At 44.3% G+C, this 243,953-nt stretch overlaps 2 protein-coding genes across 2 annotated transcripts; both read left to right on the forward strand.

Annotated features, from left to right (window-relative positions):
* Positions 1 to 19,783: 19,783 nt before the first annotated feature.
* SRRM4 (serine/arginine repetitive matrix 4) lies at positions 19,784 to 173,402 on the forward strand. The gene is made up of 13 exons (XM_033956018.1): positions 19,784 to 19,911; positions 108,803 to 108,937; positions 112,951 to 113,043; positions 115,252 to 115,323; positions 117,110 to 117,136; positions 143,909 to 143,959; positions 146,137 to 146,229; positions 147,033 to 147,189; positions 161,824 to 162,095; positions 162,781 to 162,999; positions 166,554 to 166,664; positions 169,537 to 169,680; positions 172,553 to 173,402. The coding sequence occupies exons 1-13, from the start codon at positions 19,784 to 19,786 to the stop codon at positions 172,791 to 172,793; spliced, it is 1,743 nt and encodes a 580-aa protein (XP_033811909.1). The 3' UTR covers positions 172,794 to 173,402.
* Positions 173,403 to 194,804: 21,402 nt separating this feature from the next.
* HSPB8 (heat shock protein family B (small) member 8) lies at positions 194,805 to 233,103 on the forward strand. The gene is made up of 3 exons (XM_033953558.1): positions 194,805 to 195,977; positions 212,097 to 212,160; positions 232,667 to 233,103. The coding sequence occupies exons 1-3, from the start codon at positions 195,593 to 195,595 to the stop codon at positions 232,821 to 232,823; spliced, it is 606 nt and encodes a 201-aa protein (XP_033809449.1). The 5' UTR covers positions 194,805 to 195,592; the 3' UTR covers positions 232,824 to 233,103.
* The last annotated feature ends 10,850 nt before the right edge of the window (positions 233,104 to 243,953 follow it).

Consider the following 243,953-nt stretch of genomic DNA (forward strand, 5'->3'; position numbering starts at 1 on the left):
ACATTGCAGTCTCAGAGCCCTGTGAGGGTAGAAAGCACTGGATACGTCTCTCAGCTAATGATGGGAGTGGGTAGGGTGGGATTCACTTACCTCATAGATACAGTTTCTGTCTTCCAAAATTTCATTGTGGTGAAAAAAGAGAAACCAGGGATGCACCCCACTGCGCCCCCTGATCTCACCCAAGTGCCCACTGTATCCTCTTCAGGGAGTGCGAGACTCTCCATCCCAAATCCACAAGCACTGTGAGGTTTGCTATTCCAATTATTGTTTTGGCCAAATTCATGGGGGGTGGGGGCAAAGGGGAAATGACAAATCTTCCTTTTTGTCCAAGCGTTTATTAACGGCATGGGCTTCAGGGCTGGGCTTTGTCTTTCATTTTGGTCTACACCTTCTTCACGTTAGGTGTGATTTTTAACAAATGGGACATCACATTTAATTAAATAGTACATGCAAAAAGTTAACAACTATAACCCAATGAAGATATTGCAAACAACAAGCACAATTCTGTTGCTTTATTAGCAGATTAATGCAATGCATAACTTTGGAGTTTGTTGTGTCCTAGGTTACTTGATAGTACTGTGAGGCTGCTGCAACAGATCGCAACTGCCACTAGGGGCAGGAAGGAGCACCTGCCTATACTGCCCTGACTGACTGGGGACTGGAAGAGTGAGGGGGGATTTAATTTCTTGGTAGGGGAGGAGGAGTCAGGAGACGGGATCAGAAGGAGGGCAGCTGCTTTAAGAGGTCTATGACAATTCATCATGGACGATTTAGCCCAGCCGTTTCATCACTGAATTGGCCATGATGAATCAGCAGCACCTGACCTCTTGTGTGTGGGGGGGGGGCTATGCCCCCCACACCCTCCCAAAGTAAAAGTGCCCCTTACACCCCCCTAAAATAAGAGCACATCCCACATCCCCCACTCTCCCAGGGAAGGATCACCCCCTGCACGTGACATACAGGAGGCCCCACCTTCAAAAAGATATAAAAAGGATGGAGTCGCTTCAGAGGAAGGTCTTCATCATAAGGCGTATCGGACAGACTTAAAGATCTCAATCTGTAGACTTTGGAGGGGAGATATGATAGAGACGTTTAAATACCTACGTGGCATAAATGCGCATGAGTCGAGTCTCTTTCATATGAAAGGAAGCTCCGGAATGAGACGGCATAGGATGAAGTTAAGAGGTGACGGGCTCAGGAGTAACCTAAGGAAATACTTTTTTACAGAAAGGGAGGAAGTGGTGGAGACAGAGACTGTGTCTGAATTCAAAAGGGCCTGGGAAAGAGATCATGGTTACTGCGAATGGGCCATTTGGCCTTTATCTGCCGTCGTGTTTCTAAGTTAATTTAATCATGCATTTGTAATGGACAGACTAGATGGACCGTCATTTACTATGTTACTATAAAACCTTCTGATGAGGGGATTGACATGGGAGCCTGGCTGGACTTGTCCTGCTGCTGTGGAGAGTGTAACAGTGCTACCAACCCCCCCAGGTCTTCATCATTTGTTTTCCACGAGCACAAAACCCTAAAAGTGCTGATATAGAAAGCGACGGACAGCCGGCCTTTCTGCAACCATTTATCAGAAGGAAGAAAATAATAGGCTTTAGCAGCAGTGATTAGACTTAAAGGCGGCGATCAACTTCCTAACCTTTTTGCAGAGGTGTTCCCAGGGGGCCTGGAAGTAGCACATGGTTCCCATGGAAACAACGCCAGGCTTCGCCGAACGCCTGCACTTCCGGCTAATCATAGCATTTTGTCCTGACTTTTAAATGCTGTCGCCATAAATCCTGCTCGGACAAATAGGTTTTAAAGGTGATCGGGAACCATATTTCTCTCATGGAGGCCTAGTGCGCTCCAGCAACTAAAGGCAGTGAACTTTGTTAGCCATCGGCACGTTCCCTGTTTAGCTGACGTCTCTGTTATGTCGTATCGAGGTAGAAGATGATATTTTCCTTCTTAAAGGATCCTCGGCCACAAGAGGACACCCGCTGAAAATAAAGGGCGGGAAGTTTCATGGCGACACCAGGAAATACTTCTTCACCGAAAGAGTGGTTGACAGCTGGAATAAGCTCCCAGTGCAGGTGATCGAGGCCAACAGCGTGCCGGATTTTAAGAACAGATGGGATGCTCATGTCGGATCTCTACGAGGGAAAGGTCATCAGAGAGCGATTAAATAGGGGGGTGGGTCAATGGTGTGGGCAGACTCGATGGGCCTTGGCCTTTTTCTGCCGTCACTTTCTATGTTTCTATTAACCCCTAGTCCTGCTGCATTTTGCTGTCAACACCCAGAAATCCTTCTAATGTTTCTGAGTCTTGGGCAGATTGTCCGCTCTCTGGTGAAACTCTAGGAGTTCCTGAGCTCCCTCCTTCCCGGAGCACTAAAGGCTTCTGAATGTGTTTTAAGAAGGCAAAACCTTTCCGCCATTCCCTCCCATAGGGAAAGTGGATGGGAGTTACTTACTTTGTACTTGGGGCAACAGGAGCAAAGGGAGCCGCAGAGGGTTTGCCCCCACTCTATGGAATTCCCTCCCATCAGACCCCCGCCTCGAAACCGCTCTTGAAAAGTTCAAGTCCAAACTCAAAACCTTCCTTTTTAAAGACACCGACGACATCTGATTTCTTCCATTTCAATTCCAGTTATACTAAATTAAAACGCTTCTTTTGAAGCCAACCCCACCCTACCCTCTTGTTTCAATCCCCTCCAATCCCTCGGGGGTACTTTTCACTTCCCAATTCCTGCCTTTCCATGATTGGTTCCAGTAAGTCAGATTGTATGGGTTCTCCCTTCTAAATTTCTTTTTATTTTTTTAAATAACATTGATAATTATTAACCCTTTAGGTATCTATTTGATAAACGATATATCAAAGACTAAATAAACTTGGAAACTCGAAGCCCGATATTGTAGCTGCTCTAGCTCAGTGCTTTAAAGCAGCGCTTTTGTTGTGCAAAGGTCATAAGAACATAAGAATTGCCGCTGCTGGGTCAGACCAGTGGTCCATCTCCCGTGGCGGCCCTTAGGTCAAAGACCAGTGCCCTAATTGAGTCTAGCCTTACCTGCGTACGTTCTGGTTCAGCAGGAACTTGTCTAACTTTGTCTTTTTATTTTATTTTTCATTATTCTTTATTCGTTTTTGACATCAAATACATAGTGCAAACATATGAACAATCAAGTAATATAACATACTGCACTCTATTCCAACAAATAATATAAAGCTGTTTAACCCCCCCCCCCCAACTTAACTCTCCCCCCACCCCACCTGGATGTGTATAACAATCTTTCATGAATCAAAGGGAAATAAAGTTAATAATAATATTAATAAGTCACATTCATAAACTTACAATAATTTGTTAACGGGCCCAAATTTCCTTGAATTTGCTCTGGTGTCCCCTCTGCAAAGAATTAATATTTTCAAACTTATAAATCTGGCCTAATGATTCCCACCGGAAACTATCATTTAAGTTATCCCAGCTTTTCCAATTTTTCAACTTGATGTATTTGATCTGTTCTATGTATTACTGCCATGCCGGTATTTCCTGCATTATATTGTAAATGTTTTCTGTCTTTAAGTCCATTATTCAAATGTGTATTTTATCTGTATCCCATGTATTAGCTCACCTTGTTGTGAACTGCCAGCACTTACCATGTGCTTCCCTACTTATGAAATACACGTGAACACCTCGTTATTGTGCAAAATACACAATTCACTTCAAGTTGCATTATTCCTGGGAAAATAAAACCGGCTCAGAGGAGGTGTTCTTTTTCCTTCCAAGGCCCATCGGGTTCAGCTGAGCCCTCCTGAAACGGCCATTTTAAGCCCTGAGCCCTGGATCACCAGTAGGCCTGGGGCCTTGGGGGAGGGCGTCTGGGTCTTTCCTAGCTGGTTTGCAGCAATAGTGTGTCTTTAGGGGCTGGGGAAGGGAGAGGAGGGAGCTGCTGCTTTTTTATTTCCTGTGCAATAGCCTCTTTAAGATATGCTTCCCGGGAGGTCACAGGTTAGCAGCAGAACGATGCGGCATGAGAGGTTTATTGCCATTTGCATTATGCTATATTGAAAGAGTCACTAAGCTGCCATGTCAGATACCTCAGATTAGTGACTCCCTCAGTAAATCAAGACACAGGAAAAGACCCCCCCACCCCCAAATCACGAAACAGCACCAGTCCTTGCATTGGGCCAGTTTCATCTTTTGACCAAAACGCACCCCAGTCAAAATGGCCTCCTTAATACAGGGTGTCCCAAAAGTCACTACACACTTTGTTTTCTGTTTCGTTCCAGGTATCATTCAGAGAGACTTGAGGTCATCAGCAAAAGAATAAGGTCCGTAACCCGTCGCAGCTTCAGGAAAGAAGACGCTCAGGGAAGAGATGCTGCACAACGTTGGAGAGGCGAAGGTGGCTGAAAGTTATCAAAAACGGAGGCACTCACGTGGAGGATGGGTCAGTAGGGTGGGCAGACTTGATGGGCTATAGCCCTTTTCTGCCGTCATCTTCTATGTTTCTATGAACGTGATGGCAAACCTAGCAAGGAAAACTACAGCGACTCTTTTGCCGATGCTATGAACATGAATGAACTCAGTTTCTTCTGTCATTTTTAAAGACTTTATTAAAAGTGTGTAGTGACTTTTGGCACTTTTTTTTCACCATTTCGGACCCATCCTTTGGGGCTAGTGATTTAGAAAGAGAAAAGTTACACAATCCCAGTTGCTGCCAGTCTCATCTTGCAGAGCGAGAGAGGAGCATTACGAAGTTAGACAAAGATCAGCAATCCCTCTTCAGATAACCGTCTCTTCTCCTTCTCCTGACACCATTTCATTTGTTTCAGGGGGTTTTCACGACTCTCCTTGAGCAAGAGAACTGCTTATCTTCTGCCTGTGAAGAAATGAAAGAAAGATATTTTTGTTCTGCTTGCTTGAGGCACCTATCGACAGCCACAGCTTAATCAAGAGAGTGGTTTCAGGGAGAATTTGCTCCCCCTCCTGGATCATCTCTCAATGCCCATCAGCATTCCCAGTGGTCGTCTAGAGCAGGGGTGTCAAAGTCCCTCCTCGAGGGCCAGAATCCAGTCGGGTTTTCTGGATTTCCCCAATGAATATGCATTGAAAGCAGTGCATGCAAATAGATCTCATGCAGATTCATTGGGGAAATCCTGAAAACCCGACTGGATTCTGGCCCTCGAGGACCGACTTTGACACCTGTGGTCTAGAGCAGTTAAGAAATTTAGCAGAGGAAAATACACCAAGAAAAAAAACACCTTGGTTTTTTTTTGGTGTGTGGGGCGAGAGATGTCAAGCTAAAAAGAAAAAAACTTATCAGAAGCAGCCCTAATTTTTAGTTAAGTAAAACTGACACAGTCCTTTTCCCATTTTTCTGATCAGACACAAAGACCCTTTGGAAAACTCTGGATTCATTAAGTAATCTGTACAGCTGGGTCACTACTACTGCCACTAATTTCTATAGGGCTACGATAGTGTTCTTCAACCTTTTTACACCTATGGACCAGCGGAAATAAAATAATTATTTCGTGGACCGGCAAACTAATAAGACTGAAATTTTTTAAAACCCCATCTCCGCCTTGTCCCCGCGAGCTCGGTCCCGTTAACCATCTGATCCCATCCGCACAAGCCTCAAATAGTTATGATTTTATATTGAACATATTTTATTAAAGTATAAAAAAAACCAATATTCTGTACAATTGTCATTTTATAAATATAAATAATACAGGGCAAGGATCAAGAAAACCCCCGTCTCCCCTCCCCTTCACATATATCCCCTCTACTATCAAGAAAACTGAATAAGCCAAATTATTACAGAATGCTACACAAATATCATGCTAACAGAATACCACAGTCACAAATGGCAGGAATGGTGCTAGGGGAGTGGAACTAGGGCAACTGCCTTCTGGTCAGAGAGAGCCCTAAGCCAGCTGGAAGCTAAAGAAGCACTGCCTGGGCTTTGCACTCCCCAGTTATGTCTAACATCAGCTCTAGCAGGATACATATTATAAATCTGATATATTCTAATCACAAGATAGAAATAAAATTATTTGTTTCTACCTTTTGTCGTCTCTGGTTTCTGCTTTCATCGTCTTTTCACTCTTCCATCCAGCATCTGCCCCTTCCATCCACTGTTTGCCCTCTCCCCCTCCCATATGGTATCTGCGTTATTTCTATGCCCCTCTCTCCTACACCAGATCTAGCATCTTTGTCCCTCTTTCCTTATTTCTCATCTGACCCCCCTTCCCAGCATCAATCTCTCTCTACTTTGTCATTCCTCTGTCTCTCCCCTTTCCCTCATCTGATCTCTCCATTCCATCCTGACTCCTTCCCCTCCTCTAATCTCCCTGCCAGCTGTTTCCTTCCAATGTTCCTCCTCCCTTGTCCAGCAGTACCTTCTCCCTTTCTTCCTCCCCTTATCCAACAGTAACTCTCTTCCCTTCCCCTTCTCCCCTGTCAGCAGTATCCCCTTCCCCTCCCTTGTCCAGGAGTACCCCTTCTCCCTTTCCTCCTCCCCTTATCCAACAGTAACTCTCTTCCCTTCTCCCCTGTCCAGTAGTACCCCCTTCCCCTCCCTTGTCCAGGAGTACCCCTTCTCCCTTCCCTCCTTCCCTCTCCAGCAAATGTTTCCTCTATGTAGGCTAGCGGCAGCTCTGTGTGCTTTTAACTTTGGCACACAGCTGCCCCTAAGCAGTATTTTAGCCACAGTTTCATGAGGCAGCCTCGGGGCCTTTGGTAGGCCGGCCCGCTTCGATGATGCGATGTGGGCCGGCCTACCAAAGGCCCCGAGGCTGCCTCATGAAATCGCGCTAAAATACTGCTTAGGAGCAGTTGTGTGCCGAAGTTAAAAGCACACAGAGCTGCTGCTGCTTGTCTGGGGGTGCAGAGACAAAGGCTGGAGCAGGAGACATACGCGGCAGGAGTCGGTGGTGGAAGGCAGGAGTGCCGGCATAGTGACAGCAACAGGAAGTTGCATGTCAGCTGACGCTGGCACCTTTTGCTGCGGCAGGGATCCGAATCCTTCACAGACCGGCAAGATTTTTTTGCGGACCGCCACCAGTCCGTGGACCGGCGGTTGAAGAACTGTGCGCTACGAAACATACACATCGTTGTACCCAAAACACATATGAGACAGTCCCTGCTCAATAGAGCTTACAATCTATTCAAGACTGACTCATAGGACAAATAAGGGATTAGGGAATGATTATAACAGACATGGGTCCTGAACAGGCTATTAATGGGTTGAGTCTAAAGCTTTTATCCTAAGAACATAAGAATAGCCTTACTGGGTCAGACCAATGGTCCATCAAGTACCTGGCCAAAACCCAAGGAGTAGCAATATTCCATACAGAATCCCAAAGAGTAGCAAGATTCCAGAATTCAAAAGAGTGACAAGATTCTAGAACCCCAAAGAATAGCAAAATTCCGGAACCCCAAATAGTGGCAACATTCCATGTGGAATCCCTAAGGAAAAGCAACATTCCATGCTACTGATCTAGGGCAAGCAGTGGCTTCCCCCATGTCTTTCTCAATAACAGACTATGGACTTTTCCTCCAGGAACATGTGCAAACCTTCCTTAAAACCAGCTAGAACTGAATATGGCCAGAGACAGAGCTTCATATAGTCATAGTCTGTATATTAAGTCCGTATAAATATTGTGCCATAGACTACTGAGCAGAGACAGAGCTTGACACACTGACTCAGGAAGTCTGTTCCAGGCACATGGCGCAAGATGAAAGGAATAGAGTGACCTACTGTATTTGATGAATAGATTTCCCTGGGGGGAGATATTGAGGAACTGCAGAATGAATCCACTTACAGTATAAGTCAGTAAGAGGAATTTGAACAGAATATAGAAATGGACATCGAGTCAATGAAGTGATTTGAGGAGAGGGATATTATGAACAGAGCGACATGAGAGGGTCCTGAGAAAATTAAAGAGTCATGAGATAGGAGGCAATGTTCAATTGTATCGGACAGAAAACAAAGAGTCGGGTTAAATACTGCATGCAATGCTGGTCACCACATCTCAAAAAAGATATAGCGGAATTAGAAAAGTTACAGAGAAGGGCACTGAAAATAGAAAAGGGATGGGACAACTTCCTTATGAGGAAAGGCTAAAGTTGCTAAGAGCTTGAAGAAGAGATGACTCAGGGGTGATATGATAGAAACATAGAAAATGACGGCAGAAAAGGGCAACAGCCCACTCTAATGACCCACCCCCCTAACTTCTTCCCCTAAGAGATCCCACATGCTTATCCCATTTTTTCTTAAAATCTGGCACGCTGCTGGCCTCAATTGCCTGCAGTGGAAGATCATTCCAATGATCAACCACCCCTTTGGTAAAGAAATACTTCCTGGTGTCGCCATTAAATTTCCCACCCCTGATTTTCAGCAGATGCCCTCTTGTGGTCGTGGGTCCTTTAAGAAAAAAGATATCATGTTCCACCTCGATATGGCCCGTGATATATTTGAACGTCTCAATCATGTCTCCTGTCTCTCTACGTTCCTCGAGTGAGTATAGCTACTCAGCCTTTCCTCATACGGGAGATCCTTGAGTCTTGAGACCATCCTGGTGGCCATTCGCTGAACCGATTCAGCTCTCAGCACATCTTTTTGGTAATGTGGCCTCCAGAATTGTACACAGTATTCCATATGAGGTCTCACCATGGATCTGTACAACAGCATTATGATTTCTGGCTTCCGGCTGACGAAACTTCTACGGATACAACCCATCATTTGTCTAGCCTTGGATGAAGCTTTCTCCACTTGATTGGCAGTTTTCATGTCTTCACTAATGATCACTCCTAAGTCTCGTTCTGCTGCAGTCCTAGTTAAGGTCTCCCCATTTAGGGTGTAAGTTCTGCACGGATTTCTGCTGCCAAGGTGCATGACCTTACACTTTTTGGTACTGAAGCTTAGTTGCCAAGTTGAGGACCAATGTTCCAGTAAGAGTAGGTTCCGCGTCATACTGTCGGGCAATGTGCTTTTGCCTACTATGTTGCATAGTTTGGCGTCATCGGCGAATAATGTTATTTTACCTTGAAGCCCCTGAGTCAGGTCCCTAACGAATATGTTAAATAGGATCAGGCCCAAGACCGAGCCCTGCGGCACTCCACTGATCACCTCTGACGTTTCGGAGAGGGTACCGTTATCCACCACCCTCTGAAGTCGACCGCTTAGCCAGTCTTTGACCCATGCAGTTAATGTTTCTCCTAATCCCATCAAACTTATCTTGCTCAATAACCTGCGGTATGGGACGCTATCAAAAGCTTTACTGAAGTCCAAGTACACGACGCCCAGGGACTCTCCCATATCCAGGTCTATAAAATACTGAGTGGAATAGAAAGGATAGATGTGAGTTGTTTGTTTACTGTTTCCAAAACTACTAGGTCTAGGGGGCATGCGATGAAACTACTAAGTAGTAGACTTAAAACAAACTGGAGAAAACTCTGGAATCATTGCCGGAGAATGTGGTAAAATCAGTTAGCTTAGCAGGGTTTAAAAAACGGTTTGGATCATTTCCTATAAGAAAAGTCCATAGGCCATTATTGAGATGGCTTGGGGAAAATTCCTAGGATAAGCAACATAAAATATGTTTTACTATTTGGGATCTAGCTAGTTACTTGGCACCTGAGTTTGATGGACCTTTGGTCTGTGCCAGTATGGCAATTCGTAAGTTCTTAGAGAATAGAACAAAGGATCTATCATGATGCCTTTCTATCACTCCATGTTCCAACTGCATTTTGAGTATTGTGTACAGTTCTGGTTGCCAAATCTCGAGAAAGGATATTGCCAAATTAGAAAGCAACTGAAATACTTTCAGGGATATGAAATTTATAGACTCAAAGCCAGAAAAAGCTATCAATATACACCAAAAAAACTGGCCTTGTGTTTGTTTTAGAGTTTTCTTCAGCTGCATGTCACCACAGCAAATTGTACCAGCATGAAAGTAATGGAACCTGTTTAGAGAATCAGCAATCGGGTCCCCTGAAGCAGGGTATCGAAATGGGGCCGCGTTGGGACCCTCCTAAACCTGCTTATAAGTTAAGTAAACCTGTTAGAACTTGCCATAAGTGCAGTGACAATTGCAAGTTTTAAACCAGTACCTTATGTGGACATTCTTTGAAGTATTTTGAAGTGGTTTTTCATATAACACCTTTGGAGGAGTGATTAAACATTTTTCATAAGAGGACTATGACTGGAAGGTAAACTCTTTCCCTAAGGGAGGCCTCAAAACCTTCCCTTCAGAGTTTCAAATCTCTGAGCTTTCTTATAATTTTGTTTCAATCACCCTTCACTGGTGTATTATTCACAAGGCCGGTGTAAATTAGAAAGCAAGGCAACCCAAATGGTTAGGAGACGGAATTCCTCTCATGTAAGGAAAAGGATCTTCAGCTTGAAAAAGAGACCGCTGAGGGTAGATATGATAAAGATGACAAAATCTTGAATGGAGTGGATTGCTTACTCTTTCAAAATGTACTAGGGAACACTCCAGGAAGTTATATGCTGGCACATTTGAAATAAGTAGGAGACAGTTGGAGTTAGATTCTGGAAGCCATGACCAGAGGATGTGGCGATAGCTGGGTGTAGAAAAGGTTTGGACAGATGCCTGGAGAAAACCTGTTACTAAGGTAGACCAGGAGGTAAGTGGCATGGAATCCTGCTGGATTGGCTACTGTTGGAAGCAGATGGACCTTTGGTCTGACCCAGTAGGGGCAAATCTAGGAATCCCTCTCGCTCGCTAATGTGAAAAATTCCATAAATCTTTTCAGTGGATGAAATCTCCTGCTTTCTTTCGCTTCTGCACAATGGGGCAAACTCACAGCAACATTACCATTTCTTGCAAAAATCTATTTGGCTTCAGCATAATTCTCTCCCCTGTTGAATGACACCTGAAATCGCACACTCGATCATCTTCAGTGCTTTGTACTGCTCAGATATTACACAGCACATCTCTGCTAGAAACTATTTCTTTAGAAACATTCTTTAATGCTTTTAACACTTTGCAAAATATTTCTCCCATCTGTCAACAGGAAGTCTGCAAGCAAGGCATCTCTAAACTGCTTTGGTGGTATGGAAATAAAGCACAGCGCAATATGGAGTCTTTCTTTCATCAGGGAAGCAAACACGGGCACACTCCCTATTTCCCCCCCCCCCCCCTTCTCACCAGACAAGGATCGCTTTTGGCTTCTTTTCAAGAACTTTTGCTTCTGGCTGTCCTCAGGGAGCCATCAGACGGTGCCTCTCTCCTTACTCCTTCCCATCTACTTACGGGCAAAGTGTGGTGCAGTGGTTAAAGCTACAGCCTCAGCACCCTGAGGTTGTGGGTTCAAACCTAGCTCTGCTCCTTGTGATCCTGGGCAAGTCACTTAATTCCCCCATTTTCCCAGGTACATTAGATAGATTGTGAGATAGGGAAAATGCTTGAGTACCTGAATAAGTCCATGTAAACCGTTCACAGCTACCCTGGGAGAAAATTGAATAAGTGAAAAGTTTTTTGCTTCTGATAACCAGAGCTGGTATTGTGACATCATAATGCCTCCTTCCACCAATAAGAGCCAACCTCATCAGTGATGTCACAATGGCTGGGTTGTCCTAGACTTGGCTCACTTTTACTACACTTTGATTTCTAGAGTGGTGCAGTGGTTAAAGCTACAGGTTCAAACCCACGCTGCTCCTTGTGACCCTGGGTAAATCGTTTAATCCCTCCATTGTTTCCAGGTACATTAGAGAGATTGTGAGACAGGGAAAAATGCTTGAGTACCTGAATAAATCCATGTAAATCATTCTGATTTCTCCTGGGAGAACAGTATAGAAAAAAAAATTATGGTCTCAACCTTTCCTCATCTAACTGCCATCAAGACCTCCTTCCTTACTGTTTATCAGCTTCTTCTGTCCAGTTACCTCCCCCCCCCCCCCCTGAATATTGGACCAATCAAGCTTAAAAGTAAGCTTACAACATCTGGAGGGTATTCCATAAAGGTTCACCTTGTAGCCACCAGGCAGGATTCAACAGTGCCCCTAGTGGCCACAGCAAAAAACGATCCAGGCACTGAAAGACTATATAACCCCTCCCCCCTCCCAAATTCCAACTGCAATGGTTCTCATAATAGCTTTAATAGTTAGAATGTGCCAATTCCCCAAAACAGAAAGAATTTCAGGGGAAAATCCTGTGTAGTGCTCAGGATTTCTCCACACAGTTCACTCAACTCCAAAACTATACTTTTTCACTCAAACAGTTCCTTGCAAGTCACAGGGAAGTCCAGCTCCTTAGTTGTAGCAGTCCAAGCATTTAAACAGCCCAAACACGAAAGCCTCCAGCTAACACAGCACTGGTGGGGCTAGGAGAATTGCCTCAAGTTTGCAATCTCATCTTCCTACAAGCTTGGGCTGAGGACAAGACACAGCAATCAACGAAAAGGCAAAACAAAGAGATATTCTCAGCAAAATCAGCAGAAGCAAAAAAAAAAGCAACAACACCTCACAGCCCTGCAATCAGTACTGCTTGGCAGCCAAATCCACATCCATCCATCCATTCTGGTTCTTGGAACAGCTCCTGTGGAATCAATGTTTCCTTGACCTCCATCTGTTCCTCTTGGGCTGGAGTTGAACCTGCCTCCTCTACTTCCATCGGGCCTGGCTTAGGCTAAGAGGCTTCTTCCTCTTCCCTGTCTTAGTCCAGAGGTAGGCAATTCCGGTCCTCGAGAGCCACAGGCAGCTCAGGTTTTTGGGATATCCACAATGAATATGTATGAGATGGATATGCATGCAACTGCCTCCTTGAGATGCAAATCTATCTCATGCATATTGATTGTGGATATCCTGAAAACCTGACCTGCCTGTGGCTCTTGAGGACCAGAATTGCCTACCCCTGCCCTAGTCAAATCGGAGGCTTTTCATGGGGAGCCATGCCCTACCCTGGCTGAGCCTGCTCTCACCTGGGTCTCTCTCTGGCTCCCCCTGGTGGACACTAGGGAAATAGCATTGCTCCCTAGTCTCAGGAATAGGTTTAAAACCTGTTTCTTTTGCTCTGCTGTGTGGAGGGTAGTGACTGGGTAGGGTTTCCCTCTCCCCCCATTCTGAGTCTGTGACATCATCAAGCTGGTCTGACTGGTAAAGGGAGCTGGCCTTAGAAATCCCCCTTTTGGGCTTCTTATCCCCCTTTCTCCTAGATTTAACAGGGACCATGGCAGGCCCAGAGCCTGACTGGTCATAACTTATATTTAGGTAGCTAGATGGTGCCTTTTTGGAGGAATCGTCCTGTAACCAGGTATACTCACATACTATACAATAACACAACCTAAAATTTCTTATATTCCACTAATACCATCCAAGTTCTAAGCGGATAAGAAAACTCAAACAAGGTTGTCCTCCTTGGAGTTTACTAGTGATAGTAATGAGAATACATCCAGTCACAAACAGAGATCTTATAGCAATTGGTAATTCATTCCATAATTTAATCCATGAAGGAATTAAAGAGTTCTTGGATTTGATAGCTTTAAATTATGGAAAGGAAAAGAGCTTATTAAATAATGAGTATATTTCAGAGACCAGACAGTGCAACATCATGAATGATCTTAAAAGCAATGTTTCGTCTCTCCTATAGCAACAAACATCTCAGGTGGAATAGAAAGCCATTTAATACAGTTTCCATGTCAAAAAATGTGTTTTCAAAGCTTTATGAAACCCTGTGTCTAGAGAGAGGAGATATTCTGGAATTTATGAAGAAAATACACACAAAACTGAGAATTATGAGCCCTGTCCAGTCAGGTTGCTGCTATTTCATGAACTGCTTCTCCACCAGAGCGCCCCTCTCCAGGATACGTCTCGTTCATATCAGAGGGAGGAAGTGTGGTATCTCATACGAGCCCACTTTCTGAAAGTGTAGGACCTTTGACACTCCCAATGGGAGGTGTCCTTCACACCCCTCTCAAACCTTTCATTTCTCTCACTTCCATCCACTCAAATCGAACCTCCTCACACTCCATTATCCCCAGTTATTTCTTCTCAATCTCTGATTCGCTTTCACCAACAATCTTATTTATTTCTCCCCAGGAAGCTCAAAATGGTTTACATTAATTTATTCAGGTACTCAAGCATTTTCCCCTGACACTCCAGATGGGCTCACAATCTATCCAATGTACCTGGGGCGATGGGGGGATTAAGTGACTTGCCCAGGGTCACATGGAGCAGAGCTGGGTTTGAACCCACAACCTCAGGGTGCTGAGGCTGTAGCTTTAACCACTGAACCACACTCTTCCCATTCTCTTTCAGTGGCCCTCGTACTGTGATGTCATAATGCTTCATTCCACCAATGCCTAAGAGCCAACCTTATCGGTGATGTCACAATGGTTTGGTTTCCCTATACTTGTGCCCATTTGCAAGATGCATTTGCCTCATTGAAGTGAAAAATATGGAATAAGTTGTAAGTTTCGTTTCTTTATACTGTTCTCCCAGAGGAGTTCAGAATGGTTTTACATGAATTTATTCAGGTACTGAAACATTTTTCCCTGTCTGTCCTGGTGGGCTCACAATCTATCCAAAATACCTGGGGCAATGGGGGGGGGGGGGTAAGTGACTTGCCCAGGGTCACAAGGAGCAGCGTGGGTTTGAACCCCACAGTGCTGAGGCTGTAACTTTAACCACGGCACCATTCTAGAAATCAAAATGTAGCAAAAGTGAGCCAAGTCTAGGACAATCAAGCCATTGTGACATCACTGATGAAGTTGCCTTTTATTGGTGGAATGAAGCATTATGATGTCACAATAGCAGCTCTGCCTATCAGAGGCTGAAACTTTTCATACTATTCAATTTTCTATACTGTCCTCCCAGGGGAGGTCAGAACGGTTTACATGGATTTATTCAGGTACTCAAGCGTTTTTCCCTATCTCACAACCTATCTAATGTACCTGGGGCAATGGGGGGGGGGGGAGGGATTAAGTGACTTGCCCAAGGTCACAAGGAGCAACATAGGTTTGAACCCACAACCTCAGGGTGTTGAGCTTTAACCACTACACCACACCCTCCCTCTGGCTCTGAATTTGGTATCTTCCTCCATTGTCCCTTTTGGTTCTCTCAAATCATAACTGCTTCCCTCCTCTCTCGCCTTCTCTATTTCTCAAAACCTTCATTCTTCCCAATCACCATCTCTAACTCTCATAGATCTCTTCCACCCCATCTGATCTCTGGCACTGCTCTGCTTATCACTGCCCCCTGTTGCCTGTAACCAGCACTTCTGGTTGTCATTCTCTCTCTTATATCACCACCTTTGGCTTTCTTTTACAAGACCATCCTGCTCCAGCTCGCTCTTGCACCCCTCCCAAATCTCGTCCTTCTCTTCCCACAGATTTATTTATTTATTCAGCCCGTCCTCCCAAAGGAGCCCAGAATGGGTCACAAGAGTCCATTCACAGTATAAGCAGAAGAAACCTTGCTGGGAAATACAGACTTGGTGGGCACAGGGATTTAAATTTCAGCTTTTACAGTATAGTCATAACATACAGACTTGAAAATACAGTCTTAGTGGACATAGGGTGTTTTAAAATGCAGCATTTTCCATACAGATTTTGGTGAGAATCCATTTGGTGTTTTTGACATCCATCAGTCAGTGTGCAGACATAAGTTAAGGAGCTGGGTTTGTACAGAGGAAGGTTTTCACGGCCTTCCAGAAGTTCCATAAACTTTTTAATGATCTGATAGATGGGGGGATGAAATGGGAATTTGAGCATTTTCCAGGCTGTTTCAGACTTGAGGGAGCGGCCAGGTGGTAGGACCGGCCATTTTCCTGCTTGGGATCTCAGTTGAGGACATAAATGTATAGTTATGATGCTTGGTGGCTTGGTGTCATCTTGTGGAATGTCTTGAAGGCTCGAATCAGGGCTTTAAAGGCGCATCGTTTTCAGATAGGCTACCAGTGCATGGATCTTAGTGCAGGGGTGACGTGGTCACGGAAGCCCAGGTTTTTCAGGAGTTGGATAGTTCCGTGAACTCCCTATCTAGACTTTCACGCATTACCTCAAAGATCCCAAGTTTACATGGCTAATTTATGGAATGAAACCACATTCCCCTCCCCATCTCATGCTCCCTCAGCAGTTTTCAACCCCCTCCTCAGCATTCACCTCAATAGTCCCAAACACTCACTTCCGCTAATACTTGCTTCCTACTCCCAAAACACTCATGGTTCAAATCCTGATTCTCCCCCTGTGACTTTGGGCAGATTAAGCGGAGCCCCGTTTTGTGTAGGTCACTGAGTTTGGAACTGAGACATACTCATTTCCTCCTGGTCCCCTGTTGTTACCAAAGGCTCTGCCAGACATGAAGGGTTTAAAAAAAAAAACAAAAAAACTTACGAGGGGCTGCTGAAAAGTTCTCAGTCCAACCAATAAAGTTGGGATGGTCTCCATCGAGGGCTATACACTTAGGCCTAGAGTCTAAATAGAACACGTTAAAAAATGATAGGCTACAATCGCAGCTGTTCTGGTAGCGTTTTAAAAAAAGCAAGTCATTCTCCCAAAAATGCTCATATAAATGAGGTTGGCAGAGAGTAGTGAAGACTCGCTAAATTTGCATGTGCAGAATAAATGCAAAGAGAAAAAAACAAAAACCAAACAGCAGGAGAGATGTTCAGTCTCTCCCGCTGCCAATCAACAAACACCTCCAGCAGCGGGAGAGATGCCCATTTTCTCCCGCTGCCACACAACATCCCCTGCCTCCAACCCCTTTCCCCCGTACCTTGAATAAGATGGCTGACCAGAGGGATGCCTCCTCCCTCCAGCCAGCTGGCCCACCTCTTCAAAATGGTCCTGGGGAGGAACCTGAGGCCCTGACTGGCCCGGATGCTCCCTAGGAGGGGCCTTAAACAACCTGGATCAATCAGGTCCATGTTTCAACAACCCTGTCTTCCTCAGGGGTCCCTAAAAGTCCTAATGTCCTGTCCTGATATTTTTTCAATTGCGCAGAGTTTTCTACTTGGCCCAGTCCAGTCCCAACCTTGACCACCTTAGGTTTTAGGATTTGATCCATGTTTTTGCGTTAGGACTTTCAGGGACCGTGTAGGGTCCTTAGTCCCCATTCTTTTGGGTCCTTGACATTTCATTATGTTGATTAATTGACTGTATTTTTAATAAAGACCTACATCTTGGACATCGTTGTCTCCACAGTGTTTTTGTTTTTGCATTGAAACACAAACATTTATGTTATGATATGACATGCTTTTTGTATCTGCCCCAACCCCGAGGAAGATATCTGCTGCTCACACTGACCAGGGTGTGCTGTGAGGTCTGCAGTTTGTCTTTATATACCTTGGGTCCTCAAACCTGATTGGCTGGGGCTTGAAGTGAGTGAGGCAGGAAAGTCCATTGGTCAACAAATTTAAATTTGGCAGGAAAATCAGTTGGTTTCTTTTCCTGTAGGGTGAAGAATTCTCTGGTGAGTTTAAGGATGTTCTTTCTGAAAAGCTGGGTTATATATGCTTTTAGGCTTCCGTGGCTGGTGTCAAGATTGTTGCCGTTATCCGGGTCTTGCCGCATCAGGGTAGGTAGAACCTGTGTAGGTACAGCTGACATTTCAGCCATCATGCTGCGACTTTCTTCAGAGTATGCTGTGAGGTCTCTTTATATATAGTGGGCTCTATGGGAAAATAAACCAACTGATTGTCCCACCAAATTTCAAATTGGTGACCAATAGACTTTCCTGTCTTACTCACCTCAAGCCCCAGCCAATCAGGTTTGAGGAGCCCACTACATGAGATGTTGAATATTTTTGGGAGGGGTAGGGAGGGGAATGGGAGATATGACCATCTGGGGGAAATGCTGAACTATGGGGGGGGGGGGGGTTAGAGCCTTGATCCATCCTGGGAAAGGGAGGGTCACATGACTCAAAGCCCAGCTAAGGCAGCCATGTGGCTCTAGTCGGGTCTGCTGGGGTGAGTGAGGTTCTGAAGGAAGCAGAGAGGAGCTGTGATAATCGAACTTGGCAAACAGCTGGTGGCTCAACTCGGAACCTCTGACTACAGGATTCTGGAGGGAACTAGAAACAGGATGGTAAATGGGATTCTTTCGAAGCACAAGGGAAAGATGAAGGAATCCCAGGTAGTGGAAAATGAAGACTCCTATATGTCAGGATCAACATAACTATTTATATAGTCATTGAGGCCAACTAAAGACTGAATTGGCCCATTGGGTCTGCCCAGTGCAGGAGTCGGAGTTGTAATTAAGCACTAAGACTCTTTGCTACTGCCTTAATTGATTGATTGATTTTAAACATTTACATTCCGCCTATCCTGCAATTCTATGCGGATTCCAAAAAAACACCCCAAATAAGTAAAGACCCCCAGATTACAACCTTACAAATAGCAAAGACACCTAAGGTGCATAATTGAAGGTGCTCAATACAACAGCAGTTGATCACTTGTCACCTCCGTAAGGGAGAGGCTTTTGTTTGTCCTTCCAATTTTTTATTTTGCTTCTTGATGTCCCTCCCTGTTCAGTGAAAATTACTTGTTGAGCTGGGTTTGTTTCTCTGCTCACTATGTCCTTCCTTTTCAGTCCTTCCCAGGACAGGGAGAGGCAGCTAGAATGACAAGTGGCCTAGGCCAAACGTAACCCCCCACCCTCCAATGCCACACCTCCCAGAATAACTTGGATAAATAAGCAGTTTAAAAATGTACTCCTTCCTTGTTTGACTTTATGTGGCTTCCAGGTCCTTTTGCTTTGGCCGCAGCTGCTCTCAGGCAATGTTTCTCAACTGGGTCCTGGAGTCCCCCCTTGCCAGTCAGGTTTTCAGGATATCCACAATGAATATGCATAAGCTTGATTTGCATATGCTGCCTCCATTAAATGCACATTCATTGTGGATGTCCTGAAATCCTGACTGGCAATGGGGACTCCAGGACTGCTCTATGGCGCCCCTAGGCGGCTGCCTAGTCATTGGTCAGGGAATGAGGTTCTGGAAGTCAGGCATCCCCCGTTTCTCACAAGCCAGGGTTTGAAATAACTGGATGATACTTTTCCCTTTCATTAGTCACATTCTCGTGCTGGCCACTAGACGAGAAAGACCATTTGGACAGCTCGGGTGGGGGAGGGGTGCGATGTCCTGCGCCATTCCTGAAACTGAAAGCCTGTCTCCCGTGATCTCTCTGCCTGAAGACTGTCACTGATGAGTGCCTGAAACATGCCAGAGGCGCCCTTAATTGTAGGCAGAGCCCGAGCGTGCCTTGAAAGCGCAGTCGAGTTGCTTTTTTAGCAGATGTAAACATGCTCTTTGTTAGCAGCGCAGGTGGCAAATTGTTCTTTTAAGAGCTTGGGCCCATCTTAGTAATAACTTGCGTGGCTGGGATGACCACCCCCCTCCCCCCCGGCAGGGCTTGGGGGAGCAAGAAGTCAATAGGGTCAAGGAAAGGACTGGCTCAAAGAGAGCAAAGAATGTGCAGAAGCAACTGTAAAGGTGTGTCCTAACTGTCCCCCCCCCCCCCCCCCAGTAATTTCTCCCGGGCCTCTGGCACATCTCTCCTGCTCGGAGAGACCTGCAGCTAGTTGTCATGCAGACAGATGGAGGCAGGGCTGAGGATAAGACGCTGCCTTTTGTCAAAGTCAGGGGAGGGAAGTTCCCCCATTTGCAGCTGCCCCCGACTCTCACGTCACGGGGTGATCGAGACAAAAGCAGAGAGAGAAGCCCAGACACCAACGCACACGTTGCCCTCCTTGGCTGCGCTCGGATTACTCGCCTTCAGCACCTGGACAGCTCCCGCGCCCCATCGACGGGGGACCGAGTGGGCGGTCAGCACCATGGCCAGCGTCCAAGGCGAAAAGCAGCTGTTCGAGAAGTTCTGGCGAGGGACCTTCAAGGCGGTGGCCACCCCCCGAGCCCAGAGCGCTATAGTGGCCAGCATCACGTCTCGCAAGGCGCTGCCCAGGTAAGAGGGCAACAAAGACAGGCTAGTGCCCCCCCCCCCAGCCTTTCAGGATCAAGCGGGGAAGCCGCAGTATTTGACTTGAGCTCCCTTCCCGACTCACGCATTAGCTAGCTGCTTTGGGGTGAATGACAGATGAGAGTAAGGAACTTTGTGCCAATCTCGGTTTCACTACCTCTCGCCACTTCTGGAAGTCCCTTACCGCCCCTTCCCTTCTGCCTTTTTTATTTTTCCCAGCCTTAACCTAATAAAAGATGGAAGATGAAAAGCCTCTGCCCAGTCGCACCTGCCTCTCCCTGCAGTTCTGTTTGGGGTGGTACCTGCGTGTCCTTTGATGCTTTTGTCTGTGGGTTTCAGTTCTCCAGATGTGATCAGATTTTCTGCTTTGCTGGGATAAATGTGGTGGCTGGGGGGAGATTTAGAAGCAGAATGGTGGAAGGAGGGTCCCAGCACATATTTCTTGCCTTTCCAGTTTCTTGGTGTCATTAGACCATGTTGGAGCTTTCTGCTTCCCACTTTCAGCAAACCAGTGGCTTGAAGAGTTGGGGGACTTTCCAGACTCCTTCCGCTGGGCAGCTTTGCTTTCTGTCTAGGGAGAAAACTAGAGGCGCTGAATTATAGTTTAACCAAAACTGAGCTCCAAAGAAAAAGGGGATGGAACGGCAGATGGCTGACCCTGTTGAATTCCGCCGTTGCTCCTTTTCAAAGTTCCATTCATGAAATATGAAGTGATGCCACCATCAGCTTTATGCCTAATTAAATGAGGCTTTGGCTTTGAATTGTACAGTTCCTGAACATTACCTAAGGAGGGTCATTTCCAGAATCTTCTTCAGATAATCAGGAGCCGTGCGTGCACAATTCGGTTCTCTTTTTTGGAGTCCGGTTTCTGCATTCTTCCATTTCATCCCTTCCCATCCCTTCCATTTCTGTACAGGGAATTAGTTTATTCTGTTACTGAAAGTTCATCGTATCCCTATTCCTATGAAATGTAGGAGGGAGACATTGTTTCAGATTATTGATTGAACCTTATCCAAGCCATTCTCTTCTTGGTTGGGCTGAGAACTTTTCAGCACCCCCCCCCCCCTCCTCATCCAATTTCTGGACTCTGACACTGAGTTTGCTGAAAGCAGGGCTCATCATGGGATTGACCCAAGGTGAAACACTGTTTCAGTGCACATGGATGTGCCTTAACAATCAGACCACATCTGATCAATTTTATAATTAGAATAATTTGCTTGCCTGCTTTGTTAGCGCTGATTGACAATGGATGGTGAAGCCAAGGCACTGTTTATCACAGGTAGATCAATTTACTGCTTGAAAGGAGCAATTCTGTGACTCAAATTATAAAGGTGATTCTGAGCTGGAAGTGATACAGCAGAGAGGTACATAGGGCATAAGACAGGCAATGAAATTTGTGGCTTAATGCTAATACAACTGTTCACTTGAATTCTTGCCAGCCATTAGTACTGTTTTTTAACTGGAAGGCTGATGGGACCATCCTGCATATGGCCATGTGTTCCCTCAGTTAGGACAGATGTTAAGGGCAGGGATCTTGACTGAATAATTTCTGCAGGCTTCAAAAACATTGCTTACAGCTTTATCAGGGGGGGGGGGGGCGGGCGGGATACAACAGCAGGCTGAGAACTGGAGAGCCAAGGCTTAAATTCCACAGTGGTCCTTTGTTATAATGCCTTTGGAATTATAATGCTCTATGGTACGGCTGTAGCTTGAATCCTGTGTGCAATTCTGGTCGCCATATCTCAAAAAATATCTAGCAGAATTAGGAAAGGTACAAAAAAGGGATGGGACAACTTCCCTATGAGGAGAGGCTAAAGCATCTAGGGCTCTTCAGCTTGGAGAAGAGACGGCTCAGGGATGATATGATAGAGCTCTATAAAATATTGAGTGGAGTGGAAAAGGTAGATGTGAATCACTCGTTCACTCCAAAAATAGTAGGACTAGGAGGCATACGATGAAGTTACTAAGTATCAGGTTTAAAACAAACTGGAGAAAATATTTCTTCACACAATGTGTAATTAAATTCTAGAATCTGTTGCTGGAGAATATGGTGAAATCAGTTAGCTTAGCGGGGTTTAAAAAAAGGTTTGGATTCTTTCCTAAAAGAGAAGTCCGTAGGCCATTATTGAGATGACTTGGGGAAATCCACTGCTTAGTCCTAGCATAAAATCTGTTTTACTATTTCGGTCTGTCCCAATATGGCAATTTTTACGTTCTTGTGTTCTTATGGGTCAGCCACCTAAGCCTCCCATTGTCTTAGGAATGGCCAGGATAGCAGCAGCCCATTTAAATCCATAAACAGAAATGGTCATACTTATGGCACCTCCCATAAGCCATTCACAGCTTGGTGGATGTACACAGGACATGTGTGTGTGCGTGTATGTGGGGGAGGGGGGGGGTGGAACAGAGCATCATTAAGAAGTTTATGGCAGTATTAAACTATAACCCATTCCATCTTGTTCACCAAACAGGACCCCCACCTAGAGTGATCACAATTGATAATCTCAAGCTACCAAAACAATGAGGACAAATAAAAAAAAAAAAAAAAAAGAAGTTAGTCTGCAAAGACAGAGACATAGCTAGTGGAAAAAGGAGGGATTAATGCAGTACCACTAAAGCGGTCATTATGTCCTTTGTAGTGACCCTACTGGGAGCAAGCGTGGCTCAGCAGGTCAAGCTCTACCATTTCATTTTGTTCCCAAGATTAAAATGTTTTGAAAGAATCCTGCGTAATTGTCTAATCTGGACTCTGCAGGAGAGACTAAACTCGCATAGGCTGGGGGGAGGGGTTTTCTATGCTGGTGATGGGAATGGCAAGCATCAAGTGTACCTGTGTGAAGACTCTGAGGCTTTTCTCTCCCCATATTTTGTTGCTTCAAATGTTGATCCTCACTTGGAATTTTTAAACTCGTTTCTTGAATTTTAGTTGTAAGTGGGGATACTTCTGAGCATGTATTGTTTTGATTATTAAGGTTTTCCATTCCCAGACTGATATTATTAAGTGTTCACTTAAATACATCTGGCTTAGATGAACAGAGAAACATTACAAGACACTCAAACATAGAAACATGACGGCAAATAAAGGCCAAATGGCCCATCCAGTCTGCCCATCCACAGTAACCATCATCTCTTTATACGCATAGCCCAGGCCCTCTTGAATTCAGACACAGTCTCTGTCTCCACCACCTCTTCCGGGAGACTGTTCCACGCATCTACCACCCTTTCCGTAAAAAGTGTTTCCTTAGATTACTCTGGAGCCTCTCACCTCTTAACTTCATCCGAAACCTTATTATTGCAGAGTTTCCTTTCAAATGAGAGACTCGACTCATGCCCATTTACATTAGGTAGGTATTTAAACGTCTCTATCATATCTCCCCTCTCCTGCCTTTTCTCCAAAATATACAGATACAGATACAAGAAAGGAAGATGTTTTAACCTGGGGATAGGGTGTGTCAGTATAGGAGGATAAAAACACACAACATTTCCCCAAGCTTTTAACTTGGCTCTTTGGTTTGGGCTGGTGCCGATCCTTTTGATATTTCTTTTGCCTGTCCTGGGGATTAATCTGCTCTTCCCTCCTTTTGCACTCTGCACTTGTTGTCTCTGGTTATTTTGGTTTTGGTCCTTTGTGATATATTCATTTTTATTTTGTTTTATGTCGATTGTTTTGTAATTGATCTGTTTTACTACGATTTAACATTTCTAAAGCAACAATAGACATACGGAGACATTTATGATACAGTCCCTGCTCAGAAGAGCTTACAATCAAATTATTAAAGATGTATTTCTCTGTGCAGGCATTCCATTAAGGGGGATAGCGCAAGGTTTGGAGAGGCTTCAGGGTAAAGGAAAGAGCTGTGGGCGTTTAGTGTATTGATGATTGTATTTCTATGATTTTATGTGATCGTATTTTTATTGTAAACTGCCTAGGTGGGAAGCGGGTAATAAATATTTGAAATACATAAAATAAATCCACCAGGACAAGTAGGGACTTAGGATGAGGGGGTTATGACTTAAATGCATTCTCGAAGAGGTGGGCTTTTACTCTGGATTGAAGAGTTCCAGGTACTGACTCAGGCAGTTTGTTCCAGGTGTAAGGTGCAGCAAGAGTCAGAGGGCGCAGCCTGGAGCTGGCAGCAGAGGAGAAGGGTACAGATACGAGAGATTTGCCCGATGAACGGAGTTCCAGGGAGGAGATATTGAGTGAATGCACTCACAGGTCAATAAGAGGAGGGAGCCAGGGGTGATGTGATGGTTCAACTGAAAGCCTGGGCTACAAGTCTTGCAAATAAAATAAAGGGAAAGAAAGCAAAACCACTGAAGGAATTCAAGCACCGAGGATCCCTAGTTGGGAAAGCAAAGACTGCCCTACGAAACTGCGCAGTCTAGCTGGCTTCATATCAGCTGCTGCAAAGCTCTGGGTTTCCACGAGAGTGTTGAGTAATTAAACTCCACTTTCTAATGCCGGATAGCTTACGCATCATTTTAAGCACTGAATATTTGTACTGCTCCAGTCAATCCCACTGCTGGGAATTAAGAGCAGACAGCTGGCGCTATTTCTGCTGCCCTGGCAGAGCTCCAAGAGGGAGGGAGGTTAAGGGCTCTGCCGTCATTGTTTTGAGTACAGCTGCTCAGAGCGTTGCGGCTTTAAGCTTGAGACCGTGCTATAGAGGTGAACTGGGAAGCCCAGACCACTTGGCTGATTCTGGACTCCTTTAGATCAGGTTGAGAAGCGCTGGTGGACTAGCCTGAGAAATAATGCACAAACTACCAAGATCCAAACTCTGATCAATGAGAACCCCATTGCAACACTCCAAGGGAAGTTCATGTAGGGACCCACACAGATCTGAAAGCAGCCTCTTTGTTTAACTCTTGGATCAGGAATGGCCCTGTGGGTGACCCCTATCCTCACTCCATTCCCTCCTCTCACCTCTCTCCTACTTCCTTTCTTAGTTATCTTACCAAATAAAGAGCAGACACATTATTTAAAGAAAATTAGACTGCAGCTTGTTAATTACCCCCAAAACACAACAGAACCATCCAATGGGGGCATATTAGGAACAAATCTCTCATTTGAGCATAGAATTCAGTCAACATAAACCCTTATTTGCCAGTGCCTTGCCCTGTCAGCTAGTGCATGCAAAAGGCATGGACCTCCATGCCCCCTTTTGGGTCACCTGACCCATCCACCACCTGCTCATCACATGATAAGCTAGCCCCCCTGTAGCTTGGGTACCCACCAGAGGCCAATTGGGAACCTATTAGCCTCCCTCCAGAGAAAAAGCTTTGGCCTAGCGCACCTGCAAAAACCAGAACTCATTCCAAGAACTTCCGAAAATCATTGAAGGACATATATAAGCTGACATCTGGAAGTGTACATGATCTCTGGAAAAAAGAGCCACAATAAGAAGGGTCAACTCATAGCCACCCCCCCCCTCCATAATGTCCACACTCTTTTTCTGCTAGTGTTTTAGTTCCGCCCCTTATCCTGAAGTTCCATGCTGTATATTTGGAATGCTTTCCTTTTCCAAAGCAGATAAAGATTCACAGGTACAGATGAGTCTGTTCCAAGCCGCAGTCTGAATATTGGACCTAAGAGGAGACACAGGCTCCATTCTATTGGGACTTGATGGTGCTGTTCACTGCAAGGCTGTGTTTCTGCCAAACGTTGTCTAATAGTCCACATTTTCAATTCTTCTGACATCACAGGAGTTCTGTAATAGATTATTTCATCCTTGAGACAGACGTGAGTGTTGCTGTAGAAGGAAATCTGGTTGTGCACTGATGTCAAAATTGATTTCTTTGAAGAAAAGGAAATACTGAATGTGAGAGAAGAGCAGCGTGACAAAGGGTTGGTTCTTGCTTCCATGCTCCGAAGAAGTTCAGAAGGGATGTGTCAGAAATAACTAAGATTTGTGTGAGATACTTTGCCGAGGTCTGTCAGCACTGAGACGTGTATCTTGCTCTTTCCCTTCCTCAAAGAGAAATAGAGGAAGTGCAAGTACTTAATAGGAGCAATGTAGCAAGCCAGATATCAAATGGGATGTCCAGGGATTCCACTAAGATGGCCAAGATATGCATCTAGGCATGGGGGGAGCCACTGCTTGCCCTGAATCGGTAGCATGGAATGTTGTTGCTCTTTGGGTTTTGGCCAGGTACTAGGGACCTGGATTGGCCACCGTGAGAACGGGCTACTGGGCTGACCCAGTAAGGCTAATCTTATCCTCTTACATGTACCAAGTAAGGACGATCAAGCCATTGTAACATCACTGATGAGGTTGGCTCTGAGGCACTGTGGAATGAGGCATTATGACATCACAATCTCAGCTCTGGAATGTTGCTCTCATTGGAGTTCCGGAATCTTGCTATTCTTTGAGTTGCTGGAATGTTGCTAGTCCTTGGGTTTACCTGAATTGGCCACTGTGAGAAAGGGGCTACTGGGCTTGATGAACCTTTGGTCGGATACAAGTAAGGCTATTCTTATGTTCGTACATTTTCAGCAGTCCCGTTGACTCGGGTTCAAGTCCTAGCGACTTGATGAGTTAAAAATCCAAAAAGTTGCCAAGTGCTAGTTCAACGAGATCCTCCAGCGTCATCCCCATAGTAGTTGTCAATGTGTCCAGCCACCTAGTTGCAGATCGCCCTCTTCACCTAGTTCCCTCGATCTTCCCGCTGCTGAAAATTCATGGCTAATTTACATGTATACTTCTGTGCCAAATCAAACAACTTTATTCCTCCAGATTAATTAATATGTGAAATTGGATCCCTATACAAATGATATGCCAGCCACTCTCCATTTATCGGCCAACACTTATTTTTCACAAAAATCTTCTCATTACAAAAACGTATCTTAAAGGTCTTTTGATAGAGACAGTGGGGAGTGTGTGGCGCAGTGGTTAAAGCTACAGCCTCAGCACCCTTTCTCCCCACTTCCATCATCTGTCCCCTTCTCTCAATCTCTCCATCCACCACAGGCCCATCTTTCTCCCTTCCTCACCTCTCCGATTTTGGCAACAAGATCTGCAGTCCCCCCCCCCCCCCCACCGCGATGACACTTAAGATCGTCAACGGGCCTCCTTCTACCCCTGGCATCAACAGAACTTCAAATCGGCAACGCGGTGCTCAGTCAAAAGCGGAAACAGGAAGCTGAGTCTGGGGGAAGCTTTTGACGTGAGCACTAGAGAATGACACGGGGAAAAAAATCTGTCCCCGTCACTGCACTGTCCCCTTCACCGCCCCATCAGCGCAATCCCATTCACCACCCTGTCAACGTCCCCGCAGCATCCATACAAGCCTCAGTACTGCAATATTTAGCTTATTCCTTCCTTATAAATCAAAGTTCTGGCTGCTGAACTGGAGAAAGAGATGTTCAGCTGGCAGGGTTTTGTTTATAAATTTTTATCAACACTTTATCAACACTTAGACAAATATGCAACCTATCCTTAAAAACTGGAGAGATTCTGGAAGACTGGAAAATAGCAAATGTCACGCCCATCTTCAAGAAAGGCTCAAGGGGAGACCCAGGAAACTACAGGCCGATGAGCTTGACCTCGGTCCCGGGAAAGATGATGGAAGTGCTGATTAAAGACTGCATCTGGGAACACATTGAAAACACTGGGCAGCTAAAGCCGAGCCAGCATGGCTTCTGCAAGGGCAGATCATGCCTCACGAACTTATTATACTTCTTTGAGGGGGTAACCAACCAGGTGGATAGAGGGGAATCCATAGACATCATTTACCTTGACTTCCAAAAAGCCTTCGACAAGGTGCCACACGAAAGACTACTAAGGAAGCTATGGAACCATGGGGTGCAAGGGGAGGTCCACTGATGGATCAAAAACTGGCTGGCGGACAGGAAACAGAGGGTTGGAGTAAAGGGACATTACTCAGACTGGCAATGGGTCACGAGCGGAGTTCCACAGGGGTCGGTGCTGGGACCGCTCCTATTCAATATATTCATTAACGACCTGGAGGCAGGAACAAAATGTGAGGTTATTAAATTTGCGGATGACACCAAATTATACAGCAGGATTGAAAGCAAGGAGGACTGCAAAAATCTCCAAAAGGATCTGACAGCGCTGGAAGAGTGGGCCAAAAAGTGTCAAATGAGCTTCAACATAGGGAAATGCAAGGTCATGCATGTAGGGAAAAAGAACCCGATGTTCACTTACAAAATGGGGGGATCACCGCTAGGGGTGAGTAACCTTGAAAGAGACCTGGGAGTGATGGTAGACACATCATTGAAGGCGTCGGCGCAGTGCGCCACAGCATCAAGGAAGGCAAACAGAATGTTGGGCATCATTAAGAAGGGTATCACGACCAGGACGAAGGAAGTCATCCTGCCACTGTATCGTGCAATGGTGCGCCCGCACCTGGAGTACTGTGTCCAGCATTGGTCGCCGTACCTCAAGAAGGACATGGCGGTACTTGAGAGAGTCCAGAGAAGAGCAACTAAGCTAATAAAGGGTATGGAAGACCTCTCATATACTGACAGACTGAAGAAGCTGGGGCTTTTCTCCCTGGAAAAGCGGAGACTTAGAGGAGACATGATAGAAACCTTCAAGATCATGAAGGGCATAGAAAGAGTAGACAGGGACAGATTTTTCAAATTACGGGGAACCACAAGTACAAGGGGGCACTCAGAGAAATTGAAAGGGGAAAGGTTTAGAACAAACGCCAGGAAGTTCTTTTTCACTCAGAGGGTGGTGGATACATGGAACACGCTACCGGAGGATGTGATAAGCAGAAGCACGCTACAGAGCTTCAAACAGGGTCTGGACAGGTACCTGGAGGACAAAGGGATTGAGGGGTACAGATAGGAGTAGAGGTAGGTAATAGTTAGAGGATTAGAGGCAGTTACAAAATTAGTCAGGGACACTGTTCAGGCAATAATGCCTGATGGGCCGCCGCGGGAGCGGACCGCTGGGCAGGATGGACCTCTGGTCTGCCTCAGCGGAGGCAACTTCTTATGTTCTTATGTTCTTACTACTTTATCCTGAAGGAAAAAAAAAAAAAAGAAATAGAATTTTTCTACCTTTGTTGCCTGGTTTCTGCTTTCCTCATGTTCTCATTCAGTTCCTTCCATCCACTGTCTCTTTTCTCTCTGCGTCTTCCATTGGCTCTGTTACTGTGCCTCTCCCTTTCTCCCCACTTCCAAATTGGTCTGGCACCCATCTTCTTCCCTCCGCTCTCCCCATAGTCTGGCATCTGTCTTCTTCCCTGCCAGCATCTTCTCCCCACTCTCTCTTCTCCATTTCCCTTCAGCGTCTTCTCCCCACTCTCTCTTCCCCATTTCCCTTCAGCGTCTTCTACCCACTCTTTCTTCCTCATTTCCTATCAGTGTCCTTCTCCCCCATCTTCCCCATGTACTGTCAACGTCCGTCTCCCCCCTCTGTCTTCCCCATGTCCTTTCAGCGTCCTTCTCCCCTCGTCTTCCCCATGTCCTTTCAGCGTCCTTCCCCCCCGTCTTCCCCATGTGCTTTCAGCGTCCTTCTCCCTCCTCTGTTTTACCCATTTCTCTTAAGCGTTTTTTCCTCTCCACTCCACCTTTCCTCCCTTTCTCCCTCCCTGCCCCTTACCTTCGTGGCGTTTTCCCCGCTCGACCGACCGACAACAGGCCCGGTCCGACAAACCTCCCTGCCCTGTGGCCGCGAGTCTAAATTATGTTCTTACAGCAGCCGAGCGTTGTAGTTGCATATGGCTGCCGTAAAGGTCGTCTCTGATGCAATTTCCAGTTGCGTCAGAGATGACCTTTACAGCAGCCACACGCAGCTTCAATACTCCAGCTGCTGTAAGAAGGTAATTTAGACTCGTGACCACAGGGCAGGGAGGTTTGTCGGACCGGGCCTGTTTCGGTCGGTCGGTCTGTCGGGCGGGGGGGGGGGGGGGGAGAAAACGCCACGAAAGTAAGGGGCAGGGAGGGAGAAAGGGAGCTGTTTCAACACCATTCACCGCTAAATTTTCTGGACCTGGCCAGCTGTGCACCCCCCCTAAGGCTGCACCCTCCCCCGCCCCCCCCCTTGGTATGCCACTGATCTCTTCCTCTCTCTATGAGATCCCACGTGACTATCCCACGCTTTCTTGAATTCAGACCCTGTCTCTGTCTCCATCCTCTCCAGGAGACTGTTCCACAAGCTACCACCCTTTCTGTGAAATAGTATTTCCTTAGATTACTCCTGAGTCTATCACCTCTTAACTTCATCCTATGCCCTCTCATTCCAGAGCTTGCTTATTTGTAGCCCGCCTATCTACAGATCTAGGCGAGGAACAATGTAAACAGAGAAAATCAGCAAAAAACAAAATGCACTAGCAATACACATTAAAAAATATTATAAAACATCTGAACATCTTTAAACAATCCTAAAATACATCTTCAAAAAAACGGTTCAAAGTTGGTAGGAACCACAGCCTAACACTAAAAGATAGAATCCCCATACGCCTTCACAACTGGTGCCAAAAGCACATGCAAATAATACAATTTTTACCTCTTTTCCAAATTGACATATCATGGTCAATTGATGCATAAAACTGACAGGGCCCCGAACCGACAACATGGAATTCCTATTGCCAGCAAGTTTCACAGTTCCTAAGGACGGCAACTCACGGGCAGGAGAGTACCATCGAAAGAGTGAGCAAACAGCAATTGCTTTGAAGCACCTTGAACATCTACCTGCATCTCAATAGGCAGCCAATGAAGCTCGTGTAATATCAGGGTGATAGGGTCAAATTTAGACACATGAGCAATAAGGCGAGCAGCAACATTCTGTACCTTCTGCAAGGCATGCAAAACACATTTAGACAACCCTACATTACATTACATTGGTGATTTTTATTCCGTCATTACCTTGCGGTTCAAGGTGGATTACACTAGAGGTTATCTGGACATTTCCAGGAGAGTTACAAAGTAGAGCAGGCTACTTTGGGGGGAGATCTGGACATTGTTTCAGGGTCATTACAAGATAGATCATTTAGTTAGAAGGTTGTGGGATCTGGGGGAGATTGAAACAGCATTTTTGGATTACTGCAACTCACACTGGCTCCCAATACAAGCAAGAATTTAGTGTTAGTTTGTCTTGATGGATTTTTTGAATAGTAGGGTTTTTATTTGTCTTCTGAAAGTTTTGTAGTCTGGTGTCGTGATCAGTAGATTGGAGAGTAGATGGTCTAGTTCCGCTGCCTGCATGGCCAATAGTGATGCCTCTTATTGGGGGGGGTGGGGTGATTGAATGGTGTCTGGGTTCTCCTTTGTCTGGTTGTAGTAGTTGGATAAGGCGGTTGTTCGAGTCGGCTGGGCTTCTCCATTCATGGCTTTGAATAGTAGACAGTAAAATTTGAATAGAATTCTTGCTTGTATTGGGAGCCAGTGTGAGTCGAGGTAAGCGGCAGTGAGTTTCAGTAATCCAACAATGCTGTTATCAATAACGTAACAACTGTATGAAAGTTGTCATCTGATAAAGAATCATGCAGCCTCCTCAGTAGCCACAACTTGAAAAACACACCCTTGATGTGGGCCTTAAAAGACAAGGATGAATCGAGCAAAACAACAGCCTCCCCTACTAAACAAATTTCAGAGGGACATGACGCCAAGTTCTTCCCACGGGTCAAAAATAACACTTCGGTTTTTGCAGGTTTTCCAGTAAAAGTAATTGACACACAGACAGTTTCCAGGTTAGATTTCTTATAGTTACAGTGTACGATTTTACAATATAAGTTTCCTTATATGACACGTACCGGGTTTTGGTACCAATATACATTTCTTTGTAGTCCATGGGTCAAGGGTAGTGGAGTTAGGGGAAGAGGTCGGTTTATTGCTTTCCTAAAGTTGAGGAATCCTTCAAAGGATCTCATCTGTGGGGGCAGTCGATTCCAGTGGCTCGGTATGAAGTGGGAGTAGCAACGTAGTTTGGCGATTTGCAGTCAAAGGGCATGAGGCGTTTTTCATCCTGTGAGCGGAGGGACCGGTTCAGCACGTACGGAGGAAGCTTAGCCATCACGTAGCCCGGTGCCATGTCATGCAGGGATTTGAACGTTAGCATCAGGCCCTTGAAAACACAGCGTTTGGCTATAGGCAGCCAGTGAGCCGACACTAGAGCCTGGGAGACAGTGTCATGGGTACGAAATGGAAGAGCAGATATTCATCAGAGACCCGTGCAGGTTTCACACAGCTCCCCTATGTAGCTTCACACTGGTAGAGGTAAAGCTTGAAAACAGCATGGATGGCTGAAAAGCAATTATGAAGAATCACACTTTAAAAAAAACAGAAGGTGGACTTATAATGAACCCTTGTTCTTATATTTTAAAAGCTAAATTTAGTGAATAATAAATTGGAACAAAAAGAAAGAAGACAATTAAAAAAGATGTAGAAAGGAATGAAATCGACAAGCAATAGATAAATTCATAGTTGAAGCAGGCTAAATAATGTGTTTGCTATACCTGAGCGTGGTGGCTGTATTGACGATTTTGCATATGAATAGTTTGGAAGATCACTTGCAAGAAATCAAATCAATACAGTAAAATGAAATACCGAGGGAGGATGAAGACAAAACATTGAGTGGAGAGAACATGAGAGGGGGAGGAGAGAAAGAGAAAGAAAGAAAGACAGACAGAGGGGGGAAGGGACAGAAAAACAGTGAGTAGAGTGACTAGCAGACGGAGGAGGAGAGAAAGAGATAGAATCAGACAGAGGGGAAAGGAGAGAAAGATTGGGAATTGGAGAGAGATGGAGGAGGAGAAGATCTTCCCTCAAATCTAGTTGGCTAATAATGCTGGCCACAACCTCCAATAAATTGTCTAAACCCTTTTTAAATCCAGCTCTGCTAATTGCCTTCACCACATTCTTTGGCAACAAATTCCACCATTTCATTTTGAATTTTTGAATTCCGCAAAAAATAAATATTTTGGCTGATGGATTTTCCTCAGTTCCATGGAGTGTCTGTCTCTATTCCCTCTTTATCCACTCATGAAACATACCCCCCTCTCAGCCACCTCTTTTCCAAACTGGAGAGCTGAAACCTCTGTAGGTTTCCTCATAGGGGACCTGTTCCACCCCCTTGATCAGTTTACTGTGTTTTATTTCAAGATGGGGAAAGCTGTGTACAATTTTGAAAGGGTGGTGGCACCGTGTATCTAAACAGTGTTATAATATTTTCGGATTTGTTCTCTAGTCCTTTCTGAATAATTCCTGACTTTCTAATTGTCACATGTTTATTCACACTTTTAAAGTAGTCAAGCAAATTGGTGAGGCAAGATCTCCCTCAGCTGAACCCATGCTGACTCCATCTCATTAAATCATGTTTGTCTACGTGTTCCACAATTTCAATTTTTATAATTGTTTCCACCATTTTGCCCAGCACTGAAGTCAGGCTTACCAGTCTGTAATTTCCTGGATCTCCCCTGGAACCCTTTTTAAAAATCGGCGTAACATTGGCCTCCCTTCAATCTTCAGGTACTACAGATGATTTTAGTGACAAGTTATAGATCACTAACAGCAGGTCAGCAATTTCATGTCCGAGTTCTTTTAGTACCCTGGCATGTATACCATCTGGTCCAGTTGATTTATCACTTTTTAACTTCTCAATTTGGCTTAGTACATCTTCCAGATTCACCAAGATTTCTTCCAGTTCCTCCACAACATCAACCTTGAAAACCATTTCCAGTTCTGATAGATCTCTAACATCTTCTACCGTAAAGACCAAAGCAAAGAATTAATTCAGTCTCTCCACTATGATCCTGAGTGCCTCTTTTGCTCCTTGACCATTCAGCGGTCCCACAGATTCCTTCACAGGTTTTCTGCTTCTGGTGTACCTACAAAAAAATCATTATGAGCTTTTGTCTCTTTGGCAAGTTTCTCTTCATATTCTTTCTAGCTTTCTTTATCAATGCTTTGCTTCTAACTTGCCGGTGCTCATGTCTCTTCTTATTTTCTTCATTTGGATCTTTTTTCCATTCTTTAAAGGGTGTTTTTTTGGCTCTAATAGCCTCTTTTACTTCACCTTTTAACCACGCCAGCTTTTGTTTCCACCTTTGCTGATTTATGGAATACATCTGGTCTGGGCTTCCACAATGGTATTTTTAAATAACATCCACGCCTGGTTTGCAGTCCTAACCTTTGCAATTGATCCTTTTAGCTTCTTTTTAACCATTTCCCTCATTTTAGCATAGTCACCCTTTCGAAAATTAAATGCCTCTATAGTAAATGAGTATCCATTAAAGAACAGCATTGAGTGCGCATCCCCAGTATTCTATCAATTTTTTAAATTATGTTTTAGTCAAATACAGAATGCTAAATACTAAAACTACCCATCCCCCATAGGACATGACCTTCCAGTTGAGACCCAACTAGATACATGCATTTACAATTGACAAAAATGGTGCCCACACTTTTTGCATCTTAAGTGTAGTAACATCAGCATACTTTCCACCGAACGAGGTTCCACAAAGCATTTATTTAGTGGGATTTATTAACTGCCTTTTTCATGAAGAGATTCACCCAAAGCAGTTTACAATGCAGATCATTTGCTAATTGATGTAAACCGCCTAGAACTCACTGGGTATGGCGGTATATAAGAATAAAGAATAATAATAATAATAATAATAATAATAATACAATACACTCTCGGTCCTGGCAGGCTCATAATCTAACTGCAATTGCCTGGAGTCACAAGGGGCAGGCTGGAATTGAACTCAGAATCTCAGGGTGCCGAGGCAACAGTGTTAACTACTAGGGCCACTCCTCCACTCGAGCCAGAGAGCACTGATTCAGCACACAAAAACTCCCACAAAACTTCCCAGGTGGCCATTAATCCTCTTCCAGCCATTCCAGTTTCAATGGGGCCCTGATGTTTCGCTACACGGTTTTTTTCAATTCTGGGAAGCACAAATTGGATTTTAAGCTTCTTGTCCTGGGTCCTTATCAACCTTTAAGCCTGAGTGCTAAAACCTCTCAACAGGATCTAAACCAGGAGGCAGAGTCTTCAGGCAAAAATGTTAACTGGAGCTGAACTATTTTACATACAGTAATAAAGCCGTTATAGCTAGTTTCAAACAACAGATACTTTTTGCACATTCAGATTTCTTTATTCTTGTCCACCAGTTCTGTCCTCTTTGACGGGTCTGTCAGCATTAGAGTCTTGTTTTCTGGATGTCACATGCAATGTGGTTTGGACAGACCAGCAGTGAGAAGTGCTGTGTTATCTTTTCACTCAGAAATAAGAACATAAGAATAGCCTTATTGGGTCAGACCAATGATCCATCAAGCCCAGTTTCCTGTTTGCACAGTGCCCAATCTGGGTCACAAGTACCTGGCAGAAACCCAAAGAGTAGCAACATTTTATGCTACCAACCCAGGGAAAGCAAAGGCTTCCCCCATGTCTGTCTCAATAGCAGACTATGGACTTTTCCTCCAGGAAATTGTCTAAGAACATAAGAATAGCCTTATTGGGACAGACCAATGTCCATCAAGCCCAGTAGCCCATTCTCATGGTGACCAATCCAGGTCCCTAGTACCTGGCCAAAACCCAAGGAGTAGCAATATTCTATGCTACCAATCCAGGGCAAGCAGTGGCTTCCCCCATGTCTTTCTCAATAACAGACTATGTCCAAACCTTTCTTAAAACCAGCTACGCTATCCGCTCTTACCACAACATCTGGATTCAAAATGCCGCTGCTAAGCTTATCTTCGCAAAAAGCATATTCGACCACGTCTCATTACTTTTGTCCAAGCTCCACTGGCTCCCGATAATCTCCAGAGTCCACTTCAAATGTGCCTGCCTTACTTTCAAGATCCTACACGGCATTCTCCCCCCTTTTATTCCTCTTTCTTGGAATTCCTCTAACCCCAATTCCACCAGATCTACCCAAAAACTGAAACTTTCCTTTCCCTCTCGAAAAGGCGTTTCCCTTGTAGGAAAACTAGGTTCCTCCCTCCCTTTCAGAATCACTGAGCTCTGGAACAACCTTACCTCCCCTCTTAGGAATCTGAGCTCCCTCCAAATCTTCCATAAACATCTGAAAACCTGGTTATTTTCAAAAATGTAACTCTTCCTCTCTCTGGTTACTCTGTCCTAAATTTTCTCTTCATTTTGTCTTTTCCTTTCACTGGAGTTCCTTTCTACCCTAACCCTTGTTAACCGTGTCGAGCTTTGCGAATTTAGAGATGATGCGGTATACAAACCCAAGGTTTAGTTTAGTTTAGTTTAGTAACGCGATCCAGAATTTAACTATTCTCTGAGTGAAAAAAAATTTGCTCCTATTAGTTTTAAAAATATTTCCCTGTAACTTCATCGAGTGTCCCCTAGCCTTTGTAATTTTTGACAGAGTGAAAATTCGATCCACTTGTACCCGTTCTACTCCACTCAGAATTTTGTAGACTTCAATTATATCTCCCCTCAGCCGTCTTTTTTCCAAGCTGAAGATCTCTAACTGTTTTAGTCTTTTCTCATACTAGAGGAGTTCCATCCCCTTTACCATCTTGGTCACTCTTCTTTGAACCTTTTCTAGCGCCGCTATATCTTTCTTGAGATAAGGAGACCAGAATTGAACACAATACTCCAGATGAGGTCGCACCATGGAGCGATACAGGGACATTATAACATTCTTAGTCTTGTTAACCATCCCTTTTTTTAATAATTTCTAGCATCCTGTTTGCTCTTTTGGCCGCCACCACACATTGGACAGAAGGTTTCATAGTATTGTCTATGATGACACCCAGATCCTTTTCTTGTGCGCTAACCCCCAAGGTGGACCCTAGCATCTGATAACACTGATTTTGGTGGTTCTTCCCAAAGTGCATCACTTTGCATTTGTCCACATTAAATTTCATCTGCCACTTGGATGCCCAGTCTTCCAATTTCCTAAGGTCCGCCTGCAATTTTCCACAATCTGCATGCGTTTTAACAACTTTGAACAGTTTAGTGTCATCTGCAAATTTAATCACCTCACTCGTCGTTCCAATTTCCAGATCATTTATAAACAAGTTAAAGAGCACCGGTCCAAATTGGTTAGTTAGATGGCGGTAGGATGCCAACCGCTGTTTAACTTTGGAACGCCATTTCTAGAATCTGGGCCTGAGTGTCTTTTAGATGGTTCCCAACCCACCATAGGAAATGGCTCACTATCCCTTGACTCTTATGAGGGGAAAAAGAAGTTCAAAACTTATACTGTGGTTGGATAATGTGGGGCTGAACGCCACGAACCTTGCTAATGTTGAGAGGAAGATTAGAGATATCGTTTTTCATAACGTTTATGAGAGACACCTGTTCCTGTAACTGGAGACAGTTTTCTTCAGGAGGTCCCTCGTAGATATTCATAAGAAGAATGAGAGGTAGAGTGTGAGCCCACCAGGACAGATAAGGAAAAATGCTTCACGGCCTGAATGTAAACCATTTAGGCTATAAGTAGTCTATAAATACTTAAATAAAGAAGATAAATTTTAGAACAGAAAAGGTTCATTGGTAGGAAAAAAAACCACTCTCTTGCACTGAAAATGCTCACGACAGATGGTTTGGTCACAATCACTTCACCACAATTGAACTTGGGGGGGTTAGTTTCTACCTTTAATCCTCCAGCCCACTGCTAAACTGTGAGGTTTACAATTATCCTTCCCAGAATGGGCTGGATTAAAGCTTTAAGAGGCAGAGATAATAGCTGGTTCTTGTGCAGGAGGCTTCCCCGATCCCTTCAAGAGGGCAGGAATGATTCTGCACATGAAAAGTTGTTCCTTCTGAGCTGGAGATGGGAAAAGGGGGTTGCATGAGGCTTCATATATCCCAGGGATGCCCCTCTGCCCCGCCCTGCTTCGCCCCGACTACATTGTAAGTGATCTCTGGGTTTATCTGGAAGCAGCACCCAGTGCACATCACTTCAAAACAGAGGCAGCCGCCTTTAAGAATTAAACCAACATTTTCAATTCCTGAGTGAAGCTGACAGTGGCTCCCCCCCCCCACCCCACTAATCTTATTGGCCTTATAAATGACTAACTTCCTCCTTTAACTCCCTTTCTAAAGGAGAAGAGCTAAAATTCAAAGAACAGACCGAAGGCCCATCAAGCCCAGTATCCTGTTCCCAACCCAGGTCCCAAGTACCTGGCAAGATCCCAAGATTTTATCCCAAGTCCATCTTAATAATTGCTCATGATAATGTGACTAAATGGATCAAGAGGAAGAGCAGAAGGGGTGGGATGATTGCACTGATGCTAGCAACCGCGTCTCTTCTCTACAGCTTAGCAGGTGCCCTTCATCCTCTTCCCTCTGCCTGGAAATAAACAGATCATGTGTCTGGTCCTCTGTAACCGGACATAATTCACCCTGATCCTAAAGTCCGCTGCAGAAGTGGACTGCTGGTCACGATGGACCATTGGTCTGACCCAGCAGTGGCAATTCTTATGTTCTTCCCTTTCAAAACAAGTGTGAAATCTAATTGCTAGACCATGAGCTCCCAAAGCCAGCCCAGGTATCTTTCCAGCTGGCTATGATCAGATACATTAGAGGCAAGAAAAGAGGACTTAAGAAAGATCCAAGTTTTCTAACATCTAATGGGGCCTCAGCTTCACAGACCATCGAGCCCCCTCCTACCTTCAGTGTTTTTCATAAGTTACTGGTATCTTCTAGGACTCTGCCCTGACCTAAGGAAAGAGGAGTCAGTTCCCAAAAGTTAGTCACGAAAGGTATTCTTAGTCCAATTGAGTATTTTTGGGGGGTGGGGCCATTAAGAAAAATTAGCAGGCAGGTCCTTACCTCCACTCATTTTGTAGGCAGTAAGGGCCAGATTCTGCAAACAGGGCCATAATCAGCGTAGCTAGGGAGTTTGAAACCCAGGGCGGTAGTGACTAGCATCACCGCCCCGTGCACCCTCTTCCATTGCCTGCTGCTTGTGGGCCCTCCCCCCCATACCACTTGAGCGCTCCTGCGTAGCTTTTGAAATGTTCTCTGGGGTGAGCAGCATCTTCCACCTGCTGCTTGCACTGGCCTAAGCTCTCTTCTGATGTCATGTCCTGGTCCCTGGACCCGGAAGTGATGTCAGAAGGGAGCCGAGACCGGCCTGAGCAGCAGATGGAAGATCAAGTTTTCTTTAAAATTTGATTCAAGACTCTCATTAAAAACTAGAGTGAAACAAGTGGAAAAAGGGAGGAACTACAATTTTCTAGGACAGGAGACACTGAAAGAGTGAACAAAAGGAGGGTTCAATAAAATCGAAGTTAAGAAAATGCACGTCCTTGAAGAGAAAACTTTTCAGAGAACCTTTAAATCGGTCTAATATAGTCTCCTCCCTGAGGGAGATAGGTAGGGGGGGGGGGGGCTGTAACAGAAAATCACAGTGCGTCTTGTATTGATGACCTTCAAAGAGGGAATGGAAAGAAGGTGTTGCTCGTTTAATCTAAGAGCCCTCAAAGAACAGTTTATCAAGAAAAACGGGTAATTGTGATGATCTAATTTTGGCAAATATTTTAAGAGGTAACAACATAAGAACATAAGATTTGTCACTGCTGGGTCAGACCAGTGGTCCATCTTGCCCAGCAGTCCTCTCCCGCGGCGGCCCTTAGGTCAAAGATCAATGCCATAACTGAGATCAGCCCTACCTGCGTACGTTCCGGTTCAGCAGGAACTTGTCTAACTTTGTCTTGAATCCCTGGAGGGTGTTTTCTCCTATAACAGCCTCCAGAAGAGCGTTCCAGTTTTCCACCACTCTGGGTGAAGAAGACCTTCCTTACGTTTGTACGGAATCTATCCCCTTTTAACTGTAGAGAGTGCCCTCTCGTTCTCCCTACGTTGGAGAGGGTGAACAACTTGTCTTTATCAACTAAATCTATTCCCTTCAGTATCTTGAGTGTTTCAATCATGTCCCCTCTCAGTCTCCTCTTTTCAAGGGAGAAGAGGCCCAGTTTCTCTAATCTCTTGCTGTACGGCAACTCCTCCAGCCCCTTAACCATTTTAGTTGCTCTTCTCTGGACCCTTTCGAGTAGTACTGTGTCCTTCTTCATGTACGGTAACCAGTGCTGAATGCAGTATTCCAGGTGAGGGCGTATCATGGCCCGGTACAGCGGCATGATAACCTTCTCCGATCTATTTGTGATCCCCTTCTTAATCATTCCTAGCAGATAGGAAGATCCGCTCCCCCTCTCTCCCCACCCACTTTCTGCACCACTGGGTACTTTAAAAAATGGCTCCTGTCTTGCGTCAATCACGTAATGGTCATAGACATGCGCAGTGGATAACCATGCCTGCATTGATGCTAGGTGTCACCCCTAAATACGATCAAGGCGCCTGGTTTCGTAGGTGCATCCCTGCATCTACTTCTTTTTCAATAAGAATTTAATTGGTTTCTAAATTACTGCGCCAATTAAACCAATTAAATCAATGAAGTTAGGCAGTGGTACAGCACCTATTACCATCTAACTGACAGCACCTTTTTGAGGATCCAGGCCTAAAGGTTTATGCACTAATCCTGTGTTAATCAGTTAGCGCCTGGTAATGTGGCTGCGTTTTCTGATTTTGCTATCACAGACACCCTCCACCCCCATCCCCGCCACCGCCCCCGGTCATAGTCTGTCCAAGAAAAATTCAGGAATATTCTTTATCGGGTGATTTGCATTTCCATAAGACACTTCAGTACACCCCACAGCAACCACTTTCAAGCTGCAGTAGGCGTATGCTAGCACTTACCATAGCTCATTACGAGGACTCCTTTGTAAATTACTCAAAACTTGCTCAATTAGTAAACATTTGTCTCAGTTTTCTAAACTACACATTTTATTGTTTATATTCTTGCTGTGAACTGACCAGACGTACTGGTAAGGATGGAGTATTGTAACATAGTAAATATGGCAGATAAAACCCCGATTGGTCCAACCAATCTGCCCAACTATACACACTTTATAAATTAATGATTTAAATTGTCCATTTTTTAGATATTTCTGGGCTCGAAACCTAGAGCTCTGCCCGGAAGTGTGCTTTGGTTCCATCTACTGAAGTCTTCGGCAAAGCTCAGTTAACCATCACAGCCACCAAAGCACTGTCCAGCCCATCCTCAACCAAACCATACCATAGACCGTGCAAGTCTGGCCCCAGTTCTTCAAGATATAAAATTATAAAAGAGATGTTTACTGTACCATAAAACATACTTTACTCTTTGGCCAAATACAAATAATGAAAGGGGATGGGTCTTGATATACTTTCTTATTCTCTAGATTTTTCAGTAATTCAATTCCATGAAGATTGCTCGGTTGTAAGTAGATGTAATCTTTTGTAAACCGCATAGATCTACAAGGTTATGCAGTCTAGAAGTCGATTTTTATGTTATGTTAAACTGTCTTTCCGTGGTTACACAGGGCTCCTTTTACAAAGACGCGTTAGAGGTTTCTACCGTGGGGTGGTGAGATAAATGCTCCAACACTTATAGAATTCATAGGAGCCTTGGAGCATTTACCTCGCTGGCCCTTAGTAGAAACCTCTACTGCGTCTTTGTACAAGGAATCCACCGTGGTTTACGGGTTATATACAGGAAACTTACTTTGTACCTGGAGCAGTGGAGGGTTAGGTGACTTGTTCAGTGTCAAGATATTGAAGGGAATTGACTTAGTAGAGAAAGAGAGATTGTTCAACGTCTCCAAGGTGAAGAGAACGAGAGGGCACTCGCTGAAGTTAGAAGGGAAAAGATTCCATACAAACGTAAGGAACTTCTTCTTCCCAGAGAGTGGTGGAGGCCTGGAACGATCTCCCGGAGGCTGTTATAGGAGAAATAACTTTTCAGGGATTCAAGACAAGGTTGGATAAGTTCCTACTGGAACAGAACATACGCAAGTAAGGCTAGACTCAAATAGGGCACTGGTCTTTGACCTAAGGGCTGCCACATGAGCGGACTGCTAGGTACGATGGACCAGTGGTCTGACCCAGCAGCGACAAATCTTATGTTCTTATGAAGGGGAATTGAACCCAGCTCCACAGATCATTGCACTAACTCCACTCCAACTATGAATACCGAATACAAATAATGAGCTTTAAAATAATCAAAGAAGCAATGTGAACTCAGAGATCACATGTTTATTTCAGTTGAATCCCAGATTATTTCTATTCGAATTTAAATCACTCTTCAGGGCCAAATCCAATTTCCCTACAGCCCTAATTCTTTTTATTATTATTATGAAATACAGATATAATTTTCGTACAGCTCCTGACAGACCACCACTGCCTAGCCCAGATCAGTGAAATGGCAACAACAGAGCAGATGAAGGCCGAGAAGGGACTGACCCATAAGCCTCCGATGGGATCCTCAGGCTGAAGCTTTGTGTTGCAGCCTGGGAGCTGGGGCCTGACCTGCTAGGGGATTATCTCCAGGCCTCAGGGTGTAATTCAAACAGAATTTCCTTTATGGGCTCAGCTGATTTCAGGAGAGGAGAAGGAAGGCAATCTGGAGGCTCTCTCTCTGCCTACCATCTGCTGCTACTCAGAAAATGAATCTCTAATAAGCGGCTGACCTCAGTCAAAGTGGGAAAGAAAGAGAAATACACTTCTCCATGCAATTAACAATGAGGCTTTTGTCTACCTTTAGTCCCCAGACTCCAGCTGGGCAGCAGCAGGAAGCACTACGGAGGGAGGGGGCAGAGGAGCATGGGGGGATGGGCAGAGGGCCTATAATTACTGCACCTGCCACGGGGGGGGAACGCTGACATCCACTAACCAGAGGAAGCAAAATGGGTCTTTCCCCGTGTAAATCAGGCACATCTTTCTCTGCCAAACTAATCATTTCGCGTGTCAGTATTTTTATAATCCGAGCAAACATTATTGGTAGAATTATATTTGCACAATGTGGATCATTAATTCAGCTTCTTTCTAGTGCCGGAGATCAAATTACAGAGCCAAGATTCAATTATTTATTTCTTGTTCTTATAAAACCGCCTTACCCAAGCGGACGGCAAAGCGGTGAAAAGGAATGTAAACCGACCCGCAGTTGGCACAAAGCCCTGTGAACGAATCACTGAAGCAATGCCCAGCAGGGAGGAGAGCATCGGTTTCACTCTGGCGCAGTGTGGCCGGTTTTACGTATCGGAAATGAGCCCATGTCAGGTCCTCCACTTTGCCACTACCCAGTTGGCTGCTGTTAAGACCAACCGAGGGTAACCAAACCAGAAAAAGGGGGACAGATTGAGACATCCGGGTTTCACTTCTATTGAAAACAATTCCTCCTCCTTTTTCTGGAGCCATTTGGTAACCCTATATCAACCCGATTACGCACCAGTCCATGGCGTCCCAAACCCGTTCCACAGTCAGATGGATTTTTAGGGCATCCACAATGAATATGCATGAACTGAATTTGCATACACTACAGCCTCAGCATATGCAAATGGATATAATGTATGTTCACTGTGGATGTGCAGTAAGCAGCTGGATCATACATTTCATTTTTGGCATCTTCCTTCCTAAAACACTCCTTGACACCTACCACTGTGGTGTAGCTTCAGCATCCTGAGATTGTGGGTTCAAACCCATGCTGCTTCCTGTGACCTTGGGCAAGTCACTTAATCCCCCCATTGCCCCAGGTACATTAGATAGATTGTGAGATAGGGAAAAATACTTGAGTACCTGAATAAATCCAAAATAGTGTGAAAAGTTTCAGCCTCTGATAACCAGAGTTGATACTGTGATGTCACAATGCCGCATTCCACCAATAAGAACCAACCTCATCAGTGATGTCACAATGGCTTGATTGTGCTATACTTGGCTCACTTTACTACACTTTGATTTCTAGAGTGGTGCAGTGGTTAAAGCTACAGCCTCAGCAGCCTGAGGTTGTGGGTTCAAACCCTGGGCAAGCCACTTAATCCCCCCCTTGCCCCAGGTACATTAGATAGATTGTGAGCCCTCCCAGACAGACAGGGAAAATGCTTGAGAGAAAGGTATAGAAAACGGAATAAATAAATCTTATGGCCTGGTGATGTCTCCTGTGAAAGAAAGATTGCTGAATCCTGACATTTGTAGTTCCTGCTGTTTCTGTTTGGCATCAGCACTACAGGTACCAGAATGCATCAGAAGAGGGTGTCAGTGAACTAGGATTTGCTGGGAAATGAATTTCTTGTATACTTTTGTTCAGTTTAGCAGGCGGAAAAAGGGACACCTGAAATCGATTTAACATCTATAAATCTAGAAATGAATAGGTGTAAAGTCGATTTCTGCATGTAGGAAAAAGTGAAATAAAAAGTTCAAATAAAAGCTTCAAACTCTCAAAACAGGTCCAGCAGTTGACGTCCCAGATGCTCTCCATGAGGTTCTCATTAATGGAAAGGAAGAAGAAATATTGTGGGTGGCCCCAAGGTCTCTTCTGCCATTGCTTCTACTGTGTTATGGATTCCGTTTTCTCTACCGTTCTCCCACTCGATCTAATGTACATAAGAACCTAAGAATAGCCTCACTGGGTCAGACCAATGGTCCATCTGGCCCAATATCCCTTTTTCACCGAGGCCAATCCAAGTCACAAGGACCTGGCAAAAACCCAAATAGTAGCACTGGTTCAGGGCAAGCAGTGGCTTCCCCCGTGTCTTTCTCAATAACAGACTATGGACTTTTCCTCCAGGAACTTGTCCAAACCTCCATCTATCCACTCTTACCACATCCTCTGGCAATGCGTTCCAGAACTTAACTATTCTCCGAGTGAAAAAAAATTTCCTCCTATTGGTTTTAAAAGTACTTCCCTGTAACATCATCGAGTGTCCCCTGCTTTTTATGATTTTTTATGGAGTGAAAAATCAATCCACTTGTACCCGTTCTACTCCCCTCAGCCGTCTCTTTTCCAAGCTGAAGAGCCCGAACCGTTTTAGTCTTTCCTCCTACGAGAGGAGTTCCAGCCCCTTTACCATCTTGGTCGCTCTTCTTTGAACCTTTTCTAGTGCCACTATATCTTTCTCGAGATAAGGAGACCAGAATTGAACGCAATACGCCAGATGAAGTCGCACCACGGAGCGATACAGGGGCATTCTGACATTCTTAGTCTTGTTTTCTAATAAGTCCTAGTATCTTGTTTAATTTCTCAACTGCTGCTACACGTTGGTTTCAGTGTATTGTCTACGATGACACCCAGAACCTTTTCTTGGACCCTAGCATCTGGCAACTGTGATTCAGGTTATTCTTCCCAATGTGCATGACTTTGCATTTAGCCATATTAAATTTCATCTGTCACTTGGACGCCCAGGCTTCCAATTTCCTAAGATTCGCCTGCAATTTCTCACAATCTGCATGTGTTTTAAAAACTTTGAACAGTTTAGTGTCATCTGCAAATTTAATCACCTCACTTGGTTTGGTTTGGCTTATTTATTTATATCCCGCTTGTAGTTCCTGGGGGGGAATATATGATTTACCCACAGTCACAAGGAGCCGTGTGGGTTGGAACCTGCAACCCCAGGGTACAGAGGCTGTATCTTTAACAACACACCCTCTCCTGTGTTACTATTTCCCTCTTATAATGCTGAGCTGGCAGAAAGGAGATGACCATATAGAGAGGTAAGATTACAACGATGCTTCATTAAATGCAGGGGTCATGGGTTCTTCAAATCTGATTATGCTGAGAGATAAACACGCACAGTCTCGACAAACATGTTTCCATTATTACATTCACATGGTGAATCAGACCTAATTATAGCTCTCACTATGTAATTACTGCTCTAGATTTTGAGAATTATCCTGAAATCAGCAAAGAAATCCCTTTCTGCTTGCCAGTAAATGTTGATAAAAGTGTGCAGGGGCAGAATAACGGTTAGAGCAGCAGATTCAAATCCCACCACCCCTCAGGTAAATCCTTTCATCCCACGTTACATGGATGGTCAGTGGGTTTGACCAGGATATAAAATCCAGGCGCCTTCATCCCAAAGTCATAGCAAGAGAGAAAAATAAAGGCACATAAAGACCAGATTCGGTGATTTTTTGGGCCGCTGGGGAATGTCTGTCCCTTTCACCTCCATCCTATGGCTCCTCTGTCCAGAGCCTCCTGTGTGTTTATGCCACTGAGGAATTGAAACATCTTTATCATGGAAGTTGTCTAGCTCAGTGGTTCCCAACCCTGTTTTAGAGGACCCCCAGGCCAATCGGGTTTTCAGGATAGCCCTAATGAATATGCATGAGAGAGATTTGCATATAATGGAAGTGACATGCATGCAAATCTGCTCCATGCATATTCATTAGGGCTGGCCTGGGGGTCCTCTAGGACAGGTCTAGCTGACCAGTAACCCGATAAGATTAGGATGCCCTTGTTGCTCTCTTAACTTTATCTGGTCACTTTCCTAATTAGCAGACTGAGGCCAGAATTCTCAAAAACCCACGTTAAAAAGCGACGGTCTGCTAATGCAGCCGTTATGACCCAAGACATTTTCAAACAATCGCACATGCAAATGAAGTTGGCGGACAGCAGCGAAGATTCACTGGTGATAGTAATGGACACATGTTCAGAAAAAACGCTGTCAAGGAAAAAAACAAACCCATAACACAACAACAGAGGGAGAGAGGCCCTAAAATCCCCACCGCAACCCGACTGCTCCCCCCTCCGCAGCAGAAGAGATTCCCACTCTCCCCTGCTTTCAAGTGACCCCCTCTCCCTTACCTCAAAATAGATGAACCAGAGGGACGTGGACACCCTCCTCCCAGCTGCCTGAGGGGCCTGAGGCTGATTGGCCCAAGTTGTTTAAGGCCCCTCTTGTGGGAGTCCCTATTTTTATTTATTCAATTTTCTCTACCTTCTCCCAAGGGAGGTCAGAATGGTTTGCATGGATTTATTCAGTTGCTCAAGTATTTTTCCCTGTCTGTCCCGGTGGGCTCACAATCTGGGATGCATCGGGAAGGGGCCTAAGGTTCTGATTGGCCCGACGCCCCATAGGAGGGGCCTTAGGAATCCGGGCCAATCAGAGCCTTAGGCCCCTTCCCGGTGCATCCGGGGAGAGGCCTGAGGCTCTGATTGGCTCAGGTTGTAGTAGGAGGGGCCTTAAACCACTTGGGCCCGATGAATGCCCTGAAGGGATTATAACCTAAAAAAGATGACATGTACATTGTGTTCACAAGAGTCTGTCAGTGTTATGAGCGTCTGTGTGTGAAAGGACAAGCATCATTCTTTGACGTGATTGGTCCTTGAAAACTAACGGCCAGTGATTTTTTTAATTTTTGATACAGTGGTTATCCTAACTTGAGCAACAAAGCAATCAAGGCTTTGCTACCATTTGGATCTTCTTATCTTTGCGAACTTGGATTTTTAGCTGTGACAGATGGTGGATGATGAAATGCATGTTTGCTGGTCAACTATCGAGCCACATTTTGAGTTAATATGCAGACAAAAACAAGCACATCCATCACATTGATTAGCAATTCTATTCTATCTAGCAGTACTTTAGTTTCACGGTTGTTACAATTACCCATTCCTAGCTTAAAGAACTTTGACTTTGAAATTACATTTTCTCTTGGTTTTGCTATTTTATAATTTTGGTTATGTGCCACGAGAAGCATTTGCTCCGTTTGGTATGCCAGAGCTAAAATAGTTTGAGAAACACTGTTCTATACCGTTCTCCCAGAGGAGCTCAGAACGGTTTACATGAATTTATTCGGGTACTCAAGCATTTATCCCTTTAAAAGTTGTAGTTGAGGACAGAGCTTGCAGGGATGGGACAGGGATGGAGATAAATCCTGCAGGGACAAATTTGTCCCCGTGTCATTCTCTACAGGTGCAATGTGTAGAGGCAAATTCTTTTTAATCAAGTTACTTGAGCCCGGTTGGGCTATTCCTCTGCCTTGTTGTTTCTTGGAACCTACGGTAATAATCTCTCTCCGCACATGGTTCCTGACTAGTTGCTCTCTCCTGTAGTGTCACAGCTTGTTCCCTGGTAGTGTCATCACAGCATAGTGTGTGTTTATCGGCTTGCCAAATTGTCGACTGAGAACACTGGCACCAACTGAGAGAAAAATTTACAAAGTAGGGGCAGGAGATACAGGTAATGCTCTACACAAAACCCCGATAAGCCATACCTTGAATGTATGAGAAGCAGTACACCCTACTCACATATGGCTTGCTAAAGTTTAACTGAGAGAAGAACAGAAGAATAGCCTTACTGGGTCAAACCAAAGGTCCATCAAGCCCTGTAGCCCATTCCAGGTCACTAGTACCTGGCTAAAACATTCCATATAAAATCCCAAAGAATAGCAAGATTCCGGAATCCCCAGAGTTGCAACATTCCATGCGACCAATCCAGGGCAAGCAGACTATGAACTTTTCCTCCAGGAATTTGGCCAAACCTTTCTCAAAACCAGCTATGCTATCTGCTTTTACCACAACTTCTGGCAACGCTTTCTAGAGCTTAACTATTCTCTGAGTGAAAAACCTGCAAAGGGTGGGGAGACAGGCACATCTGCCCAGTCACTCTTTGCTTTGCTTATTGCCTCACGGAAAGTATCTGCAAAAAAAACCACCTTTTTGTGCATGTATATTTTTAGCAAATATATATTTTAAAATCTTTAAAATTCTGAGGAGCATATCCGTGCGCTGATCTAACCTCATCCCACTAGCACATCTCTTCGGTGCAAAAGGCAAGGCTAAGGTTCCTAAGGCAGAGCCCCTCACTCACCCCTGTAGATAAGGAAATCCATACAGCTGGACTTTGTTCGATGTATTATTTCCAGGCTCTTTGTGCTCAGCAAGTACAGGAAGCATCTGTCAGTGGAACAGTGATGGCTTCGTGTTCTCATGGTGACTCTGTGGTGATGGCTGTTGATGGTGTAAGTGCCTCTGTTTACCATCTCTGAGACAGAAGGGATGAGTGCAGGCTTTCGTCTCGTCACTGTTGCTCTCAGCCGAGTGACGTTTATGTAATTTATTTTGCTTCTAGGCTACTTCAAGCAGCGGATCAATTAGGTTTTGGGAGGATAAGTCTCGCCAAGAAGTGCCTGGAAAAAAAGCCCCAGTGAGCCCGGTGTGACATACTGCCTCAGTGCACAGACAGGGAAAACACATGGGAGGGTGACACTGACCTCCGAAAAGAAGAAAGAGGAAAGGCAGCAGGTGGAGGTGGTCAGCCTGGAAAAGTAACGTAATGGTTAGTGCAGAAGGCTGAAAACCAGGGGACTTGGATTCAATTGACTCTGCAGAAAGGAAACGTGACTTCTATACATTCAAAGCGGTTTACATAGATACATATACAGGTGCTTATTTTGTAACCAGGATTAAATGACTTGCCCAGGGTCATAAGGAGTAGCGCTGGGATTCAATCCCGCAACCTCAGGTTGATGAGGCAGCAGGTGTAGCACTAGGCCACATCTCACCTTGCTTAACCCTCCAATGACCCAGGAAGAAAAACTTAGATTATGAGTTTGCTAGAGACAAAGAAGGTACTTGAATATAAGAACATAAGAAGGAGCTAGCTAAAATAAAGGTAGACAAAGCAATGGGGCCGGATGTACATCCGAGGGTATTGAAGGAACAGGGAAGTTCTGGTAGCTCCGTTGACTGACCTTTTCAACGAGTCTCTAGAGTCAGGAGTGGTACTGGAGGACTGGAGAAGGGCAGATGTGGTCCCTCTCCACAAAAGTGGAAGTAAGGAAGAAGTGGGAAATTACAGGCCGGTAAGTCTGACTTCTGTGATAAGCAAATTAATGGAAACACTTTTAAAACAGAGAATGGTCAAGTTTCTGGAATCCTGTGACTTACAGGACCGGAGGCAACATGGATTCACTAGAGGTAGGTCTTGTCAGACAAAACTGATCAATTTCTTTGACTGGGTGACCAGCGAATTGGATAGAGCAGTGGTTCCCAACCCTGTCCTGGAGGAACACCAGGCCAATTGGGTTTTCAGGCTAGCCCTAATGAATATGCATGAAGCAAATTTGCATGCCTATCACTTCCATCATATGCAAATCTCTCTCATGCATATTCATTAGGGCTAGCCTGAAAACCCGATTGGCCTGGTGTTCCTCCAGGACAGGGTTGGGAATCACTGGGATAGAGGATTTAGATTTTAGCAAAGCCTTTGACACTGTTCCAAACAGATGTCTAATAAATAAACTGAGTGCCCTTGGGATGGGTCCCAAAGTGATGGGTTGGGTCAGGAACTGGTTGAGTGGAAGGTGACAGAGGGTACTAAATTCAAAAGGGAGAGAGAAAGAGATAATGGTTACTATGGATGGGCAGACTGGATGGGCCATTTGGCCTTTATCTGCCATTATGTTTCTATAAGAATAGCCTAACTAAATACATAAATAGATGAAGAAAAAAGCAATGGTTGGAGTCCCTCACGCTTGGAGAGATGGCGTTGACGGATGAAATGCAACTCTGTCGAGTGGTGATACTAATTCCTCCAGGGCAGCATATGATGAATTTTTCACAATATAAAGTGGTGCCATAAACTTTAACTTATGAATTATATTTGTACTCATTGCTAACCTTTTTAGCATTTTTTTCTTCATTTATTTCCGCCTGAATTCTCATTTTTTCTTTATGTATTTAGTTATGTTCTCAGTTTATTAAGAGACTTTAACAAATTTTATCCAGCATGAAGTTTTTAACTTAGAGCACCTGCACTTTAAGGACCTCATACACTGTGACGATTTGGGGAGTTTATTGATGATATTCATGATTTTTTCTATATTATTTTCCATTTTGTCTTCTCCCTTGATGGTAATGCTAAAAAGGCATTTATTCTATATTCACACTGGCTATAGTGGTTATATTGAAAAGGACTAAATGATGTAAGGGGCAATTCTTATTTAGACTTATGTCTGCTGCTGGTCACCTATGAGCCCATAATCCCTCGTTTACTTTCGAAGGGCTCATACTGATGTCCATTATTTAATAGATTGGTTTCTCTTAGCCATTTCCTATTTAGATAAATATTTGTGGACCACCCTCTGTTCTTGATCACCTCTCTGCACCTTGTCGGCATTGAGTTAACCAGTTGATGAGGTGATCATGGGTGATAACGCAGTTCCAGGCTTTAACGAGTGACTCAATCAACTCACATGGATATTGGATGTCTCTTGGAAATCTCCCAGAAAGCCTTGTGCCATAAGTTCTAGATCAGATTTAGATCCAGAGATTAGGCAGGCTAGTTGGTGACTCAATGTTGTTCTGCTGCTTCCAGTTGATCACCTGTTTGGAGCGATGGCAAGGTGAGTTGTCGTCTTGGAACAGGAACAGGAACTGGCACCATGCACTTTTGCAGTATTGTGATATACTTGGTTGACGATTCCATCGATGATGTGCAGACGTCTGATGCCACTGGCAGCCATGCAGCCCCAGACCATGACCTTCAAAGGATGCTTCACAGTCAGGTTGAGGCACTCAGGAAACCTCACATAGGTATGGGCTTGGTTACCAAACAGGCAGAAGGTGCTTTCATCGCTGAAATGCACACTTGATTTGATTGCTCCTTTGAATGTCAGACATCAATGGCTTGTTGCATGCTTTGCAGCCCTGTAGACCAAACTGCAGGCACTGGTGACAAACTGTTGATGAGATGATACTTGCATGACACTCGTCTGACCACTGATGCAGTAACTGAGGTGTGGTCAACTTGTGAATGATTAATGAAATGTGTCAAAGTCTAGTCTTGGTGTGATGTTGATGCACATGGATGACCGGCTTGAGGCTTGTCTGCCACTGAACCCGTCACTTTCTTTTTTGGTATAATCTTATTGCCATGCTGTGACTGTAGCTGACTATGCTGGTGATCCAGTGGCATGAAAATTCTTCCTCACTCATCACTGACACATAAACACACTCCTCCAATGTCAGGTTCCGATTCTTGTTCGTGCTTGATGCAGAAAGTGTATGAAACCCAAAACGCTTGTGCTTTTTATAGCTGCCCTGTTACCTGGACATCTGGACTGTGATTGGTTGATGAAAGCAGCCTCCTGATTGTTAAGAAATAATGCGTGCTGATTGGACAGTCTCAATCCAGTTTTAAAGCATGATCTGTAAAAGTTATAGTCCCCGGGTAAAGAACGGGTTCCATGTTTTAAACCATTCTTAAACTGAATTTGTATGTAACTCGGATCCTTGTACAGTAAACAGACTATAAAAACATTAAACATTAAAGAAACAGCCCTCAAAATAAAGTACTGTAATTTAAATAGAAAGAAAAGATAGAAGGTTTACACTTACTTTTGCCCTTCATCCGTCCCACTCTTCCCTCTCCACCACCGCCACATCCAACATTTCTCCCTGTCATCTCTCTCTTCCCCATGCATCTGTACCTTACGCCTCTCCTATCACCAATATTTCTCCCTTTCTATTCCCTCCCCACCTCAGCATCTTTCCCTCATTCCCTCCATTCTTCCATCCTATATCCCAAGTTCGTGCTCCTTTCCCTCCCTCCCTCCAGTCTGTGTCCCAAGTTCATGCTCCCTCCCTCCTTTCTTTCTTCTTTCCATTCTTTGCCCGAAGTTTGTGCTCCCTACTTTCCTTCTGTGTCCCAACGTGACCCTGCTTCTCCCTTTCTATGCCAGTGTGTCCCCTCTTCCTCCCTTCCTGTCCCAATATGACCCTCCAACTCCCTTCTGTGTCCCAACACACCCCTGGTCATCCTTCCCTCTGTACTGTGTCCCAAATTCCTGCCTCCTGCTGGTGTTTACCTCCTCTGGCTGGCTCCTCCCAGCCGCACTTCTCTTTGCAAAGCCGCAGGGGTGTCAAAGTCCCTCCTCGAGGGCTGCAATCCAGTCGGGTTTTCAGGATTTCCCCATTGAATATGCATGAGATCTATTTGCACGCACTGTTTTCATTGTATGTTAATAGATCTCATGCAGATTCATTGGGGAAATCCTGAAAACCTGACTGGATTGCGGCCCTCGAGGACCGACTTTGACACCTTTGCTCTAACATCAGAAGGAAGGCTTCCAGATTCTCTGTGTTCAGGAGCTACTAAGTAGCACAGCCTCCTCAAATCAGCCCATAGCTGGCCCAAGCCAATACAAACAGAGCTCTCTTATAGAGAATGACAATTCTCCCTCCATTCCTGTAAGCTCCCCCCGCCCCCACCATTTCCCTAAAGCAGAATGTAGACTCAAGCTCCTCCCATTTATCCATGTCTCTCAAACACTCTTAATCAGCCTCCCAGCATCCTCTATCTCGCATATGGTGCTCATATCGCCTGAAATTTATCCAATCTATTCTGCCGAATGCCAGTACGGTTCAACAGCAAATAAATATAATTTAGTTGTCTGATTAGTTAACTTTTTAAAGGTTGTCAATAAAGAAAAACATGAAAAATGCTAAGTAACAAGGGTCTAGAGTAGACATTGGAATATGGCTCACCGTTGCTTCTCAAAAACATATGATCTGAACTTTATTCTTCAGAATTTGACCCTCCTTTCATGCAAAATCAGATAAAATGTCTCAACGCTTCCATATCAAATTTCCAAGTTTCCAAATTTCTCAAAAATTGATATGTCACCTCACTGAGAATTCCTCTGAGTGGTCGACACTAATAAAACATAAAATCCAGGAAAAAGAACTACAATTATTAATAAGAAAGGAGAAATAAAGCCGAGGAAAAGGAAGGGAAACATAGAAGCATGATGGCAGGCAAAGGCCAAATGGCTCATCCACAGCATCCTCTATCTCCTCCTCTCCCTATTGGCTAAGGCTCTTAACATTTGCATCTCCTCTTCCTATAGGCTAAGGCTCTATACACCTGCATTGTGAGGTCATAGAACTTTAGTAACATAGAAACATGATGACAGGCAAAGGCCAAATGGCCCATCCACAGCATCCATTATCTCCTCCTCTCCCTATTGGTTAAGGCTCTTAACATTTGCATCTCCTCTTCCTATAGGCTAAGGCTCTTTACACCTGCATTGTGAGGTCATAGAGCTTTATGGTTATAGAAACATAGTAACTTGATGGCAGATAAAGGCCAAATGGCCCATCTGCAGTAACCATTATCTCTTCCTCTCTCTGAGAGATCCCACATGTCTATCCCAGGCTTTCTTGAATTCAGACACAGACTTTATCTCCACCACCTCTTCCGGGAGACTGTTCCACACATCTACCACCCTTTCTGCTACTCTGTCTTTAGCACTGCTCTTTTCTTGGGTGATTGTAGCTGCCTCCTTTCTCCCTTCACTCCTTGTTACAAGCTCTGTGGCTTTCAAAAGCTTCCTCTGTTCTGTCATCTCCCAGAATTTTAAACCTCTGGTTCTGTTGCAAGCTCTTCTTTAAGCGATCATCAACCTCCAATGCGTCTTTCGTAATTCTTTCAAACACCAGATACTATAGGAATCTTTTAAAAAGTAGCAGTTAGCAGATTCTCTCCTCTGTTCTGTCCATATTTGTCTCATTCCTGGGTTCCCTCATTTTTGTCTACAGAGATTTTATTTCATATGTTCTTACACTTTTTGAATAAACGTGTACGAGCCCCAGCAGGTTTTAAGAATTGTCTTTCCAAAGTCGTACGTTGTATGTTTCAATGCGCTTCTGAACAGCGGGGTTTCTGGTTTCATTCAGACTTAAAATAAAAGCTGTGACTAAGAGGAGCTTGATTTCTTTAAACACTCCCAGGAATGCAATTAGACCAATCAAGAAGGATTATAATCATTTTCTTAAACTGAAATAGAAATAGTATAGGCAGCTAGGTCTTGCTTGGTCTGAAAGCAGTGCTAGTAAAGTAGTAGATTTAAAAATAAACCAGAGAAAATATTTCTTCATACAACATGTAATTAAACTCTGGAATTCATTGTTGGGTAATGTGGTGAAATCAGTTAGCTTAGCAGGGTTTAAAAAAGGTTTGGATCATTTCTTAAAAGAGAAGTCCATAGGCAATTATTGAGATGGTTTGAGGAAATCCATTGCTTATTCCTAGGATAAGCAGCATAAAATCTGCTTTATTACTTGGGACCTGGGTTGGCCACTGTTAGAAACAGGATACTGGGCTTGATGGACCTTCAGTCTGTCCCAGTATGGCAGCTCTTATGTTCTTATGAACTTCAGAATCTAAAACAATCAGACTTAAGTGTTGTAAACGCAGGGATAATCCTTGATCTGTTTTATGAGCCACCTACATTAAGGAAGACTATTAAAGAGTGACACATTTCGACTGTTCAGAACCACAGCCATTCCACGTCCTGCTTGCCTTCTTGCATCTAAGCCCAAGACTGGGATTACTCTAAATTCATCACACGTTAAATCTTAAATCCAGATGTCCCTTGATAAAGCAGCTCAAACGGAGATGTCCGGGATCTCCTGATGTACACACACGGAGAAACAGACATTGAAGTATCACTTGGGGCTGGTTTCTAGAAATGGTCCAAGATCGGTGTTAAGTGCGATTCTAGAAAGTTCACCCACCCTTTAGAGACTCATGTTTAGCAGTAAAAGTCATCTACAAGGCCAAAAAATTTGACCGCATAACTCCTCTTCTGATAAAAGCCCATTGGCTTCCCATCCATCACTGTATCATCATAAAACTCTATTATTGACTTTTAAAACGAGAAACACTGGACAGCCAGAATTCATTCATACATTTTTGATACTCTATGCTACATCACGTTTTCTTCGTTCCTCGGAGCAAAATTTATTTGCAATCCCAATCTTGAACCCTATTAACACTAGAAGAAACACTATCTTTTCAGTAGTTGCCCCAACCCTCTGCAATTCGGCACCAAATGCTCTAAGAGAGATAACCTGTCTTGAGAAATTTAAATCTTTTCTTCAGACATTTCTTTTCAAGTGTAAATGTCCTTCTTGAAAGAAGAAGTTATTGAGGGATATAGATAGGGAAGATATAGGATGAAGAAGGGTACAGTTAGAAGGATATAGATAAGGTGAAAAAAAAAAAAAAAGGATTGAAGGGATAGAGGGGTACATACAGAAGACTACTACGCAGGTCCTAGACCTGATGGGCCGCTGCGCGAGCAGACTGCTGGGCACGACGGACCTCTGGTCTGACCCAGCAGAGGCACTGCTTATGTTCTTATAAGTCCACTGACTTGTTTTTAATCCCGCTCTTTTGTTTATACCTTTATATCTTACTTTCCAGTTCTCCCCTTTTTTCCACTCGTACCGTTTGCCTAATCTTGTAGGTTTATTTTGTTAAAGTTATGTATAATTGTATTATCTGTTTTTACCCTATTTTAAAATGTAGAACTTAGGCTGCTGAAACGTTGGAACAAGACACACAGCCTTTCCGAATAGCCCTGAGATGCCCCTGCCTGTTCCATGGCCATGGCAGCTAGATGCCAACTAACATGAATAGTTGCTTGTTAATAGCTCATTAGCCAATTAAGATGGGTTCACGCCAGAGTACAATGTGTCCATTTTAGAACCGGGTCAAAACGGGCTCATAAAGATACGTTTTCTGTGGCAGAACGTAAGGGTTTCTTTCCATTGATTTCCCTCCAAAAGTCCTATGCATGCGTTGAGGTAAAGTGCATTATTCCTGAGCTGTAACACATTCCAGTATCCCGTTTGGGAAGGAGGGGCACCAGCTACTTGGGGGGGGGGGGTCTTGTGCCCCCAGTTGTCCTGGGTAGCCCTTGTGAACTGATTCTGAGGAAAGGGAGATTTGAGCACGTCAGTGGCGGCCTGCGATGTGCCGTGCTCTTTGTAAGGTTCTGGAGGTGATAAAACGGTACCAGCACCAGCCACAATTCCCTTTGCAGAGACATCGGCAGGTCCAGCACTGTGGAAAAGGCTCCTGGGACATGGCGTCAAAAACGAATTATCCCGACGGATGTAGGCTTCATCGACTCCGATAACTGTCGCTTAACACCTCATAATTGGCATTAATTGACAGGCACCTAATTGGGCAGGTGGGATTCTCTAGAAGTTAGACGTCTTCTCCAAAGCGCCTACCTATAAGTGGGCATTTCTTAGAGCAGGTGACTGTTGTGGGCTTAACTTAGGTGTATGCATTTAGGCCTCGGCATAAATACGGTACGCCAAAACGTTACGACGCCTAGCGATACCATAACAGCGTTCAAGCAGCGCAAAGTGCACCTTTTATCGAATCACACTTAGCTCCGTACCAGTCGATACCAATTTCTTAGGCGACCTATAGAGAACCGGACCCTACGTGCATATATAATAATAATAACAGTTTATATACCGCAGCTCCATGAAGTTCTTTGCGGTTCACAATGATTAAAGAGGTCACAGGTCGAGTGGAGTTCAGAGTTCAGAGTTAGAGATCATTTGTTGAGGGCTAAGATTGTATAGGTCAATTACCTAAGTACTTCCTCAAGAACAGATGTGTTTTTAGGCGCTTCCTGAATTCCCTATAAGTAGTAGGCACTAGGAACGAGCAGTTGTTCCAAGTCTTTACCCCATAATGCTGCTTGATGGTGGCTTCCCTCTTGATAACGATGGTTTTTTCAGGGCTTTCAACCTTAAGACGAACTTTTCTAAGAACAGCTCTTTGAGGATTCATGTTTTGGTTTCAAAGTTTTAATTTACACATTTGTTCGTAAATGACTTTTTAATGCATCTGTTTTTGTAACCCTCTTAGTTTTAGGTGGAGTGCAAATTTTAAAAACCAATCCATCCAGCTTTGATCCTTTTGTACATAGACATGCCCCTCCCTTTCTAAAATGGGGAATGAACTTCATCTATTCACAACCCACTCTGGACCTGCCCAAAATGCATCCAGACCAGGATCCCTTGCCCGATGCCCATTTTTCAAGTTTAGACCTGTATATCCCAACTTTGTAAAAGCAGGATTTAGATGTTTGTTCAATATAAATGTCCAAGTGATGGTTTTTGCGCATCTAATGAGCAGCATTTCTAAACAAGGTTATCCACTTCACAACACAGGAAAAAAAAATGAAATGAAGGGGAGTCTTGTCATTTTAGGGTTAAAACCACATTAAACTGAGGTTCTGGGTAAAGAATGGCATGGGGACAAATTTTTCCCAGTCCCTGCGGGAACTCATTTTCCCATCTTTTGCTGCCCCATTCCTGCAAGTTTCATCCTCATCTGCACAAGTTTCAAACACTTTAAAATCATAAAAGCATTTGAGGCTTGTGTGATTAAGACAGAGTGTACAGGACAGTGACAGTGACAAAACTCACGAGGACGGGATGGGGACACATTTGTCCCCGTGCCATTGAGCTCCTCTAGGAAAATAGTATAGAAAATTGAATAAATAAACAAATATGATGTGGAGCCATGAAACTTACAACTTATTCCACATTTCTCATTTCAATGTGGCAAAAGCATAAGAACCTAAGAATTGCCGCTGCTGGGTCAGACCAGAGGTCCATCGTGCCCAGCAGTCCGCTCACGTGGTGGCCACCAGGTCAAAGACCAGTGCTCTAAATGAGTCCAGCCTCACCTGCGTACGTTCCAGTTTAGCAGGAACTGGTCCAACTTTGTCTTGAATCCCTGAAGGGTGTTTTCCCCTATTTGAATCCCTGGAGGGTGTTTTCCCCTATGACAGACTCCGGAAGAGCGTTTCAGTTTTCCACCACTCTCTGGTTGAAGAAGAACTTCCTTACGTTTGTACGGAATCTATCCCCTTTCAACTTTAGAGAGTGCCCTCTCGTTCTCTTCACTTTGGAGAGGGTAAACAACCTGTCTTTATCTGCTAAGTCTATTCCCTTCATTATCTTGAGTGTTTCAATCATGTCCCCTCTCAGTCTTCTCTTTTTAAGGGAGAAGAGGCCCAGTTTCTCCAATCTCTCACTGTACGGCAACTCTTCCAGCCTCTTAACCATTTTAATTGCTCTTCTCTGGACCCTTTCGAGTAGTACTGTGTCCTTCTTCATGTATGCTGACCAGTGCTGGACGCAGTACTCCAGGTGAGGGCACACCATGGCCTGGTACAGCGGCATGATGACCTTCTCTAATCTGTTCGTGATCCCCTTCTTTATCATTCCTAGCATTCTGTTCGCCCTTTTCGCCGCCACCGTACAAATATAGGGCACAAGTATAGGGAAACCAAGCCATTGTGACATCACCAAGGAGGTTGGCTCTTAGGCATTGGTGGAATGAGGCATTATGACATCACAATATGAGGGGCTGCTGAAAGGCTCTCATCCCAACCAATAAGAGAACAGGGAGAGTGTGGTGCAGTGGTTAAAGTTACAGCCTCAACACCCTGAGGTTGTGGGTTGAAACCCGGCTCTGCTCCTTGTGACCCTGGGCAAGTCACTTAATCCCCCCATTGCTCTAGGTACATTAGAGAGATTGTCAGCCCAACTGGACAGACAGGGAAAATGCTTGAGTATCTAAATAAATTAATGTAAACCATTCTGACCTCCCTTGGGAGAAATATTGCATTTCCCATACCATTTCAAATGGCCATGTCTCCCTGTGGGAACATGAGCAAGCAGCAGGCTCAGAGTTCTCATAAAGGCAGGCAGGGTAAATCCAGAAATGGGTAATTTATTTACTTGATGAGTGTAGAAAAGGGAGCAAAAACCCACCAAGGACCATCTAAGTCTGGGACAATCAAGTTGAGCACCTGGCATGGACCATGTTTCAGTGGCTACCACCTGTGTCAGGGGTAGGGTTGCCACATTTGTTGTACCAAAAAAGGGACACATGGCCCCGCCTGGTTCCGTCCTCAGCCCCGCCCCCTAAACCTACCTTGTCTCCTCTTCCCCGAGCTCAGGGCCACGTCTGGAGGCAAAGCGATGACATCATCACACTGCATTTGCGCATGCTTGGAGGCCCTTCAGACGCGACCCCCAAACTCCAGGCCTTCCTAAACTGGGACAAAGTGCCGGGTTTTGGAAATCTGTAAGGACACCTAGACAGTCCTCTAAAATGTGGACATGTTCGGGGTTTTCCCAGACGTCTGGTGACCCTACTCAGGGCCCATCCAGGATGAAACAATATGGAAAGCTCGATTTGATTGTCCCAAACTTGGTGGTTTTCTGCTCTTATTTGGATTCCTAATAACATGGAGCTGTCAACTCTAACATCCAGGCAGGCACAGTCTGGCCCCCACCAGAAATTGGTTGACTTGTGGCAGGAACCTTTGCAGCTGATCCCCCCCCCCCCCCCCCCGGCCCCTTCTCTTCTCATCTGAGCTCCTCGACTATTTGGAACAGGAAGATATGAAAAGAAGAGCGATTCTGAAAAGCTTCTCCCTTGATTAGTTCTAATTATGTGAAAAATATAATTAGCAATCTCAGACACCTACTGACAAAAAAAAACACAATACACACGACCTTCGGTGTCCTTCATTAACTTGTGCACACTCTTTTTTCATAACATCACATTATTCAGAGAGTGGCAGGAAATAAATCAGATCTAAAACAAGAAGCAAAAGAGATCCTGATATTCAAAGACACCAAATAAGTGCTGGTCGGAGGGATATTCAGTGGCGCTAACCAACCAAACTCCCTCTGAACACTTTGACACGGTCCAGGTGCAGCTTGGGCATCCAATTGGCAGTGATAGACAGGCTGTTAACCACTAGAGAATGACACGGAGGCAAATTATTCCCCGTCCCCGCAGGAACTCATCTTCTCATCCCATCCCAGCAAGATCTTTTCCTGTCCGTGCCCCATTCCTGCAAGCTCCGTCCTCAGCCGCACAAGCCTCAAACCCTTTAAAATCCTAAGTAGCAACATTCTAGAGCTGAGACTGTGATGTCATAATGCCTCATTCCACCAATGCCTAAGCTCCGTCCTCATCTGCACAAGCCTCAAACATTTTAAAATCCTAAGTAGCAACATTCTAGAGCTCAGATTGTGATGTCATAATGCCTCATTCCACCAATGCCTAAGCTCCGTCCTCATCTGCCCAAGCCTCAAATGCTTTAAAATCATAAGTGGCAACATTGTAGAGCTCAGATTGTGATGTCATAATGCCTCATTCCACCAATGCCTAAGCTCCGTCCTCGTCTGCACAAGCCTCAAATACTTTCAAATCACATGAAGCAACATTCTAGAGCTCAGATTGTGATGTCATAATGCCTCATTCCACCAATGCCTAAGCTCCGTCCTCATCTGCACAAGCCTCAAACACTTTCAGATCTTAAGTAGCAACATTCAAGAGCTCAGATTGTGATGTCATAATGCCTCATTCAACCAATGCCTAAGCTCCGTCCTCGTCTGCACAAGCCTCAAACACTTTAAAATCCTAAGTAGCAACATTCTAGAGCTGAGACTGTGATGTCATAATGCCTCATTCCACCAATGCCTAAGCTCCGTCCTCGTCTGCACAAGCCTCAAACATTTTAAAATCCTAAGTAGCAACATTGTAGAGCTCACATTGTGATGTCATAATGCCTCATTCCATCAATGCCTAAGCGAGCTTGAGCCAGGACCTAACAGAGAGAGGAAAAGTCTTTTTTGTTTACACCACAGCGCTCTTGTGGGGTTGGAGAGGTGTAACCTTATGCAATGTTATATTGTAACAGAGTGAATATTAAACTGTAACCTGGGAATATAAAAATAGATAAAATGTGAAGAAATGATCGGCCCCGGGTGTCACATAGCCTAGGCACACCACTGACTAGGTAGCTTCATGTTTTCAGGGATGGCCTGAGCCAATCCTCCTCTCGGTCATTTCCATCGATTTGATTTCTTCTACAAATGACAGCTACGCGGGGGTGAACTCAGAAGCAGTGCAGCCTGTCCTTTGTGACCTGAGCAGATGCTAACTGCCCCTTGAACAATGTCTCTGCAGCTTTTTCTTACCCATGGGGGCTGAAATCCATGCCTTGTTTGTCTGTCAATTGTCCGTGCTGTCTGCCTGTACGCCTTGGCGACTTTTTCACTGGGGCTCAGCAGTGTTTGCTGGAATAGCTCATCAGTTGTGCCAGGGATTTTCCAGCTGACCACCTGCAGATATTTCTTCAGGGCAACTGTAGAGATGATGAGAGACTTCACTTGGTTTGCAGCATGGCTGACTGGCTCAATTAGTTTAAAAAACGCATTCTTCGAAAGACTCGCTTTAGCTGTGTCTCCGATCCAGGGTTTCTCATGAGTCTTTAGGTAGCACTGAGAGTTTTTTAAGTGGCAGGTATAATAGATGACCTTGGTTGACCTTGGTTGAAATGCCAACATGTATTTATAAAGTTCTTGAACAAGTCTGCAATGAATAGTCCCCTCGTAAATATAGTACATGACAGCAGAAAAGACCATCTGGCCCATCCACTGGGCCCCATGCCATGGACATATGCCAGTTGCCAGCCATAGATGTCTCCATTAGCTCTTCTTCTTCTATATTCTGCCATCTTGGGCAGAGAGAATCCAAATCCTCCACTTCATTTCATCCAGAGCCCACTTCCTATCTTTAGCCACAAATCTCTGTCTTCATCTGCTAGCTAAGTGAGCACCTGTGTCTGCAGGTCGATCCTCTTTATTAGATCACTTAAACTGCCACGTGGATGCCGCTGTAACTGCGCAGGAAATTCACTCTACCTGGTCTCATGCCCATGAACCATCAATCAGGATACATTCAACGCTGTATACGATAGATTCAACGGTCAAAATATTGGGAGTTGTTCTTGATCAGCAACTAACCATGAAAAATCAGATAGATGCTGTGGTGCGAAAGGGAAGTTGCGTACTCTAAGACCGTAGTTTGAGTTTTCAAACTTCTGGTTCAATCTTTGTTGCTGAGTCTCCTCGATTATTACAACATTATCGATCTAACAAGCACTACGAAAAACATAGCTAGACTTAGATTGATTCAGAATACAGAGGTTAGAAATATGCTAAACTGGAACGGACGCAGGTAAAGCTAGTCTCAGTTAGGGCACTAGTCTGTGACCTAAGGGCCACCGCATGAGCGGACTGCTGGACACGATGGACCACTGGTCTGACTCAGCAGCGGCAATTCTTAGGTTCTTATGACACTATTCTATTGGCTTCCTGTGGAGGCTCGAGTCATGTTTAAATTGGGTTGTCTGTCTTCCAAAGTTGCTTTTGGCACTTTTCTGCTTTACATAAGAACCTAAGAATTGCCGCTGCTGGGTCAGACCAGTGGTCCATCGTGTCCAGCAATCCGCTCACGTGGTGGCCACCAGGTCAAAGACCAGTGCTCTAAATGAGTCCAGCTTCACCTGCGTACGTTCTGGTTCAGCAGGAACTTGTCTAATTTTGTCTTGAATCCCTGAAGGGTGTTTTCCCCTATGACAGACTCCGGAAGACTGTTCCAGTTTTCCACCACTCTCTGGGTGAAGAAGAACTTCCTGACGTTTGTACGGAATCTATCCCCTTTTAACTTTAGAGAGTGCCTTCTCGTTCTCTCTACCTTGGAGAGGTTGAACAACCTGTCTTTTATTTACTTTGTCTTGAATCCCTGGAGGGTGTTTTCCCCTATGACAGACTCCGGAAGATTGTTCCAGTTTTCCACCACTCTCTGGGTGAAGAAGAACTTCCTGACGTTTGTACGGAATCTATCCCCTTTTAACTTTAGAGAGTGCCTTCTCGTTCTCTCTACCTTGGAGAGGTTGAACAACCTGTCTTTTATTTACTTTGTCTTGAATCCCTGGAGGGTGTTTTCCCCTATGACAGACTCCGGAAGAGTGTTCCAGTTTTCCACCACTCTCTGGGTGAAGAAGAACTTCCTGACGTTTGTACGGAATCTATCCCCTTTTAACTTTAGAGAGTGCCTTCTCGTTCTCTCTACCTTGGAGAGGTTGAACAACCTGTCTTTTATTTACTTTGTCTTGAATCCCTGGAGGGTGTTTCCCCTATGACAGACTCCGGAAGAGTGTTCCAGTTTTCCACCACTCTCTGGGTGAAGAAGAACTTCCTGACGTTTGTACGGAATCTATCCCCTTTTAACTTTAGAGAGTGCCTTCTCGTTCTCTCTACCTTGGAGAGGTTGAACAACCTGTCTTTTATCTACTTTGTCTTGAATCCCTGGAGGGTGTTTTCCCCTTTAACAGACTCTGGAAGAGCGTTCCAGTTTTCCACCACTCTCTGGGTGAAGAAGAACTTCCTTACGTTTGTACGGAATCTATCCCCTTTTAACTTTAGAGAGTGCCCTCTCGTTCTCCCTACCTTGGAGAGGGTGAACCAACCTGTCTTTAACTACTTTGTCTTGAATCCCTGGAGGGTGTTTCCCCCTATGACAGACTCCGGAAGAGCGTTCCAGTTTTCCACCACTCTCTGGGTGAAGAAGAACTTCCTTACGTTTGTACGGAATCTATCCCCTTTTAACTTTAGAGAGTGCCCTCTCGTTCTCCCTACCTTGGAGAGGGTGAACCAACCTGTCTTTAACTACTTTGTCTTGAATCCCTGGAGGGTGTTTCCCCCTATAACAGCCTCCGGAAGAGCGTTCCAGTTTTCCATCACTCTCTGGGTGAAGAAGAACTTCCTTACGTTTGTACGGAATCTATCCCCTTTTAACTTTAGAGAGTGCCCTCTCGTTCTCCCTACCTTGGAGAGGGTGAACCAACCTGTCTTTAACTACTTTGTCTTGAATCCCTGGAGGGTGTTTCCCCCTATGACAGACTCCGGAAGAGCGTTCCAGTTTTCCACCACTCTCTGGGTGAAGAAGAACTTCCTTACGTTTGTACGGAATCTATCCCCTTTTAACTTTAGAGAGTGCCCTCTCATTCTCCCTACCTTGGAGAGGGTGAACCAACCTGTCTTTAACTACTTTGTCTTGAATCCCTGGAGGGTGTTTCCCCCTATGACAGACTCCGGAAGAGCGTTCCAGTTTTCCACCACTCTCTGGGTGAAGAAGAACTTCCTTATGTTTGTACGGAATCTATCCCCTTTCAACTTTAGAGAGTGCCCTCTCGTTCTTCTTCTAGCATCCTACAAGAATAGTAGAAGATCTCATGCCCTTTTCATTTTTCCATCTGTTCAGGGTTGTAAAAGCAAGACATTTCATGATCATACACTTGCATCCCAAGCTGCTTCTCACAATAAAGAACTTCGAACACTGCAGCTTACATCTTCCTCTTATCAACATTTTAGAATGCAGTTGAAACCCAATCTTTTTTCAAAATATCTGACCGATTAGCGTTGTTCTGCTTTCTTTTGTAATTTTCATTAATAATCTTTTGTAAACAGCGTCGAATTAATGGTTATGCGGTTTAGAAGCAAGATGTGATGTGATGTCTCAGCTCCATCCATCGCTAATGTACTGGGCTGAGGCCCTGGGGGATGGGGTTCAATTCCCACTGCAGCTCCTTGTGACTCTGGGCAAGTTACTTAACCCAGGTTCAAAATAAGTTGTTAGGTGCCTTCGACTTATGTTTGAGTCTTCGTGACTTCATGAATTACAGATTGGTTTTGTGCTAGGCCAGAAAGTCCTCTATGTTACAAGTCCATAAGCCATGAGATGTGTTGGGGAAATCCACTGCTTATTTCAAGGAGAAGCATCATAAAATCTGTTTTACTCCATGGGATCTAGCTAGGTACTTAGGACCTGGGTTGACCACTGTTGGAAACAGGATATTGGGCTTGATGGACCTTCGCTCTGTCCCAGTACGCAACTCTTATGTTCTTATGTGAGCCAAGTATAGGACAATTGAGTCATTGTGACATCACTGGTAAGGTTGGCTCTTAGGCATTGGTGGAATTATGACATCACAATCTCAGCTCTGGAATGTTGCTACTCTTTGGGTTTCTGTCTGGTACTTGGGACCTGGATTGACCACTGTGGCTTGATGGACCTTTGGTCTATCCCAATATAAACATAGAAACATAGAAGATAACGGCAGATAAGGGCCATAGCCCATCAGGTCTGCCCACTCTACTGACCCACCCCCCAGTCTACTATCCTAGGGATCCCACTCCTGGTGACAGGTTCCCTTGACTTAACCCTCTAAGGGATCCCACATGGGCATCTCATTTGCTCTTAAATTCTTGCACGCTGTTTGCCTCGATCACCTGCAGCGGGAGCTCGTTCCAAGGATCAACCACTCTCTTAGCTTCCAAATTACGTACCATTCTTCAACTCTCACTAGGTCCTTCCTCATGTTTTCTACACCATCAGGGGTGTCTACTGTATTGAAGATTTTGATATCATTCACAAAGAGGCAAATCTTACCAGAGAGCCCTGCAGAAATATCGCTTAGAAATGTTAAAAAAAAACTAGCCCAAGAACTGAACCTTGAGTCTCACCACTGGTAACATCCCTTTGCTCAGCGTGAGCTCCATTTACCACAACCCTCTGTTGCCTTCCACTCAACCAGTTCTTCACCCAGTCAGTCATTTTAGGGCCTATACCAAGGGCACTCAGTTTAATGCTTTTCTTTGTGGAACCATGTCAGAAGCTTTTCTAAAATCTAAGTACACCACATCTAGCACTCTCTCTCTCTCTCTATCCAATTCTCTGGTCACCCAGTTAAGAAGATTAATCAGATTTGTCTAACAAGACCTGTCTCTAAAGAAGCCATTCTGCCTTGGGGCCTGTAATGCATTCAAATCCAGAAACTTCACTAATCTCTGTTTTAGAAGTAACTGCATCCAACCTTCTCCAGTCCTTTGGGACCACTCCAAACTCTAAAGAAGTATTGAAAGGGTCAACTAGCGGAGCTGCCAGAATTTCCCTAAGTTCCTTCAATGTCCATCCAGCTATCCCATAAAACCAATGAGCCTCCATACATCCAAGGTATAAATGCGCAGGAGGTGAGTTTCTTTCCATTGAAAGGAAGCTCTGGAATGAGGGGGCATAGGATGAAGGCGAGAGGGAACAGACTCGGAAGTAACCCGAGGAAATACTTAAGAACATAAGAAGTTGCCTCCACTGGGTCAGACCAGAGGTCCATCGCGCCCAGCGGTCTGCTCCCACGGCGGCCCATCAGGTCCATGACCTGTGAAGTAGTTCCTGACCATTTTTATAACCTGCCTCTACTTCTATCTGTACCCTTCAATCCCCTTAACCTTTAGGAACCTATCCAAACCTTCTTCATGGTAAGAGTGGCGAATTCGTGGCATAACCTCCTGGTTTTGCTGGTGGAAACAAGGACCATATCTGAATTCAAGAAAGGTTGGGACAAGTATGTTGGATCTCTAAGGATTAATGGAAGCTAATAAAGGTTGATGATATGGATGAGTGGATTGGATAGGCCATGTGGTCTTAATATACCATCATTTGCTATACTTCTATGTATTAATATCTGACTTTGCACCTGGAAAGGGGACAAAGTGGCCGGTTTAGCTCGCTCAATTTCATTATTCACTTATACATTTCACTAACAAATCTCACAGGAAAGCTGATATCTTTAGTAAGGGAAAAATTGACCACAGTTGTAAGACTAGGCAGCAGATAAGCTTCTTAACCTCCGAAAAATGGGTCCCTCTCTATTTGCAGTCCCTTAAAAATGAATGGTACATAACTGCATTGCAATGTCACTGTTACTCATTTGGCCTACACCAGGGGTGAGGAACAAGTACCGCAGGCCAGTCGGGTTTTCAGGATTTCCCTAATGAATATGCATGAGATCTATTTAAATGCACTGCCTCCGACTGGATTGTGGCCCTTGTTCCAATCCCCACCCCTGACCTACACATTGCCAAGGCTAATATGGCTGAATACAACATTTTGCTTACACCATGAAATAAATGTGTTATTGAGAGCGTTTAATAAGTGCTGTGTAAAGCCTGCCACTTGTGCCTTTTGCAATCATCATTTCCTTTACTGTTTATTAACATTACAGATTAAATCAGACAGGAAGCCTCTCCCGTGGCTTGCCTGCATATGTGAATATCAGGTTAAGCGAACGACTTTCTGCTTATATTATTACAGAAATCCTTTGTCACAGGTTGTTATATCGCTTATGCGATCTGCATTACAGTCAAATTATTTTGACTTTGTCACCGAACAATTTAATCGTGTGTGCAGAAGAGCAAGAAGAATCATTTAAGCTCCTAATTGCGGCAAGATTTAAGCTGGTAAACGTGAAAACAATTGCATTATAGGTAATGTCAGGTTAGATGGCAGATGGTTTCATTATTTGTGAGAACCTGCAAAGAACATCACCACGTAAAAATGAGAAAGCTAAAACCATGACTTGCACGGCAGACATTGGGGCTGGAAGGAGAGGTTGAGAGAAGCCCCAGACAGAGGTACGATGACCGTCTCAAACATAGAATTAGGAAAATGTGAACATAAGACATCAGGGACATTACCTAGAAAAGAAAATAAAACTTGACGTGGAAAATAATAATACAATTAAGTGGAATCGAATCATTGTAAAACGTGAGCGCGATCCGGGAAAACGACATGCTCACTTTCACAGGGCCCCCAACTCTTTGGAATGCTCGACCCGATGTCATCAGAACTCCATGAAAATTTATGCCTATATTCTATTCCTGTGGTCCTTAGACCTGTCTTGGAGGACTCTCCCCCCCCCAGCCATCCGGGTTTTCAAGATATCCCTAATCAAAATGCATGAGCGAGATTTGCCCATAAAGTAGACAGTAGGTATACAAATTTCTCTCATGCACTTTCATTAGGGATATCTTGAAAAAAATCTCGACTGGCTGGGGGTACCCCAGGATAGATTTAAGAACCACTGGTGTCAATTTTTACACTGCCTTTGTTAGAGAAGAGAGAGGAAGATGCTGTGCCGTGACCAATGAGAGTTTTCATCAATGGATGGGTTTCGGTATAGTGGGGAATGACGAGCCACGGATTGGGCAATGCTCTTATCTAAAGGAGAAAAAACAGTGTGACAAGGCAGTGGCTGCTGCCAGAAGGATTCTGGGCTGTATAAAGAGAGGCGTAGTCAGTAGAAGGAAGAAGGTGTTGATGCCCCTGTACAGGTCATTGGTGAGGCCCCACTTGGAGTATTGTGTTCAGTTTTGGAGACCGTATCTGGCGAAAGACGTAAGAAGACTTGAGGCGGTCCAGAGGAGGGCGACGAAAATGATAGGAGGCTTGCGCCAGAAGACGTATGAGGAGAGACTGGAAGCCCTGAATATGTATACCCTAGAGGAAAGGAGAGACAGGGGAGATATGATTCAGACGTTCAAATACTTAAAGGGTATTAACGTAGAACAAAATCTTTTCCAGAGAAAGGAAAATGGTAAAACCAGAGGACATAATTTGAGGTTGAGGGGTGGTAGATTCAGGGGCAATGTTAGGAAATTCTACTTTACGGAGAGGGTGGTGGATGCCTGGAATGCGCTCCCGAGAGAGGTGGTGGAGAGTAAAACTGTGACTGAGTTCAAAGAAGCGTGGGATGAACACAGAAGATTTAGAATCAGAAAATAATATTAAAGATTGAACTAGGCCAGTTACTGGGCAGACTTGTACGGTCTGCGTCTGTGCATGGCCGTTTGGAGGAGGATGGGCAGGGGAGGGCTTCAATGGCTGGGAGGGTGTAGATGGGCTGGAGTAAGTCTTAACAGAGATTTCGGCAGTTGGAACCCAAGCACAGTACCGGGAAAAGCTTTGGATTCTCGCCCAGAAATAGCTAAGAAGAAAAAAAAAAAAAAAATTTAAATTGAATCAGGTTGGGCAGACTGGATGGACCATTCGGGTCTTTATCTGCCGTCATCTACTATGTTACTATGTTACTATGTATCAGCTGCAGGGTTGACTTATTTATGTATTTTTTTTATTTCATTCATTCTCTAGATCAGAACGGATTACAGGTTGACCTACATAATCTACAATTTGTCATGGTTAACATACAATATAGAGTCAGTGAGTTATGATTTGTCATGCTTATGTTACAAAGAGTTTGTCCTAGTAGGCAAGTGATTAGGTGAAGAGAGATGTTTCTATTGCTTTCCTAAAGTTCAGGAGCCCTTCGATAGATCTTATCTGGGGGGGGGGGAGGGGGGTTGGGTTGTTGGTTCCAGTAGTTTGGTAAGAAATGTAAGATCATGATCTTTGGCGTTTGCGTTTGGAGGCATGTTTCTTCTTGGGAGCGAAGTGGTCTGTTCGGTACGTACGGGGGAAGTCTGGTTGCCATGTAGGTTGTTGCCATATGGTGCAGATATTTGTAAGCTAATATTGAACCCTTACATTTGAGTATATGACCAAGATTTGGAAGGGCAAAGCTGCTCAAGGCATGTTTTCTCCAGCAATTCCTTCAAGTTTCAAGTGTTATTTTGATTTGATAAATCGCTTATTCAAATTACTAAGCGAGTTACAGAAGAATAAAATAAATATACATTTAGACATACTATTTAAAATTAACAATAATAGATTGGACCGACAAGTTTACAAACTGATTGGTACACAAGGAGTGGAGGGGTAAAGTTACAATTCAATGCTTTAGAATGAAAACAGAGCCATGGAAAAAACATAGGGAGGGAATTAATATAAACCTGGAAGGTAACTACTTTAGCATTTAAGGATAATTTAAAGATTAGAGATTAAAAGCATCTTTAAAAAGGAAGCTTTTTAAATTATTTTTAAAATGGCTGAGATCCTTTTCCTCTTGGGGCAAAGTATTCCAAAGTTGGGGGGGGGGGGGCTTCACCGAAAACATGTCATGTCTTCTAGTTCCGATGACTTTCAAAGAAGGAACTGCTAAGAGCTTTTGGACAGTAGATCGAAGGGAACGGGGTGTATTATAAGGAATAAGCATTCTATTGATGAATTGTGGTTCATTGGAAGACAAAGTTGTAAACAGTAAGAGTGATTTATTGGAAGCCAGTGTGAATTGATCAGAAAAGGGGTAACATGGTCATATTTTTTTCCATTATGTGTTTTGTATTATTTGAAGACGCTTTTTTTCCTTTTGTGTAATGTTTATTAATAATGAATTACAATAATCAAGTTTAGCAATGACTAGGGAGTGGATTAAAATGTTTATTGATTTTGGCTCGAGAAATTTAGAGATTGAGCGAATCATGCATAATCTATAGAAACAAAATTTGACGGTATTACTTATGTGTTCATGATAGGAGAGCTTATCATCAATGACGACACCTAGTATTCTTAATGAAGTTACTAAATCCAGATGAATGTTATTTAGAGTAAAAGGGATACTCAAACTTATTTCCTTATTTCCTTTTGTTTTTTGTATATTTAGAGCTAGCGTGTTGGTACTAAGCCAGTCTTTAATTGTCTCAAGTTTTTTGTTGATCTCAATTATTTCTTCTGTATTCTCTGGATTTAGGAGATGTAAAAGTTGAATGTCATCAGCATATGTATATGTGGTAAAACCAATCGATTGACATATGCTTAATAGGGGTGATAAAAAAATATTAAACAATAGTGGGGAAAGAATGGATCCTTGGGGAATGCCATAAGTGAGTGTATAGGCCTTTGATGTCGTGTTATTGAAACTGACTATGGATGAACGATTGGAAAGAAATGAGGTGAACCATTCTAGTATTTGATCACAGACACCTATAGATTTTAGTCTATCAAGAAGTAAAGCATGATCGATTGTATCAAATGCTGCTGATAGATCTAAAGAAAAGAAGTTGACGGATTTATGGTGATTAAGATGATAATGTAGGTTTGTAATCAATCCAATCAATGAATTCTCTGTATTATGGTTTTTCCTGAATCCTGTCTGGTTTGGGTGTAATACATTGGTTGATTCGACAAAGTCTGATAGCCGATCAAATACTAATCTTTCTGTTAGTTTAGCTAAGAATGGAATATTAGCAATGGGGCAATAGTTTGAGGCATCATTAAGACTGGATTTGTGATCCTTTAGTATTGGAAAAATTGTTGCAGCTTTCCATGGCAGTGGTACTGAACCTGTGTTGAGACTTTTTAAAATGAGAGAGTGTAGAAAAGGGCCAAAACAAGAACATTTTTAAAAAGAACATAAGAACATAAGAAGCGCCATCTCCGGATCAGACCTTCGGTCCATCAAGTCCGGTGATCCGTACACGCGGAGGCCCTGCCAGGTATACACCTGGCTTACCCTATAGCCAACCATATCTCTATATGCCTCTCTCAAGGAGATATGCATCTAGTTTGCTTTTGAAGCCTAGGACTGTCGATTCCGCAATAATCTCCCCTGGGAGAGTATTCCAGATGTCAACCACTCTCTGAGTGAAGCAGAACTTCCTGACATTAGTCCTGAACCTGTCCCCCCTTAGCTTCATTACATGTCCTCTAGTCCGTGTCAAATTGGACAGTGTAAATAATCTTCTCTGCTCTATTTTGTCAATTCCTTTCAGTATTTTGAAGGTCTCGATCATATCCCCACGCAGTCTCCTTTTCTCAAGGGAGAACAATCCCAGTGTTTTAAGTCGATCCTCATATTCCAGTTTCTCCATACCCTTCACCAGTTTAGTCGCTCGTCTCTGCACCCTCTCCAGCAGTTTTATATCCTTCTTTAGGTAGGGAGACCAATGTTGGACGCAGTATTCCAAGTGGGGTCTGACCATTGCCCTATAAAGCGGCATTATAACTTTCTCCGATCTACTCGAGATTCCTTTCTTTATCATGCCCAACATTCTATTTGCCTTATTTGCAAAGATGTATGGAGGGATAATCTCTGAGCGGGAACTTTTTATATTAACATTTCCCCTCTCTCCTAGCGGTGTACATGCCAAATATTTTCACTGCATTTGCTTCCCAGTGTCAATTATGGGATTTTTCATTTCATTCAGGTTTTTAAAACATTCTATGTTTGTTTTTAGGGGCAACATTGTCAGCAGTGTCCATAATCGATACAAGTGTGCATTACTGATAACTAATGCGCACTATTCGAACACCAGGGTATGCTATTGATGACTGAGGCCAAAAACAACACTTCAGATTTGTAGGTGGTTTGGGGTTAAAAATGAACAAGAAATGACATGTTGTTTTAAGAAAATGCAACTCCCTACTCTCTCCCATCCTCCAAAGGCAGCTCTCAAGCCCCTCTGCCTTTGGACAATATTTATTGCATTTGATACAATATTGCTTCAGTAATAGCAATAATCTAAATACCCCAAAATTTAGACATAACATGGAACAGCCATACAGTCAGATATAGAAAACCAAAGGACACAACGCCAATTCTTACTTAACACGAATTCATAGTCAAACCCAAGATATCAAGACCCCGTAAAAGTCTCTTCCTCAATCGAGAGTTCCTTAGTGCGGGAGGAGAATTAAAAAAGGCAGATTCATGTGTGGAGTCTGAGATCTCGATGACAGGCCTGGATTACGTCGTATAGTACAGGAAATCAGCAGCTTAAATCAATAGTGGGTCAACCATATTTCGGCTTCAGTTTAAGATCTGGCCCAGAAACCAACCTCAAATCTGGGTTCAGGTTTCAGCTGAAAATATCAGTGCATTTTCCACGAAAATGGAAACTCCTCCCCACCACCACCTTGATCGTTCTCCACTCCTCCTCCTGGGTGCTCAACCACCCATGGGCCCTACTTTAAGAAACCCTGGTAGCAGTGGCTTGCGGTGAGGGCTGAATCCCCAGATCTACAGCCCTGCATTTTTGGCTTTTGGGTTACTTTTTGATTGGTGCAATTTCATTGGTTGGGCAGGCAGCCTGCTCAGCCAGTCACCTGCATCAAACAAAGAAACAAAAAAGGCAGGGCTCTTGGGCTGGGGATTCTCCAAACCCCCCAAAGGCCCTGGACAGTACTGATCTGAATTTGATTGGCTGAGCAGCATCTGCCTGTTGCCTGTTCAACCAATAAAATTCAGAGCAGTGCCCTCAGGGCCTTTAGGGGGTGGGGTGGATCCCCTGAAGATCCTGACTGCTTGCCACTGCCTGGTGGTCTAGTGGCCGCTTCAAGGGTAGGAACGAACCCCTCTCATTCCTGCCCGATGCCACTCTTCCTTCAGAATAAGTCCCAGGACTGCCACGAGAGATTCTCACAGTATTTGAAACCAGCAAAAGCAGGAGCAACTGGAGATTGTTTCTGGTTATGCTAGTTGCAATCTCAATATGGCTCCTGACTCTATAAACACACCCACCCCAGCAGCCCTGCAAAACTGCCTCTGGATGTCCAGAAGCCATTTTGAAGGAAGAGCCAGCACCTGGGCAAGTAGGGGCTGTTTCTGCACCCTTTACCCACCAACGACATGGTAGGCCTAGGAAGGGGCTTCTGCCAGGGGGTGGGTTTTCTGTCTGGGGGGCTAGCATGGACGTCTGCTGCCAAAGATTGGGTTTGAGAGGGGGGCCTGCCTGGGAGATGGGTCCTGAAGGAGGCACTTTTTGGCCAGGTGAAAGGTGGGGCCAGTTTTGTTTTTGTCTTCAGTTTTGGCCACAACCACACAGCCAATTTCAGTCCCAGATTCCATTTCAGTAGCAACTAAAGATCCGAGTTTACTTCCCTGCGAAAGGCATGTGCGCTTGGCAGTAGTGATAAAGTCCTTGAGAGGTGACCATCCAGGATGTTCATGGAAGAAAAGCCACAGCTGAGATGTCAACACCCCAGACAGTAAAGCCCTTTGAGAAGGACTCAGTAAGAGAAATGTCCTCTGCAGAGGGGGAGGGACTTCCTTCGTAGTCCTAACTCGCACTTGATCTTGGGGGAAGCGTCGAAAGAGCCAAGGTCACTTTGGCTTTCGTTATCAGTCACAAGTCACAATAGGCTCTGTTGCCCTGGTAAATCTCCATCAGCACAAGCCACGCATTGCGGGCTGAGATAAGTCTCTTTTTTTCCTGCTTTGTTCATCCACTCCCTCACTTGCATTGTCCTCCTGTGATGAACAGCTCAGAGAAATCAGCAGTGAAATTAGAAAAGGGAGCATTGGAAGAAGCATTTCAAAGCTCTGTTACCCCCTTTGCAGTGCCATGTTATGAGCCCTCCGATGCCAATTATAGCACCCTGATGCCTGGCAAGAAGGTGCTAGTTAGCTGTAGCGGTCATAACAAAAAGAGCATAAGCCTCACCGTACTGGGACAGACCGAAAGCCCATCAAGCTCAGGACCCTGTTTCCAACAGTAACCAATCCAGGTCACAAGTCCCTGGCAAGATCCCAAGGGGTAAAACACATTTTATGCTGCTTATCCCAAATCCATCTTTAATAATAATAATAACTTTATCTTTCTATACCGCCAATACCCAAAAAGTTCTAGGCAGTTCACAGAGTAAGGACGGGACATTCCAGTGATCATACAAAGCAATCAGAAAGGCAATACAATATTTTTTTTTATTTTATTAGGATTTTATATACCGCCTATCAAAGTTTTCTAAGTGGTTTTACAATCAGGTACTCAAGCATTATTCCCTCTCTGTCCCGGTGGGCTCACAATCTATCTAACGTACCTGGGGCCATGGAGGATTAAGTGACTTGCCCAAGGTCACAAGGAACAGCGTGGGGTTTGAACCCATAACCCCAGGGTGCTGAGGCTGTAGATCCAACCACTGCGCCACACACTCCTCAATAATGAAAAAAATACAGTATGAAACTATAACATAGTCATTAATCAAAAGCAATTTTTTTGAACAAATCGGTCTTAACCGATTTTCTAAAAGTGCAATAAGAGGCAGATTGTTGAATCAGATCATCTAGCCAGAGTTGAACTTTACCTGCTTGATAAGCGAAAGATCGATCAAAATACTTTTTGTAACGGCTATTTTTAGGATTAGGAAAAGTGAATAGACCAGAACGTCGAAAAGGTCAAGTCGAACAGTAGAGTTCAAAATGAGAGAAGAGATATAACGGATCTAATCCAAATAACATCTTATAGCGAAGACAAGCGAATTTAAAAAGTACTCTGGCTTCCATTGACAACCAGTGCAGCTGACGGTAGTAAGGGCTGACAATTAAACGGGCCACTGTATTTTGGATTAACCTTAATCTTCCTATAACGGTTTTATAGGCTCCCAGATAGATTATATTGCAACAGTCAAGAATGGATAAGATTAGTAATAACTTTTAGGAAATTAGCCAAACCTTTTTAAAACTCTGCTAAGCTAACTGCTTTTACTACATTCTCCAACAATGAATTACAGAGTTTAATTAAACATTGAGTGAAGAAATATTTTCTCCAGTTTGCTTTAAATTTACTATTTAGTCCTAGTATTTTTGGAAAGTGTAAACAAGCGATTCACATCTACTCAGTATTTTATAGACTTGTATCATACGTCCCTTGAGCCAACTTTTCTCCAGGCTGAAGAGCCCTAGTTGCTTTAGCCTTTCCTTGTAGGGAAGTCATCCCATCTCTTTGATCATTTCCATTGTCCTTCTCTAATTCAGCTCTATTATGTTTGAGATGTAGTAACCAGAATTGCAAATACCGTAGTATTTGAGGTGTGACCGTACAGTAAAGCAATACAAGGGCATTATAACATTTTCATCTTTGTTTTCCATTCCTTTCCTGATCCTTCCTAAAAGTCTATTTGCTTTCTTAGCCGTTGCCGCACACTGAGCTGAGGGTTTCAACGGATCCTTTTCCTGGGCAGTGACTCTAATTTAATCTGATCTTCCATTTGTGCATCGCTCAAGGCAACAGATCAAGGAGGAAGGGGGAAAGTAGTAGCGGAGGGGGCATGGAGAAGATAAGTTAGGGAACACAGAAGAAGGGGGAGTAATACAGAAACGAAGACTGGTAATGGTCAAAGAGGTGGGTCTTCAGGTTTTTTCTGAATGTGGTGTAGTTTGTCTCTTTCCAGCATCACATCAGATTCCTCTTTCCCACATGCATCACTTTGCACTTGGCTCACATTAAACGTCATGACCTGCCCAGTCTTCCAGTCTCAGAAGGTCCTCTTGCAATTTTTCACAATCCTCTTGTGATTTAACAACTTTTTGTCTTCAGCAAATTTAATTATCTCACTAGTTATTCCCATCCCTAGATCATTGATAAATAGGTTAAAATGCAGCGGTCCCAGCACAGACCCCCTGGGGAACCCCACTCGTTACCCTTCTCCATTGAGAATATTGACCTGTTCTTAATCCGTAATAGGAGATTACCTCCTATCGTACGACTTTCTAATTTCCCCAGAAGTCTTTCATGAGGTACTTTGTCAAATGCCTTTTGAAACTCCAGCTATACAATATCGGTGTGTGGCGCAGTGGTTAAAGCTACAGCCTCAGCATCCTGAGGTTGTGGGTTCAAACCCACACTGCTCCTTGTGACCCTGGGCAAGTCACTTAATCCCCCCCTTGCCCCAGGTACATAAGATAGATTGTGAGATAGGGAAAAATGCTTGAGTACCTGAATAAATTCATGTAAACCGTTCTGAACTCCTCTGAGAAAATGGAATAAATAAATTGGCTTATCTTTATCCACATGTTTATTCACCCCTTTAAAGAAACATAGTAGATTAGTGAGGCGAAATTTCCCCTGTGTCATTAATCCATGCTTATGTATATGTTCTGTCATTTTGTTCTTTATAATAATAATAGTTTATTTTTGTATTCCGCCACACCATCAGTTCTTGGCGGTTTACACAGTAAATGACAAAGTATTTAAGATACAAAGCCAGATAACAGTGTCTTATAAAAGGAAATAACACAATTCAATAAAAGATACTAACTGACAAAGTACAACCCTAACGCATTCAAACAAAGTATACTAAAATAGATAAGCTTCTGTAAACCTTATTCCATAAAAATAATAAAAATCCATTGATATCTATTAAGTATTGGACTGTTTAAATAGGTCTTAAAATCTTTCCGAAATTGCTGATAAGTGAGGGCTGGAGTAATAAGAGCATTCAAATATGTATTCATTATTCCTGCTTGAAACGCCAGAGTCTTATCTAAATATTTCTTAAAACGGCACGCTTTCGCTGAAGGAAAATAAAACCAGCCAGTTCTACGTATATTTTTTTTACATATATAAAATCTAAAATGAGCAACAAGATAAGATGGGGCCAACCCAAATAAGACTTTGTAGCCAATACATCCAAATTTAAACCACACTCTAGCCTCAAACGGCAACCAGTGGAGCCTTTGATAATATGAGCTGATATGATCATGTTTTTTTAGATTAAAAATCAAACGAATTGCTGCATTTTGAATTAATCTTAATCTACTCGTTGTTTTTTTATGAGCACCCAACATTACAGTCATCCAGCACCGACTCAAGGTCAAACTCACGGTCTATAATTTCCTGTTGGTGTTACGTTGGTCATCCTCCAGTCTTCTAGTACCATGATGGATTTTAAAGATAAATTACAAATCACTAACAATAGCTCTGAAAGCTCATTTTTAATTCTATCAGTACTCTGGGATGTACACCATCAGGTCCAGGCGATTTTCTATTCTTCAGTTTGTTAAATTGTCCCATTACATCTTCCAGATTTTCAGAGATTTGTTTACGTTTCTCTGATTCATCATCCTTAAATGCCATTTCTTCCACATCTTCCTCAGTGAAGAATGAAGCAAATAATTCATTTAGAGGGGCATTTGTGATATGACATCCAGATCCAAGTTTGGATGTTTTGCAGAACATGCACAAAAATCCAGTAGCAAACATGACCAAAATGAACTGTATATTTCCCAGCTGTAGCCTTTGTTTTTGAACTTTCTTGCAGTTAGTTATTTTTTCCTATCCAGTCTGCAATTACAGAATTTTAAACCGAAAGTTTTGCATGCATGAAAGATTTGGATCCTATTGATGTGTAAAGTTTTTTTTCAGACCCATGATGATTCAGACCGCTTAGGGCACAGTATAATCCCGGTGGTCTGTATAGGAGGTCTGCTTTTCTCCACATTTTTTGTACTTATTATTTACAATTGATTCTGCAAGAACAAGTTAACAGTTTGTACAACTGTTTGCCCTGATTTTTTTGTTTGGTTGATCCAGATAAAAGAGGACAGATTGAGACATCTGGGTTTTACTTCCTCCTTTTTCTGGTAACCCTAGCACTGGTGCATTTCAGGTACCTTAGACCAGTGGTTCCCAACCCTGTCCTGGAGGAACACCAGGCCAATTGGGTTTTCAGGCTAGCCCTAATGAATATGCATGAAGCAAATTTGCATGCCTATCACTTCCATCATATGCAAATCTCTCTCATGCATATTCATTAGGGCTAGCCTGAAAACCCAATTGGCCTGGTGTTCCTCCAGGACAGGGTTGGGAATCACTGCCTTAGACGGACAGTGACTGTATGGCTCGTTCTTGTCTTGTTCTGTCTAGGATCTGCTGTAATGGATCACAAGATAATAAGGTGTATCACTAGCAGGCAAAGTATTTATTCCAGGAGCTAGTTCCTATGCCAAGAAGAATATTTTGCTGAAAAGAACAAGTGACAACTTAGTAACACATTCCATTATGAGCTGACGATTATTTAATAAAGTGGATTCCATCACTGATAATGACTGGAACAGACACATTAAGTGTGTGCAAACACTGTTTTAGCAGCCGCTGTGCTTCTTCTACCATTCCTAGCAGCTTGTCTCGGCATCAGCTGCTCGGCATTTCTTGCTCACCAGGCCATAAAGAAAATAGCTGTTATCTGCACTTGAATTGAATTCGGGACCAGATGACGCCCGACTGCTAGGCGCCGATCAGTGGGATTGTTAATGATCCGCTAGATGTCGTGTATAGATTCATTTCTAGTGGCTCCTAAGCTCTCTCGGGCATTGCCATTTAGTCCAGGCCTACCAGCGCCAAGCCAAACCACTCCCAAAATCCATCCCAAATCCGCCCTAACCCCGTCTACCTGCTGGTAGACACCTACCAGCTAATTAATTTTTTAAATCATTTTTGATTGTTTTTTAATGGCACTTTCAATTAAGCCAATTAAGAAACTGATCTCGGTGCCTAACGTCAGGTCCTAAGTGCCCACGTGTCCATTGCGTCTGATGCGCCCACAGCCACTAGAATCTTTAGTACAAGCTCACGCCACCCTGGTTGTATAACTCTGTAGCCAATTCATTCGATAGTTAGTAAAACCAGAAGTGGAAACCTGATCCAAGGGAATAAAAAACTGGCAGGGAGATGCTCAAAAAATCCACAGTATATGGAAGCCTACCGTGAATCCAGCGCATAAAAATCAGCGAAGTATGCTCCAAGTAATGTACTGGGTGGGGGCAGGGGAGGGGGCGGGTGGTTGACCGCCCCAGGCACTGTCTTGGTTGGGATACCCTCCCTTCCCCGCCCCTCCCAGTACCAATTTAAAATCTTTGCCAGCACAAGCAGCTACTTCTAGCCTGCTGCTCGCACTGACCTGGCTCCCTCTGAAATCACTTCCGGGTCACGGGGCCAGGAAGTGACATCAGAAGGAAAGCCAAGCGTGAACAGCAGGCTGGAGAAGCTGCTTGTGCTCATTCTGGCAAAAATTTTAAGAGGTATTAGGGTGGGGGCAGAGAGGAGGGCATGGGGGTTGGCAGGGTGGTAGAGAGGAAGATGCGGGGGGCGTCACTACCCCAGGCACCTCCTATCTTCGCTACATCACTGGGTGGGGGCCTAAGTACCAAAATAAAGAGTTTTTCTTTATATGGTACTTAGAACCCACCCAGTGCATCCCAGGAAGCATCAGGCAGGGGCGGGCACCGCCACGAGGCAACAGGGAGAAGGTTTCCTACTTAAGGTATGTGGTAGGGGGTAGAGTGGGATTCTGTTAGACCAACAGGGCCAGTGGTAACTAGAAGGTTGGAGTCAGGCTAAGCCCAGCCCACCATGGCCAGGGTTCAGGATGGGTTGGCTCAGGCGGGTGGATCCACTGGTCCACTAGACAGTTCTTTTTTGTGTGGGGCCTAGAGGGGTCCACTGAACCATTAGCCATGGCATGGAAAGCCCATTTAGGACAGGGCGGTCAGGTTTGTCATTAGACACTCCTTCTATAAAGCAAACCTTCTAATGCTGCCCCAGACTAGGGTTACCATATGGCTCCAAATAAAGGAAGACGGATTGAGTCATCCGGGTTTTACTTCCATTGCTTTCAATCCGTCCTCCTTTTTCTGGAGTCATACGGTAACCCTACCCCAGACCTAGCATTCTTTTTGCCAGCGCTAAAACCACCTGGCAGCTTCTTTTTTTTAAGTGATACTATGTGGTACTAAATGACTGTCTTTAGATGCATTTAAATGTGGTCTGTGGTCTGCGCTGTACACTTTAGTGCGGGCATTGGGTTTTGGGTATCAGTTCAGTCCTCTGTTACATTTAGGCTCTAATTTGCTACGCCTGGGGTGACCAGAGGTTTCATGCAGGAATGGAGACTGGCTGCATTTTCCTTAGTTTCTTTTTTTTTTTTTTTCAGTTCAAAAAGTTTTATTGATTTTATAAAAGATGAAATACAAAGCCAACAATATGCGTGCTCCAACAAGGAGCACATTATAACAATGTCATTAACAAATGTGAAGTGCATCCACAGTGGAATAATAGTCATAGATGATTGAATGCATCAGAAATAAAATAGAAGTTGAGAAGACATTAGTTCAGGAAAAGGAAATAAGACATAATAGGTGCAAGTTCTAACAATGTACCAGAGTAATCAGTTTAAATGATCCAAGCATAAAATAAAGAAATTGACATAAACAATATTAAATGAAACATGGTAAAACCAGAGAGGTGCCTGAAATGAAATGACTAAGGGTGAGGCAAGATACAAATTATACTCATGAGTGCAGTAGTCAACAAACAGCTATATTCCTGTACCATAGGGCTTTTTGGACTCCTACGAAATCAGCCAAAATAAACCGGTCATACGATGGTTGTTGCTGGACCTGTAAATCATCTGATGGCTCCTTACTTCATGTGCTCTACTCCTGTACATATGTCTCATCTTTCTGGTCGAATGTATGGTCTACAATTGCCCGTATCTTGCAAATTACCGATGCGTTTTCCTTTGACTTATTGTTTAATGGCTCTTCGATACTCTCTTCCCCTTTATCCATTACTCATGAACGGTTGTTAATTATACTTTTATTCACTGCTCTCTCCACTATTCTCCACAATTGGAAAGATTCCACTAAATTACATGTCAATCAATGGTGGAACTCAATTTGTCTCCTCGTGAAACATGAATGTCATTTTGCTGAACACAATAATTCCATGTCCTCTTATGCAAAAATTTGGTCCCCCTTGCTTGAATATTCCTTAGTTTCTAATATTGTAGGATTACTGTAAGGAGAATGGAAAGGATTAAAGATGGGGGAGGGGAAAGGGAGCATGAAAGTTTTGAAAATGGAGAGCAGGGGAAAGAGGATGATTTTCAGGTGGTAACAGTCCCTTTTCCCCCTGCTCTCCATTTTCAAACCTTTTATGCTCCCTTTCCGCTCTCCTTACAGTAATCCTACAATATTACAAACTAAGGAAACTGCAGCCAGTCTCCATTCCTGCAGAGACGATCAAGATATTGAAGGGAATTGACTTAGTAGAGAAAGAGAGACTGTTCACCCTCTCCAAGGTAGAGAGAACGAGAGGGCACTCGCTGAAGTTAGAAGGGAAAAGATTCCGTACAAACGTATGGAAGTTCTTCTTTACCCAGAGAGTGGTGGAGGTCTGGAACGCTCTCCCGGAGGCTGTTATAGGGGAAAGCACCCTTCAGGGATTCAAGACAAGGTTGGATAAGTTCCTACTGGAACAGAACATACGCAAGTAAGGCTAGACTCAAATAGGGCACTGGTCTTTGACCTAACGGCCGCCTTGTGACCCAGCAGAGGCAATTCTTATGTTCTTGGAGCTGATGACAGCGATGGGATTATAGCACAGATTAAGGCTCCTCCTCCCCCCCCCCCTAAATGAACTGATCTTAGCTTTCAGCCTTCACAATATATTAAAGAGCCCTTCTAACGTTCATTTCCAGTCGTGACATGGCCCAGAATGAGTTACAGCCTTTTACGAAATAATCTTGACGAGCAGAGCTGCTGTTTCCCTCGCTTTCAATGCTCCAGACACTAATCTGTTGCTATCCCCTTGCAAACCTTGAGCAAATTAATGTATCCGTTGTTAACACTTAGACAAAGCTTCCATGGGAGATGGGGGGGGGGGGGGGCTCAAGAAAAACCACAAATCTAAAATACCACCTCTGAAGGCCTCACTAGGCTGGGCCAAGGTGAGTTAAGAACATAAGAATTGCCTTAGTGCAGTGGTTCTCAACTCTACCCAGCCAGTCGGGTTTTTGAGATATCCCTAATGAATATGCATGAGGGAGATTTCCATACCTGTCACTTCCATTATATGCACATCTCTCTCATGCATATTCATTAGGGATATCTTGAAAACCCGATTGGCTGGGGGGGGAGGAGGGGGGGGAAGTAGGGGGGGAGTCCCCAGGACAGGATTGAGAACCACCGCCGTAGTATCCTCTTTCCAGCAGTGGCTAACCCAGGTCCCAAGTACCAGGCAGAAACCCAAAGAGTAGCAACATTTTAGAATTGAATTCAAATGCGCTAGAATAATTTTTAAAATTACACACGGTATTTTTACACCGTTAGTTGGTATTTCACTTAATTCCCTACGATCTACAGGATCAAGATGATCTCAAATACTGAAACTCTCATTTCCTTCTGTCAGAGGTGTTAAGGTCATAGGATATATTTCCCGTTCTTTTACATACATTTTTGCGACTCTTTGGAATCCACTCTCTTCATCTATTTAGGAAATCCCTGAAAACTCTTCTCTTTCAGCAGGCCTTAGATGAGCCATAATTAATCTAAATTAGTATTAGGAGTGCCGATAATCTTGGACTCCTTGTCTGTCCTGTTGTTCCTTGCTTTATAACAATAATGTAAACTGAGTTGAGCCCCAGTATCTGGTGATGATTCGGATTGGATTCCAGAGGTGAGATTGCAATGTCATAATGCCTCATTCCACCAATGCCTAAGAGCCAACCTCACCAGTGATGTCACAATGGCTCAATTGCCCTATAATTGGTTCACATAAGAATCTAAGAGTTGTCGTACTGGAACAGACCAAGGGTCCATCAAGCCCTGTATCCTGTTTCCAGAAGTGGCCAACCCACTAGGTCCTAAGTACCTAGCTAGATCCCAAGGAGTAAAACTGATTTTATGCTGCTTATCCTTATATTTAGGTCTCTAAATTTATAGCTAAGGCATTAGAGGGTTAAGTGATTTGCTCAACACTACAAGGAATTACAGTGGGATTTGAACCCTGGCTTTCCTGGTTCATATGTTACTTGGTGAGATGTTCAGTTTTGCTCCTAACCTCCTCTTCTGGCTCAGCCTAGGAGTTTGATAAGACCCACTCTGAGAGCCACTTTACTGGTGCAGCCCTGTCTCCCTTCCTTTGAAGACGGTTGTATCCAGCAAGGGAACTGCTCTCATTTGTACCTAGGCACTCTCTTGGCTTGTCGTGGATGTTTTCTTTCTTTCTGGTTATGCAACTCCCACCCTAAGGGGCTGCTAATGTACGTGATATCAACTCGCACTAATCTGCTAGCTCCATTTCCCATAGTTAGATTGTGAGCCCGCCGGGACAAATAGGGAACTTTTCCAAGATAGGTTGGGTATATCAAAAGCCAAGAAGCACAAAAAACATAAATATTTCCAGTTCCTTAACCAACACTACTTCTACTTATCATTTCGACTTACCTTTTTGAACAAGCCTTCGCCTACTTGGGAAAAGTAATGGAGAGCACCTTCGTTTTTGCGATGTTGATCTTTGAATCTTTTGTATGGATGTAGAATTCTATCCTATTTTTAATGGCGTTCAATTTCCATTTTTTATTGATGCATTTTATTATAAACCGCTTTGAATTGTGCTGCAACTAAGTGTATCAAGCTTAATAAACGATAAATGATACTAGGCATATGCAGCATTGTATACCAAATATAGAAGAGGCAGTCCCTGTTCAGAAGAGCTTACAATCTAGTTATGACAGACAAAAAGGGAATGATAAGACAAATGTGGGTGATTAGCAACTGGGTTAAGTAACACGGAAGCAGAACCAGGAGGGGGATGTGCTCCTCTGTTGCTCCGACTGCTCCCCTATATGAAAATTTATAGGATCGATATAAAGAACCCATGGAGGACAGTCCTACTACTAAGAAGTGCCTACTGTCCTTTGTAGAATGCTAACATAGAAAGGTAAAAATATGCTCATAGATATTTATAAGACATACGAATAGCCTTACTGGGTCAGACAAATGGTCCATCATGCCCAGTAGCCAACCCAGGTCACTAGCACCTGGCCAAAACCCAAGGAGTAGCAATATTCCACAAAGAATCTCAAAGAGTAACAAGATTCCGGAATCCCAGAGTAACAAGATTCTAGAATCCCAAAGAGTAATAACATTCCATGCTACCAATCCAGGGCAAGCAGTGGCTTCCCCCATGTCTTTTTCAATAACAGACTATTGACTTTTCCTCCAGGAACTTGTCCAAACCTTTCTTAAAACCACATACTTGCCATAGATGTCTAGAATTTCCTTGCAGAACTGCCCAGATTCCACCTATGTGTGGGCCCAACTTCACACTGTATACCATCGCATTGTAGCACCATGTTATAGATTGCGCAGATGGATTGTGGACATTTAGGGGGAAATTCTATATGTGGTGTCTAAAAATCCGAGATAATGACGTCGTTAATGAGCTTTAATCAAGGTTAATTGGATGGTAAGGCATGGATTAGGCTTTGGTAGGCATCTCTAAGAGAATCGCACCTTCATTGTAGACGCATCCAGTGTAGGCGTGGTGAACCCTGGCCTACATTAAGTTTCAACTTTATTATTTCTTGATATCCCACAAATCACAGAGTAACTCAGTGGCTTACAATAAAATTAACATCATTATGAAATCACCTTTGCGTGTAATATAATGACTTCATGAAATGACCCCCTCAGACGGGATAAAAACAGGACTGGCTCAGGCTGTGGAGCTCCCTGTTTATCTTCGGTTCCGTTGAAAAGGATCTCCTCCCCTTCTTTTCCATCTGTCCTTGCGCTTCTGCATTCAGACTCACTTTGTATGGAAGGGATGAATGGAGCATGGATAATGAAACAGGAGGGGGGGGGGGCTCTCAAGACCAGTACAAAGTACTTTGGATAATTTGCCAGCTGCCTGCTTCAGTGCTGCATGCATTCACTTGCAAGAAGGAGATTATTCTGTGCATTGTGCCAGAGTCATTCTTTGAGTCAAACTCTGAATCACTTTAGCAGGCTGAAGATCTGTGACACAGAGTCTTCTCCATCAGGGCAGGTCAGGGTAGAACTGCTGAGCACTGCGCTTACACAGGGAGGGCAGCTGCCGGTGCGGCTCAGAGTCACTGGGAGTAACAGGGATGGTGGACTGAAAACCCAGTCAAAACTTAAACATGTCTATCGTGCAAGAATAATTGAAGGTTTTACTAGACATCCTGGATGAAACTTAAATGTTGGGAGTTACACTTCTCCCTTTGTATTCGTTGTTTCAGCAATCACGACTTCGATTATTCGTGATTTTTAGCATGCTGGCTCCTCCCCCCCCCCCCAAATTACATCATCCATGAGTATGGCACCTTTTAGAGGTGATGGGACAAAAGTGCGCTGGACAAAGCCGCGCTGACATTTCGGCCCAGACAGTTGTGTACAAGACTCCAGCGCACCGCTGTAAAAGTTAATTTTAAAGAGCTCCAACGGGGGGTGTAGGGGGAACCCCCCCCCCCCACTTTACTTAATAGTGTTCGCGCTGCCATTGAGGGGGGTGTAGGGGGTGCAACCCCCCATTATACAGAAAACTTAACTTTTTCCTAAAAAATCAGGAAAAAGTTACATTTCCTCTATAATGGGGGGTTCCAACTCCCCCAACCCCCCCCCCCAACGGCAGCGCAAACACTATTAAGTAAACTCTTTAAAATATCGGCACAGCTTTGTCCCGCGCACGAATGACTATGAACCCTTTTAGAATAGCATAAGAGGCGAAGCACACATATTTGCATTTGATTATGTCTGCCAGTGACTTGCCATGGAGACTGGTGGGGGGCCCGGACTGGAGCGCCGCCCAGCCATTGGCCGAGACTGTCACATGAGCGCTGCTGGAATGCTAATGAGAATTTGGGTCTGTGGCACGAGGGGGACCCAGAGGTAAGAGCTGTGGCTCGGTGGGATGTGAGGGGTTGGAGTTGGAGTTGGCGGTGGGCTTCTCGTTCTCCCCTGCTCTGTAGATTTTTGTATTGTTTTGTTGATTTGTGGTTGCATGGTACAGAATCTGTCAATTGTCATTCCTAGAAGTTTTAGAGTGGGTTGTAAGGGGTATGTGATTGAGTTTACTACTAGATTTGTTATGGTTGATGTTTTATTATTTTCAAGGAGAATGAATTTTGTCTTGTCTGGGTTGAGTGTCAGTTTGTGGTTATTCATCCATGTTGCAACTGCTTCAAGTGTCCTGTGTAGTGTGTCTGTCATGGAAGACGTTGGTTGGTCAAAAGGAATGAGAATGGTGATGTCATCTGCATAGCTATAGGAGGTTAAGCCTAATTTGTCCAGGCAGGGATGTAATGTAGAGATTGAAGAGTTCAAGTTCAAGTTTATTATTTGATGAATCGCCTATATAAAACATTCTAAGCGATGAACAAATTTAAAAACAACTTATGAGGTAACAGACAATATTAAAACAATTTTAAAACAACAATTTTAGACAACAGATGTTATTAACACACAAATAAAAAGTCAAATTACTTATAAATTTTCTTAGGGCATGTGGTTAGTGACAGACATAAGTAAGAGGGAAAAAAGTTACAATTTTATCAATCAGAAAAACACAAAAGAGGTAAAAACACAAGGATGGGGGAGATAAAAAATAAAAAAGTTGGGTATAGTGGAGATCCTTGGGGAAAGCCGAAGGGGTTGGACCATGGTTCTGATTTTTCTTTGTTCAACTTTACTCTGTAAGTTCTGGATTGTAGGAATCCTTGAAACCATGTGTGTACCTTGTCTGTGATTCCTATTGTATCTAGTATTTGTAGTAGGATGTTGTGGTCCACCAGGTCAAATGCTGCGGTGAGATCCAATTGTATAATCAGCATTTTTCTACCTATGCTGAGGTGTTGTCTAGCTGTGTCCAGGAGGGAACCTAGTAGTGTCTCTGTGCTGTAGTTGGTTCTGAAACCCGATTGTGTAGGGTGGAGTATGTTGTGGTCTTCTATGTAGTTGGTGAGGAGTTTGGCTACCAGGCCTTCCATTAGTTTGACATAAAGTGGTATAGAGGCTATGGGTCTTTAGTTAGATGGTTGATCTGTTGCTCATTTAGGAAAGAGACTCGGGAGTTCTGATTGACAAGTCGTTGAAGCCGTCTGCACAATGCACTGCGGCGGCAAAAAGGGCAAACAGAATACTAGGAATGATTAAGAAGGGGATCACAAACAGATCATAGAGGGTTATCATGCCGCTGTACTGGGCCATGGTGCACCCTCACCTGGAGTACTGCGTCCAGCACTGGTCGCTGTACACAAAGAAGGACACGGTACTACTTGAAAGGGTCCAGAGAAGAGGGGCTGGAGAAGTTGCCGTACTGCGAGAGGTTAGAGAAACTGGGCCTCTTCTCCCTTGTCAAGAGGAGACTGAGGGGACATGATCGAAACCTTCAAGATAATGAAGGGAATAGACTTAGTAGAGAGAACGAGAGGGCACTCTCTAAAGTTAAAAGGGGATAGATTCTGTGCAAACGTAAGGAAGTTCTTCTTCACCCAGAGAGTGTTGGAAAACTGGAACCCTCTTCCGGAGGCTGTTATAGGGGAAAAAACTCTCCAGGGATTCAACACAAAGTTGGACAAATTCCTGCTAAACTGGAATGTATGCAGGTGAGGCTGGACTCATTTAAAACACTGGTCTTTGATCTGGGGGCCGCCACATGAGTGGACTGCTGGGCAGGATGGACCACTGGTCTGACCCAGCAGTGGCAATTCTTATGTTCTGGGTGTTTGTGACTTGGATGAAATTTTGCTTGAAAATGTGGTATAAGATAGACGTCAGGGTAACCCAATGGAATGGATGTCCAGATAGATGATTTTGGGGGGAAAAAATTGTAGACCTATTTTTCGAAAATGGTCATTTACCCACTGCCGACTTTGAGTGTCTAACACCAGACGCCCAAATCGGACTGAGACGTATGTTTTGATTATGACCCTCTAAGCCATTCAGAGGTTCAACGTCTACTTCACTGTTCAATTGGAAAGCGTGACCCCAGCACAGCTCCACCAATGCATCTCAGTCTTTAAAAATAGCTCTTGTTAATACTGTGTTGGATAGAAAAGAGCCTCTGAGGCCTCACCCTCGCTCTGGCGTTCCTGGCTGGGCCTGTAGCTCTGAGGCTCGTTTTGGATAAAAGGATTGTTTAACTTAGGTGAAGCCTATTCTCTCGAGTGTCTAAGTTATTCTGTCAGGGTAGGTTTTTGATGTGGTTTATTTAGCTGACATAAGTTATCTTGTGTGTTGTACAAGATCATGCTTCTCTAACCATAAAGTTCTATGACCTCACAATGCAAGCGTTAAGAGCCTCAGCTTATAGGAAGAGGAGATGCAAATGTTAAGAGCCTTAGCCAATAGGGAGAGGAGGAGATAGTGGATGCTGTGGATGGGCCATTTGGCCTTTGCCTGCCATCATGTTTCTATGTTACTAAAGTTCTATGACCTCACAATGCAGGTGTAAAGAGCCTTAGCCTATAGGAAGAGGAGATGCAAATGTTAAGAGCCTTAGCCAATAGGGAGAGGAGGAGATAGTGGATGCTGTGGATGGGCCATTTGGCCTTTGCCTGCCATCATGTTTCTATGTTACTAAAGTTCTATGACCTCACAATGCAGGTGTAAAGAGCCTTAGCCTATAGGAAGAGGAGATGCAAATGTTAAGAGCCTTAGCCAATAGGGAGAGGAGGAGATAGTGGATGCTGTGGATGGGCCATTTGGCCTTTGCCTGCCATCATGTTTCTATGTTACTAAAGTTCTATGACCTCACAATGCAGGTGTAAAGAGCCTTAGCCTATAGAAAGAGGAGATGCAAATGTTAAGAGCCTTAGCCAATAGGGAGAGGAGGAGACAGTGGATGCTGTGGATGGGCCATTTGGCCTTTATCTGCCTTCATGTTTCTATTTAATTTATAGAATCCTGAGAGCAGATAGACACATAATTGCTAATTACTACTGCTACGATTTATCATTTCTATAGTGCTATTAGACATACACAGCACTGTATGTTAAACATGCTATTTAGCACCAATTAACAGCAATTATAGGCAGTGATTGGTTGTCAATGACAATTAGCTGCTAATTATTAAATTATGTGCATAACAGACTCTATTCTGTAGAGTCTTGCATTGCGTATTTCGCCTTTCTGTGGTGCCACCTCAGTCTTCATATTTGTTCTCTGCAGGTACTTTCTCTGCCCCTAGGGGGCTCACACTCACAGTTTTGAACCTGCCTTGCACACATGACTTTGTGCACATAAAAGAATTTGCACTTTTGGGACATCATCATGGTGCCTAAGTTTAGGTGAACGCAGGGTGATATCAGGGAGGATTCTAGTTTTGTATATAGCGATCAAAAAGAGTTATTATCAAATAATAATTGTAAGTGACATTTCAACATGTGCTCAGAGAATTTGTAGCCTTGCCAAGGGCCAAAGCCCCTATAGCAAGACCCACCACCCAATCCTAGCATTTGTGATGAAGTATTAGAAAATGACTCTTCACAATATTAATCTTCAGGGGTTTGTGAGGGTCCCGACGCAGACCACGTTTCATTGTCTTTTTTGAGGATAGCATGAAATTATTATATACTGATGGTCTAACTTTAGGTTATCTCCCCCATGCTCTTCCCCGTGATCTCCGTTCATCAGGCAGGCCCTTCTTATCTCTTCCCTTCTTTTCCACGGCCAATTCCAGATTCTGCAGCACCGTCTGCCTGGAAATACGTCGTGCTCCATCCCTGGCAGTGTTCAAATCCAAGCTAAAAGCCCAGTTTTTTGAATCTGTTTTCAACTCTTAAATCCCACTCACTGCTGTCAGATACCTCCCCAACCCTGAAATGTCCTGTCTAAATTAGATTGTAAGCTCTTCTGAGCAGGGACTGTCTATTGTATGTTAAAATGTACAGCACTGTGTACGCCTTTCAGTGCTATAGAAATAATAAATAGTAGTGGTAGTAGGTCACCTTTTGAGAATTACCCCCCCCCCCCCTCAGTAAGTCCAATTGTTCCTATCCACTAAGATGCCATCATTCCTTTTCCCCATCCCCCTTCCCATTGCTTTCACTATATCTCACCTTCAGTGTGCAGAGCCTCTCCCATTACCCATCTTGTGCTCCCTCTGCCCTCCCCCCCTCCCACCTCCTAATGCCCAAAGGAGCAATCAATGTAGCTTGATGGAAGGAAAGAAATCCCTGCATAGCCGCTTTATGGCCCATCGGTGTAACCTGGACGGGATTTGACCCTAGTCATTCTTTGGGGACCTTTTCCACTACTCCAAAATGCTGCCTGTTTTAGGAGAAGGATGAGTTTAACTTCTCCGTGTAAGCTTGTTGCCCTCTTTCCCGCACAGCTGTGCTCAGGATGTCATGAACCATCTCAGGAAGGTGCTTTAAACCTCTTCTGAGTCTGTGTAATCAAGGAGAAAGGTCTGACTGATTTGCTATTATAATTTTCCATAACAAACCGCAGGGATCCAGCTTGATTAATAAGTGCTGTTTTACCCAGGTGAAGGGAAACTTTCATCTCTTAAGTCTGGCTGGAAATTGCCTTGTCTCCCACATAAACTGAAAGATTTATTCTTAGCAAATGCAATCAAGTGTGCGGTTGTGGGTTTTTTTTTTAAGCATTTGGCATTTTGATTGAAAGAGTCTGTGTCATTTTCTCTAGTGCAGCTCCAGATCATTGAACAACTGAGAGACGCTTTGCAGGGCTCCCTTCTGTTGCTGGCTTGTGACAGAGCCCGCTGTTGGTTCTAATCCCAGCTCCGCTGCCTTTTCCCTGCAGCTCAGCCATTGCAGACATCCCACACTCTGGAGGAATTAAATGATATAAACATGGAATTTCTATCCATATTATTAGCGCTAGTGGAACATCATTTTTATACACTTCTTTCACAGCTGGTATACAATGTTTCAAGAACAGGATTTGAATGATTACAAAATTATTCTTTTAGACCAGGGCTGCCCAACTCCGGTCCTGGAGATCTACTGGCAGGCCAGGTTTTCAGGAGATCTACAATGAATATGCATGAGAGAGATTTGCCTGTACTGCCTTCTTGGGATGCAAATCTCTCTCTTATGCAAATTCATTGTGGATATCCTGAAAACCTGGCCTGCCAGTAGATCTCCAGGACCGGACTTGGACAGCCCTGTTTTAGACAGTACCGGTAAATCTATCCTTTTGTCGGTTCTAGCTAGCAATATGTCACCTGGTCAGACCAAGCTGGTCCTGGTTTGAACGCACTGCGTTTCTGGACATGCCTTGCTGCTGTTCTGAGATCAACCTGGACTTCAGCTTCACAGAGGAGGGTTGGTACAATCCAGGCAGGGTTTGCATGTCAACTAGACACTTCTAGAAGAGGGTCTCGGTGCACATTCATATCTGCTGCAGCTCTCCTTTGCTGAGTTCATGAACCCAACCCACATCAGTCTTCCCACGCCTACAACTAATCATTTCTATAAAAACATGACGGCAGATAAAGAGATCCCATCTGCCTGTTGAATGTTATCTTGAACTTAGACACAGTCTCTGTGTCCACCACCTCTTCTGGGAGACTGTTCCACGCATCTACCACCCTTTCTGCAAAAAAGTATTTCCTTAGATTACTCCGGAGCCTCTCATCTTTTAACTTCATCCTATGCCCTCTCATTGCAGAGTTTCCTTTCAAATGAAAGAGACTCAACTCATGCGCATTGAAGCCACATAGGTATTAAAATGTCTCTATCCAAAGTATACAGATTGAGATCTTTAATTCTGTTCCCCATAAGCCTTATGACGAAGACCACACACCATGTTAGTAGCCTTCCTCTGGATGATTCCATCCTTCCATCCTTTTTATATCTTTTTGAAAGTGAGGCCTCCAGAATTGTACACAATATTCTAAATGAGGTCTCACCAGAGTCTTATACAGAGGCATCAATACCTCCTTTTTCCTACTGGCCATACCTCTCCCTATGGACCCTAGCATCCTGCTAGCTTTCATCATCACCTCTTCAGTCTGTTTGGTCACTTTAAGATCATCACATATAAGCACATAAGCAATGCCTCTGCCGGGTCAGACCCGAGGTCCATCGTGCCCAGCAGTCCGCTCACGCGGCGGCCCAACAGGTCCAGAACCTGCGCAATAATCCTCTATCTATACCCCTCTATCCCCTTTTCCAACAGGAAATTGTCCAATCCTTTCTTAAACCCCAGTACCGTACTCTGCCCTATTACGTCCTCTGGAAGCGCATTCCAGGTATCCACCACCCGTTGAGTAAAGAAAAACTTCCTAGCATTTGTTTTGAATCTATCCCCTTCCAATTTTTCCAAATGCCCTCTTGTTCTTTTATGTTTTGAAAGTTTGAAGAATCTATCTCTCTCTACTCTCTCAATGCCCTTCATGATCTTGTAGGTCTCTATCATGTCTCCTCTGAGTCTCCGCTTTTCCAGGGAGAAGAGCTCCAGCCTCTCCAATCTTTCAGTGTATGAAAGGTTTTCCATGCCCTTAATCATTCATGTCGCTCTCCTCTGGACCCTCTCAAGTATTGCCATATCCTTCTTAAGGTGCGGTGACCAATACTGAACACAGTACTCCAGGTGCGGGCGCACCATTGCCCGATACAACGGCAGGATGACTTCTTTTGTTCTGGTCGTAATACCATTTTTAATAATACCCAACAATCACACCCAAGTCCCGCTCTTCTGTCATGCACATAAGCTCTTCATTCCCTAATCTGTACCATTTCCTCGGGTTTTTGCAGCCCAAATGCATGATCTTGCATTTCTTAGCATGAAATTTTAGCTGCCAAATTTCAGACCATTCTTCAAGCTTTGCCAGGTCTTTCTTCATGTCATTCACACCATCCAGGGTGTCTACTCTATTGCAGATTTTCATATCATCCACAGAGAGGCAAATCTTACGCAGTGCAGTTCCCATCACATGCAGGACCTTCTCTATCCCCAGAGGGCTCACAATCTGCAATTTTGCATCTGAGGCAATGGAGAATTGGGTGACTTGCCCTGGGTCACAGGTAGGGTTGCCAGATTTCCTCTTTGAAAAAAGAGGATGCCTGACCCTGCCTCAGCCCCGCCTCGTTTTCCCCACCAGCCCCGCCCCCATACAAACCTCTCTGTGCTCGAAGGTCGCATTTGGAAGCCTTCGCGGATGTCGACACAATGACATCACACGCATGCATATGATGTCATCATGGTGACGGCCGTGCATGATCAAAGGCTTCAAGGCATGGCCTCTAAGCTCAGGACTTCCAAAACCTGGACAAACTGCAGGGTTTTGGAAATCCCTCCGGGCGCCCAGATAGTCCTCTAAAAAGAGGACTTGTCGGGGTTTCCCAGACATGTGCAGTGGGACTTGAGTCCGGCTCCCCAGGATCACAGTCTGCTGCCCTAACCTTTTGGGCTACTCCTCCCTGTCTGTTCATGCCACTGATTGGCCTTCTTTCATTATTTTTCAGACTTCTTTCAATCTGTTTCACATATTTACGTTAATACAATTTTTAATGCCCTTTAGAACTTTTTAACATACACTTAACATAACACATTAAGCTGATTTCATACACAGAACTTTTTAAGGCATGCTAATGTACTGAACGCATACCCTTGATGCCTGGAGCCAGGTCAGGCTCCTTTGTGTTCTGTTCCAGTCTTTGTATGAGTGTTAAGGAAAGAACATGCAACAGGCGCCCTCTAGAGGTGAAAATCAGTAAAAGCATAAAGAATGAAAAGCTGTGAGTAGATGAACTTCCCAAGCCTTCTCCTGGGACCCCCACAAATAATCGACTTTTCAGGAAATCCATAATAAATATACATGATGTAATTTGCTTAAAATAAGTTGATGAAGTAACGCAGCAAACCAGAGCAATCAAAAGATTTAAATGGCCACCCAGTCTGCCTAGCAAGTTCTTTACTCCTGTTCCTGTCCACCTCAAAGGAAGTTACACCAAAAATAATTCAGGGCTGTCATTTCTCAGCTGTTTCGGGCTGAACCACCTCTTTGTGCAGGTCACTCTGTGCCAGAGGTTGTGGTAAAAGTGGATAGCGTAGCTGATTTTAAGAAAGGTTTGGACAAATCCCTGGAGGAAAAGTCCATAGTCTGTTATTAAGACATGGGAGGAAGCCACTGCTTGCCCTGGATCTGTAGCATGGAATGTTGCTACTCTGGGGATTCCAGAATCTTGTTACTCTTTGGGGATTCCGCATGGAATATTGCTCCTATTTGGGGTTCCGGAATCTTGCTAATCTTTGAGATTCTGGAATGTTGCTATTCTTTGAGTTTTGGCCAGGTACTAGGGACCTGGATTGGCCACCGTGAGAACGGGCTACTGGGCTTGATGGACCATTGGTCTGACCCAGTAAGCCTATTCATGTGTTTCTGGATTACTTTATCACATGTGTCTCCACCACCTTCTCTGGTAGGGAATTCCAGGAAGCCACCTACCTTTTTGTGAGAAAATCTTCCCTCATGAGTCTCCCCCTTGCAGTTTCATATCATAACCAAGCGCCGGTGTTAGAAGGTGGCTAGGAGGCTGTAGGATGAAGGAGGCATGCCCTCAAGGCCTCTTGACAGCTTGTCCAACATTGGTCCTGTTGTGACCTCTAGTTCTACAGGTTCCTTTCCATTTAAAGAGGGGGTTTTGTGGTATCTGAACAATTGCCCTCACTCTGTAGCTCCTCAATATCTCTCCTCTCTTCTCGTCCCCAGGAACTGTTAATTGAGCAAGTCTTCTCCTCTGCTGTCAGCTCCAGACTATGTTTCTTCTCGCTTACCGCACCACACGCCTGGAATAGACTGCCTGAGTCAGTATTCAAATCCAGGCTAAAAGCCCATTTTTCCAAGGTTGCTTTTAACTCGCTTGTAAAGCACCCATGCCCGAGAAACTCCCTGTTTGATTAGATTGTAAGCTCTACTGAGCAGGGACTCTCTTGAATGTTTTAATGTACAGTGCTGCATACGTCAAGCAGTGCTATAAGAATGATAAGTAATCTCTACCATCTCCCCCTCTGTCTTTCCTCTCCTCCGTGGCACCTGAATTTAAATCCTTAAGGGGAGCAGTTACTACCTTGCAGTAAGGGAATAATCTAGAAGAGTTATTTCTTAATGTGCATTAAATGGAAAAATGGTGTGTCGTTTTGCATAATGCACATTAGTTTGAGGTACTGCAGACGACATGAGCTGCAAAAACACCTCATTAGCAAGTCGGCTGTATATTGCAGCTTGTGGTGAACGGTTCCAGGAAAAATAGTGCAAGCTCCTGTCTTGGATCAGCAGACCTCCAGCACACCATCATAAAGCTCTTTCACCCCCACCCAGCAGAATGGGACGATTCATGCGGCCGTTTCAACATGGGATGTTTCATCATGGCCGCGCTGAATCGTCCTCTCCACCTCTCCATGTCACTGATCCTCTACAGAGGAGTGGGGGTGTGGACCAGCACCCCTGGGGATTTAGTGCCTCATCTCAACTCCACAACCTCTCCCCCTCCTCTTGTAAAGTTCAGCAGCGTGAGTAACCACCATCCAGAATTCTTAAACCATTTCGAATTCCAAGAAAACCAAGATCACAATCCCAAAATCTCTTTAACAGTTCCATCTCTCCATATTATTAGCACTACACCAACAACAAACTTCTCCGTCACAGCCCCTCTCTTTGGAACTCATTACTCCTGGAACTACGGGACAAAAAACGTTTCTTTTTCAAGAAGCATTCAACCTCTAATGCACTCACCTTTCTGCTTTGGTTATCAGATGGCCCTCTTTCCTATTTTAAAAGAAAAACCAAAACAAAGAAAACTGCAGACAGGTGTACAAAGATGGAGGCTACATTTATTAAAGCAAAATCATGAAAGCGGTTAATGTTACCACCTTGAAGCAAACCAAAGGACTCCAGAGATTGTTTTGTTTGTGGTTTGATTTGATACCTTATCCACCTGGGACCCCTGATGAAGGCGTGTTCACCGAAACACGGACCGTGTCGGGTTCTTTGGTTTGCTTCAAGGTGGTAACATTAACCGCATTCATGATTTTGCTTTAATAAATTTAGCCTCCATCTTTGTTCACCTGTCTGCGGTTTTCTTTGTGCTCTGTTCAATGGAGATTGTGTTGGATTTTTTCTTTTTTGTTGTTTCCTCTTTCCTATTTTATAATATAATTCTCTACCTTAATCCTATCGTTCCAGTAGGTCGGTTATGTTTTACCCTATTTTACTATTTTTATGATGTTCATAGGAGGAATATGAAATTTTTATTCCGTTTGAAACTTCCTTGCACTGGCTTTGGCTCCCTTCTGATGTCACTTGCTAGTTATGGGACCAGGATGTCACGTCAGATGGGAGCTGAGGCTGGCGCGACCAAGAGTTGGGAGATGCCTCTCATGCTGGCAAACTGTTCAAGAGGTATGTGGAGGCTGCGAGGGGGGAGGGGGCAGGGAAGAGTAAGGGGCAACCATAATTTGGGGGTGGGGCATTGTTCCCCCAAATGACATCAGGTGCTGCTATGATGCCCCCGAGCTGACAGTCGGGTATAGGAAGATTCTTCATTGCCAATTCAGCGCTAAAACGGCCATGCTGAATCATCCGAGACCCCACCCCCTCCAGGGTCTACCTCAGCCAATCCCTAGTGGGCTAGTGGAGCAGCGTGGGAGAGCTCCAATCCCTCCCACCCTGTGTAGCTCAGTTCAAAATGGTGTCTCTCAAGCCCTACTGGTACTCTTACATGACAGTAGTCTTATAGGGCTCTTATACGACAGTTTAACCCCTAATGTTAGTCTCGAGCCCCACTAGGGATCGACAGGCACCATTTTGAACCCAGGGGAGAACCATTCATAGAAACATAGAAACATAGAAATAGACGGCAGATAAGGGCCACGGCCCATCTAGTCTGCCCACCCTAATGACCCTCCCCTATCTTTCTCTGTGAATAGATCCCACGTGTCTATCCCATTTGGCCTTAAAATCGGGCACGCTGCTGGCCTCAATCACCTGTAGTGGAAGACTATTCCAGCGATCAACCACTCTTTCAGTGAAAAAGAATTTCCTGGTGTCACCTCGCAGTTTCCCGCCCCTGATTTTCCACGGATGCCCTCTTGTTGTCGTGGGACCCTTGAAAAAGAAGATATCTTCCTCCGCCTCGATGCGGCCCGTAAGATACTTGAACGTCTCGATCATGTCCCCCCTCTCTCTGCGCTCCTCGAGCGAGTATAGCTGTAATTTGTCAAGCCGTTTTTCGTATGGTAGATCCTTGAGTCCCGAGACCATCCGGGTGGCCATTCTCTGCACCGACTCCAGTCTCAGCACATCCTTGCGATAATGTGGCCTCCAAAATTGCACACAGTATTCCAGGTGGGGCCTCACCATGGATCTATATAATGGCATAATGACTTCCTCCTTACGGCTGACGAAACCCCTTCGTATGCAACCCATTATTTGTCTTGCCTTGGATGAAGCCTGCTCCACTTGATTGGCAGACTTCATGTCCTCACTGACGATTACCCCCAAGTCTCGTTCTGCTACCGTTTTTGCTAGGATCTCGCCATTAAGGGTATAAGACTTGCATGGATTTTGGCTGCCCAGGTGCATAATTTTGCATTTTTTGGCATTGAAGTTGAGTTGCCATGTCTTAGACCAGCGCTCCAGCAGGAGTAGGTCGTGCATCATGTTGTCGGGCATTGAATCTTCGTCTGTTCTGCATTTGCCCACTACATTACTTAGTTTGGCGTCATCGGCGAATAATGTTATTTTACCTTGAAGCCCTTCTGCCAAGTCCCTTATAAAGATGTTGAATAGGATTGGGCCCAAGACCGAGCCCTGTGGCACTCCACTGATCACCTCCGTCATTTCGGACGTCATTCAGTCCTTGTTCCATGTGTGCAGGGAAGTGGAAGGTTTTACAGTGCTGCAACCTATTATTACATATGTTGTATGTCTGAAGGTGGAGCGAGAGACTGCACTATAGATCCTTCTGTTCATGTTTTTGGGGAAAGGCCTCGTGCTGCCGCTGCCTCTGCTGTGGGCTTCCTTCCACTGCCACCGAACCAGCATCTCCTCCTCTTCTTTTTCATTTACCTGAAGAATTTATAACCAGTCGAGTCAGGGCTTTCATATTTCACTGGTTGTTATAACTCAAACAAAAAATAAAACGTAGAGACATTTCAGCCTCCTCCAGCTCTACGGAGTGAGTCAAATGGTATAGAAAACTGCTCCCCACAATTTATAGTCTTAGGCACTTGGAAACTGCGTTTTAATGGTGATTTTATTCGGTATCAATAAAAAACCAGATCCTGCATAGTGAAAGGAAAAAGCTCTGCACTCATCTAACCAAAGGATGAGGATGTGATCAGGTTCCAGAACACAGTTGGATCTAAGGGTTCTAGGTAGGGTTAACAGATGTCCAGGGATCCGGAGGCTTTTCCAAAACCCAGCACTTTGAAAAGCTTCCAACGTCGATGTTGTCCCAGCGGAGATCTTTTCTTGGGGTGAGTTTTCAGCACAGTACATGGCTGAGGCCTCACAGATGGCATGAAATGGTCCCCATTCTGCATCTCTGGGCCTCACTCACATTAGATCCCACTGGTCTCATTACAAATATTTGTCAGGTTCAATAGTACCATAAGATTACTTAAATGTACAGTTTCTATTAACAGACCCTGAGATCCAGCCTGGCATTTTCAGTAGTTTGAGATACAGAATAAATAACCTGAAATGCATGTTATTAAGCAGGATGAAGGTGAACAGAACAAGGGTTCAGAGTTACAAGTGCAGGTGGTATCAAGCTTCAACAAAATTCATCAGTCCCAGTAACCCTGAGATCCTTGTAATCTCCCAATCTCTTGGAATGCAGTAAATAAATGGGTGGGGGGGGGTGCAGGGAGGAAATATTTTTTCACCCGGAGAATAGTTAAGCTCTGGAACACGTTGTCAGAGGATGTGGTAAGAGTGGATAGCTGGTTTTAAAAAAAGGTTTGGACAAATTCCTGGAGGAAAAGTCCATAGTCTGTTATTGAGAAAGACATGGGGGAAGCCACTCCTTGCCCTGGATCAGTAGCATGGAATGTTGCTACTCCTTGGGATTCTAGAATCTTGTCACTCTCTGGGATTCCGGAATCTTGCTATTCTTTAAAATTCTGTATGGAATGTTGCTACTCGTTGAGTTTTGGCCAGGTACTAGGACTGGATTGGCCACCGTGAGAGCAGGCTATGGGGCTAGATGGGCCAGTGGTCTGTTCTTATGTTCTAATTTTCCAGCAAATTTGGCTTATCATAAGAGTATTTAGAAACATAGAAACATGATGACGGATAAAAGCCAAATGGCCCATCCGCAGTAACCATTATCTCTTTCTCTCTCTGACAGATCCCACGTGTCTACCCCAGGCTTTCTTGAATTCAGACACCACCCTTTCCGGGAGACTGTTCCATGCATCTACCACCCTTTCTGTGATTACGCCTGAGCCTGTCACCTCTTAACTTCATCCTATGCCCTCTCATTCCAGAGTTTCCTTTCAAATGAATGAGACTCGACTCATCTACATCAGTCAAGTCTCTTTCATACAGGCGTCATCTCTGCCCGACCCCCTTTCATCTGTATATCCACTAACGCTCAGGCCTTCCGCCCAAGAAGAAATGACCTGAAGGAAGATGCAGTCAGTTTCCAGGCTGAATTCACAATTACTAATAACTTTTCTCTCGTCAGACCTCTCCCAGCTCCCAGCTTGCATTGCTTTGACTAATGACCTTTCCATGTGCTTCCACCCATCAATTCTAATAGCAGCACTGAATTATAATTCCTCTCGCGGAGGAGGTTCAGATAGGGGGGGCTGGTCAGAGAAATGGGATTTATTTAGGCAGGAGCCGGAGGGCAGCAGAGTGTGACGGAAAGAAAGACTATTAAGTAATTTAGTCGCAGTGTTGAAAAGTGGCAGTAATCCGTGTACATGGATCATTGAAAAATTCATGAGTTCTGTATCAACACTTACCTGTAATTGGTCTCGGCAAACCCTGTTCCCGTCTAGTCCTAGTGCGAACCGTTCATTATCTGTGCACAGTGAGGCAAAGCAGGATGTGCCTAGCCAGGCTTTTCTCTTTCTATCAATGTCCAAACAACCAAAACTTTGCAGGATGCCCTGATCCAGACAACGGCACAAGGTGACGCTGAAAAATACATCCCAAGCTATCTCTATCTGCACAATTTACCCAGGAACATCTCATACGTGTGGGCAGACCCATTTCAGGAAGCCACTATGTACACGCAGACGGTAAAGGTGTGGGGCTATATGTTACCCTTTTCACAAAGAGAATATTCATACATTGGGATGTTACCCCTCTCCTAAAGTCACTTCATTGGCTTCACATCCATTTCAGACTACAATTGAAGCTTCTCTTACTGACCTGCAAATGCCCTCACTCAGCTGCCCCTCACTGTCTCCCTTCACTTCGCTCTCAGCTGGTCAGTCCCTCCTGTCTGTGCCCTTCTCTTCAACTGCCAACTCCAGACTCCATCCCTTCTGCCTTGCTGCGCCGTATGCTTGGAACAAGCTGCCCAAATCCCTAAGGTGGGCTCCGCCTCTGATAGTGTTCAAGACCCAGTTAAAACCCAACCTCTTTGAGAGTGTTTTCGACTCCTAACTCCTCTCACCTTGGGTTCTGCATCCTCTATGTCAGTGATGGCTAACCTTTTTGAGCCCGAGTACCCAAACTGCCGCACAAAACCAAAGAATTTCCTCAAAGTGCCAGCACGTCAATTAAACCTTAATAACAAGATTTTAGTATCTAAAAACTCTTTATAAAGTTGCCTGAACTATGTAATATCATTTTTAAAGGTTGGAATCTTTGTATTGTCAGAGAATCAATTTGATTCACAATCCTTTGGTTTTCATTTCAATTTATTGGCAATTTATAATGTTTTAATGATTTCATTCATGGGCCGAACACACACATACTTTTCTCTGTCGCCGCACTCTTTGACCAAAAGATTTGTAAGCCTGCAACCACGTCAAGGTAGACTCTTTCAGCAGCTCCCCTCCCTCCCCCTTACCTTTGTGGCCAAGTCAAAATGATCTACCAACAATAAAATTTTAAAAACACAAAGCACGCTGTATGCAGAGAAAATATTAATTATCATTTATATTCCGCGGGTTTTCAAAGAGGTCAAGGCAGATGACTTTATGCAATGTCACCTCAGTAACAACTATACAAAAATAGACAAATATTTCCCCTCCCTTTTTACTAAACCGCGATAGTGGTTTTTAGCGCAGGGACCTGCGCTGAATGCCCCATGCTGCTCTTGAAGCTCATAGGCTACCTGCGCTAAAAAACGCTATTGCGGTTTAGTAAAAGGGGGCCATAGTGCAAAATATAGACAGCATATATAAATTCTCAAAACGGACACATTTTGATCACTAAATTGAAAATAAAATCATTTTCCTACCTTTGGTAATTTCATCAGTCTCTGGTTGCACTTTATTCTTCTGACTGTGCATCCAATATTTCTTCCCTTTTTTCAGCCTCCTGTATGCTTTCTCTCCTCCAGACCTCATTCCCTCCCCAAACTTTTTCTTTGTTTCGCCCTGCCCCCTTCTTTCTTTTTCTCTCTCTCCATACCCCCTTTCATTCTGTATATCTGTCTTTCTCTCTCTCTCCGTGCCCCATTTTTCTTTGTTTCACCCAGCCTTCTTTCTTTTTTTTTTTTTGGCTCCCTGTCCCCCCCTTTCTTTCTCCTTGCCCTCCCCTATGCCACCACCATTGGGAAAATGCTGCCACCGCCACTGGGGAATAGGCTGCCACTGCTGCTATCGGGAACAGGCCGGCGCCGAGTTCACCCTGCTTCTCTTCCCCATGGGGCCGACCAACTCTCTCCACTCGACGTCAATTCTAACATCGGAGAGGACGTTCTGGGCCAGCCAGGCAGCGATTGGCTGGCCCAGAACGTCCTCTCCGACATCAGAATTGACGCGGGTGGCGAGAGTCGGCCAGCCCCACAGGGAAAAGCAGGGAGAACTTGGCACCGGCCTGTTCCCAATGGCGGCGGTGGCACTCAAGTGGCTAAAGAGACGCAGTTTGCCAGCCTACGGAGAACACTGGAGGGTGGCCAGCTGTGCACCCCCTTGGGGCATAAAACCGGGGCAGACCGCCCCCACCCCCACCTTGGTATGCCACTGTCTGTACCTCACTCCCTCCCTATGACCAAAAATTCTCCTTTCTTCTATTCCCCGTGTACACAACCATCTATTTCCCTCCCTTCCTCTCTCCCAAGTCCATGCCTTGTGTCCAAAAACCCATTCCCTCCCCCACCTCAGCATCTCTTTCCCTCCCTTCCTCTCTCCCAAGTTCATGCCTTGTGTCCAAAAACCCATTCCCTCCCTCACCTCAGCATCTCTTTCCCTCCTTTCCTCTCTCCCAAGTTCATGCTTTCTGTGTCCAAAAACCCATTCCATCCCCCACCTCAGCATCTCTTTCCCTCCCTTCCTCTCTCCCAAGTCCATGCCTTCTGTGTGCAAAAACCCATTCCCTCCCCCACCTCAGCATCTCTTTCCCTCCCTTCCTCTCTCCCAAGTCCATGCCTTCTGTGTGCAAAAACCCATTCCCTCCCCCACCTCAGCATCTCTTTCCCTCCCTTCCTCTCTCCCAAGTCCATGCCTTCTGTGTGTAAAAACCCATTCCCTCCCCCACCTCAGCATCTCTTTCCCTCCTTTCCTCTCTCCCAAGTTCATGCTTTCTGTGTCCAAAAACCCATTCCATCCCCCACCTCAGCATCTCTTTCCCTCCCTTCCTCTCTCCCAAGTCCATGCCTTCTGTGTGCAAAAACCCATTCCCTCCCCCATCTCAGCATCTCTTTCCCTCCCTTCCTCTCTCCCAAGTTCATGCCTTCTGTGTCCAAAAACCCATTCCCTCCCCCACCTCAGCATCTCTTTCCCTTCCTTCCTCTCTCCCAAGTCCATGCCTTCTGTGTCCAAAAACCCATTCCATCCCCCACCTCAGCATCTCTTTCCCTCCCTTCCTTTCTCCCAAGTTCATGCCTTGTGTCCAAAACGCACTCCCTCCCCCTTTTGTGTTCCCCGTTTGTCTCCCAGCCCATCTTAGTAACTTTCTCAGCAAAATGTAGCTCGAGCCGCGTAGGCTTGTCTTCTATTTTCTGCCTATCCCGCCGCGCACACATAGCCGATCGGAAATCTTCCCCGACTTCAGCGCTGACGTCGGAGGGCGGGCTTTGCTTAAGCCCTCCCTCCGACGTCAGCGCTGACGTCGGGGAAGATTTCCGATCGGCTGTGTGAGCGGCAGGGCAGTTGGAGTAGAAGACGAGCCTCACGGCTCGAGTTATATTTAACCCCGCGGGTCCCCTATCGTCCCCGTTCAGCTCTCTCTCCTGTGCACCTGCTGGTAGTACTGCCCTGATGGTGGCCCTGCGCGTGCCAGCTGCAAGGCCTTCGCGTGCCACAGTTGGCACGCGTGCCATAGGTTCGCCATCTCTGCTCTATGTCATGTCTACTGCCCAAGTTAGATTGTAAGCTCTTCCGAGCAGGGACCGTCTATAAATGTCAGCCCACCTCTTTGAGAGTGCTTTCGACTCCTAACTCCTAACTCCTCTCACTTTGGGTTCTGCATCCACAACCATCTGTCTGTCCAAGTTAGATTGTAAGCTCTTCTGAGCAGGGACCGTCTATAAATGTCAGCCCACCTCTTTGAGACTGCTTTTGACTCCTAACTCCTCTCACCTTGGGTTCTGCATCGAGCAGGGACCGTCTATAAATGTCAGCCCACCTCTTTGAGACTGCTTTTGACTCCTAACTCCTCTCACCTTGGGTTCTGCATCCCCAACCCTCTAAGTCACGTCTATCTACCCAAGTTAGACTGTCAAGGGCCATATCGAGGTAGAAGAAGATAACTTTTTTCTTAAAGGACCAACGGCAACAAGAGGGTATCCATTGAAAATCAGGGGTGGGAAATTTCATAGCGACACCAGGAAGTATTTCTTCACCAAAAGGGTGGTTGATCATTAGAATGATCTTCCACTGCAGGTAATTGAGGCCAGCAGTGTGCCAGATTTAAAAAAAAAAAAAATAAAAAAATGGGATCAGCATGTGGGATCTCTTCATGGAAGAAATTAGGGGGGGGGGGGGGGTCATTAGAGTGGGCAGACTTGATGGGCCGTGGCCCTTTTCTGCCATAATTTTATATGTTTCTATGTTTCTGTAAGCTCTTCTGAGCAGGGACCGTCTATAAATGTCAGCCCACCTCTTTGAGAGTGCTTTTGACTTTTATCTCCTCTCACCTTGGATTCTGCATCCCCAACCCTATATGTCATGTCTGTCTGCCCAAGTTAGATTGTAAGCTCTTCTGAGAAGGGACCATCTATTAAATGTCAAAATGTACAGTGCTATGTTTGTCTCTCAGTGTTATATAAGTAGTAATATGTCGGGTTATGCCACAGCTCAAAGGCATTCAAACAAGTGATCGCTTGAGCCAGGACTTTACATGAGGGATTTTGGGAGCCATTCTTCCTAAAGTCATATACTATGGGGGAAATTCTATAAGTTTATTATGTTACTATCCCACCCTTCGGTGAAAGCAGCTTACAGGTTAAATCAGTAAATTATATTAATGAAAGGACAGATATGGTAGAAGAGGAGGAGAAGAGACAAGAAATGGGTGAGGGGTTACACAGGAGGAAGTTGGCTTCCGAGCCTGCTAGAGAAGAAGTTGCCATCAGTTCTTGTATGGAAACATCCCAGACTTGTTTAAGAACCTAAGAATTGCCGCTGCTGGGTCAGACCAGTGGTCCATCCTGCCCAGAAGTCCGATCACGCAGCAGCCCTCAGGTCAAAGACCAGTGCTCTAAATGAGTCCAGTTTAGCAGGAACTTGTCCAACTTTGCTTTGAATCCCTGGAGGGTGTTTTCCCCTATAACAGCCTCCGGAAGAGCGTTCCAGATTTCTACCACTCTCTGGGTGAAGAAGAACTTCCTTACGTTTGTACGGAATCTATCCCCTTTCAACTTTAGAGAGTGCCTTCTCGTTCTCCCTACCTTGGAGAGGGTGAACAATCTGTCTTTATCTACTAAGTCTATTCCCTTCATTATCTTGAGTGTTTCAATCATGTCCCCTCTCAGTCTCCTCTTTTCAAGGGAGAAGAGGCCCAATTTCTCTAGCCTCTCACTGTACGGCAACTCCTCCAGCCCCTTAACCATTTTAGTAACTCTTATCTGGACCCTTTTGAGTAGTACTGTGTTCTTCTTCATGTACAGTATTCCAGGTGGGGGGTGCACCATGGCCCAGTACAGCCAGCATGATCCCCTTCTCCGATCTGCTTGTGATCCCCTTCTTAATCATTCCTAACATTCTGTTCGCCGTTTTCGCAGCCACCGCGCATTGTGTGGACAGCTTCATCAACTTGACCAGTACTCCCAGGTCTCATTCCTGGGGGGTCTCTCCGAGTACCGCACCAGACATCCTGTATTCATGTATAAGATTTTTCTTACCGACATACATCACTTTACACTTATCCACGTTAAACCTCATTTGCCATGTCGCGGCCCATTTCTCGAGCTTGATTATGTCACGTTGCAGATCTTCGCATTCTGAAAATTTAGCTTTACTGATGACATCTGTGAATCCAAGACTTGTCGAGACTTTCTATTGTGCAGGAATTAAGTTATGCAACTCCTTGGTGGGTCAGATACGAAATTGCTGTGAAATGGGCGGTTTACAAAACTACTTAAGATCCAGTTAATTGTAGCTATTTCTGGTAAAATTGATGAATTATCCACGGTTTTTATTATCTGGTCTTTCTGAGGATTGTTTGCATGTTTATTTTATCACACGTTTATTTTTGTTTTATCATGTATCTATTTTAACTTCTATGTATGTAAATCGTTTAGCTTTAAACGGTATATAAATTTTTAAAATAAATAAGTAAAGGCACCATTGAACAGAAAAGCGTTAAGGTCTGCCTTGTCTGAGATCCGATGGACCTCCAAAAAGTGTGTGTACACCATTTCTCTAAAAGCGGGGACCCTGAAATGATGCTGCATCGAGGATCTGAGTGAAAGGAATTCTGGAACACCTGGGATTTTGACTTTAAACAGCAGAGAGAAATAATAATAATAACTTTATTCTTTTATACCGTCATAACCAAAAGTTGTAGTCGGTTTACACTAAAAAGAGCTGGACAATCAGCGAAATACAATAATGCAGTAAAAAATACAAATATTTGTAAAATAGAATTTCAGTAATAAAACTCACTAAGTAATAAACTTATCGAACAAAGTGGTCTTAATTAATTTCCGAAAACATAGCTTGCTGAATACATTTACCTAACCAAGATTGTTGCTAGGGTCCTATCTAAGAAGGTCTTATAGCTACACCCATTAATTTTTGGATAAGCAAATAAGTAGAAGTTTCTCTTGATGGTCTATGCCAGTGTTTTTCAACCGCTGTTCCGCGGCACACTAGTGTGCCGCGAGATGTTGCCTGGTGTGCCGTACGGTCAGGGCCGCCATCAGGGCAGTACCACCAGTCTAGGGAGAGGGGCGGTCCGCCCCACGTGGACAGGAGAGAGCTGGACGGGGAACCCGCGGAGTTCAATACATCTTGAGCCGCGAGGCTCGTCTTCTGTTCCTGCCTGCCCTGCAGCTAACATATAGCCGATCGCAAGCGTTCCCCGATGTCAGCGCTGACGTCGGAGGGAGGGCTTAAGCAAAGCCTGCCCTCCGACGTCAGCGCTGACGTCGGAGAATACTTCCGTTCGGCTATTTGTGTGCGGCAGGGCAGACAGGAAGCAGAAGACAAGCCTCGCGGCTTGAGCTTCGTTTTGCTGAGAAAGTTGCAAAGATGGGCTGGGAGGCAAACACGGAACACAAAAGGGGGGAGGGAGTGCGTTTTGGACACAAGGCATGAACTTGGGAGAGAGGAAGGGAGGGAAAGAGATGCTGAGGTGGGGGAGGGAATGCGTTTTTGGACACAGAAGGCATGGACTTGGGAGAGAGGAAGGGAGGGAAAGAGATGCTGAGGTGGGGGAGGGAATGCGTTTTTGGACACAGAAGAAATGGACTTGGGAGAGAGGAAGGGAGGGAAAGAGATGCTGAGGTGGGGGAGGGAATGCGTTTTTGGACACAGAAGAAATGGACTTGGGAGAGAGGAAGGGAGGGAAAGAGATGCTGAGGTGGGGGAGGGAATGCGTTTTTGGACACAGAAGAAATGGACTTGGGAGAGAGGAAGGGAGGGAAAGAGATGCTGAGGTGGGGGAGGGAATGCGTTTTTGGACACAGAAGGAATGGACTTGGGAGAGAGGAAGGGAGGGAAAGAGATGCTGAGGTGGGGGAGGGAATGAGTGTTTGGACACAGAAGGCATGGACTTTGGAGAGAGGAAGGGAGGGAAAGAGATGGTTGTGTACACGGGGAATAGAAGAAAGGAGAATTTTTGGTCATAGGGAGGGAGTGAGGTACAGATAGTGGCATACCAGGGGGGGGGGGCGGTCTGCCCCACCCCGGGTTTACGTCCCAAGGGGGTGCACAGCTGGCCACCCTCCAGTGTTGTCCCTAGGCCGGCAAACTGCGGCTCTTTAGCCACTTGAGTGCCACCGCCGCCAACGGTGTTGTTGGCGGTGACAGCATTATAAAATACTTTCTTTGTGTTTATTTGATTCCTATTCAAGAGAATTACTTTATATATAGTCAATATAGGCACAGAGTTAAATTTTTTAACATTTTCTAATGGTGGTGTGCCTCGTGATTTTTTTCATGAAACAAGTGTGCCTTTGCCCAAAAAAGGTTGAAAAACACTGGTCTATGCAACACAAAATGAGGAAAAAGGTAAGCTGGAGACAATCCAGAGAAAGGGAGAACCAGGGAGCGGCCTGAAGTAGAGTTGTCACATGCTCATATTTCCATTATGGAGTACCAACATTAAGCCAGTATCTATGAGCGTCAGGAGCAGTGCAGAGCATTCAGCACAGCTTCCTGTGCTAATAACGATATCACGGTTTAGTAAAAAAAAAAAAGGGGGGGGGAACGTGTTTAGAGAAATAGATTGGCTGGATTTAACCATGGGAGAAACACCTTAGATCATTTGTTCAGAATACAGGCTACCTATATAACAATATAAAAAATGCATTTATTCTTGTGTCTTGTTCCAGCGGCGAGACCCCTAGCTGTTTGGCAACCTTGGCAGAAGGCAGGAGTTTCAAACAGGAGCCTGAGGAGACCTCCAGCACCAATGGATGGGGGAAGGGAACGGAGAACAAGAGGTTCACACACTACAGGTCACGCAGGTGAGGCCCATGTATGTGACCACCCAATGGCATCGTAAAGGGGGGGAGGGCACTGTCTTGGAGGGGGCACCAGCACCTTTCCGCCCCCCCCCCCCATGCCTCTATAAAATCTTCTCCAGCACGAGCAACTCCTCTAGCCTGGCTCCCTCTGAAATCGCTTCTAGGTCACGGGGCCAGGAAGTGACATCAGAGGGAACGCCAGCGCGGGGTGGGGGGTTGGCGCAGAAGGAGCAGAGAGGAGGGTGCCACTGCCCCTGCCGAGACCATGTGCCTACTACAAACATTCTGCTTTATGTCGCTTGTAGAACGAGACCCTGACTTTGCTCCTGTACATCTAGAGGAGGACGTCAAGTCCCAAGTCCACATGTACAAAAAAACGCAGACTTTAACGTAAGGATCACTGCGTGCCAACCAGCAATGCCAATACAGTAGGAATGGGCAACCAGAAAAGGCACCTTTTATGCTGTTTTCCATCTCTGGGCCTTTCTGTATTTTGGGATATCTGCCATTGAGATTTCACACTCTTTGCAAAGAGGATCGCCAATTAAATGGCGCTCAGCTGCCTATTCGAGTATGTTTAATGGAAACCGGCTATTTTGTGGGTGATCCAGAGGTGCAGAGTCAGCACTTAAGTGGATAAGTTACCCGTAGTCAACCCTCAACCAACTAAATTAATAGCCAAATAGGACCGAAAAAACAGCAATCCTGTCTTTGACCGATTTGTTGACGGCTGGCTGCACATACCTAATGCCAGAGCTAGGACATAGCCCAGCAGCGCTGGCAAAGAAATTGCTGATAGAAACATAGAAACATAGAAAGTGACGGCAGATAAGGGCCAAGGCCCACCAAGTCTGCCCACACCAATGACCCTCCCTACCTCCCTTTGCAAAGAGATCCCACCTTTCGATCCCATTTAGCTTTAAAATCAGGCACACTGCTGGCCTCAATCACCTGCATCGGAAGACCATTCCATCGATCCACCACCCTCTCGGTGAAGAAGTATTTCCTGGTGTCGCCATGCAATGTCCCTCCCCTGATTTTCCATGGATGCCCTCGTGTTGACGTGGGTTCTTTGAAGAAGAAGATATCCTCCCCCACCTCGATACGGCGGCCAAAATGTTTTCTTATTTCTTCCACCCGTTCTTGCATGTTTGCCAGAGTCGCAACCACTCCATCAGTTGTGGAAGTAAGAGGTTCTTCCCTCTGAAGAAGTGCACAGTCTGATCTAATTGGAGAGAAGTCTAGCCTTCTTGCCCCACCTCTGTTGCTCCAGGCTGCTTTGGGGCTTCTAGAAGTATCCCTATACCCTGCCCTGCATCAGAAATCACTTCAGGTCTCTGTATGGTATAGATACATCTAATGTACACACAGTGGCGTACCTAGCATATGTGACACCCGGGGCCCATCATTTTTTGGCACCCCCCCATCTGTACGAAAAACATGATCTTTAGTAACAAGCCACATGTCACACATGAGTACCTAGAAAAGGCAGCATCTTACATACTGCAGTGAGCAGTACAACATCAATACACCCATTGTAAAACTAAACAAGCCAGACTAGTACAGATCAATCTTACACTGTCAATCCTAACAGAAAACCATGTCTTTCGAACATACAGAACACAGAAAACACCTTCGCCTAGTATGGAATATGTCATCACAAACTAACCCCTCCCCCTTTTACAAAACTGTACTGTGGTTTTTAGCCACGGTGGTAACAGCTCTGACGCTCATAGAATTCTGAGCATCAGAGCTGCTACCACCATGGCTGGCGCTAAAAAAATGCTCCACAGTTTTGTAAAAGGGGGGATAAAATAGAAATACATAGACAAAGGTTAAATTGAACCAGCAAGAAGCTGGACTCTGCATACAATGCAACACCACAGAAACTGTGACACATATCTCCTAAAGCAATAAATAAATAGAAAATTTTTGTTCTACCTTTGTTTTCACTGGTTTCTGCTTTCCTCATCTTCTTGTTACTCTCTTCCTTCCATCCACTATCTCTCTTCTCTCTGCATCTTCCATTTGCTCTGTTACTGTGCCTCTCCCTTTCTCCCTCCTTCCAAATTGGTCTGGAACCTATCTTCTTCCCTCCACTCCCCCCATAGTCTGGAATCTCTATCTTCTTCCTTGCCAGCGTCTTCTCCCAACTCTCTCTTCCCCATTTTCCTGCAGCATCTTCTCCCCACTCTCTGTTTCTCATTTCCCTTCAGCATCTTCTCCCCACTCTCTGTTCCCCATTTCCATTCAGCATCTTCTTCCCACTCTGTCTTCCCCATGTGCTTTCAGTGTCCTTCTCTCCCCTCTGTCTTCCCCATGTGCTTTCAGCGTCCTTTACCCCCCTCTGTTTTACCCTGTTTTCCTCTCCTCTCCTCTCCACCCCACCTTTTCTCCCTTTCTCCCTCCCTGACCCCTTACCTTTGTGGCGCTTTCTTCCCCCCCCCCGGCCCGGACAACAGGCCCGGTCCGACAAACCTCCCTGCCCTGTGGCCGGCGATGTCTAAACTGCCTTCTTACAGCAGCTGGAACGTTGTAGTTGCATATGGCTGCCATAAAGGTCGTCTCTGATGCAATTTCCGGTTGCGTCAGAGATGACCTTTACGGCAGAAACACGCAGCTTCAACGCTCTAGCTCAGGGATGCCCATACATTTTGGGCTTGCGAGCTACTTTTAAAATGACCATGTCAAAATGATCTATCAACAATAAAATTTAAAAGAAAAACACAAAGCACACTGTACGCTGAGAAAATGTTAATTATCATTCCTATTCTGGGGTTTTTTCAAAGAGGTCAAGGCAGATGACTCTATGCACTGTCACCTCAGTAACAACCATACATAAATAGACAAATATACCCCCTCTCTTTTTACTAAAGCACAATAGCAGTTTTTAACGCAGTGAGCTGCGCTGAATGCCCAGAGCTGCTCTCGACGCTCATAGGCTCTCTGCGCTAAAAACCGCTATTGTGGTTTAGTAAAAGGGGGGGCCATAGTGCAAAATATAGACAGCAGATATAAATTCAGACACATTTTGATCACTAAATTTAAAATAAAATCATTTTTCCTACCTTGTTGTCTGGTGATTTCGTGAGTCTCTGGTTGCACTTTCTTCTTCTGACTGTGCATCCAATCTTTCTTCCCTTCTTTTAGCCCGTATGCTTCCTCTCCTCCAGACCTCATTCCCTCCCCCAACTTTTTCTTCCTCTCTCCCTGCCCTTTCTTTCTCCCTGCCTCCCTTTTTTTTCCTCTGTTTCCCTTCTTTCCTTCTGTCTCCCTGCCTGCCCCCTTTCTTTCTTTCTCCCTGCCCTCCCCCAAGCCATTGCCACCGCCATCGGGGAACAGCCCCCCAAGTCACCGCCATCGGGTAACATGCCTCAAAGCCGCTGCCGCCCCAAGCTCTCCTTCCCTGCGTCGGGCCAACCAGCATTCCTCTCCCCGATGTCAATTCTGCTGTCGGAGAGGAAGTTCCGCCCAGCTAGGCAGCGATTGGCTGGCCTGAACTTCCTCTCCGACGGCAGAATTGACGTCAGGGAGAGGCAGGCTGATTGGCCTGGTAGAATTTTCTGGACCTGGCCGACTGTGCACCCCTCCTAAGGCTGCACCCAGGGCGGACCGCCCCCCCCCCCCTTGGTACGCCACTGTGTACACATACTTGCATTTTTAGGAAGAATTGCCAGGGCAGGGATACGCCAAGGGACACAACCACACAGGTTCTTTATGTCTGACTTTGAGAAAAGGCAAAGTGCTGTCCCCAAGTATTTTCCCTTTCAGAAATGATGCAAAGTTCACAGTACAAAAGCAAGCTTGACCTTCCTTTGCACTGCCCCCCTAAATAACTCTGGGTTTAGCCCTTCCTAGTGTAATTCCTAGACTGGGAATCTGAATATAGACTCTGCTTTACTCTGAAGGGCACTGTCTGATGTCAGTGAAACAGGAATAAAAAGCACTGATGGGGGAGGGGAAAGGAGAGGATGTAAATGGTGGCGGAAGTAAAATGATTTTGTTTTTTGAAGCCCCTTGCATGCAACAGACGGATGCTCAGTGCCTGCACCTGTATCCAAGGGGAAGAAAAAGAAAAAGAAATCCAGCCGCAAGAAGCGAAGAAGGTGAGTTCAGCAATGATATCACCATTGGGAGAAATTGGGGATGCTAGGAGTGAAGAGGATGTGAGCCAGGCACAGTGGTCCTGCTTTTGCGGGTTCCCAACCTTTGAAGCCCTCTAAGCCTACATTTTCTGAGCAGGCAGTGTGCACAGGGGAAAGGGCTCACATGACCAAACGAAAAACTAGGAAGATGAAGTGAAGGAAGTGCTCTCTATCCCGTTAAACTCTGCACTCCAGGGTGGGGACGGAGAGGATCCTGGCGGGGATGGGTGGGATTTCTGTCCCTGCACAATTCTCTAGTTGAAGAAGCATGATCATATCACGCCATTTTACCGGAAATTACACCGGTTGCCAGTGGAGGCACGTGTGAAATTTAAATTTGGCTGTTTTTGTTTCAAAGTTCTGTTTGGACTTTCTCCCAAATACCAAATTGACCTCTTCACTTTTGCACATAAGAAACATAGGAGAAATTCACACCTGTTAAAGATTGAAAATTTAAAAAACGTCATCATTATCTTTTCTCATATCAGGCAGCATTATGGGGCAAGGATTTGGAAAATCTAATCATGTTTTCAAGTTCTTATGTGAAATTGAAAGACAAACTTGTTTTTTAAATATTTGGGTAATTAATTTCCATGTTTATAGACATTATACTTTAGTAATCAATTCTGTGAGTCTTTAACTTACGTAATTTTCAATTTTTTCAATTGTATACACTATTATAAACTTTTGTTAACCGCAGAGAGCTTCACGGTCCTGATTGTTCTCTTATGTTATATAGCACAAGGGCTGCTGGGGTGATGTACGGTTGAGTCCAGTATTTGGGGGGGACGATTTTGGAGGGCTCAGCATACACCATAAGGGGGTTTGATGTGACGTTCACTGCTCTGTTGGAAGGTCTGGACCCTCCAACATCACAAAGACAGACGCACTAAGGCGTAATGACAGCAGATGAATGGCTGAGAGGTAATCTATAAAAAGAGATCAGACATTTTGCAGTTCTCCTTTGACTTCAGTGGAGACCTTCAAATGCTGCTAAATAAAAGGCGATGGGATTTGTAGACCCCGTTTTCTCTGTGGTCTCTACAATCAAAGTGCTTTACTTCTTTTTTAATAATAATCTTCACCACTTGCTTCATAGTCCATTATGTGGTTCTCTGAAAAGTGCCTCCTGCCACACAGCCACTTAGAGATAACACCTTTCTGTCCCTTCTTACACCCCACTTAATTGATCTACCCGTGCCCCGCATAGCACTGCTGAACCGGCACTTATCTGATCTCCACGTCAATCCAAAGCGGCTCCTTAGCAGGATAAGAATTTCACCTTCACATCACCTCCGCTGCTCTTCCTGATCAAATTTTCAGACCAATTCGACATGAAATGAATTTGCACACATCCCACATAAAGACAATGCCATTAAACACATAAATGCTTATATTTAGACAGGTTCTTCCAATGAAGTGTTAAGTGACTTGCCCAGAGCTCTGGGAATTGAACTCACAACCGCAGGGTGCCGAGGCAGCTGCTCTAACCACTAGGCCATTCCTCCACACATGGGGCAGCAGCAAAATGAACTTAACCGCATGCATTCGTCATATTGCAAGGAGAAGATGTCATCCTCCTTCTGAATACATAAATGAAATGAAAAGTATTTAAACACTGTTTAAGGTTTACACAGTCTATTCTTCCAAATTGACCTCCAGATTTTCCGCAAATCTATGACAACCCTGTTATTTCAACCGTTTTGGAAAACGAGTCATCTTCTCTCTAGGATGTCAGATGAGGATCTGCATTAATAAGTTCTTCTCCCTCTAATCAATTTTTATGTGAACTGATTTGAGCTCTTTTTCGGGAAATGACATGGTAATTTTATCCTCTAACCCAACTACGATAAACCTGTGCCTCCTTCCGCGCTACCTGCAATTCCGATAAAATTTTGTAAATCCGGGTTCAGACCGGATCCTAATGTAACGAATGTAAACCGCCTAGAACTCTCTGGGTATGGCGGGATATAAGAACCTAATAATAATAATAATAATAATAATAATAAATAAATCCAAGATTTAGATTAGATTAGACTATCTGATTTCCCTGAGACTAGGCACCCAAACTCGCATCATTTTCTCATTGCTGGTGCTCTGGGGGGGGGGGGGGGGCAATTCTTTTCTAAATGTGAGAGAATCTGACCGATTTGTGCCCGATATCTCCAGGTCTCCTTCCTACAGTCCCTCCCTGGTGAAGAAGAATAAGAAGAAAAGCTCCAAGAAGAGGAAACGGAACAGGTAGGAAATTGGGAAGGGGGGGGGGGCTGCTGATACACCCCTAAGATATAGGATATATGAGCAGCGACGGTCTTAGTAACTCTTTATTGTAGATACTGTAACTACATCACTTAACCCATTCCAAGTTTATCATCTGTTCCCATAAGTGTTTATAATGACAACAAATGTATATATTAGAGAATAACATGGGGACAAATTTGTCCCCATGTCATTCTCTAGTATAAATGAGGCCAGAGCATTTTCAGAAACCTTCCTAATCATAGGGTGACCTTTGACACATGACCCAGAGGGTCCTGAGTTTCCCCTGCTATAGTGGGGAGCCAAGCTGCCTTCCAAGCAGTTGACCTGGGCTAAATTCCTGAATACGACACCCTTTCTGTTTTCACCCTTCTCCTTTGCCAGCACCACACTTCCTGAATACAAAAGAGGGGACGGGGAGCACACGATCACCATGCCCCAACTCTCCTTCACCTAGGGTTCCCAGACATCCGGATTTCCCCAGACAGGTTTTCCTTTTGAGGACATATCCGGGGATCCGGACGGCTTTTCAAAACCTGGCACTTTGTCTGGGTTTTGAAAAGCTTCCTCAAATTGCATCGGGCAGGAAGGAAGTTTTCACATGCGTGGATGCCACACGATGATGTCATATGCACACACATGTGACATCATCGTTTGGCATCTGCGCATGCGCGGTCTTCCTCCCTGCTTGACAAGAGGCAGCCGGGGGGGGCAGAACTGCAGTGGGACTGGGGGCAGGATTAGGGCGTTGCAGGGTAGGGATGGGCGGGCCTGGTGGGGGTGGGTATAGGGGTCCGAATTTTCCGATTGGAAAATCTGACAAGCCTAACTTCACCTTCCAAGTTACAAAAAACTGAGAGGAACATGAAGAAGAAGATGGGGAGAAATCTGAGAAAATGGGGGTGGGGGATGATAAAGAACCAAACGTAAAGATGGAAAGTTGTTGGAAAACCATGAGGAGTAGATGAAAGAGAACTGGGTAGGGATGGGAGAGGAAAATACTGAAAGAAACTGAAGTGGGGATATGGAGATGAACTTAAGGGGGCTGAGAGAGAGGAGGGGGAGCAGTGAAAAGGACTGGACTGAGAGCCCCTGGACTATAGGCATGTGCCTTCCTTAGATCCTTCCTTAGATCATTAGCAATCCTTCCAAAATTTAATGCACATTAAGTTGTTTTAACGCGCAGTATCCTTGGAATTAATAATGCGCACTGACGTCAGTTAACATGCAAGAAAAAGTTCAGGATTACTTTCTTAAAATGAATGTAGAAAAGCAACTGAAACATATGTCCACATATGGAGGCAAAGTACAAAAAAGGCAAGACCCCCTCAAAAAAAAATCTTTTTAAGCGTACATCCACAGGAAGGTTCTTCCCTGCAGCTCTTCCGGTTACGGTGTTGCTGGCTCTTGTGAAATGATCCCTACGGGAAAAGGAGAAGTTCCATCCCTTTTCAGATACTGCAGTACTGCACAATCCAATTCAACATTTCAGGCATTTTCTGGACGTTTCTCCACTTCTATTTTCCCACTGCTAAATCAGGACTCAGAGTCAAACGTCTCAGTAGTATTTGTAGAATGAATGTAACTCAGAAGAAAGACTTGTCTAGAGAAATCTGGCAGATTACCCTGCTCTAGAGCCATTAAATAGCATAAAGACCTGAACGGTCCATCCAGTCTGCCCATTAAAAATACATGTGTGTAAAAGAAACAGCAAGCACAAATTCAGGGCTCAAGTGATTTTATTAATTGTATGTACATTTTTTTTCAGGTCACTCTCCAAGAAGAGAAGACACAGGTAAGCCTCTCTACCCTACCTGAACTACAGTACAAGAAAGAAAAAGAGAGAGGGAGAGAGAAAAAGAAAGAAAAAAGAGAGAGAAAGGAGGGAGGGAGGGAGAGAGAAAGAGAAAGGAAAAAGTAGAAGAAAAGAGAGAGGAAGGGAGGGAGAGAGGGAGAGAGGGAGAGAGAAAGAGAAAGGAAAAAGTAGAAGAAAATAGAGAGAGAAAGGGAGGGAGAGAGAGAAAGAGAAAGGAAGAAGTAGAGGAAAAGAGAGAGAAAGGGAGAGAGAAAAAGAGAGGAAAAAGAAAAAGGAAGAAATAGAGGAAAAGAGAGAGAAAGGGAAAGAAAAAGAAAGGAAAATATAAAGGAAGAAGTAGAGGAAAAGAGAGAGAAAGGGAGGGAGAGAGAGAGAGAAAAGGAAGGATAATAGAAAGGAAGAAATAGAGGAAGAGAGAGAGAGAAAAGAAAAAGGAAGAAGTAGAGGAAAAGAGAGAAAGGGAGAGAGGGGAGAGAGAGAGAAAAAAAGAAAGGAAGAAATAAGAGAGAAAAGGAGGGAGGGAGAGAGAGAAAAAGAAAGGAAAAAGAAAGGATAATAGAAAAGAAGAAATAGAGGAAAAGAGAGAGAAAGGGAGGGAGAGAGAGAGAGAAAAAGAAAGGAAGAAATAGAGGAAAAGAGAAAGAAAGGGAGGGAGGGAGAGAGAGAGAGAGAAAAAGAAAGAAGGAAATAGAGGAAAAGAGAGAGAAAGGGAAGGAAAAAGAAAAAGAAAGGAAAATAGAAAGGAAGAAGTAGAGGAAAAGAGAGAGATAGGTAGGGAGGGAGAGAGAGAGAAAAAGAAAGGAATAAATAGAGGAAAAGAGAAAGAAAGGGAGGAAGGGAGAGAAAGAGAAAGTAAAAGGAAGAAATAGAGGAAAAGAGAAAGGGAAGGAAAAAGAAAAAAAAGGAAAATAGAAAGGAAGAAATAGAGGAAGAGAGGGAAGGAGAGAAAAAGAAAGAAAGGAGGAAATAGAGGAAAAGAGAGAAATGGAGGGAGGGAGAGAGAACAAGAAAGGAAAATAGAAAGGAAGAAATAGAGGAAAAGAGAGAAAGGGAGGGACGGAGAGAGAGAAAAAGAAAGGAAAAAGAGAAAGGAAGAAATGAGAAAGGGAAGGAAAAAGAAAAAGGAAGGAAAATAGAAAGGAAGAAGTAGAGGAAAAGAAAGAGAAAGGGAGGGAGAGAGAGAGAAAAAGGAAGAAATAGAGGAAAAGAGAGAGAAAGGGAAGGAAAAAGAAAAAGAAAGGAAAATAGAAAGGAAGAAGTAGAGGAAAAGAGAGAGAATGGGAGGGAGGGAGAGAGATAGATAAAGAAAGGAAGAAATAGAGGGAAAGAGAAAGAAAGGGAGGAAGGGAGAGAGAGAGAGAAAGAAAGAAAAAGGAAGAAATAGAGGAAAAGAGAAAGGGAAGGAAAAAGAAATAGAAAGGAAGAAATAGAGGAAGAGAGGGAGAGAAAAAGAGAAAGGAAGAAATAGAGGAAAAGAGAGAAATGGAGGGAGGGAGAGAGAACAAGAAAGGAAAATAGAAAGGAAGAAATAGAGGAAAAGAGAGAAAGGGAGGGAGGGAGAGAGAACAAGAAAGGAAAATAGAAAGGAAGAAATAGAGGAAAAGAGAGAAAGGGAGGGAGGGAGAGAGAACAAGAAAGGAAAATAGAAAGGAAGAAATAGAGGAAAAGAGAGAGAAAGAGAGGGAGAGAAAGAGAAACAGAGACTGTGTGTGTGTGTATATTAGGATTTATTTGCTGCCTTTTTGAAGGAGTTCACTCTATGCAATGTACAGCAAAGTAAGTCAAACATAAGGAAGAGGAATTGACGTTACATTGCAATATCAGCTCAATGGGCCTGATTCTCTAAAGGATGCAGATCTCAGCAGCTGTCCATCCCATGTAACATAGTAACATAGTAGATGACGGCAGATAAAGACCCGAATGGTCCATCCAGTCTGCCCAACCTGATTCAATTTAAATTTTTTTTTTTTTCTTCTTAGCTATTTCTGGGCGAGAATCCAAAGCTTTTCCCGGTACTGTGCTTGGGTTCCAACTGCCGAAATCCATTTCCATTTAGGGCTTTGAATAGAGTGCAGTACAATTTGTGTTGTAACATAGTAGTCACGCATTGGCGTCCTTTAGAGAATCAAGTCTTTTTTTCCTAACAGACGCCTTAAATATAGGCCAGCATGTTACAGTCATCTGCCTCATGCCTACGGAGACACAAAGGGATGCCTAAGGACGCCCAAGGCCACTTCCGGTGGAAACCTAGACACCTGCGTAGCAGCAAGTCAGATGCCTATATTGCAGGAGTCCTTCGTGGCATGGATTTTTTTTTTTTTTTTTTTTAAATTGAGTGTCCCGATTGGCTGGTCTACCGCCGCCTACAATCAGGACGCCATTTGTCGAATCATCCCCAATGTGCATGTGTGTACGTGGGAGATTGTGTGTGTGTCCTCTGAATATAAACCTACCTGTCTAGTTACTGAGATTCTATCTCTGCTAATGTCCATAACGTGTTGCTTCTATTGGCAGCAGTGGCCACATTTTCCCTCTAATCAGGGGTCTCTGTTCTTCCTGCTTACAAAGCTGAGGCATTTACGGCTGGCTTTTACAAAGCCATGGTAGAGGTTTCTACTATGGGCCAGTGAGGTAAATGTTCCGAAGCTCATAAAATTCCTGTGAGCGTCAGAGCACTTTCCTTGCTAGCCTGTGGTCTATAAAAGGAGTTCTTAGTTAGTGATTTATTTATTAATCTTTAAATATTTGTAGCCCGCTGATCCCAAACAAAATGTAAAACCATTAAATCAGTAGCACAATCTGTCCTAATACCCCACATGGACTACTGCAACTCAATATATGACAGCATTACAGAAAAAGAGCACAAGAGACTCCAATTATGACAAAACATGGCTTCAAGGCTAATTCTGAAAAAGAATCGATACGAAAGGGCACATTCACTATTGGAACAATTGCATTGGCTACTGATGAAGAAGAGAATCCAGGAAAACTCGGAGGGATTAACAGCTGACATGAAAGACCCACATTCCTTCTTCAATTCACATGTATCACAGTGCTTCAAACTACCCCTCCCGTCACCTCAAAAAAATATGGCGGAAGAAGATGTTTGAGGCTATCTTCGATGTTTGAGACCTACCAAGCTCCCCATATTTGGAACAAACTACCAGTACAACTAAGACAACCCACCACATACCTTGACTTCAAGAAGAAACTAAAGACATACCTCTTCTCCCTATAACCATTCTCTTATCTTCACCCCGTCCTCCCAACAACCACCCCCTCTCGAATAATGTAACTTCCAAAAGTTGATCTAATCCTTTTTGTAAACCACTTAGACTCTTTGCAAAGAACTGCGGTATCTAAGACACTTCATTATAAATAAATCAAAATGCCAAACAATTCATCCTAAATTATTCCTTAAATACAACTTGGAATAAAGCTGCCTTAAGACACCTTCTAAAATCCAAAATGTCCTGCACAGCCAGAGTTCAGTGGAAAACTTTACCCCTGCACAAGGTCATAGCCAATTCCAAACACTGACCTTGAGAGCACAAAGTTCTTATTGACAGAAACTTATCAGCCTGTAAATTTAAATGTGTAAAAATCGTCCAAAAGACCTTGAACGGTGCCTGATGTTCAGTCAATAACCGGTGATGTTGTCTCAGTCATAGTGCAGAACAAAGAACAAGGAAATTAACTTCACAGGATATGAACAGAGAATGCCAAAGTGGGGATGGAAGAGCACGCATCAACCAGAGATAAAACCAAGGAATAAATATTTATTAAGAACCAATAAATTGGATTGAAAAGTGTTGTGGACCTGACACGGTCTGTGTTTCGGCATTGGTGCCTGATTCAGGGGTGTAAGAAACATCCAGTAGATGGCATCAAAGTTGCTTGTTACAAATCAATTACCTATTATGCGAAGGCTTTATCCATGCTGGATTTTGGAAAGTGCCAATTTGAAGCCTGGTCCACTTTACAGAATGCCAGCATCAGTGGTTAAAATGGTACCTGTATTAAAGGTGCAAGCACTTACACCAGTCTTAAAGCCAAGGAGATGCACACTTCCCAAACACCAGTTAGTCGGAAATTGCACATTGAAGCTTGTATTGTATTCACATATACACATCAAAACAAGAGTACCGGCAATCCTTCTGGAATTCTCTGCTGAGCAAGCAGCTACTTCCAGCACTGAAAGATCACAGATGACCCTAAATATAGGAGGTTACAACACTCCAATGGCATTGACAAGCTGATGTGACACAATTTCAAAAATCCTTGTCCTCCAGTTAAGGATTCAATCCTCTCAATGTCCTCACCTTAAAGTCAACCGTGACCCCTAAATAACACACTTCATATCACACAAACTGAATTGAGGTCTACAAAATCTTGAGTGGTGTAGAATGGAAAATAATGAACTGATTTTTTTATTCTTTCAAAAATTACAAAGACTAGGGGGACACTCGATAAAGTTACAGGGAAATTCTTTTAAAACCAATAGGAGGAAAAAATTTTTCACTCAACAAATAGTTAAGCTTTGGAACGCATTGGCAGAGGATGTTGTAATAGCAGTTAGCACAGATGGATTTTAAAAGGGTTTGGACAAGTTCCTGGAGGAAAAGTTCATAGTCTGCTATTGAGACAGACAAGGGGGAAGCTACTGCTTGTCCTGGATCAGTAGCATAAAATGTTGCCACTCTTTGGGTTTTGACCTTGATTGGCCACTGTGGAAACAGTTGATTCAAAAGGCGGCATATTAAAACTAATACACCCATGTTTTTATGCTGTTAGATAAATAACACACTATTTATCACACCTTCATTCCTAAATAACACACTTAATGCCACACCTACAACAATTATGCTCTTCATATCACATGCCAATAACAAGACTGTCAAGCTGAATCTGTTCAAGAAGAACCATTTCTGGATTTCTATTTAACATCAGTAGCTCAATCGGTGTCAGATCAAAAGCACGCCGGGACAAAGGCGCGCGCAGACAATTGAGCGCAACGCGGAGGCGCACGGCGCAGAAAATTACAGTTTTTACGGCTCCGACGGGGGGGCGTGGGGGGGAACCCCCCCCACTTTACTTAATAGAGATCGCGCCGCATTGTGGGGGCGTTGTGGGGGGTTGTAATCCCCCACATTTTACTAAAAACTTCACTTTTTCCCTGTTTTTAGGGAAAAAGTTAAGTTTACAGTAAAATGTGGAGGGTTTCAACCCCCCAAACCTCCCACAACGCCGGTGCGATCTCTATTAAGTAAACTGGGGGGGCTCCCCAACAAAACCCCCCGTCGGAGCCCCTAAAAACTGTAATTTTCTTCGGTGCGCGCCTCCGTCTTGCGCTCAGTTGTCAGTGCGCGCCTTTGTCTTTCGCCGAGTTGTCTATGAACTGCTCAGTCTTATCCAAATTCCATTAGTCGATGGGATCCCTTTATGATACTAACATGGCAGCTACCAAATCCTCTGACGAAGGAAGAGACCACATAATGCTTTGCTCTTTCAGACCCTGTACTCTAAGCCTGGCACCGTAAATCTATCAAGGAGAGTGAATAGCAGGGCTGACACCATGCTAATGAGGTCTGCCCTCTTGATAGCGTAACTAGAGAAGATTCTGGTTTGCTTCTCCATTCCTCCTCTCTTCAGGGTCCTCTGCTCTCCTTCCTCTCTCTCCACATGCTGGTGGACTTTGTTTTTGGCCTCTGCTCTGTAACTAAGAAGAAAAGACACATCTGGCAACTGCTGGTCCCAGAAGTATGACTGAGGTAACCATCGATCCATGAACTGATTTAACAAGAACACCAACAGCAGATCAGAAGCCAGGAAGCACATGCAAAAGTAACATTAAAAACAATGTTCCCTTAATATGATATCATCATTGTACAAATGTCTGTAAATGAAGCCATCAGATAAACAGTGGCGTAGGAAGCAGGGTCTGGGGAGTGTAAAAAAATTCACTGTAGGGCGACATTCTGAGTCAAATACAAGAATGTGCTTTGACTTAGTAAACCAAAGATCCATCCCTGTTATCTGGGGAAGAAGGAAAAATGGACTCTTAGAAGACTCAACTGTATCCACACAAACACCTGCCTACCACCATCAAGTGGCCCATAAAACTACAGCTACAACTAACAGACCAGTACTTGGAAACTGGGGGCCTAGTAAATGCCAGATCAGCTAATACAAAATTTTCTACGATCCATGATGACATAACATAACATAACAACTCACTTGTATACCGCAAATACCATTAAGTTCTATGTGGTTCACAAATGAATAAACATCCAGGCCTAAATTCTCTATTACTGCGTTTAACTTAGGCGTGCTTTGGACGTCGGATATAAGTGAATAATCATGGAGTTAAGGGTCTTAATTAATGTTAATTGGGTAATAGACGACACATAGACGTCCCTAGGTAGTACATAAGGAACTAACGTCTATCGAAAGCATAGTCCCGTCTGCAGCTCTGGACGTGGGCGTTCCGTGGGCGGTCTATGGGCGTGCCAAGTGGGGACGCTGGATAGGCGCTACTTGGGCGAACGCGTGCGTCTAACTCTCGTGAATTATGTAGACGTAAAAAACCCTGGTCTAACTTGGATTTCAATGCCGTTTCAACTATCGTAATTGCGGCTCTTTGTTACACGCGAGGCAGACGTCTGCTGTATTTTGTATCAATAATTCCAATAGTAAATTTCAATAGGTATGTTTCATCTTTTCTCTGTCCTAATAAATAGAATGACACCATAACAATGGAACACATTATATTGCATGGATAACAAACCACATTTCAGCCCAAACCATAATATAATATTCCCATGGCTTTTACAACCCCCTTTTTTGTCTCAACAAACAGCACTGCAATCGGCTCTCTTTTGAAAGCAAAGAAAAACCAGCACACATTATCAGCACTTAAAAAGAGAATAAACAGATACACACCTTAACATTCCAGCTTCCCTCATTGCAAAATGGAGGTGTTCAGTTGCACAAAACTGACCTCATTGTGACCTCATCAATCTGCATCTTCCAAAGTAATATGCCACAATTAAAAGACGTGGTGGGTGTTGAACCCACAACCTCTGGATGTTAGCAGCATAGGCTGGGCTCCTAACTGATAGAGCTACAGCTGTTTGACTGAGCTGTCTGTGCTTCATTAGGTATCATATCAGGATGAACTCAAATAAGTTTAAGCAAAGGAATGCCTAAAGATTTGGAACGTTTTCAAGTAGAAAACAAATATGAAATATGTATTAAAGAATTGCAGCACAAAGAACGCCTAAACGGAACAGATTATTTACAGTCCTATATGCATTAGTACAGTGCTCAGAATGAAGATTAGCGTGTAAGAAAAACAGAGCTCCACCTCACATGCATTCAAGCACACTTGGGAATATGGGTTTGGGGCTCAGTGAAAGCAGCGCTTTTAGCCATTGAGCTAACACTCTTTTGTCTCAGCCTACTATGACATTATAGCTAAACTCCTTTTCCCTTAGCACTTCACTAAGATATGATATGACAAGGGAATGAGAGGAATTGGAGGTGTGGGTCAGTGAGGAAAGGCACTCTCTACCAATCGTGCGGCCTTTAAGGGTTCAAATCCCAGCCTGTATTTTACTTGTGGCGTATCAGCTTTCCAGGTGCACTTTGATGATGGTTTCCACTTCTTATAGGAGTTGAATATAACATTTCTCCATTTAAACATGGCATACGTTGTTAGTTTTGATCGTGGTAAAGTATACATTTCTGAAATGGTGAAGAAACAATAAGCGGTATAAGCAAATCCAAACTGCTATAAGCGCAAGAAAGCATTTGTAGCTCAACACGCTAATGCTCCTTTTCTGAGCTTTGCCATCTAAAACTCCCCGGTTTGACTCCCACCTTTGCTCATTTTAATAAGGTCCTCGTTTTTTCCTATTAGATCTTATAACATTTCCCTTTGCAGGCAAACCTATTTTCAACTTACCATGGCTCGGACATCCTAAGCAGTGATAAGCAGCAAGATGACATTTGTGGATCGCCTGGTTAATGTGCTCTCATCACTGCGTAGGATGTCCGAGCCATGGTAAGTTGAAAATAGGTTTGCCTGCAAAGGGAAATGTTATAAGATCTAATAGGAAAAAACGAGGACCTTATTAAAATGAGCAAAGGTGGGAGTCAAACCGGGGAGTTTTAGATGGCAAAGCTCAGAAAAGGAGCATTAGCGTGTTGAGCTACAAATGCTTTCTTGCGCTTATAGCAGTTTGGATTTGCTTATACCGCTTATTGTTTCTTCACCATTTCAGAAATGTATACTTTACCACGATCAAAACTAACAACGTATGCCATGTTTAAATGGAGAAATGTTATATTCAACTCCTATAAGAAGTGGAAACCATCATCAAAGTGCACCTGGAAAGCTGATACGCCACAAGTAAAATACAGGCTGGGATTTGAACCCTTAAAGGCCGCACGATTGGTAGAGAGTGCCTTTCCTCACTGACCCACACCTCCAATTCCTCTCGTTCCCTTGTCATATCATATCTTAGTGAAGTGCTAAGGGAAAAGGAGTTTAGCTATAATGTCATAGTAGGCTGAGACAAAAGAGTGTTAGCTCAATGGCTAAAAGCGCTGCTTTCACTGAGCCCCAAACCCATATTCCCAAGTGTGCTTGAATGCATGTGAGGTGGAGCTCTGTTTTTCTTACACGCTAATCTTCATTCTGAGCACTGTACTAATGCATATAGGACTGTAAATAATCTGTTCCGTTTAGGCGTTCTTTGTGCTGCAATTCTTTAATACATATTTCATATTTGTTTTCTATGAGTTAAATCAAACTTCAGAGGGCTTGGACAGGTGTTGAAGAATGATCCAGTTAGGGGGGGATGTTTTTGGTGGGGGGAGGGTGTTCAGCATGAGAGAGAACAGGTTGCATTAACTATTAGACAATGGGCTGCACATAATAAAAGCTGAAGCAAAATATTGATATGTAAAGGCAAGGCTAAAGAGTTACCAGGTGTCCTGGCTGAGAAATGAATATAACCTATTTGCTAACCTTACTCAAGACTTGAACCCCCTGATGTATGGACGATGAAAAAAAGCAATGCCTTAAGGCATAGAGCTATAGAGGTAACTTTGTTTAGAACATAGAGCTTAGAGATGTGAAGGAAATGACTACAACGTCACTACAGCTGTATATTGCAAAACCACATCCAATGCACATCCAATTAGATTTGAATCCTAACGGTTTCTATGACGTCCGCCGCTAATGAGGCGTGCTTAGTATATAGAAAGCTTTGGCACAGCCATTTTGCCTATGTAAGACCCCCTCATGTGAGTTGGTGTTTGTGGTGTTCTGTTTCCTCAATGATGAAACTTTGTGCTATGACTTGCCTGTTCTCCTTTATACTCCCTTCTGCCTTTGACACTCCTCCCCTCCCCCATTATCTGTATTTCCTTAGTTTATGGATTTTTCTGGGTGTTGGTGTGAGGGATTGTTGGGGACTTAAATTTTGTGTTAAGTGTGGAGGGGAATAAATTGTTAGGGAAAAGAAGGGGCCAGGTCAGGTTACACACAGATGCCCACACCCACCACTCTCCCTGCTTTCATAATGTCATTGTCTGCCCCACCTCCATTTTCCATAGTAGCAGAGTACACCAAAAAGAAAGAGCAGAGGGGGCCTACAACATTCAATTAACTCCATGTGGAATGGATGGGAACCTTTGTTTAAATATGGGAAATATGTCATCAACCAAGGCAGCTACTGCACCAGATGGGATACATATTAATGAGATTCTTAAGTTGAATGCAGGAGAGGTGTCTAGATATGGCCAGACTTGGAGGAGGGGGGAGCAGAGATATGCTGGATAGTAGTCTTGAATGAGAAAAGATAAAAGCAAGAGGTGGAGGATGTCATGGAGGCAAGGAGAGATTAGGGATGCAAGGGTATTTGCTAACAGAAAGGGTGAAAGGTTGCCACTGGGGATGGAAGGAGATTAGGGAGTAACACTAGGTTTTGAGGTGGAATGGAGAGATGGCATGTAGGTTCCAGCCCTCTCCTCCCCTCCCCTGGTATGCATCAAGGAAAATAACAAAAGAGAGGGACAGATGTTGATGCATAGGGAGCTAGGTTGTGAAAGGTGGGATAAGAGGATTGTAAGGGATAGCGCTAATGAGCATGCATGAGAGACCTGCATCTAATGGAGGTGTCAGCCATCAAATCTACCACGATGCATATCCATTAGGGGTATCCTCAAACCCTTAACTGGCCTAGTGGTCGTTCATGACACTGTTGGGACATACCTCTGTAAACCACATGATACAGCAATGTAGCTCTGGGAAGCACCTAACGAATACAATATAAGCTGAAACACAAACACACTGTCAGCTATATATGTTTCATTTATTTGATGGATTTTATTGTAAAACATAAATCCATTGACTTGCTGTTGTACATAATAGATGGAAATATGCATAATATAGGATGCAACCACAAAAAACAAAAGGGAACAAGCCTGAAGAAGTATTTAATACCTTATTTAACTCAGATGGTGCTCAGAATCCACGGATGGAATACAAAAAACTCAGGATGGGGAACAAACCCCTAAAGAGATTGGTCATTGAAAGTGCTTCATTCTGTTTAGCATGTCCATAACATAGGTGAGTATTCAATGATTCCAAAAAATATACTTTCAAAACGTGCAAGCAAACTTAACTTAAAAGTCCATACAGCGATGGTCCGGCAGGGTTCAGACGCGTTTTGCCAAGGAGGCTTCTTCAGAGAACCCGCTGTGCTGTGTGCAATTAATTATTAAATGCTTCCTGGTTCAAAGAAAAAAGTTTTTCATTTCCTGTGACAAGGATGAAGTCAGGCAAATGTCCAGGCTGCCAACAGATGGCAACGGGTTGCACCTTAAGATGAAGTCAGGCAAATGTCCAGGCTGCCAACAGATGGCAACGGGTTGCACCTTAAGATGAAGTCAGGCAAATGTCCAGGCTGCCAACAGATGGCAACGGGTTGCACCTTAAGATGAAGTCAGGCAAATGTCCAGGCTGCCAACAGATGGCAACGGGTTGCACCTTAAGATGAAGTCGGCAACATGGCTCCTGGAGAGCTACAGATCCTTGGAAGGGTGTAATAGTTATTATCCAACTATGATGCCCTCGATGGGAGTTGAAGCTGATGAAGATTGGCACTCAGGCCAGGATGCTATCTGGATGAAAGATCTGCAGTGACTGAACCGTGATATAGAGGCTGTGGCGTGTACATGCAGAGGAGGTCCAGCGGAGCCCCAGGGTCCATGCGGCATGACTGGCCTGGGAGTGTTCAGAGGACATAGTGGGTCCTAATGGCGGTCCTTTCCTTTTCCCTTTCCCCGGCCACGGCCTCGACTCCGGCCACGGGTGGCCGGGGGGGAACCTTGCCTGGTGGGAGCCTGGCTGGAGGAGGTCTGGGAGGTGGATTGAGGTCCAGGATCCCCATGGGAGGCAGTCTGGGTGATGAGCTGGGGGAGAAGTTGTGAAAGAATGCCACACATGTTCTCCAGCGCCCGGCGAGTCCCTGCCTGTTCTTCCAGGATTGCAGTCTGCACAGCACGTGTTGCAGACTGCTCGGCCACCAGGGAGGCCAGGTGCTGGTTCATTACATGTGTGGCTTCTTTTATCTCAGCCACCTCCCTGATGAGCAAAGTTTGTCTTTGGTGGAGGTGGTTACCCACCTCCACCAATTGACGGTGGAGCTCATCAGGGGGGGCCTCCAGCTCATCACCCTGATGGAAGTCTTCCTCCCCCAGGGCTCCAACCTCATCCACCTCTTCTTCCCCCTCCAACTCTTCCCCCTCCTCTACTGCCCTGTTGTCATCGTGGGGATGAAGGGGGGGCGCCGGTGCAGCTTGTGTAGCAGTGTTCTGAGGAGGAGGGGTGGCGTATGATGTTCCAGCCACTGCTTCCTCCTCCTCCTCCTCCTCATCCCCTTCATCCCTAGCAGCAGCAGAAGGAGGATGGGACGCCTCTGCAAAAAGACAAGAAAATACACATTGGTATTAGTTGAAAGCGGTAACATCTGAGAACATCATTTGAATTGCATCACAGGTCACAATACTGTACATCTGGTCATTTACAAGGTATTATGCAGGCTAACATATGGAACATTAGCAACGTATTCCACATGTTAGGCTTCCAAGAGTATCAAAACAGGCAATGGCTTTTATTATATTACTATGAATTGCATTGGTTGTATAGTACTGTTGTAGTTTAGAAAGATATAAAATATGAGTAAAAACACCAACAAGTCAATGGCTTCTATGTAAAGTGATGTTACCTTGGTGCCCCAGGGAAGTATCAATGGCTCCCACAACAGGACCTATTCCAGGACCCACTATGTCCATCACCTCACTCTCCAGGACAGTCAGCTGGAGGTTGCCGCAAGGACCCTGCGCATTAATTCGTTCCTGCTTCCGCCGGACCTCTCTCCGCAGGGCACGCCACCGTTTTTTCAGAGCCTCTATATCACGGCCCTGATGGTATACAGCATCTATGTCACTGCAGATTCTTCTCCAGATAGCATGCTGGCCTTCTATCCCAATCCTATCAGCTTCCCTCCCAAAGAGGGAATCATAGTTGGCCCCAACTTGGGCCACAAGGATCTGCAACTCTCCATGCAAGAAATTCGATTTTCGCTTTGAAGCCATGTTGCAAGGTGTAGCCATCTTTTCAGGCTACTTATAGAACACGTTCAAAAACACCCCCTGTACAACACCCAATGAGGTGTGATGGGCGTGGTTAGGAAGCGGGCTAAGGAACCGCACCCGAACGGCGCCCAATGGGCATAGAGAAAGTTTTCCCACCATGATGACGTCTCACGCTACATAGGCGTGCATGAGTATAAGAAGGTCCAGGTGAGCAGCGTTTCCTTTCTATACTATCCTATCGCTTATGCAGATGTTTCAGACTTTACTCTGTCTTAGTCTTTTACATTTCTTTCCCTATCTCTGCCTCCCATTTCCCTCTATTCCACAGAGCCATTAATACTGGCCATTCTAATATGTGGTTTTATCTTTTCTAGAAGCAGCTCAGATAGTAAGTCCAGGTGAGAATGATATTTTGTAAGCTACTTTGAACTATCATAGAACTAAAGAAACTAACCAACCAAAAGTGACTTCTCTTTATGGCCTTTCATTGTGTGCTATTGTTTATACTAGTTATTTTATTTCTGATATCTCCTACTCTCCATTCCACAGGGCTGATAAAAATGACTGAGAAGACTGATAAAGACCATACTGGTATATATTTTGCTGGTACACAAATGGATATGTAAGTAAAATGGATGTGTTCATACATCTGAGAGGGTTTACTCAGAGTTAAAGTTAATTCTTTGTAGAATCTAATTACAGGCAAATTAAAATCAGGTGAGGAATGGTTCTGTGTACTAACTCATTGATAAGAATAGGTCGGGTATGTTGGGGGGGGGGGGGGGGAACACTGCCATTCAATGGATATCCAATCAACATGGTTCAGGTGGAAAACTCCTAATGAGTGCCTAATGGCTGCCATATTTAATAAGGATTCTAAAGGTATGTTAGCAGCTCTGTTACTTCTAGGTGTGTGTTCTGCCACAACTTCAGTGTTTAATTTAGGAGACATAGGTCTTTGTTAACAGTTTCTCTGTATTCTTCATTTCAGACCAGAGCAGCAGCTCAGCACACCAGTTTGCACCTAGCCAAACAGTTGTAGGTGAGAATGATATATGGTAACCTTTATTTGCTTACTCTTGAGTCACTCTTCACACAGGTATCCTTAATGACTTTCAGGAACAATAGTAAATTGATAATGTTGGCCTCATAGAACACCATGGCACGCATTCCTGCTGTTATATGCACACAAACTTTTTGTTTTCAGTTAGTCTATTCCCTCACATGAGTTCTAAACAGTAGCAGTGGAGGATTACAGGTGATACTAACCCACACCATCAGCAAGTTATTGCCTTAACACCTATACCACGGTGACATCTAAGCAGCTCAACATATATGAGGTTAACACATTGCTTCAGGGAAGGGAGGACCTTGGGGGTTGAACCCCCCTGTTTGTGAACGTTGTGTAAACCAGCTTCTCCTCTTTTCTGTTTTCAGGTGTCTTAGACAGGCAAGTGCAGTATTGTCAGATGGAGTTTTTATAGTACTGAGAGCAGTGCAGCTGTGAGCATCTTTGTGGTTTCCACACCTGCTTTACCAAAATAGTGCAGCTCAAGAACCAGGAGGATAGATTGAGGTATCTGGCCTTTACTTCCATCACCTTCCGTGAAATGAAGAAAAACCCACATGTCTCATTTGGATTCTCCTGGTGTGGAGCCAACTCTTACTAGAAATAACCCTATTCCTTAACAACAAATCTACCAGAGTGACTTATATTCTCTTCCTTATGTAGCCATTTACTTTGGAACAGGGACTGGCTTACTTTGCACATCATAGCTGAGATGTTGTCATCTACCTACAGTTGCATATACCCTTGCATTCACTTACTTTTTTCCTAGATTCTGCAATGATTTGACATCAAAGTGGCTAGCAGGTAATAGAATGAATGACAGACCCCAATAAAGATTGTCAAACTTTCTATATGTCACCTTGTTGTTATATTGAAAAGGGCCCATTCAGCAGTCCCTCCTGAACCCCTATCTACCTTGGACTCTGTCCACTAAGCTGATGATGCTACAAGGCTAAAACCACACAGGAAAGTTTAAAGTAAATATAAACCAATATTTTTATTAAATTATTAAAACTTTTAAAAACGTAAACTTTTTAAAAAAACTATTTACATATATAACATAACATATAACGCAGGGAAAAAGGGTGGGTGCCCCCCAAGAGCAGCTTGAGCTACCTCAGGCGAGGGGGGCGGAAGAGGTGCAGTCATTGAGAGGGTGTATGGCTGCTGGCACCATGCCCTCTTTCGGCTATCAGCCGCAAGAGGGCATGTTCCATCCTCTCCACACACCCTCTCAATACCTGCACCTCCTCCAAGATGGCAGAGTAGGCCGCCATCTCCCTGGCCACCCCCTCCTGAGGCTGGTCGGGCTGCTCCTGGGGGGGAACAGCAAGGAAAGGGGGTGGGATGGGAACAGGAAGGGCAGGAGAGTGAGGGGAAGGGCTATGGGTGGGGGAAGGGGAAGGTCCAACAGGGGATGGTGGTGGTGGTCCTGGAGGTAGTGGTGGGGCAGGCGGTGGGGGTCCAGGGGGCAGTGGTGGGGCAGGCAGTCCAGGGGGCAGTGGTGGGGGCAGTGGTGGAGGTCCAGGGGGCAGTGGTGGGGGCAGTGGTGGAGGTCCAGGGGGCAGTGGTGGTGTGGGCGGTCCTGAGGGCTGCCAGGCCTCCTCCTCCTCCTCCTCTATCTCCTCCATCTCCTCTTCCTCCTCTTCCTCCTCCATCTCCTCTTCCTCCTCTGCCGAGGACCAGGGTGGGGCTCCCTCCATCACCTGCGGGGCCTCCTGAGGGGGTGCCTGCGCTGCTGCTTGACAAGAGAGAAATAGGATACAGTCAGATATGTCCACAACACTTTTGAACATGACATTATTTACTACGTTATTTTCTTCAAATGCTAATAACAGGATGCAAAGCACCTACTCCACTGTAAACATCAAAATGTAGCGTAAGTAAGTGAGGCAAGTAGAACACCATAAAGCCATTGTGACATGATATCACAATAGCAGCTTTACTGCAGATTTTATGATTAAGAATGGTTTACAGCTACTCAAGCATTTTCATCTATTTATTCTGGTGATCACAAAGAAACACACACTGGACTCATTACTCACCGGCTTGTGCACGCATTTCCTCCCTCACCCCCTCAAGGAAGGCCCGCTCCTGGCGCCTCAGCAGTCGCCCCCTTTTCCTGAGATCCTCAACCTGGATAATAGAGAGAAAGAAAGAACAGAGAGGGAGGGATATGATGAGTGCCATCTAGCACTATGGCATAACATGTTTACTTAAGTATTGACCTCTATAAGCACAAAAAATGGAGTACACTGCCCTCCAAGAGCCCCTATCCGCTTTGGTGTCTGCCTCCACCCCCTTCTGCCACATGTTTTACATGAATTTATTCACGTACACCAGCATTTCCCCTTTCTGTGCTGGAGGCATCGCTATCTCTCTACTGTACCTGGGACAGTGGGGGGGGGGGGGGGGAGGGGGTGTGTGAGGTGACATGGACAGCATCACAAGGAGGAGGTGGGATTGAACTCACAACCCCAGGGTGCTGAGGCTGTAGCCTATCAGCACTGCCCCACATTACAGCATGTCCTGGTGAGCTTACAATCATGCAGCAGGGGCAATAAAATAGTTTGGTCAGAAGGAGCAGCGTGGCTTGAAACCCCTGACGTCAGGGTACTGACGCTGTCACTTTAAACGTCATGCCACTATCTCCCTAGACCAGCAGATTGATACAGGAGTGTTTAAGGTATTTGAAATGACATAGCAGCACTTTGGGAAAGTTGATGTCAAGATGTTTCGATGACAAATGTGAAGCTTGTGACCCAAAAATTAGTTGTGTGCATGTTGTGAATGGAATAGATGCCTTCTAGGAGCTGAATTTGTCATTTGAAATCCTACTACTGCTCCTTTGGGATGTGCTTTAATTTCAGTATTCAATGTAAAAGATTTATTATGCACAATTGTAGTTTTTAAAAGGAATCAAAATTTACCCACAAAAACATGAACAATTTGATTGAGACAGGTTTCCATCATTACATTTTACATGATTATTTGTGAGGGCCTGACTTGGAATACTTACTTCCCTGGGACAGGAGGCTCTACGATTGTAGCGCCGGGTCAGGCGGCTCCAGGAGTCCCTGAACTGCAGGTATGACCTGCGATGGCCTGCCACTCTAAAATAGTGGTGCTCATGTACCAAAAAGAGCCTGGCCAGCAGCCTGGAGTCCTCTGTTGAGAAATTTGGCTGTCTCCTGGCAGCCATTTTAGGAGAAATAACTGCGTATGAAGAACGGGCGATTCTATGACGTCACAACGCATAAAAACGCGATGACGTGTTTGTGCCGCTTGGGCGTGCTTGCAGCAGCCGCTCCGCGTTACATCAACACTATAGATTATATCCTAAACCACGCCGATATAGCTGTTATACAAAAAAGTACAGCAGAACGCTTAGAAGCTTACCATGTAAACCTAATGAAACTTCACCTCCCCCAAACACAATGACAATTTGTAAATTAAATAAATGAAGATTGGGAAGTGAGGTTCACATATTTTAGCTTAGCTATGCATGGGTGGGTGGAAAAACAAAATCATATTCTGTTTTTGGTAACCTTAGTCAGGACTTGAACCCCTGACCTTTGGGGAAGATACAAGCAGTGCTTTTAAGCACTGAGCTATGTTGGGGACTTGGGAATGGGTGTCTCCAGAAATGGCTATAGGTACAAGCTTTGAGAAAGGGTAATCATTGCAAGTATTTACAGGTGTATTTGATCTATGCACACCCAATGACTGTGCAAATAGATTTCAAAATTGTAACGGTTATGACGTCAGACGCTACATCGGCGTCGAGAGTATATAAGGATCTTTAAAAAATCATTATTTTGTCTCCTTTAGACTCCCGTGCGTTCGTGCTTCTGGTGGTTGATTTGTGATAGTGTGACTTTGTACTGTGATTGTATTGTTTCTCCTTTCCCCCATCTTCTCCCTTTTGTTGTGTACTTGTCAGTTGTGTCTTTGGTCTGGTATTGGTTTGAGAGATGATTGATGAGTTTGAGTTTGTCTTACATGTGGTGGCCCATGATAGATTGCTGCGCAGAGGAAGGGGTCTGGTGGCGGCCCCGGCCCCAGCCCTGGCCCTGGCCCCGGCCCCGGGGCGTGGGCAGGTTAGAGGTAGAGGAAGAGGTCCGGCTGTGGCCCTGGGGCGTGGCCAGGTTGGAGGCAGAGGCCCAGGCCGACGCCGACGCCAGGCCCCCAGGGTATATAGGCCCAGGGCAAACTTCCTTGATATGACAGATGAGCGGTGTATTGGTCTCTTTAGATTTAATCGGGAGACCATAGTTCATCTCTGTGAGCAACTGCAGGTGGATTTGGAGCGCACCACTCTTAGGGGACATTCCCTTCCAGTTTATGTACAAGTAACTACAGCCCTGGGGTTTTTGGCTACAGGAACCTTCCAAAGGCCCCTGGGAGCTGGGGCTGGCATCAGTCAACCGTCTGTATCCAGGATAATCAATAAGTTTTTGGAAGTCTTTTTAAGGCGTATTGCTATGTATATCCAGTTTCCAATGAGTGAGGCAGAGCGGCGACGCACAATGAGGGGTTTTGCTCAACTGGCACGTTTCCCCTCTGTCCTGGGAGCTATAGACTGCACACACGTAGCACTCAGACCACCTGCTGAAACTGAAAGGCAATTTAGGAACCGGAGGGCATATCATTCCATGAACATGCAGGTGGTCTGTAGTGCTACCATGGAGGTGACAGATGTGTGTGCCAGCTTTCCAGGGTCCTGCCACGACGCTTATATCCTGGCCCACTCTGGCCTAGGTGGCAGGTTCCAGAGGGGTGAAATCCAAGGTGGATGGCTGGTTGGTGAGTTAACGTACTACTGCAGATAAAGCTTTGCTACATTAACCGCCTTTCTCTCATTTTACCACAGGGTCATGGCTAACTTTGGAGGTGATGCAGAACAATGGACAACAGATATGTGCCCCTTTTCTAATATTGTTTCTCCTTGCAGGTGATCGTGCCTATCCCCTGAGGACATGGTTGATGACCCCAATTGTGCGTCCCCAACAGCCAGAGGAGGAGCGATATAACCGGGCCCTGAACACCACAAGGACCATCGTGGAACGTGCGTTTGGGTTGCTCAAGTCCCGCTTTAGATGTCTACACCGCTCAGGAGGGCAACTGCTGTACAGGCCCGACAAGGTGTCCAGGATGTTTGTTGCCTGCTGCATGCTACATAACCTAGCGCTGAGAAGACGGATGCCAGACCCTCCTGAGCCGGTCCAAGACAGTGACGATGATGAGGACATCCAAGCTAGACGCAGGCCTCTACCTGAGCAAGAAGAGCGTAGGAGAGGGCAGGTGGTCAGGGACAACCTAATAAGAGCCCATTTCTTGGGATAATGGTGAGTATATTTATGTGAACCCCAAACAGCTTCTCTCTCTCTGTCTGTCTCTGTCTCATGTGAGTGAATGTGATGATGCCTCTTTCTCTAGGCTGAAGTTAAAGTTCAGATGTCCCTGACCAGCAAAGCAAGAAGTTATTGGTAGCAGCTCAAGTATTAAAGGTAGAATAATAGGTAAGCTATCTTTGTTTTTGGCCTCATTCACTATGTTGCTCCTGTATATCATTCCATTAGCAGGCTTTATGATGAATTGCCCACATGTCAAATAGCTAACAGCTTTCATACTCTTGTTGCAGGTTGGATGTCCAAGACTTTCATCGTCACCATACAAGGGCATCGTAATGTGCTTCTCGATGGCCTGGTATGAGCTAGCAGTTTAGGACCTCTTGGTTTTTTGTTGTTTTACCAACAACAAATTGTATATCGACACATGCTGGTGTTAGGTTAGCATGTGTGTTGATTGAACACCCCCTTAGTTTTAGGTATAAATGACATCTATATTGGGAGCTCAGAGAAAGCAGATTGGATGAGTTATACTGCTAAAATGTTAAAACTATGGCTATCAGAAGCCTATATGCTGCTCAGCTTTCCACACCTTGTAGGAGTTAATGATGGTATGGGTCTACAAGTTTCTGTGTAGAATAAGACTAGCACCCCCCCCCTCCCTTCTCCATGCTGGTACTTCAAGTTCAACTGAAGCTATAGGATAACTGTAGGTATTGTAACAGTTTGAGGTGGGGGACTTTTCCAATGTATTAACATGCTTCCCCTCTTTGCAGGTGTTCGGGCCCAGCTGATCTCCTCCTCCTCCTCATGTGGCTAGCATCTCATCGTGAAGCTGTTCCTGTGATACGGGCGGATCCTGTGACGTATTCCTGATACTTGTGCATAGGTAGGTATGAGACATTTGTGCTCACTTCTACTAACCTTCAACATTCCAACCAGTGTGTGTAGGTTATTAGCTCACATATGGACTCTGTAACAAGGAGGATGGCTTTTATTTCCCTTGCTTCTCTGGCATAAACCTCTGGCCTTTATTCTCTGACCTCCTTACTTTCCTGTCTTTTTCCTACATCCTGCCTTACCCTACCATGAGCAAATCTTAATATTTCACATGCACTGACATTGTACCCTTTCCTCCTGTAGGCTGGGAGTTGATTTGGACCTAGGAGGGGCTTACTCTGTATACCGGTGTAGCTGTGATCCATCTCAGCAAACTGCAGTTGCATGTGTTACAATTTCACACCGCTTTTCTGGACTTTTGAGTGTCAATGAAATGACATAATATTCTACAATAAAAATCTTAAACCACTTAAGGATGTTGTGATTACTTACCAAAGGAATGCCATTATTGTAGCATATAGGACGGCGAATGTTAAGCGCCTAAACGGAATAGATTCATTCAGTAGTACAGTTCGGTTTTAACACCCTCAACTCCTTCAGCTGACACAATACTCATTTGAATAAAATTACAAGATACACACCAATCACATCTCATTTTCATCTGAAACAGCACATTAGCAATACCAGATACAAAACATTTGAAAAGTTGAATTTGTGTGTGATCAAGACAGCACTTTTGAACTATGTATTCAACCATACTTGAGAATATGGATTTCGAGTCAGTGAAAGCAGTGCTTTAAACCATTGACCTACCACTTTTTTGTGTCAGCTAATTGTGATATGATAGCTAAGCTGATTATACCTTGGCACATCACTAAGGTATGCTATGACAGGGGAACCAGAGACACAGGTGTAGGTCAGTGAGTAAAAGCACTATATCGATCATCTGTAGGTTGTGAGTTCAAGTCCCGGCTTGTCTTTTACTTGTGGCATATCTACCTTCCAGGTGCACCTTGATGATGTCACAATGAGATCAGCATTGTGCTGCTTGCTACTTCCTCTTCCTGTGAACTGGAAGCCACATTCAGGTTGAATCAGTGTTTTGATTCTGTTTCTTGTTGTGACGAATGAGCTGATTGTTGCAATGTTTTAAGACCAGGAGAGTCTTCTTTTAAGCAACCTCTCTGAAATAATGTCTCTGGCAAATCGAAAGAAAGCTTATTGCATGACTTAGGTGCCTTTTCTACCAGTCTTTGTGGAACCTAAACGAAGTTTATATGAGGTCTATATGGTGTTCAAAGTCCTATCCTTTCCACTTCCCTGGGACATGAGGCTCTTCTGTTATACCACCAGGTCAGGCAAATCCAGGAGTTTCTCAATTGCAGATATGACCTGTGATGGCCAGGCACTACAAAGTAGTGATGCTCGTTTGGTAGGAAGAGCCTGGTTTGGCTGTGTCCTGGCTGCCATTTTATAGGAAATAACTGCATGTGAAGAACAAGTATAGAAAAAAACATCGATGACGTATATATGCCTCATGAGCGTACTTGAAGCAGCTACTATACTCTACATCAATACAGTTCATTACATGCGCAACGACGCCGATATCGCTGTTATACAAAAATGTACAGCAGAACGCTTAGAAGCTTACCATGTAAACCTAATGAAACTTCACCTCCCCCCCAAACACAGTGACGTTATAAATTAAATAAATGAAGAGGTTCACATGCTTAGCTATGCATGGGTGGGTGGAAAAACAAAATCATATTCTGTTTTTGGTAACCTTAGTCAGGACTTGAACCCCTGACCTTTGGGGAAGATACAAGCAGTGCTTTTAAGCACTGAGCTATGTTGGGGACTTGGGAATGGGAGTCTCCAGAAATGGCTTTAGGTACAAGCTTAGAAGCTTACCATGTAAACCTAATGAAACTTCACCTCCCCCCCAAACACAGTGACGTTATAAATTAAATAAATGAAGAGGTTCACATGCTTAGCTATGCATGTTTGGGTGGGTGGGTGGAAAAAAAAAATATTCTGTCTTTGGTAACCTTAGTCAGGACTTGAACCCCTGACCTTTGGGGAAGATACAAGCAGTGCTTTTAAGCACTGAGCTATGTTGGGGACTTGGGAATGGGAGTCTCCAGAAATGGCTTTAGGTACAAGCTTAGAAGCTTACCATGTAAACCTAATGAAACTTCACCTCCCCCCCAAACACAGTGACGTTATAAATTAAATAAATGAAGAGGTTCACATGCTTAGCTATGCATGTTTGGGTGGGTGGGTGGAAAAAAAAAATATTCTGTCTTTGGTAACCTTAGTCAGGACTTGAACCCCTGACCTTTGGGGAAGATACAAGCAGTGCTTTTAAGCACTGAGCTATGTTGGGGACTTGGGAATGGGAGTCTCCAGAAATGGCTTTAGGTACAAGCTTTGACAAGGGGTAATCATTGCAAGTATCTACAGGTATATTTGATCTAAGAACACCCAAGGAACGTCCAAAACTATTTCAAAATTCTAACGGCTTCTATAATGTCAGATGCTACTTTATGGTTAGGGTTAGGGCTACAGTTAAGTAGCTTGGTAGCTCAGTTAGTAAACAAGCTGTACCAGTTATCCATAGGTTATGAGTTCAACTCGCAGCTTGTCTTTTACTTGATTATAACATGAGGGGTTTATGCTGCAGGAGGGTGTTGCAGGGGTGTCTAGGATGACACAGAATAGTCACTTGCATTTTCTACAATGCATTTGAATTTCTTAAGATGAAACCTTAGTGAGCCGGGGAGCAAGGTCACCGCAGCCTCACACCTCAGATGAAAAGGTTAATTTATGAGCGATCTGGGACAGTCTTCAGCGACTCGGAGCCCTCCTCCCGCCTGGCCAGAAGGAGGAAGCTTTGGCGGTGGTGATTTTGGTGGTGAGGGAGGGAGGGAGGGAGGGAGGGGGGGAGTCACCTGGCTGCTGCATCTGCACTCCTGCTGGCCACAGACCTACTGATCACAGAGCAGAGATCACAGAAGCACGCAGGTATGTGCGCATGCGTGGCTAGGGTTTATATATATACACGTATCACATCTAATTTTCATCACAAACACATTAGCGAGACTATACACAATACATTAAAAAGTTGAGCTTGGGTTTGATAAAATAAACAGCATAATTTTGACTCTGTATTACATTTATTGAACCATACTTAAGAATATGGGTGTTGCATCCGTGACAACAGTGCTTTACACCATTGAGCCTCAACTGACTGTGATATGATAGCTAAGTAGAGTATACTTTAGCACATTACTAAGGTATGCTATGACAGAGGAATTAGAGACACAGGTGTAGGTCAGTGAGTAAAAGCACTATCTCGATCATCTGTAGGTTGTGAGTTCAAGTCCCGGCTTGTCTTTTACTTGTGGCATATCTACCTTCCAGGTGCACCTTGATGATGTCACAATGAGATCAGCATTGTGCTGCTTGCTATTTCCTCTTCCTGTGAACTGGAAGCCACATTCAGGTTGAATCTGTGTTTTGATTGTGTTTCTTGTTGTGAAGAATGAGCTGATAGTAGGAATGTTTTAAGACCAGGAGAGTGTTCTTTGGAGCAAGATATCACTTCTAAACTATCCTCTCTGAAATAATGTCTCTGGCAAATCGAGAGAAAGCTTATTGGATGAGTTAGGGTGCCTTTCCTGCCAGTCTTTGTGGAAGTTATACGAAGTTTATAAAAAGTCTATATGGTGTTCAAAGTCCTATCCTTTCCACTTCTAATAGGAGGTGAGTATGACATTCCTGTATAGCTTTCTGTATAGCTTTCTGTATAGCACACATCTACTGGTTCCCACCTTCCATTACTGATAATGTAAGTTCAACACCCACTCGGTACGTTTCATTTTCTAGTTTTCCTTTGAAACATAACATATTTCTTTTCCTTGTATTAATGGTAAATTGTACAATTCTGATACAGTGTTTTAGTTATGTTTTTCATCATCCTATACTTATCAATGCTGAATGTGTGATAATAAAGAGTATATATAAAGTATAATTTTTAAAAAAAAAACAAATAACAAAAAACAAACCCGTACTCACGTCTATCACGGGTCCATGAAGGACGTCTATTTTGTGCGACGAGGGACGTCTATTTTGAGGGACGTCTATTTTGCGCGACGAGGGACGTCTATTTTGCGCACGTCTATTTTGCGGGACGTCTATCTCACGCCTAAATATAGTTAATTGTTATTTACGTTTACCGGACGTCCAAAGCACGCCTAAGTTAAACGTACTAATAGAGAATTTACTCCCCAATATCTAACTTCTGAAAGATTCCGTAAAAAGATGCATCTTTAAGGCACGTCAAAATTGATACGAGATTGAAAGTGTGAATATGTGAGTCAGATCCCTAATCCATAAGGCTGCCTGAAAAGACAGCAATTGTTCCTGGAATTTCTTATATTTACATCCCTTTACAGAAGGAAACGAAAATAATGAATGAGATTTTCTAGAATGTTATCAGTGAATACCAATTAGACGTCTTGAGAATAACTGAGACCTGGCTGGATGAAAGTAGAGGAGCCTCATTGGCTGAACTATGCCCCACAGGATTCGCTATCTTGCACCAACCAAGACAAAGGAAGCAGAGTGGAGGAGTAGCCATCCTGATCCAAGAGACAATCAAACTGCACCGGATCGCCATCCCCTACCTATCTGAGTCAAAATGCCTCTTAGTCCAGCTGGGAGATAAGGAACCGATGTAGCACCTCACAAGAATGTATCATCTGTACAAGAACTGCTGAATCTGGTGACTGAGGCAACTCTGAGCCACCCTATGTTATTGATCATGGAAGACTTGAACCAACACATTGAAACTCCAGGCACTAGCACTGCTGCCTTTCTTGATATGATGGCAGCTCTAGGATTCACTCAGGTGATCAAATCTCCAACCTGTGAAAAGGGCCATATGTTAGACTTGGTGTTCTGCAAAGGGGTTGAAATCATTGAACACAAGGCTAGTGGCATCAAGATAACACCCCTTTCATGGTCCGATCATTTTCTATTAAGGACTACATTTAAAAAATGACCCAGCCACAGTTTGGAAGGAAATTTGAGACATGAAAAATCTGCCTGCTGATAACTTCCTAGAGGCCTTGCCCTTCCCGCAAGTGGATGAAAAGATGATGGCAGTGTCAGGACAGGTTGATATCTGGAATGCACATTTAACAATGACATTAGAAAAAAAATGACCCCTCTAAAGAAGATCCTATACTTTACAAACAAATGTTTCACATGATCCTCTCCAAAACATAGGGTCCTTAAACATCAAGGATGTCAACTGAAAAGAAAATGGTGAAAATCTCATCTAGATGAAGACAGGTTCAGCCGTAAGAAACACATGTCCTACCAGCCAGAAAACCCAATATTTCTCTGAAAACATTGAACAAGCGACAAATTCAACCAGAGATTCTTTGGGTTCCTAAAACAAAGAGACAAATATCTGACTTCAAAATACGTGTCTTTTGGGAAGAATGAATTCCCCCTAAAATCACAGGTCACAAATCTCTGGATACTACTAGACTCATCACTCACTCTGATCCTGCAAATTCAAGCAACCTTTAAAAATTGTCTCTATCATCTTCGGCAGCTTCTAAATCTCTAATCCAATCCATCTGAAGAAGGCTCGACTCGGTTAACAAATATTCATAGATCAAATAAAGAATGAGAGAAGATCTCTACTAATAAAGCCGTTAGTTTGAGGCAGATGAATCTATCAAAGTCTGACCACAGTGGTCGATGCCATGACAAATAACAACTAGACTACTGCAATGCCCTGTACACTAGTCTAACCAAAAAGAGTTTGCATCAGCTGACTCTACTTCAGAAACTGTAGCACGACTGCTAGAAGGCTGCAAGAGACACGACCATGTCACACCCTTCCTGCACAAACTACACTGGCTACCAGTATCTTACAGGAAATCTCTAGGTTTGATTTTCAAAGTCATAGAAACATAGAAGATGATGGCAGAAAAGGGCTACAGCCCATCAAGTCTGCCCTAATGACCTCAGACAAAATTGGCCAGAATACTTAAAGAACAAGCTAGTCTTTTATACATCATTAAGATCTCAGGTCCTCTCAAGGAGCATCGCTATCTGTACCCTCACAAAAAGAAATTGTACGATGTGATACCCGCCAGTGAGCCTTCTCAGGAGTGGCCCCCACTCACGCTCTGAAATTTACTCCCAGAGGGGCTCCAGACTACCTCTACTTCAGGAAGCAGGTGAAAGCCTGGCTTTTTGCCCAAGCCTTTAATAGATAGGGTGATTGACTATGTGCTCATTCTGCACCAGGACTAGGTTGCTGCAAACCCTAACTAAATCAGTTATACAAACCACTTGCCTTGCGTTTTGCCTCCCATCTGTTTATCCCAATGCACTCTAATCTTGTCCCCATCTAATATCTGCATCTGACCCAATGGCTGTAGGATAAGCTGCATTATAGAAAAGCATTAGCGTCATATCTATGTTATTTGAATGTTCTGATTTGAGCTTATTAGATGTTTCATAAGCATTATATCTCTCTCGTTTGAATATTTTTGAAACTGTTTCAGGGTCGTCCTATTATTAAGTTTCAATTTGCTGATTTAGACTTTACCTCGTTCATTGTATTTATGTTTATATTTGGTCTTTTTACTGCTGTTAACAAAATTGTAAGTTTTAAGTTGAATTATACCTGCCGTACACCACCTTGGGTGAGTCGCTTCATAAAGGCAGTTAATAAATCCCAATCAATCAATCATTCAATCAAATACTGTATCTGTTAATCAATCGTTTCCCCCTTAGCTCTTCCAGCCCCAAAAGAAAATGGAAAGAAGACAGAAAACATAGAAAACAGTAAGTTTCTCTTTTCCTACCTTCCCCGAGTAAGCAAATAGATTTATAAAGGGTTTTTGTGTGTATAAACCAGGCTGTGTGCATGAAATGGCGCTAAGAAAATTGCTCAGTGATGACAAGAAGATACATTCATTATGTGACTCTAGTAGGCGTCTTCACATGTGGGTTTTGGGCGGAGCAAAAGCAGAGTTGTGACGTTCACTTTGCAAATAACATAATGGATTTTAATTTGGCTGTAATTTCTGCAGTTTTTCTAGATCCAGAGGTGCCTATGTATCTTTATAAAACAGTCTCACCTCCCTCCTTGTCACCCATCCTGAGTGTACAAAATGCCTTCAACAAGATTTATTTTTTCTTCTGATTCTCACCTCTCATCTTGTTTTCTCTTCTTTTTATTTATGTTCACTCGTGTCCTTCCGCACGTTCTCTTTTCTTACTAATATGTCACAATTACGCTTTACGAGTGTCCTCCATTTTTTTTCTATCCATCCATTACAACTTTTTTTCAGAGCAGAACATGAGAACAGACGATGTGCCTTGGGACTTGGTCAAATTTTTGGTCGAGAATGTGGTATAAAGATAGATGTCCTGGCGGTCTAGACGAACAATAGCCTGGACGTCCAGATAGACGATTTTCGGGAAACAAATATTCTAGACGTATTTTTTGAAAATGGACATTTTCCCACTGCTGACTTTAGAGGGCAAATTCAATAAGAAGCGCCCAAAAGTTAGGTATCTAATTAGGCCCTGTTCAGCGCAATTCAAGTCAAATTGGGCGCTGTTTAGTGAATCGCGTTGAGTGCAACCTATTTTGGAAACGCCCATGAAATAGGCCAGCTCTAGGCACAACTAAAAGTTAGGCGCCCATGCGAGCGCTTAAGCACGCTTAAGAGCAGGGATTCCGCAAGAAGGCACCTAACACATAGCCACGCCCACAGCTAACATGCATAGTGCCTATTTTTCAAAGGCCGCCTAAATTTTTAGAGGCGCCTTGTTACAGAATCGCGCTTTCTTGATAGGCGCCTAGGTTTCAATCAGTGCTAATTAGAAGATTAATTGAGCTTGTTCTCCAATTTAGATAGGCGCCTATCTAGTTGGGCGCCTCCAAAATAGGTGCCTAACTTTAGGCGCTGGTTACTTGGGCCTAGGTGTCTAGCGCCTTACGCCCAAATCGGACTAGATGCAGGTTTTGATTATGCCCCTCCACGTGTCACTCATTTCTCATCTGGTGGCAACATTAAGAAGTACGTCATGCACTTTCAAACGTATACATTAGATTTCAAGTGTTGGCGTATTTTTGAGAAAAAGGATGGTTAGAACATAAGAATAGCCTTACTGGGTCAGGCCAACGGTTTATCAAGCCCAAGAGCTTGGCTTCCCCCATCTTTCTCAATAACAGACTATGGACTTTTCCTCCAGGAAATTGTCCACACCTTTCTACGACATCCACCATGACTTACGACTCAACCCTCAGTATACAAGTACATGTGTACATCTAATACAGTGGTTCCCAAACCTGTCCTGGGGGACCCCCCAGCCAGTCAGGTTTTCAAGATATCCCTAATGAATATGCATGAGAGAGATTTGCATACCTGTCACTTCCATTATATGCAAATCTCTCACATGCATATTCATTAGGGATATCTTGAAAACCTGACTGACTGGGGGTCCCCCAGGACAGGTTTGGGAACCACTGCTCTAATCTAATCTTTCTTCTTGTTATACCACATTATCCCTGACCAAGGTAAGGACTCGGAGTGGTTCAGAATAAGAATTATTAAAAACAAAACAATAATACATTAATTAAGATTATCATTCTAAAAGTGTTTGAAAACGAAAGATTTATGTCACCTCATTTATCTTGCTGATCCTGTACATGTTGATGCTCGTAAAAAGAGATGATGTCCATTCTTGGATATATTTTAGAACAAACACAAAATTCAAAAAAAGAGAGGAATGGAGGAATATCTACAGAACAAACAAAAACTCTCCAAGCACTACAGTGGCAGACCTGTTCTAAAATACCACTAGAGAGTGATGCATCCAGTCTTAGATGTCTTCGTTCCTCTATCTACATTCTATCCACATAGATTATAGGATTTGCTCTGCAGATGCTTTGAATGAACATCCAAAATGAATCATTGTCTTATTTATCTATTCCTTTTCTTCTGATAAAGGTCCCATGGGAGGCCACGAAAAGCCCACAGGCACCAGCATCGCCGCTGCCGATCGGAGAGTTCCAGATCCAGAGCTGTCAGTTACAAAAGGAGGTAACACATCACAGAGAGCATTAGGGCAAGACTTGTCATTTCTGAATGTAACGAAAGTCTGGCCCTGTCGAAATGGCATAGGTAGAGAAGGATCCATCTGACCGCTAGGCTTCATGTCCAACATCCTCCCAATGAGCTGGACGTCAAGAGCACAAGCTATGTTAGAAGAGCCTGGAGCAGTGATTCTTTAACCTTTTTGGGGTCACAGACCCCTTTAAGATTTTGATGAAAGCTAAGGACCCCCTTCCCCAGAAATATTCATTTGCATGCAATGAATATAATGTACTTTATTTATCGAGATTTGATTGTCTCATACAGATATGGCATAAAGTATTATTAAACTTTAAAGTAAACAATCTAAAAAAAACCCACTCCTTTTTATGGAAAAACTAACGGCCACTCCTTAAAATTATGAAATACAAAGCTCTTGTGCAAATGAAAACAGATCTGTTTTCTAGTACCATTACTACTACTGAATCTACTCTCTCGTTATCTGGGAGAAAAATCAACAGTTCTGGATTGTGTAGCAAATTTATCTGATCCTCATGGACCTCCTGAAACCCATCCATGGTTCCCCTAGGGCAGGGGTGCCCGATACATCGATCACCTCATGGACTGTATTGGTGCCCAAAAGGAAGGCATTTTTAGGACCCCCATGCCCATTAGGTTGGTTTCAACTTCTACCAACTGGAAATGCCCTCATCCCTAGAAGAGATGGAGGGCAGCATAGACACTATTTGGTACCTAGATGGGGACTTTTAACTGTTTCTGTGCAACTAGAATTTCTGTTTCTTCTCTTAAAGACACAGGGAGAAGTCTGGGGCGTCGGGGCACAAATCAAGATCCAAACGCTCCCGACATGACTCAAAGCAGGCGGGTAAGCGGCGCAGTGGGACCCAGGTCTTGCCCAGTCACTGCCCTCCACAGATGCTATGCACCCTCTTCTCTGCCAAGGAACTTGTAAGTACCACAGGAAACATTCCATGCAGATAAGGGAAGGGGGCCTGTCTCTGCCAATTCAGGGGGTCCAGAAGGGGAATATGGGAGGGGTATGAGGGGTCTCAGTGCGATGCGTACAAAGGGGGAAACAGGAGAGGGATCCAGTCTACGCCAGTACAATAAGCATGGAGGGGCCTTTCATGTTCCAGAGTAAGGTATTCTCAAGAAGATGTGGGGGACGAGGGGGGGGGGACGGATACACGGATGGGTCTGTTTGTGGCAGCGTAGTGAGTTCAAAAGGGACGTAGTCGGGGGGAGGGTGTATCTGTAACACTAGAATATTGAGAGAAGGGGAAGGAGTAGTCTGAGCCAGTAAAATGTAAATGAAAGGGGGGGGGGGGTCTTATTATGTATACATAAGAGGAAGTGGAGAACAAGTCCTGCCTGTACCAGTGTGATGGATACAAAAGAGGAATCAGGGAGGGACCCCCTCGGTTTCATCCGTTATGCTTCTATCACAGTCGATGGGCCACTTGTTCCCTCAGCTCACTTCAGGAGTGAAACTGCTCAGGCTTAAACAATGAATAATGAAGACATTTTTCATAACACTGGCGCTGTAGATAGTCTGGGGAAGGGGTCTTGGCTTCACGGTCAGTATAAGGTGGTAGTTTATTTATTTATCACATTTTTAGCCCACTTATCTCTCTCTTCCATATAATATGTTACTCCCGTAAGCAGCCGAGCTGTCACGCACAGAACCTCACCACACGCAAGACACAAGTATGCCCAGAAGTGCCACATCTGCATTCACAGAGGCCGTCTCTATTAGATGTACTAATGTTGCATGCTAAGCGCCAAGTCTATGACAACATCTGTGCCCTGAGATGCCGCTAGAGAATACTCGGGTAAGTTGGCATCAATGCAGCAGCATTTAGGCCACGCCCACTTATGCCAGGTCCATGGCTGGCACAAATGCCTCTAGGATCACGCCCAATTTGGGTGCTTTTATAGAATCCGGAGGTGCGTAAAGCCCATAGGCTATCTTTCAAACACTAAAGTGCTCTTAAATTTAACATACAGGTATAGAATAAGGAGGGTGCTGCATACATGGCCCCTATGGTATACAAATGCACATACAGTACCGTTCCCACAGCACAGTCACACCCAATGCCTATCACACACACACACACAAACAAACAGCAATTTCAACCTCTCTACTTATCCTAAAACCATTATATATGAATATCTGTACAAATACACATATGTATCTATACCGGAGATATCCAATGTCGATCCTCGAAGGCCGCAATCCAGTTGAGTTTTCAGGATGTCCCCCATGAATTTGCCTGAGATTCTATTTGCTTGCACTGCTTCCATAAAGATCTCATGCATATTCATGGGGGAAATCCAGAAAACCCAACCTGGCAAGGGCCGAGGTTGGACACCCCTAGGAGAGACTTTAGCAATGTGTGTATAACAGCTCTGCTAGAAGGAAGGCAGTAGCGATGAGCATATCCAGGACAGTGGAATCGAAGAACAAGAAGGAGCAGAAAGGAGCTTAATTGCTGTTTTAAAAAGAGAGGACGATACATTTCTCAATTGCATTAACTCAATCAGAGATGTCGTTGGTCCTCGAGGGCCGTGATCCAGTTGGGTTTTCAGGATTTCCTCAATAAATTTGCATGAGATCTATTTGCATGCACTGCTTCCATTGTATGCAAATAGATCTCATGCATATTCATTTGGGGAAATTCTGAAAACTTGACCTGGTGAGAGCTGAGGTTGAAAACCTAAATTAACCAACCCGAGTGGTATAAATAATCAAAATAACACAGTATGCTTTACTCTACTCACTCAGAAAAGTTACATTACATTGGTGACTTCTATTCCGCCTGTACCTTGCAGTTCAAGGCGGATTACAAAAGAGCTAACTGGACATTTCCAGGAACGTTACAATTTTAGCATCTAGCATCTCTCTGCCGTTTTACACTCTCTTTGGTGTTCAGGAAAAGGCCTCAGAATTGGAACCAAACACAGTCATAATGTCATAGACTGAGGTGATCAGTGTAGTTCTTTTTGCTCCATGCTCCAGTCATTGGCCAAAAAAACCTGATAGTTTTACTATTTTTAAAAAAATATTTTTCTTTTATCTTATTTGGAATTTAGTATAATTTTTTAAAAAGTTTTTCTCTTTTATTACTACATCCCTTCGACGATATTCACCATTTTCACCAATTTTTTTGTATGCACTTATCCACTCTACTGAAAAAGGTTGACATCTAGATTACTTATCTTAAGCAATGCTTGTTCTTCAAAATGCCGACGCGGCCAGTGTTTCGCGGAGTTTATTCTTGTTTGCTGCTTCAGGGCCAGTGTTAAGGCATCAGAATATCTGCAGTTAAAAGAAGTCAGTTAGCTCTACATAAGAATCTATCTTGAAAGTTAAACAGAGCATTACTTACATTGCTGTTATATTTTGTCAAGGATTTGCAGACACCGCCAAGATGGCGACAGCGTCTTTTTTATAATCTTTCATGAGCGTACTGACGTGGCTCCTCCCTTCTATTCTTATTGGTCCAAAGTTCATGGGGCCACTATTCAAACCAATAAGTGTGTAAACTCACAGTGAAACCCTAGTAGAAATGTTGCCATTCTATATTCTTATTCAAACCATTGGGGCTCAGTGTATCTAGCCGATTAATCCATCGTTGTTCATGTTGGGCTAGATAGCGTCTAAAGTCACCCCCTCTCTTCCCTTATCTCATTACTTCTATTATCACAGCTCGTAATGACATAAACATGATTTTCTTCTATACAGTGTTTCGCTAAGGGTGCACCCACAATCCGATTTTTAATATTGCTTTTAGGTTCTGTAAGACGGATATTAAATTTTCTAGATGTTTGTCCTACATATATAAGATCACATGGGCACTTATGCTGAGCTGAGCTGAGGTTGGACACCCCTAATCTATACCTACAGCATATGTGACTGGATAGATATCATATATGAGGTTTATGTAATGGGTTCTCAAATATATTCAGTCAACTGCAACCGTTTCCAGCTGAGAAGACTTATATGCCAGAATCCAGCCATAAATATTGATCCAGCTTCAGGTCACTTCATAGGCAGTAGAATGAAGTAGGCCCATCCTCTATGAATGTGGTGTGCTAGGTCTTCTTTGGTCTCTCTCTCTCGCTCACTCTCTTCCCACCTTTTGGTTTTCATCATATTGCAATTTTGGGATGTCGAAACTTATGCATACAGAATGACATTGGAACAGAATTTGTTCCCGTCCCCGTGGTTAACTGTGGGAAACCATCCCCGTCTCATTCTGTAAGGAGAGAGGGAAGAATCAGAGAATGAATGGGCACAGCCACTGACCCTCAAGCCTTACATTGAAGAATGCTGGTGTAGAAGGTTGAGATAGACACTAAAGATCGACACGAGATGGTTTCCAGCCACTGACCCTCAAGCCTTACATTGAAGAATGCTGGTGTAGAAGGTTGAGATAGACACTAAAGATCGACACGAGATGGTTTCCAGCCACTGACCCTCAAGCCTTACATTGAAGAATGCTGGTGTAGAAGGTTGAGATAGACATTAAAGATGGACACGAGATGGTTTCCAGCCACTGACCCTCAAGCCTTACATTGAAGAATGCTGGTGTAGAAGGTTGAGATAGACACTAAAGATCGACACGAGATGGTTTCCAGCCACTGACCCTCAAGCCTTACATTGAAGAATGCTGGTGTAGAAGGTTGAGATAGACACTAAAGAACAACACGGGATGAATGACACGGGATGGTTTCCAGCCACTGACCCTCAAGCCTTGCATTGAAGAATGCTGGTGTAGAAGGACTGAAGTTGAGATAGATACTAAACAATGACAGTCTCTGGTATCCAGAGCAGATATTGTGAAGTCATAATGCCTCATTCCACCAGTGCCTAAGAGCCAACTTCATCAGTGATGTCACAATGGGTTCATTATCCTACTTGGCTCACATAAGAAATAGAGTATGAATCGGCCCAGCCACTGACCCTCAAGCCTTGCACTGAAGAATGCTGGTGTAGAAGGCTGAGATAGACACTAAAGAACGACACGAGATGGTTTCCAGCCACTGACCCTCAAGCCTTGCATTGAAGGATGCTGGTTTAGAGGAACTGAGGTTGAAATAGACACTAAATAACGACATGTGATGGTACTGTACAACCAGCAGGACCCTTCGCTCTCTACAATATCTACAATAAGAACATAAAAATAGCCTTACTGGGTCAGACCAATGGTCCATCAAGCCCAGTAACCTGTTCTCACAGTGGCCAATCCAGGTCCCTAGTACATGGCCAAAACCAAAGAGTAGCAACATTCCATGCTACTGATCCAGGGCAAACAGTGGCTTCCCCCATGTCTTTCTCAATAACAGACTATGGACTTTTCCTCCAGGAACTTGTCCAAACCTTTCTTAAAACCAGCTACACTATCCGCTCTTACCACATCCTCTGGCAACGTGTTCCAGATCTTAACTATTCTCTGAGTGAAAAAATATTTCCTCCTATTGGTTTTAAAAGTATTTCTCTGTAATTTCATCGAATGCCCCCTAGACTTTGTAATTTTTGACGGAGTGAAAAATCGATCATCAGTCATTTCTTCTCAGGATCTCCTTGGTGGTAATATTGGTCATGACAGGTAACATCGGAGAGTCTTCACCGTTGATATTAGTGGAATATTCTTAGCTTTTGTTCTATCTTTGCAGCAATTTTCCATATTTCACAGGACTTAATTTTTCTCAGAGTTTTTGTTTGCTGTTGTTGCCCATATTAAACACATCCTCTGAAATACTGATGCCTAGACGATAAGTGGCATCAGTCTTGATACAAGTCTTCAAACTTTAACAGCAACCAGAAGTGCAATTCAATTTAATGAGTCAATCAATCGGTCATAGGACTCAACGCACAACGTGTTTCGGCTACAACGTCTTCTGTTCCTTCTACGCCTTTATCCTTATGGAGTTGATTTTCTTAATTGGTTTGTTTTTATCAGGATATGTATGGACTTCTGATGCAGACATTGTAGCCGAAACACATTGCGTGTCGAGTCCTATGACTGCACTTCTGGTTACCTGCTCTTGTCTATTGGATTTTGTTTGTGCAGAGGTGTCTGTCTCCTTGGTTTTTTTGCATCAGTCTTGATACAACCATCACTGGATTATAGTTGCCAACATAGGTGAAATTGTCCATATCTTTACCAGGTTGTTGGTTAGTATACAGGCTTGACCACCAACTTTTTTTTTTCTAGAATATCCATCCTGGGTCGGACCAGTGGTCGATCTAGCCCACTCTCCTATTTCTATAGTGGCCAATCTAAGTCATAAGTACCTGGCAGAAACCCAAATAGTAGCAACATTCCATTCTATTGATCCAGGGCAAGCATTGGCTTCCCCCTGTCTGTCTCAATAGCAGACTATGGACTTTTCCTCCAGGAACTTGTCCAAACTTTTTTTAAAACTAGCTACATTAACCAATCGTACCACTTCCTCTGGCAACAAGTTCCAGTACTTAACTATTCTTTGAATGAAAAAAAATTTTTCCATTTGTTTTTAAAAGTTTTTCCATGTAACTTCATTGAGTCCCCTAATATTTATGAAAGAGTAAAGGATTTTGTAGACCTCAACCATTTTTTTCCAAGCTGAAGAGTCCTAACCTTTTTATTCCTTTCTTTTATAAAAGGAGTTCCATCCCCATTATCATTTTGGTTGCTTTTCTTTAAACTTTTTCTAATTCCGTTATATCTTTTTTGACATACAATGACTAGAATTGAACGAAATGCTCAAGGAGCGATACAAAGACATTATAGTTTGCTTGGTCTTATTTTCCATCCCTTTCCTAATAATTCCTAGCATCCTGTTTGCTTTATTGGTCACTGCCACACACTGGGAGAAGATTTCAGCATAGTGTCTACAATGACATCCAGATCTTTTTTTTTTTTTTTGGGGGGGTTGCTTAATTGATATTTGCTCCACCATCTCAATAACAGACTATGGATTTTTCCTCCAGGAACTTGCCAAACCTTTCTTAAAACCAGCTACGCTATCTGCTTTTACCACATCCTCTGGCAATGCGTTCCAGAGCTGAACTATTCTCTGAGTGAAAATTTTTCCTCCTATTGGTTTTAAAAGTATTTCCCTGTAACTTCATTGAGTGTCCCCTAGTCTTTGTAATGTTTGATGGAGTGAAAAATTGATCCACTTGTACCCGTTCTACTCCTCTTCCCTACTCTTTCTCCATCATCATCTCTCCCCCTCAGCCATCTCCCAAGTCCCTCTCTCTCTCCCTTAGTGTGTTCCGTCTCTGTAGCCCAGCTTTTCTCCTTCTACCAGTCTATTTTTATTCCTCTCTTCTCCAGTCAGTCCTCTTGGTGTTTCCCATCCTCTGTAGCTAGTCCTTCTCTCTCTTCCCCCACATCTGTCTTTGTCTCTCCCTATCTGACAAATCTCCATCAGTCGCTGTCATATCCCCTATCAGCCAACCCCCATGAGTAATCTGTCCCAGCCAGACCCCCGTCATTCTCTCCTCAGCAACTTTTCTATCACTTTCTCTCTCATCCCATCAGCCTCTTTTTAAATCTGCTCCTAAGAAGCTATACTGTTCTATTTTCCTTTTTCCGTGTCCTCACGGACCCCTGTGGGATTGTAGACCACAGGTTGGAAACCACTGATGAAAGCCAGGAGACCATAGGAAGCCTTGAAATTATTTTCCCTGTTTTTCTGTTGACTTTGAATACCAAACTTGATTTAGAATAGTTTTATTCTTAGAAGGCCTGCCTAAGCATTTAACATATCTAGAAATTTCTGCAGCATACAAGAGCGAATATAAGGGCCGTGATTCCATCATACATGAGAGTCCCTCATTCATTTCCTAGGAGAGTTACAGAATGGGACTTTGCAAGATCTATTATCAGAAGGACTCTTTTACACAATAAATATCTCTCTTATCTACTACCCAGAAGTGCTACATGTAACTACATGTCAGTCCTCCTAATGGCTGGGAAAACGAATGGCTGAACCTTTAGCTGGGGTCATTTAAAATACAATGAGCCTGCTAGGTTTAATTACAATCCTCTTCGTAATTGCATTTTCTGAACCTATTATGCCGAGATGCTGCTTAATCTACAGACTTGCTGGGAATTAAATTTCCAGTGAGGTGAAGGTTTTTATTTCCATCCTGATTAAATAATGCTTTTGGCCACAAACAATGCCCTGATTCAGAGAGGATTCTTTCCTGGGGACTGTTTGCTGGGAAGGAGCTGGAAACCCTTTGGTGCATTCCACTACTGATCAGAATGCAATAAATAGTCCATGAATAGCAAATTTGGATCATTAAGGAAAATGATTTTAAGGCATAGGAAGAGCCCAGCTAGGCGATTTTCATTTCAAAGGGCAGGTTGTTTTAAGGGGAGTTCCTGGGCTTAATAGGTCTTTATATAAATCATATATTTTTAATCTCAGAATATGATAGTGATTCAGAATCACCAGGATAAGGAGTGGCTGACTACTCACACCTTTAAATAACTTCCCATCACTTAAAGTCACACTCTGGCAAAGGAGAGAGAGATAGGGTAGAAACTGGATGGAAAGGAGGGAGAGAGGACAGATGCTGGATGGAAGAGGGAGAGAAAAGGTAGATACTGGATAAAAATGGGGAGGGAAAGAGAGAGAGGGGGAAAGCAGATGCTGGACTGAAGGGAGAGAGAGGGCAGACACTAGATGGAGGGGGAAGAAAGAAGGCAGATGCTGCATTGAGGAGGGTGAAAAAAAAGGCTAAGGAAATGAGAAAAAGTGGAATAGGAGAGCTGGGATAAAGGAAAGAGATGGAAAGCTGTAGTTAGACACAGAAAAAGAGAGAAATTGAAGACTGGATAATAAGAAAGAGAACTGAATAAAGAGGAAGAAAAATAAATTGAAGAAATCTGAAAGGAAAAGGAGAGAAAATGAGAAATGGACAGGAAATCCTGGCAAGAGAGTTAAGAGGACATGTGGAAAGCAGAAACCAGAGTCTGGAACCAACATAATTAGTAAAAGTAAATAACCAGACAACAAAAATAGAAAAAAATATATTTTAAGTTTAGGATAAACTAGTGAGGTAGCTATGTTAATACATATAAATAGAAAGTGGAAATAAGGTGGTAGCTTTTTATTGGACTAATTTTAATATGTTTTTGATTAACCGAAATATACTGACCTGACCTGAGGAAGGAGGCTTTGATTTCTGAAAGCTAAATGAAAACTGTATTTAGTCCAATAAATGGTATCATCTTATATCCATTTTTTGTTTTATTGGTATTTGTAATGGAATGATTGGAATACAGTACTCCCCCGATATTCGCAGGGGTTCCATTCCAAGAACCCCTGCGAATCTTGATAAACCACAAATATGGTTTTTAGCGGGGGAGACAGGAGAGGGCAGCCGGAGAGGCAGGAGAGAGCAGCCGTAGCGCCGTCGAATGAAGGAAATCAATCGTGGTATGCTCCGACCACCTCTTCCTGCACTAAAGTCGGGCCTCACCCATCAGGAGCCGCTTTGACATGCACTATGGTAGGAGCATACCGTGAGTGATTTCCTTCACTTGCCGGTGCTCCGGCTGCTCTCTCCTGCCCGGTCGGAAAATACTGCAAATGACCGGGACCACGAATCGCCAACCGCGAATGATCGGAGGAGCACTGTATATCTACTACCTTTGGCCTCCTTTTATCAAGCAGATTTAGGGGTTTTTTCGGCTGGTCGCTGCAGTCAAAGCTTTGATGCTCATAGGATCTTTTACCGCAATGGCTAGCGATAAAAAAACCCTAATACAGCTTGATAAAAGGGGGCCTTTATGTTGTGCATAGTACAGGGGGACGTGCGGGTCTGGTTTTCTTTCTCTGGTGTTGCATTATATGAAGAGCAGAGTCTGGCTTTAATTTTTTTCTACGTATTTCTCTTTTTAATTTCTAGTTACTGGGTGAGGCTCTATCTGTTTTCTGTGTGCATTGTCTGTACTAAGCTGCCTTGTTTAGTTTTCCAATAGATATATTGATGTTCGAGTGTGACGCTGCCTTTTCCTAAGTAGCCCCTTACTGTATGACTCATAAAAATAGCTTATTGCTATTATAGTAGGCCAGAATTGCTCTGTAGGCCCTGAATGACATTTCTAGTGTTTTCTATTACTTTGCAGCGATAGCTCAAGGCAATCTGCCTTCAGGTACAGGAGGGATTTACCTGTCCTTGGAGGGCTTACAATTTAATCCCTGGCCATAGTGGTAAAAGCTCTGACACTTATAGAATTACTTTGACTGCTGCGGCCAACGATAAAAAAACATTAACACAGCTTCATAAAAGGAGGGTAAAGTTTTGCACCTGTGGCAGTGGAGGGTCAGTGGAATTTGAATCTTGGCTTCCCTGGTTCTCAGGTTGCTTCTTCAGCCATTAGGTACATATTCTGTGTTTTAGCCGTACTTAAGGCACGCTAGTACGTCTTAGTGAAAGGACCCCTTAATAAATACAGTAATGCTTGTCAACTCAACAGTATAATAAAGGCTAGTAGAGCTGAAGCCTGGTGGCCACTTCTTAACCTGCCCAAAACACCGATAGGAGGTCTTGACAAGTGATCTACCCTGGGTATCAAATAGAGAGAAGCTGACTCATTCCCAAAGCACAAAAGTTCTCAGCTCTTATAAAGTTTACGGTAACGCTGAGCGCAGGGGCTTCCTTGTACAGTCCAAGCGCATTAAAGGAGCAATTGTCTTATCTTCTGGGAGGACTGGTGTGATATTAGGTAGAAATGACATCAGGCCTGCCTCCTGCTCTTCATTACAGTAACATAAAGGCAGCTTTTCTGATAATACATTTTTAACTTTTGCCTCTGGTTCATGGATGTTGTAACAATTCTCACAGAGAAAGCAGACGTCTATTTTCCCAAGGGAGGGTTACCAGATTTTACTATTGTAAAACCCGGACCCAAGCCCCCCCCCCCCAGGCCCCACCCTCTCAACCTGTTCTTGTGCTTAGAGCCACGTCGGGAAGGCATTTGCGCATGCTCAGGTGTGATGCGATGACATTACACGTATCCGCACACGTGCAGATGCATTCCTGACACGGTCCCGAGCCGGAAGCTTTTCAAAACCCTGAGAAAGTGCCAAGTTTTGAGAAGCCATCCGGACGCCCGGACGTGTCCTCTAAAAAGAGGACATGTTTGGGTCATGTTTGGTAACCCAAACCTCGGTCCTCGCATGGAATCTAGTTGAAGGTCCTGCCTCCCTTGTACGCAAATAGATCTCATGCATAGTCATAGGGGACATGATGGAAACCCAACTGGGTTGCGGCCCTCAAGTTCTGAGGTTTCCCACGTTGATATCTTACCTGATCCACATCGAGAAGGCCTTCAGGCAGAGGTGTAGTGAGGGTGAGAGGCGCCCCTCCCCACTCCTTCCTGCTTGCCGCACTCACACTCCCCCTTCCTGCTCGTGGCGGTCAACATGCTCCTCACGACCCCGTCGGCTCTCCCTCTGACATCACTTCCTATGTGCAGCACCCAGAAGTAATGTCAGCGGGAGACCAACAGGTTGACCACCGCAAGTTCTTCAACTAATGGGGGAGGGGAAGGGGGCGTAGGTGTGGAGGCGGACCGCCCCCCTGGCCCTCTCCCTTCAGGACAGCCTCCTTGGCCACCTGAGCTCCAGGCAGTGCTGTGAATTCCCCTGATTACCCCCAGAGGGACGCTGAGTTTTCCGCTCCTTTTTTCCTTTCATAAAACATACCATTGTCCTAGTCCAGTGGTTCTTAAAGCTGCTCTGGGAAACCCCCAGCCAGTCGTGTTTTCAAGATATCCAGATTTGCATGTCTGTCACCTCTATCATAGGCACATCTGCCTCATGCCACACTGGCGCCTTCTCTAAATCTTCGCCAGCGCAAGTGGCTTCTCTGCCATTGGCTTTCCCTCTGAAATCCCTTTCTGACCCAGTGACCCAGTAGTGATTTCAAAGGGGAGCCCGGCCGGAGAAGTTGATTGCGCTGACAAAGATTTAACAAGGTACGAGTGTGGGGGAAGGGAGGGAGTGAGTGTGGCATGGTGCTGGCGCCCCCACCAAGACAGCATCTATGGCAGTCCCCCTGGGTATCCTAAAAATCTGACTGGCTAAGTGAGTCCCAGAGTCTGACTTGAGAACTCCTAATCTAGTGATACGCTGAGGGAGTCTCTCAGTAGAATCTTTTTAAGGAATCAAAGCGTGTAGAACCTGAATTTCCCTGCATGCAATGGGGTAAAGCCAGGCCTGGATCAACCACTTCAGGTTGACTTATGTGAGTGACCAGCTAGGGTTACTATATGGCTCCAGAAAAAGTAGTCTGTTAAGTCAGCAGGTAAAGTATATTGGGATAACGCCTTGAAAAAGCCACGGCGAAAGATGTTGGCATTTTGAAATATCCCGATGGTTAAGACTCTAAAAAGCTAAGTACTTTTATTATGAAATCTTCCTAACAAAATGAATATGAATGGTGTAATTGAACTGATTTGCACTATGCACTTTAAATATGGGAAAAAAAGATGAAATTATAAACCATGAGATAGAAAATCTGAACCTGGGATGAACCCACACGTCAAGCTTAAGGCAACGACTGCTGGAGCCTGGAGTGGTATAAAACTATTAAAAACTTGAATATATCCAGAAAAAGGAGGACGGATAGGGCTGTACTTCGACGGAAGGTCTCAATCTGTCCTCCTTTTTCTGGAGCCATACGGTAACCCTACGACACCAGCAAGCAACCCTTCTCATCATCTTCTGTTCTGTTTGTTGTTTTGTTTTAGGGGGAGGGATGGGGGTTTGGAAATGATTCAAACAAAACCTGGGCAGGACTAGTGCAGAGCGGGTCCCTCCCCAGAGCAGGGAATATGCTTTTTTTCTTGTACCTTGAGACCTATATGATTGGACTTACAATGCCCGCTCTTCCCTTTCTCTTACACCTTACCTACTTAAGGAGGAGTTCTGGATTGGTAAGTGCATCCCTATCCGCAAACAGGGCATTACGGAGCTGAGGAGAATTCAGTGGCAAGCGCAGGGCAAGACTGTCTACCTATCTACAGCTTTCCTTTTGATTTTGTCTTTCTCCACCTCCTCCCCTACCCGTCCCCACCTCAAGTTGGTTGTTTTTTTGTTGAGAGTGCTTTATAGGGGGATGGGGAGGTTATTTCCTTGGGAAGGGGGCATTTTTCACTGGGCACAGATTCCTTTGCTGCCCATCTGTGCTCATCCAAACGAAGTGTAGCCAGTTGAGCCTCGTGTCAGTGTGACACTGAGCGCCGGTCTCTGGGTTTTTCAAGCACCTACTATATGTACTAGAGAATGATACTGGGACAAATTTTTTCTCGTTCCTGCGGGAATTCATTAACCCGTCCCGTCCCCATGAGTTCTTTTCCCATCCTTCCCCATCCCTGCGAACTCTGTCATAAGAACATAAGAATTGTCACTGCTGGGTCAGAGCAAATGGTCCATCGTGCCCAGCAGTCCGCTCACGTGGCGGTCCTTAGGCCATCTGCACAAGCCTCAAAGTGAACAAAGCCATGGGACCGGACAATCTACACCCCAGGGTGCTGCGTGAGCTGCGTGATGTCCTGGCGGAACCGTTATCAGTGCTCTTCAATCTCTCCCTAAGTACAGGGAGAGTCCCCTTAGACTGGAAAACAGCTAACGTCGTTCCACTGCGCAATGACTGGCTGAGTGATAGACTTCAGAGGGTGGTAGTTAACGGTACCCTCTCTAAAACATTGGAGGTGACCAGTGGAGTACCGCAGGGTTCAGTCTTGGGCCCGCTCCTTTTCAACATATTCATAGGGGACCTAACCCAGGGGCTTCAAGGTAAGATAACATTATTCGCTGACGATGCCAAACTATGTAATATAGTGAGCAACGGCAATTTGCCCGATAGTAGGACACAGGATCTGCATTTGTTGGAGCATTGGTCCTCGACCTGGCAGCTAGGCTTCAACACTAAGAAATGCAAGGTCATGCACCTCGGCAACAGAAACCCGTGCAGAACTTACACCTTGAATGTTGAGACCTTAGCTAGGATTTCTGCAGAATGAGACTTGGGAGTGATCATCAGTGCAGACATGAAAACTGCCGATCTAGTAGAGAAGGCTTTATCTAAGGCAAGACAGATGTTGGGTTGCATCCGCAGAAGTTTCGTCAGCCGGAAGCCTGAAGTCATATTGCCATTGTACAGAACCATGGTGAGACCTCATTTGGAATATTGTGTGCAATTCTGGAGGCCACATTACCGTAAAGATGTGCTGAGAATAGAGTCGGTTCACCGGATGGCCACCAGGATGGTGTCGGGGCTCAAGGATCTCTCGTACGAAGAGAGGCTGAAAAATTTGTGACTCTACTCTCTCGAAGAACGTAGGGAGAGAGGAGATATGATCGAGACGTTTAAGTATATCACCGGCCGTATCGAGATGGAAGAGGACATTCTCTTTCTCAAGGGACCCTCGGCCACAAGAGGGCATCCACTCAAACTCAGGGGCGGGAAATTTCATGGCGACACCAGGAAGTATTTCTTCACCGAGAGAGTGGTTGATCCTTGGAATGAGCTCCCGGTGCAGGTAATCGAGGCCAACAGCGTGCCAGATTTTAAGAGCAAATGGGATGCCCATGTGTGATCCCTCAGAGGGTTAAGCTAAGGAGATCAGTCATTAGTCGTGGGATCTCTAGGAAAGTAGACTTAGGGGTGGGTAAGTAGTGTGGGCAGACCTGAAGGGCTATGGCCCTTATCTGACATCATTTTCTATGTTTCTATGTTTAAAATCCTAAGTAGCCACATTCTAGAGCTCAGATTGTGATGTCATAATGCTTCTTTCCACCAATGCCTAAGCTCCGCCCTCATCCGCACAAACCTCAAACACTTTCAAATTGTAAGTGGCAACATTCTAGAGCTCCAATTGTGATGTCATAATGTCTCATTCCACCAATGCCTAAGCTCCGCCCTCATCTGCACAAGCCTCAGACACTTTAAAATAATAAGTGTTCAAGGCTTGTGCTCTTTTAAGGCAGAGCTTAAAGGAATGGGACAGTGACAAATTTGTCTCGGTGTCATTCTCTAGTATGTGCCAAATGCTGCAGCATGTTGAAAAATACAGGACTGTCTCAGTGGGTTGGCGAGAGAACCAGAACTGGAGCTCAGTTCCATTATAGCATGGAGTTAGGTTTCTGACGCTGAAAAATGTTAAAAATTTCAATGATGAAGTTTTAAATCCTTTTCTTTTGATGTTTAGAAATCCATGGGTTCCTTTTCCACATCCATCTTAGTCTATGGACACGTTAGCATGCGTTCAAACGGTTAGCGTGCCTTATTTTTTAGAAGAAGTCCTTGGTTTCCCCTCCCCCTTCCCACTTTGGGACCTGCATGCCATGAATCTTGCATGAATCCTAGATCTCTTCCAGCTGCCCTAGGGGAAGGAGTTTCTTTTCTGTGGCGTTTTCTCAGAGGACTCTGCTCTCCTTTTTTCGGGCTTTGTATTCTTTGGGGGGGGGATTTAGAAACTTTCTTTTCTTTTTATGACAGTATAGAGTTCATCACGATGGCTAAAGCTATTCTTGGTATAACAACGCGGCCTTTTCTCCTTGCAGATATCGCAGTCCAGAGGCAATACGGACCTGCTGGCTGCCACTCAAGCGAAGGGAGAGCCCCAGGAGTATGACTCGGGGAACGACACTTGCTCCCCTCTTTCCGGTCAGCCCGGCTCTTCCAGGTCAAAGGTCAGTGACGAGAAAGGGAGTCCCAGACACATCCTCTCATCCAGCAAGCCTAAAGTCAAGAGCGACAGCAGTTCGGATTCAGGCAACTCGTTCACCAGTTCCTCTTCCCAGTCAAAGCCAACAGCTCAGATCAAAGATCATAGGTGCGTCCACTGAAATAGGTTTGCATGCTTCAGAGAACTTGACATGCATGTTTATCTGACAAACACCATTTATTTTGATTTTGTTCCCACTTTTGTCTGAAATATAAGTCTTGCTTTAGGTTCTGGCCTATAGCTCTATATGACGCATAGGACATTTTAAGTATAGCCTTACTGGGTCAGACCAATGGTCCATCAAGCCCAGTAGCCCGTTCTCACAGTGGCCAATCCAGATCACTAGTACCTGGCCAAAGCCCAAATAGTAGCAGCATTCTATGCCACCGATCCAGGGCAAGCAGTGACTTCCCCCCCATGTCTTAATAACAGATCATGGACTTTTCCTCCAGGAACTTGTCCAAACCTTTCTTAAAACCAGCTATGCTATCCGCTCTTACCACATCCTCTGGCAACACGTTCCACAGCTTAACTATTCTCTGAGTAAAAAATATTTCCTCCTACTTTGATGCATGTGACAAACACCCTGAGCCATCTTGCCTTTTTCTGAATTGTTCTTTATCGAATGTTTTTTGAAATGCAATATATGAACCAAAGATACAACAATGAAACCCAAAGCTAAACCACTTGCCTAACCAACAGCCAAAAATATAATCAATGCCTGTTTAAAATCTTCTCCTTCAATAAGTTAGAATAAGAGCTTGGGAAGTGTCTTTTTCTTTTTTTTTTCTAGAAAGCTCCTGTCCCCATATCCTGACTGTGTAGAGGTGAAGAAACACAGCCCCTGCCGCAGCCAAACCCATGGCCTGTCCGAGCATCGACACTCTCGGAGTATCTCATATACAAGTGCTGGGAGGTCCTCGCGCAGCTACAGCCGCTCCTCCCGCTCTCACTCTGCGCGTCAGAGGTCTTCCTCCAGATGCTCCAGTAGGTGTTGCTCGTCAGGGAAGAGGTAAGACCGGATGAGAAATTCTGGGGCTTAAACATTTCGGAGGGATCCCGAGAGGCAATCCAGAGCGAGTAAACAGGGCTCTGAATGTCACTTTGTCCATTCCATGGCCCCTAGGCTCAGTGGGCCTGATATTCAGAGAGGCCCACTTAAATTGTTGATCAGAGACTAAATGCTGATATTCCGTAGCACTAAGCCAGGCAGTGGCGTTGAATATTGGTTCTGATCGGCCCCAAGAAAGTGGAAAAGTCAGGGGCTTGTCAGGGGGAAGAGCTGGTGCTTATTTGGGCTCTGGTGATATTCTATCAGGGCCCACATAAGAAGCCACATGAAGTGGTGGCAGCCATTTTGAAAGGCCACCACGAAAAGGCAGGAGTGAGGGGGCTTTGCTCCTGCTTCTGAAGGCCCCTGCTGGATCACTAGGTATGTAGGTAGGCCCAGAAGGGGGGCTACCTACACTTTGGGTGAGTTATGGAGAGTGGGGGACGGGGGAGGGCCTTCCAGGGGTTACCATATGGTTCCAGAAAAAGGAGGATGGATTGAGCCATCCAGGTTTTACTTCAATTGAAAGCAATGGAAGAGAAATTGAAAGGGGAAAGGTTTAGAACAAATGCCAGGAAGTTCTTTTTCACCCAGAGGGTGGGGGATACATGAAACGCGCTACCGGAGGATGTGATAAGCAGGAGCACGCTACAGGGCTTCAAAGAAGGTTTAGACAGGTACCTGGAAGACCAAGGGATTGAGGGGTATAGATAGGAGTAGAGGTAGGTTATAGGGATAGGATTAGAGACAGTACAGAATTAGTCAGGGACACTATTCAGGCAATTAGGCCTGATTGGCCGCCGCGGGAGCGGACCGCTGAGCGAGATGGACCTCTGGTCTGACTCGGCGGAGGCAACTTCTTATGTTCTTAAGGAGGACAGATGGAGCCATCTGAATTTTACTTCCATTACTTTCAATGAAAGTAAAACCCGGATGGCTCAATCCGTCCTTCTTTTCCTGGAGCCATATGGTAGCCTTATCCAAGGGGAATATCATGGGCGGCAGGCTGGGAAGAGGGGGAGGACAAGGGGACATGGTTGGGGGGTTGGGAGTTTTTTATTAATATTTTTTTTTAAATGCCGGGTGATGGCCCGATATTCAGTGCCAGCAAAGCCAGATTTAGGACAGCTTTTGAGTCTGTGACACTCATAGAATGGAATTGTCATGGGGAGATTCTCAATGTGGTGCCATCCTGCTCCTTCGTATATGCAGCAATTTGTAATGGCCCTGAACTGGACTTACTGATTCCAGTGACATGATAGTAATAAGCTTGTGAAGTAATCGGGAGAGGCAAATTTGCGTTCCAGGACGTCTTACCCTTCATTATGTTGCGGGGAATTTTCGAGATGGGATTTGCGCTCATCCGAGGTGTGAACCTGCACATTTTGGGGGAAATTCTATACAGGTGCCTAGGTTAGGCATCATAATTGGGGACACCTCAAGACGACCAGCTGAATTCTGCCTGCAGCTCTAAATTAGTTAATTGACTGTAATTAGCATTTTAATTGAAAACGACGTTAAAAGTCAATTTTAAAAACATTAATGTTAATTGAAGTTGCACTTGGAATTCAGTGTGACACTTACCGATGAGTTTGGAGAATAGGTGTGGTTAGGCATTATGACGCCAAGTAGCGCCTAAGTCAAGTTTGGTGCCATTCGGTGCCGTCTGTAGACGAAGGCCCTTTGTATCCCCATGGGAGCAAGTGCAAAGTTGGCCCTGGACTGTACATTCATGCATTCATAAATGAAACCTCTGTTCCCCAGCCTCACTTTTATGTGCAGAGTGGAAGCGGCAACAATTTTGGCCCTTTGGTTAGAAGCTTCTTCATGATATTTACACGGCAGAATTTCAGAACGCTGCTTAATCCTCACCATTTATAAATTTCCAGGGGGTGTGTTGGGACATAGTTTGGCAGAGTTTGGGAGGGTCAGAAATCTACATTCCAAAACACTTGTGTGCCCCAATATTTCAACGTCAAGACTTACAGCTGCTTCCTGGCTCCTAGAGATTTGTCTAACGTTCTCTTATGGCCTAGCAATGAAAACTGGGTGATTGCAGGACATGTTTGAGACAATTATCACAAATAATGGCATATTTTGAATGGGGAACAGAGCCCTTCCCCTGAAGAAGCCAGCACTGAGTGAAACGGGTTGGGCCTCCGTTGGGAGAAAAGATAAGTGCCTAGTTATTGAAATGGTGATTTAAAGTGTGAAGACACCAAAAAGAGAGTCCAAGGAGGCCTCAACGATGAGACAATCAAGGCACAACAAAGGAGTCGTGAGGCTGCCCTCCAGGGAAAATTGCTTGAGACCTTCTTGTGTGAGTGGATAAAAGGAGGATTCCCGTCCCAGTTATGGTCCCAATGAGTAACTATTTGGTTACTCAGATTTGGGTTCATACTAGGCAGCTGCCTATACTAAATACCAAACTCCAACTACCTAAGTCATTTTCTTTTCTCTTAATGTAGGTATACCAGGGGGTGCAGAAAAGTTCTGAGCCCAACCAACCAACTTCCTAAATTCTAAATGTTATTTTGCCCCTGGAGCTGTATTTTGTTAAAAACCGATTTGCAGAAATGAAATTCTCTGTGTTGACATCGTTCCAGATCATCGATTGAACCTTGTCCACTTCATTCTCTTCTTGGATGGGCCGAGAACTTTTCAGCACCCCCTGGTACGTAGTGTGACCAGAGCTGAGATTGTGACGTCATAGTGCCTCATTCCACCAATAAGAGCCAACCTCATCAGTGATGTCACAATGGCTTGATTGTCCTGGACTTGGCTCACTTTTAATCCATTCGAGGGGGTGCAGAAAAGTTCTCAGCCCAACCAACCAACTTCCTAAATTCTGAGCGTTATTTTGCCCTTGGAGCTGAAAAGAGCGTTACCTAATTTTATTAATTGCTAATTTACAGAAACGCAATTCAGATCATTAATTGAGCCATATCCACATCATTCTCTTTTGGTTGGGCCGAGAACTTTTCAGCCACCCCACCCCCTCTCCTATGTTGGTGTAACCCAGGGCTGCCCAAGTCCGGTCCTCGAGATCTACTGGCAGGCCAGGTTTTCTGGATATCCACAATGAACATGCATGAGAGAGATTTGCATACCAAAAAGGCAGTGCAGGCCAATCTCTCTCATGCATATTCATTGCGGATATCCAGAAAACCTGGCCTACCAGTAGATCTCAAGGACCGGACTTGGGCAGCCCTGGTGTAACATGTAAACATTTAGCATCCTGGCATTTCCAGTCGGATGCGTGTAAATACCACAAGCTGCCCAGGTAGGATTGTTCAAGCAGCTGCTTAATTTCTACAGCACGGTGGATGTGGTGGGACACAGTTGTGTGTTGTCCCACTAACACTTGCACCACTGCAGACGCTGCCCAGGTGTCAGGCGTTCCATAATCCAGCAGGCTCCGATCCGTAGGGCTGTCCTTGGGCTTTGTTCGAGCTCTCACTTGTCGTTCCTTGCAGTTTTCAGTGAAAGCTCATCTGGCTGCCTTGTCTCCGCAGGTCTTACTCCCGCTCTCCCAGCTATTCGTCTCGATCCTGCAGAAGGAGTCCCGCAAACAGAGAGTCGAGGTCTCGGCGCAGTCCCAGCTGTTCTCGCTATAGTCTGAGCAGGTATCGGAGATATTCCCTCCCTCAGGAACTTAAGCTTTTGGCTCATGATTTCCTGCACTTGACTTAAGTGACTGTGGGTTTTCTCGACATTTATTGGTTTTAATATTCAGGTTGGGTGACCAGATGGCTGGATTTACCCGGACAGCTTTTCATTACTCAGCACTTTGCCCGGGTTTTGAAAAGCAGGCTGAGAGGACTAGTAGCGAGGCTTGGTGTGGGCGTAACAGGACGGGGATGAGTAGAACTGGGCGGGTCTGTGGGTAACTCTATATTCAGGCAGCAGCCGTCATTGGCCAAACTAGGCCCAAATATTCAGTGCTGGACCATGTGCATGTTCTTGCATTGAATAGCCAGGGCTAATTTGCTATGCAGTAACCAGTGGAGTTCAATGTCATCCCGGGACCTACATTTCTGCTCCCCAATTTCCCCTGCTATCACCTCCCCCACTGAAAGCAGAGAACCACAGACCTGCTTCCAATTCACCCTCCCTGGAAGCTTAGAAGTAGCTCCCTCTGTCTCCATCCCATGGAAGAAATCCCCATGTCCAATCCCTTTTCTTTCCCAAAAGACCAAACAGGCCCACCTCTCACACCCATGTTCTGCTAGTCCAGTGGGGCCCTATTTTCTGCTCTTCTAGTTCTTTCTTCTCTTGTTGGCTTCTTCTTTCGCACAAAAGATTCTAGGTAAAGTCTTGTGCTCCAGTCGTTTCATTATAAAGTGAAACATTCCTTTTTCTGCCAAAATCCACTTAACTGGATTTACCACCTACACATGCCAAGTTAAATGGTACAACTGTGCCCCAGCAATAGTTTAGGACGGGTCAATGTGTCTCCCAAACCATGAGTCAGGACCCTAGTGGAGCCACACAATGAGTGAATGGGTCACAGAAACAAAGCTGCTCTCCCTCTTTCTGGACCTAGGCCCAACAGAAACACTCAGGCCCTGCCCCCTCCTCCTGTTAGACTGGAAACCCTGCAGAATATCAGGATGTGTGAAGGCTACTAACACACAGGCCCTGTCCCTTCCGCCTTTGTCGATGTCCTTTTAGAGTACTGGGGTCTGTGAGTGACACTGGTACATAGATTCCCGTATGGCCACTGCTGCCACTGCTAATGCCATTCTAGTAACAAAGCGAATGACGGCAGCTGAAGACATGGGTGGTCCATCCAGTCTGCCCAACAGTCACATGGCAAAGTTGAACTAGCAAACTTGCTAAGCTCCAGTTCTCTTCCCCCCCCCTCCAAGATATGCAAAATCTGTACTCAAGATGATTTGAAGATGGTATAAAATACCATATTACATAAGTGCTCCTGATCTATCTTGCCGTATATGTAGGGTTACCATATGGCTCCAGAAAAAGGAGGAAGTAAAACCTGGATGTCTCGATCCATCCACCTTTTCCTGGAGTCATATGGTATCCCTAAGCATATGGGACAGAGACTGTAGAAGCCTGTCCAGTTTTGCCCCACTGCTGGAGTTGCCGTCAATGCCCACTCCAGCCCCTCCCAATCCATCTTGCTGTGTATGGGACTCAGATCGTAGATTATTTCTATAGCGCTGAAAGGCGTACGCAGCGCTGTACATTTAACATACAATAGACAGTCCCTGCTCAGAACAGCTTACAATCTAATTTAGACAGGACATTTCAGGGTTGGGGAGGTTATAGCGGGTCTAGGTATCTGACAGCAGTGAGGGAGAGTTAAGAGTTGAAAGCAGTTTCAAAAAAGTGGGCCTTTAGCTTGGACTTGAACTCTACCAGGGATGAAGCACGACGTATTCATTCAGCCAACCTGTTCCAGGCATACGGCACTGCAAGAAAGAAGGGACGGAGTCTGGAGTTGGCAGTGGAAGAGAAGAGTACAGATAAGAGGGGCTTGCCCGATGAGCGGAGATCACGTGGGGGAGCACAGGGGGAGATGAGTGAAGAGAGATATCAGGGGGCTTCAGAGCGAATGCACTTGTAGGTCAGCAAGAGGAGTTTAAATTGTATTCAGAAATGGACAGGGAGCCAATGAAGTGACTTGAGGGGAGGCGTAATGTGAGAATAGCGGCTCTCACGAAATATGAGTCATGCAGCAGCATTTTGAACGGATTGAAGAGGCGAGAGACAGGCACGTGGGAGGTCTGAGAGAAGTGCGTTGCAGTAGTCTAAAGCGTGAAGTGATGAGAGCGTGGACAAGAGTTTTGGTCGTTCAGAAAGAAGAGGATTTTGGTAATGTTATAGCGGAGGAAGCGACAGGATTTGGCGGTCTGTTGGATCTGAGCAGAGAAGGAGAGAGAGGGGTTAAAGATCACCCCAAGGTTGTGAGCTGACGAGACAGGAAGGAGGGGAGGCGTCATGTTTTGGATTTGGGGAGAATTGGAGGTAGATGAGAGAAGAAAGTGGGATGAGGGCTCTTCTATTACATATTTTATCATTACACAGATGTTTAAGACAATAAAAAATGCTGAAGTACTGTTTTAGGATTGGTCAATGATGACAAAGTTAATAATATAATTTGAAAGGTGATGTGCGAGGTTTTGTAATGTTGACTTTTGGGCAGTAACCTCCGAATGAACTCTCATCTGCCCATCCCAGGTGATGGGAGTAAATTGCGAAAGGGGTTTAATCCTCTAACGCAGGGGTGTCAAAGTCCCTCCTCGAGGGCCGCAATCCAGTCGGGTTTTCAGGATTTCCACAATGAATATGCATGAGATCTATTTGCATGCACTGCTTTCATTGTATGCTAATAGATCTCATGCATATTCATTGGGGAAATCCTGAAAATCCAACTGGATTATGGCCCTCAAGGAGGGACTTTGACACCCCTGCTCTAACGCATTAAGAAAGAAAATTCATTGAGAGAAATATGATGTTTTCTGATTTTTTTAGGGACCATGAGAGAGATTCCAGGTATGGGTCTAGTGAAAAGAGGTCTCCCAAGGAAAGAAACAGGAGGAGACGGAGGTCGTATTCCCCCATGAGAAAACGAAGAAGAGATTCCCCAAGCCATCTGGAAGCCCGACGAATCACAAGGTCAGAGGAAAAGATGTACAATTCTCGACTTTAGATGGGGCTTGTGAGCCAGAGACAAAGATTCATCCCTGTCCGCTCACCATCCCTGCAGTGAACTTAGAGTTGCCAAATTTTTCAATCAGAAAATCTGGACCCCCTAGACCCGCCCCCAGTCCCACCCCCAGTCCCGCCTCCCGCTGCCTGCTCTTGTCGGGCAGGGAGAAAGTCCGCACATGCGTGGACTTCCTCCCTGCCCGATGCGAATTTAGGAGGTTTTTCAAAACCTGTATAAAGTGCCAGGTTTTGAAAAGCCGTCCGGACTCCTGGACTTGTCCTCAAAAGAAGAACATGTCCGGGGAAATCCGTCTGCTAAGCCTAACTGAAGTGCATTTTTCATCCCTGTCCCCTTCCCTTCCCCGCAGTCTTAATTTTCTTCCCTACATCACCCCGCTCAAAGCAGAAACATGATTTTATGCAATTTCATGAGCCTAGGGCAGAGGTAGGAAATTCCGGTCCTCGAGAGCCGGAGCCAGGTCAGGTTTTCAGGATATCCACCATGAATATGTATGAGATGGATTTGCATGCACTGCCTCCTTGAGATGCAAATCTATCTCGTGCATATTTATTGTGGAGATCCTGAAACCTGACCTGGCTCCGGCTCTCGAGGACCAGAATTTCCTGCCACTGGCCTAGGGCATTGCAAATAAACATTTTCAGCCTATATACAGTAAAAATATATAAACACTCGCAGGGAAGTTGGAAAGAATGCCATACTCTGCATGCTTTCCCTACTTATTCACATGTAGTTTATAGCTACTCTGAATAAAATTCAGATACCGGAAGTTTAGTGCAGCTTAAAAAGAATACTGCTCCCCCTGTATGAGTATCAATCCTAAAAAAAACGGGACGGTACTTCTGTTACCGATTGTTTTATGCACACTCTATGCACGCCAGGGAATTATGTATCAAAACAATGTACAGAAAAACAACATATTGAACCAAATAATATTTGCAATATTCTGGGAATATATGGGGGTATTTAACTTGCCAGTCCAGTATTTTCCAGTGATAACCAAAAATCCTGAGGTTACTAGCAACCATAACCTTAGTGTTTTGGGTAGGTTGCCAAATGGCCACCAGCCTTTGGTAAGGAACCGAGTTATCAAAGATTAGGTACAGCTAATATAGATAATATGTGCTATCTGTATTAGTTGTACCTAAAGGAGCTACAGGCTGAGAACCAGGGATGTCACTGCTGCTTCTTGAAATCTTGGACAAATCAGGTACAAAACTTCAAATTGTGAACCCTCCAGGATGAGGAAAATACCTCCTGTAGCTATTACTGAGAAAGGCAATAACAGGCATCCCGTGAAGTAATACAGAACACTACAATTGTCACCCAGGACCTGAAGAGCAATTCCACCGTACCATAATGGCAGCAACATCCACGAGCCACATAACAAGGACCTACTTAGGAAAACACAGCACCAAACACTACCATATACTACAACACCAATAAACCTGGAACGTACGCAGGTGAGGCTGGACTCATTTAGAGCACTGGTCTTTGACCTGGGGGCAGCTGCCTGAGCGGACTGCTGGGCACGATGGACCACTTATGCTCTTATTGGAAAACTAAAAAAAAAGCCAGATGAGTAGAGCTCCATCCTGCACAGTTAATGCTAACAGAAAACCATGTCTCTTTCATATGCGCAGAACACAGACAGTAGAGAATAACTAACCACAAATTAGAAATAGAAACACATTTTAAATTGAATCCCTAAGAAGCCACAGTGCAACACCAGAGAAAAAGAGAAAGTGATATCCCCCTGTACTGTGCGAAATATAAAGACGGTGGACACAAATTTCAAAAGCTGACATATTACAATTACTACATTATAAGTTAACAAATATAAATAAAACAAAAAGTGGAAAATATGGTGATGCTGTTTTATTGGACTAAATACATATTTCAATTAGCTTTCAGAGGCCAAAACCACCTTCCTCAGGTCAGGACAGTATTCTGCAGTTAGGGAGGGTTTGCTCTCCATTTAGTCCAATACAAATATATCACCTTATTTCCATTTCCATGTATTTATAAATGTTAAATAACACAGCGACCACACTACGTTATCCTGTGCTAAAACTTAAATCCGGGGAGCACAGAATGGTTTACATGAATTTTTCCCTGTCTGTCCTGGGGCAATGAAGGGATTCATTGACTTGCCCAGGGTCACAAGGAATCCTGTAACCTGTAGCTTTAACCACTGGGCCACCCCCTCCCCCTCCCCTTTTTCTAGCACGTCTGCATATCAGAAGTGCCATTAACTCTTTGATGCTAAAGGTGGAGTTACCAAGAGAAAGAAGCCCTAATAAATCATGTGAGGCGCTGCTCTATATTGTAGATGCCAAAGCTGTAACACAAGGGCGTCACATCAAGCAAATACGCAACTCACCTGGATGTGTTGCATGGGACACTCAGGTGTGGCAGCTCCTGTCAAAAGTGGGCATTCCTAAATTTCTGTATGCCAATATGGCGCCAGAGCAGCTTAGGCATAAACACTGTGAAAGCAACAGGGGGGGTGGCGGAGTCTTTCCAGCAATATTGCCCAGGAGAAACAGGAACCCGGTCACTTTGCAGAAAAGCTTTTTAATGCATGGAGTGGTGATACTTTCCATATAATAAGCGGAACCAGAATTAAAAACGCACTTTAGTCCAGGATTTTAACTCACTATTAGCTGATCCTCAATGTTACTGTATGAATCCTTCCTAATCTTGCTGTGACTCCTTGCTGATGTTTTGGGCTCTAAGAAGCGGTATGGTAAAATGCCCTTTGTATCCAAGCTGAAGAGCCATTTGGGTTCACGGATGTCATTTTCTGTCTCTTCACAGTGCCCGGAAGAGGCCCATCCCCTACTATCGCCCGAGCCCTTCCTCCTGTAGCAGCATCACCTCCACTTCCTCGTCTCTGTTCAGCAGCTGGAGTCGTTCCCGCAGCCGAAGTCGCAGCTATGGCAGTTCCAGAAGCAGCGACAGCAGAAGCCGCAGCCGGGACTGGAGCCGCAGCTCAGGAGAGCGCAGGAGGCGTACAAGCTATGACTCAGCTGGAAGCTACGACAGCTTTAGACATTAAGAAAGTGTGGGCAGCTGCTTTCCTGTAATAATATTACATCTCCCCGTTTCCCATGTTCTTTGCCCTTTCCCACCTTCCTGTGATGCCACCCTGACCTGTAGATGCCTAGACATTAGGGAGGAAAGGAAATACTTTTTGTGATGGGGCTTTAACTCTTTCTACTCTGTAATACCAGTTCTGTTTCTCTCCTCTCTCCTGTCCTTGAATCTGGGGAGAACCCGTGAGGCCAACCAGCAGCAAGAAATTTGTCCAATGTCCGTATAGCAAGTTTAACAAGATGATTTGGCCCGGTTAACATTTCCACATTGTGCGGTGGATTAAAGACTGGTTTTCCCCACTGTGGGGCAGCAAAGTGGTTCCTACAGAAGTGACAAAGTTCTGTTCTGCGGCAGGACAAGCTGGACAAGTGTGACTCAGAAGAGTGCATTTTATGCTGTATGATCAAGACAGTTCTTACTAACCAATCTCTATGGCTTAGGACAGCCTGAACTGGAGTGCACAGTTCATAACTGGGTATAAAAGCAGATGGAAAGGGGCATGTTTTAACCCAGAAACCCGTGAGTAACGCCATTGTTCCAGCTCCCCATGTTTTATATTATTTTAGTATGAAAGGAGAGTCAAAAGAAGGGGACACTTCTCAGGGTTCTTCTTTTGCCTGGCAAACAGGACTTCAACAGCATGGTGGTACATGGGTCACAGACTGGGCGTCAGTGTTACCTTACTTAGAAGGTGGCCCTGGGCAGGGTTACATAGGCTGAGAATCAAGAGTAAAACCCTTGGGATATCCTTAGACTATTCACTCCCCTAAATGTGGGCCTGGCAGTTTGTCATTCCTTCTGAATTCCTGGGATCTCTTTGCTAGTTCTCGCCTTTCCTACATCAGGAGAGCAGCATCCTTAGTCCTAAGCTCTCTTTCCCTAAATTCCCTCCACACTGTGCCCAAATCAATAGCTGCCCCGTGTACTTAAGTCTCTGCTTGAATAACAGTGTCACCGAAGGGGAAGAGATATATCTGGTTTATAACATGCTTTTATACTGCACTCCCTGAGATGCTAAGTGTTGGGACTGCTTGTCACATTCTCGAGAATCTGTCTGTTTTGGCAGGTGACTCTGTCCAGTCGGTGAAGAAAGGACCAGCATTCCAGCCCCCACCACTAGATTCCTGCTCTTTTCTACAGTGAAATTAACAGTAGGAGTGGACACACCGTTTGCTGCACTTCCGCAGACCCCAGATGAGTGGAACCAAATGGCAGCTCTCCTGAGCACCTCACCTTGTATGTAAGCACTGTAGGTTGCCCTCCCTGTCTCGACCCGCAGAACGGGCACATGTGGCATTTCAAAAGCTTCAAGACTATGCGTTGAGTCCTGCAACTTCTCACGTGTCCCGTAAGGTACATTGAAGATTTTCCAGACAAGTTCCCTGAGCTAATACCATTGTGCTGAACCTCTTGTAGCCAAATGTGACTGCTGGAACTGGAAGCCCCGAGTTGCAAGAGAGCCAGTCTGTCTAAATAAATAAGAATTTCCAAAAACCTTCCTGAAACATGTCCCTTATGAGCAAAAGATTCCTACCAGGCCTGCTGTGACTTCAACTACAGGGACTGCACTTGCCCTTTGCAACAATCATTCTGCAATTTCTGAACCTATTTATGTCATGCTGGTATATTAATTTATTTATTTATTTGACTATTTATTTATTTATGGACCCATTCTTCTGTTGACAGTATTTATTTTATTTGTACTTGTTCCTTATTAATTTAATTTAACTTATTGAAACGATCGCCTGAATTCAGAGTCGCTGGCTTCAGTGACTGTGCAGAGTGGGTTAACAGTGGCAGACGAATGATTGCTAACCAGAGACTGCTACAGATTAAGAGCAGAAATACTATAAACTCTGCACTCTGCAGACCATAAAGACCCCTGTTTAATAAGTACAAAGCTGTTTATTATGTGATGGGATAGACCAGGACAAGGTCAGCCTGACCTTCACCACTGGAGCCACCACGTCGCTTAATGTTTCTGATATTCTGAGCAGTTTTCCCTTTCCAGAAAGAGGACTTTCTCCTGATTGTTGACTTCCTTTTTTAAAATAATGTCTTTCACTGTAATGCACTTCATTTAAAGGCTGAGGCACCTTCCTTTCTCCTCTTGCAGATATTAACAGCCATAATGCAAAGATCAGGGCTCAGCGACTCTGTCCTCAAGAGCCTCAAACTGCTATTTATCAGATAGAAAAGTAGACATATTTTTCTCAATTTGCATATTTTGGTTATCCATCCCTGAGACTGCGCTTCATAGATCAGTACTTCCCAGCCCTGCCCTAAGTGCACGCCCGTGGAGTGGACCCCAAAGCTGGGAAGCACTGATTTGCAGTTTGCAATGTCACATGGCTGGCTCTGATGACCTTTGCAATTGCTCACCTGTGCTCAATAGAAATGATTTAGAAAGTTGGAACTCTGGAGATGCTGGTTCTAATCGGACCTGCTCCAGAGACCTTCAGTAAGTCATTGAACTCAGACTGTGAGCTTTTGGAGGGCACGGACCTTGTCACTATGTGGTTTATCTGTACAGTAACATTCACCCCGACAGCACAGTATATTAAGGACGAGTCAGTGGTGTCAGGAGCCGAAGAATAAAAATGGCCTTTTCTCCTTGGATACTATTGCCTGTGTGTGGTTTTCGTTTTGTTTATTATTATTATTTTATAGACAGGGACAGATTTTTCAAATTAAGGGGATCAATAAGTACAAGGGGGCACTCAGAGAAATTGAAAGGAGAGAGGTTTAGAACAAACGCCAGGAAGTTCTTTTTCACACAGAGGGTGGTGGATACATGGAACGCGCTACCAGAGGATGTGATAAACAGGAGCACGCTACAGGGGTTCAAAGAAGCTTTGGATAGGTACTTGGAAGACAAAGGGATTGAGGGGTACAGATAAGAGTAGAGGGATAGGATTAGAGGTAAGTTACAAAATTAATCAGGGACCACTGTTCAGGCACTAGGCCTGATGGGCCGCCGCAGGAGCGGACCGCTGAGCAAGATGGACCTCTGGTCTGACTCAGCGGGGGCAACTTCTTATGTTCTTATGTTTACTTTAGTTGTGAATAGTTCTGGTTCGTAATACCAGAGCTGTGCAGTCAAGTTTAAAAAATTTCACTGTGACTTGATTATACCACCAGAGTGCGACCTTTTGGAGCAGTTTACAAACAAAAATTAACGTATAGAAAAATTACGTATTGCAATAAGCCACTAACTCTGTTTTTACCCCAAATAAGCTGTGCTGTCCTCTGAAGTTTACACTGGATCCCTAGTCCGCTGACTGAAGTTTAGAAAAACACGGCAGTGCGCCTAGCCATTGATGCCGGCACCCCAGGCGTGCTCAGTTCTCATGCTTGAGAGTGGAGTAGGTCTGTGGTTTGAAGCACCGCCAGGGTTCAACACTAAAGCACCCACCGTAGCCTCCTTCTGACCCTGTACCGTTGCCCTAGGTACAAAAACTTAGATTGTGAGCCCGCTAGGGACAGAGATAGTACTTGCTTATAATGTGTACAGGGCTGTGTACGCCTAGTAGTACATTAGAAATGATTAATAGTACTAGTAGTAATTTTCTTGTATTAATTTTGCTCCCTACTGGTAATAAAAGCTCCTGATAGGTCCAAGTGGAACATAACCTTAGAACGATTCGTCCCAGCTGGAAGCAAGAGGAAAATAAAAGCATGTTCAGTTTAGCAGGGCCTCAATATATCTGTCAGCCATCTTTTACTGACATTGTTCGTCTCATTTTGGTCAATGAATTTTCAAGGTTCGGAGTCACGGACTATTAACGTTCAGTGGTGTCTTCATGTGTGGGTAAAAATGTTTTGGCAAGTCAACACTAAACTTTGTGCACTGCAAATTTCATTGCCTGGACCGTGAAGAGAAAGAAAGGAAAAAGAAGAAGGTGAGACTCCAGACCAGCAACGATTCGGGAGGATTTGGCATTGATTGACTGCAATGTTTGTTTGTGGAGCCCCCTAAACATTACATTAGTGTCTTCTATTCCGCCAATACCTTTCGGTTCTAGGCGGATTACAAAAGAATTGGTCTGGGAATACCCAGTGAGATTAAAAGATAGATAATTGGAAGAAGCATTAGGGTCTGGGGATATATTGAGAAGGTTAGTTTGACTTGACAAATTTCCTGAATAACTTGGGTTTTAATTCTCTCCTGAGGGTTTTGTAGTTGGACGTTGGAGATGTGATGGTCTAGTTTCGCTGCTTGGGTGGCTAGTAGGCCATCATACATTTTCTTACATTGTATGCCGTTGATTGGGGGGTGAGTGAAGGGAGCCTGTGTTCTCCTTGGTCCGAATGTGTTGCTCCAGGTAAGGCGATTGTTTAGATAGGTTGATCCATCGCCTTTCAGGGCTTTCCAGTAGAATTTGTAGAGTATGGAACCAGATATTTAGGTATGTCAGGGGAAGGCCCCGACCGTATCCCCTGCTACAATATACTAAAGGGGTTACTTGAGCCCTTTGGAAGTGAGCCTAAGGCAGTGATGTCTGTCCTGTCATTTTAAAATGAAGGCAAGAACATTTGGTAATGACTTAAAAATAAGGCCATTTTGCTTTATTTCACAGTTCCGTTTTATGGTTTATTGCATTTGATAAACCATTAAACAAGGAAAATGTATTTTCCAACCTCAGCACAGAGATTCTGTTGCCATCACTCCACTGGAAAAGTATTAAAGTAACCATATGGCTCCAGAAAAAGGAGAACAGCGCAGTGGTCAGAGCTACAGCCTCAGCACCCTGGGGTTGTGGGTTCAAACCCCGCACTGCTCCTTGTGACCATGGGCAAGTCAATCAGTCCTCCATAGCCCCAGGTACGTTAGATAGATTGTGAACCCAACGGGTCAGAAAGTGACAATACTTGAATAACTGATTGTAAAACCGCTTAGATAATCTTGATAGGCAGTATATAAAAACCTAATAAACTTGAGCTATCCAGGTTTTACTTCCATTGAAAGCAATGGAGGTAAAACCCGGATGACTCAATCCATCCTCCTTTATCTGGAGCCATATGGTAACCCTAATAGTTGAACCTGTCTCTTGGGCAAAGATCTTGGACCTTTCCTCTCCTTCTACCCTTCGAAGCAGCATTTCCTTAATTCCTGCCAGGTTAAGTCTCCACTTCAGGTGGCAAGAGCTGAGTTTCTCTGTTTCTAACTTAACTTAGAATCATGGCCAACCTCTACAGCAAACCTTTTATTCATATAAAAGCAAACTAATATATCACACAACTCAAAGTCCTTTAACTCCCTTGGGTGCTTCCAGTGGTCCCACTGCTACCATTTCCTGGGTCTGCAAAAGAGCCCATATGGACACTACCAAAGACTCAGAGAACATGAATGTCTATGTCTTTTCAAAATGTTCTGGAAGTTTCTTCTGCGGTAGCCAGAAACAGTTGGCAGTTCTTTCAGGCTGACTGGATTATAGTCTGTTTTTTTGACTAGGTTTCCTTCAGGGAGGATCTGGGTCTCCGAAGAGTAGTAGTTCATAGTTCTTGGTCCACAACAACAACAGAGTTGCCTTCTGATGACTAGGCCAGGTTGCTAACTCTTGAGTTGTTGTTCCCTTTTGGCTAAAAACATTATAGGCAGAGTCAGACCCATAAATCTCTTCTTCGACCCATGCAACACACTTAAGGTCTACTTCTTAATGTAGCATGTGTGGTGCAGTGGTTAGAGCTCCAGCCTTGGCACCCTGAGGTTGTGGGTTTGAATCCTGCTCCTTGTGACCCTGGGCAAGTCACTTAATCCCCATTGACCCAGGTACTTTAGGGTGGGAGCCCACCAGGACATACAGGGAAAAATGCTTGAGTACCTGAATAATTTATAATCCGCATAGAATTGTAGGATATGCGGAATATAAATATTCTTGTCACTGGCAAATTTACATATAGGGACCTACTTTGTACGTCTGACAGATATTTATCTGTGTGACTTCACTTTTGTAATTTTCTTCTCCTCATATGGGCTCAATCCAGGGATCTCAAAGCAATTTGGGCAGTCTACACATGAAAGTCGTGACATCCCTGGCTTTGGTGAGTGAGGCCACTGCCTTCAGAAAGCATCCACTCGAGTTCTGTGCTGGAAATGCTCCAAAGTAGAGATACCCCCAATGACAAACTCACAGGTAGGCTTCCCGATACCAGGCATATTTGATTGAATAGTGTTTCTAATGTGGGCAAGTTGGTGTCGTCAATCTAACAGAGGCAACGTGACTGGCCTCCCAGACTTTTACCATTTCGGCCCATGATGGTGCAGTGTGGTTGGCAGCATGTGACAAAGATCATACTTTCACAGGGTGTCTTCATAGATTTTTGGGACTGAGACTTTTCCTAGGCCTGATATTTTGGGGACTGTACTTAAGGGGTTCTCCGAATGACTAGCTCAGAGTTCACTGGGCTTCGTAGCTTTGTATTGCTTCTTACTCCTCTTGTATCAGTCACTGTTCCCTCTCCTACCGTAGGCCTTGCTCTCAACGTTGGTCATCTTGGAAAAGGCTGGTCATTGGGGCCCTGATGTAGCTTTCTGGCAGAGAGTGCATGCTGCTCCACGGTACTCATTCTACTGGTCCTCATGAGTGGCTCTTCCTGGAGCTGGATACACTCCCAGACAGTTTGGGGGAGCACTCTTCATTTCTCCTTGGTGATTCTGGTCACTGCAAGTGAGTTGACTCCTCTGGCTCAAAGAAATCCTTATCTCATTGGCAACAGTGCAGATCCATGGGAATTGAGTCATGATTCTGATGGTGGTGGTGACATCAGATCCATCAGAAGAACCAACCTCCCTCCACAGACAGAGCTTTAATTTGTGAGCTATCGTGGTGGTCTGTGGTGCTTTTAGTTATCAGTGGCTTTCAGAAGGTTGCGGGCCACAGGTTCTGAGACTCTCCAATAGGATGGACAGGAACACATGCGCCATTTCACTGCTGGAATACACACATCTTGTAGGCAACTAGCTCTGCCTGCCAGCAAGAAACAGCATCACATTTGAATTTTTATATAAGTCAGGGTGCACATTATACACAAGATAATATGGTACTTGTTCTCTGCCTCAGATTTCACTCCTTTGTGTTAAACTCACTTGGAGGATTTCTTTCTTGTGCCAAGTCAGTCCCTGTTTGTTCAGGTGCCATTTACGTAATTTTAGTGTAATTTTATCATCTTGAACTAGGAGGTGATGGGTCAGTAATCCATTCACTCACTCAGCACGCTCCTTTCATCAGATAAGTCAGTCTAGGCCAGGGGTGGGCAACGCCGGTCCTCGAGGACCGGAATCCAGTCGGGTTTTCAGGATTTCCCCAATGAATATGCATTGAAAGCAGTGCATGCAAACAGATCTCTTGCATCTTCATTGCCTGAAAACCCGACTGGATTTCGGCCCTCGAGGACCAGAGTTGCCCACCCCTGGTCTAGGCTCTTCTGAACCAAAGAGTTTACTTAACCATGGATTCTTTGGGACAAACCATGGGAAAATTCCTCATCATTAACTCAACTCTACACAGGTGGAGGTAGAATTGAAAAAATCATTTCCAACACTCTCTTTGCTGAAGGTCCTTGACAAGCAGGGCAGGATTAATTTGTCGAGGGACCCTAGGCACACAAGTCCACTGGGCCCCCTGCCCCGCCCCCATTCATTTACCCATTTTCTTATTTGCTTCTTTATTTTCACTTTATTTCTTTTATTTTAAAATTCAAAACAAACAATGCCAGTGTACAGTTTTTCTTCTATACAACCTCCAAACATCTCTGAACAAATCTCCCCTTCCTTCCTAGACACTTTATATTTTGCATTTGGGTAGGAGGCATGGGGCATGGCGGATGGCAGGAAGAAAATTTAGTAGCCGTCATTTTATTGGACTAATACATTTCTCAATTAAAACCTCTTTCTTCAGGTCAGTAACCTATACTGCTGTTACAGTATCCCTGTCCTGACCTGAGGAAAGGAGTTATGGTCTCTGAATTAGTAAAAAAAAAAAATATATATATACTAAAATTAGTCCAATAAACAGGATCGCCTTATTTCCATTTTCTATTAATAAACATTTATCAACACAGCTACAATAATACTTTATCCTAAAGCAAAAATAAATAAAACAAATAGAGATTTTTTTTCTACCTCTGTTGTCTGGTTTCTGCTTTCATCTTCTCATCATTCTCTTCCTTCCATCCACTGTCTGTCCTCTCTCTGCCTCTTCCATATGGCATCTGCTCTCTTTCTATGCCTCTTCCAGAAACTATCTGCCTCTCCCTTCCATTTCCCCCCCTTCACTGGTGTGGTATCCATCTACTTCTCTCCACTCCCCTCATGGTGTGGCATCTGTCTATTTCCCTTCCATCTCTCCCTCCCTCCTAGCAGATTTTAGCAACTTTCTCTCTCCTCCTTTCCTCCCCTCAGATTTGGTATCTGCCTCCTCCCCTTCCCTCCTGCTCTGGCATCTCTCTCTCTCTGCTCCTTTCTTCCTGTTCTTTCTTCTCAATTTATTTTCTGCCTCTGTTTAAATTCTCTCTTACTATTCAGTCCTCAATTTCCCTCTTTCATTGTGTCTACCTATAGCTTGCCACCTCTTTCCCTTATCCCTTCCAGTATCTAACTCTATTCTCTTCTCCCAATCCAGCATATGCCCTTTTTTCTTTCTCCTCTCCACTTCCTTCCAGCGTCTACTCCCTCTCTCACTCCCTTCCATTCAATGTCTGTCCCCCTCCCCACACTTCCATTTAGCGTCTGTCCGCCTCTCCCCCACACTTCCATTCAGCATCTGTCCCCCTCTCTCTACCCCTTCCATCTACTGTTCACCCTCTATCTCGCCCCTTCCATCCACTGCCCTCTCTGCTGTTTCCATCCAGAAATGAGAGCATATCAGCTGAACGGACACGTATCAGAACTTTAGTAAGTGTCCTTAGGCATATGTTGTTTAAAGATGCAAAGGTAGGCCCTGTTTATCTTTCCCTTCTTTGAAGATGGTATAAGGACATCTATGTTTGTCTTTCTTTCTTTGACATGAATGTTTAAACAGAGTTGTAGTGAAGTGAATTCAATTGTTTTGTTAAGCCGTATTTACAGACAGCTTTAGTTAAGAAGCTCTGCTGGTCAAGGCTTTTTCTGACCCTCTGTGGACTTCAGTCTCCAGATAGGAAAAATGCTGATGTGTTTAAAGTTTCATGTGACTTTCCATATATGGTTTGTATTTACGTCACATGCCGTCACATGCTGACAAACCTGATTCGTATAAAAGATGTGAAACTCATAGTAAAAGACGGACATATTTGAAAGATGGTTTCTGGTCTTTAAGATGTGTCCCCAGGTACCTGACTTACAAATGACAGAGACAGAGAAGGTGTGGGGCAGGAGTGGGGCCTGAATCCTTTTCAGTTGGGGGCACGTCCGCGATGGGCAGATGATATCACCGGTATTTTGTGAGTATTTCTGAATTTTTTCTGTTCTTTAGTGCTCACTGGGTAGTGGTGACCTGTACCCAACCCTTTATTTTAAGTTCAAGCTTTGGGTTCTATTATGGAGTTTTTTTGGGGAAAAATCTCGGGGTACTTTTGGTAAGCACCCCTCATATATATAAGCAGCTGCCATTCTTTCGGAAAGAATGAAATTATTTATAGAACCCCCCTGCCCACTCTGTCATTTGTAAGGTTAACACTTTTATAGAGTATAAGATTTTATTGTCTCTTATTACTGTACCTCGCTTATAAGGTAAGATAAGCGAATATTTTTGCATTGTTATATGGGTTTTGTAATGAGTCATAAAGGCACTTACTCCTAGACAAATGAGACTTGTACGGCTGTGTGTGTGTATGACATTTTTCCTTCAGCTCCCATCTTTCTGTGTCACCAATGTTTACTACTGAGGTAGGACATGCTGTTATGTGGAATGAATTGAATGCGCTGTTTGAACCAGTCTAAGATCTTTCCCTTGTAGTTAAAAAAAGAAAAAAGAAAAAGAAAAAATTCCGTTTTAAAGGTTTTCTTTCTTGTGCAGAGCAAAGCTAATCTGTTCTTTGCTTTCATTATCAGGGTCTGTGCATGAATGTTTTTGTCCCTTCCCCCAGACTTCTCTGTTTGGGCTTCCACTGACCCCCTATAGTGCTTCTTTGAAGTTACTCATTCTTGGTTTTATCAAGCAGTAAGGTGAGATTCCACTGCTCGTCTCTTGACTTTTCTCCGGCATTATCAAAACCACCATCTCTTCTTATAATACGCCCATCGCTCTTGTTGCCAAAGCTGATGGCATTCCCTGTTTCGTCCTAGATTTAGGGCTGTTAATGTTTTGGTAATTCTCATTGCCCTTATGTTTCTTCCACCATTCCACCGGCAGCCAATGATTTTTTTCTGTCATTTCCCTAAAGAATGCTTTATTTTTAGTCCCTTTGGTGAGGCTGCCTTCACCTTTAAGCAACAGTATACCTAGTGTGGAATGTCCTTCGGGCTATTCTACAAAGTCATGCACTGCCCCTCATGGTCATATTCTTATTTTGTACAACTTTTGTGTTCCATAATTCAGGAGACCTGTCCGATTGATAATTTTCACCTTTTATAATGATTGTCTGTGTGTGGTCACAAGGTGTCATGAAATAAACTGCACTGGTGTACATCTGAAGTGAAATACCTGGGTTTTGTCCTGTCTCATGGTCAGAGGAAAATCTGCACTTTCTGCATTGCTGCTATTCTGGGTCGGCCCCGCCCAGCTACCAAGAAAGACATGCTTACTTTTCTTGCTATGATTGGTCACTGCCGCCAATGGATCTCTGCTTATTCCTTCTATGACCAGATTTTGAGACAGACCCTGGTTTCTGAAATGACTGCTCTTATCAGATGGACTTATGAAATGTTGGACATTTAAGATGTGCTTTGGTTTCTAGCTCAAGTTTGGGTTTTCCTGCTTATGCCCACATGTTTTATCTCTTTGTTTGGGACTATTGTAACACCATGAAGGGAGAACATGGCGGTAAATTACGCTCTGTTGCCTTTTTTTATAGTCACTCCTGTTCAAGAAAGCCCTGGCTGCTTGTGCTATGGTGGTAGAGATGGTTACTTCTCTGACCCTAGGTCACCCCATTACCCTTCATACTTTTCACGATGTCCAAGCCCTTCTTTTAAATAGGCTTCTGGGTCTCAAGGGTGAACAGGATTCTCTTCCTCTCTTTTTTCACAGCTTCAGTCCTTTGTTACCACCCCCTCCTCTGAATTTGATGCCTGGCGTTTGGCAGGTGCCCAAAGCCGCCCTTTTGGACGGACTTTGGTGCAAAGAGGGGAAACCCTGGATACCAGCTGCTAGCTCTCCCTTATTCATTGCCCAATATCATGGTATTGGTTATCGTAGTGCTCGCTCGACATTTTAACTTCTTGCTAGTGATATTTTCATTCTTGACCTTTTGCTCCTTGATACAGAGATATATAGCTCGATAATTACAGCTGGCACGGTTGTGAATTGAAAATAAATTGGAAAATACAATTCCTTTCTATTGTTTTAGCTGAAGTTAGGATGTTGCTAATTTAAAATGTTTTTTCCGGATTTATACATAGCCATCCCAGATCCGTTTTGGCACAGATATTTCTAATGTTTTCCACGGGTCCTCTTTATCACTGCAGAGATAGAGACGCTCCAAAGAGACATTAGCTTTATGCCTTTTTTCAAATATGAGATGGTTATGATATACATTATTTGTAGTTTTGGTTTTTTTTATATCAATGTGTTTATTTGCAGAGTTAAATTCAGCCCTGCACACTTGACAGATGGAGAAATAGCTCCACGCTTAAAACTTTATGTTTTGTCTGTGTCATGTTTACTTGTTTTAGTTTAGTGGGTACCCCAGGATACATAATATTGGCCATTTCTAGAGCTCTTTTTCCACTTCTTACTAGCCTAACTGCGCAATGTTCTTTTACTTATAGCTTTTATATTCTGAATATAGTTTAGTTAGGGGTTATAAGAAAAAGCTTTATTTTATGCAGCGTTTATTTTGTGGTGTTCCCTACATATGATCCATACATTTCTGAATACATTCAGTACATCAGTATGGTCTCTCTGAAGTGCATAATAGTTATATGAAGCACGAAAAAACATATCCTTTTGGATTGTTCAATTAAGAACCTTAAGTAACTGAGTATTGTCTCTCTTTTGCCATGGCTATGCTAAGTAAATGAATTGGTATTGTTACATGTTGCCACATTCAGTACAGGCAACATGGTTTCTCTTGTTTTCTATCTCTTATTTGGATCACATTGGAGTACAGCTGCTGAATGATATTTGGAATGCTTTTCAAGCATTTCTTTTCAAGTATCTCTTTCTGTATGTACAGACATCTGGCTGCTCTCCCTTTGAGATTCTCACGGGATGACCTTTCCCCGCCCCATGGGTAGATTTTCCCTTGATACAGGAGGAATACGTCCAAAAGCTAATTGAAATATTAGGGCTTGTTCAAAGAAACGTGTCTTGCACTTCTCCTTTCTCTCCACAGATTCCTACCCATTTTTTCCAGCCTGGTGATTGTCCAGCAGCTTTCCAAGGATCGGAAGCAGACGGATTTCCCCTTTGGTCTTCCCACTACTGTGATCGCTGTGCCCAGGCCCGCTGCACTCACTGAGGAGTTTCCTGTTTGGATCCACGCAAGTCGCTTGAAGAGGGTTAACCTAAAACCCCAGAAGCAAGTCTTCCCTGCGCAGATTTCACCTCCTCCAGTGGAACAACATGATGATCTCATTGCAGCATTCTACCAACTTTATCATTCTCTTACTGGCACTGCTGCTGCTAGTTTTTCTCCCTGTATGAATCCTTTTCACTGGGTCTACAGGGATGATGTGTTCTGGGTCCACGACACTTTCTGCCCATACCCATCTGTAAATGACACTCCTGCTGTAAACAGCACCCCCGACACCTCTTTGCGAACACGACGTCAAGCTGGACTACTCCCTCGCAAAGGCTGTCCTTCAATTGGAATCCAGAAAAGACCGATGGTATGCTACCCTTTGGTATAATTCCAGCAGTGTGCAAGTTGCCACCTTCTCCTTTGAGTATTGTGACATTGTGGACTGTTCATCAATTGATATCCCAAGGCTGTGCCATTGGTCCTCAGAGATTCCTAAAACTAAGGACATATATATATATGTTACTGACTTACGTTGGGGGGATAAGTGTGCATTCTGGGGAGTGGTAGGGTGGAATATTAATACTGACTGGGCTTATAAACTAGAGAATACCCTGAAAAACAGTGGACCAAAATGGTAAATCACTGCTTACTTGTATGGCCCTTCATAAGGTTGGACACTGTTATAGGAAAAGTGTTCCTGCACAAATTATTAAGCTTTCTCTTACTATTGACAACCCTAGACCTACTGATGAAGGTATGTACATTATGGACATGTGGTTTAAGGGTGGGTCTAGCTATCATCAGTTTTCTTACGGGATCTATCTACCTCCACTCATCCTCTCCCGCCATTTTGTGGGGGCCCCAAAAAATACTAACCCACTGGCCCCTACATTCAATAAACTTACTGACATGATGGCTATTGCTAATCCCACTTTTGAAGATATTGTGGCTGTTAAGGTAGGGTTTTCAGAACGTAACCTTTGGTTAGAATGGATGAAATTCACTGCTGATCAACATAATAAGTGCTCAAGCTAGACCCCATCTAGGAACCATACATCTGGACCTCCCTCCTGGTATCCAACCATGCCTTTTTGGGTTATTTACCAGTATCTCCTCTAATTTTACCTATCCTCTTTGTGCACTGTAGTGTTCTAAATACCCTTTGTTGCCAGGACAGCAAAAGCTTGATATTGCCGTTATCATCTATAAGGGCAATTACATATGTCATGTTTCTAATCTGACACAGGATAGTTTTGTAGGTAATTTACCCCCAGGTTATTGTTCTGTCTTGGCTCATAGGTGTGCCCCATTGTTGCTGCATCAGAGTTGATATTTACTGGCTTTATGGAGACTTTTGGCTCCCTGTTAAGCTACCCAGCCAGTGGATAGGCCAGTGCACTTTAGTTAAGGTTACCATGCTCCTGCATATTTTTCTGAAAGGCATCCTTCCTGTTCACATGGTTTTTCCTTTTATTTGTCTTGATATAAATCTGATCACATGTATACATAGATGCTATAGGGGTCCCAAGAGGGGTCCCAGATGAATTTAAGGCCCGAGCTCAGGTTAAGGCTGGGTTTGAGTTCCTTATTCCCTTTATTACTATTAATAAGAATGTTGATCGGATTAGTTAAAATTATTATAATCAGCAACGCTTTGTGAACTATTCTAGGGACGCCTTGCAAGGTATTACTGATCAATTAGGCTCCACTTCTCAGATGGTTCTCAAAATCATATGGCCCTAGATATGATTCTAGCTGAGAATTCTGTTAAATTCTTCTCAGTATTTTATGCTGTTGTACTTTTCTTTCTGACAATATAGGTCCTCCTATGGACATTCAGAAATTAGCAGACCTCTTTGCTGAGTTCAAATGTAACTCTGATTTATCTAATTCTTGGGATCAGCACTTTAGTTGAATGCATAATCTCTTATTATTTGCACTCTTGTCTTGACTGCTCATGTACTGTGTTATTCGTATTACAGCTCCTAAAAAGACCCCTCCTTGAGAGACATACCTAGGGTATCACTCCCTTCCAGCTCATGCTGTGTATTTGTGACGTCATTTACATGACGTAAGAGGGGAATTGAACGGACACGTATCAGAACTTTAGTAAGTGTCCTTAGGCATATGTTGTTTAAAGATGCAAAGGTAGGCCCTGTTTATCTTTCCCTTCTTTGAAGATGGTATAAGGACATCTATGTTTGTCTTTCTTTCTTTGACATGAATGTTTAAACAGAGTTGTAGTGAAGTGAATTCAATTGTTTTGTTAAGCCGTATTTACAGACAGCTTTAGTTAAGAAGCTCTGCTGGTCAAGGCTTTTTCTGACCCTCTGTGGACTTCAGTCTCCAGATAGGAAAAATGCTGATGTGTTTAAAGTTTCATGTGACTTTCCATATATGGTTTGTATTTACGTCACATGCCGTCACACGCTGACAAACCTGATTCGTATAAAAGATGTGAAACTCATAGTAAAAGACGGACATATTTGAAAGATGGTTTCTGGTCTTTAAGATGTGTCCCCAGGTACCTGACTTACATATGACAGAGACAGAGAAAGTATGGGGCAGGAATTGGGACCTGAATCCTTTTCATCAGCTCTCTCAGTGTCCGCCCTCTATCTTCCATATGGCAACATCCCTCTTTCTATGTCCCTTCAATAAGCTGTCTGTCCTGTTCCCCTTCTCTCCTTTGTACATGATTCATTTCAGCTTCACCTCTCTCCATTTTTCTGTCTCCACCCCTTCCCCTATGTTCTGGCATCTCTCTCTTCTCCTTTCCTTCCTTCCCACTTAACCCCTTGGCCTGGCATCTCTCGCCTTTCCTTCTCTTCTATCTCTCCCTCCATGCTCTGGTATATCCTCTCCTTCCTTTCCCTCTGGTCTGGCATCTGTCTCCTTAGTTTTCCTTCCCTTATACCCTGGCATCTCTCTGCTCTCCTCTTCTATGTCTCCCTCCCCCTCCATTATCTGGCATTTTCTCTCCCTCCCTCCTTGTTCAAGTGATGGGTAAATGCAGCTGCTCAGTTAGAGAGTTGGCCTTAGAGTGCTGCTTTAAAAAAAAGGGAAAAGAGGCCTCTAGCAGTGGTCCTTTGAATAGTGGCTACCCTTGTAAGAGAGCCCATAAAACCCTGGCTTTGTCCAATGGTCAGTCACACTGGAAGGATTAATCATGCACCAAAACGATTAGCATCCAGTGTGACTAATTAGAAGTCGACTGCTTGACTCTTGTATGCTGGGCGGTTACTGTGGCTCTCGGGGGTGGGGGGGGGCAGACAGGGAGTGGGCGGGAGATGGCAAAGCGTCCTGCTGTCTCCATAGCAACGTCCCCTAAGCGAACTGAACTCAGGCCGCGCGCCTATTCCCGGCTCCGCCGAAACAGGAATGACGTCATTTCCTGTTTCGGAGGCGAAGGGAAACAAGCGCGCGCCCCGTTAGAGCCCCGCGGCCTGAGTTCAGTTGGTTTGCAGGCGCGAGGGTAGTGAGGGAGCAGAAGGGCGGGAAAAAGACCTCACCAGGCCCTTTTTGTCCCCCCTCCCCGATGTTTTAGTGCCCTAGGCACGTGCCTACCCATTAATCCGGCCCTTTTTTACAGCTGTATTCTCTTTGGGGGGGGGGGGGGGTCTTCTCAACTCCTTCAGGGTTCTCTGAGCCAATTATCATAATGTTTTTACTAGGCTGTTCCTTCTCTGATGGGAACAGAGCTACTGGGGTTCTCTATCCTTGTAGATCTTCAGGAACTCTCCTCTGGTCTTGTCCTGTTCCTTCAAGCTTGATATTTCAGCATGTCTTCTTTCTTCTTGGAAGAAGGTGTTCCCCACTCCAGCTATCACTTGTAGCAAATAGAGCAGCACAGTTGACTATGTCCACTCCTTCAAGCAAGAGCCCAAACTGGGCGTAGATTTTATACCAACACAATGTGCTGCCTCCAAGAAATGTCTTCTATGATTATCAGTCACTGGCAGGACAATCTGTCCTTTAGAAGTACATCAAAGACAAAGTCCATTACCCTTGTCTCTGCATTCCAGTATGGTCTCCACATCTGCATAATTCAAAGATCTGCCCTTGTTCTGCTCCAAACTTAGTCGCTTATTATATTGACACTATAAGACTGTCCAGATAGGATTTTAGCCCACAAAAATGGAAAAATCTACAAAGAGCAAAGTTAATCGCCATCAGCTTCTGCTGAATGTATAACTTCATTTGAATATTGGGCCCAAAGAAAATAATTCATATAGTTCCTCTTCCTAAAATGGTCATCAACCCAGCACAGTGATAAGAATAGCCTTACTGGGTTGAGACCAATGGTCCATCAAGCCCAGTAGCCCATTCTCATGGTGGCCAATCCAGGTCCCTAGTACGCCATCCGCTCTTACCACAACCTCTGGCAATGCATTCCAGAGTTTAACTATTCTGAGTGAAAAAAAAATTTCCTCCTATTGGTTTTAAGAGTATTTCCCTGTAACTTCATCGAGTGTCCCCCTAGTCTTTGTAATTTTTACAGAGTGAAAAATCGATCCACTTGTACTTGTTCTACTTCACTCAGGATTTTGTAGTCTTCAATCCTATCTCCCCTCAGCCGTCTCTTTTCCAAGCTGAAGAGCCTTAACCTTTTTAGTCTTTTCTCATACAAGAGGAGTTCCATCCCCTTTATCATCTTGGTCGCTCTTCTTTGAACCTTTTCTAGTGCCACTATATCTTTCTTGAGATAAGGAGACCAGAATTGAATGCAATACTCCAGATGAGGTCGCACCATGGAGCAATACAGGAGCATTATGACATTCTTAGTCTTGTTAATCATCCCTTTTTTTTTTTTTTCAAATTTTCTTTTTATTAAGAAAAGAAGTATACAAAGAAGTAAACCAAAATCCGAATACAAAGAACCAGGAACAAAGCAAAACACCAGACTAGAGGGTCTACTGCGTGGTTTCTGCGCGGAGACAAAAGATACTCAGCAAAAGCCAAGAAGAACCCCCCCCCCCACACCCCCCAAGCACTCCAGTGTCAGAAATTCAGAAGGGCACTTCGGGCACCCGGAGACAAATTGTCCCAGACCGGAGCCCAAAATCATCCCTTTTTTAATAATTCCTAGCATCCTGTTTGCTATTTTGGCCACTGCCGCACATTGGGTGGAAGGTTTCATCATATTGTCTACGACGACACCCAGATTCTTTTCTTGAGCGCTAACCCCCAAGGTGGACCCTATCATCTGATAACACTGATTTGGGTGGTTCTTCCCAATGTGCATCACTTTGCATTTGTCCACATTAAATTTCATCTGCCACTTGGATGCCTAGTCTTCCAATTTCCTACGGTCTGCTTGTGACGTTATCCCTACATTTACTTTGTAGATTTGTCGTGAACATTTCAGAATACAGTAGTTTGATTCTTTAATTAATTTGGTACCCGAAGTGACTGATAATAATAATAATAACTTTATTTTTGTATACCGCAATACCACAAGCAGTTCAGAGCGGTTTACAGAGGAAGAGACTGTACACAGACAGCGAAGTTACAAAAATAAATTTTCTAATTACATTGGTAAGCCGGGAGTAGCTAGGTCTATCCGGAAGTGTTTCAGAGAAGTTGCAAGGCAGGAAGGAGTCAGAGGAATCTGTCAAAGAGATAGGTTTTGATTGATTTCCTGAAGGATTGGTAGGAGGGTGAGTTGGAAATGAGGGTGGTTAGATATTTATTCCATTTGCCTGCTTCAAATGACAGTGATCTATCAAGCAATCTCTTGTAGATACAGCCTTTCGGGGAGGGGAAGGCGAACAGATAGGCATTACGTGTGCAAGTGGTGCCTGGAAGGTCAAAATGATGCAATAGGTAGGTTGGGGATAGACCGGTTATGGTTTTGAAGCAGAAGCAGGCAAACTTGAAGATGACCCTTTCCTCCATCGGCAGCCAGTGTAGTTTTCTGTAGTACGGGCTTACATGATCGGATTTTTTGAGACCATAGATGAGATGAGATGAGATGAGATGAGATGAGATGAGATAATAAACGCTGACCTAGACGTGGTAGCAATATCAGAAACCTGGTTCACGGACTCACATGGGTGGGATATGGTTATACCAGGCTACAACCTACTACGTCGCGACAGAGAGGGCAAGTTAGGGGGAGGGGTAGCACTATACACTAAGGATAACATCAAAACTACCAGAATTACGGATATTAGATACACTGGGGAATCCCTCTGGGTGAATCTGGCCAGAGGAAATGAAAAATGCCTATATCTTGGTGTGATATACAGACCTCCGAAACAACAAGAAGACAAAGACTTAGAACTGGTAGAGGACATAGAGAACATCACTCTACGGGGAGACACAGTGTTGTTAGGGGACTTCAACATGCCCGATGCAGATTGGAACACACTCTCCGCGACTACGAGTGGCAGTAAAAGAATTCTGAACTCCATAAAGGGTGCACGACTCAAGCAAATGGTGTTGGAGCCCACCAGGGACCAAACGATACTGGACCTGGTACTCACCAACGGAGATAGCGTCTCAGATGTCTCAGTTGGAGACACACTGGCCTCCAGCGACCATAATATGGTATGGCTTAACCTTAAGAAAGGTTTCTCAAGGTCAAACACAGCAACGAGGGTTCTCAACTTTAGAGGCACAGACTTCGACCGCATGGGAATTTTTGTCGATCAGGAGATGCAAAAACAAGCACAACCTAACAATGTAGAGGATATGTGGTTGACTCTGAAGTCCACCCTACACGAAGCAACAAACCGCTACATAAGAACAGTAAGTAAGCGCAGGAGGAACAAAAGACCCCAATGGTTCAGCGCAGAAATTTCGGACCTCGTTAAAAAGAAAAAAGAAGCATTTATCACCTACAAACATTTAGGAAAACAAGAGGCGGAAAAAGACTATCTGGACAGGTCAAAAGCTGTCAAAATAGCAGTCAGGGAGGCCAAACTCAAAATGGAAGAAGATCTAGCACGGAACATTAAGAAAGGGGATAAATCCTTCTTCAGCTATATTAGTCACAGGAAAAGAAACAAAGATGGGATAGAACGCCTGAAGAAATCGGACGGTAACCTTGTAGAATCAGATTCTGCCAAGGCAGAATTACTAAACGAATACTTCTGCTCAGTCTTCACCTGTGAAGCGCCGGGAGCTGGTCCACAGCTTCAGATGGGAGACAGCCAGAATGACCCGTTTCTGGACTTCGAGTTTACGCCCAGTAGCGTCTACTACGAACTATCAAGACTCAAGGTGAACAAAGCCATGGGACCGGACAACCTACATCCCAGAGTGCTCAGGGAATTGAGAGAAGTCCTGGCAGAACCACTATCTGTTCTTTTCAATCTTTCCCTACGCACAGGAAGAGTCCCCTTGGACTGGAAAACCGCCAACGTTATCCCACTCCACAAAAAGGGCTGCAGAACAGAGACGGCAAACTACAGACCAGTGAGTCTCACATCTATAGTGTGCAAGCTCATGGAAACACTGATTAAACAAAATATTGATACAATCCTAGACGAGGAAAACCTACGTGATCCCCACCAGCACGGATTCACCCAGGGCAGATCCTGCCAATCTAACCTAATCAGCTTTTTCGACTGGGTTACTAGACAATTGGATGCCGGAGAGTCATTGGATGTGGTATATCTAGACTTCAGTAAAGCTTTTGATAGCGTCCCACACAGAAGGTTATTGAACAAGCTGAAGTCGATAGGATTAGGGGACACTCTAACTACATGGGTTGAGGATTGGCTGAGTGGTAGACTTCAGAGGGTGGTGGTAAACGGTACCCCGCCCAAAATGTCAGGCGTGATCAGTGGAGTGCCGCAGGGGTCGGTCTTGGGCCCGATTCTATTCAACCTATTCATAAGAGATATGACCCAAGGACTTAGAGGAAGGGTATCACTGTTCGCCGACGACGCCAAACTTTGCAACATAGTAGGTAAAAACACCATGCCTGATAATATGACACAGGATCTACTGCTGCTGGAACGGTGGTCAGCAACATGGCAGCTAGGCTTCAATGCTAAAAAGTGTAAGGTAATGCACCTGGGAAAGAAAAACCCGCACAGAACTTACATACTAAATGGTGAGACCTTGGCCAGGACCACGACGGAACGAGATCTAGGGGTGATCATTAGTGATAACATGAAGGTTGCAAATCAAGTGGAGAAAGCTACCTCCAAGGCAAGGCAAATGATGGGTTGTATTCGTAGAGGTTTTGTCAGCAGGAGACCTGAAGTTATGATGCCGCTGTACAGGACCATGGTGAGGCCTCACTTGGAGTACTGCGTTCAATTCTGGAGACCTCACTACCGGAAGGATGTGCAGAGAATCGAGTCGGTTCAGCGAATGGCCACAAAGATGGTCTGGGGGCTCAAAGATCTCACGTATGAAGAAAGACTGAATAAACTGAGGCTGTACTCACTTGAGGAACGAAGAGAGAGGGGTGATATGATTGAAACGTTTAAGTACATCACGGGCCGTATCGAGTCGGAAGAAGATATCTTCTACCTCATGGGACCCTCGAACACCAGGGGGCATCCGCTAAAAATCAGGGGAGGGAAGTTCCATAGCGACTCCAGAAAATACTTCTTCACTGAAAGAGTGGTGGATCATTGGAACAAACTCCCACTGCAGGTGATTGAGGCCAACAGCGTGTCGGACTTTAAGAGAAGGTGGGATATTCACAGGGGATCCCTAGGGGAGTGAAATCAGAGGGCGGGTATTTGGAGTGGGCAGACTTGGTGGGCTATAGCCCTTTTCTGCCGTCTTTTTCTATGTTTCTATGTTTCTATGAGGCGGACGGCTGTATTCTGAATGATACTCAGTCGTTTGGTGATTTTCTTGAATGTGAACTGTCTCTCATCAGTTTCCTTCAGGATTAATACCTTCAAGTCTTTTCTTGCTAAAAGGAGAATGGCAGGAACTCCTTAGCCATGTTGAGATCCAGCTTTAATTTAAATGCCAGGAACAGTGAGGGACTCGGGACAGAAGGGCTAACGGGGGCATTTTCTGCAGGGAGGATTGTGGAGGGGGGGTCGATGGATACATTGCCTGCTTCCCTATGTTTCTAATTAGCATGCGGACACTACATGAGGGGATCACCATTGTGTAAGCAGACCTCAGCCAGGGGCCTCAGACTGGGGCCCTTCTGGAGCCTTGGGGAGCCCGATACAGTGAACCTGACTGAGAACATCTGGTGCAGAGGCTTTCTCACCCTGGAGACTGTGGCCATTTGTTTCCCTAGCATCCTAAGCACTGTGGATCAGACACCATGCTTGGGCAACGAGCCCAGATGGCAGCGTACACAGGACTGATGCTGAGTCATCCAGCTGGCCAGGTCTGTGCTTTTGATGCAAGCGGTGCCGACCTTCTAATGCAGGGTTCGTAAATACTTCAACGGAGCTGGGATTCTCTGATTCTTGGTGCAGACAATATAGACGAAAAGAATCCAGTCTGCCTTACACCTGTTCATAAAGCAGAGATCAGACTGAGCTGCAAGGACAGGAACCTGCTAGCAGGCAGCTCTGAGGCCTGGCAGCTATAATTAGCTCACACACCAAGATCTGGGTGGGCAGATCCGTCTGACACTGTGCAAGGAGGGGAGGGCATTAGCTAGGAGGAGAACAGCAGTAGGCAAGGCAGGCAGCCTAAACTTGGATGCCCCTGCAAGCACCGGCCGTCCCCTTGGGGAAACGTCAGCTGTTAACACAGCAGATTCCCAGGGAGTGCTTCATCTGCTCCGAAATATGAAGCTGACTGATGGGCATTGCAAAACAGAGACCTCCAGCAGTAAGAGACAGGTATAAATAGAAGCTGCTCAGCAAATGGGAGAAGTTTAGAGAAGTTTCTAAAGGCTGCCCGCCCCTGTCTCTATTTCAGCAGCAGGAGGAGAGGTGCTGTCAGGCAGTGACCCAGAGCCCAGCCCGGAGGAAGGAGCTGGAGTCGCTTCTCTTTGCTTTTGCCTTCTGGTGTCTTTCAATTCTTAAGTCTGCATAAACTCTTTGGCCTGGAATATTAATTCTGCTCTGGACAAAATTTTGATTTACGTTTCAAAAACAGATTAAGAAAGCGCTTCTCGTGGAAGGAGATTTTCCTCAAGAAAACTTCTGAAGAGTGATTGGGATTTTGTCAGAAAGGAGTTTTGGTGGAGAGCAGTTTGGGACAAAGGAAGGTATGGCAGACACTCCCTTCTCATGCCACTACCCTAGCAGCCGGCTCCGAGGGGCCCGGGATCCCTTCCGGGAGTCCAGCTTGTCCTCTCGCCTCTTGGACGATGATTTTGGCATGTCCCCCTTCTCTGATGACCTGACTGTGGACTGGCCGGACTGGGCTCGCCCCCGGCTCTCCTCAGCGTGGCCCTCAGGCCCCCTGCGGACAGGAATGTCTCGAGCGTCAGGAATGGCCCCTCCGGGGTACAGCTCCAGGTACACAGGTTACCCTGAGCCCCGAAATCCATGCTATGAGCTGGGTCAACCGTGGAAAGTGTGTGTCAATGTTCAGAGTTTCATGCCAGAAGAGCTGACTGTGAAAACCAAAGACGGCTTTGTGGAAGTGTCAGGTGAGTGAAGACCATTAAAAGCTTGTTTCTGTTCCTTGAGAGTTTCTGTTAACTCTCTCCCTCTCTTCTGACTGGCATATTCCATTTTACTTCACGGGCCTTTGCTACTTACACTTGGAGGCCATTTTGTCTCTCCTTAGCAGTCCTTCTCATACTGCAGTGCAGGGACATTCTCTCTCTACGCAGGGGTCTCTGCTGTCCCTGCTCACACTTCTGGAACATTCCCCCTCTCCTGAACAGTCCCTCCCTCCTCATAATGCTGGGACATTTCCCTCCTCCCAATGCTGAAACGTTCCCTCTTTCCTCAGAGATTCCTTTGTTCCCTTTCCTTAATCTGTAGTACCCTCTATGGCATCATTAGTGGAGCAAAACATTTGCTGAATTGACCTGTGACTGTGTGGGGAGGAGCTCAAATGTAATAAACCTCAGCCTACCACGAGCAGACAAACTGTCGGACATTTTAGAAGCAGGCAGAAGGTAGAGCCCAAACATAACGAGAGAAGCTGGAAGGAGCAGGGGATAATCTTGTGTTTTACAATCAGCCTTTAGGATTTACAATGGTGTAATGATTGCATAGGGAGAAACAGCTCCATCGCATTCCCTGTTACCGAGTCTCAGTGAATATGAAGTCATCTGGTACACTGATACTTTGTCATATCCAGGACAGAAAATGTCCATTTTCAAAACAGCCAGACGTCTATCTTGTATTTTTAAAAATGGCCTATGTAGATGTTTTGGTCCTTAGGACATTTATCTCTTTTGGCCATTTTCAAAAATAAAAACGTCCACATTAAAAATGCACAAAAGCAAGTTTTGTAGACATACCCAACTACCTTGTCTAATCATGGTAGGGGAATCCCGATCAGTTGAGCCAGTTTTGGGGAGTCCTCTTGGCTCAGCTGATGGGGGATTCCACTGCCAGGATCAGCTGAACCGGCAGGGAGATCCGATTTCTCTCTCCCTCCCTCTCACCAATGCCACAGCCCCCTACACAGAGACCCCCGCCATACACTCCTAGGCCAATCAGGGCCCCTTAGGCCCCTCCCTGCACTGAGGTGCCTAAGGGGCTCTGATTGACTTAGGCACTTAAGGACCCTCCCACAGGAGGGGTCTTAGGTGCTTGGGCCAATCAGAGCCTTAGGCCCTCCCCGGTGCATCCCAGGATGGATCGGGATGGGGAAGGCCACCATTATGAAGGGCCTGCCAGCGGGAGGGAGTGGGCATCCCACCCACCGGATTATCACTGAAGGTATAGGGTTGTTGTCAGGGTGAGGTGCCGGGTGTTCAAGGAGTGCCGCAGTTTGGAGCGAGGTATTGGGGTTTGATGGGGCCCGGCGGCAGGAAGGAGTGGGCAAACCTCCTGCCAATTGTACTGAGGAAAGGTACAGGGGTGTGTGGGTTATCGGGGGATGTGGGGGGGGGGGAGTGTAGTGAGGGGGGTCTCTGTGTAGGGGGCTGTGAGATCATTGAGAGGGAGGGAGGGAGGGGGAGAGGAATCAGATCTCCCTGCCGGTTTAGCTGATCCTGGCAGGGGAAACCCCATCAGCTGAGCCAGCAGGACTCCCCAAAACTGGTTCAGCTGATGGGAAGTCTGTTTTTATCATTTTTTGGGGTGTTGGGAGGGGTTCGTGCCCAATGGGGGAATAAGGGAGGGTCATGCCTTAAACTCTCCAGTGGTCATCTTGTCAGTTTGATCACCTTTGGGTCACTTAGACCTGTTTTACATTTGTCTAAGTCCCGGCGTGTAAGTTAAGCTTCAGGATGTCCAAGTTTAGGCCCACCCGATGCCCGCCCATAACAAACATCCCAACATGCCCCTTTGAGTTCTGGACGCACAGTGGCTGAACGTCCAGAAAGTTTGTTTTGATTATCGGCACTTGGATGTTCCAATGCTGACTTAGGTAGGTTTTTGGACGTTGTAGAGTTTTGATTATGTCTCTCAAAGTCATTACACACACACTATAATACCTGCAGTTCAGTTCTCTACAATACCATCGCACCTCGTATAACATTCCTAGGGTAGAGCATAAGAAAATAAGACTAGCCATACTGGGTCAGACCAGAGGTCCATCTAGCCCAATATCCTGATACCACAGTGGCCAATCTAGGTCACAAGTACCTGGTAAAGACCCACAGCATCACCATTGGTATGAAGTCTGATTGGTTAATAAGTTTAAACAGGGGCTTCCAATCGTTGTGGGAGATCTCCATAATCTTTGTTAGCATGTGGTGGGGATAAGAGAGCATAAAGGTGCCTGTTTCAAGCGTCTGCATAAAAGAAAGTCAGTGCCTTCTTTTCTTTACAGAATTTCTAGAACAAGTGGCAGAGAATCACTTATGTATGAGATGTTTCCAAGTTTATTCAAAGGTTGATATCCCGTTTATTCAGAATCAAAGTGGGGTAAACATAAATCTAAAAGTCATGGGGGAATTGACAGACTAATCAAAGGAGAAAAACAGAACAAAGTTAACAGGTTTAACTACATTGTTTAATAGGAAAGATGAACAAAAAAAGGATCTTCATTTTGCGAGGAACAGTATTTAAATGGTTCTAGGATGACGGCGTCTCTGAACAGGAAAGTTTTAAGGTTTGGCTTTAAATTTCTCAAATGATGATTCATCACAGAGAAAAGTTGGCAGCGAATTGAAAATAAGAAGAGGTGGCATAGAGAAGGGATAGCTAGATTTGGGGAGTTCGATCTTGGTGCTCTTGCTGGGCTATGGGGAATAATTTATATATATATATATAAATAAAAAAAATAAAAAAATCAGATGTGTGTGTGTGAATGTTCCAGCATAACTCTGAAACGCCTGGAGAGAATTCACCAAACTTTGTACACATATGACTTACTATCTGAGGCCAAATACTGTGGGGGGTGGGAGGGGGGAGGGAATGATATGTGGGTGGGAAGCAGAGGGTGGGAAGGGGGTGACATCGAAAAAGACAGATATTAGTGTCTAATCCATAAATGCATGGACAGATTTCAGCCAAACTTGGTACATATGGCTTACTATCTGGGAAAAATGCTGTTGGGGTGGGAAGGGGGTGACATGTAAAAATGATCAAAAATGGCAGATATTAGTGTGTAACCCATAGTTTTCGGGCTCACTGAGATGAATACTTACACTCCCCAAGTTCAGCCCCAAAGAGAGAGACATTCATGTGGGACATGTGTGGAGGTGGGATGTGGGGGGAGGGGGAGGGGGTGACGTGGGGGTGGGACATTTTGGAATAAATAGATATCCGTAAGGTAGTTCTTCTTCACCCAGAGAGTGGTAGAAAACTGGAACGCTCTTCCGGAGGCTGTTATAGGGGAAAACACCCTCCAGGGATTCAAGACAAAGTTGGACAAGTTCTTGCTAAACCGGAACGTACGCAGGTGAGTCTGGACTCATTTAGAGCACTGGTCTTTGGCCTGGGGGCCGCTGCGTGAGCGGACTGCTGGGCACGATGGACCCCTGGTCTGACCCAGTAGCGGCAATTCTTATGTTCTTAATATATAGAGAGATACAGAGATTCTGTCCAGATGAACCCTTTGACCTATTCCATGTTTGGTTTCTAAAACACTTCAATTAAATATGCAGCGAGCAACAAAGATGGGGCCCTGAATGAAACCAGATATGATAATTGCAAGATGCATCCCATCTACCCATGGAGAAGTTCCTACTGCTGAAAGTTCGCATCTTTGTCTTAGCTCCTCCCTCCCCATTTCCTCCCATCTAAGAATTATGATATGTTTTTCATGCTTTCTTTAAATTCCAATACTGTTTTCAGCTTTCACTGTGAAGCTGTCCCTTTCAGAGAAGAAACTCTTTCAATCTAACCATTTTCAGTCCTACAGAACTGCTGTTGCTTTGAAATTCCCCCGATCCCGGGTGGCTCCTGGTTTGCTCTACTTTCTCAAATGTACACTCATACCATGCAGGAATTTATAAGACTGCAAAACAGCCGGTTACCATTTCAACAAATCCAAAAAGGAGTCATTGACTGTCGTAGCCATTAGATCTCACCAGCGACATTAACATCCATTATCTGCCACAGGGGCCCATGTTATTCCTATGGGCAGATAACATGCTCTTTGGAAAGAGAGCACACTATTTTCTGCAACAGAAATGTGCTTTTTTTTCTGCTTGTTTTTGGTTATTAGTGGTTTACGACAACACAGGATGTGTTATTGACTTTCCCCATGTCATTTCAAAAGACTGAATCAACCAAAGGGTTGACCCGTAGGAATCCACAGATGTGACGAAAATCCAAAACAAGAGACTGTGGAAGCCGATGTTGCTGATGTAGACTTTATTGGTACAGAAGAGTCAATAAGAACATCTACAACTTGAAGTAGAGAAGATGACCCAACACGGTCTGTGTTTCGACCTGATAGTCTTCCTCAGGGGTCCTAGTGTGGTCTCCTCTGGAGTATGCAGATACAAGAACCTATGTCCAAACGTAGAATAATAACTTTCCTCTGGCTATTGAAAAACAGAACCAAACAGATGTCCATTGAACACAAACACATTAGAGTTGGTACTGAATGATCCACTCAGAAATTCCGCCATATTGAAAAGTGGCCTGAAGACGACCTGCAGTAAAGCACATGATAGGCTTAACATGGGTTTCAAAGAAACTTAGGAGGAAGCCAAGGGTTTTCCTGGTGCCTCTCAAGCTCTCCATCACAAAGGAAACTACAAATTTTCCCCTTCTGAGCCTACATAGTATCATACTGCGCTTTGACACCACACATTACTCCTCTCCTAAAGTCACTTCATTGGCTTCCCATCCATTTCCGAATACAATTCAAACTCTTCTTACTGTCCTATAAATGCATTCACTCAGCTGTCTTTCATTATCTCTCTTTAATTGTTTCCTCTATGTCCCGTCCCGTCCCCCACGCAAGCTCTGCTGAACTGGTAAATCCCTCCTATCTGTCTCCTTTTCTTCCTCTGCCAACTCCAGACTCCGTCCTTTCTGTCTTGCTGCACTGTATGCCTAGAACAAACTTATGAAGCCTGAATCCTTATGGCAGGCTTCATCTCTGGCAGTGTTCAAGTCCAAGTTAAAAGCTTCTTTGACACTGCTTTCAACTCCTAACTCTCTTCCTTGGGTTCTGCATCATGGTACAATGCTGGATTTTCAAGATAAATTACAAATGACTAACAATAGATCTGAAAGTTTCAATTCTATCAATACTCTGGGATGAATACCATCTGGTCCAGGCAATTTGCCACTCTTCAATTTGTCAAATTGTCCCATTATATCTTCCAGTATTACAAAGATTTGTTTGAATTTCTCTGTCTCATCAGCATGAATAACATTTCTATCACGGCTATCTACATACCTAATGATCAAACCTCCCATTACAATGGCTATCCTAATTCTTCCTTCCTGGGCAGAAGCCTCTGGAGACACATCATCAGTGCAAGAGGATATTGCATCCCCTGGAGGGCAGGTCCTAGCTTCAGGATCACTTCCTGCCTCTCCATGGTGATGCTTTCATTTCAGGAGACCTATCTCCTCCATGGCAGCACAAAGGTTGGCAGACTGGAGGTGGGACCTCTCTACAACTTCCATGATTAGTATAGATTTCCTTGTGAATCCCACAAGATTGTACTCGGTCCAATCTTATTTAATATTTTTCTTGCTTCATGGACATTCCTCATACAAGATCTCTTGATCTTGTACTTTTTATTTTTGTCAATAACATACATTAGACACTGTTTCCACAGCTTTGCTTGCCTCTCTTTTAGACAAGATTGAAATAATTCCTCCATTAAATGGCTTGAAATTTAATCCTGATAAAACTGTAACTGAACAATTCTCTAGAAGGGAAACCAGTCCTATCAAAGATTCTTTAATGTTGAGTGGTGTTCCAATACCTTTCCAAGCCTTGGTGAAGATTTGGGGGCCCGGGGGGGGGGCAGATTTAAAGATAATGCATTGTCTATGGAACCACATGTTTCAAGTATAGTAAAGAAATCTTTTTATGCTCTGCAACAAGTGAGATACATTATTATTGACTCAAAAACCATTGAGATTGCATTTATATTCCTTGGTGCTCCCCTATCTTGATTATTGTAATTCCTTATCACATGCAGTCAACTTGTCTCAGATTCAGCTGGTGCTGTGTATCGTTTAGAATACTTGCTATTGTCCACCAGGTCTTCTGTTCTGGTCAGCCATTGTTTCTCTCCAGGCTCTTCGTTGTTCCAATTAGAACTTGCTGGTTGTCCCTTCATGTCTTCAATATGTCTAACTGTGCTAGACACTTGTTTTTGCATGCCTGCCCTTGTGCTTTGGAATGACTCGAGATGTCATTTCCGATAGTGCTGGAAATGAATTAGAGTATTCCATCTGGGTTTATCATTAGGGGGTTTCTTTACTGAATCTATCACTTTTAGCAGCCCTAGAGCTACCTTGCCTCTCCTTGTAGGTTGTAGGTTTTTTTTCCCCTCATATGTCTTCTCTAGTTACATTTTTGTTGTACAGTTTGGCCTGTGGGTGGGATGGTTTAGACTTTTTTGTGTGTGTGGATTGTGCAGAGTTTGCATATTTCTTTGACTGGAATAACAGCTTTGCACAGAATCTAATTACCTCAGCTAACATATGCCATCAGTCCTGTAATAACTTGTCCAGATTCACTTTAATCCAAGTGGAATTATATTGATATTTCCCCTCCTTTACCATTTATCTCAGGAAAAGGTGACCTCTGAAGTTTAGCAGTTTACGTTTTTAAAGACTTTGGTAGACACAGTTCTAGGCCTGAGTTTATAGCCAGGTCTGTGTAAGTTTGGTGCTGGGGACAGAATCTACCCTGAAGATGGAGCACTGGGCAGGATTCCCTTCTAGGCCTGAAAGGTCACTTGGACACACAATGTCAGAGGCGTGAAGAAAGTACAAGTTTTATTCACAGCATGCCGGGACTCTAGTGCAGTTAATAGCCTGCCTACTAGAGTGTCAGAAACAGGAAATACACGGACTTTTATGCCCTTTTCGCAAACTAATATATGCAAAAACTACAATTTTCATTTGTTACTTCTATAACTTTCTACAATTATTATTGGTCCTAAGCCAGCACTTATGATAGGCTCAGGGATACAACTTATAGTCCTATAGGAAACTAGCTCATTTCTCTGCTTATCTAAATCTTACAGGTCTAAAGGCTACATGTACAGAAGGGCAGGGTACATCATGGCTCAAACTCTTATCTATTCAGCTTACAATGTGGTAAGGTAGGGACATACATTTTAGGCAGATGAAGTCAATAGATTATACACTGTTTTCAGCTATGTAGACCAGAGCAATATTTTAAACAACAGTTAACCATTTCATGACCCTACATTCCCCCCTTTCAGGCTGGCGTACCTAAGGAGCCAAGCCTGACAAAATAAAGTTAGGGGTCAGGAAAGTCGGGGTTCCCAGTGGGTAAGGGACGATACTGGGAGAGGGCCAATGCAGCAGTGGAACGTTTGACAGCAGAGTCCATAGTTCAGTGGAGCAGCTTTATGGCTATGGGGACCATACAGGGCAGGCAGCAAAGGAGCAGAGAAGACAGGGCAGCAACCAGCAAGATGATCTTCAATGCTGAACCAGAGGGCAACTAGGAGCTGAAGGTACCAGAGATCCAGTCTGCAGTAAGGTCACGTCAGGGAACATGAGCCAGTTTGGTGATACGATCCACAACGTCCTCGATCATTTTACTCAAGTTCAAGGCAGCAGTTGGAGAGGTTGAATTTACCACAGACATTACCTTCTGTCTAGAGCTAGGCAGTTCTGATAGATAGCAGTGTGCATTTTAGCATTCGAAGCTCAGGTGGTCTCATTAGTTATCAGTTTGAATATAGCTTGTAGACAAATAATGCAGTTCAGCATATAGATTGGGGTCCGATAGCCCCAGGTGCCATCTTCGGCCCATGTGGCAGGTCCATAAGCAGCAATGATCCGTTCTGCAGGCCAGTCATCACCCCATTCACCTATTTTAAGGGAATTGGTGGAAGTAGACCGCTTTTGGCGACCTCTGGTGTTGAATACAGGGGCTCCCAGGTGTTCACCATCGGCCAGCGGTAACAGGAAGAAGCTGGGACGGATCATGCAAAGCACACATGTACCAGTCCATTAAGCAGGCAACCAAGAGTAGGCAAATGGATCACAGAGCCAATATCAACTATCAGGAGCTGACCATAATTCATAGGAAGTTCCATTAAGCAGTGTCTGAAGGGCGCTGAAGACAGTGGGAAGCAACAATGGAGGTTCACAAGGCCCATCGTGAAGGTCGTGGACCTGACGTAAAAGTGAGGGTCTGTGAAGTCAGGTTTAACATGTCCAGCTGCATTGCCTCCCATAGCCACTGTTCTCCCATACCAGTCCCTCCTCATACAAAACAATTGCTAACATTAAGAGTCTGACCTATAGTTTCAGCAAACTGTATAAACAGATTTCTAGTGATTACAGGATATCAGCATCTACTTTCATAAAACTGGGGAAACACCAAAGAGTGATGGACAGGAGCACATGAGCGGGATACAATTCGGACATATACATCAGTACCTGAGTCTCACCTTTTACCATCAATATACAATGCCATGCAGTCTCTGGCCTTCTGGACTTGGACATTGGCATTCCAGTTATATGGGTCAGTGATAGTGAAAACCATGGGATTACAGTAGCCTGTAGTACACAAGGGGCCGGAGCTAGGACCTATAGTAAGGGAGGCAGACGGGGTATTCTTTCTCATAAAGGACAGGCTCCACCATTAGTGAAGGTTTCCTCATAGGGGCAGTTCTTAAAGGCATCAGGTTATACAGACCTATATACTTAGCACATTTGGTATAATAACGCTGTCAATCTAGGGAGCCACACAAAACTGAATTAGGGGTAGTACCATGACCTTGAGAAACATCAAATAGCACACATGTATCACAATACAAAGACACCGGGCGAGTGGGGTCTACAATAAGAGTCTAGTTGATAAGTGGACCCTCAACATTATCAATGCAGATTTCCGCCCACTTTTAAACTTCATCACCAGTTGGTTGGAAACAGAAAATACCCTCAAATGTTTGACATTTTCTGTACTTAACTCCTTCATGCAAACAAACATCAGGCAAAGGGGCTGCACTTGTTAAGTACAAAATACAGAAGAAAGAAACATAAGTGAGGGCAACACAAATATCAGATATATATATACTAACATAGGAAACTCATTTTTCTTTCAGGCACAACTTAAAAAACTTCAAACAGTTATACTCAAGACACTTGCTAAAGGCAGTGGTGAACCACAGGCAGTCAATTAAACTCAAACACTTATAAAGAATTATATTCAGAACACCTGATAAGTACAGTGGTAAATATTCAGAACTTTTGAGGTCTTAGAAAGCTTCAGCTGAAGATCCGTGTTGTAGTGGAACCAAGTTTCATGTCCGGACACCTTTGATAACTGTAAGAGAAGAAATTAGGACAGTAAAAGGACCTATCCACCTAAGTTTCAGGGGGTCTGACTTCCAAGTTTTAGCCATACTGTATTTACAGGGACATACCCATGGACTTGTGTAGCTATCGATAGTGGGGCCCTTTCCAGGACCCATTTGTGGAACTCTTAAAGGGCTTTAGCTAAAGACTGGACCTGACTCTGGAGGATATCTGATCCCAGAGTAGCAAAGGAACCAGGATCTGGGTTCACAATGGGTGGTGGCCGGCCAGACATGAGCTCAAATGGGGCTTAGATGGGATGCATCTAATCTGAAAAAGAACAGAAGGCAGCAGGACAGGTCAGGACAGATTAGTTTCTTCAATTCATTTTGTGAGAAGGGTCTTAAGAGTTCTGTTCATTCTTTCGACCTGACCAGAGCTCTCAGGATAGTAAGCAGCATATAATTTCTATTCAATTTGGAGGGCCTGAGCAATTTGTTGGACAACATCGGCAATGAAAGCAGGGCCATTGTCACTGCCTATAAAAACAGGGAAACCAAAGCACGGAATTATTCAGGAGGTGTTTGGTTACTTCCCTGGCGCGTTCAGTGCAAGTAAGGAAGGCTTTGACCCATCTAGTCAGGGTGTCTGTGAAGTCTAGGAAGTGACTGAGGGAACGGGAAATGGGCATGTGGGTAAAATCTACAGACAGAACCTGCATTGGATATGTTCCAATAGGTTGGTATCCAAGAGGTGGCAGTCATCTGATTGGGAATTTTATTCTAGAACCGACAACACACTGTCGGACCATATTCCGGACTAGCTGATCAAGGTGATTGATAAAGAAATGTCTCTTGAGAGTCAATTTTCATAGCGGGTTCTCCAGAGTGTGCCAGATCATGGCATCTTTTGACAATTGTGAGGGCCAGGTGTTGAGGAATGAATATGAGGGTACCCGCTGTGCTTGCGTTTGAAGTATCAGTGTGTGGGTCTGGATTGGCACTTGAATTGGCGCATTTTGTATCCACCCCCCTTTCAGGACAGACTGGCCCAAAATAATGCATGCCCAAGTCTGTTCCTGAGAAGCGTACTGGGGTGTAAGGGAATCCAGAAAAGGAATGATTGTATACAGAGGAGCCGAAAGAGGGGGCAGAGACTGGCAGCTCGGGCTGTGTGGTCGGCAAGGGCATTGCCACGAGAGACAAGGTCCATCACGCGTCTGTAAGCATGGCAGTGCATAACAGAAACACGTGAGGGTAGTTGTACGGCCTCAAGAAGGTCAAGAATGAGGGGAGCATGATGGATCAGGCGGCCGGAGGCTATAATGAAACCTCGATGTTTCCAGATGGCCCTATGGGAATGCAAGTTAAGGAAAGCATATTTGGAGTCAGTATATATATATTGCAAGACTGAGAGGCAGAGTGGCGCAGGGCAAAAGTGAGAGCATAAAGCTCAGCTTCTTGGGCAGAAGGGCCAGAAGGCAGGGGCCTGAGTCAGAAGTTTTTGGAGGCAGCGAAAAGACCGCTCCTGAAGTTGGGTCCAGACAAAAGGGGCTGAGTCAGCGCCTTTGGTGGAATCATACAGAGGACGAGCAATAGTAGAGAAATCAGGGATCCAGATGGGACAGTATCCTGCAATACTGAGAAAGGTGCTCAGAGCCTTGCAGTTATCAGGGACAGGGAGACTACAGACAGCCTAGACCTCGGTGTAGGAAGGGACCTGGTACCCTTGGAGATTTGAAAGCCAAGGTAGGTGACACGAGGAAGGCATACTTGAAATCAATGTAAATATGGCCACAGGAAAATTTAAAAGGCAGACCCACTATCTGAAAGACTCAGATAAATAATAATAATAACAGTTTATATACCGCAATACCGTGAAGAGCTATGTGGTTTACAAAAGATTAGAGAAGGTACAAAATAATTGAACTTAAGATGTGTACTAACACATAAGAATTGTTCTCAATCCCTATTCTATATCAGGTTCCTACCCCAAAGAGCTGACTTATAAAATTAAGCTAAATGCAGTTCTGGATCCACCCACTAAGCAGGGTAGTCTGACACAAGCGCTCTCTAAAGCAGCAGTCCCTTCACTATCAGCTGACTGGCAAAAATATTTACTTCAATACAAAAGCATTCCTAAAAATTACATTGTTATACCTAAACTTACATTTTTTATATACAGAAATACAAAACAAAGATTGGAATATACAGTAAAACTTTGGATTGCAAATAACTTGGTTTGCAAGTGTTCTATAAGACAAGCAATGATTAAATTTTAACTTGCTATACCAGCAACGTCTTGCAATACACATACATACAGTATAGAAACATCACATTTTCACAACTGAGCCAATGGTTCCTCTCTATATGACCCTGCAGGAATGCAGTGACTGTTCCAAACGAGCAAGGGCTTGCAATACAAGTATGTATATTTTTGTACACTAGTGCCCTGGAATACAAGCATACTTCTGGAACAAATTATGCTCCCAAACCAAAGTTTTACTGTACTCACAAGTTTAAACATTGTTCATTTTTATTTTTTTTTACAATCAACATGGGTCTCAGTAGAGACTTACTCCCCCTTCCTACAGAATTTCACAAAGGAGAGAGAGTTGCTTAAAGATCAAAGAGATCAAATTACAGATGTAGTCCTTTTCAGAACTTTTAAATTTAGACAAATAACTACTAAATTTGGACAAAGAACTTCTTTTTAGCATGGAATATAAGTTCCAGAAATCATATTTTTCGTTTATATGCATTTCTGAATATGCATATACATTTTATAACATAGCCAAAAACTTCAAATGCAAAACCACTTATCTGTTTCAGGAGAAACCACATTGGAAGTGCTACACACTTCATGGCCCTTATCAGCACAAAAGGAAAAGTACTCTCCTCTCATGCTGTGAACAACTGACAGTTTAAACTTCACTGATACATTTGAACAGACAGAAGTCATAAAGAACCCGGGATACTGCAGGACTTGGGAATCAGATGAAGGGAAGAATTTGGCAAGGTCTGAAGCAAGGGCAGTGCTGAATAGAGAGGGGCTAATTTTAAAGCCCTGGGGTAGACGGGTCCAGGTTACTTAGGAGGTTTGTCCAGTGGAAGGGTTTTCCCATTGGAATGCAAAAATTGGCTGACTGGAAGAGGAACTGACAGCAAACGAATGCATAAAAACCTGACGAGTTATGTCCTCTTCCAGGGAGCCAGAGGGGGCCAGCCCACACCAAATATCGGCCATTCTAACTGGCACAGACAAATAAGGGTTGATTTGTTAAGTATAATCAAAGACAAATTCCTTTTTTAAAATTAGCTAACATATCAAGGGATCCCCACAGGTAGACAGACATCCCCCCATTGTGCAATGGAGGACAAAAACACTTCCCTGTATTCCTGGCCCCGCCCGTCTCCGGGCTAGGGAAACGCAGTACTAACAGGTCCACACTCGCTTCATCCTCAAGGACGTCTCAGACACTCTCAAACACACAAAACACAACAGATTTCAGTTCAGTTACTCAACCAGAAAATAACAGTTCCTAGAATCCCTTTCCCACAACTTTTCAGCGACAGATCACGTGGCTTACTAGGCAGGAGACGAGAGACAGGATAGGGATGATCAATCCCCACTTACCAGATAGTGGCCACTCCAGGTACAGATACAGATACAGATTCTTGTACTTTAAACTGAGACTAGATAAGTCAGTTGAAGCGGTCCAACGTCCTGAGGTCTGCCAACCCCCCAAAAGGAAGGCAGCCGGCTAAGCAGACATATCAGCCGTAGGACCAGAAACAAGTGACCAATCGAGTAACCAGTGGTCAAGAGACCTTCAAGTCCCTGTTCAGGCGCCAAATGAAAGGTCACTTGGACACACAATGTCAGAGGCGTGAAGAAAGTACAAGTTTTATTCACAGCATGCCGGGACTCTAGTGCAGTTAATAGCCTGCCTACTAGAGTGTCAGAAACAGGAAATACACGGACTTTTATGCCCTTTTCGCAAACTAATATATGCAAAAACTACAATTTTCATTTGTTACTTCTATAACTTTCTACAATTATTATTGGTCCTAAGCCAGCACTTATGATAGGCTCAGGGATACAACTTATAGTCCTATAGGAAACTAGCTCATTTCTCTGCTTATCTAAATCTTACAGGTCTAAAGGCTACATGTACAGAAGGGCAGGGTACATCATGGCTCAAACTCTTATCTATTCAGCTTACAATGTGGTAAGGTAGGGACATACATTTTAGGCAGATGAAGTCAATAGATTATACACTGTTTTCAGCTATGTAGACCAGAGCAATATTTTAAACAACAGTTAACCATTTCATGACCCTACAGGCCTAATAGAGAACTAAAAGTAAGTCCACTGGTAAGCCTGACAGGAATTTGAAAGGAGAAAAACAAAAGACAAACAGTTGTTTTAAAGTCTCATGTTTCTTGTCCATTGAGTCTCCCAGTATGAGAGATGGGTAATAACAAATCTGCTGAACTAACTCTCCAAGGGCTCAGTTACACGGAGAAATCATTCTGTGCACTGATTCGCTGGCTTTCGATAGGAACTAGAGGCATAGAAATCCAGTAGCCAGCATCCTTGTTGTTTTGGAGATTGGTCTGTGATTGTGGCAGGGCCCAAAGCCTTCAGCTCTTAAGAAACACATCCTCTGTCTTGGATTGAATTTCCTCCAAATTCACAAAGAGGTCAACGTCCTGTTGCTCCTTCTGCAAGTTTGGGTTGCAGTTCTTTTTTTCATCTTCACATGATTTTGCAGGAAATTAGATCCTTGCCCAAACTGCTGCCCTAGTTGAGCTCTGCTTTTGCCAGAAATGAAACCGAATCCTTGGCGAGTTCGTTGAGCTTTTGCCAATACTCAGCAGCAGTGAGGTTTCAGGATAGGAGCTTCTTTCTACGAGCACAATGTAGGTGGAGAGATGTACAGCGCCTGCTGTCGGGTTTCCATCACACCCACAGTTGGAAATTATAGTCTGTAACTTCTTCAAGAAATAATATTATTCTGCTTTATCCCTTAGGAAGCATTTATTTTTATGCCAACACGCGTTCTGTTTTTGTAGGGATCACAGCAAATGGTGGCTTCTCATAGAAATCAGATGATCTCACTCATCCTCAGGGATCACGGCTGTGTCATTGCACCGTTGCTCTAGAGAAGTAAATATTTTTCTGGGTGCCCTCCCTTATAGAGATTACCAACCCTACACTGCATTTTAAACATTCAAAAGGTATAATTCAGTCTGACTCACACCGAGATGTTAGTTTGTTGTGATGGCCTCATGTTTTTGATGTGTCTTGTGCTCCTCTTACCCCTCAGCATGGAAGTATAAGACAGCTATGATCAAAAGACCAACATTCAAAAAATAAGGGGATAAGAACAGACCTCAGAAAAACCTTTTTGCTCCTTATTTTCAGTACTTATAACGACCTGTAATAGAGCAAGCACAGTCATTGGTCTCTGAAAAAACTCCACCAGAGACCAATATTGAGGGAAAGGGTCTTTGCAAAGTGATTTTAATGGCTAGAAGACATTTAGGTTTATTTTGGGTTATGTGGTGTGGTATTTTGTGTGAATGTAATTTGTCTCTTGCTTAAATGTCTTGAGGTCTCTCTTATTTTAAATGGAGTTTTTTTTTACATTTTAGAGTTATCGTAAACCGCTTGGACCTGTCGAATGAACGAGTGGTATAACATTTTTTAATAAAACATAAAACAGCTCTACTGAAAATAAGGAGCGACAAGTTTTTCTCCACTTATTTTTTGATTCTTTGGGGGGGGGGGGGAGGGTATGCACAGTGGTCTTTTGATCATAGTTGTCTTACACTATGCTGTTCTATATGTGATTGAGAGAATTATGGTAGTTCTTTGTTTCTGTTGTTGAAAATAACATCTGATCCCTGCCAGAACACGGCAGAGAACATTATTGAAAGCTTGAGGGGTTTTGGCCTTGTAGAATGATTGAATATCTCTGAGACTGAACTACCACTGAGTAGCAGAGACAATATCAGGGCCCGAGATGTCCTATAATAGATCATTGCAGTATCCAGCAGGGTTTCAGTCGGGTTGTAGAAGCTCAAGTGCAAAGAACTATCCCATGGAGCTAGTGGTATAAATTCAAATTAAAGTCCTGCATGTGACAATTGTGGGAAGAGCCCCCCAGAGAGTTCACCTCAAAAGATCTGGGAGCAGCTGAAAACAGTCACTTGCCCCCTACCCCCTTTCCTTGCACTGTAGGAGTTTTGGTGGAATTTGTACTCGAGGGAGGGAAATTAAACAGGAATGCTAAAAAGTACTTTCTCACTGAAGGTGGTGAGTCCCTGGAATAGAATTCAAGAGCATAAGACAAAAGCTGAGACAAGCAGAATTCAATTAGAACTGTTAAAAGGGGATAGATCCCATGCAAACATAAGGAAGTTCTTCTTCACCCAGAGAGTGGTAGAAAACTGGAACGCTCTTCTGGAGTCTGTTATAGAGGAGACAAAGTTAGACAAGTTCCTACTGAACAAGGACGTACACTGGTAGGGCTAGTCTCAGTTAGGGCACTGGTCTTTGAACAAAAGGGCCACCGCGTGAGCAGACTGCTGGACACGATGGACCACTGGTTTGACCCAGCAGCGGCAATTCATATGTTCTTATGTGAAGCTACTTATGAATCCTCTCTGCTAGGTGGAATATGATATTATATACTCTTTTCACCCCAGGTAAACATGAAGAACAGCAAGAAGAAGGTGGAATCGTCTCCAAGAACTTCACCAAGAAAATTCAGTGAGTGCATCTGAGTGTATTCTGTGGTATCTATAAAGACTTGGGAATCTTCTGCTGAGATTAACTCAATGAAATCTAAGAGTTGGGTGGATGCAACTAGAATGTTTGGAATTATCAGGAAAGGAATTGAAAACCAAGATGAGAATGATATAATGCCCTTGCATCGCTCTATGGTACGGCCGCAACTCGAACATGGTGGACTAGAGAGTGACAAAAATTCAGCCCCTTCCACACGGTTTTCATCCCTGTCCTCTCCCCATCCCCGCAGTCTTAATTTTCTTCCCCACGTCACCCCACTCAAAGCAGAAACATGATTTTATGCAATTTTATGAGCCTAGGCCCTAGGGCATTGCAAATAAACATTTTTAGCCTATATACAGTAAAAATATATAAACACTTGTAGGGAAGTTTGAAAGAATGCCATACTCTGCATGCTTTCCCTACTTATTCACATGTAGTTTATAGCTACTCTGAATAAAATTCAGATACCGGAAGTTTAGTGCAGCTTAAAAAGAATACTGCTCCCCCTGTATGAGTATCAATCCTAAAAAAAACGGGACGGTACTTCTGTTACCGATTGTTTTATGCACACTCTATGCACGCCAGGGAATTATGTATCAAAACAATTGACAGAAAAACAACATATTGAACCAAATAATATTTGCAATATTCTGGGAATATATGGGGGTATTTAACTTGCCAGTCCAGTATTTTCCAGTGATAACCAAAAATCCTGAGGTTACTAGCAACCATAACCTTAGTGTTTTGGGTAGGTTGCCAAATGGCCACCAGCCTTTGGTAAGGAACCGAGTTATCAAAGATTAGGTACAGCTAATATAGATAATATGTGCTATCTGTATTAGTTGTACCTAAAGGAGCTACAGGCTGAGAACCAGGGATGTCACTGCTGCTTCTTGAAATCTTGGACAAATCAGGTACAAAACTTCAAATTGTGAACCCTCCAGGATGAGGAAAATACCTCCTGTACCTGAATGAAACTTGGCTTAAGCTATTACTGAGAAAGGCAATAACAGGCATCCCGTGAAGTAATACAGAACACTACAATTGTCACCCAGGACCTGAAGAGCAATTCCACCGTACCATAATGGCAGTAACATCCATGAGCCACATAACAAGGACCCACAGCACCAAACACTACCATATACTACAACACCAATAAACCTGGAACGTACGCAGGTGAGGCTGGACTCATTTAGAGCACTGGTCTTTGACCTGGGGGCCGCTGCCTGAGCGCACTGCTGGGCACGATGGACCACTGGTCTGACCCAGCAGCGGCAGTTCTTATGTTCTTATTGGAAAACTAAAAAAAAAGCCAGATGAGTAGAGCTCCATCCTGCACAGTTAATGCTAACAGAAAACCATGTCTCTTTCATATGCGCAGAACACAGACAGACACAGTAGATGTAAATGTGTTCCCTCTAAGCTGAGCAGGTGTCCTCCAGCTGCATTGCTACCACTAGGGGGTGGAATATTTTCAGTCGCTAAGGACAGGTATGTTCCCTGGAGTCCTGCAGAACTTGCCTGTCCCTCACAATTGAAAAATGTGACAGTAAAACAGCACCCTCTATTGGTGAGACTGTGGGTGGAGGACTCCTGCTCAGCTTAGAGGGAATCACTACACATTCTCTCCCTCCTTCTCATCCATCCCCATGTCCAACATCTCTCCACTATCCACTATCTCTCTCCCTCTCTTTTGTGCCCTGGGTCAAACATCTCTCTCTTCCTCCCTATTACCATAACTTTTAACATTTCTCCCTTTCTCCCTAATGCACCCAATTCCCCCTCTCTTGCCCCGCTCCCCTATACCACATGGGTATGTAACATTTTTCCACCCCTTTGCAGTACCTCTCCCTTCCTCCTCTCCCCTCCACCCCATGTCAACCCGGTGCAGCATCTTTTCTTCTTTTCCCTCCCCACCACAGTTACAGCTAACTCTCTCTTGCTGGCTCCTTCACCACCCTCTCTTCACTCTTCGGTTTCAAAAGGTCAGTAAGCAACAGCAGCAGTCATACAGGCTGCCTGCCACTAACCCAGAAGCCTGTCTTCTGCTGTGTCCTGCCCCAGCAGAAACAGGAAGTTGTAAACAGTGGCTGAGGAGAAGCTTCTGAGTTACCAGTAGGCAGGCTAGAGCAGTCACTGCCACTGACTCTGACCTGTTGAAGCCAGCCAGCAGAGAGGGAAGTGCAGGGACCGTGGGACCCAACCTGCTTCCATGACAACAGTGTGGAAGGGGGGGGGGCTACAGGGGGTTGGGAGGCCAGGCCCACCCATTGCTACACCCCTGCTCCCTTCCTGTGCGATCCATCCATCCATCATCCCTCCCTCCCTCCCTGCTCTGACTACCATCCATTCATGTCTCCCTTCCCCTCCCCCTGTGGTCCGACGCCGACCCGACTCTCCCTGTGCCCTACCTTTTAATGTCCCCAGTGATCTAGTGGCCGCTGCTAGAGCTGCCCGCCGATAGAGGTCTATAAAATACTGAGTGAAGTAGAAAGGGTAGATGTGAGTCGCTTGTTCATTCTTTCCAAAATTACTCGGACTAGGGGGTATGCGATGAAGTAGTAGATTTAAAACAAACTGGAGAAAATATTTCTGTACAAAATGTGTAATTAAAGTTTTGCGTTCTTTACCGGAGAATGTGGTGAAAGCAGTTAGCTTAGCAGGGTTTTAAAAAGGCTTGGATAGTTTCCTAAATGAGAAGTCCATAGGCCGTTATTGAGATGGGCAACAGGGAAATCCACTGCTTATTTCTAGGACAAGAAGCATAAAATCTGTTTTACTCCTTGGGATCCAGCTAGGTAAGTTGGAGAATAAAGGCAATGCCAGGTAGACTTCTACAGTCCTATTCCATGAAAAAGATAAGGACAAATCAAGGTTAAGTAGGCTGGATGGACAGTACAGAGCTTTATCTGCCGTCATCTACTATGTTACTAGACGTCCAAAAGACGGAATAAACCGACACTTGGGCATCTTACTACACTTCTCCCTCCGTATTCGCGGTTTCGATTATTCATGGTTTTTAGCTTGCTGGCTCCTCCCCCAAATTACGTCAGCTTGCATAGAGAACTCGCCGATTCCCAGCACTTTCTTCACCGTGTTTTGCCTCTCCTTCAGGAACAGGCCAGGTCTCCCACCATGGTATTCGCAGTTTCACCATATTCACGATGGTTTTTAATAGAAAACAGCGAATGACATAAGAAAAAGTTATTTGCGGTTTTTCTGTATTTGCGGTTCTGTTAATCCCCTGTCACAGCGAATACGAAGGCTGAAGTGTGGTCAAAATGTCCAAGTGGGCATTTTTGAAACTGGCATTTTAGACAACTTCCTGGCCGTTTTGTCTCCAATGCATCTAAATCTTACGGGGGCATGTCAGAGGCATGTTTTCGGCGGGATTTAGCACCTCGACATTTTACAGTGATAATCAAACATTATACAAAGCGTCCAGGGCACAATTTGAACGTTTCAAGCTAGATTTGTTTTCTTTTTTAATGAATAAGAGCCACAAAGGTACCCAAACTTCCCAGATGACCCCTAGAGACAGGGGGGTAGTAAGGGTGAGCAGTGCCTGCGGTGGTGGCACCCCTCCCCCACCCCCTGCCACACACGCGCTCTCTTTCCCTTTCCCTGTTCCTTTTTAACTTCTACGGCATGATATGTCCAAGTCAGTGTCGGTTCACCCTTTGACGTCACTTCCTAGGTGCGGGTCCCGGAAATGACATCAGAGAGAGCACCAATGCCGGGGAAGTAAAAAAGGTACGTGGGAAGGCAAGGAGAGGAGCATTGGGGGGGAAGCAGAGGAGAGGAGGGGTGTAACACCCTTAGGACGACTGCACCTCCCGCCCCCATACTATGCCACTGACTGGAGAGATGAAAATATGGCCTCCACACACTCCCCCAGTGGTCACAGACCCCCTCTCACCGCCTAGATATCTGCATGAAACACTCTATATCTGTCTCTCTAACAGCTGCAGATACTATGGCCAGTCGGCCTCTGGAGTAGCCTGGTGGTCATTGCAGAAGAGGAGCCAGGCCCATAGGCCACCCGAACTAGTACACTTGTGGTGGAAAGTTTGAGCCCACCCAAAACCCACTATCCTGCCATATAGGCAGGCATGAGGGCTATTGGTGGTAGACAGGTGGATACAGTAGGTTTGGGGGCAGTTTTGGAGGGCTCATCATATAATGTACGGGGGTTATGGTGAGATTTGTGCATGGCACCCTTAATGTGCCCCTAGGGTGCTCCACTGTTCTGCTGGCATATCTGTGTGACCAGTCCATTAAAAACACTGGCCCCCCTCCTCCATGCAAATAGCTTGTTTTGGATGGTTTTGGGGTTTTTTAATAATGGCAAAGAAAATTTGACGTCTAGCTGGGCCACTTATGAAAACCCCCCCCACGATAGATGTCTTGCAGGTTTGAAAATGGAGAATTTCTTCACCTGATTTTTGGACATTTTTCTCCTAATTACTGCCAAATATGTGCTTATTAAAACCAGTAATTGTTTATGCATGGATCTGTGATCCGCACCCCACTTTCGGCTACCTATACAGAATCCGCGGTGTATATCAGCGGGAGGCCAGAGCCTGGCCCTTTGCATCGATGTGTTCTGCAAGCTGAGAGCACGAGATGAAATCCCAAGAGAACCAGAATGTCTCCAAAATCTGAGGCGCCAGGGGTCAGGGATGGGGTGAGGAAGCAGCTTTTCCTGACATGATGGAAGGGCGTTGTTTGACACGCCATTGCCAACCTTTGAGATGCAAGCAGTGGTGGGAGTGGAAGCAGTGGAGCTGGTTTTGTCAGGCGCTTGGAGCAGCCAAGGAGGGAGGCTGAAGCTCACAGCTTAGCAGGGGCTTCCATATTTGGCCATGGATTTTTTTTTCTCCTTCCCCCAGCTTGTGGTATTGAGCTGGGCTTGCTTTTACAGGCTGGAAATGATTTACACATATTTTAACAAACAATCTGACTCCTTCAGACCCTGACGGAGGAACATTAAACAGACTGCAGTGTCAACAGAGGAATATAACCTAAGTCCTGACTCCACGCTCAAAGAGGTTCCTAGCAATGAGAAAACTGAGCCAGACCAATGCACATTTCTAAGAAAACTCCGGCATCACTGAAAGATTCGTGAGAACCTCTTTTAACTTTTCCCCGTTTCCCTGTAACAGCTTCTCATAAACTGAGACTTTTCTTTTTGCTAATGGAGACAGTTGGCACTGAATTACATTTTTAAAACTGCAAGGCTGTCAAAGTATCTTTTTATTGGAAGACCTTCAGATAAATGGGCATTTCAGGTCCTATTAAGCTACTCCCACCAGTAGGTATCTAACCCCCCCCAACGCAAAGAACCGATTGGATACCTAAACAGTACAGCCGATCTCATCCTCCCCCCAGATCTCTTCTCACGAATTCAGTCCAGCTCTCATCTCTCCTCCTCCTGTTCTGCTCAGGCTGCGAATTCCTGATGTTAGGAAATAAACCGATATTCATCAGAAGAGCAAAAACGAAAGTTAGATCAAAAGTTTGCAAAGACTGTATAATTATTGCCAAAATCCTGACGCAAGAGTTCTGTTCTGGAGATTATTATCCGTGGAGACAGAAGGCGTCTTCTGTTCACCTTAGATTGCCATGCTACCCTTGATGAACGTAGCGACTCTCCCCCACTTGGCAGTGTGCCTGGACGCAGAAAATTCATTGAATCAGATTGAATGGTCATATTTACTTCTAGAGAATGACACGGTGACAAAATTCATCACCGTTCCAGTCCCCACGGGAAACCATCCCATCATTCTTTCGTGTCTCTCTCTTTAACACAAGGCTTGAGGGTCAGTGGTTTTGCCCATTCATACTCCGATTCTTCCCTCTCTCCTTACAGAATGACATGGAGATGGTTTCCCGTGGTTATCTGCGGGGATGGGAGCGGTGATGGATTTCGTTACCATGTCATTCTCTACTTAGTTCAGGCTGTGGGGCAGTTTGGTTTGAAAAGGTAGCAAAATTCAAAGGCACAGTTCCATCTTCTTCAAAATGGTATGTGGTCTTCATCATAAGGCGTTTGGGGACAGACTTAAAGATCTCAATCTGTACACTTTGGAAGAAAGGCAGGAGAGGGGAGATATGATAGAGTCTCTTTCATTTGAAAGGAAACTCTGCAATGAGAGGGCATAGGATGAAGTTAAGAGGTGATGGGCTCCGGAGTAATCTGAGAAGATACTTTTTTACCGAAAGGATGGTAGATGCATGGAATAGTCTCCCAGAGGAGGTGGTGGAAACGGAGACTGTGTCTGAATTCAAGAGGTCCTTGGATAGGCACATGGGATCTCTCCGAAAGAGATAATGGTTACTGCGGATGGGCAGACTGGATGGGTCGTCATGTTTCTATGTTTCTGTGTTAATGCTTTAGTCTCTAATCTATTCCCTCCTCATCAGAACAGCAGGCGAAATTTCCCTCTGTCTTCCTCTCTATTTCACATTGGAACCTCTTGCTATGGATTAATGTATAGAACCATTCATTGTAAAGTGTCAATCTAGAAGTGATAGTTTCACTTTCCTACTGAGACATTTGTGTAGCCGTTGGCCTCCTATAGTACCTGTGGCTGATTATGTGCACAGGAGGCAGGCCAGAAGGAGAGTATATAGGACACAGAAATTCCCCCTTTACCACTTGATTCAGGGGACTGGGACACTGCTTAGATAAATTCTCTGCTTGCTGTTAACCAGAGAGTCAAGTTGCACGGGAAACGGTGAACAAGTGATTCATATCTACCCTTTCCAATCTACTCAGTATTTTATAGACAATTTCATATCACCCCTGAGCCGTCTCTTCTCCAAGCTGAAGAGCCCTAGCCGCTTTAGCTTTTTCTCATAGGGAAGTCGTCCCATCCCTTTTATCATTTTTGTCACCCTTTTCTGTACCTTTCCGCCGTATATTTTTTTGAGATACAACCGGAATCTGTTGTAGGGGAAAACATCCTCCAGGGTTTCAAGACTAAGCTGGGCAAGTTCCTGCCAAACTGAAATGTACACAGGTGAGGCTGGACTCATTTAGAGCACTGGTCTTTGACTTGAGGGCTGCCGCGCGAGCGGACTGCTGGTCAGGATGGACCACTGGTCTGACCCAGCAGCGGCAATTCTTATATTCTTATCAGAACTGCACACAGTATTCGAAGTGCAGCTGTACCGTAGAGCGATACAAGGACATTATAATATTTTCATCTTTGTTTTCCATTCCTTTTCTGATAATTCCAAACTTTCCTTTTGCCACTGTGCTAAGTTTTCATCTGTTTTAAGCCACTTTTCAGAGAATCAAACAAATCCTTAGACCTCTACTATCAAACACTCAACAAGCACCAAACCTCTGATTCCAGATCCTCATACGATAAACAAACAGGTTCTGCCTCTTGACCTCTTATTGGTTCTCCTTGATCCCACCATGAAGCCACCTTCTTGGCTTCTTCTTCTCTTAGTCTGCTCATTTACCAACACAACTCACTGCCTGAAACCTCTCCCCCCCCCCAATTTACTCGACTCCACAAATGTCAGTAATACTTGCCCTGGCCTCAGAATCCCCGCACTAGTATGCACCAGAATTCACCCCTTCAAAAAAAAAACCCTCCGAGGAGTTAACTACTCCTCTTTAAAGCCCATTCCTCCTGCCAATCTACCCAACCTCACCTCTGACTCTCCCCAGTCCCAACACTCTACTGTAACGTCAGATCAGCTTGCAACAAGACCCAAATACTAAAGGACCTACTTGGAGACTTCGAATCTGGATTCCTGTGCATCACAGAATCTTGGATCGAAAAAGATGATTTATTCACACAAAATGAACTCTGCTCCTATGGTTACCATTGCCTCTTCTCTCCTAGAATAAACCAGAAAGGAGGAGGCCTGGCACTCCTCTACAAATCTTTCTTCGACGTTCAGCTCCTCGAAAAGGGTAGCTATACTTCACTAGAATATATGTTAGCTTCAGTCAACGACAAATTCCATCCCTACCCATTAGGTATCTTGTTACTATACCGGCCACCAACCCCCTGGAATAAATCCTCTGAACTCGTCCTCGAGACCATAACATGCGCCTTCCTCAAATTTCAAAGACTACTGATCATTGGCGATATTAATCTCCACCTAGATGATAACACCAGCAAGGATGCAACCGAATTCAACAACTTCCTCACCTCTCTAGGTTTCCCTACTCCTGCGTCTTCCCCAACCCACGAAAAGGGGCATACTCTAGACATCATCAGCTTCCTCAACCTGACCGAGCACAAAACTTCTGCTGAAGATGCTCGTTGGGAATATGTCCCTTGGTTTGATCACTTTCTAGGTTCTTTCTGCCTCCCCATTTTCATGTCTCACCTTGGATCTCCACCCCGTGCCACAAATTCTATTACCTTTCATAAAAAAATCGCGAGCGAACTGTTCTGGACCCAATTTCTCAACCAACTTCCCTCTTGTCCTAAGCCTGTTGACCCAGAATCCAACTGGCACAACTGGGTAAACCTCTCCAAGACTACCTGTTGTGCTCTTGCCCCTTTATCTACTAAAACTATCTCCTACTCCCGTAAGGCCCCTTGGTATCTTCCATACCACAGAGAACTGAAGCAGAAATGTTGAGCACTGGAGCGTAAATGGAAAAAATCTAAATCCCCTTCAGACAGACAATCCTGGAGGGACAATATCAAGTTCTATAACGCAGTACCAAAAAAAGCAAGGAAGAACTTCTATGGTGAGAAAATCTCCAGATCCAACAACCAAAGTAGTACACTATTTAACATCTGGCGCACCTTAACTTCTAAAAACAATTCCACCATTCTCCCCTCCTCCCCATAAGCAGATGACCTAGCAAAATTCTTCAACGAAAAGATCACTACCATAAGGAGCTCCTTCCCTCCAACAGTCTCTTACAATTCTCTGGCCCCCAACGACTCTAACCCTATCCTAGCAGACAGATCCTGGTCTGCCTTTGAACTCGTATCCGAACCCCAGATCTCTAAACTCTGTCTCAAACTGAAATCCTGCAAATGTGCCCTGGATCCATTCTCTTCCTACCTATACGAGAATATTCCCGCGCAGGCCATCTCATCCCTCATCAGACTTATAAACTCTGCTTTACTATCAGGCCTATTCTCCGCAGAAATGGGATATATTGCCTTGTCCCCATTACTGAAAAAAACTGATCTTGACCCTTCTTTACTAACTAACTACCATCCCATAGCAAATATCTCTCTCCTGACTAAAATGCTAGAGGCAATCATATCTACCCAGCTATCATCTTACCTAGAGAGATTCTCCATTCTCTTACCTTACCAATATGGCTTCAGACCCAACTTCAGCACCTTATCTCTACTGTTCTCCTTAATTTCAAAGGTGCAACAATTACATTCTCGTAATAAGTTTGTTGTCCTATTACAATTCGATCTCTCTGCAGCTTTTGATGTCGTCCATCATGATATTCTAATCTATCAACTTTCCTAGATAGGCATTGACTCCATAGTTTTAGAGTGGTTCTCAAACTTCTTATGCTCCCGCTCCTACACTGTCAACACAAATGGCACCACGTCCACTCCTTGGAAACCGACTTGCGGAGTCCCGCAGGGATCACCCCTATCCCCTATTCTCTTCAACATCTATATGTCTTCCCTGAAACTCTTCCATCTATCCTCCCTTGAAACAATCTATACATATGCTGATGATATCCTTGTCCTTCTCGAGACAGACTCGAACCTCACCAACCTCTCCGAGAACATAATAGCTTGAATAATGAAACTCCAATCCTGGTCCCTCAGTTCAAATGAAACTGAACGAATCTAAAACGAAACTACTCTGGCTCGGCCCAAAATTAGAACAGCTGCCCACCCTCTTCTCACTGCCCTCTGGTGCCACACTGCAGCTTGAGTTCTCAAGCAAGGTTCTAGGCATCATTATCGACTCCTCTCTTTCCTTCAATGACCACCTCAACTCCTTGGTAAAATCATGCTTCTTTAGCCTCCACATGCTGAGGAAAGTGAGATCCTGCTTTCGCCAACAACATTTTGCCGTCCTTGTTCAAGCCATCATCCTCTCCAGACTAATCTATTGTAATTCCATCTATCTAAGTCTAACTAAAAAAAGTCTTCAAAGACTTCAGCTAATTCAGAACACTGCGGCCAAGTTGATCTTCGCAAAACACAAATTTGATCATGTTTCCCCACTTCTGGCCAAACTTCACTGGCTCCCAGTAATGTCCAGGGTTCATTTCAAATGCGCCTGCCTAGCTTATAAGATCCTACACGGCATCCTCCCTCTCCTAATTCCACTATCTTGGAACTCCTCGAGTCCTGACACCACCAGGCCCACCCAAAAACTCAAAATAGCCTTTCCCTCGCTAAAAGGTATCCTCTATGCGGATAAATTGGGAAAGTCTCTCTTCTTCAGAATCACAGGGCTTTGGAATAATCTCACTGCCCCGCTACGGAACTTGGGCCGTTCCAACTATTTCATAAGCACCTGAAAACTAGGCTTTTCACAAAAATGTAATGCTCTCTTCCCCCCTGTACTCAATCTCCAACCCCATTATGCTATTCCTTCTTATATTAAGCTCTTGTAAACTATGCCGAGCTCTACAATTGTGAGAGGATGCGGTATATAAACTTAAGGTTTAGTTTAGTTTAGCTTTCTTAGCAGCCACCACACATTGAGCTGAGGGTTTCAACTTATCCTCAACAATAACATCCTGGATCCTTTTCCTGGGCAGTGACTCCTAATGTGGAACCCAGCACCATATCGTTATGGTTCAGATTTGGTTTACTCTCACACATGCACCAATATTTATACATTAAGCTTAAAGGTACATTGAGACAAAAAGATTGCCATTGTAAAATTATAAGTTGTCCAAAATTCGAAATCCCTTAGCAGATAAAGTTTCAAGTTTATTGTATTTAATGTACCACCTAAAAACCTAAGTGGTTTACATAAAAACAAACTTTTATACAAAAGTCTGAATAAGTAAAAACAACAAAGGGAAAACAAACATAATCTAAAACCAGAACAGATATCACAAGATACAGAAGGAAAAAATGGGAAAAGGATCCATTGTATAAGATAAAAGGATGGGGAGGAAGGATAAGAGCAGGAGGGTAGGTAGGACATGCAGAAGAGTCCTAAGAACGAAAGAAAGTCTAGGGAACAAAGGTTACTTTAAACTTGGAAAGCATCTTGAAACAGGAAGGATTTTATGCCCGATTTAAATTTGGAACTACAGTGTTCTTGACTTAGATAAAGAGGGATCGAGTGAGTTCCAAGGGATGGTGCAACAACTGAGAAGATGGTGTTACGAGAGGTATCATAAACGATTTGGCAGCAAGAAGAGACTGTTGGGTCGACCAAAGCCCTGCATTGTCCATCCTGTTTGCCTTATCCGTGGATAGATTTGTACCTGCTGCTCCAAACACCCTCTGTCCTTCCTTGCTTTAACTTCAGGATCTGGCAGCAGGGTGGCATTTGGAAGATGACTCCTAAAAGCTTGACAGATTTCCCCTTGACCTTCAATCTTACACCTCCAGAACTATCTGAAGTCTTAGTGACTGATGATGATTTGGTGCTGGAGAGAGACATAATTCACTTCCAGCTACTCCTACAGCAGCATCTGAATTCAAACAAGAGATGCCACGATATGGAGTGTGTTTGAGCCCAGGATCTTCAAAAGCACAACTCGCCTAAAGACTGAGAAAAAGTTCCATGTATTTCTGTTTATTTCTTGGGATTTATCAACGTAACAGGTGCTTGTGTAAGTATTTTCCCTATCTGTCCTGGCTGGCTCACAATCTAATTGTAGTTCTTGGGGCAATGAAAGGTTAAGTGACTTGCCCAGAGTCACAAGGAGCATTTTTATAACCGTAAGGATTAGAGAAGTCCCCAGAGATAGGAATGCTAAATGCATGTGGGTTCCCTTCCCTTATACTTTTGCCCACATTTTCTGGGTTACTGTGAGGCTGGATGGGCTCACTCATTTAATTTCCTGTGTTACGAGGTTATAGCGCTGGAAATCGCTCGTACTTGCCTTGGAAGTGTTCAAAGTTGTTGCCATTTTGTAGCCATTAAACTGAATCAGACTGAGCCTGAAATGAGGTTCTATTTTTACCAGCGGCCATTTTCAAAATTTATACAGAGAGCTGACTATCTGACTGACTCTCCCTATTAATAGTCCTAATCTACTAGATAGGGGAATCCCATTCGAGACACCTGACAAGAGTCAATCTCTTCAACTTTATAATAAAAATGTTCAATCTTACTGTATACTTGATCACTGCTCACCAAAATTAATGAAAAATGCTCCACTAAATTTCAAGTTAGAATTATTTGACTGGTTATCCCATCTTCTGGCCAATGGTATTTTTCCAAAATCAGGAGGTCATATAATTATTACCCCTATAGTTAAAAATCCTAAAGAATCACTTTCCCTGGTCTCAAATTACAGACCTATTGCATCCATCTGTTTTTCATTAAACTTACGGAGGGTATAGTCCAGCTACAACTATTTAATTATTTAGACCAACATGATATATTAAAACACTTCATAGTCTGGATTTCGCCCCCTGTACAGTACAGAGACTGGACTTGCTTCCATGATGGATTATCTTAATAAGCTACTCAGCAAAGGAAGCAATGCTCTTGTTTTGCAATTTGATTTAAGTTGTGCCTTTGACCTGGTGGACCATACCAAACTGTTGGAAGTCTTGGACTTGATCGGAATACGTGACAAGGTCCAAGAATGGTTTTGGGGATTTCTCTCCTCACGTACTTATCAAGTACGTATGGAGAATGTGACCTCCGAGAAATGGCAAAACCCATGTGGCGTTTCCACAGGGTTGGCCAATTTCTCCTCTTCTCTTCAATGTTTTCCTTTCCTGACTTGGAACCAGGTTGGATAATCTGGGGTTGAAATTTTTTAGCTACGCAGATGATATCACAATTATCATACCATATACATCAATTATTTCAAACATTATTCCAATCATAGAAAACATTTTCACAGTGATGGAAGACTGGATGTTAGAATTTAGACTAAAACTCAGTTGCGATAAAACAAAATATTTCTTCGTATCTCCAGGAAAGGACTTAGTTGGGACATCTCTAACATTAAAAAATATTCACTATTCTATTCAACCAACAATAAAAATTTTAGGGATTACTTTGGATCAGAATCTTACCATGCGAAACCAGGTGGATATAATGGTCCGTACGGGTTTCAATATATTATGGAAACTCCGTCCACTCAGCTTTCAGGATTTAGTCCAGTCCTTGGTTCTCAGTCATTTGGATTATTGTAATATCACTTGGCAAATATTAAGAAAAACCTAACAAAGTTAGGAATAATCCAAAACACTGCAATTAGGCTCGTTTATGAACACATCACACATTGTTATGACGAACGGAACTGGTTGCCCCTAGAGGCACAAATTCTTTTTCAATTGGGATGTCTTTATTATAAGGTATAGATGGGTCGGGTCCCTTCCTACATGACAGACTTGTTTTCTTACTCTTCTAAGCATCATTCTCGTACCACTAAAGCCTTTTTTGGGTCTTTGCATTAATGTATCCATCATTCTGAATTTTGATTAATAGCTAATCTTTTGTAAACCGCATTGAACTTAATGGAAACTGTGGTTTAGAAATACATTTTTATTTTAGGTTAGTATCTGTAAAAGAAGGCGCCGTCGGGGGAGGGGGAAGAGCAGGCTGCAAAAGCATCTTTGGTGGCAAAATTCAGCTGCATTTAGATCAGGCTTTCTGAACAGCACTAAAAGGTCACCCAGTATCTGTACGTTTTGTGTCTGCTATCTATACAGATTCTGGCCCTAAATATGAGGTACACAATTGAAACGGAAATATGTCTAAAAACCCATCTAGATCAGCACCTGGACGATCAAAAAGACAGGTCGTCTAAGTGCCGATAATCGAAACGGGTTTTAGACGTATCTAAAAACAGCTTAGGCCTTTTCAGTGCTGCTGTACGCCCAGAGTGAAAAGGGGCGTTTTTGGAGGAGTGGTTAGGGCGGGAGGTAGGCGGGAAGTGGGCCGACCTAGACTTAGTCATCTTGCAGCAATAATCGAAAGTTCAACTAGACTTCCTAGTGGAACTTATACTTTGTGACTTAGGCGATCTAAAAATAGGTCTAAGTGCCCTGAAGGTATGCAAAGTGACCAAATAAGCACTGCAGGGACAAAGTACAGGTCCCCACACACTCCCTCGGTGATCAGTGACCCCCCCCCCTACGCCGCCATAAAAATCAGAATAAAAAAGTACATGCCTGCCTCCAGAACATCAGCACCTGGCATAGGAAAGCCTAGTAGAGCTGCATAGAATAATGATACTAATAATTTTATTCTTGTATAGTGCCAAAGCCATAATAGTTCAAGGCGGTTTACAGTAAGAAGTACTGGACAATCAGTGGTCTGGGGGATGGGCTGAGAGGAAGACTCAGAGCCATGAACCACTCTAACCACTGCATTCATGGTGAACCCCCCAAAACCCTACTGGCACCTGCAGCCATAAGAGCTACTGGGGTGGTAGACAGGTAGGTCTAGTAGGTTTTGGGGGGCTCACCATGACCTATAAAGGGGTTGTGGTGAGATGTTTATGTGGCACTCTTTTTGTGAAGTTCACAGCCGTGCCCTGTAAGGTGCCCCACTACTCTGTTGCCATGTCTGGGTGGTCAGTCCAGGGCCGCCATCAGAAATTTCTGGGCCCCTTACTGAGCAATCCTATTGGGCCCCCCACGCACCCCTTCCCCCCGACCCCCCCTTCTTCCATGGGCCGAATACACACATACTTTTCTCTGTTGCCGCACTCTTTGACCAAAATATTTGTAAGCCTGCAACCACGTCAAGGTAGACTCTTTCAGCAGGGCCCTAACCTAACCTAAACTAATCTATACCTATCTATTCTAAACTAACATATGTCTAATACTGAACTAATAACAAACTAACAAACATCTGCATAATAAATAACTAATAAATAATAGTGCTAGTAGCTATATTTCACTTTTGAATGTAAAATCTCAGTTAAGGATTTCTTTTGACCTTTGTAGGCAGGAAGTAGATCACAATTGCACAATATTTTTTGTAACAAGTATTAAATGTGTTTTTATAAATACTGTAAGCTTAATAAATATATCAGAAAAAACTACACATCTGAGCGCATATCTGAACATACACATCTGTATGATCCCATCCTCCTCAGCTTGCCTATAGCTGCATCATGCATGTTAAAAATGTACGATATGTTGATATGTGCACCTTCCTTCCTTCCCATCCATCCTCCTCAACCTGTCCTTACACATCCACAGCTGCATGTTAATGATGATGTATATGTTATGGTGATAAATAAGTGCATATGAGGACATCATTAACATGCAGCTATGGACGAATATAAAAAAAAAACAATATTCTGTACAATTGTCAATTTATAAATCAGCGTCTTCTCCCCACTCTCTCTTCCCCATTTCCCTTCAGCATCCTCAGCCCACTCTCTCTCCACTTTCCTTCAGCGCGCACACATAAAAACAAGCAAGTAATTTATATCATTTTCATTCTATTCATTCATAGAAATTAAAGTCTAAATAATGCCAGTCACATAACAAAACATGATTTTACAAAAATAATTCCCTGCACAGTCAAGCCTGCAAGGATTACTAGATGTCTTTCAGCAGCTCCCCTCCCTCCCCCTTACCTTTGTGGCCAAGTCAAAATGATCTACCAACAATAAAATTTTAAAAACACAAAGCACGCTGTACGCAGAGAAAATGTTAATTATCATTTATATTCCGCGGGTTTTCAAAGAGGTCAAGGCAGATGACTTTATGCAATGTCACCTCAGTAACAACTATACAAAAATAGGCAAATATTCCCCCTCCCTTTTTACTAAAACACGATAGCGGTTTTTAGCGCAGGGAGCTGCACTGAATGACCCACGCTGCTCTCAACGCTCATAGGCTCCCTGCGCTAAAAAACGCTATTGCGGTTTAGTAAAAGGGGGCCATAGTGCAAAATATAGACAGCATATATAAATTCTCAAAGCAGACACATTTTGATCACTAAATTGAAAATAAAATCATTTTTCTTACCTTTGGTAATTTCATCAGTCTCTGGTTGCACTTTATTCTTTTGACTGTGCATCCAATATTTCTTCCCTTTTTTCAGCCTCCTGTATGCTTCCTCTCCTCCAGACCTCATTCCCTCCCCAAACTTTTTCTTTGTTTCACCCTGCCCCTTCTTTCTTTTTCTCTCTCTCCATACCCCTTTCTTTCTGTATGTCTGTTTTTCTCTCTCTCTCACCCTGCCCCCTTCTTTCTTTCTCTCTCCACACCCTCTTTCGTTCTGTATGTCTGTCTGTCTTTCTCTCTCTCTCCGTGCCCCATTTTTCTTTGTTTTACCCTGCCCCCTTTCTTTCTTTCTGGCTTTCTGTCCCCCCCTTTCTTTTTTTCTCACTGCCCTCCCCTATGCCACCACATTGGGAAAATGCTGCCACCGCCACTGGGGAATAGGCTGCCACTGCCACCATCGGGAACAGGCCGGCGCCGAGTTTGCCCTGCTTCTCTTCCCCGTGGGGCCGACCAACTCTCGCCACCCGACGTCAATTCTAACGTCGGAGAGGACGTTCTAGGCCATCCAGGCAGCGATTGGCTGGCCCAGAACGTCCTCTCCGACGTCAGAATTGACGCGAGTGGCGAGAGTTGGTCGGCCCCACAGGGAAAAGCAGGGAGAACTCGGCGCCGGCCTGTTCCCTGATGGCGGCGGTGGCACTCAAGTGGCTAAAGAGCCGCAGTTTGCCGGCCTAGGGAGAACACTGGAGGGTGGCCAGCTGTGCACCCCCTTGGGACATAAACCCGGGGTGGGGTGGACCGCCCCCCCACCTTGGTATGCCACTATCTGTACCTCACTCCCTCCCTATGACCAAAAATTCTCCTTTCTTCTATTCCCCGTGTACACTACCATCTCTTTCCCTCCCTTCCTCTCTTCCAAGTCGATGCCTTCTGTGCCAAAAACCCATTCCCTCCCCCACCTCAGCATCTCTTTCCCTCCCTTCCTCTCTCCCAAGTCCATGCCTTCTGTGTCCAAAAAACCATTCCCTCCCCCACCTCAGCATCTCTTTCCCTCCCTTCCTCTCTCCCAAGTCCATGCCTTCTGTGTCCAAAAACCCATTCCATCCCCCACCTCAGCATCTCTTTCCCTCCCTTCCTCTCTCCCAAGTCCATGCCTTCTGTGTCCAAAAACCCATTCCCTCCCCACCTCAGCATCTCTTTCCCTCCCTTCCTCTCTCCCAAGTCCATGCCTTCTGTGTCCAAAAACACATTCCCTCCCCCACCTCAGCATCTCTTTCCCTCCCTTCCTCTCTCCCAAGTCCATGCCTTCTGTGTCCAAAAACCCATTCCCTCCCCCACCTCTGCATCTCTTTCCCTCCCTTCCTCTCTCCCAAGTCCATGCCTTCTGTGTCCAAAATGCACTCCCTCCCCCCTTTTGTGTTCCGCGTTTGTCTCCCAGCCCATCTTTGCAACTTTCTCAGCAAAACGGAGCTCGAGCCGCAAGGCTTGTCTTCTGTTTCCTGCCTGCCGTGCACAAATAGCTGACCGGAAGTATTCTCTGACGTCAGCGCTGACGTCGGAGGGCAGGCTTTGCTTAAGCCCTCCCTCCGAAGTCAGCGCTGACATCGGGGAACACTTCCGATCGTCTATATGTGAGCGGCAGGGCAGGTAGGAACAGAAGACGAGCCTCGCGGCTCGAGATGTATTGAACTCCGCGGGTTCACCGTCCAGCTCTCTCCTGTGCACCTGGGGTGGCCCGCCCCCTCCCTAGACTGTGGCCTAGGACCCTGGAGGAGCCCGGGCCCCCTGTCTGCTCCGGGCCCCTGAATGCAGGACTGGTAGTACTGCCCTGATGGCGGCCCTGGGTCAGTCTATCACTTTGCTAGTCCCTCCCACTTCCAAAAGGTCATGTTCTAGGCGTTTTTGATTTGGACAATTTTTTGGATGAGAATGGGGTATAAAGATAGAAGACTTAGTGGCCTGGCCGATCAAACGGCTGGACGTACAAGTAGACAATTCTCGAAAAAAACCATTTTGGACGTATTTTTTGAGAATGGACTTTGGACGACTAGCGACTTAGGCCCAAAACGGACTTAGATTTTTTATTTTTTTATTATGCCACTATGTGCATTAGGGTTGTCCAGAAAAACCTAAAGTTGGAGTAACTTTACTAATTGAGGTTTTTCCCATGATCACAAAATATTGTTTAGGCCCATCCTAGGGTGGCTCAAAGCCAATGAATATAAGAACCACCCAAATCAGTTTTTTCCCCCTTAAAACCGACTGATAATTTTGCACTAAACAGGTGATAATGCTATCATTATGCTGTGGGCGTAGATAAACATGTTAGATGTATGTGAAAGATTTCTGGCTTATAATGTCATACAGAAATCAAACCGAAAAGGAGGACATGTCGGTGGAAATCTGGTAACCCTAGCTAGGCCTGATTTTCAATAGAACTTAAGCACCAGTAATGGAGTCCTTTAAAATTCTGGCCTACATTACCGGGGCCCATGTTTTCTCTTAGGTGCCGCTAGCAGTGATTCTGTTAATGGCACCTAAGTGAGACTGACGTGAGGCCAGCCCAGTTAAGGTACTGTTAATGGAATCCGTGCCTTACTGCTTCCAGAAAAATAACCCTAGTTACAATTCCCAGTGTAAAATGTAAACTCTAACAGAACTAGATGTAAACACAATCAAATATCCAATACAGAATACTCTCAAAATTCTGGGAACACACCTAGACAGAGGCTGCACAATGCAAACACAAATACACAAAACCATAAAAAAAGCATTCTTCACCATGCGAACCCTAAGAAAAATAAGAAAATTATTTTCCAAAGAACACTACAATCCCTCATACTCAGCTCCTTAGATTACTGCAACAGCCTCTACCTACCTTGCCCAAACACTATGATAAAACAACTACAGACCGTTCAGAACACAGCTATCAGACTCATCTACTCGCTCAGCAAATTCGACCACGTCACACCCGCCTATGTAGACTTCCGATAAAAGCAAGAACTCAATTCAAACTCTACTGCTTACTTTTCAAAGTAACCCATGGTATGGCCCCCAATTACCTGAACAACCGTCTTTGCCGCTACCGACTACCCAGATCAAGAAGAACTCAGAATCTTTTCAACTTCCCCCCTCATAATGGTACCCGACGTAAGAAACTTTACGACAGCCTTCTAGCAACTCAGGCAGCGAAAATTGACCCCACCATCACCAAACTGATGATCAAAACAACAGACATCAAAGTGTTTCGGAAAGAAATCAAAACATTTCTTTTCAAAAAACACGTCCTTACTTAATATTCCCCTCCCCAATCGCACATGCACTCTCCCCAGCAAATAACACACTAGTCATCCCCTCGAACCTCATTTACCAAAAATATCCAAACTCCTAAATAAGCATCTCCCTTAGGTATCCATTTAACCTTCTCCTAAATAAGCATCTCCCTTAGGTATCCACTTAACTGATTCCTTCAAAGTTAGGTATCTTTCTTCAGTTGCCTATATTGTTTTCCCCACTGAACCTTGTAACTACTTGAACCCTGTCAAGTTATTCTATCAATAAATCCAGATATCTTATACTTGTATTTCTATACCACAACATGTAATTTACTTAAATCGTTGTAATGTAATTCTCTCGGTAATGTCCTGATCTCTTTTAACTGTAATCTGCTTAGAACCGCAAGGCACAGGTGGAATAGAAATCACAAATGTAATGTAATGTAATGTAACCTAAAACTTAGGGTTGCCAGATTTTCCTTTTGGAAAATCCTGACCCCCTAGCCCTGCCCCCTGCCCTAATCATGCCCCCATGCTTGCCCTAGTCCTGCCCCCGCTGCCTGCTACGTGATGAAGTCACACGCGCGTGACCTCATTGCGTGATGGCCACACATGCACGAACTTCCTTCCTGCCTGACACAGCTTTTCAAAACCCAAAGTGCCATCCTGGGAAATCCGGACGTCTTGTAACCCTACTGAAACCCCCTAGAGCCCCTGTTGTGGTGGATCTTCTTCCAGAGGGTACAGAAGTCCTTGATATCATTCATTACTGTAATGGACTTGTCAGTTTCAAGTGAGCCTCCCTCAGCTGTTCTGACTTCTCACACATTCTTCACCTTAGCAGCTGTAAGAAAAGACAATAAAAGTGATTTAAATGCACCGGAATGTTCATTATTCAGCACTGCATGGATCTGTTAACTTCAGGAGGACTATTTACTCTCAAGAGATTGATTTTTTTATATACGTAACTGCATTCGGGAATTAGTCCTGCAAAAGGACATGTAAAAACTTCAGCATGGCTTGCAAAAAGCACCCTCTAGTGGCTGAGGTGGGATAAGACAGCCGAACCGAAGGGAATAGAGCGCCCAACCTTCTCACTCAATGACCTCTTTCCTTGTTTTCCAGGCTTCCTTCAGAAGTGGACCCCCTGACCGTCTTTGCTTCGTTGTCTCCAGAAGGTCTGCTGATCATCGAGGCACCTCTCATACCCCCTTACCACCAGCAAGGAGATGAGAGCTACAGCTATGACCTACCCCTGGACAGTCAGGCCTCAGTCTCCTAATGTTTGCAAAGTAGCTCTCTTCAATTCCAAAAGTCAACAGAACTGTATATATCCTCTTACTTTTCTTAAGAAGGGACCCTCGTGACATCTGTTTCCTTGTTCCTCTTTCCTTCCCCATTGCCCAGGTTCAGTGTCGCAGGGTCCCTCTGCTGTCTCTTCCCACCTGCGCTCTTTTGCATGGCTGGTTGGCCTTCCTGAGTTTGACAGGGAGAAGGATGTAGCAAAATCAATCATGTCACAAAGAATTAATCGTAATAAACTAGAAGTCCTTTCAACATTAGTGATTGGTGAAAAGAAGTTATGTTTTCTTACTAACAAACATTTTCCAGTTTAATAGTCAATTTTCATATGTGTACAGGGGACTGATGGGCATCTCAGAAAGCCCCATTGTAGCCCATTGGACTGAGTAAATTCCCTTGCAGGATAAAGCAGAATGAGTCTTTTTTTGGATGAATGTGGCATTTTACTTACCAGTGTTTGTCTGGCACCTCAAACGTCCCTTTCTCCATGGCATGTGAACTGGAAATGTAAGTCCCCTGTCCCTAGGGTTAGTTATCAGATGTCCAGGAAAACCTGGCCATGTCCTCTTTCCCAAGACCCGTCAGATTGTCTAGGTTTTGGAAGAGTCAAGCTTGGAGCCGCATCTGGAGAGCCACTGAGAATGTGCGCATATGATGCGATGATGTCACACACATTTGCGCATGTGTGTGATGTCATCTCATCAGCACAGGGTCAGAGGCCCTCCAGATGCGGCTCAGACTCAGGGAAGAAGAGATGGGCAAAACAGGGCGGGGCTGGAGGTGGAACGGGGCGGGGTCACATTTCCTCTTTTTATGCACGAACAAATCTGGTAATCCTAGCCACTCCTCATATACCTCTGTGCTTCCATGTGAGGTCTTTCTCAAATGTGCCATGTTGTCTGTCCTTAAGAGATCAGCATTTGTATCAGTCACATGTCCATTCTTCCCTCTTAGCTGAGCGGGGACCTTCCAGCTACTATTCTGTCAGTGGGAGGTGCTTTTTCACTATAACGGTTTCAATTGTGAGGAACAGGCCAGCTCTGCAGGACTCCAGGGAACCTGCCTCTCCCTAGTGATTGAAAACACAATTTTTGAAACACTGCCCCCTACTGGCAGCAATACAGTTGGAGGACTCCCACTCAGCTTGAAAGGAACAGTGCAGGTGTCTCTTCACAAGCCAGATTAAAAGGAAGCCCAGTTTCCCTCCTCACCAGCATCACTTAATGACATGTTTATCAAGTGAGTTACATGATAGAATTTTCAGCATCATTTTTGAAATTATACACACGTGTGCAATGAAGTAATGCATCAGGGCAGTAACATAACATAAAAATGGACTTCCGTTAAGTTTACAAAAGAAAAGTTATTACAATACAATGGAAAAGTTTTAGTTGCCTAGATATCTAGTGAACAGGTATGTTTTTAAATGTAAATAGTAACAGATTAGGCATGTGAAGGGAAAGGCGTGAAATGTGGCAGCGGAACATAAGAACCACATTGGGACAGATTGAAGGTCCATCAAGCCCAGGATCCTGTTTCTAACAGTGGCCAACCCAGGTCCCAAGTACCAGACAGAAGCCCAAAGAGTAGCAACATTCCAGAGCTGAGATTGTGATGTCATAATGCTTCATTCCACCAATGCCTAAGAGCCACCTCATCAGTGATGTCAAAATGGCTCACATAAGAACATAAGAGCTGCCGTACTGGGACAGACCAGTGCTCCATCAAGCCCAGTGGTCAACCCAGGTCCCAAGTACCTAGCTAGATCCCAAGGAGTAAAACAGAATCGTCTGCAAGTGGAGACCATAAGTGAAATGTAGGAACACAGGGCAAGCAGAGAGTATCGGGAGCTGGCCACGTCCATGCTTTTCAGACTTTGAGAGGGCATGTACACCTTGTCAACCAAAATCCAGCCACTTAAGTGACTGGTACTCGGGGCTGTCCAGGGCTGGACCCAGAACTCATAATGAATGCTGACAATATTAGTCTGAAGGCAGAAATATCTTCATACAAATAACTTATCCACATAAAGTAACAGGTATTTTCATTGGTCAGACTTAAACACCTGACGGGTAATTTTAAAAAGGTTTCTAAATTTAAAACTCAGGGAGCTGCCTGTCCACTGTCCTTACGTCATTTTAAACCTGAAATGACAGGAAAATCTGGCAATTTGGAGGGTTTCCTGTGTCATTAACAGATTATTGAAGAATGAAACAGCTGCTGAAAGAAGTGGTTACAGATTTCATCCTAGTCCTTGTTTCACTTTTCGATCCGCTTTGAACTCTTTGGGGTAATGGCGGAACAGAAACCATCATGTCTTGTATACTTACACCTGATACTGCAGTGCTCCCCCAGGGCTATAAGGACTGGTGGATGCCCTCTACGGCACTGCTTCATATACTGATGCATCAAGAACTACAGGGGGAGGGGAGGGGAGGGGGGGGGGAACAATTGCAAGGCACAGTGACCACTACTTTACATCAGTCAGCTCTGAGAGTGAAGTGGGGGAGGGAGGGAGGCAGAGAATTACTGGCATCAGTCTCAGAAGCTACCTCAAATGCTGACCTAGCTTAAGAACATAAGAATAGCCTTACTGGGTCCATCAAGCCCAGTAGCCTGTTCTCATGGTGGCCAATTCAGGTCACTAGTACCTGGCCAAAACCCAAAGAGTAGTAGCAACATTCCAGAGTCCCAAAGAGTAACAAAAGATTCTAGAACCTCAAAGAGTATCAAGATTCCATATAGAATCTCAAAGAAGAGCAAGATTCTGGAACCTCAAAGAGTAGCAACATTCCATGCTACCAATCCAGGGAAAGCACTGTCTCAATAACAGACTATGGACTCTTCCTCCAGGAACTTGTCCAAACCTTTCTTAAAACCAGCTATGCTATCCACTCTTACCACTTATTGGCTCATCTGCCTTCCTCTGAACATATTGTCAACCACATTTGTAACTCTGCTGCTATCTCCTTCCTGACTCTTATTGTAGCTCACTGAAACTCTTCTGTTTTTCCTCTTTTGTAAACCAAATAGAAGCATAAGGCTTATGCAATATACGTATAAATAAAAAGTTATGTTATGTTATTTTAAGAAAGGTTTGGATAATTTCCTGGAGGAAAAGTCCATAGTCTGTTATTGAGAAAGACATGGGGGAAGCCACTGCTTGCCCTGGATCAGTAGCATGGAATGTTGCAACTCTTTGGGTTTTGGCCAGGTACTAGTGACCTGGATTGGCCACCGGGCTTGATAGACCCAGTAAGGCTGTTCTTATGTTATGTTATGAAAGCAGACTGAACAGGGAAGTGGCTCAGTATTTGAAGAAGCAGACTGAAGAGAGGGAAGCCAGGGTTCAAACCGCTGTTTGTGATCTTGAGGAAGTCACTCCATTTTTCATTGAATCATGTGGAGCTAGACTGTAAGCCCATCAGGGCAGGGAAATAAGTCATATGTCTGGGACATGCCACGAAGGTGATGGATTTGCAAAACCAAGGCCATAAATCCCATCAGAGGCTCCATTTTTCACTCACAGCAGCTGTTCGAAGATGTTAATCAAGGTCTCAGCCGCTCCCGGGTTATCTACACAGCAAAGAAAACAGAAAGGAAGCTGTCTTTGCTCTTTGTTTTCTGCTATGACTCTGAGAAGGAATATTTATCACAGTCAAGGGCCTGTTGAAATATGAGTTATGAGTTATAGGGCGTCTTTCTCTAGATCTGAAGCTGAGTCTGACACCAGAATTTTCATTGGGATACACAATAGAGAGAAATATAGAACCAAATCTTTTCCAGAGAAGAAAATAATTTGAGGTTACTGGGAGGAAGACTTTGGAGCAATGTTAGGAAATTCTTCTTCACGGAGAAGTTGTGGAAAGGAAAATGGTGATGGAATTTTAAAAAAGCGTGGGATAAACATAGAGGATCTCTAATTAGAAAATGAAGGATGTAAATTAAAGAACTAAGGCTGGTATTGGGCAGACCTGCACGGTCTGTGTTCCATATATGGTGATTCGGTGTAGGGTGGGCTGTGGTGGGCATCCATGGGAACTCCATTAATATGGAATAGGAGGATGTTACTGGCCAGACTTTACAGTAGACGTCTTGTAATCAACGGGATGGTTGGATAGGCTGGAGTGAGCTTAGATGGCAACTTCAGCATTTGGAACCTAGGACAATACCAGACTTTACAGTCTATGGCCCAGAAATATCACAGAAGAGACAAGTTAATCTAATCATGGATTTTTTTTAATGGGTATAACTTATGGGCAGACTGGATGGACCCTTCAGGTCTTTATCTGCTCTATGTTACTATGTTACCTGGCAGAACCCCAAAGAGTAGCAACATTCCAGAACTGGGATTGTGATGTCATGATGCCTCATTTCACCAATGCCTAAGAGCCAGCCTCAGCAGTGATGTCACAATGCCTCATTCCACCAATGCCTAAGAGCCAACCTCAGCAGTGATGTCACAATGGCTTGATCAGATGGCAACTTCAGCATTTGGAACCTAGGACAATACCAGGTGGACTTTACAGTCTATGACCCAGAAATATCACAGGAGAGACAAGTTAATCTAATCATGGGTTTTTTAATGGGTATAACTTATGGGCAGACTGGATAGGCCCTTTAGGTCTTTATCTGCTCTATGTTACTATGTTACCTGGCAGAACCCCAAAGAGTAGCAACAATCCAGAACTGGGATTGTGATGTCATAATGCCTCATTCCACCAATGCCTAAGAGCCAGCCTCAGCAGTGATATCACAATGCCTCATTCCACCAATGCCTAAGAGCCAGCCTCAGCAGTGATATCACAATGCCTCATTCCACCAATGCCTAAGAGCCAACCTCAGCAGTGATGTCACAATGGCTTGATCAGCATTTGGAACCTAGGACAATACCAGGTGGACTTTACAGTCTACGATCCAGAAATATCACAGGAGAGACAAGTTAATCTAATCATGGATTTTTTTAATGAATATAACTTATGGGCAGACTGGATGGACCCTTCAGGTCTTTATCTGCTCTATGTTACTATGTTACCTGGCAGAACCCCAAAGAGTAGCAACATTCCAGAACTGGGATTGTGATGTCATAATGCCTCATTCCACCAATGCCTAAGAGCCAGCCTCAGCAGTGATGTCACAATGGCTTGATCAGATGGGAACTTCAGCATTTGGAACCTAGGACAATACCAGGTGGACTTTACAGTCTACGACCCAGAAATATCAAAGAAGAGATAAGTTAATCTAATCATGGGTTTTTTAATGGGTATAACTTATGGGCAGACTGGATGGACCCTTCAGGTCTTTATCTGCTCTATGTTACCTGGCAGAACCCCAAAGAGTAGCAACATTCCATACCACCAATCCAGGGCAAGCAGTGGTTACTGCAACTGTGCCTTTAAGAATGAGTCCTTCAGCTCTCCCTGTGCATTGTGGGATACTATCTAGTGGTTGCTGACACTCTAACACTGGGCTGGTGGCCTCCATGATATGCTCTGCTGCTCTCTTTCTCTTGCCCAGATGCTAAAAAGCTTTCCTTGAATGAAAGACTGGTTAAAAGGGTTCTCAGGGGCTTTTACTGATCCTGTGAGCAACCACCAAGAACCCTAAGCAAATGCATCACAAGGATCTCAATAGTATTTAAGTGAGCATGTAATGCTTAAAAAGGAAGAGAAGGACACGCCCAGCTCTTAGTGGGGAATTTTTTAGGGCAGGTCTGGAGCTGTGTATGACCTGCATCTTTACATTGGTGTCTTCTATCCCGCCAATACCTTTCAGTTCTAGGCGGTTTACAACAAGAGTTGGGCTGGGCATTTCCAGGGAGAATACATGGTTAATAGATGTAGTAAGAACATAAGAAGTTGCCACCACTGGGTCACAGCACAGGTCCATCGCGCCCAGCGGTCCGCTCCCGCGGCGGCCCATCAGGTCTGTGACCTGACCATTTCTGTAACCTACCTCTACATCTATCTGTAACCCTCAATCCCCTCATCCTTTAGTATGCGTGGGGATCTGTGGAGGGTCGATCAGGATAACTGAACCCCAAAAAACAAGGAAAAAGAAAATAGATTGATGAATGCTACTTTGTGTTTTTGCACATTTTCACAAAATTCAGTGGGTCCAGGGATGTTGCACCTGTGAAAACCCTGTTGGGTTCTACATTCTCAACTCTTGATTGCAGGCTGAGAGTTGGGTAAACTGAGGACCCAGCATTATATTTAATTAATTAGCATTTTCATGCAAATAATGCACTAATTTTGTTCATTTTGGGTGTTCCTTCTTTTTATTGACCTCCCAGTGCCTCATTGATGGTTTTAGGAGGAATACTTTAGGATTCTGCATCTAACATAGGCATGGGACACACAATGGAGCCTGTTCTTTAGCTGAGCAGGGCTTCCCCTGCAGGTTAAGCTGATTGCAGATTTAGAGCTATAATTAACTGAACCAGCAGAGGGAGCCTGTCGTGACGGGAGGGAGGGGGGAAGGGGGAGGCTGTGCCTTCTGAGCAGGTGCCAGGCACAGTTCCTCCCTATTCATACATAGCCCAGCACAAGAAAATCGCTGCCAACCTGGCTTTCGTTGGCGGGTTGTCCAGAGCTTTGCGCGTTGTCGTCTCTGTCAGCAATAGTGCGCTCTCTTTGGCATACACATAGCACTATACCCATTAAAAAAAATCTTTTCACCCTTTCATCTTTCACCATTATCCTCAGCAAGCAGCTGAATTACCCCTCCCATTTCCCTGAGGCAGGGAATTACACTGGTTGAGGGGTGGACCTTGGCAAGACAACTGTGAGTTTATTTTAAGTCTCTATTAAAGAAGATTTGCTTAAAGACTTGAGAGTCCATCTGAGAATGCAATGCAGCAAAGGTTTAACTAATCATATCCTCAGTGAGAGCCAGAATAGGAATCAATTGAAAGGAAACTCCAGAATGAGAGGACATTGGATGAAGTCAAGAGGTGAGAGGCTCAGGAGTAATCGAAGGAAATACTTTGTTTTACAGAAAGGTGGTAGGGACAAAGACTGTGTCTGAATTCAAGAAATCGAGGGGCAGGCAAGTGAAATCTCTTATGGAGAGGAGATAGTGGATGCTGCGGATGGGCAGACTGGATGGGCCATTTGGCCTTTATCTGCCATCTATAACCATAAAGCTCAATGACATCACAATGCAGGTGTAAAGAGCCTTAGCCAATAGGAAGAGCAGATGCAAATGTTAAGAGTTTTAGCCAATAGGGAGAGGAGGAGATAGTGGATGCTGTGGATGGTCCATTTGGCCTTTATCTGCTATCATGTTTCTATAACCAAGAAGCTCTATGATCTCACAATGCAGGTGTAAAGAGCTTTAGCCTATAGGAAGAGGACATGCAAATGTTAAGAGCCTTAGCCAATAGGGAGAGGAGGAGATAGTGGATGCTGCGGATGGGCCAATTGGCCTTTACCTGCCATCATGTTACTATGTTTCTATAATTACTATCTCAGTACAAGCTGAATATCTTCAAAAGATCATAAGCCACACAAAATGATATTCAAAGTTTCAAATACCAGAGAGTAAGTGCTAATACTCTTCAATACAGGACAGCAGAAGAGACCTCAGTGTTTCTCAGGAATAACCTGTGACACTATCTCTGGCAATATATATATTGTCATAGAGAAATACATCCCTGGTCTCAGCTATTTCCACTGCCTGATCACACTTCCCTTTTACTTATTATCACTCTTTTGATTTTTGATTTTCAAAATATTATCATGTATTATCCTTATATAGAAAAGAGGAAGCACTTATCTTAGTTATTTCTTCTGGTAATGTGAAATCACCGCAGAATGCAGTTTATAAAAAGTAGCGGGGTAGTGAACTATCTCGCTTAAAGAAGTCGGTCTCCTTTTCCAGAGTCAACCTCTTACTTTCAATGATATCCCGACAGGCCCTGTTTCGCCCTACGGCTGCATCAGGGGATTATTTTAAAGTACGAGCTACTGCTTCAATGATTTCCTCATAAAGAACCTATGTTTCTATAACCATAAAGCTCTATGACATCACAATGCAAGCCTTAACCTATAGGGAGAGGAGATGCAAATGTTAAGAGCCTTAGCCAATAGGGAGAGGAGGAGTTAGTGGATGCTGTGGATGGGCCATTTTCTCTTTAGCTGCCGTCATGTTTCGATGTCTCTGTTATAGCAACAATATCTCAGCCTGCCTCTAACATCAGCTGTGGGTGTTTGTGGTCATGGCTTTCCAGCTACGTTTCAATGGCAACCTAATTGTCTGCATCGTTTTTTATTTACTGTCGCTACGAAGTGAATTGCTAAGTTTTTCGTTTGCATTGCTCTCTTTACTACCGTCACCTCTTGGTTTATGCTGGGTGTGACCGCCTGAAGTGACCTGCATCCATCTGCTACCCCCACCTTCTCATTTAAATGCCTAGAAATGTATTGCCTGAATTGCTCACCAATTTTTCACTTTTTGCGGCAGTATTCTATAAACTAGTCTGAAATTTGGGTGCATCTGGGGCACATAGTAACATAGTAACATAGTAGATGACGGCAGATAAAGACCCGAATGGTCCATCCAGTCTGCCCAACCTGATTCAATTTAAATTTTTTTTTTTTTTTCTTCTTAGCTATTTCTGAGCGAGAATCCAAAGCTTTTCCCAGTACTGTGCTTGGGTTCCAACTGCCGAAATCTCTGTTAAGACTTACTCCAGCCCATCTACACCCTCCCAGCCATTGAAGCCCTCCCCTGCCCATCCTCCTCCAAACGGCCATGCACAGACACAGACCGTACAAGTCTGCCCAGTAACTGGCCTAGTTCAATCTTTAATATTATTTTCTGATTCTAAATCTTCTGTGTTCATCCCATGCTTCTTTGAACTCAGTCACAGTTTTACTCTCCACCACCTCTCTCGGGAGCGCATTCCAGGCATCCACCACCCTCTCCGTAAAGTAGAATTTCCTAACATTGCCCCTGAATCTACCACCCCTCAACCTCAAATTATGTCCTCTGGTTTTACCATTTTCCTTTCTCTGGAAAAGATTTAGTTCTACGTTAATACCCTTTAAGTATTTGAACGTCTGAATCATATCTCCCCTGTCTCTCCTTTCCTCTAGGGTATACATATTCAGGGCTTCCAGTCTCTCCTCATACGTCTTCTGGCGCAAGCCTCCTATCATTTTTGTCGCCCTCCTCTGGACCGTCTCAAGTCTTCTTACGTCTTTCGCCAGATACGGTCTCTAAAACTGAACACAATACTCCAAGTGGGGCCTCACCAATGACCTGTACAGGGGCATCAACACCTTCTTCCTTCTACTGACTACGCCTCTCTTTATACAGCCCAGAATCCTTCTGGCAGCAGCCACTGCCTTGTCACACTGTTTTTTCGCCTTTAGATCTTCGGACACTATCACCCCAAGGTCCCTCTCCCCATCCGTGCATATCAGCTTCTCTCCTCCCAGCATATACGGTTCCTTCCTATTATTAATCCCCAAATGCATTACTCTGCATTTCTTTGCATTGAATTTTAGTTGCCAGGCATTAGACCATTCCTCTAACTTTTGCAGATCCTTTTTCATATTTTCCACTCCCTCTTCGGTGTCTACTTTGTTACAATCTTGGGCAGAGGGAAGTTTTCTAGCAAGGTAAGAATGGGCCCAACATGGCGGGATTTAAAAGAGGTTTGGATCAGTACTGTAGCCAGAAGGCAATTTTTGGATGGGCCAATGGGTGGAATGGGTGGGCACACTGCATTTCCTCTGCCTTCCTCACCATACAGAGAAAATTAGCATGGCCTCTGCGCAAGGATGACTAAACTTACAAATGGAGTACCATCGCTGGCAGGGATCCCCCCCCATGTCCCGCCAGCTGAAAAGACCCTCATCCCGTCAAAAGTGAGTGTTGCTAGATGGTGACGGTGACGCCCTGTGTGCATGAGAACTCAGCATGTGTGGGGTGGTAGCGTGAGCGGCTGGAAGTAAATGAGAGCAACGTTGAACCAACATCTTACTCCCCCTCCCTCTCTCAGAATCCTCTTCGAACAAGGGGATAAGGACTTGTGTATTTACAACCACCTTCGAAGCGGCATTTTCCCTGTCTTGTCCCGGCGGGCTCACAATCTCTCAGTGGGGGAGGGGATTAAGTGACTTGTCCAGGGTCACGAGGAGCAACCTGAGGGGGGCGCTGAGGCTGCAGCTTTAACCACTGGGCCACACTCTTTTCCAATACAATGTCAGAAGAGAGCCAAGCCTAGGACAATGAAGCCATTGTGACGTCACTGCTGAGGTTGACTCTTATTGGTGGAATGAGACATTATGATGTCACAATACCAGCTCTGGTGATCAGAGGCAGAAACTTTTCACACTCAGAATGGTTTACATGAATTTATTCAGGTACTCAAGCATTTTTCCCTGTCTGTCCCAGTGGGCTCACAATCTCTCTAATGTACCTGGGGCGATGGGGTGGGGGGGTTAAGTGACTTGCCCAGGGTTTGAACCCAGAACCTCAGAGTGCTGAGGCTGGAGCTCTAACCAGTCCATACGAATGTGGTATAAAATAGGCATAGTTGCTCGGCTTCAGAAAAGTACTCAAAACTTACCTATTCAGCAAACAAGACCCTTAAGCGACCCTTCCGGTAATCTCCGGGCACCTCGCTCGGCTTATTTTCTCCTCCATGATAGCCTCTATCGTCCCCTTCTTCTACCCTCTTCCTTCTTCATCTGCCAAGTTTGGCTAAATTTGTTGTAAATCCGATAAATTTGTTGTAAATCTGCATGTCAATGCGGATCCTAATCTAATTGATGTAAACCGCCTAGAACTCTCTGGTTATGGCGGTATATAAGAACATATAAGAACATAAGCAGTGCCTCCGCCGGGTCAGACCATAGGTCCATCCTGCCCAGCAGTCCGCTCCCGCGGCGGCCCAAACAGGTCACGACCTGTCTAAATCACCAGAAGGGGCCCCCATGTCTCCTTGGTTTCCTAATTGAGTCCTATCTTCCTATCAAAGTCCTAGCCCTCCGGTCTTGCCTGCACGACCAGGTTGGGTTTCTGCATATATTTTCTGGTTAGCTTTCTCAGTATCCCACGATCCCCTTATCCCTCAGGAATCCATCCAGTCTCTGTT

The sequence above is a fragment of the Geotrypetes seraphini genome, chromosome 8 (assembly GCF_902459505.1).
Source record: "Geotrypetes seraphini chromosome 8, aGeoSer1.1, whole genome shotgun sequence".
Taxonomy (NCBI): Eukaryota; Metazoa; Chordata; class Amphibia; order Gymnophiona; family Dermophiidae; genus Geotrypetes; species Geotrypetes seraphini.

Coding starts and splice junctions, on each gene's coding strand:
- HSPB8 (XM_033953558.1), top strand. CDS start 195,593: ATGGCAGACACTCCCTTCTCATGCCACTACCCTAGCAGCCGGCTCCGA. Junction 195,978..212,096: donor CGGCTTTGTGGAAGTGTCAG/GTGAGTGAAGAC, acceptor TTTTCACCCCAG/GTAAACATGAAGAACAGCAA. Junction 212,161..232,666: donor AACTTCACCAAGAAAATTCA/GTGAGTGCATCT, acceptor CTTGTTTTCCAG/GCTTCCTTCAGAAGTGGACC.
- SRRM4 (XM_033956018.1), top strand. CDS start 19,784: ATGGCCAGCGTCCAAGGCGAAAAGCAGCTGTTCGAGAAGTTCTGGCGA. Junction 19,912..108,802: donor TCTCGCAAGGCGCTGCCCAG/GTAAGAGGGCAA, acceptor GTCTTGTTCCAG/CGGCGAGACCCCTAGCTGTT. Junction 115,324..117,109: donor AAGAAGAGGAAACGGAACAG/GTAGGAAATTGG, acceptor ATTTTTTTTCAG/GTCACTCTCCAAGAAGAGAA.